Source organism: Ovis aries, chromosome 21 (assembly GCF_016772045.2).
Source record: "Ovis aries strain OAR_USU_Benz2616 breed Rambouillet chromosome 21, ARS-UI_Ramb_v3.0, whole genome shotgun sequence".
Classification (NCBI taxonomy): Eukaryota; Metazoa; Chordata; class Mammalia; order Artiodactyla; family Bovidae; genus Ovis; species Ovis aries.
Genome location: NC_056074.1, coordinates 47210904 through 47483003, shown reverse-complemented (window position 1 = coordinate 47483003; position 272100 = coordinate 47210904). Strand labels below are relative to the sequence as shown.

The 272100-nt window shown below is 55.6% G+C and overlaps 16 protein-coding genes, 1 long non-coding RNA gene and 1 pseudogene across 46 annotated transcripts; 9 read left to right on the top strand and 9 right to left on the bottom strand.

Moving 5' to 3' along the window:
- Positions 1-252: 252 nt before the first annotated feature.
- BET1L (Bet1 golgi vesicular membrane trafficking protein like) lies at positions 253-3243 on the bottom strand. Its single transcript, XM_004019745.5, has 4 exons — positions 3159-3243; positions 1933-2024; positions 1636-1692; positions 253-1506 (listed from the first exon to the last, which is right to left on the bottom strand). The coding sequence occupies exons 1-4, from the start codon at positions 3175-3177 to the stop codon at positions 1339-1341; spliced, it is 336 nt and encodes a 111-aa protein (XP_004019794.1). The 5' UTR covers positions 3178-3243; the 3' UTR covers positions 253-1338.
- Positions 3244-4924: 1681 nt separating this feature from the next.
- Positions 4925-10342, top strand: RIC8A (RIC8 guanine nucleotide exchange factor A). Its single transcript, XM_027959956.2, has 10 exons — positions 4925-5075; positions 5369-5416; positions 5502-6092; positions 6574-6665; positions 7136-7286; positions 8159-8254; positions 8340-8484; positions 8558-8702; positions 9100-9219; positions 9631-10342. The coding sequence occupies exons 1-10, from the start codon at positions 4992-4994 to the stop codon at positions 9749-9751; spliced, it is 1593 nt and encodes a 530-aa protein (XP_027815757.1). The 5' UTR covers positions 4925-4991; the 3' UTR covers positions 9752-10342.
- A 673-nt stretch (positions 10343-11015) lies between these two features.
- SIRT3 (sirtuin 3) lies at positions 11016-35621 on the bottom strand. 8 transcript variants are annotated; one of them, XM_004019744.5, is made up of 7 exons: positions 35516-35621; positions 28701-28889; positions 28379-28611; positions 25792-25892; positions 14362-14523; positions 12999-13208; positions 11016-11522 (listed from the first exon to the last, which is right to left on the bottom strand). In XM_004019744.5, the coding sequence occupies exons 1-7, from the start codon at positions 35596-35598 to the stop codon at positions 11499-11501; spliced, it is 1002 nt and encodes a 333-aa protein (XP_004019793.1). In that variant the 5' UTR covers positions 35599-35621; the 3' UTR covers positions 11016-11498. The 8 variants fall into 8 exon arrangements, with proteins under 8 accessions (XP_004019793.1, XP_042094110.1, XP_027815784.2 ...); XM_042238176.1 differs by having other exon boundaries at positions 35544-35621; XM_027959983.2 differs by having other exon boundaries at positions 35561-35621.
- An 892-nt stretch (positions 35622-36513) lies between these two features.
- PSMD13 (proteasome 26S subunit, non-ATPase 13) lies at positions 36514-49947 on the top strand. 4 transcript variants are annotated; one of them, XM_004019742.6, is made up of 13 exons: positions 36514-36684; positions 37922-38000; positions 43122-43156; positions 43238-43293; positions 43518-43561; positions 43746-43832; positions 44261-44432; positions 46981-47060; positions 47139-47264; positions 47737-47799; positions 48400-48480; positions 48770-48886; positions 49456-49947. In XM_004019742.6, exons 1-13 carry the CDS (start codon positions 36590-36592, stop codon positions 49549-49551), a joined length of 1131 nt encoding a protein of 376 aa, XP_004019791.1. In that variant the 5' UTR covers positions 36514-36589; the 3' UTR covers positions 49552-49947. The 4 variants fall into 4 exon arrangements, with proteins under 4 accessions (XP_004019791.1, XP_042094107.1, XP_060260376.1 ...); XM_042238173.2 differs by lacking the exon at positions 47737-47799; XM_060404393.1 differs by having other exon boundaries at positions 48770-49947.
- Positions 49948-50356: 409 nt separating this feature from the next.
- On the bottom strand, positions 50357-51936 carry LOC121817553 (cytochrome c oxidase subunit 8B, mitochondrial). The gene is made up of 2 exons (XM_042238174.2): positions 51774-51936; positions 50357-50523 (listed from the first exon to the last, which is right to left on the bottom strand). The coding sequence occupies exons 1-2, from the start codon at positions 51882-51884 to the stop codon at positions 50422-50424; spliced, it is 213 nt and encodes a 70-aa protein (XP_042094108.1). The 5' UTR covers positions 51885-51936; the 3' UTR covers positions 50357-50421.
- Positions 51937-65157: 13221 nt separating this feature from the next.
- NLRP6 (NLR family pyrin domain containing 6) lies at positions 65158-72916 on the top strand. 2 transcript variants are annotated; one of them, XR_006057518.1, is made up of 8 exons: positions 65158-65359; positions 66082-66362; positions 66520-66558; positions 66782-68495; positions 69348-69440; positions 70431-70601; positions 70688-70845; positions 71307-71419. XR_006057518.1 is itself a non-coding variant. In XM_042238172.1 (8 exons), the coding sequence occupies exons 2-8, from the start codon at positions 66083-66085 to the stop codon at positions 71443-71445; spliced, it is 2604 nt and encodes an 867-aa protein (XP_042094106.1). In that variant the 5' UTR covers positions 65158-65359; position 66082; the 3' UTR covers positions 71446-72916. The 2 variants fall into 2 exon arrangements, 1 of the variants encoding a protein (XP_042094106.1); XM_042238172.1 differs by having other exon boundaries at positions 70678-70845; positions 71307-72916.
- Positions 72917-73661: 745 nt separating this feature from the next.
- Positions 73662-85299, top strand: PGGHG (protein-glucosylgalactosylhydroxylysine glucosidase). Of its 8 annotated transcripts, none has more exons than XR_009597971.1 (15): positions 73662-74039; positions 74319-74600; positions 74965-75175; positions 75250-75685; positions 76198-76317; positions 76694-76825; positions 77022-77133; positions 77308-77380; positions 77577-77713; positions 77851-77984; positions 78103-78198; positions 78273-78370; positions 78445-78656; positions 78731-82310; positions 83824-85299. XR_009597971.1 is itself a non-coding variant. In XM_027959951.3 (14 exons), the coding sequence occupies exons 2-14, from the start codon at positions 74342-74344 to the stop codon at positions 78784-78786; spliced, it is 2076 nt and encodes a 691-aa protein (XP_027815752.1). In that variant the 5' UTR covers positions 73662-74039; positions 74319-74341; the 3' UTR covers positions 78787-85299. The 8 variants fall into 8 exon arrangements, 3 of the variants coding, with proteins under 3 accessions (XP_027815752.1, XP_027815753.1, XP_027815754.1); XR_009597970.1 differs by having other exon boundaries at positions 83762-85299; XR_009597969.1 differs by having other exon boundaries at positions 78731-83554.
- On the bottom strand, positions 81801-83413 carry IFITM5 (interferon induced transmembrane protein 5). The gene is made up of 2 exons (XM_027960008.2): positions 82919-83413; positions 81801-82277 (listed from the first exon to the last, which is right to left on the bottom strand). Exons 1-2 carry the CDS (start codon positions 83108-83110, stop codon positions 82065-82067), a joined length of 405 nt encoding a protein of 134 aa, XP_027815809.1. The 5' UTR covers positions 83111-83413; the 3' UTR covers positions 81801-82064.
- A 21122-nt stretch (positions 85300-106421) lies between the features above and the next one.
- Positions 106422-107885, top strand: LOC114110140 (interferon-induced transmembrane protein 1-like). Its single transcript, XM_027960010.2, has 2 exons — positions 106422-106718; positions 107548-107885. The coding sequence occupies exons 1-2, from the start codon at positions 106503-106505 to the stop codon at positions 107734-107736; spliced, it is 405 nt and encodes a 134-aa protein (XP_027815811.1). The 5' UTR covers positions 106422-106502; the 3' UTR covers positions 107737-107885.
- Positions 107886-110473: 2588 nt separating this feature from the next.
- Positions 110474-111539, bottom strand: IFITM3 (interferon induced transmembrane protein 3). Its single transcript, XM_027959998.2, has 2 exons — positions 111220-111539; positions 110474-110758 (listed from the first exon to the last, which is right to left on the bottom strand). The coding sequence occupies exons 1-2, from the start codon at positions 111466-111468 to the stop codon at positions 110567-110569; spliced, it is 441 nt and encodes a 146-aa protein (XP_027815799.2). The 5' UTR covers positions 111469-111539; the 3' UTR covers positions 110474-110566.
- Positions 111540-120966: 9427 nt separating this feature from the next.
- Positions 120967-122010, bottom strand: LOC114110136 (protein-tyrosine sulfotransferase 2-like; annotated as a pseudogene).
- Positions 122011-131656: 9646 nt separating this feature from the next.
- LOC101105867 (interferon-induced transmembrane protein 1-like) lies at positions 131657-133478 on the top strand. Of its 2 annotated transcripts, XM_060404392.1 has the most exons (3): positions 131657-132018; positions 132791-132898; positions 133141-133254. In XM_060404392.1, the coding sequence occupies exons 1-2, from the start codon at positions 131662-131664 to the stop codon at positions 132890-132892; spliced, it is 459 nt and encodes a 152-aa protein (XP_060260375.1). In that variant the 5' UTR covers positions 131657-131661; the 3' UTR covers positions 132893-132898; positions 133141-133254. The 2 variants fall into 2 exon arrangements, with proteins under 2 accessions (XP_060260375.1, XP_027815804.3); XM_027960003.3 differs by lacking the exon at positions 132791-132898 and having other exon boundaries at positions 133141-133478.
- Positions 133479-136064: 2586 nt separating this feature from the next.
- Positions 136065-137098, bottom strand: LOC114110138 (interferon-induced transmembrane protein 1-like). The gene is made up of 2 exons (XM_027960006.2): positions 136802-137098; positions 136065-136349 (listed from the first exon to the last, which is right to left on the bottom strand). Exons 1-2 carry the CDS (start codon positions 137015-137017, stop codon positions 136158-136160), a joined length of 408 nt encoding a protein of 135 aa, XP_027815807.1. The 5' UTR covers positions 137018-137098; the 3' UTR covers positions 136065-136157.
- A 12127-nt stretch (positions 137099-149225) lies between these two features.
- Positions 149226-180638, top strand: LOC121817523 (uncharacterized). 5 transcript variants are annotated; one of them, XR_006057475.2, is made up of 5 exons: positions 149226-149462; positions 150124-150234; positions 157536-157612; positions 157708-167009; positions 170443-180638. It is a non-coding gene; the product is annotated as an uncharacterized LOC121817523 (long non-coding RNA). The 5 variants fall into 5 exon arrangements; XR_009597964.1 differs by having other exon boundaries at positions 149913-150234; XR_009597966.1 differs by lacking the exon at positions 149226-149462 and having other exon boundaries at positions 149588-150234; positions 170443-171392; positions 180353-180638.
- Positions 180639-195218: 14580 nt separating this feature from the next.
- Positions 195219-207142, top strand: B4GALNT4 (beta-1,4-N-acetyl-galactosaminyltransferase 4). Of its 3 annotated transcripts, none has more exons than XM_027959935.2 (20): positions 195219-195657; positions 198354-198457; positions 198785-198880; positions 198953-199048; positions 199127-199217; positions 199295-199395; positions 199555-199622; positions 199771-199849; positions 201019-201085; positions 201207-201341; positions 201419-201528; positions 201640-201740; positions 201823-201920; positions 202006-202906; positions 204768-205057; positions 205144-205297; positions 205433-205505; positions 205608-205761; positions 206102-206228; positions 206689-207142. In XM_027959935.2, exons 1-20 carry the CDS (start codon positions 195243-195245, stop codon positions 206810-206812), a joined length of 3384 nt encoding a protein of 1127 aa, XP_027815736.2. In that variant the 5' UTR covers positions 195219-195242; the 3' UTR covers positions 206813-207142. The 3 variants fall into 3 exon arrangements, with proteins under 3 accessions (XP_027815736.2, XP_060260369.1, XP_060260370.1); XM_060404386.1 differs by having other exon boundaries at positions 201823-201935; XM_060404387.1 differs by lacking the exon at positions 195219-195657 and adding an exon at positions 196128-198038 and having other exon boundaries at positions 201823-201935.
- A 9646-nt stretch (positions 207143-216788) lies between these two features.
- Positions 216789-225687, top strand: PKP3 (plakophilin 3). Its single transcript, XM_027959944.2, has 14 exons — positions 216789-216910; positions 218388-218583; positions 220473-220549; positions 220683-221308; positions 221396-221519; positions 222383-222587; positions 222936-223110; positions 223538-223655; positions 223728-223895; positions 223975-224160; positions 224385-224538; positions 224756-224948; positions 225045-225132; positions 225308-225687. The coding sequence occupies exons 1-14, from the start codon at positions 216836-216838 to the stop codon at positions 225341-225343; spliced, it is 2421 nt and encodes an 806-aa protein (XP_027815745.2). The 5' UTR covers positions 216789-216835; the 3' UTR covers positions 225344-225687.
- A 998-nt stretch (positions 225688-226685) lies between these two features.
- On the bottom strand, positions 226686-232680 carry SIGIRR (single Ig and TIR domain containing). 2 transcript variants are annotated; one of them, XM_015103259.3, is made up of 10 exons: positions 232471-232680; positions 230714-230876; positions 229710-229908; positions 229091-229224; positions 228852-228992; positions 228363-228506; positions 227900-228002; positions 227685-227835; positions 227309-227498; positions 226686-227018 (listed from the first exon to the last, which is right to left on the bottom strand). In XM_015103259.3, exons 1-10 carry the CDS (start codon positions 232519-232521, stop codon positions 226855-226857), a joined length of 1440 nt encoding a protein of 479 aa, XP_014958745.2. In that variant the 5' UTR covers positions 232522-232680; the 3' UTR covers positions 226686-226854. The 2 variants fall into 2 exon arrangements, with proteins under 2 accessions (XP_014958745.2, XP_042094006.1); XM_042238072.1 differs by lacking the exons at positions 229710-229908; positions 230714-230876; positions 232471-232680 and adding an exon at positions 229308-229703.
- A 3816-nt stretch (positions 232681-236496) lies between these two features.
- Positions 236497-260155, bottom strand: ANO9 (anoctamin 9). Of its 4 annotated transcripts, none has more exons than XM_060404388.1 (24): positions 260090-260155; positions 251989-252063; positions 251760-251885; positions 251433-251575; positions 250232-250278; positions 250048-250106; positions 249893-249966; positions 249542-249676; positions 249038-249134; positions 248860-248920; positions 248702-248784; positions 248343-248447; positions 248082-248243; positions 247964-248000; positions 247643-247754; positions 239586-239643; positions 239382-239479; positions 239121-239248; positions 238888-239040; positions 237997-238144; positions 237367-237468; positions 237202-237295; positions 236996-237105; positions 236497-236923 (listed from the first exon to the last, which is right to left on the bottom strand). In XM_060404388.1, the coding sequence occupies exons 1-24, from the start codon at positions 260138-260140 to the stop codon at positions 236896-236898; spliced, it is 2286 nt and encodes a 761-aa protein (XP_060260371.1). In that variant the 5' UTR covers positions 260141-260155; the 3' UTR covers positions 236497-236895. The 4 variants fall into 4 exon arrangements, with proteins under 4 accessions (XP_060260371.1, XP_060260373.1, XP_060260372.1 ...); XM_060404390.1 differs by having other exon boundaries at positions 251760-251831; XM_060404389.1 differs by lacking the exon at positions 260090-260155 and adding an exon at positions 258701-258786.
- Between the last annotated feature and the right edge of the window lie 11945 nt (positions 260156-272100).

Here is a 272100-nt window from a genome sequence, read left to right as displayed (position 1 = left end):
AGAGAAAAGGGCTCCATGGCAAGCGTCTGAGGAGAGGCCGGGCCTGCTGGGCAGGGAACCAGGGAGAGGAAGAGGAGCGGCAGAGTGCCAGGGCCAGAAGGCGAGGTCCGCACGGGCAGAGGAGAGGGCAAGGTGGCGAGAGGAGCGGATGCCCCACACGCGGCACGAGTGTGCGGGCAGCTGGACGGTCAGAGTGAGGAGCGTACCCAAGAAGATGGGAACAGGAACCAGGAAAGACACAGAGCCAACGACTTCTTACAAGCGTTTTTTATGGGAAGACGAGGACACCGGGGACTCACAGGGAGGTACAACGAAGCCACTGGTTTGGCTGGGCCTGTTAGTTCAGTCCATAGGAGCAGGGGACTGACCGAGTGGACACTGAGGGCCCAGGGAGAGGTGGGCAGACATTGCAGGTTAGGGTTAGCTTAGTGGAAACTGCCCACAAACCCTCAAAAAGTGCCCTACAGTTCCTAAGAAAAGTCACTATCCAGAAACCTCCCGCGTACACCGACAAAAGCCCCGCCTCACACCGGGCCTGACTCTGAAGCGTCAGACGGACATGTCTCCAGAGGTCTAGTCTCCGGGAAGCAGGCCTCTGGTGCTGGGCAGATCCTGAATCCCGTGAGAACATCGGCTTCTGCTCCTGGACACACGGCTGGGAAACTGCAGGCCTTGGGCCCCAAGTCCTCAGCCTGCGCTGCAGTCCCTTCCTCCACCCACACCCCCTGCCCATCCCCGAGGGCCTGGTTTCAGTCGCGGGACTGGAGGGCAGGAAGAGGCCACTCAGCAGGACCTTTGAATCTCTCCGGGTCATGGATGACCAGCAGCCCTGGCCAGAGAAACTGCAGTCTCCGGGCTGAGGACACTCAGTTGGAGGTGACAGCAGTGATTTGAGCTTCACAGCCACACCCCCTTCCTGTGTCAGCTCCAGGCAGCTCAAACATCAGACACAGCCTCATCCAGACCAAGACAGCGCAGAGAAGCCTTGAGATGCTCAGAACCTCAAGGGCCGATGAAAGGACTGCTGCTCACAGGCGGCCGTGTCCAGGATTCCCAGATGCTCTGCTTGGACCCAACACTGCTGGGGCTTCTAGAGCTCAAGGTGGCAGAGGGAGCTGGGCCTAGGCTACCCCACAGGGATAGGGCCCTTGCACACATAGAACCAGCTAACAAGAGCTCACTGGGTTAGAGGCTCCCAACCACGCAGAAAAAACATTCCTAAGCCATGATCCTCATTTCAAAGGAGTATTTTGAAAACAAGTTCTCTGGAGCCCAAAACACCAGACAGAGGAAAATCCTGGTTGCCCCAGGCACCCACAGAAGCCAGTTCCCATTGGCTCACGTCCTTGCCCTCGACAGGAGGTAGGAGAGGATGAAGAAGGCCACAATCAGGCCCACAGCCATACCACAAAGAAGCTTCCGGTTGTCTCGCCCAGATCGCGCCATTGTGGAAAACCGCTTCACACTCCCTGTGAGTAGACCCGTCATACTTGTGAAATCTGAGTCCTGAGGGAGAAATTCCAACATTGTCACAAAGGGACAGTGACTCTGCAACACACACACACAGATGGGGGCTGCAAAGCAGGTGGTGGGGAGCTGAGCTGACCGTGACGCTTGCAAACCGCAGGCCCTTACCATGCCGTCCAGGTACCGGTTCTGGTCCTCCGCATCCCTATCGATGTCCAGAGCCAGCTGGTCAGGACACAGAGGGGGCAGGGTCAGACCGGGACAAACACAGTGAACAGCACCTGACCCCCAACAAGATCAACAGAGATCAGAAGATCCAAATGCCACCTGGGCCTCGCACAGATGAGTATGCCACAGGTGGGACAAGGAGAACGGAACTACCTGAAACCCATCCAGGTCTTTACTGCCCGCTGACCACCCCCTCCAGATGCCAGGTGGAGGCAAAAGGAGAGGACCACCACTGACCGATTTGAGCCTGGTGACCTTGGAGGCCAAGCTGTCAGCCATCCGCTTGTTTTCTCGGTCTAGAATCTCCTCCACAGCACCAGGGCTCTGAGCTGTGAGGAGAGAGAGAGGCTGAAAGCATGACTCCGCTCATGAACCGTGACCCCTATAATCTCGGCCCTTTGTGGCCTCCGGCCTCCAATCCCATCTGGCCCAGTCAGGCATCTAAGGGGACCCGGCCTCTGTGTGTCTGCTGAGCAGGCCCCACCCTCACCCAGGATCCAACTTCACACATGAGGAGGACTGTATAAACAACAGTGTGAGCACAGGTCCTGTGCATGTATCCAGGCTGGGATGGGTGGGCGGGCACCTCCAAAGGGCTCAGTTCAACCAGTACTTTCAGACATTCTGTGACGGAACTTGTACCATCCCTCCGCAGGTGTCACTAGCAAGGTACACAGAACCTGTTCTCAAAATAAACCCCAATGAGCTCTGGTAAGACTTACAGGGCTTGAGACTGATCCCACACAGGGTCTTGTGTGTCACCCAGAGCCTGGTACCCGCTGAGAACTGGCCCGAGACAGGCGCTGGGCCTGGTGATTCAGAATTACCACCCTACCAGGCTGGTGAGAACTGTTTCCCACAAAGTTCAGAGTGCGCATTTGCCTCGAGCCCGATGCCTCAAGGAGACTCATCAAAAGCGGGCACAGTCTAGGAACCATGGCTTCTTACAAACCCCAAAATAAGAGGTGTAAAGGTCCTACCGACCGACTGTACCCTTAACTCCTTAAAAGTCACAACAGCCCAGCGAAACAAGCATCAGCATCCCACTTCGCAGGTGAAGAGAGACTCCCAGAAGGCAAGTGGGGTACTAGGCATGCTTGGGCCCTCCTATCACGCGCAGCTCTCACTCCGAGGGGGTCTAGCCTCAGGGACCCGTCAACCAGGAGACCCGGCCGAGGTCCCGTGCAGAGTCATCTCCCAGGGACGAAACGGGTGGGGACTGCGGGCATCCGGACCCCGCAGTTTCACGCAGCAGCTGGGCAGGAGCGCCCAAAGGGACCCAGCGACTCATCCACAGCGCGGCGGGCTGCACCCTGGCCGCCCTGCCCAAACTACGCCCGCCCGCAGTGTCTTGCCAACAACGCCACCTAGTGCCGCGGAGAAAGGCGAAGGCGGTTCCTAAGAGCAGCGGAGTCGGCCCCGGCGAGCCCCGTAGCCATCCGCCTCCGCCCTTCCGCGCTCACCCCGAGCCCAGTCCGCCATCGCGTCCAGCTCCGACCCCAGGGTCCGTCACCGCTTGATTACAGCCTCCTCGGACGTGGCGCAGTCGCCGGAAGGGGCTTCCGGCCCCACCCCTTCCGCCTCAGGCCCCCCACTTCCGGCCGAGATCTGGCCGACAGACTCGGCGGTGGGAACGGGAAGAATCTGACGTTTCTTCCGTCGTTTGACTTGGGGATGGGGCTGGCGTTTGCTCTCGGGACTCCTGGATGATTTGTGGTTTTAGAGGCAACTATGGTGCCCACAGACACTCCAGCAGCCATTCCCGCCTAAGGCGGTGTCGGGGTCCTAACTGGGAAGAGCACACGGGCCTTTCCCGGGCCAAAGAGGCTCCTCGCCGCGACCCCGCCGGGGTTGAGGCCCGGAGCGAACTCGATGGGAAGCCCGGTTCCAGTTACTGCCGGCAGGACAAACGAGATCAGTGCCTGGAACGAGCGAGCGGTGCAGAAGTCGCAGGAGTGAAGCCCTCTGAAGAAAACAAGGAACCAGGAAGAGGGGTGGGAGCGTGAGGGGAGTGGGTACGGGAGGAGCCAGCGCTTTTTGACCTTGCACGCGGTGCTGACAAGGGGCCTGACAAAGTAGATGCTTAACAAAGCCTTCTTGCCCGGTGGATGGGTTATAAGTTACCCACCCCCCGTAATGGAGCAATTGCTGTGCCATGTACTCGACAATCCACTGAAATGGAAACTTGTATCGTCTCTGCTTTTCAAAAAAGGAAACAGCCCAAGCAGACGAGCAGGTGTGCCTGCTTACACAGCAGGGAAGTCACCGCACACAGTCAGACTTTGTCTTCCTCCTGACCTTCCCCCCACCCCGACCCCGTCTCTCTTTTCTCTCAGCTCCAACAGTGATGTTTCTCTCTCCCTCCACGGCCATTCCCACCCTCGCACTGGCCACTCCTGCCTTGCAGAACCTTCCTTCGGAGCCTTTCCTGGCTCACTCCCTAGGCTCCGGTCTCAGCAAAAACTGACTGGCACTTCTTCAGATCTCCTTGCAGCCCATCAAGCCCCTTTTGTTATTCAATCACAGCACTATAGCTGCCTAACGTCGTCTTGTTTGCCCGTTTTAGTCTTCACATCCGGCACATAAGCGCCAAGAAGGCAGGAACCTGTGGGTTCTATTCACCCGCATCCCGGCTCCTCGCGTGCAGTAGGCACTCAAACATCTGTTTAGAAACCAAGTGGTCCGGAGGTTGTAAACTCCTTTCCACCTCGACTTTTCCCTGGACGTTTCATTCGTTCTGTGCATCAAGAGCGGTGTTGGTGTGCGTGTGATGGAGGGGTGCGGGGCTGAGGCCCTCTCCTGTCAGGAATCCTAGCCCAAGGAGTGAGGCTCACTGCTCGGTTCAGGGCGATTCTGGCCCATAAGTCGGACGATCACCGAGCCGGAGTTTAAGGCCAAAGCTGACTCGGCAGCAAAGTCTTCAAGTTCTATCCAGCTGTTCCAGGCCTCGCCCCTTTAAGGCGCCACACAGACCAGAGAGCTCTGCGCCCGCCGGGTCCCGGCCTCCCCTGCGCGCAACCCAGGCCCCGCCCCACGGCGCCGCGCACGCCCCGTCCCGGCCTCCCACGCGCGCAGCCCAGGCCCCGCCCCTTTAAGGCTCCACGCAACCCAGAGAGCTCGGCGCCCGCCCGGTCCCGGCCTCCCCTGCGCGCAACCCAGGCCCCGCCCCACGGCGCCGCGCACGCCCCGTCCCGGCCTCCCCCGCGCGCCGAGCCTGGGCGGGGCGGGCAGACGCTTGCCCGGAATCGCGAAGCCGGGAGCCTCCGGCCTTCCTGGCATCGGGTCCTGGAGGTGCCATGGAGCCCCGTGCAGTTGCGGATGCCTTGGAGACGGGGGAGGAGGACGTGGTTATGGAAGCTTTGCGCGCGTACAACCGGGAGGTGAGCGGGAGTTGTAGACTTGGGACGTGCAGAGAGGAGGTGGGGCCGGGTGGGGCCCGCGCGCGTGGCCGGCTGGAGGGGCGGCGAGAGCGGTGAGCGTGGCAAGGGGCTGAGGGTGGAAGGGAGAGCGATGGGGAGGAGCACCGACTCTCTGAGGAGTTGCGAGGGTGCCGGTGTGTGGGGCTGGGGCGCCATTTGTTCATAGAGGTGCCTTCGGCCTCAGGCCCCCATCCGCGGAACCCGGGTTCTGACGCGGTAGGCCTGTGCCTTCTAGCCTCTGGGTTTCTTTGCAGAACTCCCAGAGTTTCACGTTTGATGATGCGCAACAGGAGGATAGGAAGGTGGGTGCTCACCGGAGGTGGAGGGGCGTGATTGGGTGGCCCAGGTAGAAGGGCCTGGTGGAACGGCTCTTCTCCCTGCCCGCAGAGACTGGCGAAGCTGCTTGTCTCGGTCCTGGAGCAGGGCCTGCCACCCTCCCGCCGCGTTATCTGGCTGCAGAGCATCCGCATCTTGTCCAGGGACCGCAGCTGCCTGGACTCCTTCACCAGTCGCCGGAGCCTGCAGGCTCTTGCCTGCTATGCTGGCATCTCCGCCTCCCAAGGGTCGGTCCCTGAGCCGCTGAACGTGGATGTCGTACTCGAGTCCCTTAAGTGCCTGTGCAACCTCGTGCTAAGCAGCCCCGGGGCACAGGTCCTGGCAGCAGAGGCGGGGCTAGTGGTGAGGCTCGCAGAGCGCGTCGGACTGCACAGCCGGAGTAGCTTCCCGCACGACGTCCAGTTCTTTGACTTGCGTCTTCTGTTCTTGCTAACTGCACTCCGCACCGACGTGCGCCAGCAGCTGTTTCAGGAGCTGCAGGGAGTGCGCCTGCTGACCAGGGCGCTGGAGCTGACGTTGGGAATGACTGAGGGCGAGAGGCACCCTGAGCTCCTGCCTCCCCAGGAGACTGAGCGAGCCATGGAGATCCTCAAAGTGCTTTTCAACATCACCTTCGACTCCATCAAGAGGGAGGTGGATGAGGTGAGGGCGGACCTCAACCTGTGGGTGGGGTTTAACAGCTTGGACATTTCCTGCACATGCTGCTTTGCTGGGTTCCTTCAAATTTCTGGATTAGGTGTGCTTAGCCAGTCGAGAGAAGCAGGGAACACCTATCTTGGACCGGTCTCAAGGAAGTTTTCTGAGGGAGTTGGAGAGCATAACTGGCTCTTGCAGCCTGGCTGGAGGGCTGTGTGGTGTGCAGGGGAGGCTGTGAGATTCTTCGTGGTGAGACTGAGTGGGGCTGAAGCACAGAGCAGCTGTGTGCCAAGGGGATCCATTGATTTTCTTAACCGAGAGTTCTCTTGAGGTCTCCTGGGAGAGGACAAGCACCAGGGTGTGCAGTAGAGAAGCATAGTTGTTAATGCATGAGGTCTTGCAGGGGTGTCCAGAAGGTAGACTCTCAGTTGGCAGCAGTGGGGCCAGTGGGGCGCGCTCTCACAGGAACTCCTGTCTGTCTGGTCAGGAAGACACTGCTCTATACCGGCACTTGGGGACCCTTCTGCGGCACTGTGTGATGGTTGCTGCTGCTGGAGACCGCACAGAGGAGTTCCACGGGTGAGGGGGGTGCCTGTCATGCGGGGGGGTGGGGAGGAATGGGGGTGGTTTGCTCACAGGTCGCTGTGGTGGTTCCCAGCCTTAGAGTCTTCATCCTTCTGGGTGGAACCAGACAAAAGTGTGTTTCTGGGGCGCTCCAGCACTTATGGTCTAGGATCGGAGGTGTGAGTCCAAGGCAGGACGGTGCCAGGGGGCCTTGGGTAGGGGCAGCGGGCGCTGTGGTATCGATAGGGTGGTGTGCTTCCTCACTTTCCTTCTTGGTGGCCTATGCCTAGGCCGGTTCTCAGTTTTAGCTGTGGTGCCTCAACCTAGATACGTGGTGGGTTGGGCATTTACAGGAAGTAGCACTCTTGCCTCTGGTACCTTGTTCTGCTGCTTGGGCCCCCAGACACTGGTTCACGGCATTTACGGCCCCAGCAGCTGGCAGCAGGGGTCGGTATTCACCAAGTGCCCCTTCCATCTGCCCCCAGCCACGCAGTGAACCTCCTGGGGAACTTGCCTGTCGAGTGTCTGGATGTTCTCCTCGCCCTGGAGCCACACGGAGGTTCCTTGGAGTTCCTAGGGGTGAACATGGATGTGATTCGTGTCCTCCTCAGCTTCATGGAGAAGCGTCTTCATCAGGTGGGCAGGGGGACTGCTGTGGCTTTGGCCCAGGTTTTTGCAGCTACTGTGGTCACTGTGTTTTTGCTGTCCACACTGGTGAGGGGAGATCACCTCCCCAGTGTGATTCGGGCGGTTCCTCCCACGTCATGGTCAAGCCGGATCTTCCTCCCTGAGAAGTCTGTGGGCTTCATCTCGAGGGCTGCTCGTGCACAGGGACAGTCTGAGTCCAGGGGCACAGAGAGGGATGAGGGGCAAAGTGCTTTCAGAATCTGGCAAAGGACTCATTTCTTAGACATCTTTGTGAATCCTCTTGAGGAGTCCTGAGAAGCCTCCCACCCCTACCCCCTTGAAGTGCCACCACGCTCCCCATCCCTCTCTGTGCCCCTGGACTCAGAATGTCCTTGTGCACGAGCAGCCCTCGAGATGGGCGTCAGCTGTGCCATGGTTTCGCTCGGAGGACCCACAGGCCCTTGAGAGCCCGCAGCCCCCCGCTCCCTGCAGCTGCACCCTGGGATGCTGACTGGCCGGCACTCTGACCAGCTTCTCTGGGGGTTTGCCGGCGTCGTGCGGGCTGGAGCACGGCAGGCCTAAGATTCAGTGCTTTGGGAATGGTCTTGTGTGCTGGTGGTTAACGACTTTAAACATGCTGTTTTCCACCCCTCATTTAAAGGTGGGGAAAGTACGTGGGGTTGCCCAAACGTACAAATGGCCTTCTGAGTTAGGGTCTGTGCCTGTTCTTTTTGAAGCTCATACAGACACCCACGGCTCGCTCTTGGTCCCTCAGCTGGGGCCACTTCCCAAGTGCCTCCCACCAGGATCATCTGGGGCAGGTTCCTGGCCCCCGGCCTTGAGTAAGGGGGCCCAGTCCAGTGACCGAGGCTCCTCTGCAGACACACAGGCTGAAGGAGAGCGTGGCCCCTGTGCTGAGCGTGCTGACGGAGTGTGCCCGCATGCACCGCCCCGCCAGGAAGTTCCTGAAGGCCCAGGTATGGGGTAGACGGGCTGTGGCTGAGCCCTGGTTGGAGACCCTGGTCCTTCCAGGCCCAGGCTGAGAGACAGCTGCCTCCTCAGGTGCTGCCCCCGCTGCGGGACGTGAGGACCCGGCCTGAGGTGGGGGAGCTGTTGCGAAACAAACTAGTTCGCCTCATGACGCACCTGGACACTGACGTGAAGAGGGTGGCAGCCGAGTTCCTGTTTGTCCTGTGCTCCGAGAGCGGTGAGTGGGGGGCCTGCCCCTGCCTGCCCCTCCCCAGCTACGCTTCCACACTGACTTCTGCCCTGCCCTTCAGTGCCCCGGTTCATCAAGTACACGGGCTATGGAAATGCCGCCGGCCTCCTGGCTGCTAGGGGCCTCATGGCAGGGGGCCGGCCTGAGGGCCAGTACTCAGAGGACGAGGACACGGACACGGACGAGTACAAGGAAGCCAAGGCCAGGTGTGTGCTGAGACTCTTACTCAATGCCCCCATCCCTGTTACCACACCCATTTGAAGCTGCAGGGTGAATGGGATAAGGGTGACCGATGGGTAAACCCTTACAGAATCAGGCTTCTGCTTTTAAGGGCACATTCTGACACCAGGGTGTTCCACTGAGAACACAGGGTGAAGAGGTCTGAACAATGCAGGGGGCCAGGTGGTCCAGGCAGCAGGAGCTGTGACCTGCTGCTCCTGGAAGGAGGTCCTTCTGCGGCTGCTTTGCCTTCCCTGCACCCGAGAGAGTGAATTTCTTGCCCTTCCAAACCCAGGCAGGAAGATGGGAACTCCACCCACCCCACGCAGCCCTCCTGTCCTGGAGTCACTAATGCATTCCCCACACCTCTCTCTCGTGAAACAGCATAAACCCAGTGACTGGACGGGTCGAGGAAAAGCCTCCCAACCCCATGGAGGGCATGACAGAGGAGCAGAAGGAACACGAGGCCATGAAGCTGGTGAACATGTTTGACAAGCTTTCCAGGTGCGTGGCGTGGCACGGAGGGCCTGGGCCAGGACAGAGGAGGACCACCCGTGCCCCATCATGCGAGCCGAGGAGGTGGGATCAGAGTGGGATGTAGGTTCTGGCAAGACTGCGTTACTCATGTTGGAAATCCTCTGTCTTGGAGAAAGTTCTCTAGCAAAAGACGACTAGGACTGAAGTAAGTATTATGTTCATTTTTCAACTGATGAAAACTGAGGCCCAGAGACAGTAAGAAATTGCTTAAGTCTCAAAGTATAGGTAGCAGCGAGGATTTAGGCCTGACCAGGACAGTTCTCCTCCAGGGTTCCCCAGGCCACAGGAGCAGCTTGGGGGAGCAGCAGGCCACGGCGGGGGGACCCCTGCTCCGCCTGCTAGGCCCCCTTTCCCATCCCCACCACCTTCTTCCCACAGGCACAGGGTCATCCAGCCCATGGGGATGAGTCCCCGGGGCCAGCTCACATCCCTGCAGGACGCCATGTGTGAGACCATGGAGGGGCAGCTCTCCTCGGACGCTGACTCGGACCCTGACTGAGAACGGACGCTCTTCTGCTCCCCTTCAGAACCGGTGCTGCTTCCAGAGGTGTCCTTGGGGCCAGGACGTGGGGAAGCTACGCCCCTCCCTCCAGCTTGGAGGTCCCTTTCTCTTTACTTCCAGAGCTCTATTCATGATTTGCCTTTGGTCCATTTTTTTCTCTGCAGGACTGAGAGGCTCTCGTCCTGCTAGGACTCTGGGAACCCAGTCTTTGTTTCTGTAAATGAAGTGGTCTCTTTTGTGTGCCTGAGAGCAGGGTTTAACTGAATGCAAAGGTGTACATGCGTTTGGGAGGGTGGGACTGAGCGTGGGAACAGGCAGACAGCCAGGAGCACAGCCGGCGTGCTGGCCCAGAGCTGGTGTTGAGCAAGTACCGCATTTCACAGGGCAGAGAACTTACTGGAACTTTATATGCTAATGCCAGAAACACACTTCTGATCTGCTGTTTTTGTCGCCACTGAGTGCAGAGCTGGTAGCCTCTTGTATTTTTTGTCCTGGCTCAGTGCCCAAGTCATCAGTGGCTCTGAGAATCCCAATCCTTCCTGTTGGCTTAGATCATTAAATATATGAAGGAAAATGTCTCTCCTGAAACCGTAAGTCTAGATTTCGGTTGTGTACCACAGAGCTTCATGAAAACGCCTTTTTGAAAGAGCCCCAGGCGAGGATGTGTGCGTGCGCGTGCGTGCGTGCGTGTGAATACACGCGCAGAATAGAAAGTAAAGGCACGTTAAGTAGAAGGAGGGTTACGTCTTTCTTAGAATGCAGCTCTTTGCCTGGATGACCACTCATGTATCAGGCCACCAGGTCTCCTGAGCAGTTTGTCAGTGAAATCTGCTCCAGCGGGCTCTAGCCTAGGGATCCAACAGGGAGGTAAGACTCCAAGGAGGAGGGAGCACTGAGGGGCAGGAGCTGCGTCTGGGGCAGCCCCAGACAGGGCCTGTGCCAAAGCAGGAAGACCCCAGTAGGTTCTGCCCAAACAGTAGTGTGGCTGCTAACAAGTGAGCAGTGCCTTCTGTCTTAGAGGTTAATTCACGCAGCATTAATGGGAAAAGGCCTGGTTGCGGGGGAAGGCTGCTAGAATGGTCTGAAACAGATGAGTTTCTGAAAGGCCTCAGGGAAAGGGTGTGTTGGGTGCTCTGAAGGGCCTGTGGATATATTCAGGGACAGATGTTCTCAGTCCTCAGGCAGTAGAGGAGAAACACCCACACCTCGAAGTTTCCCCATTCCTGTCCCGTTTAGGTGACAAAAATGAAGGAATGCCCAGTTTCTATATTAAAATTTATTTCATGCCAGAAAAGGACAGACTAAAAATAAGCCTACTAAAGAGGCCAGGGTGCTTGAAGACTCGAGTGCATTACCTGGGACCCAGACCCACTCCCGGGAGGTGGCTGGGGCTGCTCACCCTGGTGGACAGACGTTGACCCTGCCCTTCAGATGGATCCCAACTTGGGGTTCTAGGCAGTCTGAGTTCAAAAGATTCACCGTCAGAAGAAAGCTTGACATTAAGAGCTTCAGCAGAGTGAAGAGTTAAACAACAGAGCCAGCCCAGGCAGCGCCTTCACATCTGTGGCGAGTGACCCTGAGTGCACAGGGTTTAGGAGCCAGGAAGACACTCCAGGGGCAGCCTCGGGTTGCGTCTTCTGGTTCGGCCTTAATTTGTAAATGTGCCCGAGCTGTTCCTCAGGCAGAAGTCTTCATCAGAAATGGGCAGTGACTCCCAAGTAACCTCTGGTGTGAGAGGCATTCCTCACAGTCTGTCCCAGCCATCAAACTGGAACACAAAGAGGAAACTGGTTACTGAGAACACACTGGGCACATGTGGGCCTGGAATCAAAGTTTCATAAAATGGAAGCTTTTCTGTCTGCAAATGCTATTTAACCAAGTTAAGACGATGCCAAGCAGGTCTGGGCAAAACTGGGTGGCTAAAAGGGCTTTGCTTAAGTAACCAGTATAGACATACTGAGGCTCACGTGCTCAAGAACACTGACCATTTGGAAAGGTGATCCAACTTTCACTTCCATTCACCCCTTAGTGTTTACTCTTGGGCAGCAACTCTTTTAAAATAAACCCCTAAAATTGTAACACACTACACAAATTTCTCTGGAACTAGAAAATGGCTCAGGTCAAATCATATAGGACTAATTCCAAAAGCCCATAGCAGCTACTTGTGCTTATATGAAAGCAGGAAGTCAGTCCCTAGGTAAGGAAAGGCTCCTGTGTAAGCTGCCAAGTGGACTTGACCAAGGCCTCTACTCCCCTGGGAGGGCGGCATCTGCTGCTGCTCCTCTGGAGATGCAAAGTGGAAGCGTCGTGTTAGCTGGACTTGCATCAGGTGATACAGCCAGGTGACAGGCGTGACGGTCTTTATTTCCTCCAATGAACTGAGAAATGACACCGCCCTGCAGCTTTTCCCTAAGAGCCAGACTCTGGATTGAAGGGCAGTGACGTCTAACTCCATGAAAACAATGTAACTGCAAGTTCTCATAGCCTTAAAAAGCCTCATATTCTCACTTTGGTCCAAATTGGTAAGAAAATAGCCTATAGCCAAAGGCTGGGGGCTTTTGCCAGTGGAGATGAAAGAGCTGACCCATGGTGCTAAAGCCCTAAGGCAGGCACAGCCAAAGGCAGGAATGTTTCCCGAGGTGAGAACAGGAGCATTCTGGTGACACCTGGCTGTAATCGTAAACAATCCTCTTGAGAGACAGACTTCAGACGTTTAATGCTGCCCCTGTAGAAAATAACCCCTCACATGAAGGCTATACATGCTAACTGATTCTCGTGGGGAACTTCACTTGGAGGAGGTTTGATACCTAGAGCAATGAAGGCTCTGGCTTTCTACCGCCAGTAGATAAGTCAGTGGCTCTCACACTGTCCTAAAAGCATCATCCCATACTGGTTCCGAGAACTTGAGAACCACGTCTTAGCCTGAAGCTGTGTGGTGCTCCTTCATTTTAGGGCACAGAGAGCTGAAGTGGGATGGCTGTGGAACGACAGCCCCGTGGGCCTGGACCCTCACCTGCCACTCGGAGCAGGCACAAGGCGGCAGTCTCTTCATGTCTAAATGGCGGGAATAAGAATCACAGCACCTCATTAATAAGCACACAGACGGCCCAGACAGTGCCTGGTGCAGAGTTAACAGCAATATTACCTGTTACTGTTACAGTGTTAGCCAAACAGGGCTCTGCTCAAGGTCAAGCAGACCCCGGAGCAGAAGAGACCCCTCCTGTGACTGTGCAGCAGGCCATACCTTTCCAGTTTCCCTCTGGATGAGGTCCTGGAGGTCATCTGTCCAGCCGAGAAGCTCCACCAGCCTTTTCACACCATGGACCACGTCCCCCAGCTGGACCACGTCCCTGCCCCGAGGATTCCTAGCCAAGGACCCCACCAAGTCCCGGTTGATGAGCAGTCGGGGCACCGAGCTCCGCACGGCATCAGACAAGCTGGCAAAAGGTTCCACCTGAAAAATTGCCCAAAGGTGAGGAGCAGGGTGCGCGCTTTCCCAGGCCCTCAGGACCTTTGTGCCACAGTCCCTGAGGCCCTGGAGGTGCAGCCTGACCAAGGCCAGACCTTGGGTACGGAGAAAACCCAGCACCGCTTCAGTTCCGCAGGAGCGCTCCCACTGCGCGGTCTCAGCCCTTGGCGTCCCCCTCCCCGAGCCTCCCTCTCATCCACGCCCCTGTCTCTCCTGCCTCTCCTGGCTCCTGCAGGTCTCCCTGCTGAAGTTCATCCACGCATCTCACCTGCCCTCCCCATCCACTCACCAGTGACGTGATAGCCCATCTATCTGTTCCTGCTCCCTGAGGGCAAGTGCCCGACCCCTCAGAGGGACCGCCACTGAGGGGCTCCTGATGCACCCGCTACAACAGGGCCTGGCAAACTCGGGGAAAACACACACAGCTCTGGGTCTCTGGCTGGTTGGAGGCCTGGGCACAGGTCTTTCTGGCTCCCCTGCCCCCGTGGTGCCTGAATCCAATCAGGCACAGTGCCTTCAGGGTCTCATCACAGCCTTCAGAAGCTTCCGGAACGTCCGGTCCAGATGCATCTCCCAAGCACCTCAAAACGCATGTGCAGAACTGAATGCGGCAACCCCAATCCAGACGCCTCAGCAAAGGCCCTGACCTCCCACAGCAGAGACAGACACCTCCCTCCTCAGTCCTCGAAGAGACGCCAGGCTCTAAGTCCAGCCCTCCTCCCCTCTGCCATCTCTCACAGTCCCCAAGTCTGACTGTGCTCAGCCTCCTGGATATGTGCTCAATTCATCCAGTTCCCAGATCTCTCTGATCTCAAGGATGACCAGATACACCCCTGGTTTCACTGCTTCTACAGAAAATCAGTCTCTGTGATAGATGCAACCTTGGAAGCCTGCTCCTGCCTGATATCGCTGCCCTCACGCGTCGTGCCCACCCGCACTCTGGACACCTTCCTTCCCCCCGTCCTCCCATGCAGACTGCCACTCTCTTGGCCTGGACCACCACTGCTTCCTCACATGATGAATCCACTCATATTCCAAAGGCAGGGCCCCAGAGTGTCCCACCAGCCCTCACTTCCTCTGCCTTGTCTCGCTAGCCTCCTCCCCACACATCTGTGCACCATTAGGCCTGCTGACAAACCTCCAGGGAGGTCCCAAGGATGAGCAGCAGGTCTGCCATGGGGAAGTCAGCCAGATGCAGCAGGAACCTAGCAGGCAGCGGCTCCCCGAAGAACACGATGTCAGGCTTCGTGACGCCAGAGCAGACTGGGCAGCGGGGGACCCTGTCCACCATCACGTCGGCCTGGGTGACACAGGAAGAGTGGTCTGAAGGAGCCATACGGCACACTTGAAAAGGCAAAACCAACTTCTTACTGAGAAAGTGTCCAACAGTCCCAACAGCTGAGACAGAAGCACAGTGACGCCCCTGTGTGAGAAGAACCCAGCTTCAGCAGTTACTGACACTCTGCCAGCTTTATTTCCTATAGCACCCAGAATCTGGGGAGGTGGCAGGATTTGAAAGCAGATCTGGGACACGGCATGGCATCTGACACACTGGCCACTATGCTCTGCGCCCTGCAGGAGTGCCTGTCAGAGACGCTCAGCTGGTAAGGAAGCCCAGCTGACCCTCAAACGACACGGGGGCCGGGGTGACAATCCTTTGCGTGACAACGGAAATCTGCACAAAATTTAGGTTGAGCCCTCTGTACACAGGGTTCGTCCATATCTGTGGTTCTGTATCTGTGATTCAATCAGCTGTGGATCACATAGTCCCAGAGTTCACAGTTATTTTCTTAAAAATCCACGTAGGAGTTCAAACCACAGTTCAACCCACACAGTTCAAACCCATGTTCAAAGTCCACTGTACTAAATAGTCAGCAGTACTCTGTAGGCATCTGGCTTACAACAGGTGTTATTCAATGAAAACGACAGTATAAATTTGTCCCTGATTTTAGCTGAAGTGATCCTGACAGGACCTTAGCCCTGAAGACATTCAGGTCAGCTTGAACTCATTGGCTGGAGTTATGACTCTCAACACTATCCACAGACCTCCTACTTGCAGGCCAAGGTGAAGCAGATGTGAGTCATTATATCCTGCTACACTTGTTCAGATCATGAACTCCTTATTACCAAATTCAGACTGAAATTGAAGAAAGTAGGGAAAACCGCTAGACCATTCAGGTATGACCTAAATCAAATCCTTTATGATTATACAGTGGAAGTGAGAAATAGATTTAAGGGCCTGGATCTGATAGATAGAGTGCCTGATGAATTATGGAATGAGGTTCGTGACATTGTAAAGGAGACAGGGATCAAGACCATCCCCATGGAAAAGAAATGCAAAAAAGCAAAATGGCTATCTGGGGAAGCCTTACAAATAGCTGTGAAAAGAAGAGAAGCGAAAAGCAAAGGAGAAAGGGAAAGATACAAGCATCTAAATGCAGAGTTCCAAAGAATAGCAAGAAGAGATAAGAAAGCCTTCCTCAGTGATCAATGCAAAGAAATAGAGGAACAGAAGAGAATGGGAAAGACTAGAGATCTCTGCAAGAAAATTAGAGATACCAAGGGAACATTTCATGCAAAGATGGGCTCGATAAAGGACAGAAATGGTATGGACCTAACAGAAGCAGAAGATATTAAGAAGAGGTGGCAAGAATACAAAAAGGATCTTCACAACCCGGATAATCACGATGGTGTGATCACTCATCTAGAGCCAGACATCCTAGAATGTGAAGTCAAGTGGACCTTAGAAAGCATCACTACGAACAAAGCTAGTGGAGGTGATGGAATTCCAGTTGAGCTATTTCAAATCCTGAAAGATGCTGCTGTGAAAGTGCTGCACTCAATATGCCAGCAAATTTGGAAAAATCAGCAGTGGCCACAGGACTGGAAAAGGTCAGTTTTCATTCCAATCCCAAAGAAAGGCAATGCCAAAGAATGCTCAAACTACCGCACAACTGCACTCATCTCACACGCTAGTAAAGTAATGCTCAAAATTCTCCAAGCCAGGCTTCAGCAATACGTGAACCGTGATCTTCCTGATGTTCAAGCTGGTTTTCAAAAAGGCAGAGGAACCAGAGATCAAATTGCCAACATCCGCTGGATCATGGAAAAGCAAGAGAATTCCAGAAAAACATCTATTTCTGCTTTATTGACTATGCCAAAGCCTTTGACTGTGTGGATCACAATAAACTGTGGAAAATTCTGAAAGAGATGGGAATACCAGAGCACCTAACCTGCCTCTTGAGAAATCTGTATGCAGGTCAGGAAGCAACAGTTAGAACTGGACATGGAACAACAGACTGGTTTCAAATAGGAAAAGGAGTACATCAAGGCTGTATATTGTCATCCTGCTTACTTAACTTCTATGCAGAGTACATCATGAGAAACGCTGGACTGGAAGAAACACAAGCTGGAATCAAGATTGCCGGGAGAAATATCAATAACCTCATATGCAGATGACACCAGCCTTATGGCAGAAAGGGAAGAGGAGCTAAAAGCCTCTTGATGAAAGTGAAAGAGGAGAGTGAAAAAGTTGGGTTAAAGCTCAACATTCAGAAAACAAAGATCATGGCATCCGGTCCCATCACTCCATGGGAAATAGATGGGGAAACAGTGGAAGCAGTGTCAGACTTTATTTTGGGGGGCTTCAAAATTACTGCAGATGGTGACTGCAGCCATGAAATTAAAAGATGCTTACTCCTTGGAAGAAAAGTTATGACCAAGCTAGATAGCATATTCAAAAGCAAAGACATTACTTTGCCAACAAAGGTCTGTCTAGTCGAGGCTATGGTTTTTCCTGTGGTCATGTATGGATGTGAGAGTTGGACTGTGACGAAGGCTGAGTGCCGAAGAATTGATGCTTTTGAACTGTGGTGTTGGAGAAGACTCTTGAGGGTCCCTTGGACTGCGGGGAGATCCAACCAGTCCATTCTAAAGGAAATCAGCCCTGGGATTTCTTTGGAAGGAATGATGCTAAAGCTGAAGCTCCAGGACTTTGGCCACCTCATGCGAAGAGTTGACTCATTGGAAAAGACTTTGATGCTGGGGGTGATTGGGGGCAGGAGGAGAAGGGGACGACCGAGGATGAGATGGCTAGATGGCATCACGGACTCGATGGATGTGAGTCTGAGTGAACTCCGGGAGTTGGTGATGGACAGGGAGGGCTGGCGTGCTGCGATTCATGGGGTTGCAAAGAGTCGGACACGACTGAGCGACTGAACTGAACTGAACACTTGTTCATACTTGGGCTAGACACCAGAAGAGGAAACTAAGGGAAAAGACACTTGCCTTATAAGGTAAACCTTCACCGCTAATGCAAATGTGTTTTTCAGGCTGAACCCAGTAAGGAGCAGCAGAAACAACAGACAAAAGAAACGGACTATTCAGGGACTTTAAATATTAGCAGATCCAGATAAAAACTGTATTATGCTTAAATTTTTTAAAGGACAGGTCTGAAATACTTGTTGGAGATAAAAAGCTATACAAAGTATTGCAGTGGATTTGGAACGGAACCAGATAGGACTCGAAGTAATAAAAAGTAGAGTACTGAAAATTAAAGCTCAGAGGAGGGGCTCTATCCTCTATGGAAGAACAATGTATCAATAAACTGGAAAGTAGATCAGGAGGAAGACTCAGAATGCAGCACCCAGGGGAACAAGACAGGATGTAGAAGAGTGGCCAGGGCTTCTGGGCAGAGCGTGAGGCAACCTCAGAGGTGTTTAACCCAGGGTCCAAAGAGGGAACACAAGGTCCACAGGCATGGGGCAGCCACTGTCCAGAGGAATCACCATGACTGAGGGCTTGGGTTTTTTAAGCAAAAATCAAAAAGATATCAAACTACAGATTCGGGAAGCTCTACAAACGTCCATAGGATCACAGAGGGTCAGACACGACTGAGGGACTGCACAGCAGCAGCACAGAGACAAAGCACAACCACGTGCACGGCTCCAAAGACAGAAGCTTTAGATCATCAGAAAACAGCGAAAAGGTGAGCCTACAGTTTATGCAGAAAGCAAGAGACTCGGACCAGCCGATACGATACGGAAAAAGATGATCACTGACAGAGAAATGCGGTAAAGCAGACCTCCCTCATTAAAACGAGAAACTCCTCCTCTGTGAAAGACAACATCAAGAGGATGAGAGAAGTCACAGACCAGGAGGGAACACTTGCAGAAGACAAATCTGATAATGCAAAGAATTCTTAAAGCTCACAACAAGAAAATAGGCAACTCAGTTTAAAAATGGGCCCAAGACCTCACCAAAGAAGATACAGATGGCAAATGAGCATAAGAAACAAGTTCCACAGTATATGCTGCTGCCGCTGCTGCCGCTGCTGCTGCTGAGTCACTTCAGTCGTGTCCAACTCTGTGCGACCCCATAGATGGCAGCCCACCAGGCTCCCCTGTCCCTGGGATTCTCCAGGCAAGAACCCTGGAGTGGGTTGCCATTTCCTTCTCCAAAGCATAAAAGTGACACGTGAAAGTGAAGTCGCTCAGTAGTGTCCAACTCTTAGAGACCCCATGGAATACAGCCTACCAGGCTCCTCCATCCATGGGATTTTCCAGGCAAGAGTACTGGAGTGGGGTGCTACTGCCTTCTCTGTTATGTGTCACTAGGAAACTGCAAATTAAAACAATGAGATACTGGTATCCACCTACAAGAACGGCCAAAATCAACACCAAGTGTTGTTGATGCAGAGCAACAGGAATTCACATTCACTGTGGCTAGAAATGTGAAATGGGGCAGGCGCTCTGGAGACAAAGACGAGGTGCAGTCTTACCATAGGGCCAGCAGGCACACTCTCTGGTATTCACCCAGAGGAGCTGAAAGCACATCCACAGAAAACTTGCATATGGATGTTTGTAACAACTTTACTCATAATTACCAAAACCTGGAAGCAACCAAGGTGTCCTTCAGTAGGTGATAAACAGACCGTGTCACATCCAGACACTGGAATATTCAGTTCAGTCCAGTCACTCAGTCGTGTCCAACTCTCTGCAACCCCATGAATCACAGCACGCCAGGCCTCCCTGTCTATCACCAACTCCCGGAGTCTACCCAAACCCATGTCCATCGAGTCCGTGATGCCATCCAGCCATCTCATCCTCTGTCATCCCCTTCTCCTTCTGCCCCCAATCCCTCCCAGCATCAGAGTCTTTTCCAATGAGTCAACTCTTCACATGAGGTGGCCAAAGTATTGGAGTTTCAGCTTCAGCATCAGTCCTTCCAATGAACACCCAAGACTGATCTCCTTTAGGATGGACTGGTTGGATCTCCTTGCAGTCCAAGGGACTCTCAAGAGTCTTCTCCAACACCACAGTTCACAAGCATCAATTGTTGGGCACTCGGCTTTCCTCACCGTCCAACTCTAACATCCATACATGAGTACTGGAAAAACCACAGCCTTGACTAGATGGACCTTTGTTGGCAAAGTAACATCTCTGCTTTTAAATATGCTATCTAGGTTGGTCATAACTTTCCTTCCAAGGAGTAAGCATCTTTTAATTTCATGGCTGCAATCACCATCTGCAGTGATTTTGGAGCACCCAAAAATAAAGTCTGACACTGTTTCCACTGTTCCCCATCTATTTCTCATGAAGTGATGGGACCAGATGCCATGATCTTCGTTTTCTGAATGTTGAGCTTTAAGCCAACTTTTTCAACTCCGCCTCAAAAAAAAAAAAAAACAAACAGCTATCAGGCCATGAAAAGACATGGAGGAACCTTAAATACATAATACTAAGTGAACGAAGTCAATGAGAAAGGCCGCTTACTGTATCATTCCAACTCTATGACATTCTAGAAAAGGCAAAATTACGATCACCAACGTACACGGAATGCTGACACACTGACAGAGGAATGGATAAAGACGACATGGCACAGACACCACACGGAATATCACGTGACCGTCAAGAAACAACAGTGACGCCTGCAGCAGCACAGACACACCCAGAGACTGCCACACGAGGTCAGACACAGACAAGCACGACAGGCGTCACGCGCCCGTGGGGTCTGACTGTTTATATGATACAAATGCACTCGTTCACAAAGCAGAAAAGACACAGATTTCAGAAACAAACTGATGGTCACCAAAGAGGAACTGCGGTAGGGAGGACTCAATCAGGAGTTTACCATATACACACCAGTAAATATTAAATGTCCAACAGATAACCGACAGGGGCCTACTGCATAGCACAGGGCACTCAGTGCTCCGTGAGAACCTATACGGGAAAAGAGTCTGAGAAAGGGTCCACACGCATACACTGAACCACCCTGCTGCACACTGGAAACTAAGACAGCACTCATACACTGGTACTAAATACACTCATGCACTAACACTAAACACACTCATGCAACACTAACACACTAATACTAAATACCCTAATACACTAACACTAACACACTCATACAACACTAATACCCTAATACTAACCCTAACACAGCACTGACACACTAGTACTAAATACACTCGTACACTAACACTAACACACTAACACACTAATACTGAATACACTAACACACTAACACTAACACACTAATACTGACCCTAACACAACACTGACACACTAATACACTAACACTAAATACCCTAAAACACTAACACACTAGTACTAAATACACTAACACACTAACCCTAACCCTAACACAGCACTGACACACTAGCACTAAACACACTCATACACTAACACTAAGACAACACTAATACACGAACACTAAATACCCTAATACCCTAACACCAACCCTAACACAACACTGACACACTAGTACTAAACACACTCGTACACTAACACTAACACACTAACCCTAACACAACACTGACACACTAGCACTAAACACACTCGCACACTAACGCTAAACACACTCATACACTAACACTAACGCAACACTGATACGCCAGCACTAGCACGAAGACAGCACTGTAGATCAGCTGTTGCTGTGCGCTGCTCAGTCACTCAGTTGTGTCCAGCTCTTTGCAGCCCCATGGACTGCAGCACGCCAGGCTTCCCTGTCCCTCACTATCTCCTGGAGTTTGCACAAACTCATGTTCATTGAGTCTATGATGCCATCCAACCACCTCATCCCGTCAGCCCCTTCTCCTCCTGCCCCCTATCTTTGCCAGCATCATGGTCTTTTCCAATGAGTTGGCTCTTCATGTATCAGATGGCCAAAGTATTGGAGCTGTAGCATCAGCATCCGTCCTTCCAATAAATATTTAGGGTTGATTTTGTTTAGGATTGACCAGTTTGACTATACTTCAATAAAATAATATGAATAAAGATCTGTGGTTGCTAAGGGCTTGGGGTCAGGGAGGGAATTAAGGCTGACTGATTACTGGATACAGGGTTCTCCTGTGGGTCATGAAAATACTCCAGAAGTAGACAGAGGTGGTGGCTGCACAGTACAGTGAAAATACTAAATACCAGCAGAGCATGCACTGCACAATGGCTAATTCTATGTTACGTGAATTCACCTCAAGAGTGAACACTGTACAATGGCTAATTTTATGTTATGTGAATTCACCTCAATTAAAAAAAGACAGGATTCTGTGCCATGTCGTTATTTCAGTTTCACCTTTATTTAAGATTTTCCACTCTACCTTACTCTACTTTAAAATACAAAAAAAAAAAAAAGCCATTCTAAGATTCAAAAGATACGGTATATATATACACACACAATGGTATATCACTCAGCCATTAAAAAGAATTAAATAATGCCATTTGCAGCAACATGGATGGACCGAGAGACTGTAATACTAAGCAAAGGCAGACAGAGAAAACTGAATACCATATGATATCAGTCGTATGTGGAATCTAGAATACAACACAGGGAAACCAGAAGCTACTTCCAGAACACGTGCTCACAGGCTGCAGGTCTGGCGATCACACTCTGATGAACCACTGTCTAGAGGACAGGAGACGCGGTGTTTGCCTGCCTTTAGCCCAGGCCACTGTGTGAGGTCCTCCAGCGCCCATGTGGGAACTCTCCCCAGACCGTGTGTTACAAGCCCCGGGCTTGGGCCTGCCAGTCCTCCTCCACCCAGGCCCTCTCTGAGACAGCACTGAAGATCAAGCCCCGAGCCTCTGGAGTGGGAGCGCCGACTCCAAGACGCTGACTTACAGAGAACTAGCCCTAGGGCGCTTCAAATAGTGAGAACTCACACAAAGGGAACCACCCGAATATAAGACCTGGCATCACACAACCACCAGTAGCACCCTGTGCAGAACACCCCATCTAAACAACCAACAAAGCAAAAATACAAACCCAACCATCAGCAGACAGGATCACCACCTCACTCAGCCCTGCCCATCAGAGGGAAAACAAGCAAACAAACAAAAAGAAAACACTCAGCAGTATCTCACCCCATAGGAAGCTCACACAGACCACTGGACCAACCATGGGAGGGCAGAAACCAAAAGGAAGAAAGAATTCAACACTGAAGCCTGGGGAAGAGAGACTTCAAACACAGTCAGTTAAAAGAAAATGATGAAAAGTCAGGGAAATACTACACAGATGAAGGAACAAATCAGAAACACAAAAGTCCAAACACAAGAAGAGGAAATAGGCAAACTACCTGAAAAAGAATTCAGAATAATTATGGCAAAGATGATCAAAAACCTTGAAAACAAAATGGAGAAAATGCAAGAGTCAGTTAACAAAGACCTGGAAGAATTACAGAGCAAACACACAGGGACAGAGAACATGATTACTGAAGTTAGACATGCTCTGGAAGGGTCAACAGAATATCTGAAGCAGAAGGATGGATCAGTGGCTGGAAGACAAAATGGTGGAAATAACTTCTGAAGAGCAGAATAAAGTGAAAAGAATGAAAAGAACTGAGGATCGTCTTAGAGACCTCTGGGACAATTTCAAATGCACCAACGTTCCAATTATAGGCATCCCAGAAGAAGAGAAAAAGAAAGGATATCAGAAAATTTTAGAAGAGATTATAGTTGAAAATTTCCACAACATGGAAAAGGAAATAGTCAATCAAGTCCAAGAGGCACAAGGAGTCCCACAGAGGATCAACCCAAGGAGAAGCGCGCCAAGACACATGCTGATCAAGCTATCGAAGACTAAACGCAAAGAAAGAATATTAGCAGCAGCAAGGGAAAAGCAACAAGTGACGTTCAAGGAAAGCCCCATGTGCTTAATAGCTGATCTTTCAGCAGAAACTCTGCAGGCCAGAAGGGAATGGCAGGATATGTTTAAAGTACTGAAAGGGGAAAATCAACAACCAAGAATACTGTACCCAGTGAGGATCTCATTCAAAATTGATGGAGAAATAAAAAGCTTTTCAGACAAGCAAAAGTTAAGCGAATTCAGTACCACCAAACCAGTTTTACAACAAATATTAAAAGGATTTATATAGTCAAGAAATATGAGAGAAGAAAAAAGATAAAAAATCAACCCCAAACAATTAAGAAAATGGCAATAGGAACATACATATCAATAATTGCTTTAAATGAAAATGGATTAAATGCTCCAACCAAAAGACACAGACTGGCTGAATGGGTACAAAAATAAGACCCACACATATGCTGTCTGCAAGAAACACACTTCAGACCTAAAGATACATAGACCTGAAAGTGAGAGGATGGAAAGATATATTCCATGCAAATGGGAATCAAAAGAAACCTGGAGGAGCAATCCTCATATCAGACAAAACAGACCTTACAATAAAGAAGATCACAAGAGATAAGGAAGGGCATCACATAATGATCAAAGGATCAACCCAAGAGGAAGACATAGCAATTGTAAATATCTACGCACCCAACACAGGAGCACCTCAGTACATAAGACAGACACTGGCAGACAGAGAAGAAACTGAGAGAAGGGCTTGTAACGCCCCCCACGCCGCGGGCAGATCATCAAAGCAGAAAACTATCAAGGAAACACAAGTCTTAAACGACACATTAGATGAGATGGGTCTCATTGACATCTTCGAGACACTCCATCCAAATGCAGAAGAATACACCTTCTTCTCACATGCACATGGAACATTCTCCAGGACAGACCATATCTTGGGTCACAAATCTAATCTCAGTAAATTTAAGAAAACTGAAATCATATCAAGCATCTTCTCCGACCACAATGCTGTGAGACTAGATATCAATTACAAGAAAGAAACTGTAAGAAACACTTGGAGATTAAACAACACGTCTCTAAATAAGCAACACGTTACTGCACATCAAGGCTGTGTGTTGTGAAAAAGCTGGCTTAAAACTCAACATTCAGAAAACCAGGATCATGGCATCTGGTCCCATCACTTCACGGCAAATAGATGGGGAAGAAAATGGAACCGTGACAGACTTCATTTTCTTGGGCTCAAAAATCACTGTGGATGGTGACTGCAGCCACGAAATTAAAAGACACTTGCTCCTTGAAAGAAAAGCTACGAAAAACCTAGACAGCGTATTAGAAAGCAGAGACATCACTTTGCCAACAAAAGTCCATACAGTCAAAGCTACGGTTTTTCCAGTAGTCATGTACAGATGTGAGAGTTGGACCATAAAGAAGACTGAACTCTGAGGAATTGATGCTTTCAAACTGTGGTGCTAGACAAGACTCTTGTGCATCCCTTGGACAGCAAGATCAAACCAGTCCATCCTAAAGGAAATCCACCCTGAATACTCATTGGAAGGTCTGGTGCTAAGCTGAAGCTCTAATACTTTGGCCACCTGATGCAAAGAACTGACTCATTGGAAAAGACCCTGAGGCTAGGAAAGATTGAAGGTGGGAAGAGAAGGGGCAACAGAGGATAAGATGGTTGGATGGCATCACTGACTCAAGGGACATGAGTTTGAGCAAACTCTGGGAGATAGTGAAGGTCAGAGAATCCTGTCGTGCTGCAGTCCATGGTATCAGAAAGAGTCGGACACGACATAGTAAATGAACAACAGCAATGCTCTATAGTTAACTAAAAACAGTAAGCAGAGCTATAGTTACCGACACAAGATATCTATGAAATTTTGCTCAGGGACAAAGCAATGTGAATATTAGTTATCCCATTAGTGGAAAAAACTAATTGTGTGTGGGTGTAGGTACATAGAAATGTGCGTGTATGTTTATATGCACACACAATATCAAATGGGCTACAGCAACTGGCAGAAGGCAGACTCACTTTTCCCTACATATTTTGTATTTCCTTAATATTTTTAATCTGCAAATATCCTGCGGCCCAATAAGTTTATATTCATAGATACTGGGAGTTAGGACTTGCACATTAAAAAAATATTGAAGTATAGCTGATTTACAATATTGCATTAGCCTCATGCATATAGCAAAGTGACTTGGCTATACATATATCTGTCTGTATGTTTTTTTTATTCTTTTGCCTTATAGGTTATTAAAGATACTGAATATAGTTCCCTGTGCTGTACAGTAAATCCTTGTTGTCTGTACGGCCTTAATTTTGACAAGTTAATATTAATTTTTTTTAATTAAAGAAAATCATTTTCATAGTATCACTGTTCTGTTGTCCTTCCAACACAATGCTTATAAAGTGCCACTTCTCCAGATCACGCCCAGTGAGAAGTGCGGCGGAAAAGAACTCTCTGTAACAACTTACCCAGAAGTCCTCCCCTGGGTAGGGTCTCCGGCAGGTGGTGCAGGTGGCCGAGGCAAGGGATCCATGAGCTTCAACAAGCTTTGAGTCAGGGATGCCAGATGCTGAAATTCAAACCGAAGCTAAGTCCTGCTGCCTCTGGGGTGGGCACACAAGCCCCTCAGTGTCACCTCTGGGTGTGGGAGGCCCCCAGGAGAAGCCTCAGCCCTTCCTCCATGGAAGCCTTGCCTCTATAACCCAGACAAAACCCCGCTGATCAGAATAAGCTCAGTGATAAGGCTTTGACAAGGAGCCAACTCACAGCTAAAGCAAAGCACATGGAAAAAATCACCGACATGGCTCATAATTGTGTGTGTGTGTGTGTGAGTTGCGCAGTTGTGTCTGGCACTTTTTGCAGCCCTATGGACTACAGCCCACCAAGCACCTCTGCCCACTGGATTTCCCAGGCAAGAATACTAGAGCGGGCTGCTATTCCCTTCTCCAGTGGATTGTCCCAACTCAAGGAGCAAACCCAGTCTCCTGCATGGCAGGCAGACTCTTCACCATCTGAGCCACCAGGGAAGCCCGTGAAAAGATGCTCAGCATCGCTCATGACTGAAAACATGCTCCAAGACTGCAGCGGGTCACCAGCTCACAGCAGTCAGACGGCCGTCGTCAAAAAGCCTACAGCAGTGAACACTGGAGAGGGCGTGGGGGAAAGGGAGCCCTCTGACACAGTTGGTGGGAATGGACACTGATACAGCCACTACGGAAAACAATATGGAGATTCCTAAAAAACTATGAATAAAACTACCATATGACCCAACAGCCCCACTACTGGGCATAAACTCTGAGAAAACTGTAACTGGAAAAGACACGAGCACCTCAGTGTTCACTGCAGCACTATCTACAAACAACTAGGACACGGAAGCAGCCCAGACGTGCACCGACCGACGACCAGATAAAGCAGCTGTGGTCCATGTCTACAGTGGGATATCAGCTCTAAAAAGGAATGCATTCGAGTCAGTGCTAATGAGGGGGATGGACCTAGAGCCTATTATACAGAGTGAAGTAAATCAGGAAGAGAAAAACAAATATCGTACATCAATGCATGTACGTGGAACCCAGAAAGATAGTACTGATGAGCCTATCTACAGGGCAGCAGTGGAGATGCAGACATAAAGAACAGACTTATGGACAGGGGGTGAGGAGGAGAGGGAGGGGCAGATGGAGACAGTGGCACGGCAGCACATCCACCGCAACTGGGACCTAGACAGCCCGTGAGAATCTGCTGGGTGACTCCGGGAGCTCAGCCCGGTGTCCGTGGCAACCTACAGGGGCCGGAGGTAGGGGGCAGGTTCAAGAGGGAGGAGATGCATATATACCTGTGGCTGATTCATGTTAATGTATGGAAATTTTTTAAATTAATGAATAGCAAAAGAAAAAAAAAAGCCTGTGAAAACACAGTAGAAAAACATTTGACGTAAGTCTAGATCAAATTACACCCAACACCAAGAAAAACATTTTCTATGCTACAGACACCAAGAGTAAGAAAATACTGCTAAGATAAATACATTTCCAAAAACCTGTGGAAAAACAAACAACAGGTGACTTATCGTGCCAGTGCTGTTACCACCATGAGCTCTGGAAGGCCACGGGTATGAAGACCTGGCCCTCGTGGCCATGTTCCCCACCGTCCCCACTCTGCACATGTGGAGGTCACAGCCGCATACTCCCGCTCCCCACGAGCCTGCGCTGCTGCACTCCAGGAAAGAGGTCATCCCCATGGGGTGTTCACTGCTGCCTATGCGGCTCCCAGTTGTAGAGTCCTTCTAGCAAGTAAACATTTTCCTGGAGTTGAGACAGCTCATTTTTTCAATTCACAAGACATCGGTAGCCTGGCTGAGCTGCTGCTGGCTTGCTGAGAGCTGCCCATCAGCACCTGCAAAAAGGAAACGGCCCAGCAACTGCTTCTCCAGAGTGCACGGCCAGAGGTCAGCATGACCCATGAGTCACTCCGCGTGGCCATCAGCTAGGTACAGTCAAGAAATCACCACAATGAATTTGATATTAAGGAACTGTTAGTGATTTCTTTCTGTGATAATGATATCACGGCTGTGTTTTAGAAGGCTTTACCTTCTAAAGATATCCATTGTGGATTTATAGATTAAATTTATGATGAGAGGGATTTGCTTCAAAATACTCAGGGGTGAGAGAAGATGCGGGTAGGACATAGGTTAAACAGGACTGGCCGTGATGAGATAATGAGGCCATGAGTGTTCATCACATTCCTCTCACTGTGTGCTCAAAAAATTCCATAATGAAAACCTGAAAAAGGAAAGCCATCAGATCAATAAAACCAGAAGCTCCCAATGTCAACTTTAGCTCTATCGCAAACTCACAACCTAGAAAATGGGTCTGCCAACGAGGTCCTAACAGTGATACTTAAAACACAAAGAGGACGTTTTTGGTGAAGATAATGGCAAAACATCTTGGGTCAAAATCAGCCACAAGGATGGGAAATAAGCACTAGGCCTCAGCCCTACCCAGAAACAGGCCCCTGAGCCTTCCCTGCAGGAGCAGAGGAGTGCGGAGCAGGACAGAGGCTCACCTCTCTCGAGCCCGTCGATGTTCTGTGTGTAGAGCCGCAGAAGCAGCCCCTTCTCATGCAGCAGCCGGAGGAAGTAGTGAGTGGCATTGGGCCTATAGTTCCCAGGGTACAGCTTCTTGGCGAAAGTGAAAAATGGCTTGGGGTCATGAAAGAAAAATGAGAGCTCAAAAATGGCCTCAGGGTAGGGGAGCTTGTACTGCTGGAGGATGCTGTAGTAGCCAACCCCTGGAGACCTGCGGAGAGAAGCGAGAGGCTCTGAGCCCTTCAAGAGACAGCAGGGAGTGGGGGGAGCTGTGGGACGAGCTCTGGGAGCGCAAGGCACCTGAAGTCTGGGATACCGCTGGGCGTGCTGATGCCGGCCCCCACCATGACCACCACCCTCTGGCAGGCTCTGGTCTTAATCAGCTCAGCGATGTCCTGCAGGAGAAACTTCTTCTGACCGTGGCCTCCACCTCCAGTGTCACTTGAGGCACCAGCAAAACAAGATACGGACCATCCTCCACCTGGAATACTGACAGAAAAGGAGAACAGCCAGGCAACTGCTGACAGCCGAGCTGACGCCAGCAAGAATGAGCAGTGTCTGCCTTCCACCAACCCCACCACCAAGAGTGACCACGCTGCCTTCCCGCCCCACACACGACCATCTTTCTTATCATGGATAACACAGAAACTCCGAAATCAAGATCTATTTGGGGGCAGAAATTTCAGGTTAATGGGGACTGTGCAATTCAGGAAAGTATCATTTCACAATTCCTGTTATCGAAAGCTGGTGAAGGCTCAAGCTAGAGCCAAGACAACTTGGGGATGCTCTCTGCAGAGCCAAATACCCTAACATAGAAAGGATGTGATAAATACTCAGTGACATTTAAAGCAAATTAAACATCTCAGACTTTTTGCCAAATATTCAGTTCAGTTGAGTCGCTCAGCCGTGTCCGACTTTTTGTGACCCCATCGACTGCAGCACTCCAGGCTTCCCTGTCCATCACCAACTCCTGGAGCTTGCTCAAACTCATGTCTATTGAGTCGGTGATGCCAATCAACCATCTCATCCTCTGTCATCCCCTTCCCCTCCCGCCTTCAATCTTTCCCAGCATCAGGGTCTTTTCAAATGAGTCAGTTCTTCGCATCAGGTGGCCATAGTATTGGAGTTTCAGCTACAGCATCAGTCCTTCCAATGAATACTCAGGACTGATTTCCTTTAGGATTGAACTGGCTGGATCTCTTTGCAGTCCAAGGGACTCTCAAGAGTCTTCTCCAACACCACAGTTCAAAAGCATCAATTCTTTGGCACTCAGCTTTCTTTATAGTTCAACTCTCACATCCAAACATGACTACTGGAAAAACCATAGCTTTGACTAGACAGACCTTTGTTGGCAAAGTAACATCTCTGCTTTTTAATATGCTGTCTAGGTTGGTCATAACTTTTCTTCCAAGGAACAAATGTCTTTTAATTTCATGGCTGCAGTCACCATCTGAAGTGATTTTGGAGCCCCCCAAAAGATAAAGTCTCTCACTGTTTCCATTGTTTCCCCATCTATTTGCTATTAAGTGATGGGACCAGATGCCATGATCTTAGTTTTCTGAATGTTGAGCTTTAAGCCAACTTTTTTCACTCTCCTCTTTCACTTTCATCAAGAGGCTCTTTATTTCTTCTTCCCTTTCTGCCATAAGGGTGGTATCATCTGCATATCTGAGATTATTGATATTTCTCCCGGCAATCCTGATTCCACCTTGAGTTTCATCCAGCCTGACATTTCACATGATGTACTCTGCACATAAGTTAAATAAGCAGGGTGACAATATACAGCCTTGTCGTACTCCTTTCCCAATTTGGAACCAGTCTGTTGTTCCATGTCCAGTTCTAACTGTTGCTTCTTGACCTGCATACAGATTTCTCAGGAGGCAGGTAAGGTGGTCTGGTATTTCCATTTCTTTAAGAATTTTCTACAAGTTTGTTGTGATCCACACAGTCAAAGGCTTTGGCATAAAGTAGAAGTAAATGTTTTTCTGGAACTCTCTTGCTTTTTCGATGATGATCAAACCAGTTTGGTTCCTCTGCCTTCTCTAAATCCAGCTTGAACATCTGGAAGTTCACATTTCATGTACTGTTGAAGCCTGGCTTGGAGAATTTTGAGCATCCCTTTGCTAGCATGTGTGATGAGTGCAACTGTGCGGTAGTTTGAACATTCTTTGGCACTGCCTTTCTTTGGGATTGGAATGAAAACTGACCTTTTCCAGTCCTGTGGCCACTGCTGAGTTTTTCAAATTTGCTGGTATTTTGAGTGAAGCACTTTCACAGCATCATCTTTTAGGATTTGAAATGGTTCCACTGGAGTTCCATCACCTACCACTAGGTTTGTTCTTAGTGATGCTTCCTAAGGCCCACTTGACTTCACATTCCAGGATGTCTGGCTCTAGGTGAGTGATCACAGCATCGTGGTCATCTGGATCATGAAGATCTTTTCCATATAGTTCTTCTGTGTATTCTTGCCACCTCTACTTAATGTTTTCTGTTTCTGTTAGGTCCATACCATTTCTGTCCTTTACTGCACCCATCTTTGCCAAATATTAACAGGATGTTAATTAAGTAGGTTCAAGACACCATTCCAAAAAGGAACACTCATATCCTGACACTGAGGGATTCAAACTGCTGCAGAGACTCCATCTGCTATGTTCACAACCATTCAGGAGGCTGCTCATTTTATATAGCAGCCAAACATATGATACAACCCAGGCAAGGCAGGAGCCAACTGGAGTGGAGGGTCACCCTGCAAAACTCCAGGAGTCTCAGGTCATCTGCAGAAGCCAGGAGCTGAGACTCTCACAATACTGACTGTTTGGAGTATGAGATGGTCTTCCACAAGAAAAAAGGAGCGAGACACACAATAAGGATGCCACAGGCTTGCTCCGGACAGGCAGCAGGACTCAGCAAGAGGCTCCACAGCCAGGAAGCACCAGAAAGAAGACAGACAACACAAACTGCACGACAGGAGCAGCCCCTGAAGGCGCCCACCTGAAGCAAGTGCGCGGCCACGGGCACACGGGCAGAGCCCGGGGTGGGCCTCAAGGCTCTGGGCTTCCCGATCTGCTCTCGGGGCCTCATTCGGCATCTGCCTGAGCTACACAACTTCATCACCGGCTGGCAGCATGCTGGCAGCCTGTGCGGAGTTCAAGACGGCCAGCCCCACTGCACAGAGCGCCTGCCTCTCACCCGAAGGCTGGCAGCCACCATGCCCATCTTCCAGAAGGCCCCGACGCCCCACAGCTAGGACTTCGGCCCTCGGTATAGACCCCTTCCTGACAGGAAGAGATCAAACAAACTGAAACGAAAACCCACCCCAAATGATGGATAAATCTAAAGTGAATACAAACACAGAAAGAGGAAACAGAGTATTTACTTTACTCATTTGTGATACAGGTAAGAAATAAGCACTCTAAAAGCACATCTTCAGATACAGGTCAGGACGACCCAGAGCCTATCTTCCAGGAGCGTGGTCCGAACTCAGTTTGCCCATTGCCTCTGGTTTTCCTTTGCTCCTGCACAATCTGCACACTCACCTGCTTACACCCTCCTGCTGAGGTTCTCCCTGATGCCCTCGGATCCCACAGCACCAGAGCACCTTAGCACCACACACCCCCCTACAGTGACAGTTTCAGGCCCACCACTCCCTCATGGACCTCTCCTTTCCTGGTTCTGTACTCACTCTAAACCTAGCTCCTTTTGCCCCTCAGCATGTCTAGAGTCTCCCAGAGCCAAGGCCACCTCCTTCATGAAGCCACTGCTCAGTCCAGTAAGAAGGCACCTTCGCCCTCCTCTGAAGAGTGACAGTACTGGCTCCCCTTCTTCCCATTAGGGTGCCTGTCACCCTCCCTCCTGAGGGCACACTGCACAGCTGCCTCTCACAGTCCGGGGCCAAGGACAGTGCAGCTCAGGGGCTCACTGGCCACTCAGTCCACCTGCAATGCCTCTCCTGGCAGACCATCGTCTTGGCTTCCAAAGAACAGGCCTCAGAAAAGTATGTAATGAGAAAGAGAAACTGGCAAGGGAAGGCAGGGCTGAAGGCACCAAAGGGGGAGTCAGAGCCCTAGTCACCACTGCTTCATTAAGTCACTCAAGCACCCTGAGCCTTGGCTGCCGAAGCCAAAAGCAACAGAGCCAGAGATGATTCCAACAGTCTTTTGAAAAAATCCACAGCTGTAAATCTCCCAGCAGAAGGTACAGGAAACACAGCAGGGAAACAATGCTTTCCCACTCCTCCCCATGCTCTTCCAGAGATGCCCCCAGATTCTGAAGAAAGTTCTCCTCCACCCAAGTCTTCCATAAAAGCACCAGACAAGGCAGCTCTCCTGAGTGCACATCAGTGAACTCTCCAATGGGGTTTTCCATTTGGTTTCTGAAAACCATAGTTAGGAAGGAAAAGGATGGCTCTGGCTACAACCACAGCTATGAAATGTCCACTTCACATAGCGTCGAGAACATCTGTTCACCTAAGGTCCTCAGCCAAACATTTCTGTGCTCCTTCTAAATGAAAATTATGGGAAATACAAAAGGAATGAGAGGAAAGTTCTGATATTGTGATTTAGAATTTTTTGTTGTTGTTGACAAAGTAGAGAATTATATATATATTCAGTTCAGTTCAGTCGCTCAGTCCTGTCTGACTCTTTGCAACCCCATGGACTGCAGCATGCCAGGCTTCCCTGTTCATCACCAACTCCCAGGGCTTGCTCAAACTCATGTCCATCAAGTCAGCGACGCCATCCAACCATCTCATCCTCTGTCTACCCTTTCTACTCCTGCCTTCAATATTTTCCAGCATCAGTCTTTTCCAGCGAGTCAATTCTTCACATCAAGTAGCCAAAGTATTGGAGTTTCAGCTTCAGCATCAGTCCTTCCAATGAATATTCAGGACTGACTTCCTTCAGGATTGACTTTGGATCTCTTTGCAGTCCAAGGGATGCTCAAGAATCTTCTCCAAAACAGTTCAAAAGCATCAATTCTTCGGCGGTCAGCTTTCTTTATAGTCCAACTCTCACATCCATATACAACTACTGGAAAAAACATAGCTTTGACTATATCTAACAATACATACTTTCGGTCTTAGTCCCAGAACCCTTAGAATTTCCTAAGAGCAATGGAAACACCTTCTGTTACAGTATTTGGTCTTTTGGCCTCAGGCCCTGAAATCCCTTCAGAGCTCTGAAGTGAAATGAGTGTCCTGTTATTCATAACAAGCCTCTTACAACTATGCTGAGTTTATGTTAATGAGGTGATTACTGGAAATCCCCTAAGGATGGGGTATGGTTGCCAGGGAAACCAACCACAATTAGAGGGTTGGAATCTCCATGAAAACCCAAAAGCAAGTGGTTCAGAAGGCTTCCAAGGGCCAGGCCCCAAACCCCACGGGGACAGAAGCTCCTGCATTTGGAGCTCTCCCAGACCTCAGCCTGGGCGTCTCTTTATCTGGCTGTTCATTCATACTTTTTAATATCCTTTATAATAAACTAGCAATCTACTCAGGGAACCGGTTTCTTGAACTCTGTGAGCGGCTGTAGATTAATCACATCAGAGGAAGGGTCATGGGCAGCTCCAATCTGTAGTCAGCTGGTCAGAAGCACAGTGGACCTGGATCAGTGGCTGAAGTGAGGTTAACCGCCCTTAACCTGTGGAATCTGGTGCTGTCTCCAGGATGACAGAGTCAGAATTCAGTTACATCTGACATCCGGTTGGCGTCTGTGGAAAACTGAAAAGCTGCTCGCTGGTATTGAAATAAAACCCATTGTCGAGTGCCTACTGGAGTGCAAGGTAACACTCAGGGTACTCAATGTGGACTTTTCGTTTACACAAGTGAACCGTCTGTCACTGAAAAACACATAGACAGAATTCTGCCAAACATCTAGAAAATACTGAAGGTGTAGGACTTAAAGCAAATGCTACATGGAATGAGATTTACTGAGAGCAGGGGTAAGCTGAGGAGCAAGCACAGACACTGCTTGGAAAACGGAGACAAAGGGCACTTTCAATCAGGAGCCCCTAAGACACAAGCTCGAAAGGCAGAAATTCCAAACCGGAGACAGCCTACGCAAGCACGCTGCTCTCCACGGGCCGTTAGGCCTCCAGTCTGGGCCGCAAGTGGTAGCAAGGGCTTACTGATTGATAAGCTCACTATTTAGCCATGCCCCAACCACACAACTGCCTGCAGATTCTGAAACTGAAATAAGCTCCATGGAGGCAACAATTTAACCCCTGCTCCATCACTGCACCTGGAACAGTCTGGTGGATGATAAGTCCAACAAAAGTTTCCTGGATGAAAGAAAGACTCCTCCTTGGTATCTCTTTATTAAACTCCAGTATTTCTGGTAGTTGTGTAAGAAGGCATTAAGTGAATGTACCATTATTTACTGAAATATTTGTCCATTATTGGGCATGAAGTTAGTTTCCTAACAACTGTGATTAACAACTATGGTCTTAAGATTTTTCCACTTGTACGCCGGATTTCTAGACAAGGATTCAAAATGCGCAGTTACTGTGTATGAACCTCAGTAAGGGTATGAACATATGCTGGTGGGAGTATTCATTGCACAACGTTTATGTGGGGCAATAAAGTGTAGACACAGGACTTCCACTACTAGAGATTTATCCAAAAGGTGGAGTACGAACAAGGTTATTCAACACAGCACTATTTCTAATAACCAAAGATTAGAAACATTTTCAACACGAGACTGGTTAAATTAAGTATGAAACGTCCAAAGAATGGAATTCTACAGACTAGCATAAAAGACTGAGAAAGCATTTAAGTTTAGAATGGAAGTAACTCCAAAACACGTTAAGTGGGAAAAAAAAAAAAAAGAGAGAGGTACAGAACAGAATCTAACTAAAACGGGGGCCGGGTGTCAAGAATGAACATTAAGTGTTGTTTACACACGTCCAAAATACCCTTGGGAAGAAACGAGAAACCGTTGCCATCGGGACTCCAGAACGCCCTTCAGAGCCGCCTGAGCCACGACTTGCCATTTTCAGCTTCTCCAATCGTCCCGCTGACCACGCAGGGGGAAGCCTGACATCCCTGCTCGCCTGAGGGGGTCGGTCTCCTCCCTGGGCCCCGCCCAGCACCACAGCCGCCCCCGCCCGGAACGAACCGAGGCCAGCGGGTCCACGCCCGCGCACCTCGCAGGCCCCAGAACCTGAGGGCTGGAACAGCTGAACAAGGAAACAGCGCCATTCTCCTCCGCAGCGCGCAATGTCAGGTGCCCAGGGGTCCCGTGCGCGCCCCGCCCCCCCGCGAGCGCGCCCCGCCCCCCCGCGAGCGCGCCCCGCCCCCCCGCGAGCGCGCCCCGCCCCCCCGCGAGCGCGCCCCGCCCCCCCGCGAGCGCGACCCGCCCCCCCGCGAGCGCGACCCGCCCCCCCGCGAGCGCGACCCGCCCCCCCGCGAGCGCGACCCGCCCCCCCGCGAGCGCGACCCGCCCCCCCGCGAGCGCGACCCGCCCCCCCGCGAGCGCGACCCGCCCCCCCGAGCGCGCCCCTACCTTAGCCTCACGCTCTTTCCCCGCCCCTGTGCGTCTTTCCTGCGCGTCCTTCCTGGCCGTCCCGCTCAGCTTGTCCCGCCCCTCCAAGCGCACCTTCGCCAGGTCTTCGCGAGCCCTTACCCTAGCCTCACGTTCTCTTTCCCCGTCCCAGCAGCCCAGGTGGAGGTGGACGTCAGGTGGGGGCGGTTTCCTATTCTGTTGAGTTCCCGCCTCTGGTTCCCAAGACCAAACCTGGAACCTGCATTTCTCTACCCTCGCTCTCAGCTTTTTTCTGTTGAGATGGAGATGAGAACTGACAGTTTGGGGGACGCTTTTTGTGGTCAGGCATCATATTTATACTTAGTCCTCGCAAGCCCCTACTAGGAAGGTGGTATTGTTAACCCGACTTGAATCAAGAACATTGCGTCACAAAGGTCACAAAGCCAGCTCGACCGAGGCGCCCGTACTCTTCAATGCCTCAGTAGCACGGCCAGCTCCGAGGGGAAATCCGTTACAAACCCTGGAGAGACCTGGGTCCAAAGCCAAGAGGCGCGGTTACTATGACAACCAGCCGGCGCCTAAAGCTGAGCATAGTGCTCCCAGCTTGCCTCGCGTGACGCAGCGCCGGAAGTGAGTGAGCACTTCCGGCGGCCTCCTCCGCGCCCTGGCATCGCCGCGATACTGCTTTCCCCGGTTGTTCCTGCAGTCATGAAGGACGTATCCGGCTTCTTACAACAGAGTCAGAGCTCCGGGCCCGGCCAGGCCGCCGTGTGGCACCGTTTGGAGGAGCTCTACACCAAGAAGTGAGCGCCGAGCCTTAGGGCCGTGGGCCTCCTGGAATAGGAGAGCGACAGGGGGGACGGGGTGGGCCTGGATCTTGGTGGACTGAGGGCGCTCGGACCCGTGTGGATTAAATGGGGACAAGCTAGACAGAGAAGGGGTGCTGAGGGACCCGGAAGGCAGGACCGAGGAGGGAAAAGGGTGACATCTCGCAGGGCTGAGGAGAGCCAGACTGGGTTTTGGGATCTAGCGTTCGCTGCCTTCTGGACCTGTGACTGAACAGATACCGATGTCTTATAGTTAGCCTTGTCATAACCTACTGTTACTTTTCTCAGAAGTCTGGAGAAACGAGACCAACCAGAGACCAGGGCATTTTTTTCCTCTGTGGATTCTGCCGCTAGTTGCTAGTGGTTGCTGGCGTGCAGCCCCTTCGCCCCTGCGTTCCATTGCACTTCGCACTGGGCTTTGTGCACCTAGAAAGATCTTAGAGTACGGTTTGTTTAGAACCAGGATGAATTTCAGAACAGTATCAGTTGCTAAACAACCACGTCTTTTTAAATGAATAGAATAAAATGTTAGCAGCGGGTTAGTGATTTTTCACAGGGAAACACAGCTCTTGTAATACTCCCCTGTTAACAACCTTAGCTTTTAGCATTGAGTCTTTTCATGGATATTCAATATGTGTTTTGATGATAGCAGCCTTCTGCTATTAGCAGATTTTGAGGGAGAAAAATCTTAGTTTTTGGCAAATAATTGCTTGTGTAGCCCTTTGTGCTTTTCATCCATTTTACTTGCATTCTTAAAAATTAGCCTTTGGTTTCAAATGCGCTGTGTCATTGTTCTAGAGATGTTCTGTATTAGCTCGTTCAGTCCTTCATTCTGTTCATAAATGAGGAAACTGAAGCCCAGTTTAAGCTCCTTCCCTGAGGTAGTCAGCTAATAAGTAGAAGAGCCAGAATTTCAAATTCCGTACATGTGATTCCAAACTCCTTGTTTCCAGTCGAGCCTTGCAGTAACCCTTTGAGGTAATCTAGAAAGATGTTCTCCATTTATAGCTGAGAAAAGAGAGTGATCTCTCGGTGACATAACCATTGAGTGGCAGAGACAGGGAAAGAACTAAGCTTTAGAAAGCATCTGCTTTAGCTTTCTTGTGTTAAACATTAGAGATGATGCGTGCTTGTTATTTGATAGGGCCATCGCAGGTGAAGGTGTCTGTGGCTGGTGTTGGGTCACAGGTCTTCAGAGTCTTGTGTCTTTCAGGCTGTGGCATCAGCTGACACTTCAGGTGCTTGATTTTGTGCAAGACCCCTGCTTTGCCCAAGGAGATGGTCTCATTAAGGTGAGTGATTTGCCATGCTGTGTCACAGTATTTAGACATGCTCAGGTGCTTTTAAAAATAAAAGGTGGACTTCTCAGTTATATATATATTTACATAAGTCTACTCAGCAATCACTTTATGTCAGGTACCATTCTGAGTGCTTTACACATTTATCATCTAAGGGGACGACCGAGGATGAGATGGCTGGATGGCATCACTGACTCGATGGACACGAGTCTGAATAAACTCCGGGAGTTGGTGATGGACAGGGAGGCCTGGCGTGCTGTAGTTCGTGGGGTCGCAGAGTCAGACACGACTGAGCGCCTGGACTGACTGAGCTGAGGGAGGCCTGGCGTGCTGCGGTTCGTGGGGCCGCAGAGTCAGACACGCCTGAGCGCCTGGACTGACTGAGCTGAGGGAGGCCTGGCGTGCTGCGGTTCATGGGGTCGCAGAGTCAGACATGACTGAGCGCCTGGACTGACTGAGCTGAGGGAGGCCTGGCGTGCTGCAGTTCATAGGGTCGCAGAGTCGGGCGCCTGAGCGCCTGGACTGACTGAGCTGAGGGAGGCCTGGCGTGCTGCGGTTCGTGGGGCCGCAGAGCCGGGCACACCTGAGCGCCTGGCTAGCTGAGCTGCTCACAGCAGCATCGGTAGACCAGCACTGCTGCTGGCCTGTGGCCCTCATGTAGAGGCAGACGCCAGCAGCTTCAGTGACTGGTCACAGATCACAGCTGGTTAGTGACAGAAGAAGACTCAAACATAGAAATTCTAGCTGCTTCTAGAATCCCAACCTTGTCGACATCTGTGCTTGTCGACAGTTGTTGTAACTGCCGTCTCTCCTCATCCCCTCTCCCCCGCTGACTGCTTGTTTCCCCCAGCACTGTGTCCTGGGCAGTGTGGGGATGTGCTTCACTGGGGAGTGGGAGGCTTAGTATCATGGAATGCTGCTTAGTATCATGCTGCCTCTCATAGAGCCTTGTAGAATTTTGTCAACAGGAAAACACACTCTGCCTGAGCCTTTCCCAGATCCCCTGCTTTCCACCCCACAAACCCCTCCCTTTGCCCAGATTTGTTTACTGGTAGACTGCTGACTCGGAGAAAGCAATGACACCCCACTCCGGTACTCTTGCCTGGAATATCCCATGGACGGAGGAGCCTGGAAGGCTGCAGTCCATGAGGTCGCTGAGGGTCGGACACGACTGAGCAACTTCACTTTCACTTTTCACTTTCATGCATTGGAGAAGGAAGTGGCAACCCACTCCAGTGTTCTTGCCTGGAGAACCCCCGGGACGGGGGAACCTGGTGGGCTGCTGTCTGTGGGGTCGCACAGAGTTGGACACGACTGAAGCGACTTAGCCGCAGCAGACTACTGACTTGATGAACGTGAGTTTCAGCAAACTCCGGGAGTTGGTGATGGACGGGAAAGCCTGAGCTACTGCAGTCCATGGGGTCACAAAGAGCTGAGTGACTGAACCGATCTGAGACTACTCTTTGAAATCTTTCTCCTTGGTGCCTTTCTCTTGGGTTCTGAATGAATCAGAGGTGTATAAGTGCACTGGAACTGAAAGCTAGTTTGTAATGATAGTTTCAGTTATTTGCTTTAATTGTTCTTATAGTGAAGCTTACCACTTTGATATTCCACCATCTGGGCTTCTAAGGCTTTCTTGTGGTTTATATCTATCGGTTTGACATTTTACTACTCAAAGGAACTTGTAATCTTCTGTAGCCTGGAGATTTTGCTGGCCATGCTATCTTCTGGATTATGTGAAAAAATGATAAATTACAGCTGTCTCAATATTTATTCCCTGAGGTTCTATATCATAGTGGTAATTATGAGTGATAACTCATAATTGCTCATTTCTATTCTTTGGTTTCTTATCTTCAAATCACTTTCACCTCATAGCAAAATATTTGCTCAGCCTTTTGGGAATGTGACATCATATTTAGGTCAGTAGATTTGTTTACTATTTCCTTGGACAAAATAAACCTTTAAAAATTATTGGGCCCCAGCCCTCATCATTCTCAGATAGATAGTGTTGACAAAAATGCAAATTAATAATCAAAAAGGAATAGGGAGGATTTTATTTGAGCCAAATTGAGGATTATAACCTGGGAGACAGACTCTCAGAAAGCTCAGAGAACTATGCAACATGTTAGGATAGAAACCAAGCCCCGGTCAAAAGCACAGTCATCCATACTTGAGACACAGGGTAGTACGTCAGAATGACATACTGATATTTTACATACAGTCCATCAAGGATGCATGACCAGGTGAGGTCATACAAAGAGAGCAGCAAGTCACCTTGACCACTACAGAGCTGGAAAAATACGCCCTTCATTTAAGCAGTTACATTGTGAGAAGAAAGGAAAAAACTGGTGATTATGGTGGAGCAGGCGCCCTAATGCAGATGCGCAGTGCGGGGGAGGGGGAGGCCCAGAGAAAGAAACTCACGTGTCATTTTTCTTGTCCTGCTTAAAAATATAAGTTGTTTGTATTAATATTCTTTATTCAGTTTTAAGTTTATATATTTTAGTGCTTAATATAAATTTATTTCATCAATAGTATTGATGAATTTTCAGTCACCAGAAATAACATTGATTTTCCAGACTTAGTGAACTTTTTGCCTTAGAGAGTTTTTTTTTCCTTAGGTAATTTTTTAGGTAAATCATAACACATCAGAGAAGTTGAAACACTCCCTCTCAATGATAAAGGTATCTTTCAAATAGTTGTCTGTGATGAAACAGCCATCTTATAACGTTGGCTCCTTGCCAGGTGCCTGATATAAATATCTAACTGGCTGCTACAGGTTCATTTTTCCCCCTGAGTTTTATTGAGAAATAATTGGCACCTATGGACATGGGTTTGGGTGGACTCCGGGAGTTGGTGATGGACAGGGAGGCCTGGCGTGCTGCAGGTCATGGCATTGCAGAGTCAAACACGACTGAGCGCCTGAGCTGAGCGTTGTCTCAGTTGACGCTGTCCAGTGTAATGATCTGATGCACGTATGTATGCAGAGTGGTCACCACAGTGAGGCTGGGTGGCGCACCGCCTCACGTTGGCACTGGCTTGTTTTCCTTGTGATGAGACCTTGTGAGATCTCCTCTCCAGGGACTTTCAGGTCGACTGTGCGGAGCGGTTAGCTGTCGTCACGGTGCTGTGCACTCCCTTCCCCAGGATTTAGTTATCTTACAGAGAGGAGTTTGCACCCTGACCTGTTGGCCACCTCCGCCCCTGCTTCTGGCAGCCACCCTTCTGCTTTCTGTAGGAGTTAGTGTCTTAGGTTCCACGTGTAAGTGAGGTTAAACAGTACTTGTCTTTCTCTGACTCACTTTGCTTCACGTAACGCCCTCAAGGTTCATTTGCGTTGTCACAGGTGGCAGGATTCTCGTTGTTTAGGCTGAGTGATATCCCGTTGTGTACATACATCCACCACATTTTGTTTCACAGACATTTCCACCTTTCAGTCTTCATACCCAGAGGAACCTTCAACGCTCCTTATCCAAAGCTGACTTGTCTGAAGGTTCCCTCTCCCAGCTTTGCCCATACTGGGCACTCCCTTTGCCACCCTGTTGCCCAGCTGTGAGCGCAGAGGTTGTCATCAGCTCCCCCGTGTGACCTGCCCGTGCAGAACAGGCCTGGCTCGGCTCCTTGCAGGTTTCTCAGACTCTCTGTCGCCCTCACCGCCTTCGCCCCCCTCTCTCCTGTCATGGTTGGAGAAGGCAGTGGTGCCCATTCCAGTGCTCTTGCCTGGAGAATCCCAGGGACAGGGGAGCCTGGTGGGCTGCAGTCCATGGGGTCGCTAAGAGTTCGGCACTACTGAGCAACTTCACTTTCATGCATTGGGGAAGGAAATGGCAACCCACTCCAGTGCTCTTGCCTGGAGAATCCCAGGGACAGGGCAGCCTGGTGGGCTGGCATCTATGGGGTCACACAGAGTCGGACACGACTGAAGTGACTCAGCAGCAGCAGCAGCAGCTCCTCCCATGACCGCTGGTGGCCTCGGCTGGCCTGTCTGCTCAGCCCTCTTCCTTCCCGTCTCCTTTGCATCCAGCTGTGTGTGTAAAATACAAATGTGACTGTGTGTGTCTGCTGGGATAGCTTTGACTTCAGGAGAGAGGCCAAGGCCCCTTCTCTGTGCCCTTCAGAAGTGCTTCTGAAACAGAATGCAGTTACTGCTTCGGGGCTTTTGCTCATGTTTGTTCCTGTCTGGAATGGTGTCCAGCTACCGCCTCTACCACACCAGATTTATCCACCCCTTACTGCTCTTCATCCCTCAAAGCTCAACTATCAGTTTCTGAAATAACCTTTGCAGTCTCTCTCATCGGCTCATCCAGCTGTGTGCTTTTTTCCTTGCTTTATAAGTCACAGTGTTGTCGTTTATTTGCTTGCAAGTCTGGCTTCTCCACGAGGCCAGAAGCTCCTCAGAAGTTCAGTTTTCATCTTACACATTCTGTGCTGTAGTACTTAGTAAACAGTCACGATAAGTGCTCAAGTGTTTGCTGAATGACTGTGATATTGGATAATGGGACATAATTAGCCTGCAACCTTCTGACCTCTGTTTAGTTAGTGAGCCTTTCAAACAGATAGTCTGTTTTATTCAGAGAATACTTTGGAGGACAAATAGATGAATTGGTCCTTGGGAGAGTCTTATGGGACAAGGTTCTAATTCTAAACGCTAGGGGAAGAAAAAAACTCTAGCTTTTTTCAGTAGTTTATTGGTGATCATTTTAGAATTATCTGTCTATTTGGCTGTGTCGGGCCTTAGCTCTGGCACTCAGGATCTTTCTGGGGTCATGAAGACTCTTTGCTGAGGGGCACAGACTCTCTAGTTGCGGCATAAGCTTGGTTGTCGCCACGCATGGGCTCCATTGCTCTGCTGCGTGTGGGATCTTAGTTCCCCAACCAGAGGTTGAACCCATAACCCCTGCATTGCAAGGTGGATTCTTAATACCTCGACCACCAGGAAAGTCCCTAGTGGTGATCATTTACGTGAGCTTAATAAGCCCCAATTTGGGTCTTCTACTATTCAGCACACACTTATGCAGTGCCTGCTGTCTGACGGGTATCATGCTAGTGTCTAAAGTCTTGATTTTGCAGAATGAAAGACGTCTTATAATTACTCTCCGTGTTTGGGTTCCACAGCTTTATGAAAACTTCATCAGTGAATTTGAACACAGGTAAAAATCTTCTGTTTGTTTTTGTTTTTGAAAATGAATACATTGATTTGTTGACATTCAAAGACTGGGTTTTTATTTCAGGGTGAATCCTTTGTCCCTGGTAGAAATCATTCTACATGTAGTTAGACAGATGACTGGTGAGTCTCTTTGTTTCATAAAGGAGCAGATCCTAATGGTAATTAAAACGGTCTCAAAGTATAAGTTAATTGAGCTTTTGGATTTCAATAGATAATATAAAATTCTCAGTCTTGTATTTTATGGTCTAAGCCTAAAGATTATCCCATCTGTAAAGATGGGCACTTTACAGGTACAACAGGATACTCCGGTACTGATGCTCCTGACTTTGGTCTTTCTTTTCTAGATCCTAATGTGGCCCTTAGTTTTCTGGAAAAGACTCGTGAGAAGGTAAAATGAAGTTTGAGCCAGCTCTTTTCAAACACACATGAATTATAGCTTGTGTCTGTGCCCACTGTTCACAACTCTGGAGACCAGTGTCTTCGTAGTCAGCAAGTTAGGCCAGTGTACAGATGCCTTCCCTGTTACTCCACTGCCCACACTTCTGAGGGTCCCTCATTTCTGATATCTCTAGGTAAAAAGTAGTGATGAGGCGGTGATCCTGTGCAAAACCGCGATTGGAGCTCTGAAGCTGAATATCGGTGACCTGCAAGTCACAAAGGTGAGATTGCCACAGTACCGGTTTATCATTGTTTAAAACTGAAGGGGAAGGAAATCCTAATTTTCCTCTTTGTTTAGTTTTAAATAATTGTAAATCACAGGAAAGTTGCAAAAATAGCACAGAAGACCCTCCTTTGCCCTCACCTCAGGGTGCTGTTCACATTGCTCCTCTTTGCCCCGTCATTCTGTGCTCTGTGTGTGTGCGTGTAGGTTCACTTACCTTTTTTACAAAGCCGCTTAAGAATGAGTTGCTGATACGATGCCTGTTACCCTTAAACAGAGTTCTCTCCCTGTGAGCGCACAGGACGAACTGAAGTTTTCCATTTTAATGGAGCCAGATTTATCGGTCTTTGTGGCTTATGCTTTTCGCCTTGTCACGTTACTTGGAAAACGTTTAGGGTAGAAAGCATTCTCGCTTCCTGTGTGTAGGAGACTATCGAAGATGTTGAGGAGATGCTCAGCAGCCTCCCTGGGGTGACGTCCGTTCACAGTCGTTTCTACGACCTCTCCAGCAAGTACTATCAGACAACTGGGAGCCACGCGGCCTACTACAAAGACGCGCTGCGGTTTCTGGGCTGCGTTGACATCAAGGACCTGCCAGGTAACACGGCCAAGAGGCCTGTGTCCCAGGAGGAGCTCGCTCACACGGCCTAGAAGCTGTGACATGCCTGAGGCACCTGATCTCAGAAATTACCGGAATGTGTTTATTTCTTCTAGAAGAAAGCCCGTGTGGTAGGAGGAGTTGTTTAAGCCTTAGTTTTCACGTTTGTTTTCAGCCTTTAATTCACTGACAGTGAGGCTGACCCTCATGGCCCTTTGCTGTTCCTGCTCCGGAACTGCTCCTTTCTGTGGCCTGCGTCAGTGAGAGGGGGAGTGATGTGAATGCCTTGACCCCCCGCAAGGCACCGTGGCTGCCCTGAGCCTGGGACTCTTGTCATGAAATGGAAGTGCTACACCCAGGGCAGTTCAGTTCAGTTCAGTTCAGTCGCTCGGTCGTGTCCGACTCTTTGCGACCCCATGAATCGCAGCACGCCAGGCCTCCCCGTCCATCACCATCTCCCGGAGTTCACCCAGACTCAGGCCCATCAAGTCCGTGATTTCATCCAGCCATCTCATCCTCGGTTGTCCCCTTCTCCTCCTGCCCCCAATCCCTCCCAGCATCAGAGTCTTTTCCAGTGAGTCAACTCTTTGCATGAGGTGGCCAAAGTACTGGAGTTTCAGCTTTAGCATCATTCCTTCCAAAGAAATCCTAGGGCTGATCTCCTTCAGAATGGACTGGTTGGGTCTCCTTGCAGTCCAAGGGACTCTCAAGAGTCTTTTCCAACACCATAGTTCAAAAGCATCAATTCTTCGGCGCTCAGCCTTCGTCACAGTCCAACTCTCACATCCATACATGACCACAGGAAAAACCACAGCCTTGACTAAGACGGACCTTAGTCGGCAAAGTAATGTCTCTGCTTTTGAATATACTATCTAGGTTGGTCATAACTTTTCTTCCAAGGAGTAAGCATCTTTTAATTTCATGGCTGCAGTCACCATCTACAGTGATTTTAGAGCCCAAAAAAATAAAGTCTGACACTGTTTCCACTGTTTCCCCATCTATTTCCCATGAAGTGATGGGACCAGATGCCATGATCTTCATTTTCTGAATGTTGAGCTTTAAGCCAACTTTTTCACTCTCCTCCTTCACTTCCATCAAGAGGCTTTTTAGTTCCTCTTCACTTTCTGCCGTAAGGGTGGTGTCATCTGCATATCTGAGGTTCTTGATATTTCTCCCGGCAATCTTGATTCCAGCTTGTGCTTCTTCCAGTCCAGCGTTTCTCATGATGTACTCTGCATAGAAGTTAAATAAGCAGGGTGACAATATACAGCCTTGACGTACTCCTTTTCCTATTTGGAACCAGTCTGTTGTTCCATGTCCAGTTCTAACTGTTGCTTCCTGACCTGCATACAGATTTCTCAAGAGGCAGGTTAGGTGCTCTGGTATTCCCATCTCTTTCAGAATTTTCCACAGTTTATTATGATCCACACAGTCAAAGGCTTTGGCATAGTCAATAAAGCAGAAATAGATGTTTTTCTGGAACTCTCTCACTTTTTCCATGATCCAGTGGATGTTGGTGATTTGATCTCTGGTTCCTCTGCCTTTTCGAAAACCAGCTTGAACATCAGGGAGTTCACAGTTCACGTATTGCTGAAGCCTGGCTTGGAGAATTTTGAGCATTACTTTACTGGCATGTGAGATGAGTGCAATTGTGCGGTAGTTTGAGCATTCTTTGGCATTGCCTTTCTTTGGGATTGGAGTGAAAACTGACCTTTTCCAATCCTGTGGCCACTGCTGAGTTTTCCAAACTTGCTGGCATATTGAGTGCAGCACTTCCACAGCATCATCTTTCAGGATTTGAAACAGCTCAACTGGAATTCTATCACCTCCACTAGCTTTGTTCGTAGTGATGCTTTCTAAGGCCCACTTGACTTCACATTCCAAGATGTCTGGCTCTAGATTAGTGATCACATCATCAGGGCAGTAAATTGCAAAACTCTTCCAAGGATTTGGGGGTGGAAGAAAAGTGGCCAGTGTCTTTCAGGGTTAGTGCAAGAAATGCATGTTTACAAAGTAGATTTCACCCTATTTTAACGTACTTCAGCTGTTTCACAGTATACTGTTGAAGCCAAGGAGATCAGCAGCTCCTAAAATGGTTAGTGCAGTTTTAATTGCTACATTTCAAGAAAACTATATTGGAAAAAGCAACTAATATGGTCAAGAAAATAAGGGGACAAAATGTAGGTTAATTCTAGTCAAAAGAGGCTAAATGTGGTGGCTCTAAGCTGGATAAGAAATGGTGCTGCTTCCCACAGCAGGCAAGGGGGGTGAGGAGCACACCCCACCAGGCAGTAGATATACTGAAAATACAAGTAGATTCATATACAGTGAGGTGAAAACAAGCAATGAATGCCTTTCCTACCAAAGCTGCATATATGGTTCGAGGTACAGCCTGAGTCAATCCAGTACTTGAAACGAAAGAGCTGATGTTAGGGCTTTGTAATATAGCCATTACAGAAAACAGTTTATTTTCTATGGGATATTTCTAAAGCAAAACAGAACTGATTCTTAGGCCTGGGGTGTAACTGGAGGTGTGTTGTTGCCATAGTGTCTGAGCAGCAGGAGAGAGCTTTCACGCTGGGACTGGCAGGACTTCTTGGCGAGGGAGTTTTCAACTTCGGCGAGCTGGTAGGTGGACCGGGGGGCACAGATTCCTGAGCCCGGGGAGGCTGAGGTGCTGTCAGCTGACCATGTCTGTCCTCGCAGCTCATGCACCCTGTGCTGGAGTCGCTGAGGGACACGGACCGGCAGTGGCTGATCGACACCCTCTATGCCTTTAACAGTGGCAACGTAGAGCGATTCCAGACTCTGAAGAGCGCCTGGGGCCAGCAGGTCAGTCCCGTGGGGTTGGCTGTGCGCCTGCGGAGCTTGTTCACCGTGTGTCTGTTGGTTTATTGAGCACCTTCCTTCCACATGCTAGGCCCTGGGGTCCCTTTGCTCTCTAACCCTAACCCTTCCTGCCTTTGCTTGTGCCAAGAGTCCTCTTGAAGCGCCAGCATACACCTTGTGGTCCTGCCCCCTGGTGCTCGTGACAGCGGCACAAATCTCACTCTGTAAATTCTTGGTCTTAGAAAACCCTGAGTCTTCAGCTAAGCACTTTCCTAATGATTTCCTGAGAAAAATGAAGTTCCGTTCACTTGAAACTAATAAAGACCCTCAGTGATCTCAAGTGGGAAATGTTTGGGCCCCTCAGTGATCTCAAGTGGGAAATGTTTGGGCCTGCCCACTTTTTTTTGCCCTATTGACGACTGTAGAAAGAATTTCAAAGCCCAGGTCAGGTAACTGATGTTGCGTTGCTTCACAGCCTGATTTAGCAGCCAATGAAGCCCAGCTTCTCAGGAAAATTCAGCTATTGTGCCTGATGGAGGTGAGCAAGACCAGGGCCTGCTTGGCGATCCCCAAGACCCTGCCGGGAGCCTCAGCCCTGCAGACTCTGAGGGCCCTCGGGGTTCAGCTCATGCTGTGGTGGTGGTGGTTCTCCTGACCCTGCCCCCCAACCACCTCTGCTCTTCCTTTGCCACCACTTGCCTTTTTTAGTTTGTGTTTGAGCCTTAGCTTCGGTGACCCCTTCTCAGGATGGGATTCCCTGTCCATCTGTGCTGAAAGAGCTGTGGCCAGCCTCTCTTCATCTGCCTGCCCTCGGTCCTGCACTGGAGCGTAAGCTTCTGGACTGGAGGCACTTTGTGTTTCTGGGTCGCCGCAGTGTTGCCAGTTCCATGCACAGCCCTGGCACGTGGCAGCCTCGAGTACTCATTCAGGAAATGAGTAATGACTGTTCTAGAACAGCCGTAAAGCCTGTCTCACCTTCTTGTCTAGGAATGGGAAGCTTAGTCTGAGTTAAGATAAGATATGTGACTAATACTAAGAATATTTTAGTATCTGGGGTACTGATAAGGTCTATGTTTTCGGAGCAAGTATTGACAAAAATATATTTATCAGTTCTCTGACTTACAAACATTTTTTCCAGATGACTTTTACACGACCTGCCAATCATAGGCAACTCACTTTTGAAGAAATTGCCAAAAGTGCTAAAATCACCGTGGACGAGGTATGCAGCTCTCACAGTCAGGGTGCTGCAGCAGCAGAGCTGCCTCCTAGGGTGCAGACCCCTGTGTGAGCTCACCACCCCTCGACTCGGGCCACAAAGACACTGGGCCCCTAGACTCGGGCCACAAAGACACTGGGCCCCTAGACTCGGGCCACAAAGACACTGGGCCCCTAGACTCGGGCCACAAAGACACTGAGCCATGCTCCCCTCGTGTTCCACAGCTGGCGGGGTCCACAGGGATGTGCGTGTTGGCGCCAGAGTGTCTTACACAAGCCCCCTCTATGCACAGGTGGAGTTGCTGGTGATGAAGGCCCTCTCAGTGGGGCTGGTGAAAGGCAGTATTGATGAGGTGGATAAGCGGGTTCACATGACCTGGGTGCAGCCCCGCGTGTTGGATTTGCAACAGGTAAAAATGTGCTTGAAATACAGAGTTCACCTCTCTGGGTGTTTGGGGTTGTATCTGTGCTGTCTTAGTTTCATTTGGATGGGAGCCATCTGGGAATAAAGCATTGTTAGACAAGAGATTTCAGAGAATAAATTACTGCTCTATGGACTAAGGGCTTTTCAAAGAACCTAGTTTAATGCAAGCTTGAGATTTGAACCCTGCATTTACAGCTTACTGTGATAACAGCGCTAGTTGTGCTCGACGACGGCTTTTAATCTTAACATTGGTACTCTGATTAAATATGCTTCTGGATCTGTGATTTGAGCTAATCTGTCTTACTTCTGTTTTCTGGAAATTTAATCCTCTGGATTTCCTCCATTCTTGCCTGTCTTCTTTCATGCAAGTTTTTCTTACTGTCCTTCTGGTAAGAGTTGACGGGGACAATCCCATCTCACACACCCAGCTCACCCAGCTCTGATGTCCTTTTTAATAATGCTGCCCTAGAGAATTAGCTGGACATTTAGGACTGCCCCATCAGCTGCCACGATGCCCAAGCGCCTTAACACGCATGTGTCCTGGCTTGCACGCAGATCAAGGGGATGAAGGACCGCCTGGAGTTCTGGTGCACCGACGTGAAGAGCATGGAGATGCTGGTGGAGCACCAGGCCCATGACATCCTCACCTAGGCTCCCTGGCCTCAGCCTGTGTGTGGAGAGGTGTTCCGTGGCTGATGATCCAGGCAGCTAAGAAGACCTGCGTTTACTCGGGGGTGGGAGTGGGATTCAGTTTTGAGTATGGACTGTTCTTACTGTGCAGATTGTCACAGAGGACTGTCATTAATGAGGGAGCCAGCCATAGGCAAAAGCCTCCTGTCTGGATGCCGCTGTAGCCTGCAGTGGAGAAGGGTCACTGGGGCTCAGGTGAGGCAGCAGGAATGTATGGGTACCTCCAGGAATGGGGAAGAAAACCCCTCGTAGGTGGAGGGCACCCGTTCCAGCATTGGCCCCCACTGCACCCACACGCGTGAATGGCTTCTCCAGAGCAGCTTGAGGACGTTTCTGTAATAAATGCCTTGCGCTGTCCTTGTTGTGGTTCTGTTTCCTTAGGCTTAGCTCCCAGGTTAAGCGTGTGCCTGAAGTGGTTAAAAAGCAGGAGGTGGAACCTGGTGGAAATTTGGCTTTGGTTCTCACCGTCTAGGAGAAGGCATCCCTGACCACACTGGCCATGGGGCAGAGCCAGAACAGAGGGTGGTGGGCGCAGCAGCCAAGGAAGCGAGTCCTGCCTGTATTGTTGCTCAGGGAGACGTGGTGTCTGTTTCCTTCTAACGTGTGTCCACCCATTGCCACCGAGCCAGCAGCTTCTGTGACCTGAGTACCCCGATGCTGACAGGAGCCAGCCTATCAGCCCAGGGTGGGTCCGACAGCCCAGTCCTGGGCATCCAGGGGGAGTGGGGGAGGTGCACGATGCGCATACAGAGAATCACCAGAGACGTGAGGAAAGAGGAGGGCTTTAATCTGATCTTCCTGTCTGTGCCTGGTGTGGCGACCGCAGAGCCTTCATGCTGCTGAGCTCTTCTTGTAGTGATCCAGGTGGTACAGGACCCAGCCAGCAGGAAGCAGGAAGCTGAGGAATGTCGCAGAGAGCGCGATGGCCTGCTCCTGGGTCGGGAAAATGCATGTGAGTCCACTTGGCCCAGGCCGACTGCCTCTGTCCCTGGGACTTAACCAGAGCAGGGTGAAGAGCTAGACACGCGGCCCTGCCCCTTGGCTACCGCTGGACCCTTGGCCCAGCAGTGTTCGCTCCATCTGCCCGACAGCCTTATCTGCAAAATGTGAGCAGTGGCCACTGCCGTTGTAACGGAGGACAGCCTATTGGACTGGATTCTCTGGGTGGGGCCTTTTGTCACAGCCCCACCCTCTGCCCGAGAGCCTGGCCTGCTTCTTGACCTTGAACTCCTTCCCACCCAGCGTGCTGTGCACCCTCCCCTCTGGTCACCTGCGGACTTGTGCACACCAGATGTGGTGTCAGCTTGCTTGGGGCAAGCCCAGGGCCCTTTCTCTGAGTGGCGGTCCTGCTCAGAAGCTCGGGTGGGATTCCCTATGGGTGTGTGTGCGCGTGTGTGTGCGCGCGCGCAGACGTGTGTAGAGGCCACGCCACCTGGCACCCTGTGTTCTCAGCGGCTGCAGCCCTGGAGCCCAGTTCCAAAGCACCAGCTGTATTTCACCTTCATTGTTTCCTCCTGAAACAGCCAAGACTAGTCGCCCCACCCCTCCCCAGAGTGAATCAGGACGCCGGGTTTGAGACCATCCTTCCTCACTGACTTTTCACTCCCAGAGATTTAAGCAATGTTGGCCTAGAGGAGGGACTGAAGGCTGGGTTCAGATCGAGTCCTACGACCTTGGGCAGTGACCTTGGCTTATTTATGCTTAAAACAGAGATACGTTGTTGACTGTCCTGGAGCCCCAGGGTCGCAGGTTTGCATTTTCACCTGGTCTCTCACAGACCCTCAGGGCAGCCCACTCTTTCCTTCTAATGGGTGGTAAAGCGAGATGCCCTGGGCACCCCCTGAGCTCGGCGGCCGCACTGCTGTTTACAGGTGGGGCCTCAGAGCAGAGGGCCCCCGCCCACTGACTGACTGCGGCTATGGGAGCCTGGCCTGCGGGCGGTGGCTGCGGGGACCCCACTTGGAAACTTGGGACACTGTTCCAGCCGAGGGTCTGAGACTGAGCGCCAGGGTCCCCTCTGTAAGCAGTCCAGAAGGAAGCCCTTCTCCTCTCTGCATCCTGCCCCAAACCCACCTCATCCTGAAAACAGGACCACCCACTCGCCCTGCCTGGGGTAAGGGCCCCCCACCCCTCACCCCCCACCCCTCGCCCCCCCGACTCCCCACTGCCTTGGCGGGACCTACCTTGGGAGAAGTGGGTGTTTTGGCTGGCTTGGCAGTGATGTGCGCCTTAGGGACCACCCAACCCCCCGGCGGGGCTTGCAACAGCCTGACGGTGAGAGCCAGCCTCAGCATGGCTGCAGGGCTGAGCGCCTCGGTCGAGGGAAGTTCCGGGTGTGCACACGGTGTGCCCTTTGGTCGCTGGAGCTTTTTATAGCTCGCGGAGGCAGCTGCAGCTGTCCCCTCCTGTCACAGGGCTTGGCAGAGGGAAGCCTGCTTGGAACTGGGAGAGAAAGGGCCTCAGACCAGCAACTCCAGGCCCAGCCCCTGCTATGGCTCCTGAGGGGGCTTCAGGCTGCTTGCATTCAGGGAGGACTGGCCTCTGGAAAGGACGTTCACTTCTCTGTGGGGAAGGAGCTCAACAAAGAAGCCGGACCAGAGAAGTTGGTTTGAGAAAGCAAGAAGGGAAGGCGACATAGTTTAAGAGTTAGCCCTAAATATCTGGGAAGTCAGCAGGCAGTGCGCTGTGGAGCTACTGTGAAGTTCTCTGACGCCAGAATTCCTGGTTGAATGGTCAGGCTTTCTCTACCTGAACGTACCGGGTACTGGGTGGCCCTGCTCTACCCTGGGCTCAGCCCGGGGCTAGCCCAGAGGCCGCTGTTGCTTGGGGGCTGGGCTGCGGAGGAGCAGAGGGGAAGTTCAGCAGACAAGACACTCTGAGGATCTGCCTCCAGCCCCACGTGCAGGGACAGGTACTCAGGGCTGAATGCACTGGGTCGGCACCACCTGCTGGCCCCCGGGAGGTAGTTGTAGCGTTGCCAGCCCACTGCATGTGAGCTCGAGCCTTTTTCTCTTACTTCTGCGGGTGATGAGCTGTTCATTCCCTCCCACACCAAACACTGGTTAGTGAGTTTGTTTTCACGCTGAGTCTTCCACATTGCTTCTGTGCAACACGCCCTCAGCCCCTGCAGTAAGAACCCTGTGCTAACTTCCCCGAGAGAATGGAAGTGCCAGAGGAGACCACTACCTGGCCCTGGAGAGCAGAGAGCCACCTGTGGGGCCCAGTCAGCCTGTGCCCTCAGACCGCCTTCTGCCAGGGGCCGAAGGTGTCCTCTGTCCTGTCGGGGGCCCTGAGTGCCGAACCCACTGAACCCATGCTTGCCCTCCCGACCCAGCCTCCACAGGTGCTCCCCAAAGCAGCCAGGACGTGCCTTCCCGAATACTCGGGTCTCTGCACAGCTCTGCCCAGAACCCTCCAGCAGGGCCCAGAGGCCTGAGTGGTCTGACCGCTGCCACCTGGCCCTCCCTGCACCCCCTGCACCAATCGCTGGCTGCCTGTCTTGTCCTGGACGTGCCATGCCCTGACCCACTCCGGTGCCTCAGTCTGGGGGCTTTCCCCTCAGCGTCTCGTGTCTTCAGGGCACGCAGACCCTGAGCAAGTGACGTCTCTTCAGATGTAACTTGTGGTCAGGCCCACAAGGGCAGGGACTGGTGTGTTCGCCACGGAGACTTTGGGCCCCAGAGAAGGTTTTCAGTCAATGTTAGATGGATGGAGGGTGGGGAAGGAAGGGATGGGTGGACGAGTGGGCAGCTAGGAGGCTGGGCGGAGGGTTAAGCTGGAGGAGTGCAGAGTCTGAGATGATAGGAAACTTCGGGGTCACAACCCACTGTCAGGATGACTGAAAGGTTATTAGTGACAGGGATCAAGGCCACAGCCCAGAGTGTGTCCCCAGTTGTCTCCAGACCAGGTCAGTACGGGTGTGAGCCCAGGGGCCAAGCAGCAGCAGGACGCCTCACCACGTTGGTCCTAAGCCCCAGACTTAGCCCTGGTCTCCATCCCCACGAATGATCACACCCCGATGGTGACTGAGGACGCCACTGCATTCCACGAGGAACGTGAGTGAACCTTCTTCTTCCCTGGGGGCTACACCTGTTCTGAATGTGGGACTCTCTTCTGGGCTGCCAGCCCCACCTTCCCGGGCCCCAGTCTGACCGCCCTCCTGTAACTCGGTTTCCCAGGAAGGAGCCAAGTCCTGGGAGGCCAGAGGAGGAAGTGTGTCCCGAACATTATCTCCAGCCTCAGGCTGTAGGGGGGCGCTGCCCCTCCTCTAGAATAATCCCTTCCGACGGAACATTTAATTATGGTTTTGGGCTCAGCTGGAGATAAAGCTGTGGATCAGAGGCGCGGTCACCCTGCCCGTGGCGTTTCTTGTCTCACAGATAAGACCTCCAGCCCCCGTCGTGCAGGCCTGGCTCTGAGGGAGGCCTCCTTCTCCACCCATCCTGGCTTGAGGGGCTCGAGGTATAGGTGGGGGGTGGGGGGCAGTAGAGTGCCCGCTGTGCTCTGGGGCATGAACCCCAAGCGCCCAAGAAAGACCCTGGCCAGCCCAGCGTGAACGGGTGGAGCCCAGCTGAGGAGCAGGACAGGGGAACTGGAGGCCACTCTCAAGGGGAAAGAGATTCCAATCCTGTACTCAAGCCTGGATGGACACCCGCTGCCTGTCCACCTTCCCCAGCCCTTTTGACCTTCCCAACCTTTCCAAGCATAAACTGGCTCGCCTCACCCTCTGTTCACACAGCTTCTGGGGCTCAGCTTCAGGCTGCACCCGAACCAGGATTTCAGCCCCCAGAACCAGTCATTCAAACCAAACTCTGTGCCAATCCCTGCTCCCCGACCCACACCGAGGCTGCCGGAGGTGGGAAGCCCAGCACAGCCTCTCTCTCCATCGCCCAAGGTCAGGCTGCCCCCGCCCCACACACAGTGCGGCCCTAAGTCCTCAACTCCCTTTCTCCACTGGAGTCTGCCTTTTCTGGGAAGAAAACAATGTGCCCTGTGGAGAAAGCAGTGGTGGCCAGGTGGGGGTCACTTTGAACAAGGAAGCAAAGGGCCCTGAGGGGTGCAGGGTGGGGACAAGGGTCCCCTGCAACAGCTGGACAAACCAAACCGCAGAGGGAGCACAGCCAAAGGCTTAGGCCAACCAGACCCGCTGCGGCCTGTCCTGGGCCGGGGAGGCACCAGGAAAGCCTCTCAGGGCTCTGTGGACAGAGGACCCCTTCTTCACCCTCAGCACATGTCTGTGGATCCGGGTCTGAGCTGGATCTAGGCCCTAGACCCGTCCCTACTGCCCCCCGGGGCAGGGAGGTCAGCCACCGTGCACACCATCCTTCCCAAGGGCCACCAGAAGGTCTGGGGCAGACTGTGGACACATGGCACCACCCTGTGACCACACTCGGAACCACAGAAGCTCTTGAGGAAGAGAGGCACTGCCCAGGGGGCACAGCCCTGCTCTGCAGCAGCCATTCTAGACATCAAGGACCCAGACAGACGCACACGGGTGCAAGCATTTGCACCTTATTTTTATTGCATTGGAAATCTGCTTTCAGCACATAAAATACAGCTTCTCAAAGTACGCCCTCTAGACCAGAGCAGCAGCAGCACCTGGACCTTGTTAGAACTATCAGGAGCTCTGGACGGGCCCAGTCATATGTTACAAGACGTCCCCTGCCCAAGGCTTTCTGATGCACAACCAAGTGTGAGAAGGATTTTCACGCCATACGGGAGCTTTCTGCTTCATAACCACTGAAAACTAAATGACCATTTCCAGAGAGGTTAAAAATTTCACCCAGGTTGCAAAACTCACCCCCCACTCCCTTCACCTACAAATATGCACCTCCACTAAGTACTTTTTAGGGTTAGCAAGATGTACTGAAGCCGAGGGTCACCGGCAGAGATTCTGTGAGAGGCCTGCTGCCCGATTTCTGCCCCCAACCGCCGCTTTGCACACCCCTCCTCTGAAACTCAGCTGCTACCCTCTTCACACAGGACCTGCTCAGACAAATGCTGGTGCCCAGCAACAGGGCATTTTCACAGTCCTGTTGGTTTGGTGGGTGGTTCCGTGTTTCGGCTCGGCTGGGCCATGATGCTCCATATTTGGCCCAACATTGTTCTGGGTGCATCTGTAAGGCTGTTTCTGGGGGAGATTAGCATCCAGAGTCGGGACTAGGTAAAAAAGTTGGCCCTCCAAAATGTGGGTGGGCCTCGCCCAATCAGAGGACTGAACAGAACAGAAAGTTGGCCCCCCCACGCGTGAGGACTCCTCCTGCCCGACTGCTTCCTCTGGGACATGCTCTCTTCTCGCCTCGGACTCAGCTGAAACATTAGCTCTCGCCTCTTGCAGGGTTTCAAGCCTGCGTTTCTCAGAACGGAGCTGACGGACAGGCATCCTGAGCCCAGCTCGCCAGCTACAGGTCTTGGGCTTTCTCAGCCTCTATGATCATGTGAGCCAACCCTTATAATAAGCCTACATCTATATCTAGAGAATATCTGGAGAATTTCAGCTAATACAATTGTATGCTACGTTTTGCCACAATCAATTAACCAATATTGACAAGTATGCAGTTGTTTCAGTCCTGTCGAACTCTTTGTGACCCTATAGACTACAGCCCACCAGGTTCCTCTGTCCATGGGATTCTCCAGGCAAGAATACTGGAGTGGGTTGCCATGCTCTCCAGGGGATCTTTCCCACCCAAGAATCAAACCTGGTGTCCTGCCTGCAGGTGGATTCTGTGCCCATGAGCCTCCTGGGAAGCCCCCAGTATTGACACACCATTATTAAGTGAATTCCGTAGCTCCTTCGTATTTCTTCACCCTCTCTGACGTCCCAGGGCCCCACATGATAGTCCTCTCTTTGCCGCAGTCTCCTCTGGGCTGTGACCAGTCTCAGACTTTCCTTGTCTTTGATGAAGTGGCCAGGTTTTGAAAACTGTTCGGGTGTGTCTTCGGGAGCCCCTCTGTTAGCATCTGTCTCCTGCTGTTCTCAGGATTATCAGGATTAGGAGGTTTGGGAGCACGGCAACAGAGACAGAGCACCCTTCTCGTCACGCCACGTCGAGGGCGCCGTCCAGGTCAGTGTGGCCTCACGCGTGTTCGTCTCCCACTCTGGGTTTCAGTCGATAGTACTGTACTTCATTTTGTTGCTTGAATGTTTCTGGGTTTGGTGTTGGGAGCTCCTCCTTTTGACTGCTGTTCCCCCTTGGCAAACCGTTTTCATTATGGAGTTTTCTCATCTTTTTTAATTTGTCTTGAACATTTTCTTACTTCAGCTCAGTTCAGTTCAGTCGCTCAGTCGTGTCCGACTCTTTGCAACCCCATGAATCGCAGCACGCCAGGCCTCCCTGTCCATCACCAACTCCCGGAATCTACCCAAACCCACGTCCAACAAGTCAGTGATGCCATCCAGCCATCTCACCCTCGGTCGTCCCCTTCTCCTCCTGCCCCCAATCCCTCCCAGCATCAGAGTCTTTTCCAGTGAGTCAGCTCTCCGCATGAGGTGGCCAGAGTTCTGGAGCTTCAGCTTCAGCATCAGTTAGACTCTATTCAAGTGAGAACCTTGGGAGGAGGAGGTCCAGGGTGTCCGTAGTGATCACGCGGCTGCCGTGGCCTATGAGCCCGAGGACTCAAGGGACAGGGACTCTGGAAGACTGGAATTCGTGGCTCGGCAGTCCTGGTGGGCGGGGCCCGGGGGAGTGAACTGGAGGGGAGGCCTCCTGGGGGCTGAGGGGGCCCCCCACCTCCGCCCTCCCCTTGCCTCGGCGCGCCCCCCGAGGCCCTGTCAGCTGTGCGGAAAGTGCCCCCCGCCCTCCTGGCCCCCAGTCCCGGCAGCAGCCCCTCCCCGACAGCAGGCCTCAGACCTCCTCCCCTGCAAGCTGCCTGTGTCCTGAAGAGGCCGGCGCCCGCAGACCTCAGCACAGCTGTCCCCGGGCCAGGGTGCCCCCCGCACCGCCCTGTGGCGCCCCCACGCCCGCCTGTGAACCCACTCCCCGTCTCCTCTCTGCTCCGCTCTGCCCTTGGCACTGTTAAGCTCCTGTGTAATTTACTGATTTATCCTGTTTACTTTCTGTCCCCTCAGCAAGGGTGCACGCTCCTTCCAGGCAGGAGATTTTGTTCCTGCCACTCCACACCACATACTCAGGGGCTGTGGGGCAGGCGCTTCTGTTTACTGTGGTAAAATATACCTAATGCAAAATGTTTCATTTTAACCACTGTGAAGTGTAAGATTCAGCGGCATTAATTACACTCACGACTCGGTGAACAGCCAGGACGGTTCCCAAACCCGCCCATCACCTGTCGCCGTGCCCTCCCCCACCCGGTCCCTGGACCTTCTCCAGGCTGCCGTCGGCGTGGAGGCTTTACCTGCTCTCTTCACTTCATGTAGGGGAGCCGTACAGTGTTTGTCCTCTTGTGTCTGGCTTATTGCACTGAGCATGTTTCCAAGGTTTATCCTGTCACAGCCTATGTCAGAATTTCATTCCACTGTGTGGCTGAACAAGATTGCACTGTGTCACACATCACATTCTATCTGTTCATCTATTGATGGACACTTGGTTTGTTTCTATCTCTTGGCAATTGGGAATAATGCTGCTAAGAACATCTGTGTACAAGGATCCATCCAAGTCCTTGTTCTCAACTCTTTTGAGTCTTTGGAGAAACAACCAAGCCATTTCCCACAATGGCTGCTCTATTTTAAATTCCCACCAGCAATGCACAAGTGTTCAAACTCGTCCACATCCTCAACAACACTTGGGATTTTTCCATTTTCTTTTTTTTAAACTAGAAGTCATTCTAGTAGCTGTGAAGTGATATCTAATTGTGGTTTTCAGTTGCATTTTTCCAATGACTAATGAAGTGAAGTGAAGTGAAGTGAAGTCGCTCAGTCGTGTCCGACTCTTTGCAACCCCATGGACTGTAGCCCACCAGGCTCCTCAGTCCATGGAATTTTCCAGGCAAGAGTACTGGAGTGGGTTGCCATTTCCTTCTCCAGTGACTGATGATTTGGGGCATCTTTTCACGTGATTATTGATCACTGGTACACCTTCTTTGGAGAAATGTTTATTCAAATCCTTGCCCATTTTTTAATTGGACTGTTTGGGGTTTTTTAATTTAAAGAGCAATAGGAACTCTTTATATACCCTAGGTATTAATCTCTTATCAGATATGTGATTTGCAAATACTTTTTCCATTCTGTGGGTATCTTTTCACTCTCTTGATAGTCTCCTTTGGTGCACAGAAGTTTTTAATTTTGATGAAGTAAAAAAAAAATTTTATTGCTCATGCTTTTGCTGTCATCTAAGAATTCATTGCCAGATTCAAGATCATGAAGATTTTCTATGTTCTATAGTTTTAACTCTTAAATTTAGCTGTTTGGTTCACTTTGAGTTAGTTACTATATGTGATGTGAGCTAGGGGCTTTAAGCCATTTTTACTTGTATTTCCTCCCTTTAAGCTCACAATCCCAAGAAGTTCAGATGAAGCAGATGAAGGAAACTGGCCACAGGAATGTCAAGAGCATCTCTAGGGTCACGTAGTGGCCAGTGAGTTGCAAAACTAGGAATTATGCTGTGCACAGGACCCCCCCGGCCCCCGGACTTCACCGCCTGTGGACACCTGGTCAAGGATGAGAGGAGGAGAGTGGAGGGAGGCTGTTCAGGCAGGTGGTTGGAGGCCTCTGGGGAGGGACATCTGAGCAGGAGGTGGAGGAAGTGAGTGATGCGCTGCACCCACTCTGCGTGCCCACACGAGAGCTGCGCGGTGGGTCTTGCCCAGGCAGAGGAGGGGCTCACAGGTGTGTGTGCCGGGTGGGGGTGAGCCACGGGCAGGGGCGGGGGTCAGGGACGAAGGCCCCTCGCTGATCTGAGAGAGGAGCTGGAGCCTGCGAGAGGCTCCCCACTGCAGCAGCAAGGCCCCAGGGGCTTCCCTGTTCCCGTCCCTCTGTGGCCTTCACTGCCAGGAGAGTCCCCAGCCCTGAGAGACAACAGGGACTCTCAGGGACCCCCTCCCAAAGAAGAGCTTCATGCAGAGGGCAGCCCCGTCTCTGTGCCCCCTGGCTCAGGACACTTGCCAGCCATCCAGTCCTCCCTGAGCCTCCCAAGAATCCGGATGGTGCCCCTCATCCACCTGATGAATCCAGACCACCTTTGGAAGAAGAACCTCATCCATGATCCTCCACCAAGCCCCACCTATGGAGGGGCTGAGGAGCAAGACACCCACACACACACAAGCAGAGACCAGCATGAACCTGGGGGTCTGTCAGAGAAGGGGCTGCCCTTCCCTCCTCGGAAGTGGGGCTGTGGCCAAAGGCCTGGGCTCCATCATGGTGGGAGGCCCCCACAGCTGCAGCAAGACAACCAGGGGATCTCAGTGTTCTTACAAGCCCAGTTCGCAGAGGGAGGAGGTCATGAGGCGGGCACTCAGCAGCCCCTCAAGCCTGATCAGACTTTAGGGCCCTGGTGCTCCCTGGGCGGCACTGCTAGTGCCAAGGTCCTGCCAGCAGCCCTTCCGGCTAAACAGAGGCCTGGTTTCCAACCCGGGGAGATCACTGGAGCTGATCATTAATCAGATTATCGACGCGAGACTTTGTCCTTTTCTTAACTGTGGTGAAACACACGGAAAGCTGACCGTCTCAGCCGCGCCCATTCACACTGTGGGGCAGCCGGCAGCACCGTCCGCCTCCGGGACCTGCTCCCCCTCCCAGAGGGACACTCTGTCCCCAGAAACACTCACTCCCCTCCGCTGCCCTCCTGCAGCCCCTGGCGCACCGTCTACTTCCTGTGTCAGTGAATCTGACCCCGCCAGGGTCCTTGTGTGAGTGGAGTCAGACAGGATGTGTTGTTTGGTGACTGGCTGATTCCTCTGAGCATGTTGTCCTCAAGGTCCATCCACACTGTAGCGTGGATTCCCTCCCTTCTGAAGGGTGAATGATACTCATTTGACTTGTTTTAAAGGTCCCTGTAAGCCCCTCTCCTTGACTTCTCTGCATAGCTAAGGTTCCCAAGGGTGAAGTATTTGGCCAGGATCCTGGGGGAAGGAGCCTCCCGTCTGCTCTGGGGGAGAATAAAAGGGCATTCCTAGGCACTGTACCAGGGTGCAGGGGGCTGGGTCTGCTCTTTACGGGAGACAAAGCAGCGGAGGGCCTTGCTTGGGACACAGGCGTCAGAAAGGAGTCTGAGCAGGAACCGCCTCGGAGATGGGTCTCTGAGCATCAGGGATGCTGCCTGGGGCCACGTGGGACCAAAACCCACAGGGGAGGGGCTCCCACTCAGCAAGGGCTTGGGAGGCAGGCTCGGAGCTGAGCGTCCCCCAGCCAGGCTCCTTCTCTCCTCCCGGTCCTCTGCTCTCAGAGAGCTGTTTCCATCCTCGCAAGAGCATCACTCCTGACCTCCAGGCCCTGTGCCCACGGCCACACAGGACGCGGGGCTGGGAGGGGGCAAGACCAAAGGCTGCGCCAGCTCGTCTGCTCTCCCCACCAGCAGCACTTGGCTCCTCGTGCCGGGCAGCTTCCTCTCCCCTCAAACTGGCCGAGACGCTGTGCCATGGATGTCTCGGGCACTCAGACCCCACAGGGCGGTGCTGAACCGATCGCGAGGGTGCAGGAGAAGGCAGCTTGGGCCTTGGGCCCGCAGCTGGCAGGTCTGCCTCCTCTGGTGCATCTGTGATCCCCGGGGCGACATGGCGGTTACAGTGCTGGGGGGCCACAGGGGGCGGGAGGAGAGGGTGTGATGCGCGCGGACAGCGGGCAGGGGACGCAGAGAGAGGGGACAGGACTGTCAGCCTCGGCCCTGAGCACCGGACTTCAGGCAGAAGGAGAGGCTCCGGGGGCCTCTTCAAGGAAGATCCTGCTGTGACGGGGCCCTCGGAGGAGCTGAGGCCCAGAGGGACACTGTGTTTGGAGGCCCCCAGCACCACCCTGATGATTCTGGATGTGGCTGTGAGCCTGAGCTGTGAGGCTATCCAGCTTCAGGAGAGTTCTGTTGGGATCTGTAGGGACTTCGGACCGAAATCCAATTGTCTGCTGCACCTTGAACTGAAACCATCCTCTCCTGAGCCAGGAACAGCAGCACCAGCACCACCAGCTGCTGGATTTTGATGGAAATTCGCTAGACTTGAGCCATGCTGGTCCCTGGAATACTCTCAAGGTCAGGGCATGCTGTGGTCAGACCACAGGTCTTGGGAGAACAATCTTTGGTGATGGACTTTAGGCTAGAAATGTGGCCCATACTTCCTCCAGCTGGGAATGGCCCCATGAGTGACACCTGGCTTGATGCCATGATCTTAGTTTTTGAATGTTGAGTTTTAAGCCAGCTTTTTCACTCTCCTCCCTTAATGTCATCAAGAGGCTCTTTAGCTCCTCTTCACTTTCTGCCATTAGAGTGGTATCATCCACATATCTGAGGCTACTGACATTTCTCCCAGCAAACTTGATTCCAGCTTATAACTCATCCAGCCCAGCATTTCTCATGATGTGCTCTGCATGTGAGTTAAATAAGCAGGGTGACAATACCCAACCTCCCTTTATTCAGTTCAGTCACTCAGTCATGTCTGACTCCTTGCGACCCCATGGACTGCAGCACGCCAGGCCTCCCTGTCCATCACCAGCTCCTGGAGCTTGCTCAAACTCATGTCCACCGAGTTGGTGATGCCATCCAACCACCTCATCCTCTGTCATCCCCTTCTCCTCCCCTTCTTCTCCTCCTCATACCCCTCCTTCCACATCTCACATCGTGGCAAAGATTCCCGGAAACCTTGGTTCCTGTTATCAAAGACTCTTCCAGGGCTGTTATCAGCAGGTGCTGAGAGTTTATGGGGCACAGAGTCCACTGAGGGAGAGTCCATCTCAGGAGACAGGCTGGCCTTGGCATCCTCACAGCACAGGCCCCAGGGCCCCTCACAGGCCAGCTGTGGCAGACGCTGCCTGGGCCCCAAGGCTGTCTTTCCGCCTTTGACAAAAGGAAAAGGCCATTTTGAGGACAAGTTCATGGTCAGCCGTTAAGTGCTGGGGGGAGGTGCAGTGGAATCAGAACTGGAGCTTAGAGATATGGACATTCTTGGTGACCCCAGGAAACATAACTTCATGGTGAGAGGTCATCCACAGAACGTAAGTGATGATAATAAGACACCTAGAATGTGGCCAATCTGTACAGCTTGGCCCTCTCAGCCCTTGACACTGAAGTGCCAGCACCGTGCCATTCTGCAGAGGAGATGGAGGCCCAGAGGGTAAGTAACTTGTCCAAGGTCATCCAGCTACTGGATTGTGGGGCCAGGATTTGAGCCCAGGTAGTCCGCCTAAAACAATGAAAGGGAGATGGTTCATTTGCAGAGAACTTGCTTTCTAGAGTTCGTACTGTGAAGAGGAGCGAGTGGTCCCAGGAGGAGGTCAGTCAGTTCAGCCGCTCAGTCGTGTCCGACTCTTTGCGACCCCATGGACTGCAGCACACACTGCAGGCCTCCCTGTCCATCATCAACTCCTGGAGCTTGCTCAAACTCATTTCCATCGAGTCGGTGATGCCATCCAACCATCTCATCCTCTGTTGTCCCCTTCTCCTGCCTTCAATCTTTCCCAGCATTAGGGTCTTTTCCCAATGAGTCAGTTATTCACATCAGATGGTCAAAATATGGGAGCTTCAGCCTCAGATCAGTCCTTCTAATGAATATTCAGGACTGATTTCCTTTAGGATTGGGAGAGGGTCAGGAAGGGGCTCAAGCAGGGGATCAGGAAGGGGACCGGTTGGGGCCACACGGGGTCTTCAGGACTAGCGCTGTGGCCAGGGGCCCCGAGATGCCCACAGTTGTGTAGGGCCAGATTCTGTCCACAGCTGAGCTCTAAACCATCTGCTTTTGTGGTCTAGGCTGTTGCTTTCCCTGGCAAAGCCCCCTCTGCAGAATCCCAGCATGTCAGATGGGCTGAGAGGGGCCAGCGATTTGAAGCATCTGGGATCTCACCCAGGGCTCACAGTGGTCCCTCTGGCAGCTCAGGGCTTGTCTCCAGGACTCAACTCCAAGGAGACCCCGCCCACTCCTCTGCTTTGCTGGATACTGCCCACACTGTGGTATGGAAGGAAGGTCTTATCCCTGCTCCGGGCCTGGCCCTAGGGGGCTGCTTCAGCACAGCAGGCAGGCGCTCTGCTCCACCCTCTCGGGGTTCTGTGGGAACAAGCGGTCCCCTCCCAGGAGGGTGTGTGTCGACAGTGCCTCCTCCAGGCTCTCTCCTCACCCACCCTGCCTGTGCCCAGGAAGCTGCCTGTGTGGGGGGCACACGGCAGGAGCTGGGAGCAGAAGGGAGTGAGGAGGCGACTCTGGGTAGGCCTGAGTGTGGATAAACAGAGCCTTCCCTTTCTTCCCCCTTAGACTTCCTCGGGGACAGGTGGGGTTTTATTTGTCTCACACAGAAACAAAACTCATAAGTAGAAGGGGCATCTCTATGGACGCTTTCCTCCTGGGGAAGAGCAGCAGAACAGAGGCTCCAGAACTCTGGGTCCCTCCCCAGGGCAGCTCCCAAGGCCTAAAGGCAGCAGGACTGAACAGGGGGTGGCTTGTGGAGCCTGAGAGGCTGTGACAATGCTAGGGTCCCTCTTTCTGCAGAGACCCTCTCACAGAAATGCACGCTCAGGGAGACCCTGAGCCGTTCCTGCAAACCTGGGTGCCGAAAACAACACCTATTCATTCTCTTCCAGGTTCAGAGGGCAGAAATCCAAAGGAAGCTTCACTTGGCTGAGGTCAGGGCTGGCTCAGCCGCACTCACTCCGGAGGCTCTGGGGGAGAATGTCTTCCTTTCCCAGTAGCATCTCCAGCTTCTAGGGCTGTGTCCCCTGCACTCCTTGGCTCGTGGTCCCTTCTTCTGTCCTCAAAGCCAGCAGCCTGGCACCTCACCATAGCGCCACACTGCCTTCTGTGCCAACCCCCCTCTGTCTCCATCCCATGACACTTGTGATGACCCATCTCAGGATCTTGATCTAACCACACCTGCAAAGTCCCCTTTGACAGATGACCCAGGCGCCAGGACCCGATATCTTTGGGGACTACTATTTAGCCCACCACAGATGCATTCACACAAACACAGTATGAAGACGGTCACACAGACAGACGCAGACACACACACACACACACACACACACACCCATGTTTCACACAGGTAGACACTGTCAGTAGAGGCCCACACGCGTGGGTCCCACGTGGTCACACGCTCATTCAAACCTCTTGCCGTCAACCTCCTCAAGCCAGGTCTGGGAGGCCACAGAGCTCTTCCCAGTCCCATTATCTCATAGCTCCCAGGTGACAGCCTTCCTTTCCCCAAAAACCCATGGAAGTCCCTCCTCTGTCCCTCCGCCTAGGAAGCCGTGGCTCTCCCCTACCTTCAGAAACTAACCATGATCTTGAGGCCTTAAAGTTTAAGGTCTCGTTCTGAGCTGGCTGCCTCCTCCATGCAGCCCACCTTGCTCTGCCGTTTCCTGCTCACAGCCTGCCTTGATGCCACACCCTGCAGGTTCTCAGAGCACGTGAACTGAGTGAAGGAACAGTAAAAAATCAAAGGTCACCAAGCAGAGCTCTTAAAGGCTGGTTGTAAGCATGTGCCACAGTCCCTGAGTTTGAGAGCTTGGTGGCTGTTGGACGGGCATCGCAGAGCTGGCTGAGCTGGGACACTCGGGTCTGGGGTATGGGCAGGGCTGGAAATCCCCCTAGGACTTGACCCCAGACAGGCTCCCGGATCCCCCCGCTCTGCGCCTGAGTGCTAGACCTAGAGGTCGACTGCAGACCAGCTGGAGGCCTCCTGCTCCAGGTGAGTGCTGGCTTTCTGAGAGGCCACTTGGCTTCAGCTCTCTGGGTCCTCCACCTGGCACCCTGCAGACACATCCCTCCCGGACTGCACCCCAGGCTCCAGGTGCTGGGGACTCCACCCCCTCAGAGGGCACCTGTAGGGTCTGTCCCCCACCAGAAGCTCAGTCTCAATGACTGGTGCAAGGCCCTCAGGCTAGTCCCCAGTAAAGGGTGCAGTGACCACGGGTGTCCTGGGGAATTCAGGAGCACTGTGAGGGCCGGGTGGTGAGTCTGCTCCAGGCTCCTGGGGAAGAGAATGGGAGGGAAGCAAGGAAAAGGGAGAACACAGGCCCTTACAGACACATCTTAGCCGGGACATGTGACACGGACGCCTAGAAGGGATGAGCGGAAAGCGGGGTGAGGAGTAGGAAGGCGCCCCCTAACGCTGGGGTCAGCGGCGGCCAGTGCCCGTCTGGGACTAACTCCGTTTCGCCACCAGACCGCGATGCGGTCGGCGGCGTGAAAGCCTTGGAAAGCCCTGGAGGAAAGTCCCCGGTGGCGGTCCTGGGAGGAGAGGACGACCCTTCCGGTAGAGCGCTCTTTCAAGCGTTAGCCTGGAGCCACCTGGATAGATGGGGGCGCGTCAAAACCCCTGCTGCTCGTGGGCGCCCGGGGCTGCGGTCGGACACCACGCCGGGGTCACGGGGGCGCGGGGCCCTGCTGACCGCGTGCACCCGCCCCCAGCATGGAGCCCCGCGCTGCCGCTGCCCGCGAGCTGCTCCTGGGCGCACTGGAAGACCTGAGCCAAGAGCACCTGAAGCGCTTCCGCCACAAACTGCGGGACCAGCGGGTGGACGGTCGCAACATCCCGTGGGGGCGGCTGGAGGGCGCAGACACCTTGGACCTCGTGGAGCTGCTGGTCCACTTCTACGGGCCGGAGCGCGCGCTGGACGTGGCCCAGAAAACCCTGCAGAGGGCAGACGTGCGCGACGTGGCGGCGCGGCTCGAGGAGCGTCGGCTGCAGAGTGAGTGCCGGGTGGGGCTTCACCTCGGCCTCTCCCGCCCGGGCAGGTTCCTTCGGCTTCCCCCAAAGAGCATCCGCGTGCCCCGGGGCCCCGAGCCCTGACGCTCCCTTCCACACCCCGCCCGGTCCGCGGGACCCACCGCAGCTCTCCCTTCCAGGTCTCGGCCCCAGCTCCCCGGCGCAGCTCTCCGTCTCCGGTAGGTCTCTCTCGGCGGAAAGCGCAGGCCCCGAGCTGCCCGGACACTTCGGGTGTCCTCAGTCACTCGGAGGTTCCGCACAGCTGGCCCCGGGGGAGGAGCGCGGAGAGGGGGTTGTGAGGCAACAGGGGAAAGTGAGGCCGGAGCCCGCCGGGGAGGGCACTGACACGGCGCCCCCCGACCGCTGTTCCCCTGCCCGCCGCCCGGCGCCCCCTACCCGCAGAGTACAAGAGGAAGTACCGGGAGCACGTGCTGCGGCGGCACGCCAAGGTGAAGGAGCGGGACGCCCGCTCAGTGAAGATCAGCAAGCGCTTCACCAAGCTGCTCATCGCCGAGGCGCCGGAGGCCGAGCGCGCCCGGCGCTCGGACACCCACACCTTCAACCGCCTGTTCGGCCGCGACGAGGAGGGCGAGAGACGGCTGACCGTGGCGCTGCAGGGCCCGGCGGGCATCGGCAAGACCATGGCGGCCAGGAAGATCCTGTATGACTGGGCGGCCGGCAAGCTGTACCACAGCCACGTGGACTTTGCCTTCTTCCTGTCTTGCCGCGAGCTGCTGGAGCGACCGGGCACGTGCAGCCTGGCCGACCTGATCCTAGACCAGTGCCCCGACCGCGAGGCGCCGGTGCAGCAGATGCTGGCGCAGTCCGAGAGGCTGCTGTTCATCCTGGACGGCGTAGACGAAATGTTGGCACCGGAGCCGGCCGAGGCCGCGCCCTGCAGAAACCCCCACGAGGCCGCGAGCGGCGCGCGGGTGCTGGGGAGCCTGCTGAGCAAGGAGCTGCTGCCCGCGGCGCGCCTGCTAGTGACCAGGAGAGGCGCCGCCCCCGGGAGGCTGCAGGCCCGCCTGTGCTCGCCGCAGTGCGCAGAGGTGTGCGGCTTCTCAGACAAGGACAGGAAGAAGTACTTCTACAAGTTTTTCCAGGACGAGTGGAAGGCGGAGCACGCCTACCGCTCGGTGAAGGAGAACGAGATGCTCTTCTCCTTGTGCTTCGTGCCCGCCGTGTGCTGGATCGTGTGCACCGTGCTGCGCCAGCAGCTCCAGCGCGGCCAGGACCTGTGGCGCGCTTCCAAGACCACCACGTCCGTGTACTTGCTCTTCGTGGCCAGCGTCCTGAGATCGGCGCCCGCGGCTGACGGGGCCCAGCTGCAGAGAGAGCTGCGCAAGCTGTGCCGCCTGGCCCGTGACGGTGTCCTCGGGGGCAGGGCGTGGTTCTCGGAGGAGGACCTGGAGCGCCTGCAGCTCTGTGGCGCCAAGGTCCAGACGCAGTTTCTCAGCAAGAAGGAGATGCCAGGCGTGCTGGAGACAGAGGTCACCTACCAGTTCATTGATCAGAGCTTCCAGGAATTCTTAGCTGCTCTGTCCTACCTGCTGGAGGACGAAGGGGCTCCCAGGGCAGCTGCTGGCGGCATAGAGGCACTTCTGCAGGGGGACCCGGAGCTGCACAGCCACCTCAAGCTCACCACGCGCTTCCTCTTCGGGCTGCTGAGCACAGAGAGGATGTGTGAGATCGAGCGCCACTTCGGCTGCACAGCTTCAGAGCGCGTGAAGCAGCAGGTCCTGAGGTGGGTGCAGGACCAGGGCCAGGGCCGCCCTAGGGCGGCGCCAGAGGGGACGGAGGAGATCCTGGCGCCCCAGGGCACTGAGGAGTCAGAGGAGGAGGAGGGCGAGGAGCTCGACTCCCCGCTGGAGCTGCTGTACTGCCTGTACGAGACCCAGGAGGACGCGTTCGTGCACCAGGCCCTCCGCGGCCTCCCTGAGTTGGTGCTGGAGCGAGTGCACTTCGGCAGAATGGACCTGGCCGTCCTGAGCTACTGTGTGCGGTGCTGCCCGGCCGGGCAGGCGCTGCGGCTGGTCAGCTGCAGACTGGCCGCTGCGCAGGAGAAGAAGAAGAGGAGCCTGATGAAGCGTCTGCAGGGCAGCCTGGGTGGCAGCTCGTGAGTCTCCAGGGCAGGGCTGCTGTCTTCTGCGGGCCCTCTGTGTAGGGCATGGGTGCCAGAGCATCTTATGTCCACCTGGGCCTGGGGAGCATGTCCAGGCCTGACGCCTGCTCCCCAGAGGACAGGCACGACTTCATGGCTGGTCTTTCTTACCTCCTCAAGGCAGCTCCCAACGTCCGTCTTCTTCCCCAGGGTGCCTCCACCATGCTCCCCACCCTAGCATCCACGTCCAAGGCGAACCTCCCTCTCCCACCACCGACACGAGGCTTTCTCGCAATGCTTTCTGGAATGTGCCACGTGCACTGTGCTCTGAGCCTTTGCTCCTGCCATTCCATCCACCCGGGGCACTGCCTATCCTCAAAGCCTCTCCAAACTCTCCTCCCCAGTCTGCGGCCGCTTGGCCTCAGAAGTGCCCCCACTGGCTACTGTGTGCCAGGACATCTGCCCGTACCCCTCTCCTCCACCAGACCCTCGCCTGCTGGGCGAAGCTCGTGCCATTGTTTCTGTGCACTTGACTCCACCCCAGCACCTGACTCGGGTGCTCAGCATCTGTTGGGACGATGAATGTCAGGGTGCTGACAGGGGGTGGGGCTGGGGGCGCCCACCGCAGGCGCAAGGACGGACCCGCCTGTCCCACGGGACTCACACGGACAGCTTCAGTGGGGAGGTGGCTGAGGTCGCAGACAAGTGGTTTCACCCTGGGTTCGGGATGAAGAGGGAGGGGGCCCTGGCCCAGCTTGAGGGTTAGGGCAGAAGCAGCTCCAGAGTCTGGAACCGGAGGAAGGAGGCCTTCTCAGGACCGAGGGGCCGGAAGGGGCGGGGCCTTCACCTTCTCTTCTCTCTTCACAGCTCTCGAGCCACCGAGAGAAAACCCCCAGGCTCCCCCCTGCGCCCGCTCTGTGAGGCCATGATCGACCGACAGTGTGGTCTGAACAGCCTGACGTAAGTGGGCAAATCCCAGCCCTTCCCCTGGAAAGGACACCGAGCAGGACACCCTGGGCAGGGGCAGAGGCGTAGCCCTGTCCGGGGATGGCTGACCGAGGGGGCGCTGAGACAGGCTGAGAGCCTGTGCTCCCCTGGCAGGACCAGCAGGCTCTGCCCACACAGGACAGAGGAGGCAAGCGCGTGGGTGCTAGTTAGAACAGAGGGCTTGGCCCCTGTGTGGGCAGGGAGCAGAGCACGCTGAGCTTCCGGAAGAGGGATAAAGGCCAGACTGCCATTTCCCTTCCCCGGGAAGGCTGCTAAGGGCTACTGGACACTGCTGGGTGGTCCTTCTGGATCTCGGAAGTAGCTGTGGAAGGTGTTCAGGGCGCAGGCTCTGAGGCCAGTCTGTCTGAGCTTCAGTCTTCTCCCGGGGAATGGCGCCTGTGGCTTCCACCTCAGAAGGCTGATGTGCGAATTACTGAGGCAGTGCTTAGTATGTAACCTTTTCAATTACTCCTCACTACCACCCAGTAAGCAGAGCATAAGATACATCCCACTAATCAGTACTGGTCAGGTTTGGTGAATTAGATACAGCCACGTGCCAATGCCGACATGACAGCTTCACTCGGCATAAACATTGGGAGCCCATCAAGTCTGCCAAACCAGCTGCATAGAGATGTCCGTCACAGCATTATTCATAATGGTAAAGAAAAGCAGAGACGACACACTGCCCAACTGTTAGGAACTAAATCAGCTTGGTCCCCTGTACTTGCTGGATAACTATATGGAGTTAGACACGTTGAAAGCAAGCTCGTGGAGAATGTCCTAAGAGACAAGGGCGTGCCGTCCAGCGGGTGCTCACGAGGTGTGGACGCGGGTGGCGACGGCGCAGGAGCAGCTCTGCGGGGCCCAGGGAGGCGGGTGTGGAGCCAAGTCTGCGGACCGAACCTCAGCCCCCCGGGAGCAGGCAGCTCGCACACTGCGGACTCCTGTGCTTCTTGACCACAGGCTGTCCCGCTGCAAACTCTCCGACTCGGTCTGCAGAGATCTCTCTGAGGCCCTGAGGGAGGCCCCAGCCCTGGCAGAGCTGGGCCTCTTCCACAATGGGCTCAGCGAGGCCGGCCTGCGTGTGCTGAGCGAGGGCCTGGCCTCGCCCCAGTGCCGGGTGCAGACACTCAGGTGAGGAGCAGCCTGGGAGGGACCGAGGGAGGGACCGGGGCTCCCACAGCAGCTCCTGAGGTCAGCCCTCCCCTAGGGTTCAGCAGCCAGGCCTGCAGGAAGCACTCCAGTACATGGTTGGCAAGCTCCAGCAGATCCCAGCACTGACCACCCTGGATCTCAGTGGCTGCCAGCTGTCAGGACCTGCACTGACCTGCTTGTGCACCACCCTAAAGGGCCCAGGATGCCGCCTGCAAACCCTCAGGTGGAGATAGGGCTGGGAAGGGTACTGGGAACGCAGCCTCTCAGCCCTGGGCTGGGGTGGGTGCCGGGGCTTCGCCCAAACCTTAAAGAGGAATCTCTCCCAGGGCCCTCCTGAGGCAACCCCGCTGTAACTCAGGCCCTGGAGCCCCACCCTCTAACTCCCTGGCTCTGGCCCCGGGCCTGGACCGCGCCACTAGACCAAATGCCCATTGTCAGCCGCCCATGCCCATAATATGGACCAGTGACCCTAAATGCTCCTTAGTGCCCTGAAGGCTCTGGCCCCTGGTCCCTGCCCCCTCCCCACCCTCTGACAGTCCCCGACTGGTCACCTCCTGTGACTGCGTGCCTTCGGCACAACCCAGGCCAGCAGCCCAGCACTGCCCCTGCCGCTGCTCCCCAGCACTGCACCCGCAGGCCCCCTCCCTCACCAACCCCGCGGCCACTCTCTGCACATCACTACAGGCTGACCTCTGTGGAGCTGAGCGAGCAGTCCCTGCAGGAGCTGCGAGCGGTGGAGACAGCAAACCCAAGACTAGTCATCACACACCCAGCGCTGGATGTCCACCCCAAGCCCCCCAAAGTGTCCATCAGTGCCCTCTGAGGTTCTGAAGGCCAGAACTAGGGAGGAATCTGGTCAGCCCTACAGAGGAGACCTCCCCATTTCAAGGGCGAGAGGATGGTGCTCTCTGCTCTGGGCAACCCTTGAGCCTGAGGGGCCCAGGGCAGGCAGGTGGGAGACTCAGACAGACACGGCGCTCGCCTGCTCCGGGGTAGGCCCGGGACACATCCCTTCCCCCACACCCTGGGGACAGTTTATGTCTCTTCCTCCCCACAGGGAAGTGGGCCTCCTCCCCTAGCCCTCACCGCTGCCCCACCCAGGCTTCTCTTCTGGGACCCTCCAGCCCTCCCACTGCAGGGTGAAGCAGGATTGAGCACCGACTGCGTGTTGCCTCTGCCTGGTGAGCTCAGCGAGAGACGACCCATTTGCGGACCCTGCCCCGCTCAGTACAGGCACCCAGAGCCCAGCCGCTCTGCTCTGGCCACAGGGGACCAAGCAGGGGCCGAAGGCGCCCAGAGGAGTCCAGTTGCTCTCTGAGGCCTTCAGAGACTAAGGGGAGTGGAGACGGAGCTCTGAGCAGGGCTGTGATGGCACCGGTGGTATGAGCCCCGTGTGCTGATAATAAACTCTCCCTGGGATTCCGGCCAGTCATTCTCTGCTGCACTTAGCCAGGCATCCTCACGGGTGCTCACGCCCTCGCCTTTGTTCCCCAGCCCATCTGAATGGGGCAGAGCCGCAGCCCCCATTTCCGGGGTGAGCTTGGGGGAACAGCTGGACTCTGGAAGCTCTGATGGGAGGCTTGGCCTTGACCGGCAGGGCCAGCAGCAGACAGCCCGAATCTTCAAATCTTCTCTGCTCAAAGCTGCTGGACTCCGCCAGCTTCTGAGGCCCCAGTCAGAAGGGCCTTCTGGGTCCCTTCATGTCCCCCAGACTTCCTTCCATAACCCATTTTAAAATCCAGTTATTCATTCCACAAAACAGACAAAGCATCCTTGCCCTCCTGGAGCTGGCATTCTAGGCAGCTGTGGAGGGAGGAAAAGGCGTGGGGGAGGGAGCCAAGGGTTTTCTCTTACCTGTAAGGAGTCTGGGACAATCTAGGGAAGACAGGGCACTTGAAAAAGGAAGGAAGTGAGGGGTCAGCCTAAGGATGTCTTGAGGAAAAGGCAGTGGGACAGCAAGTGTGAAGGCCACGCAGCGGCTCGGCCTGCTGTTAACAAGACACCGCAGAGCAGGTAGCTGACCAACAACAGAAGCGCATTTCTCACAGTTCTGGAGGCTGGGATGTCCAAGGTCAAGGCGGCAGTCAATTCGGTATCTGACGAGGCCCCTCTTGGTGCAGATGGCTGTCTTCCAGCCGTGTCCTCACAGGGCAGGAGGGAGCTCGAAGACCTTCTTCAGTTCAGTTCCGTTCAGGCACTCAGTCGTGTCCAACTCTTTGAGACCCCATGGACTGCAGCACACCAGGAGTTTACTCAAAATCTCTTCTGTATAAAGGCACTGATCCTACTCTTAACTGCTCTTGACCTAACTATGTACCAAAGGCCCCACCTACAAACACCATCACAGTGGGGATCAGAAGTCAACCGATGGATGTCGGGGGGACACACTGAGCCCATACTAGGGAGCCAGCGTGCAGAAGCAGCAGGGAAGCCAGGTAGCAGGTGTTGGGTGGGGGGGGGGGGGCCTGGGTGGCCCTCCTGCCGGTAAAGTGGGCTCCGCTGCAGGCTTTGAGCAGACCCTAACTACTCTCAGAGTGGCTGCGGCTCTGCTCGCAAGAGCTGTGGGGCCACAGCAGGCCTGCACCGACCCAGGAGGGTGGCCTGGTCTGAGAGGAGGCAGTGCCTGTGGATGGGGAGAGCTGGGAAGGGGGCCTGGTGGGAGCCCTGGGAGTGGGGATGGAGGGGCCTGGGTGGGGGATGGTGAGGTCACCATTGCTTGTGTTGGGGAAGAGTAGGAAGGCCAGGTTTCAGGCACAGGCTAAATCGGACTGTCTGGTTGGGCCAGTGGTCCCAGCACAGTCATTTGGGTCAGGCCGGGGTTAGAGAGACAAGGTCCAGACAGGCCCAGGAAGCTCAGGAGCTTCCAGAGGCAGGGGGGCACATGGGGAAGATGGAGACTGAAGGGGGGGGTGCAGAGCCAGCCAGTGGGGCGGGGACAAAGGCAGGCGGGGCTCCAGAGGAGAGCCCCGGCCCCACCTCTCCTGGGGGAGGGCGCTCAGGGAGAGAGGAAGGAACCGGCCGCCGGAGAGGGGGGCGGGCGAAAGCCCCGTCAGAGCCACGCTGGAGAAGCCTCAGGGCACAGCTGGAGCTGGGCCTCCCTCCGCTCGGCCTCGCAGGCTGGGCCGCCAGACGCCCCCGGATCGCCCTTCGGCTCGCCCTTCGCCCCCTCCTCGCGCACGCCCGGCGGTGGGGACGCGCGTCCGCCCCGCCCCGCGCGGCCCTGGGGCGCGGACCGCGGGGCCTTCCGGTGGCACGGGCGCCGCTGGCTGCCTCTCCTGCGCCTGAGCGGCAGCGCCCGCTGGAGCCGAGGGACGCGGCAGGGCTGCGGACCCAGAGACGGGGCCTCTGGCCCGCCTGCGCGTCCCCTTCCCCAGCCGCTGGCCACACCCCGCCCTGTACCGACTGGCCTCCAGGAGGGTGAGGCCCGCGGGCTGAGGCTCCGCCCTTCCTGCCAGCAGGACCGGTTCGTGGGGGTGCGGCCCTGAGGTGGGAGCTGGGGCCTCCGTTGGGTCCCTGGATCAGTAGTGGGGGGTGGGGGTCTCCTGGGGCGGCCTGAGAAAATCGGGGCCACGCAGGTGGGCACACGCCCCCCCCTCCACCTCTGGGGCCATCAGTCAAGTTCCAAGGAGAGCTTTGGGAGTTGCAGAAGACAGAGGCCCAGCCCACTGTGGGGCCTCTGCCCCCCGGCTTTTGCAGGCCCCTCCGCGGAGTCACCTTCCATGGAGGATGCTGGCAAGGACGCCACCAGATTCACTGCCCATTCTCTGCCCAGTGACCCCCGGCTCTTGGCCACCGTGACCAACTCATACTTGGGCACACGCGTGTATCATGAGACACTGCATGTGAGCGGTGTGTACAATGGGGCTTTGGGGGATACCCACCGGGCCATTCTGCCCAGCCCCCTCAATGTCCAGCTGGAGGCCCCTGCAAGGACGGGAGAGCAGCTAACCAAGACCTACGCTCTGGACACCAACACAGGTAGCCCCTGGCTGCCCTCCGCCCACCCCTACCCCCTGCCATTGTTCCCGGGGAGCAGAAGGTCAGACAGAGGCCCCATCCCAGCACCTCCTCACTCAGGATGCCAGCATCCTGCAAAAGGAGGCTCTGAGAGGCCGCTTTGTGAGGCTTCCAGCCGGGGGGCCTCCCAAACGAGCAGGAGCCCGGCGGCCCCCATGTAGCTGTTGCTTCCCTAACAGGACAGCTGGGGCTTGGAGGGGGCTCCCTCACTGAAGGGAGAGGGGGACTTCATTCCCAGCCCACAGAGGCCGGCGGTTTGGAACTGTCCTCGGTGGCCCCAGGCGGTTGTGAGAATTGCCCCGTCTTCCTCTCCACCCTTTCCCAGGCTCCTTCCTGCACACCCTGGAGGGCCCCAGCTTCCGCGCCTCCCAGCGAATCTATGCCCACCGCACACTGCCTCATGTCCTGGCCTTCAGTGTGTCCATCACCCGCCTGGCCAAGGGGAGCTGGCCCATCACAGTGCGGCTGCAGTCAGCCTTTTCCCCAGAAAGTCCGGACCTGGACCTGCATCTGGGTCCTGACTTCCAGGGAGCCCGGTAAGGAGGGGCAGGGGGCCGGCTGGGTGGCCAGAGGAGAGGCTGGTCCCTGAGACACAGCTGCCCTCCTGCAGGTACCTGTGTGGCCGCACACTCAGCCCTGAGCAGCCTGGGGGTGCGCGGCAGGAGGTGCACATGCTGTGGACGCCGGTGCCCCCAGCCTTGACCCTCGGAGAAGGGCAGGAGGACGCGACATGGGAGTTCCTGACAGTGGTGGGTGGCAGCCAGGCTGAGGCCCAGGCCTGCCTCACAGAGGCCCTGCAGCTGCAGGCCAGGCACGCGCTCTACACGGCCCACGCCCAGGCCTGGGCCCAGCTCTGGGCGGACTGTGGCCTGGATGTAGAAGGGCCGCTTGCCCTGCGCCAGGCCCTGCGTGGCGCCCTCTACTACCTGCTCAGCGCCCTGCCCCAGCCCGGGGCCCCAGGACGCGACTGCCACGGCCTCAGCCCTGGGGGCCTCTCCAACGGGAGCCGTGGGGAGTGCTACTGGGGCCACGTCTTCTGGGACCAGGTGCGCCGCCCCGTCCGCGCGCTGCGGGCCTCTGCCCGGGGAGGGGGCTGCGGCTAGGGAGGCCTGCTGGGGCAGCAGAGGCGCAGAAGGAGGAGGGGTCAGACCAGAAGGTGCAGAGGCCCAGAGCTGCGCAGCTGCAGGACACCTGGCCGGAGCGAGGGGTGCTCCCCTCTGGGGAAGCAGTCACTGTAGAGAGGCCGAGGCGGCCACAGAGACTCTACCTGGGGACGGGCACAGCCAGCAGTGTGCTCTGCAAAGAGCCCTGGGGCTGCTGAGGGGAGGGAGGACGGAGGAAGGTGAGGCAGCCAGGACCAGGTGACCTCGGGGCCCTCCGTCCGCTCCCCACACCCAGACTCTGGCCTGAGCCCCGCCAGACTTGCAGTGCCCGCCAGGTCTGAGGAGTGCCTCTGGGGGATGCGGCCGTGGGATTGGCAGGACAGACCCAGGGGCACGCCGGGGGCGGGGGCTGCTGCGGCCGCGGCGAGAGACCAGGGGCTCTGCTGCGGCTCCAGGACCTCTGGGTGCTCCCGGGACTGCTGCTGCTCCACCCCGAGGCCGCCAAGGCTCTCCTGCAGTACCGCATCCGGACGCTCAGCGGGGCCCTGGACAACGCCCGCAGCCTGGGCTACCAGGTGAGGGGCCCCCAAAGGGCCTGAGGCCCCCCACCCCTCTCAGGCCCTCACCCCTCGCCCCAGGCCCCCTCTGTGGGTGGGACCCGGACTTCCTGGTCCCTCCCCCAGCCTGTACTGCGCCAGTGGGAACAACAGTCGGAAGGGCCCTGCAGGGCCCCGCTGGCTGCCCTGCCCCAGGGCAGGGACGCAGCAGATGCCGGGCGGAAGCAAGCTGGCCCACAGCGGGGACACCGTGGGCACTCCAAGCCTGCAGGGCCCCACAGCAGCCCCCGCCTCTGTCTGCCCTCCATGGCTGAAGGCTGGCAGCGAGGGGAAAGGGGCGGGCTACCCCTGGCCCCCAGGAACACAGTCGTCTGCTCCATCCCCCAACCCCCAGGGAGCCAAGTTTGCCTGGGAGAGCGCGGGCTCTGGCCTGGAGGTCTGCCCTGAAGCCATCTATGGGACCCAGGAGATCCACGTCAACGGGGCCGTGGTGCTGGCCTTCCAGCTGTACTACCACACCACCCAGGTGAGGGGCCACTGTGCCCCCCAGGGCCACCCTCCATGCCGCATGACTGCCTGTCTGGGTCTAGTCCTGTGGAGCATCTTGGAGCCAGGCCTTCATTGCTGGGCGCTCAGAAGGGTGGGCCTTGGCGAGAAATGCAGTCAGCGATGGGAGCTAGAATCACAGGCCCCGTGGCCTCTGACATGCCCCCTCTCCTCAGGACTTGGAGCTCTTCCGAGAGGCTGGTGGCTGGGATGTGGTCAGGGCTGTGGCTGAGTTTTGGTGCAGCCGTGTAGAGTGGAGCCCTGAGGAGGAGAAGTACCACCTGAAGGGTGAGAGCGTGGCCGTCGCAGGAATGTGGGTGACGGGCAAGGGACGTGGAGCCTGGACAGTCACAAGTGGACAGGCAGGCAGACGCGTGTGACCGCCAGCCCCACAGTGGTGACTGGGCCGGGACAGGTGCCTAAGCCCCTCCGTGAAGTACCATCTTGCCCTTCTATGCCCAGGAGTCATGCCCCCTGATGAGTACCACCCAGGGGTCAACAATTCTGTGTACACCAACGTCTTGGTCCAGAACAGGTCAGACCCCACCCCGCCTCCACCGAAAAGGGGAAGGAGTGTGGCGGCTGCCCCATCCCCCTGCCTCACCTCTGCCCCCTCGCCCTGTTCCCTTCCCCCACTGCCCCTGCCCCTGCCCCTTCCCCCCCACCCCTGCCCCTGCCCCTCCCCGCCACCTCCCCCTGCCTCACCCCTGCCCTGCCGCCTCTGCTCCTAGCCTGCGCTTTGCTGCTGCCCTGGCCCAGGACCTGGGGCATCCTGTCCCCAACCAGTGGCTGGTGGTGGCTGATAAGATCAAGGTGCCCTTTGACCCGAAACTGAACTTTCACCCTGAGTTTGATGGGTACCAGCCTGGTGAGTGGACTCGCAGCTCCTTCAAGGCTCTTCTCTCCTCCCAGAGGACCTTGTGTCCACCCTGAACGCCCCCTTCCTAACAGAGCAGTCCCTGCCCCGCCCCCACCCCTTCAGCAGCACCTTGCCCTACCCTCCAGGAGAGGAAGTGAAGCAGGCAGACGTTGTGCTCCTGGGGTACCCTGTCCCCTTCCCCTTGAGTCCCCACGTTCGCAGGCAAAACCTGGAGATCTATGAGGCGGTGACGTCCCCCCACGGCCCCGCCATGACCTGGGTAAGGAGAATGTGGGGCGTGGGGTGGTGGTCCTCACAGCACCTTGGCATTGTCCCACTGGCCTCAGTATCCCCTCCCCCTGCTGTGGGCCTCATGCCAGCATGTCCTCTGACCCCAGAGCATGTTTGCGGTGGGCTGGATGGAGCTGAAGGACCCAGGGCGGGCATGGGCCCTCCTGGAGAGGAGCTTCGCCAACGTCACGGAGCCCTTCAAGGTCAGCCTGGCCCCAGCCCGGACCTCCGTGCTCACCACGCCCAGCCCTGCCCTGACCGCCTTGCTCCCCTGCAGGTGTGGACGGAGAATGCAGACGGGTCAGGTGCTGTGAACTTCCTGACAGGCATGGGGGGCTTCCTGCAGGCGGTGCTCTTTGGGGTCACGGGGTTCAGGTGAGTGCAGCGGCAGCAGAGGGCGGTCGCCTGCTGCCCCCTGCCCCCCTCACAGAGCCTTCCCTTCCCCCAAGGATCACCAGGGCCGGTCTGGCTTTCGACCCCATGTGTCCGGTGGGGGTCTCTGGAGTGTGCATCTCTGGCATCTCCTACCAGGGGAGCAGGCTTGACTTCTCCCTCTCTGCGGGCCTCGTGACAGTTGAGGTCACGGCCCAGGCAGGGACCTGGGCCCCCTCTCTGGAAGCCGAGCTGTGGCCGTCACGGACTCGGCTCCCCCTGCCTCCAGGTAGGCGCCCCCCCAGACCCCATCCAAGGCGGCCCCAGTGTGTGCCTCGCCCCACAACACCCCTCTCCCTGCAGGACGCAGAGTGTGCTTTCCCTGCTCAGCAGGCCGGATACAAAGGTCAGGCCTGTAGGCCGCACGGGCCGCACGCGCTGCCCCACGAGCTTCCTGGGAGGCTTTCGGAAGACGTTGAACAGCTGCCCCGAGCCCACAGGCCCCGCTCTGGGACACCCTTGGGCCCTGAAGCTCCGTGAGCCCCTCCCCAGGCCCCCTCCCTGCAGACGGCCAGGGCTGCCCCCCCCGGCCACGCCCCCCACTGGTGCCCCCCGAATGGCTGTACCCGCCCCTTCTCAATGCCCTCCTGGACCCCCACCCACCTCCACGTGGCAGCCAGGCCCCCTGTGGCGTGAGTTCAAGCCTCTGCCTCTAGCCGAGCCCCCAGTGACCCCCGTGGACAGGCCATTTCCCTGCTGCTCAGCCCTGTCTGCTCTCAGCCCCCTCGTGCCCTTCCCGTGGGGCCAGTTCTGCAGAGATGCCTGAGGCAGGTGTGGACCTCGCTGGGGAGGACCACAGGGTGCGGGGCGTGGGGAGGACTTAGGACCTGGGCTGCAGCCTCACCACAAAGGACTGTGTGTCACACGCCCGAGCCCGGGCACTCCTGGATTGCCTGGGGGCCCAGCACCCTCAGTCCTTGGCTTGTCTTGCCTCTGGGCCACTTCGGTCACCTCTGATGGTCTCTGTCACGTGCCTTCCTCGAGGAAGGAGGGGGTGTGGGGTGCGGAGCAGGGCCCTGCTCTCCCCGCCGACCAGCCGGAAGGACGGGGCACGCGGCCTCAGCCGAGGCTCCACCTGCTGTCTGCTCCAGGCCTGAGCCCCACAGCTGGCACAGCTGACTTGGGCTCTCAGGTCTTCCAGGGTGGGACGGCATCTGCTGGGGAAGTAAAGCTCGGTTGGTGCCGGGCAAGCTGTGTCTGTGCTGAGGAGCTGACGGGCACCCTCCTGAAAGGGAGGCTCTTGTCAATGGTCAGGCTTCCGTTCCCTTGCTCATGTGGAGCAAGTGAGTGAGTCCCATCACGTCTGCACCTGCCTCCCTCCCCACCCCACCACCGCCCACCGCCGCCTTCATCTGGCAAACTGCTGCTCTCCGTTCTCAGTGGAGAGTTAGCCCAAGTTCTCCCAAAAGCAGATACCAGCAGGTGAACTGTGACAGACCAAAGCCCCTGAGGAAGAGAGGAGAGGGGTGGCGGAGGAGCTGGGGTCACCAGAGCCTGCCTGCGTGCGGCTGCGGGGAGCGTGGCCAAGCTACAGACCAGCTTCCTGAGTGCGCGTGGCCTCAGGATGGAATCAGCGCTTGATGGGGCTCCCCCGGGTGCCCGCAGGCTTTCATTCAGCCGCTGGCAGTGCAGCAGAGGCCCAGGAGGTCTGCTGGAGCCAAGCATTTAGGCCACGATGGTCCCCATGAAGCAGACACTTGCCTCTGCGGCCCTGGAGCCAGATGTGGGCACAGGCGTTAGGTGGGGCTGGCAGGCGGCGCTTTGTCCACAGGACTGACATCACCTGATGTTTCCCCAGGTGTCTGTGCCACGCGTGCGTGTGTGTGTGCACCCACCTGTGCAGGGGAAGGGGCAACCCTCTGAGGGGCCTTAACAGGGTGGCAACACGTGTGTGCTGCCTGGCTGATCCAGTCCGTGGCAGCCCACTTGACCAGGTCCCTTCCTGGGGCAGGAAGCATTGCTGGTGACCTTCATCTGTACCTGGCTTAACGGCACATTCTCTGTCCTCACACCTGGGTATGGGCTGGACACTCTGCTCCCCTCACCAAATGTGGGGACCAGCAGACCATCCCCTGCTTGGAGACCTGTATTCAACCGCACACAGGCTAAGCCCAGCTCCCAGCCTCTGTGTCCAGCAGTGGGTTGTTCCCTTCCTGGGTCAGACCTGGAGCTTAGTGTTGAAACACTGCCTCCATGCTAGTCTGAGCACTGGCCTTGTCCTTGGTCCCGTGCAGGACCAGCGCCCAGGAAGGGGCAGAACTCCTCCACCCCAGGTCCCTCCAGCACAACCTCTGTCTCGGGCTGGCTCCGAGCAGCACACACTCGGCAGGGGCTGGGGCACCGCTGGCCTGCAGCTGGGACCCATCGCTGCTGGCACGTGATGGAGACAGCTGGGCCAGCTGTGGGCTGTCACAGGAGGGGGGCCACTCCAGGGGCTCCAGGTAGAGCAGCTCCACAGAGACCTCCACCCCCAGCCCAGGCCGGGTGGGAAGGGACTATGGGTGGGGTGCTCAAAGCCCTGAGCCGCCCTGTGGTTAAGGCCCCTGCAATTAGCCTGCCCTGTCATTGGCCTGGCCACAGCAAGGCCCCAAGGGCCTCGCCCCCAGGCACACAGAGTGTGCGTGTGTGTTTAGCAACCCCTTCTCTGGATCTGGTAGGGGATTGCAGAGGAAGGTAAAGTGGTACGAGAACAGGCACATGTGCCAGAGACACTTAGAAATGTCCGCACCCCAAGTGGCCCTCTCTGTGCAGTCGTGCGTGTGGGGGGGTGCTCCTGTGCATGTGTGTGTGATGGACGTGTGCACAGACGGTGGTGTGACCGTGCCTATCTGCTTGTGTGTCTGTCTCCAGCCCCCCCCCCACCCCGATCCAGGAGGGAGGGAACCCACTGCTGGGACGGAGATCAATCAGAATTAAAGGAACGTGAGGTCAGGAGGACAGCGTAACAAAGAGAAGGTCAGCACAGGCCCAGCCACGGGCAGGAACTTGCAGGGCAAGGACGATCTCACTGGCCAGGGACTCCCCGTAACACGCATGCACACACGCTGACTCGAGGATGGGCACACACGTGGACTCAGAGACTCACCACACATGTTCTGGAAGATAGGCCACTAAACCACAGCATGGCAGAGATCAAAAGCCCAAGTTCCCCAACTTCATTCTAAAATACTCAGGCGCCTCCGCCCAGAAGCCACAGGCTGCCTGGTGCCTGCACAAAGGGGACAGTCAGGGCACGGCCAAGCCAGCGGGACAGAGTGGGCCCCCATGGATGCTGAGGGCGGTCCAGGGGCACTGGGCTGCGGTGGTCCCTAGGGTAGCTCCCCTCAGGAAGACGCACTCCCCAGCCCCAGCCAGGAACAGTCCCAGAAGGCACTTTCAGGAACCAGGTCCTTTTTAATTGAACAGCCGAGCCTGGTGAGTGGGGAGGGAGGAGCTGGCCTGAGGGCCGGGGGTTAGGGAACTGGGGCCATCGAGCTGAGGGGAAGCCCCTGAGGCCCGAGCGGAAGACCTTCAGAGTCAGTGTTAGGTGCCCGGGCTAGGGTGGGGGTGGGCCTCAGCCCTGTAGATGGTCAGGGCTCCAGGGGGCTGGGGTAGAGCCCTGGAGTTGGGGTCCCTGGTCGGGACAGGGCCCGGCCTGTCAGTCATAGTCGGCGTCATCGAACTTGGTGCTGAAGAAGGCGGCGGAGCCCTTGGCCAGCCGAGACAGGTGCAAGGCGCCGGTCACCACCAGCACCAGGAGCAGGAGCGGTGGCACCAGCGCCCACATCGTGGCCAGGATGTTGTAGCACTTGGCCTTGGAGCCGAGACGCCGGGCTGCCTCCAGATCTCCAGCCACCTTCTGGTCTCGGGCCTGCGGACCAGCAGCAGAGCCAGGGCTCCACAGGTTTGCGGGCACTGAGGGCCCCGCCACCCCCACCCCAGGCAGCCCCTGGGTCCGCACCTTGAGGGGCCCATGCTGGACCCAAAACCTGGCTGGAGGGGAGAGGCCTGAGGGGGTGCTGTCTGGGCTGGACTCACTCCCTTCACTGCCCCCAGCTGGACACAGGGGCTTGACCTTCCCTGGGGGGTCTTGGGTGGTAAATGGTTCAGCCTAAGGTGGGGCTGAAGGGAGCCTCTGCACCCTCCCACTCCAGTCAATGGACTCAGTGGCCATCCCAAGCCAGTCCTTCCGGGACTCCCAAGGGTAGGGGGTCCTCAGTGGTGCTGGGAGGCCGCCACCACAGGAGCTGAAGCTAGGGAGCTGTGCTACCGTGTGAAAAGCCCCATTTGAAAGAAGGGGCTTCCTTAGGTTAGGCCTGATCTACCCTGGGTCCTTTGGGACAGACTAGACCCCCCCCCTTTCATTTTTATGAACAGCAGTCAGAAGCCCTGTGGGAGGCAGGCCTCCCCCCACAGTCAGGCTGTAGCACAGCCCGCAGAGTCCTGCACCCTGGCTTAATAAGCAGCCCCCACGAAATGCCCCTGGGCCCCCACGAAGCACCCCAGGCCCACCTTGATGGAGTAGGCCAGCGCCAGGAAGCCGAGGCAGCACAGGTTCAGGTAGAGGGTGCTGAACACCGACCAGATCAAGTGGTCTCGAGGTGGGGGTCGCGGCGCCCCCAGCGCCAGGGCCGTGTGGGCGCTGCCGTCGGCCTTGCGGGGCGTCGGGGCCCCGGGGTCCTCGCGGGGGTACGACGTGTCCATGGGTTCCAGCGCCGTCTCCTCGCTCGGACTCCTGCTTCGAGGGTGGGCGCCCCGCCGCTTATAGCCCCCGCCGCGCCCGGCTGACCGGCCCGCTGCTAAATATAACGACAAATGCCAGCCGGCCGAGCGCCGCCCCGCCCGCCGCGCCCGCGAGCCCACCGCCCGGCCGCAGGGAGCCCCGCCCCTCAGAGAGCTCCCCCCTCGCCGGGCGCTGGGGCGCCGCCGGAGCCCCTCCTGCCCTGGGGTCCAGCTGGGAAGCCCCCATCCAAGGCGGCCGGCCCAGGCACGCGGTGGCTGCGGTCTGCCCGCCAGAGGCCCCTCCCCCGCGGACAAAAGCGCGTGGCGGCGCCGGGTCAAGGCCGCTGGGGCTGGGTGCCGCCTTGGCTTCTGCTGTCCTCGGCAACGCCCAGATCACCGTCTGATCACCCGTGTCCAGCCTTACGGGTATGACAGTCCCCGTGAGTGCCGGTGGGAGATGTCCAGGTGGAACTGGACAGTGCCAAGGAGAAAACGGAGTATGGAGAGAGAAAGCGGGGGGTGCGCGTGCTGGGGGGCGGGCTGTGCCTGGGCCCTGCTGTTGGAGGCTGCAGGGAGCCCTCCTCCCCCTTGGCAGGCAGCTGCCGCTCAGTCTGGTTGCTTCTTCCTCCCCAGTCCAGAGCTCTCTGTGGCGGATGAGCTTTTTATGTCTTAAGCCTGGTCTCACCTCCCTGCAGACGGCCCAGCAGCATCTGTGTGCCTGCAAATCACGTGTATGTCAAGGGCCAGATTGGATGTGAGAGGTGGACCATAAAGCAAGCTGAGCACCAAAGAACTGATGCTTTTGAACTATGGTGCTGGAGAAGACTCTTGAGAGTCCCTTGGACTGCAAGGAGATCAAACCAGTCCATCCTAAAGGAACTCAGTCTGAGTAATCATTGGAAGGACTGATGCTGAAGCTAAAACTCCAATACTCTGGCCACCTGATGCAAAGAATTGACTCATTGGAAAAGACCCTGATGCTGGGAAAGATTGAGGGCAGGAGAAGGGGACAACAGAGGATGAGATGGTTGGATGGCATCACCGACTCGATGGACGTGAGTCTGAGCAAGCTCCAGGAGTTGATGATGGACGGGGAGGCCTGGGGTGCTGCAGTCCATGGGGATGCAGAGTCGAACACGACTGAGCGACTGAACTGACTGACTGACTCGGATTGATATGACCAAGTGCCCGCTCCGTGGAGGAGGGCTCCTGGGTGCTCCAGCCTGCTCCTCTAAGGGAGACCTCAGGCTCCCAAACCTTCTGTCTGAGTTGGGACTGCTGTAGCTAGTGCCCAGACCAGTGACTCATAAATCACAGAAATGTTCCTCTCACTTTTCTAAAGGCTTGAAGGTCTGAGATAAGGGTGCCAGCGTGGGTGGGCCCTCATTCCAGACAGCCTGCTCCTCCCTGCTCCCCTCTGGTGGGAGGAGCTGAGGGGGGGATCCACCCTCATGACCTTCTGCCCTCCTAATACCATCACTTTAGGGTTTCAGTAGGGATTTGGGGGAACACAGGCATCCACTCCACTGTGCCCTCTGCCCAGTCCCCGCCCCCTGCACAGGAGGTGGCCACCGGCCACCTTGTGTGATGGTCCTTTTCTGCACCCTTTCCCTGCCGCTGGAAGATGTGAGCGACGAGACACGTCGTCTTCTTTCTCTCATCAGAGCCAGTTTATCCTCTGCCTATAAGTCTTTGAACAGCCCTTCAAGAAGCCGTATCAGATGTGCCTTAATCTTTGTGTTACTCATTTCTTAAAGGAGTTTTAATCTATTGGGCTTTAATTATTCGTCCCTCACCCATCCAGCTCCACCCATTCCCCTGCCCCTTCTGCCCCTCACACCAAACCCGCTTGGTCCCAATTCCAGGATGGGCAGAATCTCAGCGCCGCTGGCCCCAGACAAGCGCCCTTCCCCTGGATTAGCGCAGCCGCTCTGCCTTCCCTCTGCGACAGCCAGAGCGGGCCTGTTACAGCAGGAAGCACATGCTCCGTCAACTTCCTTGACTCAGGAAATCTGCTTTCAGGCCCACCCCTATGCGATCTTGTCTGTTTGGAATATCCCTCGAAAATGGCCATTCTATTCTAGGTTGTTTACTGAGACTTCGCCATTTTTGTCATGTACACAGCTTCTGGGGCAGCAGTTCTTAGATATAAATAAACAGTTGTGCCGGCAGGTGGCGAGCTCCTTTCTTATATCTAACCCTTGGGTTCTCTCTGAGACGAACTAATACCTCAAGAGAACTTGCCTCTGAGATGCGGATTGTGCGTGATTCGTGGTGTACCTCGCTGCTCAGTTTTCTTGGGTTTGATGAGCAATCTGGAGTCAATGTAACCAATTCTATAATCAACTTACCCTAACATGTGAGTCCTTAGGTCGGGAGGCAAGTGGTGTAACAGCTCTCAAGTGCCTAATCTGCACTACCAGGTTTTGCTGCTTGTTTTTCTAACTTGCAAACTTTGCATTCCCAGCAGGACTTGCACTAGACCCAGTCCAGCTTAAACTGGTAGTAACTCACTTCGAGATCCAGTTCAGTTTTTAAATGAGACCCAGCCTGCCTCCGGATGGCAAACACCAACAGTTCCTAACATGGAGTCTGAGGACTGGGAGAGGATTGGACCAGCAGAACCCCACACGTGAAGAGTACAGCCAGGGCCTCCACACCGACCAGAAACTGTGTTGGGGCTCACAGTCCCCACCTAGGTGCTGAGACAGATTTGGGGGGCTGGGGTTTTGCATCCAAAATAGGGAACTCTGAAAGCTGTGGCTGGGGGGGCCTCCCAGTGAGAGATTGGTTGCCCAGTGCAACCAAGGCAAGGCGTGGGTGCCCAAGGGGTTGGGGGGGGGGTCTATGTCTCCACTGTCCCAAAACGTCCTCCTTCCCTGCCTCGTTAGGAAAGGTACATCCTTCACACTCAGATAAATTCGATCTCGAGTCTGGTCCAGAAGAGAGAAAGATGCTGTGAGGACACTGCCCCCTGGTGGGTGAGTGGCCGGCGAAGGGGCCTGAGCTGAGGGAGGGTGGGCCCCGGGGCTCCTGGGGAGGCTGAGAGTCTGGGAGGAAGAGATGGAGGCCCCAGGAGTGGGGGGCCCACTGGGCACTGGCCTGCTCAGGCCCTAGGGGATGGGCAGGGGTGGGTCCCCATCGGGAAGGATGGGCACTGCAGTCCAGCAGGGGGGCCCCTGAGTCACGGCCCCTGGTTGTCACCTGGACCCTCACCACCTCTCCTCCCCTAGTCTAGGGACCAGAAGATGGTGGCCAGAGCCACGCTCCACTGCCAAGTGCCTGGACGTCTGCGCCCTGGGCCTGGGCCTCCTTCTGACCATCAGGGTGATTGTTCTTGCGTGTGCACACCCGACTGCCACCAGGGGACTCTGTAGTTTGTGCAGGATAGCAGAGGCTATTGCCCCTGGCAGGCGCCCCACGAGCCACCCTGTCCACTGCTGGTCCTGCCCCTGGGGCCATGGCCCTGCCCTTGTCCCCACCCTTTTATAAAGCAGTTTATACCTGAATAAAGCAGTCGTTGGAAGGACTGATGCTGAAGCTGAAGCTCTAATACTTTGCCACCTAATGTAAAGAGCCGATTCATTGGAAAAGACCCAGATGCTGTGAAAGATTGAGCTCAGGAGGAAAGGGGGCAACAGAGGATGAGGTGGTTGGATGGCATCACTGACTCAATACCCATGAGTTTGAGGGAGATAGTGAAGGACAGGGGAGTCTGGCGTGCTGCAGTTCATGGGGTCCCAGAGAGTCGGACATGACTTGGGAACTAAACAACAATACCTGTCAACAATTGAATTCAACACACGTGCTAAGTCACTTTAGTCGTGTCTGGCTCTGTGCAACCCTATGGACCTAGCACCACCTGGGAATGCTCTCTTCTTACCTAGAGCAGACAGGAGGCTCCTTCCCCCAGCATCCTACTGGCCAAATGCTCCACCCTTGGGAACTTCAGCTATGCGGAGGGCTGGCAGAGCAGCCAAGGAGAGAAAGGCTTTTATGCTCAGTGGCTCAGTTGTGTCCAGCTCTCTGTGACTGCATGACTGTAGCCCACCAGGCTCCTCTGTCCATGGGATGCTCCAGGCAAAAATACTGGAGTGCCATTTCATCCTCCAGGGGATTTTCCCAACCGGGATCAAACTCTCGTCTCCCGAACTGGCAGGCAGATTCTGTACCACCAAGCCACAGAGGAAGCCCCAGAATGGTAGCAAATCTGAAATTTGTTTTGAAAACTCTACCTTATTGAAAGGGTGGGATTTTTCATACTCAACATGGCTAATTACAGGGCTTCCCTGGTGGATCAAGATGGCTCAAGGAGACCTGGGTTCGATCCCTGGGTGAGGAAGATCCCCTGAAGAAGATAATGGCAACCCACTCCAGTACTCTTGCCTGGAGAATTCCATGGACAGAGGAGCCTGGCAGGCTACAGTCCATGGGGTCACAAAGTGTTGGACGTGACTGAGTGACTAAGACCTTGGCTTTGGTGGCTAACTATATGACCCAAAACATTTAAACCTATTCCCATGTATCATATTCATGTTCCAAACACAAATTAACCCTACCCTTTATGTCAATTCTACTGCGAAACAGATGGGAGACAGTAAGATGACAATGAAACCGTATCAAAGAGACGGAGAGTAACAGAACATCTAGATGCAGTCAGAATCTCTTTTCTGAAGCCCTAGAAGAGAGCTTCACTGTTCTGCCTGCTTTTCTCTAATGGGTCTGGGCATTGCGATGCCATCTCATTTTGGATGTAACCGTGAAGTAATCTATTAACTGCACCTACGCGAAACTGGAAACGAACAGAGACGGTTCTGTCGTTTTTGAGATTGCATCCAAGTACTGCGTTTTGGACTCTTTTGTTGACCATGATGGCTACTCCATTTCTTCTGAGGGATTCCTGCCCACAGTAGTAGATATAATGGTCATCTGAGTTAAATTCACCCATTCCAGTCCATCTTAGTTCGCAGATTCCTAGAATGTTGACATTCACTCTTGCCATCTCCTGTTTGACCACTTCCAACTTGCCTTGGTTCATGGACCTAAAACATTCCAGGTTCCTATGCAATATTGCTCTTTACAGCATTGGACCTTGCTTCTATCACCAGTCACATCCACAACTGGGAATTGTTTTTCTTTGGCTCCATCCCTTCAGTCTTTCTGGATCTATTTCTCCACTGAGCTCCAGTAACATATTGGGCGCCTAACGACCTGAGGAATTCATCCTTCAGAGTCCCATCTTTCTGCCTTTTTGTGCTGTTCACGGGCTTCTCAAGGCAAGAACACTGAAGTGGCTTGCCATTCCCTTCTCCAGTGGACCACGTTCTGTCAGACCTCTCCACCATGACCCGCCCGTCTTGGGTGGCCCCGCATGGCATGGCTTGGTTTTGCTGAGTTAGACAAGGCTGTGGTCCATGTGGTCAGATTGGCTAGTTGTCTGTGATTGTGGTTTTCACTCTGTCTGCCCTCTGATCCCCTTCCTGTTCGTCTCCAAGTCAAACCATTCGATATCATGGTAATCCAAGTCTATGCCCCGACCAGTAACGCTGAAGAAGCTGAAGTTGAACGGTTCTATGAAGACCTACAAGACCCTTTAGAACTAACACCCAAAAAAGATGTCCTTTTCATTATAGGGAACTGGAATGTAAAAGTAGGAAGTCAGGAAACACCTGGAGTAACAGGCAAATTTGGCCTTGGAATGTGGAATGAAGCAGGGCAAAGGCTAATAGAGTCTTCCCAAGAGAACACACTGGGCATAGCAAACACCTTCCTCCAACAACACAAGAGAAACCTCTACACATGGACATCACCAGATGGTCAACACCGAAATCAGATTGATTATATTCTTTGCAGCCAAAGATGGAGAAGCTCTATACAGCCAGCAAAAACAAAACTGGGAGCTGTCTGTAGCTCAGATCATGAACTCCTTATTGCCAAATTCAGACTTAAATTGAAGAAAGTAGGGAAAACCACTAGACCATTCAGGTATGACCTAAATCAAATCCCTTATGATTATACAGTGGAAGTGAGAAATAGATTTAAGGAACTAGATCTGATAGATAGAGTGCCTGATGAACTATGGAATGAGGTTCATGACATTGTACAGGAGACAGGGATTAAGACTATCCCCATGGAAAAGAAATGCAAAAAAGCGAAATGGCTGTCTGGGGAGGCCTTACAAATAGCTGTGAAAAGAAGAGAGGCGAAAAGCAAAGGAGAAAAGGTAAGATATAAGCATCTAAATGCAGAGTTCCAAAGAATAGCAAGGAGAGATTAAAAAAAGCCTTCCTCAGTGATCAATGCAAAGAAATAGAGGAAAACAACAGAATGGGAAAGACTAGAGATCTCTTCAAGAAAATTAGAGATACCAAGGGAACATTTCATGCAAAGATGGGCTCGATAAGGACAGAAATGGTATGGACCTAACAGAAGCAGAAGATTTTAGGAAGAGGCGGCAAGAATACACAGAAGAACTGTACAAAAAAGATCTTCATGACCCAGATAATCACGATGGTGTGATCACTCACCTAGAGCCAGGCATCCTGAAATGTGAAACCAAGTGGGCCTTAGAAAGCATCACTACGAACAAAGCTAGCGGAGGTGACGGAATTCCAGTTGAGCTGTTTCAAATCCTGAAAGATGATGCTGTGAAAGTGCTGCACTCAATATGCCAGCAAATTGGGAAAACTCATCAGTGGCCACAGGACTGGAAAAGGTCAGTTTTCATTCCAATCCCAAAGAAAGGCAATGCCAAAGAATGCTCAAACTACCACACAATTGCACTCATCACAAATGCTAGTAAAGGAATGCTCAAAATTCTCCAAACCAGGCTTCAGCAATACGTGAACCATGAACTCCCAGATGTTCAAGCTAGTTTTGGAAAAAACAGGAACCAGAGATCAAATTGCCAACATCTGCTGGATCATCAAAAAAGCAAGAGAGTTCCAGAAAAACATCTATTTCTGCTTTATTGACTATGTCAAAGCCTTTGACTGTGTGGATCACAATAAACTGTGGAAAATTCTGAAAGAGATGGGAATACCAGACCACCTAACCTGCCTCTTGAGAAATCTGTATGCAGGTCAGGAAGCAACAGTTAGAACTGGACATGGAACAACAGACTGGTTCCAAATAGGAAAAGGAGTAGGTCAAGGCTGTATATTGTCACCCTGCTTATTTAACTTCTATGCAGAGTACATCATGAGAAATGCTGGACTGGAAGAAACACAAGCTGGAATCAAGATTGCCGGGAGAAATATCAATAACCTCAGATATGCAGATGACACCACCCTTATGGCAGAAAGTGAAGAGGAACTAAAAAGCCTCTTGATGAAAGTGAAAGAGGAGAGTGAAAAAGTTGGCTTAAAGCTCAATATTCAGAAAACAAAGATCATGGCTTCTGGTCCCATCACTTCATGGGAAATAGATGGGGAAACAGTGTCAGGCTTTATTTTTTTGGGCTCCAGAATCACTGCAGATGGTGACTGCAGCCATGAAATTAAAAGATACTTACTCCTTGGAAGAAAAGTTATGACCAACCTAGATAGTATATTCAAAAGCAGAGACATTACTTTGCCAACAAAGGTCCATCTAGTCAAGGCTATGGTTTTTCCTGTGGTCATGTATGGATGTGAGAGTTGGACTGTGAAGAAAGCTGAGCGCCGAAGAATTGATGCTTTTGAACTGTGGTGTTGGGGAAGACCCTTGAGAGTCCCTTGGACTGCAAGGAGATCCAACCAGTCCATCCTAAAGGAGATCAGTCCCGGGTTTTCACTGGAAGGACTGATGCTAAAGCTGAAACTCCAGTACTTTGGCCACCTCATGGAAAGAGTTGACTCATTGGAAAAGATCCTGATGCTGGGAAGGATTGGGGGCAGGAGGAGAAGGGGACGACAGAGGAGGAGATGGCTGGATGGCATCACGGACTCGACGGACGTGAGTCTGAGTGAACTCCGGGAGATGGTGATGGACAGGGAGGCCTGGCGTGCTGTGGTTCATGGGGTCGCAAAGAGTCGGACACGACTGAGCGACTGAACTGAACTGAACACAAAACTGGAAAACGCTATCTATAAAGAGTTCTGCAAACATGGAATCGTGATGTGCGGTATGTTTTTTCTTGCTTCATCCCTGCTAGAAAGATGAAAGTGAGTCTCTAATTATGGCAAAATGTAGCTTCCCTCATGGAGAAGGCAATGGCACCCCACTCCAGTACTCTTGCCTGGAAAAGCCCATGGATGGTGGAGCCTGGTGGGCTGCAGTCCATGGGGTTGCTAAGAGTCAGACATGACTGAGCAACTTCACTTTCACTTTTCACTTTCAAGCATTGGGGAAGGAAATGGCAACCCACTCCAGTGTTCTTGCCTAGAGAATCCCAGGGGCAAGGAAGCCTGGTGGGCTGCCATCTATGGGGTTGCACAGAGTCAGACACGACTGAAGCGACCGGATGCCATGATCTTCGTTTTCTGAAGATCATGATGTACTCTGCATATAAGTCAAATAAGCAGGGTGACAATATACAGCCTTGACGTACTCCTTTTCCTATTTGGAACCAGTCTGTTGTTCCATGTCCAGTTCTAACTGTTGCTTCCTGACCTGCATGCAGATTTCTCAAGAGGCAGGTCAGGTGGTCTGTATTCCCATCTCTCTCAGAATTTTCCACAGTTTATTGTGATCCACACAGTCAAAGGCTTTGGCATAGTCAATAAAGCAGAAATAGATGTTTTCTGGAACTCTCTTGCTTTTTTGATGATCCAGCAGATGTTGGCAATTTGATCTCTGGTTCCTCTGCCTTTTCTAAAACCAGCTTGAACATCAGGGAGTTCACGGTTCACGTATTGCTGAAGCCTGGCTTGGAGAATTTTGAGCATCACTTTACTAGCATGTGAGATGAGTGCAATTGTGCGGTAGTTTGAGCATTCTTTGGCATTGCCTTTCTTTGGGGTTGGAATGAAAACTTACCTTTTCCAGTCCTGTGGAATATATTATACATTATATACTATATTTATTAACAGTGTTAAATATCTTTAGTTTTTCTGTAAGAAAATCTTTTTGTAAGAGGAAGTTAATGTTTAGTAATTAATGTTTTTAAATCTTATTTTATTTGGAAATGACCTAGCTATTTAATAAATATAAATTTAGTTTAGTACAACTCTAGAAATTTAAATTATCCCCAATCCTAACAGATTATTTTAGATTATAATAACATTATAATAATAGATTATTCTATTAAAATATAATTATTTTAATATAGTTTATCTAAAAGTTTTTATCTCATTTATATATTTATATATATATAAAGAGTTACCTTTTGTTGACAAATTTAGTTTATCTTAAACCTAGGCATAATAAAAGTATTATATAATGTTGATGACTTAAGACATGTCTTAATTAGGTTAGCAAACAATTATATTTAAATTATATTTATATTTAAATAAACATTATATATATTTAATATTTTTCAGTTCACGTGAATTTGAATTTAAATAGAGCTTGTTAACTTCATATTATCTAAAAACAAAGCTGGTATATCGATGGCAGCGCTGCCAGATGTTGAGGGTTTCAGGTAAAAGATGGAATTTGCCCCCGGATTCTGCTGAAGGGGACCTGGGGGGTCCCCGCTTGGAGTTCCCTGGAATAGGTTTGCTTCCAGTGTCCATAGTTCTTTCAGTTTAGACGTGCAGTCTTTGGCCCAGTGCATTCCTCTACGGTATCGAGGGCAGATTTTTGGAGGTTTTTTATTTTTATATATTTTTTCTTTTTCTTTTTTTTAAATTAGCTTTCTTAGGGCTGTCCCTTTTTAAATGGCTCTTATTTCCGCCAGCAAAGCATCCTTTATTTCCCTTTCTTAAGGCAGCAGCTATTGTTTCGGCTGCCATATGCGTCTTTTGAGTTTCTAGTCCTAGATTGCGACAAGCCTTCAAGTAGTCGATAGTCCCTTTCTCACGGGCTGGAGCCACAGCTTTTAGGCATTCCTGATTAGCATTATCACAGGCAAGAGATTTCTCTAGTTGCCTTTTGGCTTCTTCTCCAAATACAGTGCGAGAAATAGCAGTTTCTAATCTAGGTGAAAAATCCTCATACGTTTCGTTAGATCCCTGGGCTTTAAATAAGTGATGAGTAAGGCAGAAAGGTGATGGGGCTTTCCAGCCTCTTTACCCACGTCTTAGTACTTACTGGCCAACAGTAGGCCCTGGGTTATGAGTACCAGGTCCCTGTTCTTGTTGCGTTCCTTTAATGGACCGGAACCTGGTGGTCTGGAGTCGACTGATATGAAAGTAAAGGAGAGAGAAAGAGGCTGATATTCTTTGGTTTACGCAGAAAGCCAATAAAGCCCCTGACATGGGACTTGCTCTGTTCACAGAGGCCTCAGGAACCCTCTTGATGGAGTGAAGACGCAGAGCGCCTTCTCAAGAGGGTCTTAGACCCTTAGAACTCAGAGGGCCTCTGCGCTCCAAGGGATCAGCCTGCAAAAGAGAGGGAGAGAGAGAGAGAAACACACGGGGACCAGAGCTCTGAAGGAGCAAAGGTGTTTTACTTAACATGGTGTGTGTATATATACTGTCTTACAAAGTCGTTATTCTTAGCAAAGATAAAGATTAAAACTCCAGACTTACAAAACATAGGCGATCCATATTGAAGAGAGAGATTTGTAGATAATCACTTACCGTAAGTTCACAAGGAGGAAGAGGGTACTCATCACTGTATAGGAAAACTAACGAAGGAAGTGCCTGGATTCTTCAGCCCCGGAGAGGCTTGCCTCCCCTCTTAATCCCTCAGTATTCAGGAATTAACAAGGAGCAGAGAACTCCTGACAGATCCGAAACAGCACACAGGAAGCCTCCTGTTAAATGTATCACGACAGGTGTACCCAACAATTTGCCAGAACTCTTTGTTCTGAGGGAATGGAGACCCACCTGCCTCTTGTTTGAGGATCTTGGCATCCGTCTCTGCTGCTGCTTTAGCCCCTGAGTCATGAGCCTCTGCTCAGCCTTATGTACACACGTTCGCCACTGCCGGCATTCTGCCCGCACCTTGGGGTGTGTGTGGCAGCCCCCTTTCAAAGAAATCCACATGGCGATAAAGGAAATGTGAACGAGAGAAATAAACACCTGTTCACTTGATCTGAAGGAGCATCATGACCAGGTCAATGCCAGGGGGAGCCAACTGACAGAGAAAAGAGCCCGTGGGCGGCGGCCTCTTCCTCTTCCTGGCCTCGTCTCTGCAGGTGTCCCGCTTCCCTGTTCTGAGCGCAGTCTGCATTAAGACGGTCCTTAGGGTATTAGTCTGCTGTCTTCTCGGCTTGCCTGCTTCTGAACAAAGTCACTGTTCTTCCCTAACACCTTTCTCTCAACTCGCTGGCCTGTCCTGTGAGCTTGGATGAGCTAACAGTTACAGATGCCGTCCTCATCAGTATCTCCTGGGCTTTGGCCTCTCATACTGCTGAATGTATCCCCCAAGATTCTGATTTGTCCACGATGCTGGAGACCCCTGGTCCTCCCTGAGGCCAATTTCTTTTCTATTCCAAACGTCACTGCAAACTACAAAAGACCCCTTGGCAATCTCTTACTGAATTCAGGCTCTTGCTGTTACTGAGTCCAAGCTTGTATGCTCACCACCTGACAGGCCAATGCATCAGGAAACCAGATGTTGGGACACCCTATAGTAACTTTATTTGCGCAGATGAAGAAGACGTCAGACTCAAGTTCCAAAGAACCATCTTCCCTGAGTTAGAGTGCAGGTTTCTTCTGTACTGAAAGGGAGGGGGTTGCCGCAGCCTCCTTCCAGGCCTTGGAGGGGATGTGACGACTGTGTGTTCCTGGAGCTGCCTGTGTAGGTCTGGTCACGATGTTTCTGTAAACCTCCAGGAGAGGAGTATTATTCTCTGTTCTGCACCCTTTTCCCTCCTATTTGAATGAAACACTGTTATGCATATTTCAGGCTATAGGCAACATTCATTTATTTTTTAATTTTTCAATATTGGCTGCCGGGTCACACAGCTTGTGGGGTCTCAGGTCCCCAGCCAGGGACTGAACAACGAGGGCACGGGGCCCTAAACACTGGACCAGCAGGGAGCTCCCGAGGCCACGTTCTTTCGGCTTTGAGCAGCTGGGGTGCTGAGCCAGTGCCGCAAAGATTAGAGATAAGGCAATAGATCCGATACGGAGTCAGGTTTGTTCTTTGTTATCTTGCTGCTGCTGCTAAGTCGTGTCAGTCGTGTCCGACTCTGTGCGACCCCATAGACGGCAGCCCACCAGGCTCCCCGGTCCACGGGATATTCCAGGCAAGAGCACTAGAGTGGGGTGCCATTGCCTTCTCCGGGGAGAGGAAGCGGAGAGTGGAGGAAATCAGTATTTGAAAACACGCTGGGTGAGAATGTCCTAAAACTGTTGGAAGCCCAGCCCACAGATGTAAGCACCCGGAGAAGTCTCTTCCAGAACAAATACAAACAAGTCCACACCTCTACACACCAAGTGACTCTGTAGCGAATGAAAGGCGTAAACACAGTCATAGACACTCTGGAAGTGACCCAGATCTGGCAAGAAGTAACAGCTCCACCATAGCTGACGCCACAGAGACTGCAGAAGCAGAAGCTAGCGGCCTGTGTGTTCAGCTCAGACCTGACATTCTTTACCGTGCGAAAGCACTTTTCAAGAATGAGGGAAGATTGCTTTTTTTTGGAAAACAAAAATGGAGGGGCTTTGGCCGCCAGCAAGCCCCCACCAAAGGGAGCTCTCCACACCGAAGGGAAAGGATTTGGATGGACTGGGTGTGAAGGGGTGAGAAGCCACGAGGCCTGTGTGTGGTCTGCCCGCCGGTCGCAGTGGCACCAACAGCGACCACATCGTCACGTGCTAGAAAACGAGAAGTTGACGAGAACGCAGCCATGGCATACTCAGGAGGGGGGCAGGCCCTCCGTCCCGGCATCAGGCAGGGAGGCACCTCAGCGTCTCAGAGTGATGTCTTCGCTGTAACCAACCCCCGCTCGAATAACAGGAAAGTGGGGTGGACTACCCACACTTTTGGGTGAAATCATAAAATAGCAAACGTTAGCCTAACCGGAGATGTTCTGGAATTAGTAAGAGTCTGGTGAGGGTGCCGGATGCAGAGCTCACAGGCAAACACTGGCTGGGTTTCTGCCTCCAGCCAATGGCCATCAGGCATGAAGCAAGCTGCCGGCCTTCTCTGGTGGGTGGGTTGCAGAAGTGGTGCCTAGTCTCCAGCCCAGCCCACGCCCCCACGGGTCTTGGATGAGGAGCTTCTGTGGCCACATTTGCAGACCTTTCTACACGTGTCTGCTTAATGAGTATGAAGGGAGCGACATGGCCAGTCCCCAGACCACGCTGCAGAGCCCCTCGCACACTTCTGTCTCTGAGGGGACTCTGCTGTGGCCCTGAGAACAAGCCCCGGCTGACATACTGGAGGATGAGCATGCCCACAGAAGGGCTGGCATTGTCCCCTCAACACGCAGCTGGCAGCAGATGACGATGGGCCCAGCCAAGGCCAACTGAGGCTGGTCCAGGTCAGCGGGAACCCCTGGACTCTTGGGCAACAGCAAACACTTCTTGGTATATACCACTGAGGTTTTGTGGCTGGTCATTATGCAACTTTACTGTGGCAACAAATAATTGGAACCAGAAAGAGACGGCGTTACACAGCCCCCAGAGCAGCCACCCTTGGTGTCCGGCGGGCTCTCAACAGCAGCGTCGCCCCTTGCCGCCACCAACAGCAAGTGGCTCTACTCTTGGACAGACGAGCTGTGGAACAGTCACACTGAGGACACAAGATCGGCCAGGACAAATGAGCTGCAGCCACAGCCAGGGCAAGGCTCAGAGCGCGATGCTGAGAAGGACGAAAGGCGCCAGAGAGGACAGCATCCTTTCACTTTTTTCGCTATTTGCTGTTTCTAGTCGCCAAGTCGTGTCCGACTCTGGTGAATCCTGGAATGGCAACCTTCCAGGCTCCTCTGACCTATCCATTCAAAATAGGCAAATCAGTGTTCAGGTTCAACCTGCGCTGAATTAGGCTCAGTTTAACCTCCACCTAGGGCTTAAACGTCACACCAAGGGCAAGCGTGTGCACAGCATAACGGCCCAGAGGGCTGTGAGCTTCACAGGGCTGGCGTGGGACTCCTCGTGGGGCGGTGGCAGTGGGTGACCTGTGAATGGGTGGTTTTGCAGGCGTTTGCATTTTAGCAATTTGTGAGGGAGGACTTTCATGTTTCTTGCATTTTGGTGTATCTGTGAAATTTCACAGCAAGGAAAGGTTAAAAGTATACGCAACTAACAACACAGACAGCGCGTAAGGCCCAGCAAGCGGAAACGCCAGGAGCGGGTGGTTTGATACGACCTGCTTTCCTGAGGTCGTCAAAACTCTACCCGGAGAATGCCTGGGAAAACGCGAAAGCAAGGCCAGGGTCCCCTGCGGGCAGCGGATGGGCTGGGGCCCCAGCTGACCGCTAGGAAGGGGGCATTGCTCAGGACACATGGGTCAGCCCCAAGCCCCTGTGTCCCCATCTGACTTCACCCCAGGAAGGGGCCTGGGGTTTCGCCTCCCTCAGTCAGGCAGGGACCAGGGAAGGGGCCTGAGGCTGGAGGCAGAGGAGGGGCACTGGGGACTCAGCCTGGCTGCACTGCGACCGGGCAGAATGGAGCCCCACATTCACGCCTGGCCAAGAAGACCTTGGGGTGCTCCTTCCTGTGTCCCCTGGGGGACTATCTCGAAGCCTCCTCCAGCCCCATGAAGACTGAAAGTGAGGCAAAGGAGGCCTCGAGAGGCCTTGTGTCAAGTGGGCAGACTCTGGGCTACAGCGAGGGGTCCCTGAGGCCCACACCTGTGGCGCAGACCGGGGAGCAGAGGCGGGCGTGGTCCTGCAGGGCCCGGCTGCTGTGCTGCGGAGCCGGCCCTGGGCGCGCCCCACTTGCTGCTCTCACGGCCCTCGGAGACCCCAAGGCTCTCCCAGCCCCTCCTCCCCACAGAAAGCCGGGGCCCCAGGGCTGCTGTAGGTCTCAAGCCGGCACAGAGTCTTGGGATCCAGGCGGAGGCTCTCAGGGGACAGAAGCACTCTTCCACATGCGCGTCGGCTTCTGAAGCTTTCGGCTCGCTCGGGCCCACGTGCCGGTCACGCCCGGCGCCCCTCTCCCCACAGGGCTCGCGCCTGCCTTTCTTCACTCTTTCAGCCTCTGCTCTTCACGCCCGCCTCCCCCGCCGCCCCGCAGTGCAGGTATCTGCCGTGCCAGGCTGAGGTGGGCAGGTGGCCTCAGCTGAAGAGCGGCTGGAGAGGCTGTGGTTTTACGTTTTGCTGCTGGGCTGAGGCGCTGTTGCTCTTCCCACCCCAGCCTCCCTGGACTTGCTCTGTTTCTTTTCACCTGGTCTCGCCACCAGCCCTTTTCTCTGAGCTCAGAGGCCAGAACATGCAGAGCAGCAAACAGCACGTGGTAGGTATTTCTGACCAACCCCTGGTCCCAGGGATACAAGGCTTTAGGTTCCGGGCCCACCTTCCTAACATTGCAGGGAGCCGGGTTCCCCTCATCAGGCAGGTTCTCCGGATAAAAGTTCTGCTCTGGAGGGCTGGAGGGGCAGCCAGGCCCAGGGAAGGCGGGTCTCTCTGCTGTACCTTCTACTAGGCCCTCTGAGAGGCTGCACAGGCCCCCTACACCGGGGGAGGGGTCTGCTTCGCTCAGCCCACCTTCCAAAACGAAGCTCATCCAGAAACACCCCCAGACCCCCAGGATAACCTCTGACCAAACCTCTGGGTCCTGAGCTCTGTCAGGCTGACACACAGCCTTCAGAGCACACAGCTTCACTGGGTCGGTCTTTCCAGCCTCTGGGAACACGGTTTTGTTGCTCTCTCCTGGCCTGAGGCCACAGTTACAGGGCTTCCCCTCGCTGGTCAGGGTGAGCTGGACTGTGCTGAGGCGGCACAGTCGCCTGATCCCAGGGCCGGCCAAGAAAGCTCTGTCCCTGCTGCCGCTAGAAGCGGGTGGGCGGCCATGGGCAGTGGGCTCCTCTCACCCAGGGGCCCAGGAACCCCTGGGCCGGGGTGAGGGCCCACCGTGGGCTTCCTGAAGGCCACAGGGATGTGGGGAGTCCGCATGGTGCCCACGAGTGACCCGCACCTACACCCATGTCCCAGCTGCAGCGGGACTTGGAAGGGTGGGGGGCGGGGGGTGGGCACGCAGGCAGCGGGTTCGCAGAGGGAGGAGGCGCCTCCAGCAGCTCCGGGCCTGCGTGCTGCTGCGAGCGTGGGAGGCAAGTAGAGCCTCCCCAAAACCGGAACTCGCTCTGGCGGCCCCCGGGCAGCTGGGCTGTGAGCCCTGGCTTCAGGGCCGCCCTGGCCGCGTGGCAACTGCGACGTGAAAAGGTACTTCTTGGGGACATCCCTGGTGGTCCAGTGGTTAAGAATCTGCCTTCATATGCAGGGGAGGCAGGTTCAATCCTTGATCGGGGGAATTAGGACCCCACATGCCTCAGGGGCAGCTAAACCCACTCCAGGCAACTACTGAGTGGGCCTACCCCAAGTAAGACCCCATGCAGGGAAATGAATAAATAACTATTAAAAAGAAAGAAAGAAAAAGTACTCCTTGCCTGTAGCAGCCGGAGGGGCTGGACCTCACACCCCCAGGAGAGGGTGGCTCCTGCAGGACAGTGTGTCAGAGTGCCTGTGGCCGGTGCACCTCTGATTTCCTGGTGAGGCAAAGCGCTGTTTAGCGGCTACTCCATTTTGGCCAGGAAGAGACCCTGGAGAGACTTGCTTTTCCTTAGAATGCCAATTTGTGAAATTTCAGAGGCTGGGATTCACAAGAAGAGGAGCTGTCTTTATACACCTTAGCCATGTTCAGAAATCTGTTTTATACTGTGTTAATCTGATGACCAGGATGGTGTGATCACTCACCTAGAGCCAGACATCCTGGAATGTGAAGTCAAGCGGGCCTTAGGAAGCATCTCTACAAACAAAGCTAGTGGAGGTGATGGAATTCCTGTTGAGCTATTTCAAATCCTAAAATATGATGCTGTGAAAGAGCCTCACTCAATATGCCAGCAAATTTGGAAGACTCAGCAGTGGCCACAGGACTGGAAATGGTCAGTTTTCATTCCAATCCCAAAGAAAGGCAATGCCAAAGAATGTTCCAACTATTGCACAATTGTACTTGTCTCACACGCCAGCACAGAGAAGGCAATGGCGCCCACTCCAGTGCTCTTGCCTGGAGAATCCCATGGACAGAGGAGCCTGGTGGGCTGCAGTCCATGGAGTCGCTAAGAGTCGGACATGACTAAGCGACTTCACTTTCACTTTTCACTTTCATGCATTGGAGAAGGAAATGGCAACCCACTCCAGTGTTCTTGCCTGGAGAATCCCAGGGGCGGGGGAGCCTGGTGGACTGCCATCTATGGGGTCGCACAGAGTCAGACACGACTGAAGCAACTTAGCAGCAGCAGCAGCAGCAGCAGCACACGCTAGCATAGTAATGCTCAAAAAATTCTCCAAGCCAGGCTTCAACAGTACATAAACCAAGAACTTCAGATGTTCAAGCTGGATTTAGAAAAGGCAGAGGAACCAGAGATCAAATTGCCAACATCCGCTGGATCATAGAAAAAGCAAGAGAGTTCCAGAAAAATATCTACTGCTTTATTGACTACGCCAAAGCCTTTGAGTGTATGGATCACAACAAACTGTGGAAAATTCTTTAGCAGATGGAAGTACCAGACCACCTGACCTGCCTCCTGAGAAATCTGTGTGCAGGTCAGGAAGCAACGGTTAAAACTGGACATGGAACAATAGATTGGTTCCAGATTGGGACAGGAGTACGTCAAAGCTGCATATTGTCACCCTGCTTATTTAACCTATATGCAGAGTACATCATGCAAAATGGAGGGCTGGATGAAGCACAAACTGGAATCAAGATTGCCGGGAGAAACAGCAATAACCTCAGATATGCAGATGTTATCACCCTTATGGGGGAAAGTGAAGAATAACTTAAGAGCCTCTTGACTAAAGTGAAAGAGGAGAATGAAAAAAGTTGGCTTAAAGCTCAACATTCAGAAAACTAAGATCACGGCATCTGGGCCCATCACTTCATGGCAAATAGATGGGGAAACAGGGGAAACAGTGACAGGCTTTATTTTCTTGGCTCCAAAATCACTGCAGATGGCAGATGGTGACTGCAGCCATGAAACTAAAAGACACTTGCTCCTTGGAAGAAAAGCTGTGTTCAATCTAGACGGCATATTAAAAAGCAGAGACATTACTTTGCCGACAAAAGTCCGTTTGCTCAGAGCTATGGTTTTCCAGTGGTCATGTATAGATGTGAGAGTCGGACCATAAGGAAAGCCAAGCGCAGAAGAATTTGATGCTTTTGAACTCTGGAGTTGGAGGAGACTCTTGAGAGTCCCTTGGACTGCAAGGAGATCCAACCAGTCCATCCTAAAGGAAATCAGTCCTGAATGTTCATTGAGGGGACTGATGTTGAAGCTGAAACTCCAATACTTTGGCCACCTGATGCGAAGAACTGACTCATTTGAAAAGACTCTGACATTGGGAAAGATTGAGGGCAGGAGGAGAAAGGGACGACAGAGGATGAGATGGTTGGATAGCATCACCCACTCGATGGGCCTGAGTTTGAGCAAGCTATAGGAGTTGGTGATGGACAGGGAAGCCTGGCATGCTGCAGTCCATGGGGTCACAAAGAGTCGGACACAACTGACTGACTGAACTGAACTGAACTGAATCCAACCCTTGGGGGACTGTGGGAGGCTCCTTCAGGGCAGGCCACACGGGCTGCTGGGTGCTGACTTGCAACCAGGAAGGACCCAAACCCTGCCTGGAGCGAGGACTCAGAACCGGGGGCCAGTGCCCCTCAGAGGGGAGGCCTGTGCTGCCGGGGGCCTGGCAGTTGGGGTGGGGCTCCTCTGGGCCTGGGGGTGAGGCCGAGTGGGGCCTGGCAGGGGCCCTGAGTGGGGACAGTGGGCGCTGCAGCAGGCTTGGGCCCGAGACCCCCTGGCTGGGGAACGTCCTGGGACCACACCCTAAATAGGTCCTGACTTGAGCGCCTGGGGCAGAAAGCCAGCTCTTGGATCGCGACCATCCCACCCTGCCTGTGTGTATCGTCTCTGTGATTTGCTCACCTTCCCAGTGCCAGGCCAATTCATACATTTACAAAACAACAAGAAATTTAAGCTTCTGAGGAAGCAAAACTGACATGAGGCAGGGTTCGGGCCCCACGAAGGACGCCCTCCAGCATCCGGCTCACTCCCAAACCGGTCAAAGCTCGGCCTCGTGACCCCAGCTCTTAGTCCTCCTCGCTGGTGTCCACACTGCAGCCACCACCCTAAGACATGTTTTCAGGGGAGCAGGAGGTGGCTGTGATGCGGGACCCTGCGGGCTCAGCTCCCACGAAGAGCACAGTGGCCAACATCCAGACTGCACTGCGGGCGTGAGCACACCGTCTGGCCCCTGCTCGACACGCTGCGCACGAACACCTGCTGCCGGGCTTCGCGCTGCTCGCCCCACTCGGTGAAGGCGGGTGGGCACCTGGGGGCATCTCCAGGGAAGTGCGTGTGAGCCTGGAGAGGGCCCTGCCCAGAGGGCACATGGGCTGGGGAGCTCCTGAATGTGTTGTCCTGTGTGTGTTCTGTGTGTGTGTGTGTGTTGCGTGTGTGCGTATACTGACGTGCAGGGCATGATGAGGCTGCAGGAGGTTCGTGGGAATGACCAGGATCAACCTTTTATCCCCTGGTGGGAGAGGGGCCAGTGAAGGGGCCTGAGAGGAAGGCAGGGTGAGCCCTGGGGCTCCTGGAGAGGCTGACAGTCTGCGGGACGCAGACGGAGGCCCCGGGAGGGGAGGGGGGTCCGTGGGCACTGGCCTGTTCAGACTCCGGGGAACGGGCAAGGGAGAGTCCCTGCTGGGGTGAACGGGCACTGGGGGGGGGGCCAGAAGGGGGGCCTGAGCCACAGGCCTGGCGGCCCCTGGACCCTCACCTCCTCTCCTCGTCCAGTCTAGGGACCGAAGGTGGCTGGCGACGTCTGCAGCGCACAGCTCGGGGTCGGGTCGCCCATGAGTCCCCCCTCCATGACGGGGGTCTGGGCTGGCCTCCAGCCGCTTCCTGCCTCCAGAGTCCTTCCCAGACCCAGAGAAGCAGGTGGTCCAGCCCCGAGACATCAGTGGGGCCTAGAGCTGCGCCTCCGCCGCCAGCGCCTGAATGTCTGGGCGCTGGTCCTGAGCCTCCTTCTGACCATCATATTTATCACTGTTTTTGCCACTGGATCAGGGCCTAGTTTCAGTGTTCGGTTTAGGATTTAACACAGCAAGGAGGCTAGCAGTAGCTGCTCATGGCCAACACCAAGTCCTGGACGGTCCACAGCAGGCTCCGCACCAGCGGCGGTGGCCCCTCCGCCCCGACCCCTGCCCTTTCCTGCCGCAGTTTACAGAGACCCAGCTGAAGGCTGGTGAATTCAATAAAGTGCACGGACGGTCCCCAGCCGGTCCCCAGCCTGCCTCGGCGGCTCAGCGCCCTCCCCCGCCCCGCTGTGCTGCTCTGGTTTTGCTGGTTTCTGGCTTCCAGCTGGGAGCAACAGCTGGAGTAGGGTCCCAGGATAGGCGTCCCTCCTTTCCCAAGGCCTGACCCTGATCCCAGGACACTCTGTGTCCGGAACACCCTTGACCCTCGGGATCAGACAGTCAGTTGGCAGGGAGCAGCTGGGCTAGGGCAACTGCGGCAGCCCAAGCTCTCTAGGGAGGCACTGCTCTTAGTATCTGGGGGCCCGTCTCCCTCCCAGCTGCCGGGAAGGTCCAGCCTGCTGCACCCCGCTGCTGCCTTCTCCAGCCTATCCCGGCTCCTCCAGAGGGTGCCAGGGGATGAGTGGCCTGAGGCAGCACAGGGCAGCTAGAGTGAGGAGCAGCCACCTTGGCACCAGGCGCTCTGGCCCTGGCTAAACCCTGGAAAGGTCAGCCCCCGACGAGGGAGGCAGCCCCTTCCTGTCCTCTCAGGGCCCTGGAGGTGCGGGCGCTTAGGCAGCCCAGGGCAGACCGCGTTCACGAGCCAGGCTGCGGTGGCGGAAGCCCCCCCACACTGATGTCCATCCCCGCTCCCCTCTGTGATCCCCGACCCTCCCTCTCACTTCACCCTACCTCCCCCACCCCTCAGAAGTGGCTGGGGGTAGAGGTCTCTGGGCAGGTCGTGGGGGCCCTGGGGGGGTGGTAAGCAGAGGGGGGCAGCTCCAGGGAGGGTGTGTCCTGGAGGCGGGGCTGGACCACCTGCTTCTCTGGGTCTGGGAAGGACTCCGCAGGCAGGAAGCGGCTGGAGGCCAGCCCAGACCCCCATCACGGAGGGGGACTCGTGCATGACCGGACCCTGGGCTGTGCGCTGCAGAGGGCGGGAAGGACGGGCTCCCAGTCACATGGAACTCTTGGTCCCGCTCTGCCATGGCCCCTCCCGGGGGGCCGCACGGGCCCACATTTCCTGGAGCCCCTCGGGGGACTGGGCCTCTGCACTGTGTCCTGCCTTCTACTGTGCCTCTCAGGACAGAGTGCATAAACCGGAAAGCCCACCAAATGCCTGAGCCAGGCGGAGGCTGGAGCAGCCCCTGCCCTGCCCAGGACTGTGCTGGGGATGCGGGTAAACGAGCAGACCAGAGCTGGGGGGCAGGGCTGTGACCTCCCCCACAGCAGAGGGCTCCGGAGACATTCGCAGGCGCGTCCCTCGGGGCGCAGTGGAGGACAGGCAGCCGGAGCCCACAAGCCCAGGAGGCAGGGCAGCTGCGAGGACTGGGGGAAAATCTCGCCACCCGGTGACCCCACGGCCCCTGTTGTGAACTGGGCTTCAGACCAGATCCTGTGGCTGACTGAGAGCAGGGCCCTGGGCGGGGGAGCTTTCGGGCACATCCCCCAGACTGCCCTGGGGTGGGGGGAGGGTGCGGAATAGGTGGGTCCTGGGTAACAGAGTCCAGGACTCCGGATTCCCAGCATCTCAGGGAGTGGGCTCAGGGCCCAGGTCTAAAGCTGAACATCACCAGGTGCCCTTTCCCGAGGGGCACGCGGGCCCTGGCCACCCTCGGAGCGGGGCCAGCCCCCGCGGGCGCCCAGGCCCGGGAGAAGAGGAAGCAGGCGGGGCGCGCAGGCCTCTCTGCGGCTTCGGGGGAGAGCCTCGCACACAGGGTGGCTGCGGGGGTGCTGGAGCGGCTCCCAGGGCCCACCCCAGCAGGCAGGAAACCTAAACCAACACCCCTTCCTGGGAGAGGAGCGGACATGGACCACCTCAGGGCCCCAGGGGTGCAGGCGCCACACCCACAGCACTTCCATTCCGCTCTCCAATCTGCCCAAGACCCAGATGGACCTGGAGGAGGCTCTGGACGCAGCGGACTAAGCCCTGGGAGCCCAGGGGCAGCTGCCCGGGCAGACTGTCGGCCTGGCCCGGGGCACCCGAGGCTGGCCTGGGAGCCTTGCCGCAAAGGGACACAACCGGTGGGATGGCCTTGCTCCTAACAGGACGGCCCAGGCCTGGCCATCACCGCCCACAGCCTCACACACAGGTGAGGGCAGGGACAGGAGAACACGTGGCCCTGCGGTCTGAAGAGAGCGGAGGCCTGGCCACAGAGCTGACCCACCCTGTCCCTGAGGAAGGGCACAGCCTCAAGCCCAGAGCCGTCCTGCCAGCACGCCTGCTCCCCCTGGAGCCACCGCAGGTCCCATGAGACATGAGGGGGGGCGGGGGAGGCAGGAAGGCCAGGCTGCATGGACACACAGGCCCAGGGCTCCCAGCGGCTGCCAGACGCCTGGCAGGCGTCCTGCCTCTGCACAGCTGGCCCTGGTCCCGCTCCCCCAGCCCCTGGGGGACCGTGGGAGGCTCCTCGGGGCAGGCCACACGGGCTGCTGGGTGCTGACCTGCAACCGGGAAGGACCCAAACCCCGCCTGGAGTGGGGACTCAGGACTGGGGGGCCAGTGCCCCTCAGAGGGGAGGCCTGTGCAGCTGGGGGGCTGGCGGTGGGGGCGGGGTTCCTCTGGGCCCGGGGGTGAGGCTGAGTGGGGCCTGGCAGGAGGCCCCGAGTGGGGACAGTGGGCGCTGCAGCAGGCTTGGGCCTGAGACCCCCCAGGCTGGGGAAGAGTCCCAGAGTCCGAACACAGCGCTCTATGGGAAGCGAGATGCCCTCTCCACCTGCTCACTTCCTCCAACCTTGGTGTAACATGATGCGCAGCGGTCCCTCCCACCTCCGAGGACCAGCCCAAACAAAACAGTCAGGAAACGAAAACGAAACTACTGGGCAGGCCCGCCCCCCAGGCCCCCCTATATCCGGACCTCATCTGCACCGGCTCTGCCTCTGGGAACACACGTCTCGATCCTGCTCCTTTGCTTCAGCGCCTGGTTCCCTCTGCGCCAGAGATGATCAAGGAGGAGCACGAGGTGGCTATGCTGGGGGCGCCCCAGAGCCAGGTGGCCGTGCTGGGGGCGCCCCAGAGCCCGGCGCCCGTGACGACCACGGTGATCAACATCCGCAGCGACACCGCCCTGCCCGACCACATCGTGTGGTCCCTGTTCAACACCATCTTCATGAACTGGTGCTGCCTGGGCTTCGTGGCATTCGCCTACTCTGTGAAGGTGGGTGGGCACCTGGGGCGTCTCCAGAAAGTGCTGGGAGCCTGGAGAGGCCCAGCCCGGATGGCGCGTGCACTGGGGAGCCCCTGGAGAGGCCCAGCCCGGATGGCACGTGCACTGGGGAGCCCCCGTGTGTGCGGGTCTGTGTGCATGCTCTTTGGGTGTGTGTGCTCTGTGTGTGTGTGTGAGTGTGTGTGTGTGTGAGTGTGTGTGTATGAGTGTGTGTGTGTGCTCTGTGTGTGTGTGAGTGTGTGTGTGTGCTCTGTGTGTGTGTGTGCTCTGTGTGTGTGTGTGAGTGTGTGTGTGAGTGTGTGTGTGTGCTCTGTGTGTGTGTGTGTGCTCTGTGTGTGCTCTGTGTGTGTGTGTGTGTGTGTGTGTGTGTGTGTGTGTGGCTTGGGGGATCGTTCCCAGTGAGACTCATGGTGAGGCCGCCTGGGTTCACATGCGGTGGAGCTGAGGGTCTGTGTCTCTCACATGCCAAGACGGCCTCCTTCCCAGCCTCATCAGGGAAGGCGCAGCCTTCACACTCAGCTTCAGAACTCGAGTCTGGTCCGGAAACAAGGAAGGTGCTGCAAGGACCCTGACCCCTGGTGGGTGACTGGCCGGTGAAGGGGCCTGAGAAAGGGAGGCTGAGCCCTGGGGCTCCTGGAGAGGCTGACTCTCTGTGAGGACACAGACAGAGGCCCCAAGAGGAGAGGGTCTCACTGCCACTGTCCTGTTCAGACTCCAGGGAGCGGGAGTGTGAGGGCCCATCGGGTGACTGGGACCAGCAGGGGGGACCTGAGCCACAGGCCTGGCGGTCCCTGGACCCTCACCACCTCTCCTCCTCCAGTCTAGGGACCGGAAGATGGTCGGCGACATCACTGGGGCCCAGAGCTACGCCTCCACCGCCAAGTGCCTGAACATCTGGGCCCTGGTCCTGGGCATCTTTATGACCGTTGGATCGATCGTCGTTCTCGTGTTCATCTACGTGGCAGTCTACCGTACGGCTTTGGAGATAATGAAAAATAGAGGCTACTAGCCGCTGTCCGTGGAGGCGGTCCAGGGCCTCCACCGTCCTTGGTGGCTTTGCACCCGAGGCATGGGCCCGCCCCGCTCCCAACCCGTAGGCAGCAGGTTATAGACACAGATTGTCAACCGCTGAATCAATAAAGTGCCCTTGTCTGTGAAGCTGCTGTGATGTCTCCTGCGGAGGGGACGCTGCTGGGACCCTGGCGGCCTCTGGAGAGCCCAGAGCGGTCAGCTGCGGGCTGACTGAGAAGGCCAGAGCGGAGCTGGCGAGCCCACCCTGGTCAACAGGAACCCCCAGAGGACAGACCCCTTCCTCCCCTCAAAACCAGTAGGCCCTGCTGGGTGGAAGGGTCTCGCAGACACTGGGGACCCTGGGGCATTGTTGTGAGCCTGGGATGCAGACGGGGAGACGGGGGCCCTCTTAGCCCAGTGTGGGGAGAGACACCCGGACAGGTATCCCTGTCTCTGACGCCCCAGGGGGAGCGGCTGGGGGGGCCATACCCCAGCTGCGGAGCCGCTGTGCCCTGCACAGGGCGTCCTGGGTGTCACCCAGAGAGGCTGGAGGAGTCCAGCAGCCACAGGCTGCTGCCGGGGAGGGAGCCGTCCACATGCCCTTTGGGGACCCAGGCTCTCCCGGGCTCACTCGGGTCCCAGGGCTAGTCCTGCCCAGCTCTCACGGAAGTCAGCAGCTCTTCATAGTGGGTTCCCCTCCTCCTGGCCCTCAGAGGGGATGGACGCCCAGCCCCACTGGGCCCTCCCTGGGAGCCAGGCTGGTCTGGATCCTCCCTGGAGGACGGTGACTCGGATGAGGTCGCCCACTCTCTCTTGGGTCCCACAGGCGAGCGCAGGGGCTCAGCCTCAGGGACGCTGAGTCCTGCAGGAGAGGCTGGCAGACTGCCTCTCTGAGTCCAGGAAGGACGGTCTCCCAGGCAGGGACGAGGGGGACAGCTGTGTGACCCTGACCCCTGACCTGTGAACCCACAACCCTGGCAGGCCCTAGGGGGTCCCCACCTCCTCTCAGGTGGGCAGCAGTCCTGAGGGCTGGTGGCACTGAGTGTAGCCCGCCTGAGCTTCACCGATTTGCGGTGAGGGTCCTGCTAGGTGGGAAGCCCCCTGGTGCAAGCCGCAAAGGCCCGTGTTCCGGAGCTTCTGAAAATTCACAGGAGGCCCGAGGCATCAAGCAGGGGAAACTGAGGGACCTTCCCTCGACGGCTCTGGGAGCCGACGGCCGGGCTGTGAGCAGCTGTGGTCCTCGGAGCCACATCCTGGCCTGGTTCCAGGGGACAGTCCCGTGTCCTCTGGCAGCTGCGGGTGACCTGGGCTGGGCTGAAAGAGTTGGGGGCGCAGGAGGACAGAGCGGGGGGGGAGGTTGGAGCCCTGGGCCAGGGTGACAGGGGGTCCCTTTTCCAAGGAGCCCGTGGGGAGAAGGCCCTGCCTCTGCTTTGCCTGGACTGGGCCTCGGAGGAACTGAGAAGACAGGGCTCCTTAAGATGCCAGGTTTGGTCCCAGCCTGGGGAGGGCAGAGCAGGGCAGATGAGTCCCAGGCTGGGGGTGGGCAGGCGTGCCCCTGGCCCCTTCCTGTTGCTGCTGGCACGGGAAGATTCTGCCCCCCCAGCCCACCCAGCGGGGTCTGCGCCGCTGGGCAGCGCCCCTGCCAGCCCCAGGGCTTTGCCGGCTGCTGGCTCTCCCCCGCCTTGGAGGAAGTCCTTCCCGACCCTGAGGGGTGTGCCTGCCAGCCTCCGCCAGGACTTCCTTGGTGCTGCCCCTCGTGCTCACGGGTGTCAGACCCACAGGGAGAGGGGCTCCCTCCTGGCCCACCCTGGGATCCCAGCCTCCCCGCAGCCTCCCCCAGTCAGGGGGCTGGGGTAGGCACAGACTGGGGAGGGGACCCACATGAGGAGTCAGGGGACGAGGGGGTGGCTCCGCTGCGCCTCCACACGCCCCGGCCCAGATGGGGGTGGGCGGGTCTGCCCTGCCCCTCGAGTGCCCCCGTGTCTGGAGGCCATGGCAGAAGAAGGATGGGGCTGGGGTCGAGGGCAGAGGGCAGGGCAGGGGCCTCTCCTCTAGCTGAGCAGCACGGGGCTCTCTCTGCAGCGGTGGGCGCGGTGCTCCTGTGGCCTTCCCGGCAGAGGGGGCCTGCGGGGCCGTGCGAAGGACAGTGACGAGAGGGACGTGCCGCAGGGTGTGAGAGGGAGCTGGGCGCCAGGAGAGCCGGAACTGACCAGCGTCCTGGCCGGGCCTCCCTCAGACCCCCGGAACTCCTGCTCTTCGCTCCCTGGAAAGCTGTTAGCCACCAGTCAGCTGCAGGCCGTGACCCTGGCCTGCTGGCGCCGCCCCCTTTCTGGAACCTCCGTGCTCTGGACCGTCCTCGCTGTGTTGTGACCCCCGCCCTCTGGACTTGCCTGGAGCACAGTTGACTTGCCACCCGAATCTGCATTTCTCCAACTGCAAATCCTAAGGCGCCAAACTATCTTCTTATTTGCAGGCTTCTGAGCGGTTTCTTCTGTTTTGTCAACAGAGCCGAGGGTGTTCTGCGCCCAACCCTTGAGGAACCCACACCCCAACCCCCTGACCAGTAACTGCAGCCCCAGCCCAAGGCCCCATGCACGCTGGGCCAGAGGACTGGCCGGGCCCCGCCTAGAGCCTCAGAGCATGTGGGACAGTGCGGGGTGGGAGGAGGTGGGCTCGGGCTCACGGCCAGGCTGGGACTCTCAAGGGCCCCCTCCCCAGGTCAAAACACAGCGCCCTCACATACAAATGCCTCCTTTTATTTCTTGGTGGACAGATGCCTGCATAGGCTGTAGGAAAAAGGGGTGACTGCCTCGGGCTGTGGGCAGGGACTAGTGGCCTCCGTAGTTCTGTATGAGCCCCAAGATTGCTTGGACGATCATCAGGGAGCCGGTGGACACAAGGATGATGAGGACGATAGTCAGAAGGATGCCCAGGACCAGGGCGCAGATGTTCAGGCACTTGGCGGTGGAGGCGTAGCTCTGGGCCCCAGTGATGTCGCCGACCATCTTCCGGTCCCTAGACTGGGGGAGGAGAGGTGGTGAGGGGCCTGTGCCTCAGGCCCCCCTGCTGGCCCCCCACTGCCCGTTCCTCGCGAGGACCTACACCCGCCCGCCCCCTGGAGTTGAGCACGACTGTGGCCGGTGAGCGCTCCTCCCCTCCTGGGGTCTCCATGACCTTTCCCACAGACAGTCAGCCTCTCCAGGAGGCCCAGGGCTCTCCCACCCTTCCTCTCAGCCCCCTCACTGGCCACTCACCTGCCAGGAGACAAAAGGCTGACCCTGGTCATCCCCACACGCCCCCTGCAGCCTCATCATGACCTGCATGTACACACACACACACACACACACACACACACACACACACACACACACACCCCATGTACACAAAACAACACACAGGGGCTCCCCAACCCTACGTGTCACCGGGCTGGGCCCTCTCCAGGCTCCCAGCACTTTCTGGAGACGCCCAGGTGCCCACCCACCTTCACAGAGTAGGCGAATGCCACGAAGCCCAGGCAGCACCAGTTCATGAAGATGGTGTTGAACAGGGACCACACGATGTGGTCGGGCAGGGCGGTGTCGCTGCGGATGTTGATCACCGTGGTTGTCACGGGCGCCGGGCTCTGGGGCGCCCCCAGCACGGCCACCTCGTGCTCCTCCTTGAGCAACTCATAGGCTGGGGGCACCGCACCGTGGGCCCCAGTGAATAAGGGCTGGGACGTGCGGTTCATGCTGGGGACGGAGTACCTGTGCCAGCACACACTCGGGGCTCCTTTCTTTACTCAGGAGTTTCGATTTCTCTGAATTTCCGTTTCCTGGCCTTTGGAGTATTGGGGATGGGCTGGTCCTAGGAGGCGGGATGAACCACTGAGTGTCAGGTTACACTGGGTGGGCGAGAGGAAGGCTAGGGCCTGGAGGGATGTCCTGCCCCAGAGGCTGGAAGGGGCCGACTTCCTTCTCCCCTCCCCCTCCTTTTGTAATAAAAGATACTTTAATAGAAGAAACACAAATAACAGTTTAAGAACATGTAACCCCCTGTATATGGGAGAGACCCAGGAATGCTGAGTAAACATTTTCTGCAAATGAGAAAATCTTGAGAAATTTCTCCCGGAAATGCTGAATCCACCCCCTTAAATGCCCCTGTGAGCTAGAGACAAAAGGTGCTGGGGTGGGGAGGAGAGGCCCCTTTTGGGAGATGACCCCGCAATGCATAGAAATAAAGGGATTTCCTGCAGAGGTCTGTCCTTGCCTCCCCCCACCATGAGAGTTTCTAGGAATGTAGTCCCCTCCGCCCCCCCTCCCCGCCCACCCCCATCCTGGTACAGGAGGAGACACCCTTTCAGGGCGGTTTCTCTTGTTGACTGAAAAAAAAAAAAAGTACAACCAAATAGATGGGAACTGTCTTTCATTTGCCATACACCTGAGCACCTAAGTCCGAGACCCAGAACGTTCGTTTGCTCTGACAGGTTGCTCCAAAGAGATGAAGTGAGGGGCAGAAATTATAGGAGTTTGAGCAGTAAAACCAGGTAGTTGGAACATCAAAAGATTCTGTTAATTAAAGAAAACTCAATGTCTTAATTTAGAGAAGTTAGCCCTTTTCTTCATATGGGAACACGCAAGACTCTGGACCCTGTGAAATCACTCCCCTGACGCGCCTCCCAGCTGTCTGGGCAGCAGCCTGCTTTTCCACCCTGAGGGGCTGCAGGTTGAGGCCTTCAGGTCTGCAGCGCCCTTTGCTTCCTGATGGGGCAGATGACACTTTTCATCCACACAGCGTAAAATAATCAATGTGCCAAATTTGGGGTCTCGCCAGAGTTAGGCCCTGTCTCAGCAACACCTGCTCCCGATTTAGGGGTTGGTTGGGGCTGGGACCCTTCCTCAGCCTGGGCTTCTCAGGCCCAAGCCTGCTGCAGCGCCCACTGTCCCCACTCGGGGGCTCCGGCCAGGCCCCACTCAGCCTCACCCCCGGGCCCAGAGGAACCCCGCCCCCACCGCCAGCCCCCCAGCTGCACAGGCCTCCCCTCTGAGGGGCACTGGCCCCCCAGTCCTGAGTCCCCACTCCAGGCGGGGTTTGGGTCCTTCCCGGTTGCAGGTCAGCACCCAGCAGCCCGTGTGGCCTGCCCCGAGGAGCCTCCCACGGTCCCCCAGGGGCTGGGGGAGCGGGACCAGGGCCAGCTGTGCAGAGGCAGGACGCCTGCCAGGCGTCTGGCAGCCGCTGGGAGCCCTGGGCCTGTGTGTCCATGCAGCCTGGCCTTCCTGCCTCCCCCACCCCCCCTCATGTCTCATGGGACCTGCGGTGGCTCCAGGGGGAGCAGGCGTGCTGGCAGGACGGCTCTGGGCTTGAGGCTGTGCCCCCTCCTCAGGGACAGGGTGGGTCGGCTCTGTGGCCAGGCCTCCGCTCTCTTCAGACCGCAGGGCCACGTGTTCTCCTGTCCCTGCCCTCACCTGTGTGTGAGGCTGTGGGCGGTGATGGCCAGGCCTGGGCCGTCCTGTTAGGAGCAAGGCCATCCCACCGGTTGTGTCCCTTTGCGGCAAGGCTCCCAGGCCAGCCTCGGGTGCCCCAGTGGCCCCCACACTGCCCTGAGGCCTGGTGCTCTGACCCAGCGCCCCCACACCACCCTGAGGCCTGGCGCTGGGACCCTGGGCCTCCTCACCTCCTATCTCTCTGGGACAGCTCTGCTCTGCGCCCTGGCCCCCCTGTTAAGCCCTCCTTGTGGAGGTATCTTGTGTGCTCTGCGCTCCTGCTGGCGGCACTGACCCAGCAGGCTGTCCTTCGGCCGAGCTGCTGTGCACGCCGGGCCATCAGAGGGCGGGGTCGGCGTGGGCAGGATGGACACCCACAAGCCGGGTGGTCGCGTCTGCGCAGGCTCGCGTCCTCAACCGCATGGGGTGAGGCTGCCCTGCGGCCTCGGGCCCCCAGCAGGCCCCCTGCTCCTGGCTGGAGAGGGGCCGCAGCTCAGCCTCCAGCAGCTTCTCCCCAGGGGCCGGTCTATGGACAGGATGACCGCTGTGCAGTGCTGATGGTGACACGTAGGAGGTCGCTGCCAGGTGGCAGTCACGCCTTTGCTTCTGTGCGCTTTTATTTATTGGTTGAAAAGTGAAGTTGCTCAGTCGTGTCTGACTCTTTGAGACCCCATGGACTATATCCTACCAGGCTCCTCTGTCCATGGAATTTTCCAGGCAAGAGTACTGGAGTGGGTTGCCATTTCCTTCTCCAGAGGATCTTCCCGATGCAGGGATCGAACCCCGGTCTCCTGCGCTGCAGGCAGACGCTCTACCCTCTGAGCCAGCAGGGAAGCCTTATTTACTGATTGGTTAGACGGCTTGATTTTTAATCACCTGAGAGTCGCAGAGCAGAGCCTGTTTTGTCTCACCCACAGAGAGCGTGCAAGTGAGCTGCTCTGGCACTTTTCCGGTGCGATGTTGTCCAGCTCCAACAGCCAGCCTCCCCGCCCGCCTTAGGGTAAGGGAACCCCATTCCCAGTAGGGGGCCCTCCCCAGTCCCTTCAGCGCCTCGCTCCCTTCAAACACCAGTCTGCTCTCTCGGCCTGGGTTTCCCTCCTGGGGTTTTCCGTGTAAATTACGTGCCTTTGTTTCTGTAGTATCTCACTACGTGATGTTCGTCCATACTGCAGGCTGTGCCGGAACCCCCTGTCTTTATGGCTGGTTAATGTTGTACTGTAAGAGGACACCATATATTTTTTTCCTTTCTTCATCAACCTATCGACATTTGACCATTCCCAGCTTTTGGCTATTATGAATAATGCTTAGAAACATTTGTGGTCAAGGTTTTCCGTAACCGCACTTTTCAGCCCTCTTCGGCCTGCATCTTGGAGTGGAACTGCTGGGTCGTATAAAACCACGGCAGCTGCCCCCTTGGTGGTGGTTTATGGGCATGTCCTTGCCCACCACCGGTGCCGAGCATGGCTTCTGCTCACCAGCTGTTCACGTGTCTTCGGAAGCTGTCCGCTCGGGCCTTTTTCCGCTGACTGCTTGGTCTGTGGGTCTTGCTGTTGTTGAATGGCAGTTCTTCTTTTATATGCTGAATACTAGTCCCTTGTCAGATACATGAATTCCAAATTCTCTCCCATTTTTTAGATTGTCTTTTCACTTTCTTGAGTGTCCTTTGAGGCACAGACATTTTTCATTTGGCAAACGACAATTTCTCTCTGTTTTCTTTAGATCTTGTAATGTAGCTAAGAAACCATTGCCTGATCCAAAGTCACACTGCGTTTCCTTCTAACCGTTTTGCAGTTCAGCTTTTATACCAGGTCCCACTGTCGCCGACTCAGGCTCCTGGACTCTTTAATTGTAGAAATTGATACGAGGCCAGATGAGGAATTGAGGAATGGCTTCACTGGGGCCCCTGCTTCAGAAGGAGGGAGCAAAAACAAGCAATAGGGGCCCATGCTCATCCCTACACAGGGCGAGCTGGTCCCTTCAGTGGGTGAGGGTGTGGCCTGCTGGGCAGGCTGGCCCGCAGAGGGGCTTCGACGGCCTGCCCCCGTTGCTGGCGCTGTGTGCGGGGATCACGGGCAGGCGCAGCTTTTGCGCAGGCAGGCGTGCTCCGGCCTTCTGCGTCTTGCTGCCCATGTCTTGCCCCAGATGCCCGTGCGTGCGGTTTCTCTTAGTCCCTCACAGTTTCTTCGTCAGTCTAGGAGAAGTTGGCCCAGGAATAAGCCCTATAGCAAGAGGCCCCTGGTCACGGCCTGCCTCACTGTATCCATTTTGAGTTAATTTTGTATGAACTGCGAGGCAGGGTCCAGCTTCTTCCCTCTCCATGTGGACATCCACATCTGCGCCAACTGTGAACAGTCCTGGCAGCCTGTTGGCCTCCTGTGACCATCTGCGTGTAAGTTTGTCGTGGCCTCTAATTTCCATCCCACAGTCCATGTGTGTATCTTACGCCAGGAACACAACCCCTCGCTGACTGCAGCTTGGTAGTGAATTTTGAATCAGGAAGCATGAGCCCCTAACTCTGTTATGCTTTTCTAAGATGGTTTTGGCCTGACAATTCCATGTGGATTTTAGGATCAGCCTATCCATTTCTGGAAAAAATAAAAATAAAAACTGTGGGAATTTTGACTTATATGCAGAGTACATCATGAGAAATGCTGGGCTGGAAGAAACACAAGCTGGAATCAAGATTGCAGGGAGAAATATCAGTCACCTCAGATATACAGATGACACCACCCTTACGGCAGAAAGTGAAGAGGAACTAAAAAGCCTCTTGATGAAAGTGAAAGTGGAGAGTGAAAAAGTTGGCTTAAAGCTCAACATTCAGAAAACGAAGATCATGGCATCTGGTCCCATCACTCCATGGGAAATAGATGGGAAACAGTGGAAACAGTGTCAGACTTTATTTTTTTGGGCTCCAAAATCACTGCAGATGGTGACTGCAGCCATGAAATTAAAAGATGCTTACTCCTTGGAAGAAAAGTTATGACCAACCTAGATAGCATATTCAAAAGCAGAGACATTACTTTGCCGACTAAGGTCCGTCTAGTCAAGGCTATGGTTTTTCCAGTGGTCACGTATGGATGTGAGAGTTGGACTGTGAAGAAGGCTGAGTGCCGAATAATTGATGCTTTTGAACTGTGGTGTTGGAGAAGACTCTTGAGAGTCCCTTGAACTGCAAGGAGATCCAACCAGTCCATTCTGAAGGAGATCAGCCCTAGGATTTCTTTGGAGGGAATGATGCTGAAGCTGAAACTCCAGTACTTTGGCCACCTCATGCAAAGAGTTGACTCACTGGAGAAGACTCTGATGCTGGGAGGGATTGGGGGCAGGAGGAGAAGGGGACGACAGAGGATGGGATGGCAGGATGGCATCACGGACTCGATGGACGAGAGTGTGAGTGAACTCCGGGAGTTGGTGATAGACAGGGAGGCCTGGCGTGCTGCGGTTCACGGGGTCACAAAGAGTCAGACACGACTGAGCGACTGAAATGAACTGTACTGTGTTGAAACTGAAGGTCATCTGTGGAGTGTTGCCTAAGAGCTCAGGTCTGTGAGCATAGATGTCTTTTCATTTATTTAGGCTTTTTTAGTTCCTTTCAGCAATGATCTGTAGTTTTTGGCGTACAAGTCATACACCTACTTGGGTAAATTTTTTACTAAGTATTTTAGAAATACTATTGCAAATGGAGTTGTCTTCTTAATTATAACCATTGGGTTAGCCATTGCTAGTGATTTTTGGATGTTGATTTTCCCACTGCTCCAGGTCCTCTCAGCGCACCAGGCTGAGCTCCCTGTGTTTCGTAGCAATTTCTCATTAGCTACCTGTTTTTCATACTGTAGTGACAGCTTGTGGTGAATGGTGTCAGATTCTTGATCTCCAAAGAAGATTTAGCTTTGGGACCAGGGGCCAGGCTTGATAAATAAAGAGCTTTTGTGTATCAGAGTTTTATTAAAGTATGAAAGTGAAAGAAAGTGAAGTCGCTCAGTCATGTCCAACTCTTTGCAACCCCGTGGACTATAGCCTATCAGGATCCTCCATCCATGGAATTTTCTCGGCCAGAATACTGGAGTGGGTTGCCATTTCCTTCTCCAGGGGATCTTCCCGACCCAGGGATCAAACCCCGGTCTCCTATATCGCAGGCAGACGCTTTACCCTCTGAGCCACCAGGGAAGCGCTGAGAAGGGACAGAGAAACCTTCTGACGTAGAATCAGAAGGGGTGGAGAGTGCCCTTCGTCTTAGCAAGACCTTATATGCTCTTATCAGACCCACTCCCACAGCATGCCTCTTAAATTAACAAGGTCACAACTAACAACAGAAAGGTCTTACCAGACCCAACCCACGGTATGCAAGCTTCAAGATAACAGGACTAGTCAGAAGGTTCAGTTCAGTTCAGTTCATTCGCTCAGTCGTGTCCGACTCTTTGCGACCCCATGGACTGCAGCACGCCAGGCCTCCCTGTCCATCACTAACTCATGGAGTTTACTCAAACTCATGTCCATTGAGTCGGAGATGCCATCCAACCATCTCATCCTCTGTCGTCCTCTTCTTCTCCCGCCTTCAGTCTCTCCCAGCATCAGGGTCTTTTCCAGTGAGTCAGCTCTTTGCATCAGGTGGCCAGAGTACTGGAGTTTCAGTTTCAGCATCAGTCCTTCCAGTGAACATCTGGAACTGATCTCCTTTAGGATGGACTGGTTGGATCTCCTTGCAGTCCAAGGGACTCTCAAGAGTCTTCTCCAACACCACAGTTCAAACGCATCAATTCTTCACCGCTCAGCTTTCTTTATAGTCCAACTCTCACATCCATGCATGACCACTGGAGAAAACACAGCCTTGACTAGACGGACCTTTGTTGGCAAAGTAATGTCTCTGCTTTTCAATATGCTATCTAGGTTGGTCGTAACTTTCCTTCCAAGGAGTAAGCATCTTTTAATTTCATGGCTGCAGTCACCATCTGCAGTGATTTTGGAGCCCCCCCAATAATAAAATCTGTCACTGCTTCCAATTTTCCCCCTTCTATTTGCCATGACAGCCGTTTTGCTTTTTTGCCTGTCTTTTCCATGGGGATGGTCTTGATCCCTGTCTCCTGTACAATGTTATGAACCTCATGCCATAGTTCATCAGGCACTCTATCTATCAGATCTAGGCCCTTAAATCTATTTCTCACTTCCACTGTATAATCATAAGGGATTTGATTTAGGTCATACCTGAATGGTCTAGTGGTTTTCCCTACTTTCTTCAATTTAAGTCTGAATTTGGTAATAAGGAGTTCATGATCTGAGCCACAGTCACCTCCTGGTCTTGTTTTTGCTGACTGTATAGAGCTTCTCCATCTTTGGCTGCAAAGAATATAATCAATCTGATTTTGGTGTTGACCATCTGGTGATGTCCATGTGTAGAGTCTTCTCTTGTGTTGTTGGAAGAGGGTGTTTGCTATGACCAGTGCATTTTCTTGGCAAAACTCTATTAGTCTTTGCCCTGCTTCATTCCATATTCCAAGGCCAAATTTGCCTGTTACTCCAGGTGTTTCTTGACTTCCTACTTTTGCATTCCAGTCCCCTGTAATGAAAAGGACATGTTTTTTGGGTGTTAGTTCTAAAAGGTCTTGTAGGTCTTCATAGAACCGTTCAACTTCAGCTTCTTCAGCATTACTGGTTGGGGCATAGACTTGGATTACTGTGATATTGAATGGTTTGCCTTGGAAACAAACAGGGATCATTCTGTCATTTTTGAGATTGCATCCAAGTACTGCATTTCGTATTCTTTTGTTGACCATGATGGCTACTCCATTTCTTCTAAGGGATTCCTGCCCGCAGTAGTAGATATAATGGTCATCTGGACATGGAACAACAGACTGGTTCCAAATAGGAAAAGGAGTACGTCAAGGCTGCATACTGTCACCCTGCTTATTTAACTTATATGCAGAGTACATCATGAGAAACGCTGGACTGGAAGAAGCACAAGCTGGGATCAAGATTGCCGGGAGAAATATCAATCACCTCAGATATGCAGATGACACCACCCTTGTGGCAGAAAGTGAAGAGGAGCTAAAAGCCTCTTGATGAAAGTGAAAGTGGAGAGTGGGAAATGTTGGCTTAAAGCTCAACATTCAGAAAACAAAGATCATGGCATCTGGTCCCATCACTCCATGGGAAATAGATGGGGAAACAGTGGAAACAGTGTCAGACTTTATTTTTTTGGGCTCCAAAATCACTGCAGATGGTGACTGCAGCCATGAAATTAAAAGATGCTTACTCCTTGGAAGAAAAGTTATGACCAACCTAGATAGCATATTCAAAAGCAGAGACATTACCTTGCCGACTAAGGTCCGTCTAGTCAAGGCTATGGTTTTTCCTGTGGTCATGTATGGATGTGAGAGTTGGACTGTGAAGAAGGCTGAGTGCTGAATAATTGATGCTTTTGAACTGTGGTGTTGGAGAAGACTCTTGAGAGTCCCTTGGACTGCAAGGAGATCCAACCAGTCCATCCTAAAGGAGATCAGTCCCGGGTTTTCACTGGAAGGACTGATGCTAAAGCTGAAACTCCAATACTTTGGCCACCTCATGCGAAGCGTTGACTCGCTGGAGAAGGACTCTGATCCTGAGAGGGATTGGGGGCAGGAGGAGAAGGGGACGACCGAGGATGAGATGGCTGGATGGCATCACTGACTCGATGGACTTGAGTCTGAGTGAACTCCGGGAGTTGGTGATGGACGGGGAGGCCTGGCGTGCTGCGACTCATGGGGGCGCAAAGAGTCAGACACGACTGAGTGACTGAACTGACTGAACTGGTTTGCCATGAAGTGATGGGATTGGGTGCCACGATCTTAGTTTTTTTATTGTTGAGTTTTAAGCCAGCTTTTTCACTCTCCTCTTTCACGGTCATCCAGAGGCTCCTCAGTTCCTCTTCACTTTCTGCCATTAGAGTCGTATCACCTGCATATCTGAGGTTGTTGATATTTCTCCTGGCAATGTTGATTCCAGCTTGCGATTTATGTAGTCCGGCATTTTGCATGATGTACTCTGGATATGAGTTAAATAAGCAGGGTGACAATATGCAGCCTTGCTGTACTCCTTTCCCAATTTTGAACCAGTCGGTTGCTTCGTGTCCAGAGCTAACTGTTGGTCCCATTTGTTTGTTGGTTTTTGCTTTTATTTCCTTTACTCTAGGAGGTGGCTCAAGGAAAATCTTGCTGCAATTTATATCAGGTGTTCTGTCTATGTTTTCCTCTAAGAGTTTTTAGAGTTTCTGGCCTTACATTTAGGTCTTTAATCCATTTTGAGTTTGTTTTTGTGTATGGTGTTGGGAAGTGCTTCTTCCCGCCATTCAGTTTATTCAAATTATATAAATATTTCCTCTGTGAAACTGAGTAGAACCAAAGAGAAAAGCAGAATCAAAGAAGACCTCATACACTAAACTCTCGCACAGATTCTTTGAATTCGGAAGTAAGAGCCCACAGGGGGGGCCCAGGCGGCGGCTTTGTCCCTGGAGACCCTGCAGGTCCATTTCTTGGAGGAAGTTTTCAGGGAAAAAGTGCCAACGTTTCGAAGCCAGCCTGCTTCCGGCCTCTTGGTCCTCTGCCCCAGCCTGTCCTAAGACAGAGTGTGAAGAGGTAAGTTTTCAGTAATTCAGCTTTTGCAAACATATGCATATACCTTCCCCCTGTTTTGGCGATTAATAGAACAGCGAACAATATGCTTGGATTAAAGGTCCAGTTTCCACTCTAATGCAGTTTCTCCTGGCAACAAAGCCATTTGCGGAGATCTGGGAATCACGAGCTTCTCAGGTGGGAAGGGGTGCTGTTCTTGTCTACCTGAAAGCAGCCTTTCAGACTGACCTGTGTTTTGTAGTCCCTGTTTCAAGACCTGGTGTGTGTGGTTGATGACCATGGGGTGGGGCTGGGGTTGTAGTAATTGGGTGGGTTTGCACAGGGGTCATAGCTGAGCTGGGCCAGCATGGGGGCCATCTGGCCCATGTCCCTCAGCACATCCCCAGGAATGTGGCCAGTCCACTTGGAGAGCGCTTCCAGGTTCACAGGCTTGAGGGCCTGGCCTGTGGAGCCCGATCCTGGACTTGGGCTGCAGGGCTTGCAGATGAGGTCGTCCTGATGCAGGGTGCTGTCACAGCAGAGGATGAGCTTGAGGGAGCACCAGGGGCACAGCACCCGTTGCTCGTAGGGCGCGCCGGGCACTTGCACTTCGCCTCCTCCATGCTCGGGGCATACATCACCACGACGGCCTGCTCCCCTTGGTGAGGCAGTCGCCGTAGCTACTAGGGTTGAAGCCAGCGATGGTGCCCTTGTGAGTGCCCAGGGAGGGCGCAGAGGCTGTCCTGCACCACCGGCAGGAGCCTGGAGTTGGGGAGAGGCCAACAGGTCGATGTAGCACTTGAGGGTAAAGGAGTCTTTGCTGCGGAGGACTCAGGCTGGCTCGCGGCGCTCGGCGATCACCTCCAGGCTGAAGGCCTCGTCCGGCTGCAGCTTCTCTCAGCCTCACTTGGACCAGGCCTGGCGCACAGCCAGTATGTGGGGGAGGATGTGGTCTCCTTTCCCAGCGCGTTGGCACGGGGTCCAGCATGGTGCCGTCCTGGGGCACACTGCCCACAAAGATGAGGGGCATGGCCTTGCCCTAGTGGAATGCCATGCAGTTCATGCCCACCATCCCCAAGTCCTCCTGCTCGAACTGCATGGCCCCCCAGCGGCCCCATGGGCCCCAGCACCACCGGCACTCCAGCACCTGCTGCCCCAGCTGGACTGCCACCACCGGGACCACCCCAAGCCAGCTGCCGGCAGTGCCCTCTGCCACGACAGGCACATGCTGGGCCTAGGGAGGGGCCACCGACCAGCGACAGCATGCAGAGACTTCCCTCTGGGGCCAGCAGGGAGGACAGGAGGCGTTCTCATCTCATTTTCACATGTGCTTGACCAGGTTTCTCAGCACCACTTATTGAAGAGCCTGTCTTTTCTCCGCTGTGTATGTTTGCTCCTTCATCAAAGATAAGGTGCCCATTGGTGTGTGGGTTTATCTCTGAGCTTTCTACCTTGCTTCATTGGTCTATGTTTCTGCTTTTGTGCGAGTACCATGCTGTCTTGATTACAGTAACTTTGTAGTATAGTCTGAAGTCAGATTCCTCCAGGAAGGAATCCCATAGGAAGGGATCAGCTGGAGGAAGCCTGATCCCTCTAGCTCTGTTTTGTTTCCCAAGATTGCTTTGATGTTTGGGGTCTTTTGTGTTACTAAACAAATTGTAAAATTTTTGTTCTAGTTCTGTGAGAAATGCCATTGGCAATTTGATAAGGATATATTCTTATATGCTAAACACAACAAAAAATCAGAAAGATAAATTAGGGGAGCAATCCCATTCACCACAGCAACAACAAAGTACCTAGGGATAAACCTACCTAAGGAGACCAGAGGCCTGTGCACAGAAAACTACACGACAGTGATGAAAGAAATAAAAAACGATGTAAACAGGTGGCGAGATACATCACGTTCTCGGAATGGAAGAACCAATATTGTGAAACCAGAAATGTCGTAAACAGGTGGCGAGATACATCACGTTCTCGGACCAGAAGAACCAATATTGTGAAAATGACCGATGCTTCCCAAAGTGGTCTACAGTTTCGAGAAGCTTTCAGCCGTTCACCTTTACGTGTGCTCTGAGCTGCACCTTTCCTGTAGATGTCCTTTATCAAGTGGGAGAAGTGCTTTTTTCTTTGAAATGCTTCCAAGAGGAGACGCTGTTGGATTTTTGTCAGGTGCTTTGTCTGCAGTAACTGTGATAATCACAGAGTGTTTTTCTTCATTTATCAATACCATGTATTAATTACTCTGATGTTATTAACTGACTTATATTCTTAAACCATGGTTGCATTTCTGGAATAAATGCCTCTTGGTCATGAAACCCAGCAGGAACCTGAAGGGGCTTTCCCAGGTACAAAGGCCCCTCCACGGGACCTGATTCTTATTTGTAGAAAAAGGCTTTAGTCTCCTAGGGGCCTAACCCTGAGTCACAAAAGCCTGGTTCAAGAATTAATCTAAAAGATGAGACTATGTAGTGATAAAAATAATAGCAGTTGGGCCATAAAAGCAGGCAACAATTTAAACGGCGAGTCAGCCATTATCTATCTGTCACAGAATCTTTAGTTCCTCCCCGAAGGACATAGGTAACAGTGTCTGTTCCACATGCTTAGTTGTTTCACAGATACTAACACTAAACTGGAGAAGGGAGTGGCAAACCACATCAGTATTCTTGCCTCGAGAGCCCCACGAACAGCACAAAAAGGCAAAAGGATAAGACACTGAAAGAGGAGCTCCCCAGGTCAGCAGGTGCCCGGTATGCTGCTGGAGATCAGTGGAGAAATAACTCCAGAAAGAAAGAAGGGATGGAGCCAAAGCAACACCACCACCCAGTTGTGGATGTGACTGGTGATGGAAGTAAAGTCCGACGCTGTAAAGAGCAATATTGCATAGGAATCTAGAATGTTAGGTCCGGGAATCAAGGCAAATTGGACATGATCAAACAAGAGATGGCAAGAGTGAACATCAATATTTTAGGAATCAGCAAACTTAAATGGACTGGATAGGGTGAATTTAACTCAGATGCCCATTGTATCTACTACTCTGGGCAAGAGTCCCTTAGAAGAAAAGGAGTAGCCCTCATAGTCAACAAAAGCATCTGAAATGCAGTACTTGGGTGCAATCTCAAAAACAGAGATCTCAAAGACAGAATGATCTCTGTTCTTTTCCAAGGCAAACCATTCAATACACAGTAATCCAAGTCTATGCCCCCACCAGTAATGCTGAGGAAGCTGAAGTTGAACGGTTCTATGAAGACCTATAAGACATTCTAGAACTAACACCCCAAAAGATGTCCATTTCATTATAGGGGGCTGGAATGCAAATGTAGGAAGTTAAGAGATACCTGGAGTAACAGGCAAACTTGGCCTTGGAGTACAAAATGAAGCAGGGCAAAGGATAACAGAGTTTGTAAGGGAACACACTGGTAATAGCAAACACCCTCTTCCAACAACACAAGAGAAGACTCTACACATGGACATCACCAGATGGTCAATACTGAAATCAAATTGATTATATTCTTTGTAGCCAAAGATGGAGAAGTTCTATACAGTAGGCAAAAACAAGACCAGGAGCTGACTGTGGCTCAGATCATGGACTCCTTATTGCAAAATTCAGACTTAATTGAAGAAAGTAGGGAAAACCACCAGACCATTCAAATATGACCTAAATCAAATCCCTTACAATACAGCAGAAGTGACAAATAGATTCAAGGGATCAGATCTGATAGACAGATCTATGAACTATGGCTGAAGAACTACGGATGGAGGTTCATGACATTGTGCAGGAGGCGGGGGTCAAGACCACCCCCAAGAGAAAGAAATGCAAAAGACAGAATGGTTGTTTGAGGAGACCTTACAAATAGCTGAGAAAAGAAGAGAAGTGAAAGGCAAAGGAGAAAAGGAAAGATATGCCCATTTGAATTACAGCAAGAAGATAAGAAAGCCTTCCCCAGTGATCAATACAAAGAAATAGAGGAAAACAATAGAATGGGAAAGACTAGAGATTGCCTCAAGAAATTAGAGATACCAAGGGAACATTGAAATGCTATAGGCCTAACAGAAGCAGAAGATATAAAAAAGAGGTGGCAAGAACGCACAGAACTGTACAGAAAAGATCTTCATGACCCATATAACTGTGACGGTGTGATCACTCACCCAGAGCCAGACATCCTGGAGTTCAAAGTCAAGTGGGCCTTAGGAAGCATCACTATAAACAAAGCTAGTGGAGGTGATGGAACTCCAGTTGAGCTATTTCAAATCCTAAAAGACGATGCTATGAAAGTGCTGCACTCAATATGCCAGCAAATTTGGAAAACTCAGCAGTGGCCACAGGATTGGAAAAGGTCAGTTTTCATTCCAATCCCAAAGAAAGGCAATGCCAAAGAATGCTCAAACTACCGCACAGTTGCACTCATCTCACACGCCAGCAAAGTAATGCTCAAAACTCTCCAAACCAGGCTTCAACAGTATGTGAAAAGTAAACTTTCAGATGTTCAAGCTGGTTTTAGAAAAGGCAGAGGAACCAGAGATCAAATTGCCAACGTCCGCTGGATCATGGAAAAGCAAGAGAGTTCCAGAAAAACATCTATTTCTGCTTTATTGACTATGCCAAAACCTTTGACTGTGTGGATCACAATAAACTGTGGAAAATTCTGAGAGAGATGGGAATACAGACCACCTGACCTGCCTCTTGAGAAATCTGTATGCAGGTCAGGAAGCAACAGTTAGAACTGGACATGGAACAACAGACTGGTTCCAAATAGGAAAAGGAGTATGTCAAGGCTGTATATTGTCACCCTGCTTATTCAACTTATATGCAGAGTACATCATGAGAAACACTGGGCTGGAAGAAACACAAGCTGGAATCAAGATTGCCGGGAGAAATATCAATAACCTCAGATACGCAGATAACACCACCCTTATGACAGAAAGCAAAGAACTAAAGAGCCTCTTGAATAAAGTGAAAGAGGAGAGTGAAAAAGTTGGTTTAAAGCTCAACATTCAGAAAACTAAGATCATGGCATCTGGGCCCATCACTCCATGGGAAATAGATGGGGAAACAATGAAAACAGTGAGAGACTTTATTTTGGGGGGCTCCAAAATCACTGCAGATGGGGACTGCAGTCATGAAGTTAAAAGATGCTTGCTCCTTGGAAGAAAAGCTATGTTCAACCAGGACAGCATATTAAAAAGCAGAGACCTTACTTGGCCAACAAAGGTCCATCGAGTCAAAACTATTGTTTTTCCAGTGGTCACATATGGATGTGATAGTTGGACTATATAAAAAGCTGAGTGCTGAAGAACTGATGCTGTTGAACTGTGTGTTGGAGAAGACTCTTGAGAGACCCTTGGACTGCAAGGAGATCCAACAAGTCCATCCTAAAGGAAATCAGTGCTGAATATTCACTGGAAGGACTGATGCTGAAGCTGAAACTCCAATACTTTGTCTACCTGGTGGAAAGAACTGACTCACTAGAAAAGACCCTGATGCTGGGAAAGATTGAAGCGGAAGGAGAAGGGGAAAACAGAGGATGAGATGGTTGGATGACATCCCTGACTCGGTGGACATGAGTTTGAGTAACCTCCGGGAGTTGATTATGGACAGGGAGGCCTGGCGTGCTGCAGTCCATGGGGTCGCAAAGAGTTGGACATGACTGAGCAACTGAATTGAAACTGAAAGCTGCCACCAGAGGGAAAAAGCTGACAGCACGATGGCCAGACTGTAGCAGTGACTTAAGCTGCCCCATGCGGCACGCTTCCAGAAACTGCCCTCAGGGAAACGAGAGCAGCCCGACCCTGGCGCTGGAGATTCACTTCACTCCAGATAAGATGCCGCTCACCAGGCCCTGCACCACCAATTTCAGGGTGCTGGTCAGAGCTGACTGTGCTGCTCTGCACGTAGCCATCACCTGCAAACCCTTGATGCTTTCCTTTAAAAGCGCTTGCCCTGATCGGCAACTCAGAAGTGGTTTGGGGGACACCAGTCTGTCATCTCCCCAGGTTGCCAGCTTCCTGAATAAAGCATCTTTCTTCTCCCACCAACAAAACTTGTCTGTCAAACATGGAGTAATGAGCAGCTTGAGTTTGGCTCCAGCTCCTGCTGGTAACAGTCGTGGTGTGTACATAATATGCTGGGTTCAGTTTGCTAGAGCTTGCGGAGGATTTTCACACCTATACACATAAGGGATATTGGTCTTTGTTTTTCTTTGTAGTCTCTCTCTCTGACTTTGGTGTCTGGGTGATTCTGGCCTCAGAGAATGAGTTAGGAAGTGCTCCTGCCTCTTCAGACTTTGGCAAGAGTCTGAAATAGATTACAGGCTGCTGTCTGCGAGGCTGCCGCAGAGCTTAGACACGAGGGATGGAACCAGGATTAGATAAAATGCCGCACAGCTCTGTACTGAAGTTACACCATTTTTTCTTGATTAAGCACTCCTCTGATTTCTGCAAGACTTTCTCTACTTTCAGAGGCTGAAAATGTTGATTCTGATATTTTTTGCAAATTTTTTCCTGCTTTTGTGGAGAGATGGGCTTTGAGAATTCTCCACCCCCCTGTTTTTTCGTGTAGTTTTTCACAACTGGCACATGTTCCCGGTGATTGAGAGGCCAGCCCCAGATGTGGGTGGGAGCTGGCTGCAGCTCTGGGACATGTTGCCTCGTAAGCGTATGAGCTTCACGGTGCCTCTGGGGTTAAAATTTGAGCAGATAAGTTTTGCATGTATCAGTGAAGATAGATGCCAGCTAAAAAGTACAAAAACAATCCCTGGTGGCTCAGAGGGTAAAGAATGTACTTGCAATGCAGGAGACCAGGGTTTGATCTCTGGGTCAGGAAGATCCCCTGGAGAAGGGAGTGGCTACCTACTCCAGTTCTTGCCTGGGAAATTCCATGGGCAGCGGAGCCTGGCGGGCTACAGTCCATGGGGTCGCAAAGAGCTGGACGCGACTGAGTCACTTAGCACACAAAGCGAAGGCAAAGGGCGACAAGATGCCAGAAGTAACGCCAGATGGCAGAGTGGCAGGGTGCTGTCTGCTGGGGATTCACCCGGGGCCCTGACCCAAGGCTGGTCCTCCCTGTGGCCACTGGGCAGTGGGTGGCCCCCACCCCAGCAGTCACCCCCCACCTCGAGGTGCGATAGGCACGGAAGCAGGCGGTGCTGGACTGTCCTTAGGGGTCAGCGGCTTCTGGATGAGAGCCGCAGGGCTGGCTGGGGGCTCTGGAACTGGCCCAGCAGGGAGGAAAACCTAAACGAGCGGCCCACCCTGGGAGAGGGCCGGACACTGACCACCTCAGGGCCCAGGGTGTGCAGGGCGGCCACCCCCCACACTTCCATTCCGCTCCCCAGTCTGCCCAAGACCCAGATGGGTCAAACAGGCAGGTGTCCGTTAGGCAGGTAACAAGGTTTATAGTTTCTAGGGTACTTTTATTGCCCAAGAGAAACTTACAAAACCAATGAATATTGGAATTCAATAAATATGAGCTACACAGTGTACTCTGTAGGTCAAGAATTGAAAGTGCAGGAAAAGCTTGCAGGCACGGCACGTTGCCTACCACATCAGTAAACGAGGATTTGTGGACATTACGGCCACCCCGTGAGGGGACGCTGGACGGGGAAGCGCCCCGGCCCCAGAGAGCGGAGGTGCAGCCCAAGGACTGATTCCAGTGAGCCCAGACGCTCGCACCTCCCCATTCGCAGAGCAGCCCTAGATGGCTGCTTAGTGCCAGTAATCATGTTCTGACTACTTGGCTTTTGTTGCAAAACTCCTGTATGTCCTGGCTCCTCCCTTATCCTCAGAGAGGCTTTCTCTCAGGCTTAAGGCCTCAGTTTCGTCTGCAAAATAAAACGTAATTTCCGACATTTAGTTTGTGCATTTTTTCCAGTCAGCACCAGCAGAGACAGGTTTATTCAGGAACAGCAGAGGAAATGCAACTCAGGATATGCGCACCATGGTGGAACAGACGGACCCCAGAGAACCTGGACAGATGACTTGCTGCTCTGGGGAGAGGGGGAGCGGGCAGGGGCGGTGATGACCGGAGTCCACTGGAGGAGCCGGGGTGCAAAGTAACGGGGCTCCGGGGCTGGGCCTGAGGCCTCCGGCTGGGCTGCTGCCGGGGTTGGGGCGGCAGAGAGAAACCTGCTCCCTCCTGCTGTGTGGGAAGGGCAGAGGCCTCCCTGCTGGAGGTGTAGAGGGACATGTCTTCCTGTTTGGGGTGACCGCTGACGCACTGAGGGCAAGAGAGCTTAGCCTGCAGGCCTGTCCCAACTCTACTGTGGGCTCAGATTCCTTAATTAATTCCATGCCCCATTCCTTGCTTCAAAGCAATCCAACCCTGGATGGAAAAATTAGATCTGTAAGATAACTGAAAGGCCATCCATGTAAATCGGGCTATTTGTCAGCTTTGGGACACCCATAATTTGAGGTAGCCTTGGTTGATTGATGCTGACACCTCTGCTCTGACCCGAGGGTCTGCAGAAGCTACAGCTCATGAGCGCCCCTCAGTGCCCCTCACAAGGGGACGATTGGCAGCGGTGTCTGTGCTTGGGCAAGTCTTTGCTGGCAGCTGGAGGGTAAAGGGCAGTGTGCTCTCTCTGTATTTACATTCTGCTTTCTCTTCACGGGGGATCAGAGGCCTCTTGCTGGTCATCGAGCCTCCATAACACCTTAACCAGAAACGTCCAGGAGGCGCACATGGCTCCAGGTTTGCCGGGGAGCTTCCCCCCTGGCTCGACGGAAGCATGACGAGAAGCCTGTGCACAACCCGAGGGGAGCTGGGGCTTTCACAAGGACCTGCTGGCTTGGCCGAAAGGTCGGTTCTGGTTTTCTTGTAACGTTCTGTAACGATAGTACCCACTGGAGAGGAGCAAACTTTGCTGTCCCAAAGTGTTTCTCTTTGGCATAAGGATTAATTTAGGCTGATTATTTATTTTTAAAAAGGAAAATGAAACAGAGGATTTGGGAAGCTTTTATTGTTGCCTCCCCATAACAGCCTAAAATAATTTGGAAAAAGGGTTTGTTGGAGACCAGAGTCCAGTCTGTGTCCCCGTGTCCCTGCCTGGCCAAGCAAACATTTGTTTCCCAAACATTTGCTTTCTATTTCCAGTTCAGCTGCCCCTTCAAGTCACGAAAACCTGGCCCCAGCACCTTCCTTGTCGTTAGCTGAAGATGGTATTTGAGCTGAGGGTCTTGGCCGTTTCGATGGTGCTCCCGTTCCCCTGGGTCTCTCCCATGTGTACATGTTGCTAAACTTTTGCTTGGTTTTGTCCTAATTGTCTATGACAACTTAATTCCTAGACCAGCCAAGAGAACCTAGAGGAGAAGGGGGCGCTTCTGCACGCCAACAGCAACTCCAGCTGACGAGAGTCCTTGCAGCTCAGCCGCAGAAGCTGCCACCACCCTGCTCGCCGCGTTTCTCTGATGGACTCTGCTCATAGCCGCCCCTCAACTGCCTCCTTTTTCTCTACAGAGAGTAACACCTTCCCCTTTGTTTCCCAAATGTGGTTACAGTTTTTGCTGTGACTTTCTTGTCCTGAATCGCCATTATCTGTTATTCCTGTGTGTGAATCTATTCGCTGGTAAAATGACTGGCTCTTTTCAAGAAGTCTGAAGAGAGCGGACATCTGGCCACCGAGCCAACCCACCCTGTCCCTAAGGAGGGGGCACAGCCCCAAGCCCAGGAACTGTCATGCCAGCATGCCCGCTCCCTCTGGAGCCGCCCCAGGTCCCATGAGAAAGAGGGGGAACGCGGGAGGCTCCTCGGGGCAGGCCACACGGGCTGCTGGGTGCTGACCTGCAACCGGGAAGGACCCAAACCCCGCCTGGAGCGGGGACTCAGGACTGGGGGGCCAGTGCCCCTCAGAGGGGAGGCCTGTGCAGCTGGGGGGCTGGCGGCGGGGGCGGGGTTCCTCTGGGCCCGGGGGTGAGGCTGAGTGGGGCCTGGCAGGAGCCCCCGAGTGGGGACAGTGGGCGCTGCAGCAGGCTTGGGCCTGAGACCCCCAGGCTGGGGAAGGGTCCCCAGACCACATCCCTAAATAGGCAAGGGGGTGTGGCTAACACAGGGCCTGACTTGGGTGTTAAGGGAAGTAGAATTCATAACCCCAAATAAGCCTCTTTGTACACTGATTATTTTAACGGGTTATTTTCAATTCTGAGGCTGAGCAGAAGTCAGCCTATGAGAGACATTTAATGAACTAGGCAAGCCTCCCTGTAAGGGTGCCCCTGTTGCACCAGGGGGCGTCCCGTGTAGCTCAGTCGGTGGAGAGTCTGCCTGCGGCGTAGGGGACCCGGGTTCGATCCCTGGGTCGGGAAGATCCCCTGGAGAAGGAAATGGCAACCTGCTCCAGTATCTCTGCCTGGAAAATCTCATGGGCAGAGGAGCCTGGTGGGCTGCAGTCCATGGGGTCGCAGAGAGTCAGGCACGACTGAGCGACTTAGCACTGTTGTACCAGGACCAGGGGCAGACCGCATTTCCTGGAAGCTTTCATGGATGGAGGCGGCAAGGACTGACCTCTGCAGGAAGCCACCCTTATTTCTGGGCTTTTCGGGGTAACCGCCCCAGGGAGGCCTCTCCTGCCCACCACAGCCTCTCATCGTGAGCTCAGATGGCATTTGGATGCTCAAACGGCATTCAGCGTTTGGGGAGGTTGCTCAGCTTTTCTGGGTCCCTTCCACAGATAAGAGGTATACGGGTTGGTAAACTGTTATTTTTCTCCTGTTAAACTGTCTTTTTATTATGACAGAGGGGAGTCCCAGCCGAGAACCTGGGAGGGTGGAAGGAAACCTCCAGCCCCTTCCAGCCTCTGGGAAAGGAGCCTCCCTCCCACTGACCCTGGTGAAACCTGACACTCAGCGGTTCATCCCTCCTCCTAAGACCAGCCCATTTCCACTTAGGAAATGGAACGGCCCAGGAAGAGGGAACTTAGGGGAGATCGAAACTCCTGGGTAAAGGAGGGTCCCCCGAGTGTGTGCTGGAATCTGGGCCACAGGTACTCCGACCCCACCATGAACTGCAGTTCCCAGCTCTTATTCACCGGGGCCCACGGTGCGGTGCCCCCAGCCTATGAGTTGCTCAAGGAGGAGCACGAGGTGGCCGTGCTGGGGGCGCCCCAGAGCCCGGCGCCCGTGACGACCACGGTGATCAACATCCGCAGCGACACCGCCCTGCCCGACCACATCGTGTGGTCCCTGTTCAACACCATCTTCATGAACTGGTGCTGCCTGGGCTTCGTGGCATTCGCCTACTCTGTGAAGGTGGGTGGGCACCTGGGCGTCTCCAGAAAGTGCTGGGAGCCTGGAGAGGCCCAGCCCGGATGGCGCGTGCACTGGGGAGCCCCCGTGTGTGCGGGTCTGTGTGCATGCTCTTTGGGTGTGTGTGCTCTGTGTGAGTGTGTGTGTGTGTGTATGTGTGTGTGAGTGTGTGTGTGTGAGTGTGTGTGTGTGCTCTGTGTGTGTGTGGGTGTGTGCTCTCTGTGTGTGTGAGTGTGTGTGTGAGTGTGTGTGTGTGTGTGTGAGTGTGTGTGTGTGCTCTGTGTGTGTGTGAGTGTGTGTGTGTGTGTGCTCTGTGTGTGTGTGTGAGTGTGTGTGTGTGTGAGTGTCTGTGTGTGTGCTCTATGTGTGTGTGTGCTCTGTGTGTGTGTGTGCTGTGTGTGCTCTGTGTGTGTGTGTATGTGTGTGTGAGTGTGTGTGTGTGTGAGTGAGTGTGTGTGTGTGTGCTCTGTGTGTGTGAGTGTGTGTGTGTGTGAGTGTGTGTGTGTGCTCTGTGTGTGTGTGTGTGTGTGTGTGTGTGTGTGTATGTGTGTGTGAGTGTGTGTGTGAGTGTGTGTGAGTGTGTGAGTGTGTGTGAGTGTGTGTGTGTGTGAGTGTGTGTGAGTGTGTGTGAGTGTGAGTGTGTGTGTGTGTGTGTGTGTGTGTGTGTGTGTGTGTGTGTGTGTGGCTTGGGGGATCGTTCCCAGTGAGACTCATGGTGAGGCCGCCTGGGTTCACATGCGGTGGAGCTGAGGGTCTGTGTCTCTCACATGCCAAGACGGCCTCCTTCCCAGCCTCATCAGGGAAGGCGCAGCCTTCACACTCAGCTTCAGAACTCGAGTCTGGTCCGGAAACAAGGAAGGTGCTGCAAGGACCCTGACCCCTGGTGGGTGACTGGCCGGTGAAGGGGCCTGAGAAAGGGAGGCTGAGCCCTGGGGCTCCTGGAGAGGCTGACTCTCTGTGAGGACACAGACAGAGGCCCCAAGAGGAGAGGGTCTCACTGCCCCTGTCCTGTTCAGACTCCAGGGAGCGGGAGTGTGAGGGCCCATCGGGTGACTGGGACCAGCAGGGGGGACCTGAGCCACAGGCCTGGCGGTCCCTGGACCCTCACCACCTCTCCTCCTCCAGTCTAGGGACCGGAAGATGGTCGGCGACATCACTGGGGCCCAGAGCTACGCCTCCACCGCCAAGTGCCTGAACATCTGGGCCCTGGTCCTGGGCATCTTTATGACCGTTGGATCGATCGTCGTTCTCGTGTTCATCTACGTGGCAGTCTACCGTACGGCTTTGGAGATAATGAAAAATAGAGGCTACTAGCCGCTGTCCGTGGAGGCGGTCCAGGGCCTCCGCCGTCCTTGGTGGCTTTGCACCCGAGGCATGGGCCCGCCCCGCTCCCAACCCGTAGGCAGCAGTTTATAGACACAGATTGTCAACCGCTGAATCAATAAAGTGCCCTTGTCTGTGAAGCTGCTGTGATGTCTCCTGCGGAGGGGACGCTGCTGGGACCCTGGCGGCCTCTGGAGAGCCCAGAGCGGTCAGCTGCGGGCTGACTGAGAAGGCCAGAGCGGAGCTGGCGAGCCCACCCTGGTCAACAGGAACCCCCAGAGGACAGACCCCTTCCTCCCCTCAAAACCAGTAGGCCCTGCTGGGTGGAAGGGTCTCGCAGACACTGGGGACCCTGGGGCATTGTTGTGAGCCTGGGATGCAGACGGGGAGACGGGGGCCCTCTTAGCCCAGTGTGGGGAGAGACACCCGGACAGGTATCCCTGTCTCTGACGCCCCAGGGGGAGCGGGTGGGGGGCCACACCCCAGCTGCGGAGCCGCTGTGCCCTGCACAGGGCGTCCTGGGTGTCACCCAGAGAGGCTGGAGGAGTCCAGCAGCCACAGGCTGCTGCCGGGGAGGGAGCCGTCCACACGCCCTTTGGGGACCCAGGCTCTCCCGGGCTCACTCGGGTCCCAGGGCTAGTCCTGCCCGGCTCTCACGGAAGTCAGCAGCTCTTCATAGTGGGTTCCCCTCCTCCTGGCACTCAGAGGGGATGGACGCCCAGTCCCCACTGGGCCCTCCCTGGGAGCCAGGCTGGTCTGGATCCTCCCTGGAGGACGGTGACTCGGATGAGGTCGCCCACTCTCTCTTGGGTCCCACAGGCGAGCGCAGGGGCTCAGCCTCAGGGACGCTGAGTCCTGCAGGAGAGGCTGGCAGACTGCCTCTCTGAGTCCAGGAAGGACGGTCTCCCAGGCAGGGACGAGGGGGACAGCTGTGTGACCCTGACCCCTGACCTGTGAACCCACAACCCTGGCAGGCCCTAGGGGGTCCCCACCTCCTCTCAGGTGGGCAGCAGTCCTGAGGGCTGGTGGCACTGAGTGTAGCCCGCCTGAGCTTCACCGATTTGCGGTGAGGGTCCTGCTAGGTGGGAAGCCCCCTGGTGCAAGCCGCAAAGGCCCGTGTTCCGGAGCTTCTGAAAATTCACAGGAGGCCCGAGGCATCAAGCAGGGGAAACTGAGGGACCTTCCCTCGACGGCTCTGGGAGCCGACGGCCGGGCTGTGAGCAGCTGTGGTCCTCGGAGCCACATCCTGGCCTGGTTCCAGGGGACAGTCCCGTGTCCTCTGGCAGCTGCGGGTGACCTGGGCTGGGCTGAAAGAGTTGGGGGCGCAGGAGGACAGAGCGGGGGGGGAGGTTGGAGCCCTGGGCCAGGGTGACGGGGGTCCCTTTTCCAAGGAGCCCGTGGGGAGAAGGCCCTGCCTCTGCTTTGCCTGGACTGGGCCTCGGAGGAACTGAGAAGACAGGGCTCCTTAAGATGCCAGGTTTGGTCCCAGCCTGGGGAGGGCAGAGCAGGGCAGATGAGTCCCAGGCTGGGGGTGGGCAGGCGTGCCCCTGGCCCCTTCCTGTTGCTGCTGGCACGGGAAGATTCTGCCCCCCCAGCCCACCCAGCGGGGTCTGCGCCGCTGGGCAGCGCCCCTGCCAGCCCCAGGGCTTTGCCGGCTGCTGGCTCTCCCCCGCCTTGGAGGAAGTCCTTCCCGACCCTGAGGGGTGTGCCTGCCAGCCTCCGCCAGGACTTCCTTGGTGCTGCCCCTCGTGCTCACGGGTGTCAGACCCACAGGGAGAGGGGCTCCCTCCTGGCCCACCCTGGGATCCCAGCCTCCCCGCAGCCTCCCCCAGTCAGGGGGCTGGGGTAGGCACAGACTGGGGAGGGGACCCACATGAGGAGTCAGGGGACGAGGGGGTGGCTCCGCTGCGCCTCCACACGCCCCGGCCCAGATGGGGGTGGGCGGGTCTGCCCTGCCCTCGAGTGCCCCCGTGTCTGGAGGCCATGGCAGAAGAAGGATGGGGCTGGGGTCGAGGGCAGAGGGCAGGGCAGGGGCCTCTCCTCTAGCTGAGCAGCACGGGGCTCTCTCTGCAGCGGTGGGCGCGGTGCTCCTGTGGCCTTCCCGGCAGAGGGGGCCTGCGGGGCCGTGCGAAGGACAGTGACGAGAGGGACGTGCCGCAGGGTGTGAGAGGGAGCTGGGCGCCAGGAGAGCCGGAACTGACCAGCGTCCTGGCCGGGCCTCCCTCAGACCCCCGGAACTCCTGCTCTTCGCTCCCTGGAAAGCTGTTAGCCACCAGTCAGCTGCAGGCCGTGACCCTGGCCTGCTGGCGCCGCCCCCTTTCTGGAACCTCCGTGCTCTGGACCGTCCTCGCTGTGTTGTGACCCCCGCCCTCTGGACTTGCCTGGAGCACAGTTGACTTGCCACCCGAATCTGCATTTCTCCAACTGCAAATCCTAAGGCGCCAAACTATCTTCTTATTTGCAGGCTTCTGAGTGGTTTCTTCTGTTTTGTCAACAGAGCCGAGGGTGTTCGGCGCCCAACCCTTGAGGAACCCACACCCCAACCCCCTGACCAGTAACTGCAGCCCCAGCCCAACGCCCCATGCACGCCGGGCCAGAGGACTGGCCGGGCCCCGCCTAGAGCCTCAGAGCATGTGGGACAGTGCGGGGTGGGAGGAGGCGGGCTCGGGCTCACGGCCAGGCTGGGACTCTCAAGGGCCCCCTCCCCAGGTCAAAACACAGCGCCCTCACATACAAATGCCTCCTTTTATTTCTTGGTGGACAGATGCCTGCATAGGCTGTAGGAAAAAGGGGTGACTGCCTCGGGCTGTGGGCAGGGACTAGTGGCCTCCGTAGTTCTGTATGAGCCCCAAGATTGCTTGGACGATCATCAGGGAGCCGGTGGACACAAGGATGATGAGGACGATAGTCAGAAGGATGCCCAGGACCAGGGCGCAGATGTTCAGGCACTTGGCGGTGGAGGCGTAGCTCTGGGCCCCAGTGATGTCGCCGACCATCTTCCGGTCCCTAGACTGGGGGAGGAGAGGTGGTGAGGGGCCTGTGCCTCAGGCCCCCCTGCTGGCCCCCCACTGCCCGTTCCTCGCGAGGACCTACACCCGCCCGCCCCCTGGAGTTGAGCACGACTGTGGCCGGTGAGCGCTCCTCCCCTCCTGGGGTCTCCATGACCTTTCCCACAGTCAGCCTCTCCAGGAGGCCCAGGGCTCTCCCACCCTTCCTCTCAGCCCCCTCACTGGCCACTCACCTGCCAGGAGACAAAAGTCTGACCCTGGTCATCCCCACACGCCCCCTGCAGCCTCATCATGACCTGCATGTACACACACACACACACACACACACACACACACACACACACACACCCCATGTACACAAAACAACACACAGGGGCTCCCCAACCCTACGTGTCACCGGGCTGGGCCTCTCCAGGCTCCCAGCACTTTCTGGAGACGCCCAGGTGCCCACCCACCTTCACAGAGTAGGCGAATGCCACGAAGCCCAGGCAGCACCAGTTCATGAAGATGGTGTTGAACAGGGACCACACGATGTGGTCGGGCAGGGCAGTGTCGCTGCGGATGTTGATCACCGTGGTCGTCACGGGCGCCGGGCTCTGGGGCGCCCCCAGCACGGCCACCTGGCTCTGGGGCGCCCCCAGCCCGGCCACCTCGTGCTCTTCCTTGATCATCTCTGGCGCAGAGGGAACCAGGCGCTGAAGCAAAGGAGCAGGATCGAGACGTGTGTTCCCGGATGCAGAGCCGGTGCAGATGAGGTCCGGATATAGGGGGGCCTGGGGGGCGGGCCTGCCCAGTAGTTTCGTTTCCTGACTGTTTTGTTTGGGCTGGTCCTCGGAGGTGGGAGGGACCGCTGCGCATCATGTTACACCAAGGTTGGAGGAAGTAAGCAGGTGGAGAGGGCATCTCGCTTCCCATAGAGCACTGTGTTCGGACTCTGGGACTCTTCCCCAGCCTGGGGGGTCTCAGGCCCAAGCCTGCTGCAGCGCCCACTGTCCCCACTCGGGGCCTCCTGCCAGGCCCCACTCAGCCTCACCCCCGGGCCCAGAGGAACCCCGCCCCCACCGCCAGCCCCCCAGCTGCACAGGCCTCCCCTCTGAGGGGCACTGGCCCCCCAGTCCTGAGTCCCCACTCCAGGCGGGGTTTGGGTCCTTCCCGGTTGCAGGTCAGCACCCAGCAGCCCGTGTGGCCTGCCCCGAGGAGCCTCCCACGGTCCCCCAGGGGCTGGGGGAGCGGGACCAGGGCCAGCTGTGCAGAGGCAGGACGCCTGCCAGGCGTCTGGCAGCCGCTGGGAGCCCTGGGCCTGTGTGTCCATGCAGCCTGGCCTTCCTGCCTCCCCCGCCCCCCGTCATGTCTCATGGGACCTGCGGTGGCTCCAGGGGGAGCAGGCGTGCTGGCAGGACGGCTCTGGGCTTGAGGCTGTGCCCCTCCTCAGGGACAGGGTGGGTCGGCTCTGTGGCCAGGCCTCCGCTCTCTTCAGACCGCAGGGCCACGTGTTCTCCTGTCTCTGCCCTCACCTGTGTGTGAGGCTGTGGGCGGTGATGGCCAGGCCTGGGCCGTCCTGTTAGGAGCAAGGCCATCCCACCGGTTGTGTCCCTTTGCGGCAAGGCTCCCAGGCCAGCCTCGGGTGCCCCGGGCCAGGCCGACAGTCTGCCCGGGCAGCTGCCCCTGGGCTCCCAGGGCTTAGTCCGCTGCGTCCAGAGCCTCCTCCAGGTCCATCTGGGTCTTGGGCAGATTGGAGAGCGGAATGGAAGTGCTGTGGGTGTGGCGCCTGCACCCCTGGGGCGCTGAGGTGGTCCTTGTCTGCTCCTCTCCCAGGAAGGGGTGTTGGTTTAGGTTTCCTGCCTGCTGGGGTGGGCCCTGGGAGCCGCTCCAGCACCCCCGCAGCCACCCTGTGTGCGAGGCTCTCCCCCGAAGCCGCAGAGAGGCCTGCGCGCCCCGCCTGCTTCCTCTTCTCCCGGGCCTGGGCGCCCGCGGGGGCTGGCCCCGCTCCGAGGGTGGCCAGGGCCCGCGTGCCCCTCGGGAAAGGGCACCTGGTGATGTTCAGCTTTAGACCTGGGCCCTGAGCCCACTCCCTGAGATGCTGGGAATCCGGAGTCCTGGACTCTGTTACCCAGGACCCACCTATTCCGCACCCTCCCCCCACCCCAGGGCAGTCTGGGGGATGTGCCCGAAAGCTCCCCCGCCCAGGGCCCTGCTCTCAGTCAGCCACAGGATCTGGTCTGAAGCCCAGTTCACAACAGGGGCCGTGGGGTCACCGGGTGGCGAGATTTTCCCCCAGTCCTCGCAGCTGCCCTGCCTCCTGGGCTTGTGGGCTCCGGCTGCCTGTCCTCCACTGCGCCCCGAGGGACGCGCCTGCGAATGTCTCCGGAGCCCTCTGCTGTGGGGGAGGTCACAGCCCTGCCCCCCAGCTCTGGTCTGCTCGTTTACCCGCATCCCCAGCACAGTCCTGGGCAGGGCAGGGGCTGCTCCAGCCTCCGCCTGGCTCAGGCATTTGGTGGGCTTTCCGGTTTATGCACTCTGTCCTGAGAGGCACAGTAGAAGGCAGGACACAGTGCAGAGGCCCAGTCCCCCGAGGGGCTCCAGGAAATGTGGGCCCGTGCGGCCCCCCGGGAGGGGCCATGGCAGAGCGGGACCAAGAGTTCCATGTGACTGGGAGCCCGTCCTTCCCGCCCTCTGCAGCGCACAGCCCAGGGTCCGGTCATGCACGAGTCCCCCTCCGTGATGGGGGTCTGGGCTGGCCTCCAGCCGCTTCCTGCCTGCGGAGTCCTTCCCAGACCCAGAGAAGCAGGTGGTCCAGCCCCGCCTCCAGGACACACCCTCCCTGGAGCTGCCCCCCTCTGCTTACCACCCCCTCAGGGCCCCCACGACCTGCCCAGAGACCTCTACCCCCAGCCACTTCTGAGGGGTGGGGGAGGTAGGGTGAAGTGAGAGGGAGGGTCGGGGATCACAGAGGGGAGCGGGGATGGACATCAGTGTGGGGGGGCTTCCGCCACCGCAGCCTGGCTCGTGAACGCGGTCTGCCCTGGGCTGCCTAAGCGCCCGCACCTCCAGGGCCCTGAGAGGACAGGAAGGGGCTGCCTCCCTCGTCGGGGGCTGACCTTTCCAGGGTTTAGCCAGGGCCAGAGCGCCTGGTGCCAAGGTGGCTGCTCCTCACTCTAGCTGCCCTGTGCTGCCTCAGGCCACTCATCCCCTGGCACCCTCTGGAGGAGCCGGGATAGGCTGGAGAAGGCAGCAGCGGGGTGCAGCAGGCTGGACCTTCCCGGCAGCTGGGAGGGAGACGGGCCCCCAGATACTAAGAGCAGTGCCTCCCTAGAGAGCTTGGGCTGCCGCAGTTGCCCTAGCCCAGCTGCTCCCTGCCAACTGACTGTCTGATCCCGAGGGTCAAGGGTGTTCCGGACACAGAGTGTCCTGGGATCAGGGTCAGGCCTTGGGAAAGGAGGGACGCCTATCCTGGGACCCTACTCCAGCTGTTGCTCCCAGCTGGAAGCCAGAAACCAGCAAAACCAGAGCAGCACAGCGGGGCGGGGGAGGGCGCTGAGCCGCCGAGGCAGGCTGGGGACCGGCTGGGGACCGTCCGTGCACTTTATTGAATTCACCAGCCTTCAGCTGGGTCTCTGTAAACTGCGGCAGGAAAGGGCAGGGGTCGGGGCGGAGGGGCCACCGCCGCTGGTGCGGAGCCTGCTGTGGACCGTCCAGGACTTGGTGTTGGCCATGAGCAGCTACTGCTAGCCTCCTTGCTGTGTTAAATCCTAAACCGAACACTGAAACTAGGCCCTGATCCAGTGGCAAAAACAGTGATAAATATGATGGTCAGAAGGAGGCTCAGGACCAGCGCCCAGACATTCAGGCGCTGGCGGCGGAGGCGCAGCTCTAGGCCCCACTGATGTCTCGGGGCTGGACCACCTGCTTCTCTGGGTCTGGGAAGGACTCTGGAGGCAGGAAGCGGCTGGAGGCCAGCCCAGACCCCCGTCATGGAGGGGGACTCATGGGCGACCCGACCCCGAGCTGTGCGCTGCAGACGTCGCCAGCCACCTTCGGTCCCTAGACTGGACGAGGAGAGGAGGTGAGGGTCCAGGGGCCGCCAGGCCTGTGGCTCAGGCCCCCCTTCTGGCCCCCCCCCCCAGTGCCCGTTCACCCCAGCAGGGACTCTCCCTTGCCCGTTCCCCGGAGTCTGAACAGGCCAGTGCCCACGGACCCCCCTCCCCTCCCGGGGCCTCCGTCTGCGTCCCGCAGACTGTCAGCCTCTCCAGGAGCCCCAGGGCTCACCCTGCCTTCCTCTCAGGCCCCTTCACTGGCCCCTCTCCCCACCAGGGGATAAAAGGTTGATCCTGGTCATTCCCACGAACCTCCTGCAGCCTCATCATGCCCTGCACGTCAGTATACGCACACACGCAACACACACACACACACAGAACACACACAGGACAACACATTCAGGAGCTCCCCAGCCCATGTGCCCTCTGGGCAGGGCCCTCTCCAGGCTCACACGCACTTCCCTGGAGATGCCCCCAGGTGCCCACCCGCCTTCACCGAGTGGGCGAGCAGCGCGAAGCCCGGCAGCAGGTGTTCGTGCGCAGCGTGTCGAGCAGGGGCCAGACGGTGTGCTCACGCCCGCAGTGCAGTCTGGATGTTGGCCACTGTGCTCTTCGTGGGAGCTGAGCCCGCAGGGTCCCGCATCACAGCCACCTCCTGCTCCCCTGAAAACATGTCTTAGGGTGGTGGCTGCAGTGTGGACACCAGCGAGGAGGACTAAGAGCTGGGGTCACGAGGCCGAGCTTTGACCGGTTTGGGAGTGAGCCGGATGCTGGAGGGCGTCCTTCGTGGGGCCCGAACCCTGCCTCATGTCAGTTTTGCTTCCTCAGAAGCTTAAATTTCTTGTTGTTTTGTAAATGTATGAATTGGCCTGGCACTGGGAAGGTGAGCAAATCACAGAGACGATACACACAGGCAGGGTGGGATGGTCGCGATCCAAGAGCTGGCTTTCTGCCCCAGGCGCTCAAGTCAGGACCTATTTAGGGTGTGGTCCCAGGACGTTCCCCAGCCAGGGGGTCTCGGGCCCAAGCCTGCTGCAGCGCCCACTGTCCCCACTCAGGGCCCCTGCCAGGCCCCACTCGGCCTCACCCCCCAGGCCCAGAGGAGCCCCACCCCAACTGCCAGGCCCCCGGCAGCACAGGCCTCCCCTCTGAGGGGCACTGGCCCCCCGGTTCTGAGTCCTCGCTCCAGGCAGGGTTTGGGTCCTTCCTGGTTGCAAGTCAGCACCCAGCAGCCCGTGTGGCCTGCCCTGAAGGAGCCTCCCACAGTCCCCCAAGGGTTGGATTCAGTTCAGTTCAGTTCAGTCAGTCAGTTGTGTCCGACTCTTTGTGACCCCATGGACTGCAGCATGCCAGGCTTCCCTGTCCATCACCAACTCCTATAGCTTGCTCAAACTCAGGCCCATCGAGTGGGTGATGCTATCCAACCATCTCATCCTCTGTCGTCCCTTTCTCCTCCTGCCCTCAATCTTTCCCAATGTCAGAGTCTTTTCAAATGAGTCAGTTCTTCGCATCAGGTGGCCAAAGTATTGGAGTTTCAGCTTCAACATCAGTCCCCTCAATGAACATTCAGGACTGATTTCCTTTAGGATGGACTGGTTGGATCTCCTTGCAGTCCAAGGGACTCTCAAGAGTCTCCTCCAACTCCAGAGTTCAAAAGCATCAAATTCTTCTGCGCTTGGCTTTCCTTATGGTCCGACTCTCACATCTATACATGACCACTGGAAAAACCATAGCTCTGAGCAAACGGACTTTTGTCGGCAAAGTAATGTCTCTGCTTTTTAATATGCCGTCTAGATTGAACACAGCTTTTCTTCCAAGGAGCAAGTGTCTTTTAGTTTCATGGCTGCAGTCACCATCTGCCATCTGCAGTGATTTTGGAGCCAAGAAAAATAAAGCCTGTCACTGTTTCCCCTGTTTCCCCATCTATTTGCCATGAAGTGATGGGCCCAGATGCCGTGATCTTAGTTTTCTGAATGTTGAGCTTTAAGCCAACTTTTTTCATTCTCCTCTTTCACTTTAGTCAAGAGGCTCTTAAGTTATTCTTCACTTTCCCCCATAAGGGTGATAACATCTGCATATCTGAGGTTATTGCTGTTTCTCCCGGCAATCTTGATTCCAGTTTGTGCTTCATCCAGCCCTCCATTTTGCATGATGTACTCTGCATATAGGTTAAATAAGCAGGGTGACAATATGCAGCTTTGACGTACTCCTGTCCCAATCTGGAACCAATCTATTGTTCCATGTCCAGTTTTAACCGTTGCTTCCTGACCTGCACACAGATTTCTCAGGAGGCAGGTCAGGTGGTCTGGTACTTCCATCTGCTAAAGAATTTTCCACAGTTTGTTGTGATCCATACACTCAAAGGCTTTGGCGTAGTCAATAAAGCAGTAGATATTTTTCTGGAACTCTCTTGCTTTTTCTATGATCCAGCGGATGTTGGCAATTTGATCTCTGGTTCCTCTGCCTTTTCTAAATCCAGCTTGAACATCTGAAGTTCTTGGTTTATGTACTGTTGAAGCCTGGCTTGGAGAATTTTTTGAGCATTACTATGCTAGCGTGTGCTGCTGCTGCTAAGTTGCTTCAGTCGTGTCTGACTCTGTGCGACCCCATAGATGGCAGTCCACCAGGCTCCCCCGCCCCTGGGATTCTCCAGGCAAGAACACTGGAGTGGGTTGCCATATCCTTCTCCAATGCATGAAAGTGAAAAGTGAAAGTGAAGTCGCTTAGTCATGTCCGACTCTTAGCGACTCCATGGACTGCAGCCCACCAGGCTCCTCTGTCCATGGGATTCTCCAGGCAAGAGCACTGGAGTGGGTGCCATTGCCTTCTCTGTGCTGGCGTGTGAGACAAGTACAATTGTGCAATAGTTGGAACATTCTTTGCCATTGCCTTTCTTTGGGATTGGAATGAAAACTGACCATTTTCAGTCCTGTGGCCACTGCTGAGTCTTCCAAATTTGCTGGCATATTGAGTGAGGCTCTTTCACAGCTTCATATTTTAGGATTTGAAACAGCTCAACAGGAATTCCATCACCTCCACTAGCTTTGTTTGTAGAGATGCTTCCTAAGGCCCGCTTGACTTCACATTCCAGGATGTCTGGCTCTAGGTGAGTGATCACACCATCCTGGTCATCAGATTAACACAGTATAAAACAGATTTCTGAACATGGCTAAGGTGTATAAAGACAGCTCCTCTTCTTGTGAATCCCAGCCTCTGAAATTTCACAAATTGGCATTCTAAGGAAAAGCAAGTCTCTCCAGGGTCTCTTCCTGGCCAAAATGGAGTAGCCGCTAAACAGCGCTTTGCCTCACCAGGAAATCAGAGGTGCACCGGCCACAGGCACTCTGACACACTGTCCTGCAGGAGCCACCCTCCCCTGGGGGTGTGAGGTCCAGCCCCTCCGGCTGCTACAGGCAAGGAGTACTTTTTCTTTCTTTCTTTTTAATAGTTATTTATTCATTTCCCTGCATGGGGTCTTACTTGGGGTAGGCCCACTCAGTAGTTGCCTGGAGTGGGTTTAGCTGCCCCTGAGGCATGTGGGGTCCTAATTCCCCCGATCAAGGATTGAACCTGCCTCCCCTGCATACGAAGGCAGATTCTTAACCACTGGACCACCAGGGATGTCCCCAAGAAGTACCTTTTCACGTCGCAGTTGCCACGCGGCCAGGGCGGCCCTGAAGCCAGGGCTCACAGCCCAGCTGCCCGGGGGCCGCCAGAGCGAGTTCCGGTTTTGGGGAGGCTCTACTTGCCTCCCACGCTCGCAGCAGCACGCAGGCCCGGAGCTGCTGGAGGCGCCTCCTCCCTCTGCGAACCCGCTGCCTGCGTGCCCACCCCCCGCCCCCCACCCTTCCAAGTCCCGCTGCAGCTGGGACATGGGTGTAGGTGCGGGTCACTCGTGGGCACCATGCGGACTCCCCACATCCCTGTGGCCTTCAGGAAGCCCACGGTGGGCCCTCACCCCGGCCCAGGGGTTCCTGGGCCCCTGGGTGAGAGGAGCCCACTGCCCATGGCCGCCCACCCACTTCTAGCGGCAGCAGGGACAGAGCTTTCTTGGCCGGCCCTGGGATCAGGCGACTGTGCCGCCTCAGCACAGTCCAGCTCACCCTGACCAGCGAGGGGAAGCCCTGTAACTGTGGCCTCAGGCCAGGAGAGAGCAACAAAACCGTGTTCCCAGAGGCTGGAAAGACCGACCCAGTGAAGCTGTGTGCTCTGAAGGCTGTGTGTCAGCCTGACAGAGGCTCAGGACCCAGAGGTTTGGTCAGAGGTTATCCTGGGGGTCTGGGGGTGTTTCTGGATGAGCTTCGTTTTGGAAGGTGGGCTGAGCGAAGCAGACCCCTCCCCGGTGTAGGGGGCCTGTGCAGCCTCTCAGAGGGCCTAGTAGAAGGTACAGCAGAGAGACCCGCCTTCCCTGGGCCTGGCTGCCCCTCCAGCCCTCCAGAGCAGAACTTTTATCCGGAGAACCTGCCTGATGAGGGGAACCCGGCTCCCTGCAATGTTAGGAAGGTGGGCCCGGAACCTAAAGCCTTGTATCCCTGGGACCAGGGGTTGGTCAGAAATACCTACCACGTGCTGTTTGCTGCTCTGCATGTTCTGGCCTCTGAGCTCAGAGAAAAGGGCTGGTGGCGAGACCAGGTGAAAAGAAACAGAGCAAGTCCAGGGAGGCTGGGGTGGGAAGAGCAACAGCGCCTCAGCCCAGCAGCAAAACGTAAAACCACAGCCTCTCCAGCCGCTCTTCAGCTGAGGCCACCTGCCCACCTCAGCCTGGCACGGCAGATACCTGCACTGCGGGGCGGCGGGGGAGGCGGGCGTGAAGAGCAGAGGCTGAAAGAGTGAAGAAAGGCAGGCGCGAGCCCTGTGGGGAGAGGGGCGCCGGGCGTGACCGGCACGTGGGCCCGAGCGAGCCGAAAGCTTCAGAAGCCGACGCGCATGTGGAAGAGTGCTTCTGTCCCCTGAGAGCCTCCGCCTGGATCCCAAGACTCTGTGCCGGCTTGAGACCTACAGCAGCCCTGGGGCCCCGGCTTTCTGTGGGGAGGAGGGGCTGGGAGAGCCTTGGGGTCTCCGAGGGCCGTGAGAGCAGCAAGTGGGGCGCGCCCAGGGCCGGCTCCGCAGCACAGCAGCCGGGCCCTGCAGGACCACGCCCGCCTCTGCTCCCCGGTCTGCGCCACAGGTGTGGGCCTCAGGGACCCCTCGCTGTAGCCCAGAGTCTGCCCACTTGACACAAGGCCTCTCGAGGCCTCCTTTGCCTCACTTTCAGTCTTCATGGGGCCGGAGGAGGCTTCGAGATAGTCCCCCAGGGGACACAGGAAGGAGCACCCCAAGGTCTTCTTGGCCAGGCGTGAATGTGGGGCTCCATTCTGCCCGGTCGCAGTGCAGCCAGGCTGAGTCCCCAGTGCCCCTCCTCTGCCTCCAGCCTCAGGCCCCTTCCCTGGTCCCTGCCTGACTGAGGGAGGCGAAACCCCAGGCCCCTTCCTGGGGTGAAGTCAGATGGGGACACAGGGGCTTGGGGCTGACCCATGTGTCCTGAGCAATGCCCCCTTCCTAGCGGTCAGCTGGGGCCCCAGCCCATCCGCTGCCCGCAGGAGACCCTGGCCTTGCTTTCGCGTTTTCCCAGGCATTCTCCGGGTAGAGTTTTGACGACCTCAGGAAAGCAGGTCGTATCAAACCACCCGCTCCTGGCGTTTCCGCTTGCTGGGCCTTACGCGCTGTCTGTGTTGTTAGTTGCGTATACTTTTAACCTTTCCTTGCTGTGAAATTTCACAGATACACCAAAATGCAAGAAACATGAAAGTCCTCCCTCACAAATTGCTAAAATGCAAACGCCTGCAAAACCACCCATTCACAGGTCACCCACTGCCACCGCCCCACGAGGAGTCCCACGCCAGCCCTGTGAAGCTCACAGCCCTCTGGGCCGTTATGCTGTGCACACGCTTGCCCTTGGTGTGACGTTTAAGCCCTAGGTGGAGGTTAAACTGAGCCTAATTCAGCGCAGGTTGAACCTGAACACTGATTTGCCTATTTTGAATGGATAGGTCAGAGGAGCCTGGAAGGTTGCCATTCCAGGATTCACCAGAGTCGGACACGACTTGGCGACTAGAAACAGCAAATAGCGAAAAAGTGAAAGGATGCTGTCCTCTCTGGCGCCTTTCGTCCTTCTCAGCATCGCGCTCTGAGCCTTGCCCTGGCTGTGGCTGCAGCTCATTTGTCCTGGCCGATCTTGTGTCCTCAGTGTGACTGTTCCGCAGCTCGTCTGTCCAAGAGTAGAGCCACTTGCTGTTGGTGGCGGCAAGGGGCGACGCTGCTGTTGAGAGCCCGCCGGACACCAAGGGTGGCTGCTCTGGGGGCTGTGTAACGCCGTCTCTTTCTGGTTCCAATTATTTGTTGCCACAGTAAAGTTGCATAATGACCAGCCACAAAACCTCAGTGGTATATACCAAGAAGTGTTTGCTGTTGCCCAAGAGTCCAGGGGTTCCCGCTGACCTGGACCAGCCTCAGTTGGCCTTGGCTGGGCCCATCGTCATCTGCTGCCAGCTGCGTGTTGAGGGGACAATGCCAGCCCTTCTGTGGGCATGCTCATCCTCCAGTATGTCAGCCGGGGCTTGTTCTCAGGGCCACAGCAGAGTCCCCTCAGAGACAGAAGTGTGCGAGGGGCTCTGCAGCGTGGTCTGGGGACTGGCCATGTCGCTCCCTTCATACTCATTAAGCAGACACGTGTAGAAAGGTCTGCAAATGTGGCCACAGAAGCTCCTCATCCAAGACCCGTGGGGGCGTGGGCTGGGCTGGAGACTAGGCACCACTTCTGCAACCCACCCACCAGAGAAGGCTGGCAGCTTGCTTCATGCCTGATGGCCATCGGCTGGAGGCAGAAACCCAGCCAGTGTTTGCCTGTGAGCTCTGCATCCGGCACCCTCACCAGACTCTTACTAATTCCAGAACATCTCCGGTTAGGCTAACGTTTGTTATTTTATGAATTCATCCAAAAGTGTGGATAGTCCACCCCACTTTCCTGTTATTCGAGCGGGGGTTGGTTACAGCGAAGACATCACTCTGAGACGCTGAGGTGCCTCCCTGCCTGATGCCGGGACGGAGGGCCTGCCCCCCTCCTGAGTATGCCATGGCTGCGTTCTCGTCAACTTCTCGTTTTCTAGCACGTGACGATGTGGTCGCTGTTGGTGCCACTGCGACCGGCGGGCAGACCACACACAGGCCTCGTGGCTTCTCACCCCTTCACACCCAGTCCATCCAAATCCTTTCCCTTCGGTGTGGAGAGCTCCCTTTGGTGGGGGCTTGCTGGCAGCCAAAGCCCCTCCATTTTTGTTTTCCAAAAAAAGCAATCTTCCCTCATTCTTGAAAAGTGCTTTCGCACGGTAAAGAATGTCAGGTCTGAGCTGAACACACAGGCCGCTAGCTTCTGCTTCTGCAGTCTCTGTGGCGTCAGCTATGGTGGAGCTGTTACTTCTTGCCAGATCTGGGTCACTTCCAGAGTGTCTATGACTGTGTTTACGCCTTTCATTCGCTACAGATTCACTTGGTGTGTAGAGGTGTGGACTTGTTTGTATTTGTTCTGGAAGAGACTTCTCCGGGTGCTTACATCTGTGGGCTGGGCTTCCAACAGTTTTAGGACATTCTCACCCAGCGTGTTTTCAAATACTGATTTCCTCCACTCTCCGCTTCCTCTCCCCGGAGAAGGCAATGGCACCCCACTCTAGTGCTCTTGCCTGGAATATCCCGTGGACCGGGGAGCCTGGTGGGCTGCCGTCTATGGGGTCGCACAGAGTCGGACACGACTGACACGACTTAGCAGCAGCAGCAAGATAACAAAGAACAAACCTGACTCCGTATCGGATCTATTGCCTTATCTCTAATCTTTGCGGCACTGGCTCAGCACCCCAGCTGCTCAAAGCCGAAAGAACGTGGCCTCGGGAGCTCCCTGCTGGTCCAGTGTTTAGGGCCCCGTGCCCTCGTTGTTCAGTCCCTGGCTGGGGACCTGAGACCCCACAAGCTGTGTGACCCGGCAGCCAATATTGAAAAATTAAAAAATAAATGAATGTTGCCTATAGCCTGAGATATGCATAACAGTGTTTCATTCAAATAGGAGGGAAAAGGGTGCAGAACAGAGAATAATACTCCTCTCCTGGAGGTTTACAGAAACATCGTGACCAGACCTACACGGGCAGCTCCAGGAACACACAGTCGTCACATCCCCTCCAAGGCCTGGAAGGAGGCTGCGGCAACCCCCTCCCTTTCAGTACAGAAGAAACCTGCACTCTAACTCAGGGAAGATGGTTCTTTGGAACTTGAGTCTGACGTCTTCTTCATCTGCGCAAATAAAGTTACTATAGGGTGTCCCAACATCTGGTTTCCTGATGCATTGGCCTGTCAGGTGGTGAGCATACAAGCTTGGACTCAGTAACAGCAAGAGCCTGAATTCAGTAAGAGATTGCCAAGGGGTCTTTTGTAGTTTGCAGTGACGTTTGGAATAGAAAAGAAATTGGCCTCAGGGAGGACCAGGGGTCTCCAGCATCGTGGACAAATCAGAATCTTGGGGGATACATTCAGCAGTATGAGAGGCCAAAGCCCAGGAGATACTGATGAGGACGGCATCTGTAACTGTTAGCTCATCCAAGCTCACAGGACAGGCCAGCGAGTTGAGAGAAAGGTGTTAGGGAAGAACAGTGACTTTGTTCAGAAGCAGGCAAGCCGAGAAGACAGCAGACTAATACCCTAAGGACCGTCTTAATGCAGACTGCGCTCAGAACAGGGAAGCGGGACACCTGCAGAGACGAGGCCAGGAAGAGGAAGAGGCCGCCGCCCACGGGCTCTTTTTCTCTGTCAGTTGGCTCCCCTGGCATTGACCTGGTCATGATGCTCCTTCAGATCAAGTGAACAGGTGTTTATTTCTCTCGTTCACATTTCCTTTATCGCCATGTGGATTTCTTTGAAAGGGGGCTGCCACACACACCCCAAGGTGCGGGCAGAATGCCGGCAGTGGCGAACGTGTGTACATAAGGCTGAGCAGAGGCTCATGACTCAGGGGCTAAAGCAGCAGCAGAGACGGATGCCAAGATCCTCAAACAAGAGGCAGGTGGGTCTCCATTCCCTCAGAACAAAGAGTTCTGGCAAATTGTTGGGTACACCTGTCGTGATACATTTAACAGGAGGCTTCCTGTGTGCTGTTTCGGATCTGTCAGGAGTTCTCTGCTCCTTGTTAATTCCTGAATACTGAGGGATTAAGAGGGGAGGCAAGCCTCTCCGGGGCTGAAGAATCCAGGCACTTCCTTCGTTAGTTTTCCTATACAGTGATGAGTACCCTCTTCCTCCTTGTGAACTTACGGTAAGTGATTATCTACAAATCTCTCTCTTCAATATGGATCGCCTATGTTTTGTAAGTCTGGAGTTTTAATCTTTATCTTTGCTAAGAATAACGACTTTGTAAGACAGTATATATACACACACCATGTTAAGTAAAACACCTTTGCTCCTTCAGAGCTCTGGTCCCCGTGTGTTTCTCTCTCTCTCTCCCTCTCTTTTGCAGGCTGATCCCTTGGAGCGCAGAGGCCCTCTGAGTTCACTTTCCTGCCCGGGCTTCTAAGACCCTCTCGAGAAGGCGCTCTGCATCTTCACTCCATTAAGAGGGTTCCTGAGGCCTCTGTGAACAGAGCAAGTCCCATGTCAGGGGCTTTATTGGCTTTCTGCGTAAACCAAAGAATATCAGCTTCTTTCTCTCTCCTTTACTTTCATATCAGTCGACTCCAGACCACCAGGCTCCGGTCCATTAAAGGACCGCAACAAGAACAGGGACCTGGTACTCACAGGCAGATTCTCGGACGGAGAGACCCCAGGGCCTACTGTTGCCAGTAAGTACTAAGACGTGGGTAAAGAGGCTGGAAAGCCCCATCACCTTTCTGCCTTACTCATCACTTATTTAAAGCCCAGGGATCTAACGAAACGTATGCGGATTTTTCACCTAGATTAGAAACTGCTATTTCTCGCACTGTATTTGGAGAAGAAGCCAAAAGGCAACTAGAGAAATCTCTTGCCTGTGATAATGCTAATCAGGAATGCCTAAAAGCTGTGGCTCCAGCCCGTGAGAAAGGGACTATGGACTACTTGAAGGCTTGTCGCAATCTAGGACTAGAAACTCAAAAGACGCATATGGCAGCCGAAACAATAGCTGCTGCCTTAAGAAAGGGAAATAAAGGATGCTTTGCTGGCGGAAATAAGAGCCATTTAAAAAGGGACAGCCCTAAGAAAGCTAATTTAAAAAAAAAGAAAAAGAAAAAATATATAAAAATTAAAAACCTCCAAAAATCTGCCCTCGATACCGTAGAGGAATGCACTGGGCCAAAGACTGTACGTCTAAACTGAAAGAACTATGGACACTGGAAGCAAGCCTATTCCAGGAAACTCCAAGCAGGGACCCCCCAGGCCCCCTTCAGCAGAATCCGGGGGCAAATTCCATCTTTTACCTGAAACCCTCAACATCTGGCAGTGCTGCCATCGATATACCAGCTTTGTTTTTAGATAATATGAAGTTAATAAGCTCTATTTAAATTCAAATTCGCGTGAACTGAAAAATATTAAATATATATAATGTTTATTTAAATATAAATATAATTTAAATATAATTGCTAACCTAATTAAGACATGTCTTAAGTCATCAACATTATATAATACTTTTATTATGCCTAGGTTTAAGATAAACTAAATTTGTCAACAAAAGGTAACTCTTTATATATATATAAAAATATATAAATGAGATAAAAACTTTTAGATAAACTATATTAAAATAATTATATTTTAATAGAATAATCTATTATTATAATGTTATTATAATCTAAAATAATCTGTTAGGATTGGGGATAATTTAAATTTCTAGAGTTGTACTAAACTAAATTTATATTTATTAAATAGCTAGGTCATTTCCAAATAAAATAAGATTTAAAAACATTAATTACTAAACATTAACTTCCTCTTACAAAAAGATTTTCTTACAGAAAAACTAAAGATATTTAACACTGTTAATAAATATAGTATATAATGTATAATATATTCCACAGGACTGGAAAAGGTAAGTTTTCATTCCAATTCCAAAGAAAGGCAATGCCAAAGAATGCTCAAACTACCGCACAATTGCACTCATCTCACATGCTAGTAAAGTGATGCTCAAAATTCTCCAAGCCAGGCTTCAGCAATACGTGAACCGTGAACTCCCTGATGTTCAAGCTGGTTTTAGAAAAGGCAGAGGAACCAGAGATCAAATTGCCAACGTCCGCTGGATCATGGAAAAAGCAAGAGAGTTCCAGAAAAACATCTATTTCTGCTTTATTGACTATGCCAAAACCTTTGACTGTGTGGATCACAATAAACTGTGGAAAATTCTGAGAGAGATGGGAATACCAGACCACCTGACCTGGCTCTTGAGAAATCTGTATGCAGGTCAGGAAGCAACAGTTAGAACTGGACATGGAACAACAGACTGGTTCCAAATAGGAAAAGGAGTACGTCAAGGCTGTATATTGTCACCCTGCTTATTCAACTTATATGCAGAGTACATCATGAGAAACACTGGGCTGGAAGAAACACAAGCTGGAATCAAGATTGCCGGGAGAAATATCAATAACCTCAGATATGCAGATGACACCACCCTCATGGCAGAAAGTGAAGAGGAACTAAAAAGCCTCTTGATGAAAGTGAAAGAGGAGAGTGAAAAAGTTGGCTTAAAGCTCAACATTCAGAAAACGAAGATCATGGCATCCAGTCCCATCACTTCATGGGAAATAGATGGCGAAACAGTGGAGACAGTGTCAGACTTTATTTTTTTGGGCTCCAGAATCACTGCAGATGGTGACTGCAGCCATGAAATTAAAAGACACTTACTCCTTGGATGAAAAGTTATGACCAACCTAGATAGTATATTCAAAAGCAGAGACATTACTTTGCCGACTAAGGTCCGTCTAGTCAAGGCTATGGTTTTTCCAGTGGTCACGTATGGATGTGAGAGTTGGACTGTGAAGAAGGCTGAGTGCCGAAGAATTGATGCTTTTGAACTGTGGTGTTGGAGAAGACTCTTGAGAGTCCCTTGGACTGCAAGGAGACCCAACCAGTCCATTCTGAAGGGGATCAGTCCTGGGATTTCTTTGGAAGGAATGATGCTAAAGCTGAAACTCCAATACTTTGGCCACCTCATGGGAAGAGTTGACTCATTGGAAAAGACCCTGATGCTGGGAGGGATTGGGGGCAGGAGGAGAAGGGGATGACAGAGGATGAGACGGCTGGATGGCATCACGGACTCAATGGAAGCGAGTCTGAGTGAACTCCGGGAGATGGTGATGGACAGGGAGGCCTGGCGTGCTGCGATTCATGGGGTCGCAAAAAGTCGGACACAACTGAGCGACTGAACTGAACTAGGCATCGCTAATTATCAGCTGAATAGCCTATTTAATACTTTAAAAGGAGACCCTGATTTAAATAGCCCTCGTCCACTTTCTCAAGAGGCAGGAGAACTACTGGTGCAAAATAAATTACAAAAACAATTTCTTACTCACATCAAACTGGATTTACGTCTAGAATTGTTTATACTCCCCTCTCCTCGTTCTCCCACAGGACCTCTACCCATCACACAAGGTATTATTCCTCACAGTTTACAACTCATGAAAAACGACAGATGGCTGTAACTCACTGACCTGAACTTTCTCCATTTTCTTTCCTGCTCCTGCTGCTGCTGCTGCTGAATTGCTTGTCGTGTCCAATTCTGTGTGACCCCACAGACGGCAGCCCACCAGGGTCCCCCGTCCCTGGGATTCTCCAGGCAAGAACACTGGAGTGGGTTGCTGTTTCCTTCTCCAGTGCATGAAAGTGAAAAGTGAAAGTGAAGTCGCTCAGTCGTGTCCGACCCTTAGCATGGACTGCAGCCCACCAGGCTCCTCCGTCCGTGGGATTTTCCAGGCAAGAGCACTGGAGTGGGGCGCCAATTCCTCTTTCATCTGGGCCTCACCTCTTCGTGGTGAAGCTACACAACATGTCATGCCCTGCCTGTATTTCTAGACCCTTCAAGCGATGTTCCCAGCCTCCCCTGTGCAGCGTGTCACAGGCCGGGCACGGGGCGGGCGGACGAGCTCGCCACACACTGAAGCTGCGGATAAAGAATGGAAAGGGGGAGACACAGGGGCACTGCTGACCCGATACCTACTGTCAATACAGCCTCATTTGCTTTAATTTTTTTTAAATGTGCCACAGGGAGATATCTTAATGAGAGCAGAGAGGCATTTCGAGGAACTGAAGGGCACTTCTCTTCCTCTGCCCTTTGGGTACCGAGACGGGTTAACGAAACAACGGCAATCTGGGAGACTAATCTTACAGGGAAAGGGGTATGCTTGTATTTCCCCAGATGGATCCAGCGAATTCACATGGCTTCCTCTTAGGCAGATTCGACCCAAGGGGGCCCCCGGCCTTCAGAATGGAGACGGGACAACGAGGACCCCAGGAGGAAGACGTTCCCGCACCAGCCACGGCGGCGTCAAGACCTCCAGGCAGCACCGCCCTCGGCGGCAGCACCGCTAGGGTCTTCGCACTTGGGGACAAATAAAAACCCTTACTAATCGAGCTGACAGTGTGGTCTCTCAACAGGGATTGTCTCGGAGTCCTGAACACATCCTCCGGGCAACGCCCACTCTTTCGGCCTGTACCTCCCCCGCTCGAGCTCGGACTGATACCCAACCCCCCTCTATTACAGGGGGTCGAATGGACAGAGAGGACCAATCACTTCAACTGTCGACTCCATACATATGCTTTCTCCCTAGTACGGGAAAGAGCCCTCACACCCTGGGCAGCAAAGAAGACTAGTCAACATTTCCTTAGGCTGTGAAGTCCTTCCCTTGTGCCTGGGCCCAGCAAAATCGGCAGAAACATCGGCCGACAAACGGGCTTTCATCCTGCCTCCGAAAGAAGACTTTCAGACATTGCTTGGACTGTTTACTGCCCTTTCTTTGTCTGTAAACCATGTTTATACCGCGGAGACTTTAGGGAACGAGTTAGGGAAAGAACAGAGAGCATTACGCAAAGGGTTTACTTACAAAACCTTTACTTATACTCCCATTCCTTGGGACAGATGTCAAACCAAATCAAGAAAATCAATGTTTGTGGCTAATCATACAGTTGTTGATTGGGGACCCCATGATACGCGGTGATCTGACTGCTCAGAGGATATTGACAGCACTGTGTGTGACACGGGAGGTCACTGACACTACGATGGAACATTACTCTGACAAAGGGCCTCTTGAGTGTCTTGAGGGTGGATCAGCCCCACCTCGTCCTAGGGTCGTCCTTGACAGAGAGAGCGGGCCTGAACAACGGGCCATTTGGAAACGTGCTGCGAGCACCAGAGCACAGAAGAACTTGGGGCTTGGACCCGACATTTCATAGGGGCCAGTCGTGGTCCTCGTTACTATTTCTTTTGCTATAATCAGCCATATCTTATACAGGCCTGTGTCCCACTTCCTTTTGTTATGGCCATAGGGAATTTTCAATTTGGTAAGACTTTTACATTCTGTAACTCATATTAATTGCAAACTACATACTTGTCTTAACGCCTCTGTTTCTTTAAGCTACTCAGTTTTGTGTTACTCCTGTTCGAATCGATCATAGTGCCTACAACTGGGAACAAATCAAATTCCATTCACAAAATATACGTGATAATGCCTCTCTGAATGTACAATTACTGCAAAAGATAATCTTTAAACCTTTTTTCTAAAAAACCTGCCCTCTTCCCCTAATTTGGAAACTTTAGCTGAACAAATTACCTGGGCTAGACGCACGAAGATGGTTTCAAAGTATTACCCACAGTATCGGGTCTGGAGCTGTAGCTTTGGTGACTGTCTTGATAATTATATTTGCTGTTTACTGTTGCCTTTCTATAACGTTGGTTAATACTAACCAAGCTCATTTGGTCAAGAGCTTTTTTTTACAAATATAATAAAATAGGGGGAATTGTCAGGAAGCGTTTAACAGGAGGCTTCCTGTGTGCTGTTTCGGATCTGTCAGGAGTTCTCTGCTCCTTATTAATTGCTGAATACTGAGGGATTAAGAGGGGAGGCAAGCCTCTCCGGGGGCTGAAGAATCCAGGCACTTCCTTCGTTAGTTTTTCTGTACAGTGATAAGTACCCTCTTCCTCCTTGTGGACTTACGGTAAGTGATTATCTACAAATCTCTCTCTTCAATATGGATCGCCTATGTTTTGTAAGTCTGGAGTTTCATCTTTATCTTTGCTAAGAATAACGCCTTTGTAAGACGGTATCTATGCACACACCGTGTCAATTAAAGCGCCTTTGCTCCTTCAGAGCGCTGGTCCCCGCGTCCTTCCAGACCACCAGGTTCTGGTCCGTGAAAGGCCCGCAACATACGCCCTGGGGAGAAGCCAGGACGCTGTTCCTCCTGCTCTGTTGGCCTTACTCCCTCCTGTGACTGACTCCCTCGGTTTCTGCGTCCCCTCGCTTCCCAAATCAGTAACTACCGTCCCTGCTCTTTGGAGCACAGGGAGGGCCTGGGAGACCAGAACCTTCTTCAACAAACAAGAGACAAGAGGGCGCAGAGGGCCGCTTGTCCTCAGAAGGGCCCACAGGCCCCTGCTGGTTTCAGTCCTCCCTTTCCTTTGATACCCTTGACCCTGAGGGGAATGGGGTGGTGGGAGACAGGAAAAGGAGCAATTTTTGGACAGAGAGGCTCATCATAAACTCTGCAGAGAAATTCAGTTTAAGGGGGACTCCGATTCAATGCGAGAGTAAAGGGAAGAATGGGAAGGGGTTTGGCATTTTAGTTGGAGCCTGAAGCCTTGGTCCAGCGTCTTGCATAGCAGACACCACTGCTGCTCATCTGTTTGATCTGGAGGTCCCCAGTGTCTGCACAGGACCAGGTATCAAGTGGGACCTTTTTCAGCTGTGAGATGTGTACCCAAGGCTCCGTAACTAATTTTGCAGCTGTGTTGGTGGTCAGTGAGGTCCCTTCCTGTGACACTGAACGCTGTCTTCCTTTGGTGAAGTTTCCGGAAGACGCAGTCATGAGGCTATAGACTGACCAGCAGGATCCTTTGGATTAGAGCTGGAAAGGCTTCTTCAGCCTGCTGATGACAAGCCTGAGCATAAGAACTGGAGACTCACAGTAGCTGCTCGCACTGGCATGGGGCAAGGGGTCAGCAGAAGGCCGGACCCCTGTAGACATCAGTCTGCTGTCTCTCTGCTGATGACTCTGCTGTGGAGTGAGTTTACAATTCCCAAATTGGGTCCTTTGAATCGTCAGCAAGACCTTAGGCCTGGGGAGTCCAGTAGTTTGGGCAAATTTAGACATTTTCATCTTGACAGTCCCTTTAGTTCTCTTGACTTTGCCTGACGATTGAGGGTAAGAGAGACGGTCACAGTCACGCCGCAGACTGGGCCTCTGTGCACTGGCGCTGGATGGAATCTCGCAGACTGAGCTTTGGATGAAGCAGAAAAAAAGTTTTTTGCTTTACCAGGCAAAGGGGGACACAGCAGGGCTGTGCCCTCACAACTGCGTGTCCTGACCCCGCGGCGTTTGGGGAGGAGGTTTGTAGCAGTGGATCAAGGGTGCGGCTGTGCGCAGGGCCCGGGTGTGTGCAGGGCCTGCCTCCTTTAACCTGGCCTCAGGTGGTCCCCTGATGAGCGTCTTTTGTTCTCAGGGTTACCAAACTGCGATCCTCTCTGGAGAGAAGGATGCTTGTCAGGCTAACATCTGCATTTGTTGGGGATTTGAATCCTGTAAGGAGCTCAGACTGTTATATCTATCCCTTGAGGCCAAACCAGAGCCCTGAGGCCAAAGCCCAGGCTGCATTCTCTCGGCTGCTCCCCTCTGTCTCTGCACCCTGCCTCCCTTCCCTGCTTAGCACCTGTTTGAACCTGTCCTTTAGACTTCGGGGAAAGGCAAGAAACAGGGGACACAGAAAGCCTTTCGAGCCCCGGAGCCTCGAAGGGTCCCACTTGGTTTCCCTCCCCGCTGGTCCCTGACGCGCTTCAGTCTTGAGGAGGGCAGACGCTGGGAAAGAAAGGAAGAGATTGTTTCAGACAGAGGCATTCGGCGTAGACTTGGCAGAGGAGCTCAGTTTGGGGTACCGGTTTTTAATGCCCACTTCTGTCTTATCTTTCTCCAGATTGTTCGCGCAACAGAGCTGTGACGGCCCTGGCTACTTTCCGCTGAAATGGTGTGTAGTCCTGCCTCAGTCTTCAGGTGAAGTAACACCAAATTAGAAACATTTGAGTCACAAGCCCTGGATCTGAGTGTCGTGAAATTAAATCTGTCTCTTTGCCATTTTGATGCAACAGACCCAGTTAGAAGTCGGAGGAGAGACAGCTGCAGCTCTAATCGACAAATAGACCCAACCTCCTGAGGAACTCAGAAGAATAAGCCTGCAAACCAGTGCAGAACTTGGGAGACTCGTAGCAGTTGTCAAATTTTACCTAAGCAGTTTTTAACTTACGGTGTAGCGTTAACGTATACATATCAGAGGTTATTCGCTGCTACACATTGATTCAGTTCAGTTGCTCAGTCATGTTCGACTCTTTGTGACCCCATGGACTGCAGTTCGCGAGGCTTCCCTGTCCATCATAAATTCCCAGGGCTTGCTCAAACTCATGTCCATCGAGTTGGTGATGCCATCCAACCATCTCATCCTCCGTCATCACCTTCATCTCCCGCCTTCAATCTTTTTCAGCATCAGGACCTTTTCCATGAGTCAGTTCTTCACATCAGGGGGCCAAAGTTTTGGAGTTTTAGCTTCAGCATCAGTCCTTCCATTAATATTCAGGACTTCCTGTAGGATTGTCTGGTTTGATCTCCTTGCTGTCCAAGGGAATCTCGGGAGTCTTCTCCCAACACCACAATTCAAAACATCAGTTCTTCAGCACTCAGCTTTCTATATAGTCCAACTCTCATGTCCATACATGACTACTGGAAAAACCACAGCCTTGACTAGATGGACCTTTGTCAGCAAAGTAATGCCTCTGCTTTATAATATGCTGTCTAGGTTGAACATAACATTTCTCCCAAGGAGCAAGCGTCTTTTAATTTCATGGCTGCAGTCACCATCTGCAGTGATTTTGGAGCCCAAGAATCAAATCTCTCACTGTTTCCACTGTTTCCCCATCTATTTGCCATGAAGTGAGGGGCCCAGATGCCATGATCTTCGTTTTCTGAATGTTGAGCTTTAGGCCGAATTTTTCGCTCTCCTCTTTCACTTCCATCAGGAGGCTCTGTAGTTCTTCGCTTTCTGCTGTGAGGCTGGTGTCCTCTGCATATCTCAGGTTATTGACATTTCTCCCGGCAATCTTGATTCCGGCTTGTGCTTCATTCAGCCCAGCATTTCACGATGTACTCTGCATATAAGTTAAATAAGCAGGGTGACAATATGCAGCCTTGACATACTCTTTCCCAATTTGGAACCAGTTCGTTGTTCCATGTCCTGTTCTAACTGTTGCTTCTTGACCTGCATACAGGTTTCTCAGGAGGCAGGTCAGGTGGTCTGGTAGTCCCATCTCTTGTAGAATTTTCCACAGTTTGGTGTGAACCACACACTAAAAGGCTTTGGCGTAGTCAATAAAGCAGAAGTAAATGTTTTTCTGGAGCTCACTTGCTTTTTCTATGATCCAATGGATGTTGGCAATTTGATCTCTGGTTCCTCTGCCTTTTCTAAATCCAGCTTGAACATCTGAAGTTCTCGGTTCATGTACTGTTGAAGCCTGGCTTGGAGAGTTTTGAGCATTACTTTGCTAGTGTATGAGATGAGTGCAATTGTGAGGTAGTTTGAGCATTCTTTGGCATTGCCTTTCTTTGGGATTGGAATGAAAACTGACCTTTTCCAGTCCTGTGGCCACTGCTGAGCTTTCCAAATTTGCTGGCATATTGAGTGAAGCACTTTCAGAGGATCATCTCTGAGGATTTGAAACAGCTCAGCTGGAATTCCGTCACCTCCACTAGCTTTGTTTGTAGTGATGCTTCCTAAGGCCCCCTTGACTTCACATTCCAGGGTGTCTGGCTCTAGATTAGCGATCACACCATCGTGATTATCGGGGTCGTGAAGATCTTTTTGTACAGTTCTGTGTGTTCTTGCCACCTCTTCTTAGTATCTTCTGCTTCTGTTGGGTCCGTATCATTTCTGTCCTTTATTGTGCCCATCTTTGCATGAAATGTCCCTTGGTGTCTCTAATTTTCTTGAAGAGATCTCTAGTCTTTCCCATTCTGTTGGTTTCCTCTATTTCTTTGCATTGATCACTGAGGAAGGCTTTCTTATCTCTCCTTGCTATTCTTTGGAACTCTGCATTCAGATGGCTATATTTTTCCTTTTCTCCTTTGCCTTTCACTTCTCTTCTTTTCTCAGCTATTTGTAAGGCCTCCTCAGACAACCGTTTTGCCTTTTTGCATTTCTTTTTCTTGGGGATGGTCTTGATTCCTATCTCCCGTACAGTGTCATGAACCTCCATCCATAGTTCTTCAGGCACTCTATCAGATCTAATCCCTTGAATCTATTTCTCACTTCCACTCTATAATCATAAGGGATTTGATTTAGGTCATACCTGAATGGTCTAGTGGTTTTCCCTACTTTCTTCATTTAAGTCTTAATTTTCCAATAAGGAGTTCATGATCTGAGCCACAGTCACCTCCTGATCTTGTTTTTACTGACGGTATAGAGCTTCTCCATCTTTAGCTGCAAAGAATATAATCAATCTGATTTCAGTCTTGACCATCTGGTGATGCCCATGTGTAGAGGCTTCTCTTGTGTTGTTGGAAGAGGGTGTTTGCTATGACCAGTGCATTCGCTTGGCAAAACTTTGTTAGGCTTTGCCCTGCTCCATTTTGTACATCAAGGCCAAACGTTCCTGTTACTCCAGGTGTCTCTTGACTTCCTACTTTTGTGTTCCAGTCTCCTGTGATGAAATGGACGTCTTTTTTGGGTGTTAGTTCTAGAAGGTCTTGTAGGTGATCTTAGAACTGTTCACCTTCAGCTTCTTGGGCATTACTGGTTGGGGCATAGACTTGGATTACCGTGATACTGAATGGTTTGCCTTGGAGTCAAACAGGGATCGTTGTGTCATTTTTAAGATGGTACCCAAGTACTGCATGTCAGGCTCTCTCGTTGGCCATGAGGGCGACTCCGTTTCTTCTAAGAGATTCTCACCCACAGTAATAGTGTTACAGAATCAGGCACAAAACACACCTCAGCGGGCACTCAGGAGAGCAGAGCACAGCCTATCATCACGCAGCAGGTCCAACAAGGTTTCCAACAAGGACCTCGATGATTCCGGAGGACTCGGCTGCACGCCCTCGGCTGCATGGCTGCTGCCCGTTAACAATTGGTCTCACAGCATGTGCAGCCGCCGCCATCAATCCACCTGAGACAGCCTGGCCTTCACTTCCAGGCTTTGTCTGCCGTCTGTGAGGAGGGCGTTTTCTGCTTTTTCCTCGGCCATGGCTGACAGGGTTCAGGCCCAGTTCACACCCTGCCTCAAGGTGGGCGACGGCCCTCAAGGTGGAATCCCTCTTGCGCTCATCCCAACAGTAGACATAAGGGCCACCAGAATTAAAGTCACCAGTCAGGTGTCTACTTTACGAGTTCTCCGCTAGTCACGAGGATCTGATGTCGTCAGGAAGGGATTTAGTGCTTTTCTAGATTAAGGAGATGCAAAGATTGGGATCATGAACCCTGTTCCTGAAAATATCCAACCATCTAAAGACCTGTCCCATCGGGTCCCATGGAGCACAGATCGCCTCACTCGACCCTGACTCCTTCAGGTGGCGTTGAAGGTTCAGCAGCCGCAGCAGCACAGGTTTCGATCTCCGCAGGGCAGATGGCAAGGCCCCCGGTGTTCAGTCACTGGCAACACTCTTGAAAGTGTTAGCCACTCAGCCATGTCCAACTCTTTGCAGTCCCATGGACTATAGCCCGCCAGGCTCCTCTGTCCATGGGGTTCTTCAGGCAAGAATACTGGATGGATAGCCATTTCCTTCTCCAGGGGATCTTCCCAACCCCGGGATCAAACCTGGTCTCCTGGATTGCAGGCAGATTCTTTACCACTGAACCACCAGGGAAGCCCAGCAATGCTCCTGGCAAGCGCCAGTTTGTAGTTGACATGCAAGTACCAATCTGTGGGAACATAACTAAAGATCTCCCTGTTTTGTGAAAATACCCTGGCAGGGGAGGGCTCCAAGATGGAAGAGAGCTCTCATCGCCCATAACAAGGCTGCCCCAAAAGAAAAAGTCCCAGCAAATGCTCCCGCACAGGCAAAGTAGGCAACCAGGAGGGATACTCTGGTATCGTCACACGTGAGCCCTGTTAGTCACCAGACATCTCAACCAGTCGATACAAGGGCTGACACACACACACACACACACACACACCGCAAACACGGCCCACAGCCCAGACAAGGTGCGGCCCAGAGGTCCGTCTCCGCTCCAGACAGAGCGCTCACAGTGGCTCGCAAGGAGCAAGCAGACTTTCCTCATCCTGCGCAAGCCAGAGACTCAGCCCACAACAACACACACACACACACACACACACACACACACACACACACACGCAAATAACTGATGAGCTACAGTTGCCCAGACAGAAACTCAGAGAGGCACGGTCTGGAAATTCCACTCTCACTCCCAGATGGTGGCTTCCAGACAGACTCACTCAGTCCTTGAAAAAGGACTAACTTCGAGGTGGCTCCCAGGGAGCCCGGGGCGGCTCAGCTTCCGCGGGAAGTGAGCCCAGCGTGGCTAGCTCACATGGAGTGGAGACAGCGCCTAGCTTTCCTGTTCCTGTGACAAAATAACTACAGCTGAAAGTGATATAATAACTTAAGCAACCACACAAAGGCCACCTCTCCACACTTTTAAGAATGTACATTGGCCAAACCAAGTTACAATAGGCTGCCGCCCTTTTCTGCCACATGCTCACAGCTATAGATCCACAAGTCTGCCAGGATTTTGCCCAGGTGGCTATCAGATGGAACTGAACAAGCGTTTTTCATGTTTGTTCGAAAGAACACTCATGTGCAGACCAAGAATAAACCAAAATCCTTCTGGCAATGAAAGCCTCAAACCAAAGGAACCAAAATACAAACAGGCTCAAACTGGCTTCCAAGTTCCACTCAGCCTGTGACCTCTGTCCAAGAAGCACGCCTTCCAAATGGGATTTCCTGGAGTGAGAAATTCCCTAAGAGGGATACAGGCCACCCCCAAGAGGACAAGGCTGACAGGGTCTCAGAGTACACGCCAGGGGACTTAGCCAAATGCTGGCCAAGATGTCACAGAGTCCCAAATGTTACTTTTCTCCTTCTCCAAAATAACTCCTTGGAGCAGGATGTTCAGGCCAGCATGGGCAGGAGGAAGAGAGGAATGTCCTCAAGGCAACGATGGCCTTGGAAGATGCTAAGATGGGCCCTCTTCCTTTGCCCACCCCCACCTCAGAGTTCCAACTGCCAGGATGGCAGATGGAGTATGGCTAGGGCTTAGCCTTTCCAGTCAAGGGTCCCAGGAGATTTGGCTTCTGAAGGAATTATCCAACCCTCCACTCTCTTACAAGAGACTGGCATGGAGAAAGCCTCAGGGCCCAAGCAAGCTGGGGACCTCCCAGGACAGTCTCCAAGTCAGCTCTGCCTTGGACGCCGAAGTTAATACCAAAAATTCAGCCTCTGTGCAGCAGTGCCAAACTGAGTCTCAGAGACGGAGCTTGGGGTGAAGCAGAAAAGAATGCGAACAGGCAGAATGGCTGTCTGAAGAGGCCTTAAAGATCGCTGAGAAGAGAAGCGAAAGGCAGAGGAGAAGGGAAAGACAGAGCCCTCTGAATGCAGAGTGCCAAAGAGCAGCAAGGAGAGATAAGAGAGCCTTTCCCAGTGATCAATGAAATGAAACAAAGGAAGCAATAGGGTGGGAAAGACTGGAGATGCTTTTTTTCTCTTTTGGACTAGCTTAAAAATTTATGACATTTTTAATTCTGCTGATTTGTCTAAGTACGAATAAAATGCTGGATTTCTAATCTATGTTCACTCAAAACTTTAGTATAGTTCCATTTATTCTGGCATCTAGTATTACTGCTAAATGTCTAGAAAGCTTGCTGTTTTAGTGATTTTTAAAAAAAATAGTAAATGAGGCTTGAAACTTGTAGTCCAATTCTGAGAATATAAACAACGCTGTGGCTTAAAAGCAAGAGAAGGGCACGAGCACACGCCGCTGCGCTGTTAGCTGGAGCACAGGTCTTGCTCGGATCTCACAGACGAGCACGCTGGTGCCCGGTGCCTGTCTTCATGCTTCATTCAAGACTCCACGTGTGTTTGGTGACACTGGCGCAGCGAATGCTGAAAGGCTCTCGTCCATTTTCATCCTGTTACGAATGTCTCCTAAGTTTCCTTGCTACGGCTTCACCCATCATTTAAAAGGGGACATGTAATCTTCAAATACGAGGGTTTTTTCAAGCATCTTCGATGTTAATTTCTTATTTTGATATTAATTTCTCGTTTAAATGCTTTCTTCTCTGCGATCACCCTCTGTGGTTCCAGCCTTCTAATTTCATCGAGGCTTCAACGGCTAAGTCATGGGTCTCTCTTGGTAGGTGCCGCACTGCACTTGGGAACGTGCGTGTTTTTCGCAGAGAGTTTGACGTCGACTTCTAACATGACTCCGCAGTGGCGAGAGAACAGACTCTGTGTGATTTCAATACCTTCACACAGTGAAATTTTTGCGCCTTGTCTTATGTCCCTAGATATGGTCCAGTGTCTTCTGATACGCAGTTTATGGGAACTCCAAGCCAGGCTTCAACAGTGTGTGAAATATGAACTTCCACATGTCAGGCTGGATTTAGAAAAGGCAGAGGAACCAGAGATCAAATTGCCAACATCCACTGGATCATAGAAAGAGCAAGAGAGTTCCAGAAAAACACCTACTCCTGCTTTATTAATTACGCCAAAGCCTTTGACTGTGTATATCACAACAAACTGTGGAAAATTCTTAAAGAGATGCGAATACCAGACCACTCTACCTGCCTCCAGAGTAACCTGTGTGCAGGTCAAGAAGCAACAGTTAGAACTGGACATGGAACAGTGAACTGGTTCCAAATCAGGAAATGAGTACGTCAAGGCCATATACTGTCACCCTGCTTATTTAAATTATATGCAGAGTACATCATGAGAAATGCTGGGCTGAATGAAGCACAAGCTGGGATCATGATTGCCGGGAGAAATATCAATAACCTCAGATATGCAGATGACACCACCCTTATGGCAGAAAGTGAAGAGGAACTAAAGAGCCTCTTGATGAAAGTAAAAGAGGAGGGCGAAAAAGTTGGCTTAAAACTCATTATTCAGAAAATTGGCATCTGATCCTATCACTTCATGGCAAATGGATGGGGAAACAATGGAGACAGTGAGAGATTTTATTTTCTTGGGCTCCAAAATCACTGCAGATGGTGACTGCAGCCGTAAAATTAAAAGACACTTGCTAGACAGCATATTAAAAAGCAGAGATATTACTTTGTCAACAAAGGTCTGTCTATGGTTTTTCCAGTTGTCACGTATGGATGTGAGAGTTGGACTACGAAAAAAGCTGAGCATCAAAAAATGGATGCTTCTGAGCTGTGGTGTTGGAGGAGACTCTTGAGAGTCCTCTGGACTGCAAGGAGATCCAACCAGCCCATCCTGAAGGAAGTCAGTCCTGAATATTCACTGGAAGGACTGATGCTGAAGCTGAAGGTCCAATCCTTTGGCCACCTGATGCGAAGAACTGACTCACTGGGAAAGACCCTGATCTCAGCAAAGACTGAAGGCAGGAGGGGAAGGGGACGACAGAGGATGAGATGGTTGGATGGCATCACCGACTCGATGGACATGAGTTTGAGCAAGCTCTATGAGTTGTTGATAACAAGGAGGCCTGGCGTGCTGCAGTCCATGGGGTCGAAAAGAGCTGGACACAACTGAGAGACAGCTGGCTAACCGAAAGCAGATAAAGGCTGTGGGCAGACCTCAGGACCCTGTAGTAATAAAAGCTGGGACGACATCAGCAACAGGCCGAGAATTACTAGATTGCCGGCCCAAAACAAAACAATATCCCCACATCCTTGCTGCTGTGAACAAGCAATTGGTTAAATAAACTAATTGAGGGGGCTTTCCTGGTAGTCCAGTGGTTAAGAATCCATCTTGCAATGCGGGGGACGATCCCCACCCACCTCCGCAGCATTCGATCCCTGGTCCGGGAAGATCCCACAGGCCGCAGAGCAGCGAAGCCCGTGCCCCACAGCCGTGAAGCCTGCGCTCTAGAGACCGGGGACCGGAGCTAGAGCGCACACACCTGGAGCCTGTGCTCGACGAGAGGAGCCGCCTCAGTGAGGAGGCCTCGCACCACAGCTGGAGAGGAGCCCCCACTCGCTGCAGCTAGAGGAAGCCCGTGTGCAATAGCAAAGACCCAGCACGGCCGGAAATCAGTCAATTTTTTTTTAACGGAGGATGAGGGGAAGCTCTTTTCACATTAGAATTCCAATTAATAAGCGGAGAAGGAAACAGGTAAATAGCAAATCACACAACATCCAACAATAATAGTCGTAGACATGGTCCGCCGCTGCTGCTGCTGCTGCTGCTAAGTCACGTCAGTCGTGTCTGACTCTGTGCAACCCCATAGACGGCAGCCCACCAGGCTCCCCCGTCCCTGGGATTCTCCAGGCAAGAGTACTGGAATGGGTTGCCATTTCCTTCTCCAATGCATGAAAGTGAAAAGTGAAAGGGAAGTCGCTCAGTCATGTCCAACTCTTAGCGACCCCACGGACTGCAGCCCACCAGGCTCCTCCGTCCATGGGATTTTCCAGGCAAGAGCACTGGAGTGGGGCGCCATCGCCTTCTGCACATGGTCCACTAACGGGTGCTAAATCTGTGCGTGAAACTGGGGAAGAAACATTTTCATGAAAGTGAAAGTTAAGCTACTCAGTTGTGTCCAACTCTTTGTGACCCCAAGAACTGTGGCCCACCAGGCTCCTCCATCTATGGGATTCTCCAGGCAAGAATACTGGAGTGGGCTGCCATTTCCTTCTCCAGCAGATCTTCCCGACCCAGGGATCGAACCCGGTCTCCCGAATTGCAGGCAGACTCTTTACCAGTTGAGCCACCAGGGAATTCTGTATGGTCTTGAAGTATCTCCCCAATATACTAATTTAAAAAAAATTTTTTCGCATCTTTTTTTTTTGCATCATTTTATTATATTGAATTCATCAGCTCATTGAGATTGTTGATCTTGTTCTTTGTTGTACAATTCTGTTTCTTTCTTGGACTAAGGCATGTTGGACTGCAGGCTCATTTTGAGTGGGAGGTTTCCTGAGTTGGTTTGTAAAGATTTGTTTCTCTCTCTGTCTGCTCCTCCATCCCCACGTAGGAAACTTGAGGTTGCCTCTGAATCGGATGTTGTTGGTGCCCTACCCAGAAGCCTTTGCACCTGCTGCCCCTCCTTCAGCTGCTGTGAGCATCTGTTGCTCATTTCCCCAGAGAACTACTATTTTAAACAGTTATTTTGCCACACAGCGTGTGTGAAATTAGTTTCCTGACCAGAGATCAAACTTGCACAGCCTGTACTGGAAACTCCAAGTCTTAACCACTGGACAACCAGGTAAGATCCCAATATACTAATTATCTACAAAGAAAACAGCGGCTTTACTTATTTCCTTTCTTTTTTAAATTATGAAAGTATAATGACACCTTTATTTTCCAAGGAGACTTGGAAAATACAAAACAAAGATACATATAGTTCCACTGTATATTAAATTACTTTTTAAGTAGATAAGTTGAGATTTTCAGTTGGAGTTTCAATATCAGACTCTCAAAAATCAATAGAATGAATAGACAGAAAGGTGAAAAGTGAAAGTGAAGTCGTTTAGTGGTGTCTGACTCTTTGCGACTCGGTGGACTGTAGCCCACCAGGCTCCTCTGTCCATGGGATTTTCCAGGAAAGAGTACTGGAGTGGGTTGCCATTTCCTTCTCCAGAGGATCTTCCCAACCCAGGGACTGAGCCCAGGTCTCCGCACTGTAAGCAAGGCGCTTTACCATCTGAGTCACCAGGGAAGTCGGAAAGGTAGGATATAATAGGCCTGAAAAAGCACGATAAACCAATTCAACATAATTAAGATTCGTATAATTTCAAACAACAGCAGGATACAAATTCTATCCAAGTTCCCATAGACTATGAATCAGAAGATACCAGAACATATCCAGGGACATAAAGCAGGGTGCAAAAATTTCATGGCATCAGTTCAGTTCAGTCACTCAGTCGTGTCCAACTCTTTGCAACCCCATGGACTGCAGAGCATCAGGCTCATACCATTTCTGCCCTTTATCGAGCCCATCTTTGCATGAAATGTTCTCTTGGTATCTCTCATTTTCTTGAGGAGATCTCTAGTCTTTCCCATTCTATTGTTTTCCTCTATTTCTTTGCATTGATCACTGAGGAAGGCTTTCTTATCTCTCCTTGCTATTCTTTAGAACTCTGCATTCAGATAGCTATATCTTTCCTTTTCTCCTTTGCCTTTCACTTCTCTTCTTTTCTCAACTATTTGTAAGGCCTCCTCAGACAACCGTTTTGCCTGTTTGCATTTCTTTTTCTTGGGAATGGTCTTGATCACCGCCTCCTGTACAGTGTTACACAGCTCCATCCACAGTTCTTCAGGCACTCTGCTTATCAGATCCAATCCCTTGAATCTATTTGTCACTTCCACTGTAGAATCATAAGGAGTCTGATTTCGGTCATACCTGAATGGTCTAGTGGTTTCCTTACTTTCCTCAATTTCAGTCTGAATTTTGCCATAAGGATTCATGATCTGAGCCACAGTCAGCTATCCGGTTTAGTGTGTGTGTTTGAGTACTTCCTTATGTTCTGACGCCACCAGAGCCCCCAGGCCCATCGTGGGGGCTCCCTGCCTAGGCCTGGAATGGGCCATTTCTCCAGGGAGCCTGGCTCCTTTACTGGAGAACCAATGGTCTTGGAAACCAAGACCTGCCTGGGCACCACGGGCTCCTTGCCTCCTGGACTCTCAGCAGAGACGGGAAATACCCATGCGTGTCGTGACGGATCCTACGTCCTCTGTTCTGTATCTTTCTGGGTGTAGAATACAGACCACAAGTGTGCAGACCCGCAGGACCCCTACCCAACACTGCCTCCCCTTCCCTTCTCTTAATCTCTTTCTCTGACAGCAAGGTCGCTGACTTCTCCAGTCGGTGCAGTCGCTCAGTCCTGTCTGACTCTCTGTGACCCCAGGGACAGCAGCACGTGGGGCCTCCCCGTCCTTCACCATCTCCCGGAACTTGCTCAAACTCAGTTCCATCGAGTCAGAGATGCCATCCAACCATCTCATCCTCTATCATCCCCTTCTCCTCCTGCCTTCAGTCTTTCCTGGCATCAGGGTCTTTTCCAGTGCGTCAGTTCTTCCCATCAGGTGTCCAAAGTACTGGACCTTCAGCTTCAGCATCAGTCCTTCCAGTTAATATTCAAGACTGATTTCCTTTAGGATTGACTGGTTTGATCTCTCTGCTGTCCAAGAGACTTTGAAGAGTCTTATCCAACACCACAGTTCAGAAGCATCAATTCTTTAGTGCTCAAGTTTCTTTATGGTCCAATATCTATACATGACTACTGGAAAAACCGTGACTTTGACTAGATGGACCTTTGTTGACAAAGTAATGTCTCTTTTTAGTATGCTGTCTAGGTTGGTCATAGCTTTTCTTCCAAGGAGCAAGTGTCTTTTAACTTCATGGCTGTAGTCACCATCTGCAGTGATTTTGGAGCCCAAAATATAAAGTCTCTCACTGTTTCCATTGTTTCCCCATCTATTTCCCATGAAGTGATGGGACTGGATCCATGCTCTTGGTTTTCTGAATGTTGAGCTTTAAGCCAGCCTTTTCTCTTTCCTCTTTCACTTTCATCAAGAGGCTCTTTATCTCCTCTTCACTTTCTGCCATTAGGGTGGCGTCATCTGCGTATCTGAGGTTACTGATATTTCTCCCAGCAATCTTGATTCAGGCTTTTGCTTCATCCAGCCTGGCACTTCACATGATGCACTCTGCATATCAGTTGGATAAGCAGGGTGACAGTATGCAGCCTTGATGTACTCCTTTCCTGATTTGGAACCAGTTCGTTGTTCCATGACCGTTTCTAACTGTTGCTTCTTGACCTGCATACAGATTTCTCAGGAGGCGGGTAAAGTGGTCTTGAAGAATTTTCCGCAGCTTGTTGTGATCCACCCATCAGAGGCTTCAGCGTGGTCCGTGAAGCAGAACTAGATGTCCTTCCAGAACTGTCTTGCTTTTTCTATGATCCAGTGGATGTTGGCAATTTGATCTCTGGTTCCTCTGCCTTTTCTTTTTTTTCCTTGAGTTATTTTATTTTATTTTAAATATAAATGTATTTATTTTAATTGGAGGTTAATTACTTTACAGTATTATATTGCTTTTGCCATACATCAACATGAATCCGCCACAGGTATACACGTGTTCCCCATCCTGAACCCCCCTCCCACCTCCCTCCCTGTACCATCCCTCTGGGTCATCTCAGAACATTTAAACGCTGAGTAAATTCCACAAAACAACTTCTGAATGCTGGCAGAGGACATCAGGCGCCCAGAAAAGCAGCCCATTGTCTTTGAAAGGAGGTAGGAAAAAATATAAAAGACAAAATGAGACAAAAGAGAGAGGGACGTGCTCCATCTCGGGAAGGGAGTCTTAAAAAGAGAGAGTTTCCAAACATCAGGAAACACTCACTGCCGAGTCTGTGGCAGTCTTGGAAGCACAGAGGGCAACATAAGAGGGAGGGAAAATAAATAAATAATTAAAGCCCACAGATTACGAGCTCCACCTCTGCCTTTTCTAAATCCAGCTTGAACATCTGGAATTCTCAGTTCCCGTACTGTTGAAGCCTGGCTTGGAGAATTTTGAACATTATTTTACTACCGTGTGTGATGAGTGAAACTGTGCGGTAGTTTGGGCATTTTTTGGCATTGCCATTCTTTGGGATTGGAATGAAAACTGACCTTTCCTCGTTTTACCCACACAGATTTACATATCTGTCACACAGCTAGAGGGAAGTCCAGTCTCCGCGCTTTCACACACAGCCCTTTCTGTCGGGAGCCTGTGGCTTCCTGTCAAGTTCCTCTTTCCACGAGATGTGGCGAGCTTTCCCTATTCTACCCTGTGTCTCTTTTCCACAAATGAGCAGACACATGTCATCTTCCTTCTGAAAGAGAGGAACTGGGGGTGAAGAAGGGGCCAGGCTTTGAGCGGCAGCAACGCAAGATGGGATCCACCAGGGGCCCGGGAGTAAGAGTCCCTCGCAACTTCTGACTGTTGGCAGAACTCGAAGAAGGCCAGAAAGGAGTAGGAAATGGCACAGTTAGCTGGGGTCTAGAAGATGACGAAGACAGGACCCCTACTAGATGGACAGGGTGATAACTGAGCCTCCAAGAACAACTGATGAAAACTGAATAAAGAGTCTTGAAACAGAATGTGGGCCTAAATACCCAGAAGCACCCTCCTTGGTAAGATTTGTAACAAAAAGAAAGCTCCCATTCAAAGGCAGTTCATCTTAAGATACTGTGATACTAGTTTTTTTGTCCATTTGAAATATATGAGTTGTGCTATAAAAAAAGGAAAGAAGGGAGCTTCTACAGGTGACTCTCTGTGCTGCTTCTCTTAACATCGTGCCTGGAAGCCACACCATCCACTAAGAGCGACCGTCCTCCTTTTTCTTCAGGGCCTGCCCGCCACTCTCGTAAGTGTGGACATTCAGGTTGTTCTAACGTGCTGTGGTTACAAGCAAGTCTTCAGTGAGTCCTCTCTGTATACCAGCTGAGCCACAAGGGAAGCCCAAGAATACTGGAGTGGGTAGCCTATCCCTTCTCCAGCAGATCTTCCCGATCCAGGAACTGAACCAGGGTCTCCGAAATTGCAGGCGGATTCTCTACCAACTGAGCTATCATAGTTTTTAATTTTTTGCCACTTTGAGAGGTAAGAGGTGAGACCTTGGTCTTATATTAGTTGCATTTCTCTATTAGTGAGTGATTTCGATGTTTTTTCATATGTTTAGGGTGTTTTGGTATAAACTGTCTGTTTGTGTATTCTCTCCGTCTACCTGCTCACCTTTCAGACTTCTGGGCATATCAGGGTTACAAGCACTTTTTCTGAGTGTATGTTCTGAATATTTGCTCCTAACTTGTCAAGTACTTGTACTTTGTATACTGAGTGTCATGCAACTTTGAAAACTGTTTATGTAGTCAAATTTATTCACCTTTTGTTTTGTCTGGATTCTAAATCTTAGTTATGTAAAAAACAAAATTCAACTGAGTAAATCTGAAGCTCTAACCACTTTAGAAAGTCATGTATGGATGTGAGAGTTGGATTATAAAGAAAGCTGAGCGCCTAAGAATTGATGCTTTTGAACTGTGGTGTTGGAGAAGACTCTTAAGAGTCCCTAGGACTGCAAGGAGATCCAACTAGTCCATCCTAAAAGAAATCAGTCCTGAATATTCATTGGAAGGACTGATACTGAAGCTGAAGCTCCAATCCTTTGGCCACCTGATGCAAAGAGCTGACTCATTGGAAAAGACCCTGATGCTGGGAAAGATTGAAGGCAGGAGGAGGAGACAGAGGATAAGATGGTTGGATGGCATTACTGACTCGATGGACATGAATTTGAGTAAACTCCTGGAGTCGGCAATGGACAGGGAGGCCTGGTGTGCTGCAGTCCATGGGGTTGCAAAGAGTCGGATACAACTGAGCGACTGAACTGAACTGAACCACTTTATTTGGTAATTAATGAACTGGCAGCATCTCATCCAGCAAGCACCAGGGTGCTCAGAGGGGCAGCACAAAATGGGAGGTTTTATAGGAAGGAAGATGGGGCAAGGAGATCACTAGCTGAAGAAAGCAAGGCTACTGGGACCCGACGGCTCCTCCTGACAGCGGGGGGAGGGGAGAGGAACAGCCAGATGCCCCTCATCTTCCAGGGATGGAGGGCACCCACAGGGCGCATCACCTTCTCGGCTGACCAGGAAATCCTAGGAAATTCCGGGGAAGGCTGAAGTGCAACCGAGTAGGAGGCGAGGTTTGGTAGCGTGGACTTTAGCACAGGTGACGCCACTTTGGGCCTCTGCTTTTTTCTGCACCAGCTGTCCCGAAGGTCACGAGGGATTCACTGTGCTCCTCTGGTGTTCTGGGTGTTTCAGATGCCAGTTCTTCGGCACCCCATGCAGGAGCACCCTCTGTGCTGGGCTTGGTCCTGTTCCATTCCCAAGGCCTGTCTGCCGCCCCAGCACCAGGAGATTTGATGCTGGGGAGTTGACTATGTCGACCACATTTTTCACTGTTCTGGGTCCATCTGGTGTGGTGACAGCCAAATGCTACGTCAGCCAGAGGGTTGTTTTTCTTTTTAAAGCCTCCAATTCCTACTCTGGGGGAGCTGTTCCCATTTCCTGGGAATCCTGGGGTGGGGGTAGGGGAGGGCATGAGAATGACTGTCCTCCAGCCCCCCCTGCCAGGCAGGGCCTCCTCCTGAGGGCAAGGCAGGGGCGAGCCTCCTGGTGTCCAGCTGGGAGCCGAGGAGGAGGAGGAAGGAAGGAAGAGTCTGTGCTGCCGCCACCAAACTGATCACTGACCAGAGGGTCCCCGCCTTCCTCTCCTTTCTCCCTCGAACACCACCCAGTCTCTGTTCCTGGAGAGTCCTGGGTTTTTCCTGGAAAATCTCTGCGAAGAGAGAGCTTTGTTCCAGATCGTGCCGTTGTGGAGCTGGTGATGTGAAAATCATACTCATCCTAGTAACCCTTGGGCCTTTTTAAAAGAGAGAGACTCCGGGGATTGACAAGTTAGCCCCAGGCAGGGAGATAAAGGCAGGATGGAAAGTGCTCAGGGGACACCCCGGCCTTTCCCCCTGCGAACTCCAGGCCTCAGAGGGGCAGAGCCATGGAAAATACCCAACAAGTGTTTTCTTCTTCAAACTGAAGGGGAGCAGGTTTTGCCACCACAAAATACTGATGCTGAAAACTGGGCCTCTGTACACTGGTGCTGAATTGCATCTCGGAAGCAGAGTTTTTGGTGACCTAGAAAAGAATAGCTTTATTGCTTAACAGGCAAAGGGGGACGCAGCTGGGCTGTGCCCTCAGAACCGTGTGTTCTGACCCCGAGGCAGTTTTGTAGCAGTGGATCAAGGGTGCGGCTGTGCGGAGGGCTAGGGTGTGTGCAGGGCCTGCCTCCTTAAACCTAGCCACACGTGGTCCCCTGATGAGCGTCTCTGGTTCTCAGAGTCACCAAACTGCGATCCTTTCTGAAAGAAGGATGCTTGTCAGGCTGACATCTTCATTTGCTGGTTTGAGTTCTGTAAGGAGCTCAAAGACATAGCTGTGCCCCCCTGAACCAGGGCCCTGACCCCAGGCTGCTCTGCTGCTCTCCGCGTCCCCTCCCTTCCCTGATTAGCAACTGTCCAACCCTGCCCTTTGAAATTCAGGGAAGGTCAAGTAACTGGGGACACAGAAAGGATTTCATGCCCAGGAGCCCCACAGAGTCCTGACGGGTTTCATTATCTCTCATCAGCATAAATGTTAGGGAAAGCACACTGACTAAAACCCTTCACCTTGGCCAGGCACCACAGTAACTATTTGCATGAGTTATTTTATGACAGGAGATCCTAGTAAAGAACACGGAACTAACAAGCCACCACCAACCGGAAGAGTTCAGGAAAGGTGAAAAGGGACCCCACATGTCCCACCACCGCCCAGAATCCTTGCTGGCATACGTCTTGGCTGACCGACGTGTGTGCCCCCAGGAAGGACCCTGAGTCAGAGCGACTGGCCCAGAAACGAGCCCCATCACCATACAACCCGAGGCTGCAGCCGCGCGGCAGGGCGGCCCTCCGCGGCCCCGACTGCCCCCTCCCGCCAGGCGCCCACCCTCCAGTCAGGCCTCTGCCTTTGTCAGCACGTCTCCCCGAACAGCTTCATTCCGAACCGTAGACAAGAGCCACTCTGAAGCCCAGCAAGGGGTCGCCTTTCCTGCAGCAACTGACAACCACGAAGGGACCCCTTTTTACTGCGACTGATGCCCCAGCTCCTCAGGGCACTCAAAGGCCAGCTTGCCTGCTGAGGGACCAGACCCAGCAGCCGCAACCCGGACTCTGGTCTCTTCCCAACACAAACGACTGTCTGGATGCCCCGACCGAGTACACACAAGTGACTTTGGTGACGGCTTTTCTCTCTCATCCTCCTGTCCAGCCCCTGCTATCCTACTTTTTCCCTTGTCCCCTGGCACTGGACACAGGAGCCTGGTAGAAGGGGCTCAGCCTGAGCTGAGGGCTGGTGCCTGCTCACCTCTGCTTAGCAGAGAACTCCCATTTTGGTTCTGGTTCTGGTTCCAGCCTGGTTTCGGGTTACTGGCAAGGCCGAGCTCCAGTCCTCCCCTCGCGGGAAGCCCAGGGTAAAGTCCCATAATGCCGGGCGTCCGCAGGCGGCAGATGTCTGTAAAGACAGCCCCTTTGCTCTCTCTCTCCTAACCCTCACCCCTTTTCCCTCTCTCTCCTTCCTTCTGACTTGACCGGGCCTCTCTCCCTCCCTTTGAAGACCCAAAGCATTTCCATTTCCTCTATCAACACTTGGGTCGGAGTTCTGAGTCTGCGTGAGAGATTTTCCGAGAGACTGCGTCTCCTCTCCCGCCAACTGTGCTTTCTGTTCTTGGGGAGAAAATCAGGCGCTAGAGCCCCTCCGTCAGGCGCCCTGTTTCTATCAATTCAGTCTCTTGATTTTTCATTTGGCTGAGTGCTTCCAAGCGGAAGTGACTGACAAGGCTCAGTACAGTCTCACCTGGTCTTGGGTGAAAGTTAATACGCTAGACATATGTCTAGGGGTTCATTAGCTTTTGGGGACAAGCCCTATATCCCCACTGATTGTGCTTACCACTGAGCATTTCCTTTGGCACCTGTATAATCAAGCAATCTGGGACCAGGAGAGAGCTCACAACCTCAAGCCAGATACAGGCACACCCACCCCGTGCTGGTCCCCTGGTGACAGGGCATAGGCTCTACCACCATCGAAATGGGAAGCAAGCCCAGCTCCCCTTTACGCGCCCCACTGGGTTATCTTTGGGCCCACTGAGAAGGATACCAATGGAATGGCCTAAAAATAAGAAAATGTATCAAATATTATACTTGATACTGGCCTACTTACTTCCTGGGAGGAGGGGGGAAATGGCCCCCATCAGGGTGACTTGGATTCAACACCATTCTGCAGCTCAGTCTACACTGCAAACTTGAGGGTAGATAAAAGGAGGTTCCCAATGTCCAGGATTCCCAGAAAAGGAGACACTGCAAGCTCAGAGACCCCGACAAAGGCTTTTTCAAAGTTCTTTTGGCGAGGTCCGAAGCCGAGGACCCCCTTGCCCTTTTCCTGACCCCTCAGCTCGGGCAGAGAGGACAGGAAAAGGGAAGTTCAGGCAGCCCTGGAAGTCTCGAGACTGAGGGGAAGCACACAGGGCCACCCCAGCCCCGCTTCCACGCGCCCCTTTCCCCTCTGGGACCACAATTGGGCAGTAAGCTTTGCCCTCCACAGATGGAAAGTTTACCCTCCGACAAAATCTGCCTCCTAAGAGAGGCACCAGATGGGGAAGGGGAGCCACGCGAGTTCACGTTCCCTTTCTATGCAGCAGGCTATGCAATGTAGGGAGCGACTGGGCCCATATTCTGAGAGCCCCCAGAGCTTTAGGGACAGATTCAAGCGTCTTAGTCTAACTTCTCCCTCGCCCGGAGGGGTGCAGGGGCCGTTCTCGCCCAGTGTTGTGACGATGAGGAAAACGCTAGAATCCTAGGTCAAGCTAGAAAAGCAGCTGGCCCGCGGACAGTAGGCAGACGCCAGTCTGGCCCTGGCAGAAGAGGCAATCCCCTCTACAGAGCTGGACTGGCATCCCAGCACAAGGGCAGGGAGAGGGTCCCTGAGACACCTCACTGCTGGCCTACTACAGGGGATGACCTGGGGCGTCCAGGAGGTCGTTAGTTATAATAAGATAAAAGAAGTCACACAGGGAGGGAGTGAGAATCCAGCCCTTTTTTTGGAAAGGCTCACAGAGGTCTTTGAAAATTTTACCCAGGCAGACCTTAGTTCAGTTCAGTTCAGTCGTGTCCAACTATTTGTGACCCCATGGACTGCAGCACACCAGGCTTCCTGGAGCTTGCTCAGACTCATGTCCATCGAGTCAGTGATGCCATCCAACCATCTCATCTTCTGTCGTCCCCTTCTCCCCTGCCTTCAATCTTTCCCAGCATCAGGGTCTTTTCCAATTAATCAGTTCTTCACATCAGGTGGCCAAAGGATTGGAGCTTCGGCTTCAGCCTCAGTCCTTCCAATGAATATTCAGGACTGATTTCCTTTAGGATGGACTGGTTGGATCTCCTTGCTGTCCAAGGGACGCTCAAGAGTCTTCTCTAACACCACAGTTCAAAAGCATCAATTCTATGGCAGGAAGACCTAAAAAGTATTAGCTAGAGTCCTGCTAGCCCATTCCTTCATCACCCAGGCAGCCTGGGATATGAGGAGAAAACCGCAAAAAACAGGAAAAGGAACCAGGGACCCCAATCTCTGAGTTGTCGGAGGAGGCAAATAGGATGGTTTTGAGTACGGACCTGGAGGAGAAAGCCAACAGGGAGGGAGGAGAAGCTGGCAAGAACAGGAGGACCTAAGAGAAGAGAGCAGACCTAAGCCTTAGCCAGCACACTGGCATCTTAGCCTCGGTTCACCCCACTACTGTGCGAGTCACAGGGAAAGTGAGAAAGAAAAAGAGTCTTAAAAACCACCCCAGTGCACCTACTGCAGAGAGGCCGGGCATGGGAAAGGGGAGTGTCTGTGCTGCCCTAAGGGGAGGCGTGTGGAGACCCCTGCACCTGCTATGCTAGTCCTGGGTGACTGGGACTGACGAGGCCCAGGGGCTCGAGAAGCCTCCGCGAATGGTGAGCTCCGATCACTCCTCTCGACCCTTGGGTGACCGTGCAAATAGAAGGCAAGGGGACCGGGGCTGCCTTCTCTGCTCCTCCTTTCTGATCAGGACCTCAGACTCCCTGACTGAAATGGTGATGGGACAGATGGGATACTCCAAAGCCCCTCCATTATAAGGTGGGCGATTGGCAAGGGACCCCCCTTCTTATACATCCCCAGCTGCCCTGCTCCCCTACTGGGAGAGACCTGCTTTGTCACTTCCAGACCACAGTGACTTGGGGAAAGTTAGAAACGAGTAATTTCCTGTGTCTGGTATCTGAATACTTGCAGTCAGACATAGAAGAGGAAGAGTCCCTGCTTTTCTCAGATGAGGTCAAACCCAGGTGTGGGATGTCTCCTGCCCCAGGCTAGCCATAAATATTTCACCAGTAAAGATTCTCCTGAGGCCAAGTGCTTCCTACCCCTGGAAAAGACCTTAAAAGCAGAAGCTCTTGACGGCTTTGGACCACTAATTAACACGGACCAGGATACTGGAATCGTATCCGCCTGTGAGTCTCCCTGTTTCACACCAGTCCTGCCTGTTAAGAAACTGGATGGATCTAATCAATGCATCCAGGATCTAAGAGCAGTCAATGAGGCAGTGGTTCCCACCCACCCGTAGTCCTGAACCCACATACCCTCCTATCCCAGGTCCCAGGAAGTGCTAAGTACTTTAATCTTGGACCTGACAGATGCTTTCTTGTGCATTCCGCTCCATCGCGCATCCCCAAATCTCTTTGCCCTTGAGTGGAGGGACCCGGGGACCAGGGAGGCCATACAACTTTGCTGGATTCAACTAACACGGGGGTTTTGAGATAGCCCTCATATTTTCAGAAACTCCTTGGGGAAAAAACTAAGAGAATTAACCTCCAGTTCAGTTCAGTTCAATTCAGTTCAGTCGCTCAGTCGTGTCTGACTCTGCGACCCCATGAATCGCAGCACACCAGGCCTCCCTGTCCATCACCAACTCCCGGAGTTCACTCAGACTCACGTCCATCAAGTCAGTGATGCCATTCAGCCATCTCATCCTCGGTCGTCCCCTTCTCCTCCTGCCCCCAATCCCTCCCAGCATCAGAGTCTTCTCCAATGAGTCAGCTCTTCGCATGAGGTGGCCAAAGTACTGGAGCTTCAGCTTTAGCATCAGTCCTTCCAAAGAAATCCCAGGGCTGATCTCGTTTAGAACAGACTGGTTGGATCTCCTTGCAGTCCAAGGGACTCTCAAGAGTCTTCCCCAACACCACAGTTCAAAAGCATCAATTCTTCGGCGCTCAGCCTTCTTCACAGTCCAACTCTCACATCCAAACGTGATCACTGGGAAAACCATAGCCTTGACTAGACGGACCTTAGTCGGCAAAGTAATGTCTCTGCTTTTCAGTATGCTATCTAGGTTAGTCATAACTTTCCTTCCAAGGAGTAAGCATCTTTTAATTTCATGGCTGCAGTCACCATCTACAGTGATTTTGGAGCTCCCCAAAATAAAGTCTGACACTGTTTCCACTGTTTCCCATCTATTTCCCATGAAGTGATAGGACCAGAAGCCATGATCTTCGTTTTCTGAATGTTGAGCTTTAAGCCAACTTTTTCACTCTCCTCTTTCACTTTATTTATTTTTTTATTTTTTTTCCTCTTTCACTTTAATCAAGAGGCTTTTTAGTTCCTCTTCACTTCCTGCCATAAAGGTGGTGTCATCTGCATATCTGAGGATTTATATTTCTCCCGGCAATCTTGATTTCAGCTTGTGCTTCCTCCAGCCCAGCGTTCTCATGATGTACTCTGCATATAAGTTAAATAAGCAGGGTGACAATATACAGCCTTGACGTACACCTTTTCCTATTTAGAACCAGTCTGTTGTTCCGTGTCCAGTTCTAACTGTTGCTTCCTGACCTGCATATAGGTTTCTCAAGAGGCAGGTCAGGTGGTCTGGTATTCCCTCTCTTGAAGAATTTTCCACAGTTTATTGTGATCCACACAGTCAAAGACTTATCATAGTCAATAAAGCAGAAATAGATGTTTTTCTGGAACTCTCTTGCTTTTCCGATGATCCAGCAGATGTTGGCGATTTGATCTCTGGTTCTGTTAGGGGAAGCACACTGATTGAAACCGCCCACCCTGGCCGGGAACCATCGTAACCATTTGCATGAGCTGTTTGATGACAGGAGATCCTGATAAGGAACACGGAACTCATAAGCCACCACCAAACGGAAGAGTTCAGGAAAGGGGGAAAGGAGACACCGCATGTCTGTCCACTTCCCAGAATGCCTCTCACTAGCATCCATCTTGGCTGAGCGATGTGTGCGCCACCAGGAAAGACTCTGAATTAGAGTGATTGGCCAAAGACCACCCAGAAACTAATCCCATCACCATAAAACCCAAGACTGCGAGCCACGCGGCAGAGTAGCTCTCCTGGGTCCCCTTACCCTACTGCTCTCCACCCGGGTGCCCTCTCCCAATAAAAGCCCTTGCTTTGTCAGCACACGTGTCTCCTCGGACAATTCATTTCTGAGTGTTAGACAAGAGCCCAGTTTGAGGTCCTGGAAGGGGTCCGCCTTCCTGCAACAGTTCCTCTGCCTTTTCTAAAACCAGCTTGAACATCTGGACGTTCACGGTTCACGTATTGCTGAGGCCTGGCTTGGAGAATTTTGAGCATTACTTTACTAGCGTGTGAGATGAGTGCAATTGTGTGGTAGTTTGAGCATTCTTTGGCATTGCCTTTCTTTGGGATTGGAATGAAAACTGACCTTTTCCAGTCCTGTGGCCACTGCTGAGTTTCCCAAATTTGCTGGCATATTGAGTGCAGCACTTTCACAGCATCATCTTTCAGGATTTGAAACAGTCAACTGGAATTCCATCCCCTCCACTAGCTTTGTTCGTAGTGATGCTTTCTAAGACCCACTTGACTTCTCATTCCAGGATGTCTAGCCAGGCACATAGCAACCATTTGCTTGAATTGTTCTACAATAGGAGAGCCTGGAAGGAACACAGAATTAGCAAGCCACCACCAACCAGAAGAGCTCAGGAAAGGTCAAAGGAGACACCACGTGCTCTACCAGCTCCCAGAATCCTCGCTGTCATCCGTCTTGGCTGAGCAACGTGGGCGCCACCAGGAAGGACCCTGCATCAGTGATTGGCTGAGACAGCCAGGAAGGTCTGAGACTGGGAGCCACACGGCAGAGCCGTCCTTCTGGGCCCTCAGCCTCCTGCTCTCCCCCGGGGGCCCCTCCCAATAAACTCTCTTGCTTCGTCCCCACGTGTGTCTCCTCGGACAATTCATTCCCGAGTGTTAGACAAGAGCCCACTCTCAGGCCCTAGAGGGGGGTCGCTCTCCCTGCAGGATTATTTTGAGAGAAAGGCAAAGTCCAGCAGATTTAGGAAAAGAGCTTTACCTCCCCAACCACCTGATTTACAGTGGAGAGTGGGCCGGGCCAGGAAGTGGGCTGTGAGATTAGCTGCAGAGCAGCCTTCCTGCGCTAACGTCCCCTGCCCGCCTTCCTCTGCACCCCAGGACCCACCCTGCTCCTTGTCTGGGGAAGTCACAAAAGCCACAACTATCTGGCGGTCCTTTGGCTGCCAGGCTTTTATGGGATTCCTGTAAACAGAAAATTTACTTTTCTGCTGTTTACTTGGTTTATGTCAATTTAATTATTACCAAGCCGAAGACCCTAGAGGGGAAGAAGGCGAAAGTTTCCTTCTCGTAAGAAAACAGCCTTTTTTGCTGTCAAAGCAAAGCCTGGGAGGTGAGCTCCTGCTACCAGAAGCCGCAGACTCAGGCTGGCTCCAGTGTCTGGAGTCCATGCAGCCGCCCTGACAGCCACACCCAGAGGCCAGAGCTGCTGGGAAGTCATGTGATCTGTTTATCAGAACTCACAATAGAGAGCTGTGATTTGTTTAGGATTGTTTTCCTTCCAAGTACTTGAAACTTGTTTGGACTTGAACTTAAGAATTTGTTTCATTTTTTTAAGACTTACACTGCTTCAGGAAAGGATGAATTCTTGTACCCTAATTTCTCCTGGGATACTGGACATCAGGAAAGGTTTATACTCATATTGGGGCTATCACAGTGTCTGTGCTGCTAGTGACCTGAAGGTGTAATTTCGGGTTAAGGGTAACCTGGAGTGGAAAGCAGGTTGTGATGGGAACTGGCCCAGAACACAACGTGGATTTAATCTGAACAGACTGTTCCTGTTCATGACAGGGTGTTAAGGAGGCGCAAGTCCCCAGCCCCCAAAAGCCCCTGCAGGACACCCACAAGGCTGCTGTTGGTAGAGAGGCCTGATCTCACCCTGACGGTGAGCAGGCAGCCAGGCAGTTGGCTCCACAGCAAGTCTAACTGGTTAAGAGAACAAAGACCGGAAACTTGGTGGGGGGGGGGGGGGGCGGTGCGCAGAAGCTTGAGGGAAGAAGGGGATTGCATGTTGGGAGGAAAGGCCCATGCTGATCTCTTCCGAGGATGTGTGAAGAACCAAAGGATCTGAGGTCTCACCCACGTTACAAGCAGACAGGTGAACCCACAACAGCTTTAGAGGATGCCGACCCCTGGATCCGAAAGGACCCGCTTCCTAACATCTCAGAGAAGAACCGATTCTGACTCCACGTTGGAACTCTGTCTTTGCCTCGCTTTCCGTGTCGCTGTTCTTACTGTTGTTGTCAGTCGACCGGTCATGTCCAATTCTTTGCGACCCCATGGACTGCAGCACGCCAGGCTCCCCTCTCCTTCACCATCTCCCGCAGCTTGCTCAAACTCATGTCCATCGAGTTGGTGATGCCGTCCAACCATCTCCTCCTCTGCCGTCCCCTTCTCCTCATAACCGCCTGCCTCCAAGGACCCCACCCCTCTGCCTGACTGTTAAAGCTCACGTGTGAGTCTGCCCACCTGTGAACAGAAGGGATCAGCACACCCCTTCCACAGGCTGGCCCTGCCAGGAGATGTTCTGCAAGACCGAAGGCCCATTTTACTTTAGTTCCGCATCGCTTCTCTCTCTGACGTTATATAAAGGACCTGGCATACAGACCCCGACAAGGCGGTTACTTTAAGACATCAGTCCGCCATCTTCTCAGTCACCCAGCTTTCCAAACAGTCTCGCGGCCTCAACAACCCATCTCTGTGACTCAGGGGCCTATCTCCAGCCAGCAGGGCGAGCTTGGACTCAGAAACAATAACAAATTCCCAGGCGTCCTCCACAGGGGGCTCTGAAGGCCCTGGGTCCTCAGAGAGGAGGTCTCGACCGTCAGAGCACCCTTCACCCCACGGACGGCATCACGCCCGCAGCCCCCGGCGCGGAAGTCCGCGCCCCACGACCCTCGCTCTGCAGGCAGGTCTGCGGCCGGCCGCTGCCCCCAGCAGCCTCAGGCGGGCTGAGGTTCGAGCAGGAGGCCTTCCCCCCACGAGCGGGGGGGACCCTGGGAGGGACGGCCAGGCCGCCCCCCGAGCTCCCCGGGCAGGGCGCCACCGAGGCCGCTTTTCTACGCTGGGCTGCGAGCCAGCAGCGCCACCAGCCCGACCCCCTGCCCTCGCCGGCCCTCTTCTGCGAGCGGGGTCTAGGCGCGCCCACAGCCGCAGGCGCGCGAGACGAGGACGCGGCCTCTCACCGTCTCTCTCACGCGCAGCGGTGCCGACCGCAGGGCGCTCGGGCGCCGCGGCCCGCGCCCCTCCCCGTTCCGGCCCGGCCCGGGCCTCCGGGGCCCCCGGCTCCCCCTCCCTGCGCGCCCGTCACTTCGGAGAAGCAGGAGGTTCCGGTGAGGCAACCGCGCCCCCGCCCCGCGGCCGCCCCGGCCTCCCCTCCCCCGGCGCGCACCCTCCCCTCCCCGCCCCCCCCTCTCCCCCTCCCCCTCCCCTCCCCCGCCCCACTCTCTCCCCCTCCCCCTCCCCTCTCCTCCCCTCTCCTCCCCTCCCCTCTCCTCCCCCTCCCCCTCCCCCCCCCCCCCCCCCCCCCCCCCCGCCCCCCGCCCCCCCCCCCCCCCCGCCCCCCCCCTCCCCCTCCCCCGCCCCCTCCCTCCTCCTCCCCCGCCCCCCCCCCCTCCCCCTCCCCTCTCCTCCCCTCCCCTCCCCCGCCCCCTCCCTCCCTCCCTCCTCCTCCCCCGCCCCTCCCTCCTCCCCTGCCCCGCCGCGCATCCCCTCCCCTCCCCCGCCCCCTCCCTCCCTCCCTCCTCCTCCCCCCCCCCCCCCCCCCCCCTCCCCCGCCCCGCTCTCTCCCCCTCCCTCCCTCCCTCCCCGCTCCCGCCTCCTCTCTCAGACCCTCCGCCACCTCCCCAGGCGGAGCGGCCGAGGGGGAGGAAGCGGGAGGGTTCGCGGGGCGCCGCAGAGACACTCCGCCCCAGCAGCATCTCGGGCGCGCCGGGAATCGCGTCTCCCCGCAGGACGCCACCCCGGCGGCCGCAGGACTCGGGCCCCGCCGCGCGGGGAAGAGGGCCCGGCGGAGCCCCGCGCGGGCCTGCGGCGCCACCTGGCGGCCGCGGGAGTCCCGGGAGCCGGGCCGGGGCCCTGTTTTAACCCGCGGCTGTCGGCCCGGCGACGAGAGGCACTGACTTCAGACGTGGCCCGGGCGCCGGCCGCTGCGGGGTGAGGGCCGGAGTCCGCGCGAGGGGCCGCCCGCCGAGCAGGAGGCCTCCCCCCCACGAGCGGGGGGGACCCTGGGAGGGAGGGCCAGGCCGCCCCCCGGAGCTCAAAGCAGGGTGCGTGTCACCTGGGCCTGCGTTCCGCAAGCCTACCCCAGAAGCCCTCCCGTGGCCCCCACGGTGGCCGCAGCAACCGCTCCGCCTCAGACTGTCGGCCCGCAACGTGGCCGTGCGGCCGGAACGCACGGGGTGCGAGGGCCCGCAGCTGACAGCCTCCCGGCAATCGCAGCCTCAGCCAGACTCACACCATCGCAGGGCGGAGGTGCTGCCGGGCCGGCACCCCGCCCAGCGTGTCCCGCACTTGCAGGGTAAGGCGATCAAGGGACTGATCCCTGCCATACTCCCTGGATGCGGACTCGGACCCTCATGAGTCCCGAGTGGGGTGCAGGGTGCATCTCGGCCTGACGCTGGCATCAACTCAAACATGGCAGGAGGTGCTTCTCCCCTCAGCCAAGAACGGCTCAAACTGGCCGTCTGTTGTGCATCGTGACCCACACAGGTGCTGACCTCGGGCTGCGCTGTCTCACCAGCCTGGTAGGTGGAGGTCTGACCGCTGTCTCTGGGCATAACGACAAGAGTCTGTCTCCCACCCAGGATAACCTGGGGTCCAGTGAGAGGACGTCGTTGGAGATGGGGTTACCTAGCGATAGTTAGAGGTGATGATGCCTAGAGGGCAGTGCCACCCCTACACATACACACACGTGCAGAGGTGTCTGAGGCCCAGCCTTCCCACGTGTGGCCCAGGTTGAATTGGGTTTGAATCTCTGCCTTCTGGGTTTGGTTAAGCATGAGAGCAATGTCATGGAGCATTGATACATGTAGCTTAATTCAAGACCACTTGGGCAGGAATCAAAGAATAAGTTTCAAAGAAATTATAAGAAAAGAATTTGAACTAAATTAAAGTGAAAATACAGCTTACCAAAACTTGTGGGATGCAGTGAAAGTACTGCTTAGAGGGAACTCTATACTATAAATGTGTATTTTAGGAAAAAAAGAAAGATCTAAAATCAGTAACCTAAACTTCTTATTTAGAAAACGAGAGAAAAAAAGGTAATATAAACCAAAAGAAACCCGAATAAAATAAATGATAATAAACTAGAACAGAAATCAATAAAATTGAAAATAGGAAATCAATTTTTAAAAAAACAAACCAAAAGCTGGTTATTTGAGGGAAAAAAATGAGTAAGATAGATAAACTTCTAGGAATGTAAGCCAGAAATAAAAAGACAAAAAGGGGATTACTGTAATGAGAAATTAAAGAGGGGCTATCACTGCAGTTTCCACAGACACTAGGAGATAATAAAAGAATACTATAAACAACTCTATGCCCACAAATTTGATAACTTGGATGAAATGAACCAATTTCCTGAAAGACACAGACTGCCAAAACTCCTACAAAGAGAAATAGATAAATAGGCCATATCTGTTGAAGAAATTGAATCAATAATTAATAATCTTCCAAACAATAACCCCCTGAAATGCGGGAGGCCCAGGTTCAATCCCTGAATCGGGAAGATACCCTGGAGAAGGGCATGGCAGTCAGCTCCAGTGTTCCTGACTAGAGAATTCCACGGACATGGGGGGCTACAGTTCATGAGGTCGAAGAGCAGGACACGACTGAACAACTACACTCGCTGTCAAACAAGAAGCCCCAGGCCCAGGATAGTTCCCCTGGTGAATTGTACCCAACATTTAAGGAAGAAATGACATCAATTCTCTATAATCTTTTCCAGAAAATAGAAACAGAGAGAATGCTTCCTAACACATTCTGAGGCCAGCATTAACCTAATAAAACAAAAAGCAGATAAAGACATGAAAAGAAAATCACAGATCAATATCTCTCATGAAAATAAATGCAAAAATTCTCAACAAAATATTACCAAATTCAATGATAAATTATACACCACAAAACAATTACATACTACAACCAAGTGGGATTCATTCCAGATGTGCAAAGCTGCTTCAGTATTTTTTAAATAAATTAATGTAATTTATGAAATCTACAGGCTGAGAAAGAAATATAATACCTGATCAGCTGATGCAGAAAAGCACTTGACAAAACCCAGCACCAATTCATAATTACAATTCTCAACAAACTGGGAACAGAGGGGAATTTTCTCAGCTTGATCAAGATTATTTACCAAAAAATGCACCACTAACATCATACTTAACTGTGAGAATCCAGAAGCTTTCCCCTTAAGATCAGAAACAAGGCAATGTTGTCTCTCATCACTCCTGTTCAACTTTGTACTACGAATCCAGGATAATCAAATAAGTCAAGAAATGAAACTCAGATTGAGAAGGAAGAAATAAAACTATCCTTTTTTCACAGGTGAGAAGACTATCTGTGTACGAAAACCACATTAACAAATCAAAAAACAGAAAACACCCAGAATGCATATGGAATTATAACAAAGTTGCAGAAAGCAAGTTTAATATACAGAAGTCCATTGCTGTCCTATATACTAGCAATGAACAATGGAGATTTGACAAAGCACAATACCATTTACATCGGCATCCTAGAAAAATTAAGTATTCAGGTGTAAATCTAAAAAAAAAACAAAATGTTCAAGATCTGCAAAAGGAATACCACAAAACTTTCATGAGTGAAATCAAAGATCCAAATAAAGGGACAGATACTGCATGTTCACTGGTAGGATCTCAATATTTTTAAGATGTCATTTCTTCACAACATGACCTGTAGATTCAATGCAATTCCAATTAAAATCCCAGTAACTTATGTTGTAGATATTGAAAGTTTATATGAAAAGGCAAAAATCCAGAATAGCCAACATTATACTGAAAAGAATGACAAAGTTGGAGGACTGATACTGTATGACTCATTATAAAGCTACAGTGATTAAGACAGTCTGGTATCGGCAAAAGATGAAACAAACCTCTCAGTGGAGCAGAATAGAGTCCAGAGACGGGTCCACACAAACATAGTCAACTGACTTGTTAAATGTGCAAAGGTTTAACAAAGCCCTAAGCAGCACAGTGCAGAAAACATGCGGAAATTCTTCTCCAGAAACTTTCTGGAACAAGTGGACATCTATGAGCAAGATATAACTAGACACAGACCTTATACTTTTTATAAGAATTAACTAAAATTTTATCATGTGTATGCTCAGTCGTGTCCAACTCTTTGTGACTCCTTGGACTGTAACCCGCCAGGCTTTTCTGTTCGTGGGATTTCCCAGGCAAGAATACTGGAGTGGTAGCCATTATCTTCTTCAGGGGATCTTCCCAACCCAGAGATTGAATCTGTGTCTCCTGAATTGGTGGGTGGATTCTTTACCATCTGAGCCATCTTATAGACCAAAATTATAAAGCGTCCAGAAGATAACGTAAGAGAAAATCAAATGAACTTTGACTTGGGGATGATGTTTTAGATATACCCCTGTGCAACCCCTGAAAGAAAAAGATTTATTAGCTGGATTTTATTAAAATTTTAAAACTCTGCTCTGCTAAATACACCATTAAGACAATGAAAGATAAGCCATCGAGTAGGAGAGAATATTTCCAAAACACATATTCAACATAGGATTGTGTCTAATGACACAAGGAACTCTTAAGACTCAACAGTAAGTAAAATGACCATTTTAACACGGGCAGCAGATCCAAACAGACGCCTTACCAAAGAGGATATACAGATGCCAAGTAAGCATCTGCAAAGATGCTCACCATCATAGTTGTTAGGGAATTGAAAACAAAATAACAAGACACCAATAGCAGGGCTAGGATTTAAAATTCTGACAGTACCGAATGCAGACAAGGACCTGAAGCAACAGGAGCTTTCCTTCATTGCTGGTGGGGATTCAAAGTGGCACAGTCACTTTGGAAGACATTAGTCAGTTTCTGAATTATATAGTGAGTCACACATAATCTCACTATATAATTCAGTAGTTGCACGCCTAGGTATTTATCCAATTGTTGAAAACTTTTTTACTCAATTCGTTGGAAACTCATGTCCACACAAAACCCTGCACGCAGCGTTTATGGCAGTCTTATTCACAACTCAGCCGCACTGGGAGCAGTGAGGACGCCTCTCAAGGGGGTAGATAAAGAAACTAGGGTATGTCCGCGCAGGGAGCATTATTCAGTGATAGACATGAAATGGCTGCCAATTAATACGGTCATGGAGAAACCACAAATGCACACCTCTGAGTGGGAGAGGCCAGTCTGACTCTGGACGTTCCAGAAAGTGGGGACAAAAGAGACAGTAACAGGACGCAGGACGCGTGGCGGCCAGAGACGGGGGGGGGCGGGGGGCGGGCGGGGTGTGGACTTCCCGAGCCTTGACGCTGTCGTGTTGATGTAACGGTGAATGCGTGACCCTGCGAACCCGCAGGACTGAACAACAGCAAGCTAAGTGTGCAACTGGTCGAGACTGTGTAGCAGGCGGAGGCGCCCAGGCGGGAACGTGAAAGAAGCCCCGCCTTAGCTAGAGTGAGCGCAGCGCCTCAGGAGGGGCCGGGGGCAGGCGCTGACCGCAGTCGCCCGAAAATTAAACGCCCAGGCGTGAACTCAAAAGAAAAAAGCGTACAGGATCCAGGTGAGAACACCTGCAAAATTCTGACGACTGGAATCAAAGATCTGAATCAGGGGACCGATAGTCCGTGTTCGCCGATAGGGTCTCAGTACTGGTGAGGTGCCATTTCCTCTGGGCCTGTAGATTCAGTGAGGTCCCAGCCAAACCCCAGTAAGCTGCCTTGTAGACGGCAGTGGGGTCTGTAGGCGTGAAGGCCCGGGACGTGTACAGAGCGCTGTGCCCTGGGGCGAAGCTGGTTCCCACGGGCGCGGGTCAGCAGCAGGGTCCCTGCTGCGCCAGCCCTGGGACCACACAGGCGGCGGGTGGGGGCCGAGAGCCTCAGCGCTGGGGGCAGGTCACGGGCGCCCGAGGGGGGAGCGACCGTGGATAAGAGATGCCGCTGGGCGTCGGTGAGGACTCGGGTGCACTGGAACGTGGAGCCGGGCGGCACACTGGCGTGTCTAGTGTGCGTGTGTGCAAGGCTGGCACACGAACTTTCTTTGCTTTGTCTGCGAGAGGGTACAGAGACAAGACCACAGCAGCAACAAACACATCTGCCCCAGATCTGGGTTTCCAAGATGACTCTCTAGCAAAAGGAAGGAAACAGAGCTTCTTGAGGAAATGGCTGACCCTAGGACTGGAACCAGAAATACACAGGACGAGCCTGGAGCATTTGCAGCCGGAAAGTAAGGAGGCGCTCAAAAACACCAGGCCGGAGCACACAAAGGCCGGGTGTGTGCGAGGGCCGCGGGAGTTAGCTGACAGGGTTCCTAGCGGCCAGAACCGGGACAATTTGAGAAACAAAGTCAGCAGAGCAATGCTGTATATGAAATACATATCCACGTGATCATACTGATAAATCAGTAATTGGGGGAGAAGAGGCAAATTGGCCATGCTGAGAATTCCAGATAAATTGTGTGGACATTCTGCCCCCTGCGTGCAGGGCCTCCACCCCCAAAGCACAGGACGGAAGGGAGGGGAGTGATTTTACAGCGGAGAAGCCTGAAGGCCAGCGCCAACAGCCGTAAGTTAAGTTGACAGGAGGCACCCTGGACGTGGCAGGATGAAAGGGGGCCTTTACATCTGTTTTCTTCATCCCCCAAACCCGTAATCCCCATCAAATCCTGAAAAAAGCAACAGATCAGTTTCTACATCCTACGAAATAGCTGTCCAGTCTTCCTCAAAACTGTGCAGGTCATCAGAACAGGTGCCGTCTGAGAGCCTGTCAGAGCCCGGAGGAGCCAGAGGGGACGGGACAGTCATGTGGGGCCTGGGGGGTGGGCCTGGAGCAGGAGAAGCACATTGGCTGAGAAGTAAGGAAGTCTAAGGAGAAGGCAATGGCAACCCACTCCAGTGTTCTTGCCTGGAGAACCCCAGGGACGGGGGAGCCTGGTGGACTGCCGTCTATGGGGTCGCACAGAGTCGGACACGACTGAAGCGACTTAGCAGCAGCAGCACGGGAGTCTAAATAAAGTACTGCCTTTAGTGAATAATAACACGCCAATTCTGCTTCACTGGTTGTAGCAAAGGTGCCGCGTGAATGCACGGTGTTAGTGACAGGGGAACTCTGGGATTGGGCACACAGACCCTGTCCACACGATCAATACTCGAATAGATCCAACACTGCGTTAGAAAGCACAGCCTGCTCGTTTTTGCAGCTGGACGGGCCGAAGTTAGTGCTTGCTCTCCTCCTCCCTGACAGTGTCCCTGGGGAATCTGGGGGCCCCTCCTCACCAACCCAGGCTCTGATAGACGCTTGGGCGAGGGGACCCCGTCCTGGGGGAGCTCTTTGCAGACGAGGAATGACGCTGAGGTGGGGTCTCTGAGGGTCTCAAATGCAGAGATGGTGCTGCACGTGGGGCTGAGGGCACAGGCAGCCTGCCTGCTCGTAAACTGCGTGAGTCTCAGTCTGCCCGGTGGCCAAGCCAAATCCTCAGACTGAGGGGCGAACCACAGACATCTGTCCACTCAGAGCCCAGGGCCTGGAAGTCAGAGGTCCTGGGGCCAGAGTGCCCGGGCTCTGCTGCAGGCGTGCGGCCTCCGCAGCACGCACGGGCTCTCTCACGTGCTCTCGGAGAACCAGCTCTGGCGTCTCCTGTTGCAGACACTGACCCCATCAGACCAGCCCCACCCTCACGCCTCATCTAACCCCAGAGACTGCCCAAGGCCTCTCTCCAAATGCTGCTGCACGGGGGGTCAGGGTTTCCGCATGTGAGTCTGGGGAGGAGGACACTGATGCTCAGTCCATGACAAGAAGCCTGACTTGAATCACGATGACAGAAAGCTGCAGAGCCCCAGCCAGCTTCCTGGTCTGAGCTGGTCTGCAGATCCAGCGCCCCTGCGGATGAGGGCGAGGTGGATGAGGCCCCAGCGGCCCCGCGTGAGGAAGGATCTTGTCACAAAAGAAGCGCCCTGTCACTCTTCCTCCTGGCCTTCCCTGGAGGCGCCGAAGGGACACTTACCAGCGTCTGAGGAAGAGGAAGCAGAAACCCCAGCCTTTCCAGGGTCCCCAAGCCACCACCGGGACCACCAGTCAGAGCAAGGGCTTGTGGCGGTCAGGTGACGTGGGCCCAGTGCACCCTGAACCCGGCCGTGGTTGCCCCCATCACAGACGCTGCAGCTGGCACCACGCTGGCCCCCAGCCCATGGAGTCGGGGCCACTGCTGAGGGAAGGCCTCCTCCTCCTCCTCCTCCGGGGGCAGAGGACCACAGCAGGAACGCCTCCCAGAGGCACTGTGGGGACTCAGGGCCCAGGAGGGGGCTCCCATCACGTCCCCACTCAGTTCTCCCGGTGGGCCCGTGCGGAAGACAGGGGGCCTGGGGACCGCCAGCCAGCGGTCACAGACTCAACCGGTGGTGACTCCCGCCGCAGCCGTGTCCGTGGCTGCAGCGGATCCTGGCAGGGCGCCCAGCCGTCAGGGGTGGGTCTTTCCGCAGCTGCCAGCGAGGCCAGTGGGAGAAGCAGTGGCGTCTGCCCACCGCCCTCCTCAGAGCAGGGCAGCCCCCAGAGGCCTGGCTCACTGGGCCTCTCGCGGTCGTCACACTGGCCCAAGACAGTGGCGATGCCACATTGTTTGAACCTGGTAAGCAGAAAGTAGCAACTACCGGCTACTCTGGTCTGCCCAGGACTTTCCTGGGTTTAGAACTGAAAGTGCCACATCCTGGGAGCCCCCTCGGTTCAGGGCAAGCCCTAGAAGGCTTCCACCAGGTGGCACATCAGACTGGAGGCCGCCGGCCACTCGGCCACTGGGGGCTCCTCACACCAGGGAATCGACACAGGGTCACAGCGCCGGTAGGGACGGTGCTCATAGAAGGGGACTGCGCTTTCATGACAGCACTGGGTGGGCAGGCGGCAGTCTGGAAGGCAGGGGACCATCTAGCGTCCCTCTGAGTGTCCCCGGCCCTGGAGCCAGAAACACCCAATGCAGGCATAGACCTTGGAATCACCCCCCGCCCCTGGACAGAGACCCACCAGAAGCTGAGGTGCGAGCTGAGGACACAGGGAGCGTGGAGTGGGCAGGGCAAGAAGGCAAGCGGCTGCCGTAGCAACGAGAACCTCATCCTTACTTCACGCGAGGCACGTGCACGCTACTTCCACCCACCCCCTCCCTTTTTCCACTCCCCCCACCAGGCCTTCCCTTGTGGCTCAGATGGTAAAGAATCTGCCTGCAATGACGGAGCCCCAGGTTCAGTCCCTGTGTCGGGAAGATCCCCTGGAGAAGGGGACGGCAATCCACTCCAGTATTCTTGCCTAGAGAATTCCATGGACAGAGGAGCCTCCCACGCTACAGTCCGTGGGGTCGCAAAGAGTCAGACACGACTGAGCGGCTAACACTCTTTCTTTTTCACGTCTAACGTATGTTAACAGTGGTTGACTTTACGCGTTGGTGTTTGTGTTATTAACACTCAACACGCTCTGAGAGTGGTCACGTGTTCAACATTCTTAAAGAGAATGTGTTTTCCAGCTGGGCTTCCCAGGTGTCGCTAATGATAAAGAACCCACCTGCCATGGCAGGAGGCCCAGGAGACATGGGTTCGATCCCTGGGTGGGGAAGACCCTCTGCAGGAGGGTATGGGTATTCAGTTGGAGTCAGTACCACCCAAAGATGGATCCGGTGACATGAAACATCCCTCCACCTCTTTTTGGCCAGACACGTGCATCATATTAAGCAGAAGTGTGATTTTGCCTGGTTTTATTTGGAAGTTAAGCGTGGTTTAAAGTAGAAGTGTGCATGCACGCAGAGCTGCTGAGGAGCCTCTGCTGGGCGTGCTACTGTTCAGCTAGGAATCTATGTCCCAGGACCCCCTTCCCCATATGGTTCAGGTCAGAGTTGAGCAAGAGAGGAACTTGTGTGCAGCCGGAAGGGCAGGAGCAGGCAGTGGCTGCCACTCTCTGGAGGGCTGTAGCCACGCGTGGGCTCCAACAGGGCAGCTGTGACCAGCAGATGCTGGCTGCCTTCTCGACCACCGCTACCCCCTGCCCTTCAGCCACCTGCTGCCCTCCAGGCCGAACCAGGAGCCCTCCTGGGCCTTCCCGGGCAGTAGCGTCCCCAGCTCTTCCCTCCTGGAACCCACTTTCTGGTGCTTGCTTTTTGAAGACTGCATTCATGCTTCAGCTCCGACGTCACTCCCCCAAACAGTGAGCCCCTAGTGGTCGCTCCGATGGAAGAAGCCCTTCAGTCTCCCTAGCCCATCAGCTCTTTATTGTCTTCACAGCATTTCCCACCTTTCTTGTTCAAATGTGCCTCTGCCTAGGAAAACAGAAACTCCACAAGAGGGGCTGTATCTGCCGTGTTCACAGCTGTGCCCTGAAGCCTCTGGCCCGTAAGGGCCCTGGGCACCCGTTGGTCGAGTGGGCATGGGGAGGGACTGGGAGCAGAGGGACAGCATCCCACACAACAGCGTGGAGACGTGTGCTTGTGAGTGAGGCCTGGAGGAAATACAGGAAACACAATGAGGCTTACAGCACAGAAAGCGATTGCTATGAAGCTTAGAATACACACAGTTGACATAGACCGTGATGAATGTTCAGATAACATGGGTGTGGAAAGTGGATTGGAGGGGAGGGACGAGAATGGGGTGGGGGGAGGTTTGACGAGATGTGGGTGTTGTTCACAGGACAGATGACAGAACGGTGGAAAATGGCCCTGAGGCTAAAACAAAACAGCAAAAAGGACAGTGTAATAGTGTTAGGGCCGCAACTCACTGGACCCTCCCTCCCTCGGAGGGGGCGTCCACATCCCCTCCGCTGGAGCCTGGAGAGCCCACGACAGCAGAGGCAGAATGGTGGGTGGGGACTCTCCAGGTGTGTCGCCCTGTCTGCTGGAGTCCAGAGGCCACCACCCCGAGTGGCCACCCCCAGGTACTCTGGTTAACCATCCCAGCCAAGCCCAGCCAGCCCTGCCAAGGCCCTGACATGAGGGTGCAGAAGTCTTCAGATGACCCCAGCCCAGCCACCAGAGTCAGCCCCAACTGGTCACGTCTTCCCACTTGAGGCCTGAGACGTCCTGGAGCAGAGGAGAGCTGTCCTGCCGGGCCACATCTAAACTCTCAAACCACGAACTCCAGGAGCTTAAACAACAGTTGTTTTACAACCCTGATGCTGGGCCGGCTGGTTACACAGTAACAGAAGAGTGGGACGGATGGAGGAGCAGAGAGAGGAGTCAGGCTAGCAGCAGGGCAGGGGTTGGGGGGACAGGGCAGGCAGGGTTGGCGGAGGCAGCGGCAGGAATGGGAACCAAATGGGGCAAAGTTCAGCATCAGCCCACACCCCCGCCCCTCCCACCTCCAGCTCAGCAGGAGCCAGGCTCCTGGCTCAGGTCAGAAATGGGAGGGCTGGGTTCCCTCCTGCCCGCTTCCAGACAGCCCTGCCCCTCCTGCCTAGGCTCCTCCTCCCCACCTTACTCGGCCCTCAGTGGAGCCCACCACCGCGAGTCTGCGGCCCGTGTCCACCTGGCGGCCAGTCAGACCCTGGCCTCCAAGCTAAGTCCTTTGGTAACTCCTCAAGCCCCTTACTCAGCGTGAAGCCAGGTGCTTTGAGACCCTGCTCAGTCTCGCCTGCACGGAGCCTGTGCGCCCAAACCCGCCCCAGCTGCCCCGACCCACCACCGTCACCTATCCCCCTGTGTCTCTCCCCCAGACTTCCTTTTCCTTCTCTCCACGACGTCGGAGCCCCATTCCTCCTAGCTGCATTGTTAGCAGGAGGCTCAAGCTGCAAGCCCAAGCTGCCCACATCCTTCCCCTTCGTTCCACAGGCTCGCATTGTCTCCCCATCACGACTCCCTGCACCCTTGTCTCCGTGTCCCCATTGTCCCATGATCCATAGCCGGCTCCTCCCGCGGCCTCCACCACTACACCCTGTGACCCCAGTCCCTGTTCCCAGCACCTCGAGTGCCCCGTGTCCCCGGGTCCTATGCACTACCCCGCGCCCCGTGCATTCTCTGATCCTTGGCCCCTGGCCCCGGCCCCGCGCCTTCCGGCGCACCTCCCGGGTCCTCCGCATTCCCGGGACGCCGCGTTCCCGCGCTGCGCGGGCCGTCTTGTCCAGGTGGATGCGCGCGTTGCGTGGAGACGAGCGGAGGGCACACCCTAACATTTGGCCCCGCCTCCCGCGCCGCGGATTGGCTCCCCGCAGGCCGGCCGGGCCGGGATTGGCTCGTGCGGCGCGGCGGCCGGGCCCGTTTCACGGTGGGTAGCACCGCAGCGTGGATGCTGCTGCGTCCCGCCGCGGCCCCCGGGAGCTTGCAGCCCGAGCGGCCGGGCGGGGCCGGGCGGGGGGACCGCCGGCAGCCGCTCCGCCGCCCACCCCGGGCCCTCGGCCAAGGGCAGCCCGGGGTCGCGGCCGCAGCCCGGGGCCGCGGGCGGCGGACAAAGGGCCATGCGGGGTCGGGGGACGCGGCGCGGAGCGCGCAGGAGTGGGGGGCCGCAGCGACGCCGCTGAGCGCGGCCCCGGGCGGGGCGGGGTCGGGCGCGATGCCGTGGTTCCCGGTGAAGAAGATCCGCAAGCAGATCAAGCTGCTGCTCCTGCTGGTGCTGCTTACCTGCGCCGCGTGGCTCACGTACGTGCACCTGGGCCTGGTGCGCCAGGGCCGCGCGCTGCGCCAGCGGCTGGGCTCCGGGCGAGGTACGGGAGGGGGCGCGCGCCCGGGGCGGGGGGCGGTGAGGGTCCCAAGCGGCCCCGGGCCCGGGCCCTCCCCTTGCGCTCAGGTCTCGGCCCGGCCCAGAGCTGTCTGGAGATCCGGGCCGCCCTTCCCAGCTCGGCAGTATCGGGGCAGGGGGCTCGGTTCCGCTCGACCCGGCCGGAACGCCGGATGACGTCAACCGTGACGTGCGCGACCCTCTTGAGCGTCCCCATACCCGGGTTGACTCGGGGGTCTGGCCCGGGGCGGATAGCGCCGGGGTAACAGTGGTCTTGGAGAGCCCTCCGCTACCAGGCCCTGCCAGCTGGGATTTCGCGGGGCCAAGTCCGGCTGCGCCTCCGGCTCTTCTTGCTCAGCAAGAGCCTCCGTTTCCCCGTCTGCTGGGGAAGAGGCTGGCGGGGATAGCTGACCCTCGCAATCGGAAAGCTTCCTGGAGGAGGCGCCCTAGGTAAACCTGTGATCTGGGACTGAGACGCTTGTGTGTTGCGAGTGAGTCATGGGGATAGGGGTGCAGCCTGGGGAGACCCGAACTGCCTGGAGCGGACGCTCCCAGACTCAGGCTCACGCTCCAGTGGGAACAATGAACCCACAGGTCAGGTGCTGGTGAGTGATGTGGGGGAGAGTCAGGGGAGGAGCCCTGCCACTTTAGCTAGGGGATCTTGGAAGTGGTGACCGTCGACACATATTTTGGGGAGGAGGAGCAGAGTGCCTAGAACAGGGCTGGGGACGGGGAGGTTGGTGATGAGAGAGAGAAGGAAGCACTTCCGGGCAGGGAAGATCCCAGCCAAGCTGTCCCTGACTCTTCTTAAGAAAGTGGGGTGTCTTAAGGGTGGGTGATGAGAATCTTGCTTCCTCAGGACTCAGAACGATTTTGATCCATAAAGTCCTGGCCACTCCCACCAAAGGGTCCAAAGCTCCCTGTTCAGTCCCACACCCAGGCCAGGGGTCAGAGGCTGGTCCCAACCTACCCCTCCCCAGAGTGCGCGCATCTTGCAGCTACCACATTCTCTAGGGGCCTCCAGTTACCATCACATAAGGCAGGACCCCACAGTGTGACCCAGTGACACAAAACATAACCAGCCTCCTACCTAGCTGCCTTGTGTTTTTCTGAGCAACCACAGTCCTCCCCAGCCTGACTTCCCGAGCAGCCAGGGAGCCTAACTCAGCAGCTAGGAGGGGGGTGGTGGTGTGGGAACCCCATTTCTGAGGCCTCCTCTTCTCTCAGCTGGACCAGCGGGGAAGCCGTCCTGCTGTTCCTGAGTGGGCAGGAGCTGTTCAAGGTTACAGACAATCAAACTCTCATGCAGCTCCAGCCAGGAGCAGCCTGAGCCGGCGGGTCTCACCTCCTGCCTGGCAGGCGACCTGGCTCCACCGGGGCAGGGCTTGTGGAAGCTAAGCAGCTGAACGTGTCTGACGCCTTCCTGACTGTCCTGTCAGTACTGTCTCCACTCCCACGTGTCCAGCAGCCTGTGCAGGCAGAGGTCCTAGGCGGCAGGGCCGGCAGGAGGCCATCTGGATCCCACTGCACTTGGGCTTGGCCCTGCAGCACCACGGTGGCAGCCTGGGTGTGGCTCCCCCGCCGAAGTTTTCCGGCAGTCACAGAGTTACCTTGGCAGGCGGGGAGCATCGGGGCCAGGCTGTGGGGGGTTTGCCAGAAGCCTCTTGAGGGCTCAGCTCCCAGCTGGACCAAGGACAGTGACTAGAGAGAACCAGGCAGACAGGCACCACTGGGGTCTCACAGGCAGAAGACCATGGGCAGCCCCTCTGCCCCCGAGAAGGGGCCCAGGCCAGCTGTGTCTGTATGGGACTCTCACTCCTGGGGTCTGGATCGAAGAGCAGGCATAGATCTTGAAGCCAGACTTGGCCCTGGAGCAGAGGGGTTCCTGGACTGGGCCCCTGGATGGGACAGTGAAGCCTCATCTTCAGTGGCTAAGACCCCAGGGTATGGGACCCCCAGGTCCACAGCTTGAGGAGGAGGTCTGGGACACTGAGGGCACTGAGCTGTGCCGGTGGCCTGCCTAGGGTTGGGGTGCGCCATGTTCTAGAGAAGTCCACAGAAGGGGTCCCGGGGACGCTCCCCGCAGGACCACCTTGGCCCCCGGGGCCTCTGACAGCCAGACCAGCAGGCCAGGGCTCCTTTGGTCCGTGACCGTGGCCGCAAGGGCAGCCGGCCGTGGGCCGGGGCTGGTGTAGCCTCAGGACCACAGCGCTGGCTTGCCTGACGACAAGCTCCAGCACTAACACTTGGCTCTCAGTTCTGGCAAGGGGGGCAGACACAGAACACTCCAGCACATGGGAAATATGCTGAGCGCACAGAGCCTCCCTGGGGCCCTCCTGGAGGCAGAGTCGCGGATGAGGACACCCGGTGTGTGCACGCGCGAGCATGTGTGCTAGGGCACACGCACACGTGCCCGCTGCCTCACACCAGTGGGGCTGGGAGAGTCGGGTGGGGGACTCGGGCAGGGCCATCCCCACAGAGGCGGGAGGCGGCAGAACAGCCTGGTAGAAGGCACTTTGCTGGGGGCAGGAGGGGCTCTCGGGCAATATGAAGGAGCAGATATGGGGAGGGGAGGCTTCGAAGGGGACACCACTGGCCATCCTGCCCTCAGCTGACCCTGGCAGCAGGGGCTGTGGCCTTGAAGAGCCTGGGTCCCACCCACAGCTGCTCTGCCACCCACAGACGGTGAGAAGCTGAGTGGTGTGACCGACGGCCGGGGCGTCCACACTGCGCTGGCCACGCAGAGGGCAGAGGACTCCAGCGAGAGCCACGAGGAGGAGCCGGTGGTGAGCAGGGCCGTGGGGAACAACACAGCCGCGTGTACGAGATCCGAGGCCACCGTGTGCCACAGGCCGTGGGCAGGCAGTACGGCTGCTCACGTGCCCAGGCCTGGGGGGGGGGGGGTGCAGGTGCTGCACACGGGGTGACCGGGGGTCTTCCGGGTGTGCGTGTGGCTGGGATGGATCCGGGGCTTCGTGGCTCGATGTGGAGGGCCGCATGGTGGGAACCTGCGTGTGCGGCTGGCTGTGCCACACGCTGCGTGTGTGTGTGTGTGACTTCTTCCTGCCCTTACACGTCTCAGCTGTGACCTTGGTGCCCTTTCTCTCCCACAGGCTGAAGGTCGGGACCTAGGTGTGCTGTTTCCAGGGGGGGCTGGAAGACCCCTGGTGCTCAACCTCACCCGTCAAGTGCCGGCGTGGCGAGAGGAGGTGAGGTCCGCTGGGGCTCGGGCGGGGAGGGCGGGGGCTGCTGGGCGGCCGGTAAGCCCCGCCCCTCCGCAGTACAAGGGGCAGGCGAATCTGCACGTGTTCGAGGACTGGTGCGGGGGCGCCGTGGGCCAGCTCCGGAGGAACCTGCACTTCCCGCTCTTTCCTCACGTGAGTGCTGGGGGGCGGCGGTCCCTGGTGGGCGGGCGTGGGCAGGCACCTTGATGCCAGCAGCCGCTGTCCCCCCAGACTCGCACCACCGTGAAGAAGCTGGCTGTGTCCCCCAAGTGGAAGAACTACGGCCTCCGCCTCTTCGGCTTCATCCACCCGGCGAGAGATGGTGCGGGGGTGGGGGCATGGGGGGGGAGTGTGGCGAGCGGCGCCCCGCCCGCCCCTGAGCCCTGTCTTATGGCCTAGGCGACGTCCAGTTCTCTGTGGCTTCGGATGACAACTCTGAGTTCTGGCTGAGCCCAAACGAGAGCCCAGCTGGTGCCCAGCTGGTGGCCTTTGTGGGCAAGGTATCCCCACCCACCTCCTCCGTCCACACCCCTTCTGTCTTTACGGGCCTCCTGTGGCCTCAGTCACCTGTCCCCTTCAACTTCTCAGGAGGGGGCACTGGGCGGGGCTGGTGCCCCAAGGAGAGGGTGAGCCCCCTGCCCTTTTCTGTTGCCCTCCAGACGGGCTCAGAGTGGACGGCGCCTGGAGAGTTCACCAAGTTCAGCTCCCAGGTGTCCAAGCCCAGACGGTGAGTGACTGGGAGCAGGTGTGTGTCTGTGTGTGAGGATGGGGTGACGCGTGCACGCGTGAAACTGCTGCTGCTGGCCCTGGGACCTGCCGTTTCTCGGGGGCTCCTGGGGTGCAGCAAGCCGGCCCCTGACTCCTCCTGTCCTCAGGCTCATGGCCTCTCGGAGGTACTACTTTGAGCTGCTACACAAACAAGATGACCGCGGCTCGGACCACGTGGAAGTGGGCGTGAGTGCAGCTGCCCCCCTCAGGGGGCTTCTGGAGACCCCCCTGCCCTGCCCTCTTCCTGGCCGCTCCCCCCAGAACAGCAACGTGGACACTGCCCCCCGCCCCCCCCCAGGACTTCCCATCTGGCTGACAAAGCAGCTGCTCAGGGATGGGACTTGCGCTCCACTGTGCCTGCTCAGCAGCTTCACGGAGAAAGTGGCCCTGAGCAGATTCTTGCAAGAGACATTCACAGGGAGGCCCATGGGGGAGAGAATCCGGGGTGCAAGGATGAATTCCTGGTCTCAAGAACAGTCTTCTGGAACTCCAAGCAGTCTGGTGGCCAGATCAGGCAGGGCTTCCTCCTGAGAATGAGGCAATGGATGTGCATGTCAGGGGAAACCCTCTAGCCACTGCCTGTTGGGAAGGATTTTCACAGGTGACCATCGGTCCCTGAACCCGCAGGTCCTGTGGGGGCAGGGGGCGATGCCAGTGATTGAGCCCGAGTTTAGCTGGATGTGGGGTGGTCACCAGGGAGGGCTGGGATGTTGCAGGCATCTGGTTTGTGTGTGGAGGGCATCACCCCAGCTCAGCTTGGCAGAAGGTCTAGACTGGAGGTGCAGATTTCAGGTCATCTTGTGGAAGCTGAGGGGGCGACTAAGGGTCCAGGATGAGCTGGGAAGGGAGGAGGGCCTGGGACAGCCCCCAGGAACCCAGCGTGAGAGGGGTGGGGAGAGAGCCTGCAAGGGAGACTGAGAGGCACAAAAGCAGGAGAGGTGGGGATGGGGAGGCCCGCCAGGGAGCTGGGGGCCACTGGGGCTCGCCCTTGGAAGGCCAGCTCTGACCTCCAGAAGGGCAGTCGCTGTAGAATCACGAGCAGGTGGGGGCGGAGGTCATAACCAGAAGGTCAAGAAGCGCCCAGGATGTCAGGAAAGGCCTGAAGGGAGCAGAGGAGGTTCTCACCTTCCAGCGACCCCAACCTTCTCGGCCTCTGCACCTTCCCTGCCTCTGCACCTTCCCTGCCGTGCCTTGTTAGGACTCCTCTCCTGTCCACCCGCCCAGCCTTCTGCATCCGTGAGGGCGTTGCCCTGGTAGCTCCCCGTCCCCATGCTAGGAAGATCCACTCCTCCCTGACCCAGGGTGTCCCCCCGCACCCCCTTCCTTTGGCCCTGACCACCCTCTCCAACCCCCAGTGGCGAGCGTTCCTGCCGGGTCTGAAGTTCGAGGTCATCGGCTCTGCTCACATCTCCCTCTACACAGGTCGGGAGCCAGTGCGTCTGGGGAAGGGGGCGGTGCCTAAGGGGGTCTCCGGGGGTGGCTGGATGTGGGTGAGGAGGGCTCTGTGAACTCCTTGGGGACCTCACACATCCTCTGCCCCTAGACGAGTCAGCCCTGAAGATGGACCACGTGGCTCACGTGCCCCAGTCTCCTGCCAGTCACGTGGGGGGGCGGCCGCGGCAGGAGGAGCCCAGAGCTGACATGCTGCGGCCGGATCCCCGAGACGCCTTCTTTCTCAGTGAGCAGGGTTCGCGCACAGGGTGGAGGGGGTGTCGAGGCGAGGGTCCGGGCCACAGTGTGGCCTCCCTTTCACAGCGCCTCGGGTGGAGCCCTCGGATCTGGAGAGTGTGCTGGAGCCCTGCGCCTACGCCCCGACCTACGTGGTCAAGGACTTTCCCATCGCAAGATACCAGGGACTGCAATTCGTAAGTGCCCCTCGCCAAGGTCTAACGCGAGACCCAGGCCTCCCTCCCACCAGGGTCCCCGAAGCCGCCTCCAGACCCTCTAGAAGACGGCCCTCCCTCTGCCCACCCCAGGTATACCTGTCCTTCGTTTATCCCAATGACCACACGCGCCTGACTCACATGGAGGCGGACAACAAGTGCTTCTACCGGGAGTCACCGCTGTATCTGGAGAGGTGGGCGGCAGGCGGGCGGTGCCCGAGAAGAATGGGCGGGCCTCGGCCGAGCCGGTCTCTGACGCCCCGCCCGCCGCCCCAGGTTTGGCTTCTACAAATACATGAAGATGGACCGGGAGGAGGGCGGGGAGGACCGCCAGGAGGCGCAGCGCCGAGCCTTCCTCTTCCTCAACCCCGACGGTGAGTGCCCACACGGTGAGTGCCCACAGCGACCCCCCCCCAGCTGGGGGGCCCTGCAGCAGCGGCTCACGCGCGCTTCCCACAGACTTCCTGGACGACGAGGACGACGGAGAGCTGCTCGACGCCGGCCTGGGGCCCACCGACGCCCCCCGAAGGCAGGGCGGCCGCCAGCTCCCGGCCCCCGCTGCCCCCGCTGCCCCCTCCGAGGCCGCGGCCACCCCCGCCGCGCCGCAGCGCCGCCGCTCCCGCGCGCTGAGCTGGGCGGCCCGCCAGCTCCCGCTGCTCTTGGGCCGCGCCCCGCCCCCGCGGCCCGCCGCCCGGCCCTCCTCCGGGCTGTCCCGCGTGTACGTGACGCGCGTGCGGCCCGGCCCGCGGGCGCCCCCCCGGGCCCCGCCGCTCGGCGCTCGCGGCCCGCCCCGGCCGCCCTTGCCTGGCGTCTTCCTGCGCCCCCGACCCCTGCCCAGGGTGCCACTGCGGGCGCCCCCGCGCCCGCCCCGGGCTCGAGGCCACAGGACGAGCAGCCCCCCGGCCGCAGAGCTGCGAGCCCCGGCCCCGGCGCCGGCCACCGCGGAGGGCCGGGCGCGCGCGCCGGGACTCGCGGCCCCCACGGCGGACTCCAACTCTTCCTCTGAAGCGCAGCCCGTGACCTCCTTCCTGAGCTTGTCCCAGGTGTCCAGGCCACAGCTGCCTGGGGAGGGCGAGGAGGACGAGGAGGAGGAAGGGGACGATGACGAGGAAGGGGCGCCCGGCGACGAGAACGCCTCGGAGGACAGCGAGGAGGCGGCAGGCCTGGCGCGCGGCCGCTGGCGCGAGGACGCCATCGACTGGCAGCGCACGTTCAGCGTCGGCCACGTGGACTTCGAGCTGCTGCGCTCCGACTGGAACGATCTGCGCTGCAACGTGTCCGGGAACCTGCAGCTGCCCGAGGCCGAGGCCGTGGACGTGGTGGCTCAGTACATGGAGAGGCTGAACATGCGCCACAGCGGGTACGCGGCGGGGGTGCCGTGGGAGGGGCGGAGCTGGGCCTCGACGGGACCCTCAGATCTTCCCCAGGGTCTATCAAGGCACTGGTCTGGGAGTGGTATGCACACGCACGCACGCACACACAACCGTCAGAAAGTGTCTTCTCTCCCTTCTGGGGCCCCTGTCCTGTAGGAGCTTTCCGCCTACCACCCAGAGCTGGTTCCTCTGTCCTGCACCTCCAAACCCCCTGCCTGCCACCTTGGATCTGAGCCACCCGGTTCTCTCCTCGAAATAGACACACACACACACACACACACACACACACACACGATCAAGCTAAGAACCCCAGGGTCCCTCCCCCTGCCAACACACACACAGACACACACAGACACACACAGACACGATCAAGCTAAGAACCCCAGGGTCCCTCCCCCCGCCAGCACCATGGTGACTGGGGTCTTAGTCCTCAGAGGTGAGCTCAGGGTTCTTGCCCCATTGACCCCTCTGATCGGGTCGCCCAGGCCACAGCAATTGAATGCTGTCTCCACCTCAAGCAGGTATGGGGCTGGAGAATGGGAGCCCCAGTTTGCCCTGAGGAGTTCAGAACTATGCTCAGCCCTTGAGGAGGGGCAGGACTTGCAGACAGAAGGGACAGGCAAAGGCTGGCCAGGAGGCTGGTGGGCAGAGGGCAGGCCTCGTGGGCATTGAAGGCCGGGTTCAGGACTCATTCTTGCCTCTGATACAGAATTTAGAGCAGGACTCGTGTTTGGCCTATCTGGATCCTAGACGAAGGTGTCACAGCCTTGGAGAGGAGGGGGTGGAAGGCGGAGCCTGTGACCTACAGGCTTGGTTCAGGGCAGCGCTGGGACAGCCTGGACCCTTGGCAGAGGCAGGGGCAGATTGACTCTAGGTGAGAAAGCCAGCGTGCCCTTGGCTCCGAGCCTCCTGAGAGCAGCTCATGATCCCAGGGTATGAGGGCCTCTGTCCAACAGAAAGGTCATGGCTGCAGCCCCATCCTCCGAACAGGACAAGGGCGTGAATGGCCCCAGGAGCAAAAGCACAGACGCGGAGTCTTTGGGGCAGAAAAGCCCTGACACCTGGGGAGACCGTGGTGGGGATGGGCATGGGGCGAGGGGAAGAGTCCAGACCCCTGGAGGCCACACTGGTAGGCTCCCAGGTGAGTGATACCGGCTGTACAGGGGGATCACGTGGCAGGAAGAACAGCAACCTAGTCAAGCCTAGGGCCCTGTCTTCCGGGAGGAGGAGAAACCACTGTGTGTGGGCGGAGTGGAGGTGAGGTGCTCAGGGCCGGGGTGAAGGGGAAGGGCCAGAGGCTTCTTCCCAGGACAGCAGGGTAGCCCTGAGCTTGTGCCAGGGAGGCAAGAAGGAGGTTTCTCACAGGAGGTATCTAAGACCCTGGAGACGGCGTGTGGGGAGGATAGGGCCCAGCATCCAGGTGGGGGCACCCGGGATAGAGCTCTCCCCCAAGAGGAAGCTCGAGTGTCTGCGGGACAAGATACTGAGACGAGTCAGACGTTAAGGCATCTGAGTGCCGTCCTGGGGGCAGCGGGTCCCCTTGAAGGTTTCTGAGCGTGTGGCTGTAGGCAGCAGTGGCGGCAGGGAGGAGAGAGGGCCGGCCTGGGCGTGGGGGCGCCTCCTTCGCGGGGCGTCGGGGGAGGAGGAGGCCTGAAATGTGGGTCTGCCTTCTGAGACGGCACGCCCCTCCGGCCTTGGCCTTGGGGGGGTTGGGATGGGTGGGGACTGGGGCCGCTGCGGGCGAGAGGTGCGCGGCAGCGCCCCCAGTCACTCGAGTGGCCGCCTTTCTGCCGCGGCGATGGGAGTCCGGGGGCCTCCACTCTGCTGCTGACCCAGCTCCGCCCGCAGGCGGTACGCTCTGCTGCGCATCGTGAACGTGGAGAAGCGCCGGGACTCGGCGCGGGGAAGCCGCTTCCTCCTGGAACTCGAGCTCCAGGAGCGCGGCGGGCGCCGCCTGCGCCTGTCTGAGTACGTCTTCCTGCGCCTGCCCGGGGCCCGTGCCGGCGACACTGAGGAAGACCGCGAGAGCCCCGAGCCCGCCGCAGCCTCCCCCGCGCGCCCCGACGGCCGCCCGGAGCTGTGCCGGCCTCTGCGCCTGGCCTGGCGCCAGGACGTGACGGTGCACTTCGTAGTGCCGGGTGCGCGGCGCCGCCCAGGGCTGCGGGGCGCGGGGGGCACCGCCGGGCTGGGTGCCGGTGCGCTCAGTGTCCCCGTCCTCCTCCAGTGAAAAACCAGGCGCGCTGGGTGGTGCAGTTCCTGGCGGACATGGCCGCACTGCACGCGCGCACGGGCGACTCCCGCTTCAGCGTCGTCCTGGTGGACTTTGAGAGCGAGGACATGGACGTGGAGCAGGCCCTCCGCGCCGCGCGGCTGCCCAGGTAGCGGCGCCCCCGCTCCTTTCGGGCAGGGTGGGCCGAATCTTTCCTCCTCCCGAGTAGAGGTGGGTTTCCCTGCCCCCGCCCCGCCCCCAGAGGCCGCGGCATGCCATCCCACTCGCTTGCCCCCTCTCCCAGATACCAATACCTGAGGCGAGCCGGGAACTTTGAGCGCTCTGCGGGGCTGCAGGCTGGAGTGGACGCGGTGGAGGTGCGTGGTCAGGGTGGGGCCGGCCGGAAAAGCCCGCTGAGCTGGGGCGAGCGCGCCCTTCCGGAGCGGAGGGCGAGGCTCAGACCTCCCGGCTGTCCCCAGGATGCCAGCAGCATCGTTTTCCTCTGCGACCTGCACATCCACTTCCCCCCCAGTATCCTGGACGGCATCCGCAAGCACTGCGTGGAGGGCAAGCTGGCCTTCGCGCCTGTGGTCATGCGGCTAAGCTGTGGGAGCTCACCAGGGGACCCGCACGGTAATGCCCTGGATGCCCCCCAGGAGGGCCCGGGGTCCCACCAATGCCAGGGTGAAATCTAGGCTCCCCAGGGGCCTCCCAACCTGCAAGGTAGGCCTGGGGCCCCATCAGGGTTCCCTGTAATGCCCAGGACTCCTTGTGGCATCTAGGAACCCCACCGTGCCCAGGACCCCAAGTTCCCCACCCTCAAGTAACCCTAGGGTCATGCTTGGCCTCTAGGAACCTCCTCCAGCACCCAAATCATGCCCAGGGTCTGAGGCATGACCAACATGCTGGTGTGACCCCAAGAGCCCACCAGCCTTCCAGGACCTGGCGTCTGAAGGGCACCCTTCCCCACCAGGTTACTGGGAGGTGAATGGCTTTGGCCTCTTCGGGATCTACAAGTCTGACTTTGACCGTATTGGAGGCATGAACACTGAGGAATTCCGGGACCAGTGGGGAGGCGAGGACTGGGAGCTCCTGGACAGGTGACACCCCCCCCAACCCACAGACAGACAGGTCCACATCCTGCCCTCTGGGTAGGGAGGGGCCTGGGGTCCTCACTGCTGACAAGACTCTGCTGTCTCCCTCCTCCTACCCCCAGGATCCATAGGCCTAGAGAGATCCTAGATGCCCCCCCACTCCCCTAAACCCCTTCCCAGCTCCAGGGTCCTGCACTCAGCGAAGCGCCCAGATCCTATAGCATCTGGTGGTGGCCCTGGGGTCCCCCTGGCCCCAGCGGGGTCCTGCAGTAGTGGAAGCCCCCACATCCAGCCCTTGGACCTGGTTCCATTCCATCCCACCCCACTGTTCTGTAGGCTCAAGGGCCGCCCTGACACACGTGTCCTCCCCCGCCAGGGTCCAGAATAAGGGTAGCCCCATTCGCCCCCGTTCCCGTCTTGACCTCCAGGCTGCGGGGCAGCCCTGACCACCCCTCGCCGCCCGCAGGGTCCTGCAGGCAGGGCTGGAGGTGGAGCGACTCCGAGTGCGGAACTTCTACCACCACTTCCACTCCAGGCGGGGGATGTGGGGCGCGCGCAGCCGCAAGGCCGCCCGAAAGGAGGCCCCTTGAGGACCAGCGACCCCTTCCAGCCCCACCCACCGGCCTGTGCTGGCAGCTGGAGGCCGGGCTCAGAGCCTGGACCCTGGGGGCCCAGTGGGCTCATCCCGGGGCACAGCCACCATCGTGCCTGCCTGCTCGGGCCCCCAGGCCACTGCGCCCCTGGCCCCTCCCAGAGAGGCGGCCTCTGTAGTGGGCGGGGCCCAGGCTCGGCCCCCACGCCCCGTGCGATGATTTCTGTGAAATTTTGCCGTAGCGATGACATTGTTTTCAGGATTTCCAAGAGTTCTGTCTGTTCCATTTTTTATTCAGAATGAAATGAAATATTTTTTTTAGTTCTGACTCGCTCTCTGTGCCTGGTTGTCTTGGGGGGCAGAGGGGCCTGAGCACTGTGCCTGCTCCTGACACCCCTTCCTGACCTGAGCTTTGGACACCATGCTGATCCCACCTTCCTCCACCCTCACGGCTTCCTGCCTCTCCCAAACCTTCCTTTTGAGCTTCCGGCCCTGAGGAGAAGGGGCTTTGGGCCTCCTCCCGCCACCCTGTGCGTGGAGCCACCATCATGTGCCAGGCACAGGGCCTTTCCACCAGTGAACAAATGATATCCGACCGTGTCCTCAGTCTCATTCGTAGTGAAAGCAGCGTTGGATGTGAGTCCCGCCCCACCCTCCTCAAAGATGTGGGAGCACTCAGCACCTAGGGCTGGGGCAGGGGGCTGGGCAGGGGGGTGTCCTGTGACCGGGCTGGGGATATAGTTAGGACTCAGTCGCCAGGAATGGCGACCCGAGTGCAAACTGCTTTAAGCATAATGAGAGGGTTGCTTGTTTGACTGTTTTCACGTAACCCTCGTTCAGGGTCAGGAGCCCCTGGAGTCAGACACACACTGGACGATGGTGTCAACAGCCCGCTCTCCCCGGGCTGCCTGGTACTGGGTGCACCTGCCCATATGAGTCCCTTGTGGCTGCTATAACAAATTTCCAGGAACAAAATGGAATTTCCTGTCTCACAGCTCTGGACATCGGAAGTCCTAAAATCAAGGTTTCCAGCCTTCTCTCTGGAGGCTTTAGGGATGAATCTGCTCCCCTCCTCTCCCGGTTCCTAGAGGGCACCAGGATTCCTTGGTGCGTGGGCTCTCCCTCCGTCCACAGAGCCGTCAGTTTAGCATCTTATCACTCTCCCCTCTGCTACCATCATCATTCCTCCTCCTCTGACCCTCCTGCTTGTGAAGACCCCTACGGTGACAATGGGCCCACACAGGTGACCCAGGACAACTGCTCCATCTCAAAGAACGTCCTTCACGGATGGACACACTCGATACTGCCACACTGTCAGCTTTCCCCAACGTGATCCGATGCGATCCGAATCGAAGGCCCACCCACCGGGGCTTCCCTGGCGGTCCAGGGGCTAAGAGCCCACCGCGCAGCCTCTCCTGCCTTGGAGGTGCCAGCCAGAGGCTCGGGGGGTTAGGGCGTGGACATCTTCGGGGCTGTCACTGTGTATGTCCTTATTCCGTGGGAAGGCAGCATGTCCGCCCGGAATTCCAAACAATTCTCTCAAGATTTACCTCACCTTGAGGATTTCAGTGAGAGGGATCAGGCCCTGGGAAGGCCCCAGGGCTGCCCATGGCACTCAGCTCTTTGGCTGCTGACCAGAGCAGCCAGTGGGTGTCTGTGAACATGAAGCCGCTTGTGGCTTGGGCTTCACCGCAGGTCCTCCTGGTTCACAGAGGGCGAGAGGCCGCGAGGTGGGGGACCCGGCAGACCCGCCTCCTCCCAGGTGCCCCCGCTCATACTGTCCACTCCTCCCTTCTGTCTAGTTCAGAAGGCATGGTCCCCAGTCACAGATACTTGTAACAAGAAAAAACTAGCAGAGAAATTAAGAACTGTTACTCAGTCACCGAGTCATGTCTGACCCTGATCCCATGGACTGCAGCCCGCCATCCTTCCCTGACCTTCATGGTCTCCCAGAGTTTGCTCAGACTCATGCCATCCAGCCACCTCGTCCTCTGTCGCCCCCTTCTCCTCTTGCCCTCAGTCTTTCCCAGTATCAGGGTCTTCTCCAATGAGTCGGCTCTTCACATCAGGTGGCCAGAGTATTGGAGCTTCAGCTTCAGCATCAGTCCTTCCAATGAATATTCAGGACTGATTTCCTTTAGGATTGACTGGTTGGATCTCCTTGCAATCCAAGGGACTCTCAAGAGTCTTCTCCAACACCACAGATCAAAAGCATCAGTTCTTCAGCACTCAGCTTTCTTTATGGTCCAACTCTCACATCCATACATGACTACTGGAAAAACCATAGCTTTGAGTAGACAGACATTTATCAGCCAAGTAATGTCTCTGCTTTTTAATATGCTGTCAAGGTTGGTCATAGCTTTTCTTCCAGTGGGCAAGCATCTTTTAATTTCATGGCTGCAGTCACCATCTGCAGTGATTTTGGAGACCCCCCAAAATAAAATCTGTCACTGTTCTCATTGTTTCCCCGTCTGTTTCCCATGAAGTGATGGGACCGGATGCCATGATCTTAGTTTTCTGAATGTTGAGTTTTAAGCCAACTTCTTTACTCTCCTCTTTCACCCTCATTAAAAGTTCCTCTTCGCTTTCTGTCATAAACATGGTGTCATCTGCATATCTGAGGTTATTGGTCTTTCTCCTGGGAAACTTGATTCCAGCTTGTGCTTCATCCAGCCCGGCATTTTGCATGACGTCCTCTGCATATAAGTTAAATAAGCAGGGCACAGTGTACAGCCTTGACGTCCTCCTTTCCCAATTATGAACCAGTCTGTTGTTGCATGTCCCTTTCTGCTGCTTCCTGACCTGCATACAGGTTTTGCAGGAGGCAGCTAAGGTGGTTAGGGTTAGCCCTTTCAGAATTTTCCAGTTTGTTGTGATCCACACAAAGGCTTTAGCATAGTCAATGAAGCAGAAGTAAATGTTTTTTCTGGAACTCTTGCTTTTTCTATTATGCAGCGGATGTTAGCAATTTGATCTGTGGTTCCTCTGCTTTTTCTAAATCCAGCTTGTACATCTGGAAGTTCTCAGTTCATACACTGTTGAAGCCTAGCTTGAAGGATTTTGAGCATTACTTTGCTAGCATGTGAAATGAGTGCAGTTGTGTGGTAGTTTGAACATTCTTTGGCATTCTTTGTCCTTTTTGGGCTTTGGAATGAAAACTGACCTTTTCCAGTCCTGTGGCCACTGCTGAGTTTTCCAAACCTGCTGGCCTGTTGAGTGCAACAGCATCATCTTTCAGGGTTTGAAACAGCGCTGCTGGAATTCCATCACCTCCACTAGCTTTGTTCATAGTGATGCTTCCTAAGGCCCACTTGACTTCAACTCTAAGATGTCTGGCTATAGGTGAGTGATCACACCATCATGATTATTTTGGTAGTGAAGATCTTTTTTGTATAGTTCTTCTGTGGATTCTTGCCACCTCTTCTTAATATCTTCTGCTTCTGTTATAGTGTTTCTGCCCTTTATCGAGCCCATCTTTATATGAGATGTTCTCTTTGTATCTCTAATTTTCTTGAGTAGATCTCTAGTCTTTCCCATTCTATTGTTTTCCTTTATTTCTTTGCACTGATCACTGAGGAAGGCTTTCTTATCTCTCCTTGCTGTTCTCTGGAACTCTGCATTCAGATGGGTACATCTTTCCTTTTCTCCTTTGCCTTTCACTTCTCTTCTTTTCTCAGCTATCTGTAAGGCCTCCTCAGTCACTTTGCCAAAAGGGGGAGAGGGGATGTAACAGCCAGGGGGAGCATGTACATCAGAAAAATAATTACCTCTGGAAGCAGAAAAAAAAAAGACGCCTCATCTAATCTAGAACACATACATGCCATGATCTACTAGGCCATTCCAACAGCTACTGAGTGCCTGCCCTGGGCCAGGTCCTGAGTGCCCGCCCTGGGCCAGGTCCTGAGTGCCCGCCCTGGGCCAGGTCCTGAGTGCCCGCCCTGGGCCAGGTCCTGAGTGCCCGCCCTGTGCCAGGTGCTAACACTGGTGAGTGGACAGACACGAGCCCCCGCCGTGCAGACTGTACATTCCAGCGCAGGGGGAGGGGGAGCAGACGATGGACACAACCAAGAGAGTCTAGTATAGTAGCTGGGGGCAGCTGCTGTAGAGGAAAAGAAAGCCAGGAAAAAGGATAGTGAGTCTGAGTGAGGCTGCCATTGTAAATAGTGGTCACGAAAAGTCTGAGACGGTGACATCCCAGCAAAGCCCTGAGGTGGTGGTGAGTCTGCCAAGGACACAGATGGGGGAGGGGAGGACGTCTGTCAGTGTTGACGTGTGAGCGAGTTTTTAGAAATCAGTGTTCAATCCTTCTCATCACTTCTTTTCAGTATTATACTGGAAGAGCTAGGTGATGCAGTAAGGCAAGTAAAGGGAATGAAAGGTTTACAGACTGAGGAAGAAGAAGCACAACTGTTTCAGTTTGCAGACGATCCAGAAGCATTAGCCTAGAAGAAACAGAAAAGACACTCCTGGAGCTAATGACCAATCACAGCAAGGTTGCAGGACACGAGGTTAGCATACAGAAGTCAGTCGCTTTCCTATATGCTAGCAATGGACTACTTGAGATTTGAAATTTGAAACACAATAAATAGCATTTACATTAGCACCCCCAAAATAAGTAAGTAAATACCCAGGTAAAAATCTAACAAAACATGAATAAGATCTAAATAAGAAGAAAGTGCAAAAGTGTGATGAAAGGAATCAAAAGCCCTGAACCAACGGAGAGACAGTCCACGTTCAGGACCAGAAGACTCAGCACAGCCACGGTGTGCTCTTCCCAACGTGATCTCTGCAGATTCGATACAATTCCAATCAAGGCCCCACCAACTGGACTTCCCTGCTGGTCCAGTGGTTACAAGCCCACCTCTTAATGCAGGGGATGTGGGTTCAATCCCCACTCAGGGAACTAAGCTCTCACGTGTGGTGGGGACACTAAGCCAGCCCAAGCACCACAGCTCCTGAGCCCACGCCCCGTAACGCGTCCATGCGCGGCAACGAAAGACCCAGCGCAACGCAACGCAGACCACACAGCAAACAAGTGAGTGAGACGGCTCTGCTACCAGAGCCAGATAAGCATAGCCTCCCCTCCAACTATCACTTAAAAATACCCCACCAATCAACTGACTGATTCTTTCCTGGAGAGGCAAAAGACACAGAATAACCAACCTAGTACTCAAGGAGAAGAGTAAGCTGGAAGGACTAACAGCATCCAACTCCAAGCCCTCCCGTAAAGCTGCAGCAGTCAAGACTGTCGCGCTGGCAGAAGGTCAGACAGGTCAGTGGGACAGAAGAGAGAACTCGGAAACAGGCCCACATGAAAGCGGCCAGCGCTTCCCAGGTGGCACTAGTTGGTAAAGAACCTGCGTGCCAGTGCAGGAGACAGAGAGACACGGGTCTCACCCCTGGGTAGGAAGATTCCCCCAGAGCAGGGCATGGGCACCCACTCCAGCATTCTTGTCATAAAGAACTGGACAAGACTGAAGCAACTTAACAGGCACGTAAATGCAGCCAGCTGATCTTTGGCAAAGAAGCAGGCAGTACAACGGAGCAAAGGTGGTCTTTCCAACAAATGGTGCAGGGACAACTGGACAACAAGAATTAACACCGGTGACTCACAGCCCTAAATGCAAGACACACATACGAAATTTCCAGAGGACACTGCGGGAGCAACCTAGTGACCCTGGGTGTGGTGATGTAGACGCTGCACGAAAGGCTGGCCCATAAAGGAAATGATTGAGGGCGTCCCTGGTGGCTCAGTGGCAGAGAGTCTGCCTGGAGTTTGATCCCTGATCTGGGAAGATCCCACGTGCCAGACAGCAACTAAGCCCGAGTGCCACAGTCATTCAGCCTGAGCTCTGGAGCCTGGGAGCTACAACTGCTGGAGGTGGCACACCCTAGAGACCGCGCTCCGCAACAGGAGAAGGCACCGCAGTGAGACGCCTGCACCCTGCAACCAGGGAAAAGCCTGTGCAGCGAAGCCCCAGCCCAGCCGGAAGTAAAGAGGGGCTTCCCGGTGGCTCAGATGGTAAAGAATCTGCCTGCGATGCAGAAGATCTGGGTTTGATCCCTGGATTGAGAAGAGTCCCCTGGAGAAGGGAATGGCTACCTGCTCCAGTATTCTGGCCTGGAGAATTCCATGGATGGAGGAGCCTGGCAGGCTACAGTCCGTGGGCTGGCAAAGAGTCAGACACGACTGAGTGACTTTCACTTTTCACTTTCAACTGACACACAGAACTTCATTAGAATGAAAAACTTCCGTTCTGCAAAAGACAATGCCAAAAGAATGAGAAGATAAATCACAGACTAGGAAAAAGATATTTGCAAAGGCCATATCTGACAAAGGACTGTTATTCAAAAATCTAGGAAGAACTCCTAAAACCCAACAAGAAAACGAGTGACGCAAGTGAAACATGAGCAGACAGTCTTAACAGACCCCTCAGCAGAGAAGACGCGCAAATGGCGTCTTAGCACATCAGCGAAGCGCACGTCATAAGCAGTGAGACCCCCCCCGCCCCCCGCCGCCGTGCACCTACTGCGATGGCCAAAATCCAGAACCACGTGCAGCGGGAGCATGTTTATAGCGGCTTTATTCATAACTGCCCAAACCTGGAAACCACCAAGATGTCCTTCAATAGGTGAATGGATGCAGAAACGGGTACGCTGGGCAACGGAATGTTAGTCATGAGGAAAGACGTGAGCTGTCAGGCCACAGCGAGACACGAAGGAAACGTCAACGCGCATAACTAAGTGAAAGAAGCGAGCGAGAAAAAGCCACATGCTGTGACGTTCCCACCTGCGACAATCTGGAATAGGTAAAACTACAGAGAAAATACAAAGATCAGTGGCTGCCAGGGGCTGGGGGACGGGCAGGGAGAGATGAGCAGGCGGAGCACAGAGGATGCTCAGGGCCCTGCCGATACGCTGCATGGGACTGCAATGACGGGCGCACGTCACTGTGAACTTGTCCAAACCCTAGCGTGTAAAACACCAAGATGAACCCTGATGTAAGCTGGGAACCGATGATGACTTCTCAGGGCAGGGTCATCAATTGCGACAAATGTGCCAGCTGATGCAATAACTGGGGGCAGCTATGCCTGCTGGGGGCAGCTATGCCTGCTGGGGGCAGCTATGCCTGCTGGGGGCAGGGGTATATGGGAATCCTCTCTACCTTCCTCTCAGTTTTGCTGCGAGCCTAAAACTTGCTCTAAAAAAGAAAGTCTCTTTAAAAAAATCAGCGACAGAAACAAAGAAAATTAAAACTATCTGACGATACATGGGGAAAACAATAGATGAGAAAAATAAAATCGTTACAGTGATAGATAAAAGCCACTTTAGGAGTTTCCAAGAATAGGGACAGCTAATGTTAAAGCCCAGTCAGGAACACGGAGCACAGGCTTGAGATATGCACACAGAAGGGGCTGGGGAAGGACAGCTGACGAGACCGCGAGGAGGCCAGAGGTCCTGGGGCACCTCAGCGGCCCAGCGGGAGAAGACGCTCCTGGAGGAAAGAGACACAGGCCGCTGTCGAAAGTTTAAAACAAAAACTTGGCCATACGTGTGCACAGGAAGTCACAGGCTGTGGAGGCGCAGGCCCCTGCGGGCAGCAGGCAGGCGCGCCGCCTCCTCCCCTGGGCCGGACCAGCTCTGACTGAGCCCCAGGGTGCAGGCCCTGCAGGAAAGGGAGCTGGAGGCTGACACGCAGCCCAGCCCTGATGTTGTTCAAGCAGAAAGGCGACAGCGGGCCTCAGGGCCCGGCCCCGGATCCAGATGGTGGGAGCAAAGAGCTGCCAGGGTGGCCCAGCGGGGCAGGAACCCCTTTCAGGACAAGGCTGAGGCTGAGCACCCAGAGAAGGCAAACAAACCCTGGCTCAGCCCGCGTGAAGGCGGCCCAGCCCTAGCTAGGGGACTGTGGGGGTTCTACTGAGACCCCACCCGCTGGGCCCCAAGCCCAGCCCAGCCTGCTGTTGCTCAGGGCGACCTTTCCACACACCCTGACTAGCTCTGTAACTCCTGGGAACCTATTCAGCCTGCGGAGCCTGTTTCCCGGGCTGGAAAATGGAGTGGTCACAGCCCGGGCTGCTGGGGATGCTGAGAGGACAGAGAGCAGACTGTGCGCAAAGCGCCTCCGCTCTCGGGAAACCGGCACCCGCGGGCGGCGCCCGGCGTCTCCGTGGGACCCAGAAGAAGCGCCGGGTTCACAGACGTGCCCCCGCCCTCCCTGCCCCCGGGGGCCTCCTCCGGGTCCAGGCCACCCGGGCCCCAGCCACCGCCTCCCCAGCCGCCCTTCAGTCAGCTCACTCCCCTCGTCCCCCGCTGGAGCACCCGAAGGACGGCCCGCACTCGCCCCGCACCCGTGAGCTCCGGCCCCCTGCTCGCTTCTGGGTCCTCTTTGGGGCCCTGCAAGGTTCCCCTCTCTGTCCCAGAGGCGCTCGGCTGCCCCGCCGTCCTGACCAGCATCACTGCGCGTGGGCCGCTCTGTCCGTTTCCGTCACGCACCTGGGAAGAGCTCAGAACCAGCCCGGGGACGGGAGGCTGAGAAGAGGCGGCGGGGTGGGCGTGGGTCCCGCAGCGACCTTCCCGCCAGAGGCGCGGAGCGTGCCCGCCCCGGAGGGACAAGCGCTGTGCCGGGTATGCGAGTCCAGGTAGGCGTCGTGGAGGAGGCGGCCCGAAGCCGTCGGACGCTGGAAGGTTCTCGGGCGCGGCGTCTCCCCGCGCCGGCCCCCCGCCCCTCGCCCTGCGCTGCGCCCGCGCGGGTGAGCGCCTCACCCGGCCCCATCCCCGCGCCGGCAGGCTGCGCCGCCCGCGCGATCTAAACTTCTCTGCGCTCCAGCGCGCTCCTGAGTCTCGTTAGTGATTCTGCTGTCTGCGTCGTCACCTTTCCCCCCCATTTCCGCCCTCCTCCAGGCTCTCGACCGAGAGGGGTGCCGGGCCCTCTGTACCTACTCCAGCTCGGGCTGCACACACCCGGCAGCCCTTTCCCCCTTCTCAGGGAGCGCAGCAAAGCCAGCAAAGGGTCCTCCTTCCAGCCGGCCCCTACTCTGGCCCCCGCCCCCTGCTCATCCCCAACCCCTCCCCCAGAGACTTTTGTAACAACTGCCTGGGGTCCCCTCCACGGTAGATGCCCCAACCCGACCTCTCAGCCCAGGCAGTCCTTGCCTGTAAATGCTGGCTTGCCCCTTGGGCCCTCACAGCCCTTCCTTCACACCCCCTAGGGCAGAGTCCAGGCTCCCCCACCACCCACCTCCCAAGTAAGAGCATCCATCACCCTTCCAGGCCTTCAGGTCCTGGGATCTCCAACGCAGATTCCCAGGTTTTCTAATCTCCCCCCAACCCCGCGCACTAGGGATGCCCTCCTCCAGGAAGACCCCTTCAAGGGCACCAATCGTCCTTATGCTGTCTCCCCCATGCACTCGCTCCAGAGAGACGGGGACTCTCCGGAGCAGAAGGCTGGTCCCAAAGGTGGGACAGGGCTCTGAGCTTGAGGGGGGACAGGTTTAAGCCACAGCCGGTCCCTCGGGCCCTGCAGCGGTTAGAGGAAGCTCCCTTGGGTCCCCAGGCTTTCCCTGGACAAGGGAATCACAAAGGGCAGAGATCTGAGGTGGGTGGTGGGAGGGGCGCACAGGTTCCCCAGGAGGCTCGGCACAGCCTGGGGCCACCCGCAGCCCTCCCTGCCAAGAGGAGGGGCGAGCGCTAGGGAACTGGCCCTGGGGACCCTGCAGGCGTCTGCCTGACCCCCACCTGCAGTCCGCCCGGAGGCCGGCTTCCCCAGGCACGCGGCCGGGTGGGCTGGGCCCCAGGTGGACGAGTGCAGGGCGGGCCCCAGGCCCGTGCCAGGCGACCTCCTCCAAGCGCACTCAGCGCCGCACGAACTTGTCTCCCGGGATTTTTCCACACAAAACATGACTCCCAGGGAAGCAACCGGTCTGATGAGCTGGCTGGGCGTGCAGGCATTCCCACCCCGCCCTCCTGGTGCCCCCGCAGTCCTGGCCTACAGCAAGGCCCCAGCAGCAGTGCTGGGCCCGGGATGCAGCCCAGGACTCAGCCCGCAGTCGTCTCTGGGGTGAGCCCCGGGGCCAGCAGCCTCCGGACCGCCAACAGGGTAGGTCGCCCACCCTGTGCATCCCCTTTTCCCCTGTGGCTCCACCCCAGGCGTCACCTGGACCTTTCTAGGGACCCTCCTCCACCCCTCTCCCCCCCAACTTATTTCTGCCTCCCTCCCCAGTCTCCTCCCCAGCACTGACCTCACCCCTAGGCTGCCTCCTGACCCGACACCACCTCACCCCCAGGCCACTGCCCCCAGCCACCATTCCCACCTGGGACCTTGTCCCCTGCCTTCAGGGACCCAGGGCCCAGGGTAAGGGTGTCCCACAGGAAGGAAGGCCGGCGAGGGTGGGCCCACGGTGACTGCGAGGGGAGCCGGGGAAGAACATGAAGCCGCTGGGCCCCTGCCCCCAGCCTTCCGGGGCTCAGCCCTCGCCCCACTCAGCCCACCAGGGGCCTGTCCCGGATCCCAGCTAAGCCTCCCCAGGAGGCCTTGGAGCAGGCAGTCCGGCCAGTGGGGGCACTCCCGGGAGACTCTGGGGCAAGCCCCGCTCTGCCGGGCTCTGACTCCTGCTCTGACTCCTGGACCGCCCCTGCCCATGCAGCTCCAGCCTTCCGGGTCCCTGCTGGCCTGGACTGCCAGTTCCTGCCTGCGTCCCCAGCCCGGGCAGGAGGGCCCCTCTGAGTCAACCCCCCGGGGCAGCCCCACCTGCCCCCGCTGAGCTGAGCCCTGACTCACGTGTTGGGAACAGCCTCCCACCCCCACCGCCTGGGGGGCAGACCAGAGAGGGCCCAGCCAGCCCTTTGGAGGCCTCTGCAGAGGAGGGCCTAGGGGTGGCTTCCGGGGTCTACGGGGTAGGGGGATATCTGGAGGGTCATGAGCCTGCGGTGGGCCCATCTAGCCCCCTGCTTCTGGGGTCTCTTGGGCACCAAGGATCCGGATAAGGACCCCATCGAGCCCTCTTCACCCAGAAGCTCCACCCCAAGCCTTCGATCCTCAACTCAGTCCCTTGGCCCCGAACCCTGCTAGGCCTCGCACCAGCCTCAGGTTGGCCGCCTGGTCCTCGCAGTTTCCCAGACCACCCCGTTCCCAGGCAGGGAGGGTCCTGGCCCTGACTCCCTGAGATGGCCGCCCTGGGCCCTTTCCCAGCGCTCGGGACAGTAGGCCCAAAGGACCAGCTGTGGCCTTTACAGGCAGGGAACAAAGGCGCAGACCCCTTCTGCCCTGTCCCGGGACGGGCGGAAGGAAGGGGAACGCGCAGGGCCTGTTCTTCCGCCCGAATTCCACCTTGAGCAGCCCCGCCCTCCCACCTGGCCCAGGTGTCCCCGCCCCTCGCTGAGCTCAGGGTTGGGCGGCGTCAGTCTCTGAGCCAGCCCTGGGCGAGGCCAGCGGGGAGGGGACTTCAGGGACAGGGCCGCGCGGGAAGAGACGGCGAGACAGCTCGGGCTTGAGGTGGCGACGGGGCCCAGGCCAGGCCGACCGCCCAGTGCCCGCCGCCATGCAGGACGGTAACTTCCTGCTCTCCGCCCTGCAGCCCGAGGCGGGCGTATGCTCCCTGGCGCTGCCCTCGGATCTGCAGCTGGACCGCCGGGGCGCCGAGGGGCCGGAGGCAGAGCGGCTGAGGGCGGCCCGCGTCCAGGAGCAGGTCCGCGCGCGCCTGCTGCAGCTGGGCCAGCAACCACGGCACAATGAGCCCTCCGAGCCTGACGGGGCGGCCGAGGTGGCCAGAGGTAGGCGGATGCGGGCCAGGTGGGCACCAGAGGGTGGCAGGTAGGGGTGGCCCCAGGGGCGTGGTGGTGCCAGGGCTGGAGGCCGCCGTGGGGCGACTCCGGGTTCAGCTCCCTGACTCACCCGGCCGCCTTGAGTCACCGCCCCGCCCCGCCAGGCGTGGGAGACGCCATGGGTGGGGCCTCTACCTCCCAGCAGGGACCCTGGGGTCCTCAGCGTGAGCCAGGGTGGGCCCCACCTGCCCCCTGTGCCCTGAGCCCCCTGCCCCAGCCAGACGTGGGAGAAGCGGCACCTGGCCAGCCAGCCGGGCCCATCTCGGTCGGCAAAGCCAGGACACGCACACGCCCCACATCCCACGGGCTCACATGCAGTCTCAGAGACACGCGGACATACACATCGGTCCCCCAGAGACAGAGACACAGATGCCCAGACTCCAGCGTCCACCCCTGGCCCCCTGGGAACGAGCAGACAGGACAGTGAGGGGCGGGGTCTGGGGCTCCTGGAGGAGAGCCACCTCCTGTCGGGCTAGAGTCTCCCTGCGGGATTGCGGGGCGGGGGGCCTGCCAGAGTGGCCCAGATACTCCCGCTGAGAACAGCCCGCGGGGAACGCCCTCGGGGCCAGGCAGCCCCCTGCGTGCAGAGACTCGGCTCCACCGGGCACGCGTGTGCACGACTGCGGCAGCGACCTCAGGGCGCTCCTGGAAATAGCACCCTCCTTGCCAGGCCGCAGCAGCAGGCACCGAGGTCAGGCGGGAAGAAGAGCCTGTGGGGTGTCAGGGTCAAGCCCTGGTCACAGATGCTCGAAGGCCCTTCCCAGGACTGGCCTCCAGTGCCGCTCGGGAGATGCGGGCCAGTCAGCGTAGGGGCCGCTGGGTTCCTGCGTCCTCCCCGCCCTGGGCCTCTCAGCCTTGCTCATGGCCCAGCTGGATGCCCAAGGGTCATGGGGTAGAGGAGGGAGCAGGGAGGGGTTAATTACCACCCCAGCTACCCTGGCAATTAGGGGGAAGAGGATTATAATTTTGGGGTGGGGGTAAGGTCCCCAGGCTCGGGGTGTGTCCCCCCAAGCTGAGCCTTCCTGGCATCAAAGGGTTAATAACCCCTGCCCAGAAGCCTCATTAACCAGGGCAGGTCTCCAGTTGGGGGAGTCCCCCCAGACCTAGCTGAGGCAGAGGCTGGGAGGGGGCCCCCTCCCCTTCACCCCTGCCCTGAGTCCCTTGCGCCCAGTCTCTCTCCCCTGGCCTTGGGCGGCTGGGACTCAGGAACCCCCTCCCCATCCAAAGGCCCTGCCCAGCAGGTGAAGCAACCCCAGCCGGGCTCCCACGGGCTGCCTGGTGTGACCTTTGCCCCGCTCCTCTCAGGGTGCCCTCAGCTCTTGCCACGGGCCTGTCCACCCGCGTGTCTGTTTAGTTGCCCCTTCAGCGTCCCTCCATTCTCCTGGCCTAGATACCCGCTCACGCGCCAGGCTGTTCACCCACCCGCCATGTCCTGGCGGTCCAGGCTGCCCCCTTCCCTCCGCTCCCCGCCCATCCGCCGCGTCCACTCACCATGCCGTCTGGCTGGCGCCTGTGCCCTGGGCTTGTGTGTGCCGGGGGTGGGGATGGCCCCGCCAGGTGGGTCAGGGGCCCAGCCCCGGGGCACAGCGTGTCCCTAAGCATCGCAGTGTCACCATGGTGGGCCAACAGCACAGGCCAGGCCCACAGGGGCCCGTGCGGCTTCCTGGCGAGGCCGCCAGGAGGTCAGCAGGGTGAGCGCGTCTGTCCCCCCCGGCGGGGTGGGGGGCTGTGGGAGGGGTGGCGAGGCGCCGCCCAGCCAGCCTCAGGGCGGAGGGGAGGCAGGAGGCCAGCGCCTGCCGTTGGCCCAGTGGGCTGTGCTGCCCCTGCCCCGCCTGCAGGTGCATCCCGGGCTCAGTACCACACGTTGCAGGCCGGCTTCAGCTCTCGCTCCCAGGGCCTGAGTGGGGAAACCTCGGTGAGTGACGCCCCTGTAGCCTGGAGCCCTGAGGCGGGGGTTCCGAGGGGGGCTGGGCTCCGCGGTCAGGAAGACAGACCCGCTGAGCCCCCGTGCCCCCTCACTGCCCTCCCCTCCCCTCCCTGCCCCACAGACCTTCCGGCCCATCGCCAAGCCCACCTACAGCCCTGCCTCCTGGTCTTCCCGCTCGGCCGTGGACCTGAGCTCCAGTCGGAGGCTAAGCTCCATCCACAACGGGGGTGGTGGCTTTGGGGCCGCAGGGTACCGGGGTGCCCCACCAGCCGCACCGGTGCCCGCCCGGCCTGTGTCCTTCCACGAGCGTGGTGGGGCAGGCAGCCGGGCAGATTACGACACCTTGTCCCTGCGCTCGCTGAGGCTGGGGGCCGGGTGCCCGGATGACCGATACAGCGTGGTGTCCGAGCAGCTGGAGCCGGCGGCCACGTCCTCCTACAGGGCCTTTGCCTACGAACGCCGGGCCAGCTCCAGCTCTAGCCGGGCTGGGGGCCTGGACTGGCCGGAGGCTACTGAGGGACCACCCAGCCGGACCATCCGTGCCCCTGCCATGCGGACCTTGCAGCGGTTCCAAAGCAGCCACCGCAGCCGGGGAGTGGCTGGGGGCGGGCCCGGGGGCATCCCGGAGCCCGTGACCCGCGCACCCTCTGTGCGCAGCCTCAGCCTTGGCGACTCGGGGCACCTGCCGGACATGCGCGGGCTGGACAGCTATGGCGGCCACCGCACTCTGCAGAGGCTCAGCAGCGGGTGAGCTGGGACGGGTTTGCGGGGGTGGCTTCTGCCACGACCCCAGTCCATCCTCAGATCAGCCTAACCCGTCTCTTGTCTCTGCAGATTCGATGACATCGACCTGCCCTCAGCAGTCAAGTACCTCATGGCCTCAGATCCCAACCTGCAGGTGCTGGGAGCTGCCTACATTCAGCACAAGTGCTACAGTGACGCAGCCGCCAAGAAGCAGGTGACCATCCCTGCTGACCACGCCCATGGACCCCCTTCATTCCCTGTCCTCTGGTCCCTGACCACCCTCGCTGACCCCCAAACTGACTGGGCAGACCTGGGCCTACCCAGAGCATCCCCAGCAGAGGAAGGGTGGGAGGGATGGACATACACGTGCTGACACCCACACACCTCTGTGCACACCGGAATATAGACACATCTCAGTGTACACACCTGCCTACACCTGCAACCTCTGCACACTTCTGTGCATACCTGCACACCTCTGCACACAGCTGCACACCTCTGTGCACACCGGAATATAGACACACACGTCTCTCAGTGTACACACCTGCCTACACCTGCAACCTTTGCACACCTCTGCACACACCTGAATATAGACACACACGTCTCTCAGTGTACACACCTGCCTACACCTGCACACGTCTGTGCACATCTGCACACCTCTGCACACTCCTGAATATAGACACACACTTCTCTCAGTGTATACACCTGCCTACACCTGCAACCTTTGCACACACCTGCATACCTCTGCACACACCTGCACACTTCTGCACACACCTGCACACTTCTGCACACACCTGCACACCTCTGCACACATGTGCACACCTCTGTGCACACTGGAATATAGACACACACGTTTCTCAGTGTACACACCTGCCTACACCTGCACACCTTTGCACACACCTGCACACTTCTGCACACACCTGCACACTTCTGCGCACACCTGCACAGCCCTGCAAACATTTGCATATGTACGTACATAACCTGCCTACATCTGGACACCTCTGAGCACATCTGCACGTATCTGCACACACCCATCCATCGTTTGCACACTTGTTAACACCCGCATGCCTGTGCCCGCAGGCCCGCAGTCTGCAGGCTGTGCCTAGACTGGTGAAGCTCTTCAACCACGCCAACCAGGAAGTGCAGCGCCATGCCACAGGCGCCATGCGCAACCTCGTCTATGACAACGCGGACAACAAGCTGGCCCTGGTGGAAGAGAACGGCATCTTCGAGCTGCTGCGGGCGCTGCGGGAGCAGGACGACGAGCTCCGCAAAAACGTCACAGGTGGCCTGGTCCCCACCTGCTATCCCACCCCTCTGCCACCCAACTCCCGCACCTCCCACCGCCTCTTCCCTCGTCCCCCACGGCCATTCCTTGGCACATCTCTTTGGAGCCAGCCTCCACCCCAGGGCGCATGTCCCCAAGGGTCATCGTTTCTGCCCTGCTGCAGCCCCATGACCCTCTGGGTCACACCCAGGCTGTCCCCAGGAAGGCTGGCGGGTGAGGCTGGCAGTGCCCCGCAGGGAGAGGTCAGGAGCCTTCTCCCTACCACCTGAGAAAGACAGAGGGGCCGGAGGCCTCAGAGGTCCCCAGAGGTGGTCCCTGACCACAACCGTGGCCCACCCGCCACAGGGATCTTGTGGAACCTGTCCTCCAGCGACCACCTGAAGGACCGCCTGGCCCGGGACACGCTGGAGCAGCTCACAGATCTGGTGCTGAGCCCCCTGTCGGGAGCAGGCGGGCCGCCCCTCATCCAGCAGAACGCCTCTGAAGCCGAGATATTCTACAATGCCACCGGCTTCCTCAGGTGCGCCGGGTGGCCGTGGGGCCCTGAGGTCCAAGGGACGAGGCGGAGCCACTGGGTTGGTGGGGACGGGGTCACTGGGGGACGTGGACGGACCCAGCAAGGCAGAGGTGCTGACCCACGAGTGGAGTGGGTCACCAGGTGTCCCCTGCCCAGCCAGATGTCAACAGACTGCAGGTTCGGGTTTCTTTAAATCAGGGACTTGATCTGACATTTCTCACCTGCCCTCACCCCGGACAATTTGAGGAGTGGTTGGGGGTAGGTGTGCAAAAGCGTGGGAGCGACAGTGTCCATCAGGAACCAGGAGCAGGAGGTGCTGGGGGTGGGCCCAGCGCGGGGCTGGGGAGGAGCTCAGCCTTGGGCTCAGCTCGCTGTGGGGTGGCTCTGCCTGGGGTCCCTGCACAGGCCTCTCACCTGTCTCCACCCGCAGGAACCTCAGCTCCGCCTCCCAGGCCACTCGCCAGAAAATGCGTGAGTGCCACGGGCTGGTGGACGCGCTGGTCACCTACATCAACCACGCCCTGGACGTGGGCAAGTGTGAGGATAAGGTGAGGGCCGGCCTGGGCCCGGGGGCCCCGGGGGCGCCAGCCTGCCCTGACCGCGGTCCCCTCCGTCCACAGAGCGTGGAGAACGCCGTGTGCGTGCTGAGGAACCTGTCCTACCGCCTGTACGACGAGATGCCACCCTCAGCCCTTCAGCGGCTGGAGGGCCGGGGCCGCCAGGACATGGGGGCACCCCCGGGCGAGGCGGTGGGCTGCTTCACTCCACAGAGCCGGCGGCTCCGAGAGGTGGGCCCAGACTGGGGCGGGCGGGCAGAAGCAGGGGTCCCAGGCAACCTCGGCTAACCCTCCATGCTCTCCTGCCCAGCTGCCCCTCACGGCCGACGCCCTCACCTTTGCTGAGGTGTCTAAGGACCCCAAGGGCCTCGAGTGGTTGTGGAGCCCCCAGATCGTGGGGCTGTACAACCGGCTGCTGCAGCGCTGTGAGCTCAACCGGCACACGACGGAGGCGGCGGCCGGCGCGCTGCAGAACGTCACCGCGGGGGACCGCAGGGTGAGGCGGTGGGGCCGGGCTGGGCAGGATGGGAAGGCAGGGGCCGCTAAGCAGCAGCGGGAGCGTGAGGTCAGCGCCCCAGACGGCAGGGGCCTTGGCTCCTGAGGACCTGGGTTCTGTGCCGGACTCGAGGGAGGCGCCAGGAGGTCTGGGCTGGCAGGGCCTGAGCCGCGGGTGGCTTGGGGCGCCAAGCACCTCGCTCACCAGCCCCCTCCTGCCGGCAGTGGGCGGGGGTGCTGAGCCGGCTGGCTCTAGAGCAGGAGCGCATACTGAACCCGCTGCTGGACCGAGTTCGGACCGCTGACCACCACCAGCTGCGCTCACTGACAGGCCTCATCCGAAACCTGTCCCGCAACGCCAGGAACAAGGATGAGATGTGTGAGTCGGCCGTCCAGCAGCCTGGGTTCCGCCTCCCCTGTGGACCGGGCGCTCGCCTGGACTCTGCCTTTACTGCCACCCTGGGGCCAGCTTCTGGGAGGCCAGAGTCAGTGGACAGGCAGGCTCGCCAGCTCCCTGGGGGAGCAGGGGACGGCAGGTGCCACGGGGGCGGCGGGGGGAGGGGCAGTGGAGACCCACCTCCCCGACCTCCTGGCAGCCACCAAGCTGGTGAGTCACCTGATCGAGAAGCTGCCTGGCAGCGTGGGTGAGAAGTCTCCTCCAGCCGACGTGCTGATAAACATCATAGCTGTCCTCAACAACCTCGTGGTAGCCAGTCCCGTGGCTGCCCGGGACCTGCTCTACTTCGACGGGCTCCGCAAGCTGGTCTTCATCAAGAAGAAGCGGGACAGGTCAGGGCCCAAACCCCGTGCCCACCCTGCCCCCCGCCTGGCCCTGCCTCCTGGCTGTGCCTGTCACCCCGCTGACCCCTGCCCCCCACCCCCCAGCCCTGACAGTGAGAAGTCCTCCCGGGCGGCCTCCAGCCTCTTGGCCAACCTGTGGCAGTACAACAAGCTGCACCGAGACTTCCGGGCGGTACGTTCCCGTGGCCCCGGGCAGGCGGGGCTGCGAGCGTGGGGTGTGGAGGCGGGACAGCAGGGAGGGGCAGGGAAGCCACGTTGCACAGGAGGCCTGGATGGCCCGGGCCTGCTGCCAGCATACTGGAGGTGGGGCAGCAGAGCCCTGACTCTGGGTCCCCTCTCCGCTGCAGAAGGGCTACCGGAAGGAGGACTTCCTGGGGCCGTAGGCGAAGCCTTCCAGGAGAAGGAGAATGCGATGTGACCCAGCCTCCTAGGGAAGGGCTCAGCTCAGGGCTGCTCGCCAGCCGGCCTGGAGGAGAAGGTTGAGGATGGCCCAGGGGCCTCTCGCTGGAGCCCTGTCCACATGCAACGTGAAGGCCTGGGCCACGGGGGAGGGGAACGAGGGCTTGCAGCTGGGGAATTGGCTTCTGCGGGGCATAGGGGGGCAGGGCTTGAGGCTGCTCTGATGCCTGGGGTGGTGGCCAGGTCACACTGGCAGAGGTGGTGCTGGCTGTGCCCCAGCGGTGCCTTGGGACAGCCAACAGTGGGAATAAAGGTGGCCGTGGACGCAGCCCCTCGTGCTTCCTTGGCTGGTCAGGTCTAAGGGTGCAACAGTGTCCCCAAGCACAGCCGTATTTGCCCCTGAGGACACTCCCCCCGGGCCCATGCACAGATCTCTCTGGTCAGGGGACACAGGACCGGGGGAGGGAACGTCCCAACAGCAGGAGAGCCGGCGGAGGCGGAGGCGGACGGCGGAGGCGGCCTCGAGCTGAATGAGACACCTGTGCAGAGGAATGGCCTCTTCTGAGCAGTGTGCCCACTGCTGACTTTAGTGCCACCCTTCTGGGTTGTGCTCACATGGCACCTGCACCCCAACATCTCTCTACCCTGCCCTGCCCTGGGGGTGCCCTGACAGCTTCACTCATACTGTCTGAGGCTTGGGGTCCGGGAGCTCTGGGACTCCTCCCCATCCCACCATGTCAGGCCATTTGGTCATGATGCTCCCAGAGATAGTTTACAACAGACGTTCCCGCAAAGCTCAGCACCTGCAGTCTGTAAGGGGCCTGCCCCCCCCAGGGGCCGTCTGGCTCACAGTGGGACTGGAAGCGGTCATGGCCCAGGGCAGGGAGGCCTGAGGAGGGCGCTGAGAGAGGCGCCTGAGCTGGCTCAGGGTGGAGGGGCAGCGTTTGAGGGGGCGGCCAGGCGTGCCGACCAGGTGGCCACATGAGACAAGGGCAGGGTCCAGGGCCCTGGGTGCTGAAGCTCCAGTGCTCTGGCCACCTGATGCAAAGAGCCAGCTCGTTAGAAAAGACCCAGCTGGGAAAGGCTGCGGGCGGAAGGGCGACAGGATGCGGCGGTTGGGCGGCGTCGCCACGATGGGCACGGGTCTGAGCTCCGGGAGACAGCGGAGGACGGGAGGCTGGCGTGCTGCAGTCCATGGGGTCGCAAACTCAGACGTCACTGACCGGCGGAACACCAACCAGGGCCCCAGAGGGGCCAGGGCGGAAGTGAGGGGCCTTCCACCCAGGACACCTGCTTCCTGCCGCAGGAGAGAGGCTGAGACTCGGGTGGGATTCAAAACGTCTTTATTTCTGGCAGGAGGTGGACAGCTGGGGCTGGGTCCACTCTCTTATCCTGAGGTCCCAGGACTGCAAGTAGACAGGTCCTGCTGTGTGGGATTAAAAACACCCAGCCCTGCCGCCCGCACCCCGGCACCCTGCTGCTCCAGGGGGCAGGGCTACATGTCGTCCTCCGACACCAGGCAGTAGAAGTCCGTGCGGGCACTGTAGTTCCGGGAGCCAAGGTCTGACACGTCCACCTCGCTGCCTTGGCCCTCTCCGAGCGAGGCCGCACTTGCGGGTGGAGGAGCTGCTGGCTCCCCAAAGACAGGCCCTCGCACACCTGGGGAGGGGCACCGCCAGGCCTCAGGCTGGGCTGCACACTGCCTGCCTCCTGCCAGGTCACTCCCTGCTGCCCCTGCAGCATGGTGGCCTTTGCGGTTCCCAGGCAGGCCCTGGGCCCAACCACCTCTATGGAAGAGGCAGCAGGAGGCGCTGGGAGTTAAAGCCATCCATGGCTGCCGGGCATGGTCCCCAGCACCTAGGCCCCTTCAGGGGCTCCTTCACTTTATGCAGCCTCCCTCCAACTCAGGCTGACCTTCTGGGGCTCAGGGGTGGGGCTGGTGGGCCTACCCAGGTCCCCCTCAGGGTCGGGGTCCAGCTCGGGGTCCAGGCTCCGACCCTCTGGGAGCCGGCCTCGCGCAATCAGCATGGGGTCCTTGTCGTCCTGCAGCCGGGTCTGGGGGTCTCCCTCCATCGATCTGTACTGCACCTTCCGTGGCAGCGCCAACCGTAGCTCTTTCCAAAAATCGGAGGAAGGCGTCTGGAGGCAAGGTGGGGCAGTTAACGTGCGTGACCACGTGAATGGGGCTTGGGGGGGGGCGGTGCCAACACATAAAGACCCTGGCCTCCTCGGCCCCCAAAAGCCCACTCCTCTGGGCAGCTGACCACGGAAGCCTCCCCTCCGGGGCCCCATGCACAGCACCCCGTGCGCCCCGCCCCTCCGCACCACAGAGCCGGGCTTCCAGAGCAGCAGGGTCACGAGGTGGCGATGCTGCCGCAGCAGGCGCAGCGCGGGGTGCGCGGGGTCGCGCCGCTGGCCCTCGAAGGTGATGAAGATGGGTCTGCGCGTGAGCTCCAGCAGCCGGCACAGGCCCTCCCTGCGAGGGCAGCACTGTTAGAGCCGGCGCGGCTGAGGCCCGCCCAGCCCAGCGCGGGACCCACCGGAAGCTGTGACTGCACCAGGCCCGGCCCAGGAAGGCATCCGACAACACCACCACAAGTCGCCGGCAGCGGCTCAGGTTCACCAGGAGGTCTGCCGACGGCTCTGCAGGACCCGGGCATCAGCGGGGGCAGCACAGACTGGGCCCTGGAGGGGCGGGGCCCTGGGAGGGGCGGAGGACCCGACGAGGCGGGGCCCTGGGAGCCCGAGGCGCGGTGGGGAGGGGCCTGGGGCCGAGGAAGACTTGAGGGGCGGAGCCTGGGAAGGCGGGATCTGTGACCCAGCGGGGGCGGGGCGTGCACCGGGGCAGGGCGGGGCCCAGCGGAAAGGGGAGATGGGCTCGAGGGGGCGGGGCCCTGGGGCGGGGCCTGGGCCGAGCCAGACCTGAGGGGCGGGGCCTTGGAAGGCGGGACCTGTGACCCAGCGGGGGCGGGGCCCAAGCGGAAAGGGATGGGGCGCCGGTACCCGCGCGCGGCAGGAGGTCGCGGTCGTCCAGAAAGAGCTTGTAGCCACGATGCCGCTCCAGCTGCGGCTTCAGGATGAAGTTCACGAACTTCCGGTCCTCAGGGCTGTCGCTGTAGGAGATGTAGGCGTCGTAGAGCTTCCCGTCTACGGACAGCGGCGGGTCAGCGCGGCCGCTTTCCCGGCCTGGACCAGCCACCTTCAGGGTCCCCTAAACCTCCCCCCTGTGCCAGGGAAGCCAGGCAAGCCCCCCAGACGAGAGAGACTCAGCAGACCCTGGCTCAAGCACCGCCTGGATTCGTCGTCAGCACAGGATTCCGGGTGGAGGCCTGGGACCAGGGTACCGTGACCCCCTTCTGCCCGCCCTGCGCCCTCCTGGGCTGCACAGGGACACCCCTCCTCCAGAGCCCTCCAGGGACGGATGCCTCCTCACCCCCACCTAAAGACTGAGCCTAGGGAGGCCCCCTTCCCCCACGTCCGGGCCCCACGCACCGTTCATCTCCACCTCCCCATACTTGTCTTGGTACCAGAGCAGCACATTGAGCCGACACTTCACGTACAGCAGCGCCACCAGGAGCAGGGCCAGCAGGGCCAAGAGCGAGGCCAGCACCGCGGCCACATGTCCCGCCAGGCCTGGGGACAGAGCCGCTGTCTGAGCCTCCCCAGCACCCTCCGGGCCTCAAGTCTCCCCAGGGCTCCCTCCTACCACGTACCCCAGTGCACCCCCTCACCAGCTCTCCAAAGAGTGAAGGAAGACGAGCTGACGTTCTGGAGGGAGCAGGTGAAGGTCCCGAAGTCCTCAGCTCTGGTCAGGTTGATCCCCAGGACACTGGACACAAGCACCTCTGACCAGTTGGTCTTGACCCTGGGGAGACCAGGCCCCATCCCCTCACCTGGGGCCCGAGAGCATCACTGGATGCCCCAGAGCCCCAGTTGTCTGGGACTCACCCAAACAGGCTGCAGATTTGGGCTTCCTGGCAGTCCCTAGACCGTAAGCTGAGAGAAACGGCCAGAACATGGCGGGGGTGTGGGTCTCTTTTGGGACAGTCACCCTGATCCTGGGTCCGGGTCCTGGAGGTGCTCACATCCCAGGCCTGGCCCAGCAGCCAATGAGTGGGTTCAGGCCGTAGCACTCTGCTGGCGCCCATGGCTCCGGGTGGTCTACAAGGTGAGTGTCTAGAGGGGCCGCCTGTCCCTGTAGCCGCTTAGTCTGCATCCAGAGTGGCGCTCTGCCCACGTCATGGCTGCCCAGTCACTCCCCAGCGCATGTCCAGGTGACTATAGACCAGAGTGTAGGCCAGAGAGGCCACTGGCTGCATGGCGCCTGACCCTGGACACCTCATCTCTTACCAGGAGTGCTCATGGAGGTGATAGAGGCTTCCATTGCTCAGCAGCAGCCCGTCTTTCAGCCACTGTACTGAGGGCAGGGGGCAGTGGGGCCCCGAGACCACCAAGGCTGTGCAGTTCAGTGTGACCGTGCTGCCCAGGGCAAGCCCCAGGACCTGGTTTCCAGACGGGGACAGGAAGTCAGGGGCCTTGTCGCAGGCTCCTGCAGAAAGAGGACCCAGTGGGTTACCTGTGCCTGTGATGCCAGCCTCCCACTGTGCACAGATGGTCGGCGGGCCAGGAAAATACCACGGAGGCCAGTGGCACGTGCTGCTCGGTAACCACACCGTGTCCACCCACAAGTCCCAGGGGGACAGGGCCTGGCCCTTGGCACATCTTCTCCCAGCAGCGGCTAGTTCTTACATGTTCTGCCTGCCCCGGATGTGGCTGCCCTGTCCTCAGAGAGGATGTCAGTGTGGAGGGCTGTGGCCAGAGTCACGGCTGAGGTGACCCCACCGCCACCCCAGCCCTGCAGGACCCGCCTAGCTGCCTGTGTGCCCAGGGCAGGAGCCAGCACACATGTTCTGCGTACACCCGTGGCCCACTCTGTGGCGTCGAGGCCCTGGCCCCTCAGCTGGACAGTGGTGATTTGGGAGACTTGGGTTGGACATGCCAGCACCTTCAACCTGGTAGAAAGTTGGGGTTCCGGGGCCCTCTACTTCTGGCCACAGGCAAGCATTCTCACCTCCCCGAGACCTGAACTTCCTTGTCTTTAAATTGGGGTGATGAGCCCAAGCCGGCAGTCAGAGAAGGAAGCCATCATCTTGGCAGTGAGGGCTCCCAGTAGCCCACATCTACCCACCCGATCCCAGTGGCCCCCACCAGCCCCCACTCCCAGTATCCCTGGGCTTTACCAACCCCCCATGAGCAGGAGAGGGGGAGGGCCCATCTCAACCGCACTGCAGCGTGGAGCCAGCCTGGGGCAGGAGGTGGAGTGGAGCCCGTGCCCACCCTCTCTGACTGTCTACCTGCCATGGTCTGGCCGGGGCCTCCTCGAGGCAGGCTGGACACTGGTGCCACCCACAGCGCCACGGGGCTCCTTGGCTGAGCAGGCTGATCCCCCAAGGGCTGAGCAAGATTCACTCTCTGTCCTTGTGGCCGGTCAGTCAGGGCGCCAGGACGGGTCAGAGGCTGCCGCCATCCCCAGGAGCAAGTTAAACAAGAACAGGATGAGTTAACGTGTAACTCTGGCCTCGGAAGCACTGCCTCTGCCCCAGCTGTCCTGCGGAAGCCGCAGAGCACCGCGCACGGCCTGGACTGAACTTCATCTGCCCTAGGGACACCCGACGGCCCAGGGTGGGCAGCATCCCTGGCACCCTTCCTGAGCCCAGGAGCTGGCCTGGTTCCCAGGTCCTCTGGGACAAGGCTGCCACATACAGACGGGGGCTGTGTACGGCTGCACTCAGCCTGTACTGAGGCTCCGAGGGGCTGGGGGCCTCACTCCCAGCCTGGGTGCAGCAAGAACAAAGCACGTGAGGCCAAGGTGTCGAGCAGAAGGGGCCGCGGGGCTCAGGCTGGTCTCGGGGGCAGCCCTCCTTCCAGGTCCTGTGCATAAAATGTCATCTTCAGACCACAGACTCTCGTCCGCATTGTCCATCGGTTCTCCGAGGCAAACCCCCACCGACCCACAGGTGGCCTTTCTCTCCCACGCAGGGTGGGACCGCCACCCGCCAGACGGCAGCAGCTACACATACACACCTCTTGACACAAAAAGCTCTTAGTGAGCTGGGCTGCGGGGCGGGTCAGTGAAGCCCGGGCTCAGAGCCTTCGAGGACAGCGTCCTGGCCCTGGGCCTCGGGCACCTGCTCCCTGGCTCCAGGCAGGTTCTCACTGGGCATCCAGTCCTCTCCCACCTCCCTGTGAGTGGACACACTGGGGCCCCGCCTCCTTCAGGCCCCTCCCCGCCCGCGGGGCCCGTGAGGCTTTGCGGGGACAAGCTCCCCCAACTCCCTCTGCACGGAGGGGACCCAACGTGGACCCAGGGTCAGCTGGAGCCCCTGCCTTGGCTGGGCTGGGACTTCCTCACAAACGGGTGAAGCACAGGCTTCCTCCCAGCAGGCAGGGGCAGAGGGTCCTGCCCCGAGCCGTCTGGAGTGGAGGGCAGCCTGGGAGGTCCCTGAAGCGGAAGAACCAGCCACGAGGGCTGTGGGGCCTGGGCAGCTCGCACCCCCGGCCCAGAGCAGGAAGCCCAGGGCAACCCCAGTCGTGGCCCCTTGGCCTCCACACACTGACACACCTCTGACCCCTGTCACCCTTAGAGCCTCCTGGAAGTTAAGGCCAGGCGGCAGGTGCCCCCCACACACCGTGCCCAGTGGCCCCGCTGCAACGCCCCCTCTCCTCTGCACAGCCTCTGTGTTGCACCCCCAGCCCCTGCACACCACTTGTGGCTGCACGCTTGGTCCCTGCGCACATGCGCACACTCCCCACACGCCTGACACTATGGCGGTCCACATACCTGGCACACAGCACACACTTGCCAAGTTCCCCAGGGCATACAGCCAAGAGCATCTGTGTACACCCCACGCCACACACACTGCTCCTCCTGCCCACCCTCGGCCTCCCATCACCCCTCTTCCTCTCACAGGCACACTTGCCCCACGCACACACGTGCACACTCGAGCTGCATGCTCACACAGGCCTGATTTTGAGGACAGGCCTCAGGCCGGGAAAGGCATTTGAGGACAGGGACGCAGGCTCACGCTAAGCAGGGAAGGCATGAAGTCACCTGGCTCCAGCTCTTTCCTCCTGAGGAGGGGATGCCCATCACTGACGTCATTGGCGTGAGCTTGGGTGCGATCGCTTTGCTCAGCTGGGCCCCTGGCCCAGCCTAAAGTAGCACCGCGGCCCCGGATGCATCGCCGGGTACGGCGAGGACCCGGCTCTTGTTTGTGTATTTTAATCAGAAGTTTCCCGGTAGCTTCCTGGCTTTGCAGTCACATCCTCTCCTAAACCTAAACCCCACCCAGGCACCCCTCCTCCCCGGCGGGCTGGCGGGCAGTTGGTGGTTCTCCCCGCCAGCCCCGCCTGCCCCAGTCTTCCTGTAACTCTGAGTCAAGCGGCTCCTTCCTCTGGGGCCCGCCCCAGCCCACCACGGCCCGGGCCTTCCCTTCTCAGGCTAGATCTAGAAGGCCGGGGCCCACGGTGATATGTGCGGGTCCTGGCCAGCAGACCCCCAATCAGGGCTGTCCCGCACACCAGCGAGGAGCTGGGCAGCCTGGCCTGCTTCCCGGACAGCCCTGTGGACCCAGCACCTGGAGAGGGCGGGCTCCGTGTAGCTCCCCTGACCCCAGCGAGCATCTCTGACCTGCTGGGGTGGTGCGGCTCCCGTGGAGACTCTCGCCAATGATGGAACCTTGAGCAAAGCTCTCTGGCCCCCGTCCTGGCCACCTCCGAGGTGTAGCCCCCAAACAGTGAGCAGTTACAAGCAACCTGGGTTATCACGTGGGCCTTAGCCCCTTTTTCTACATAAGGAAGCAGTCAGGAGGCCTCAGCGAGGCTCCCAGATCTGAGCCCAGGTCGGGGGCAGCCTGAGGTCACCACAGACTCCTCTGCACCCTCATCCTGGACTGACCTGGCACTCAGCCCAGCACTGGTGGCTGATGGCACTGCTCATGGGAATCAGGCAGGGTCCTTCGTGGCCCCTGTCCCTGCCCTCACCCCTGGGGCAGGGCCTTCCCTTGGAGCAGTCTCATCCCACATCCTTAATCTGACCCTTTCCAAGGCTCCTTGCTCAAACACCCCCACCCCGTGGCCCTCAGGGCCTTTGGATAACGGTGCATCTTGGGCTCTGGTCCCATAGACCCTGCCCGCATGCCTTCACCACTGGGCCGCAGCTCCTCCAGGGTGCCCCGGTGGGCCCTGAGGCTGAGTGAGCAACAAAAGCACCTGATGGACAGGTTGATGGGCGCCGGCGGTCAGCGGCCTGCCCAGAAGCGCCCAGGCGGAGGCAACGAGCTAGGTAGTCCCCGGTGTCCCCACCAGCCTTGCTGCCTCCCAGAGCTCCTGCCAGGTTGCCTGCCGCCCCTCAAGCCGGCCCGCGTCCCCGCCTCACACCCTCGGCTGGGCGCTCTGCCGCCTCCGCTCACGGCCGGCGTCCCCGCCGCGTCCCCCAGGGCCCCCTCCCCAGAGCGAGAAGAAACCCCCCGCGCCTCGGGCGCTCCAGGGAACCGCCCGCGGGCCCGGAGCCCGCCCCCTGCACCGCCCAGCGCGCTCGGCCGCGCGCCCCGCGGCTCCCAGAAAGCCCGGCCTCGCGAGGGCGCTCCGCCTTCCCCGGGCTCCACGGCTGCCCGGAGGCCCGGCCCGCAACCGCCCCCTGTGCCCACGGCCTGCCGTCTGGCCGGCTGCTTGGCACCCAGAGGGTCTGAGCGACCCCCTCGTCTGGGGCACGCGGCCCTCTGCGCCTGGCGCGTGCTTCCTCCCCGGACGTCTCTGCCGAAGCGCCGCGGCCCCGCCAGCCGCCAGCCGGGAGGCCGCCGCCGCGCCCCGCGCCCCCCGCCCCGCGCTCCCCGCCTTCCGGAGGGGGGCCCGGCCTCCGCACGCGGCCCTGCGGCTGCGGTGAGCCGGGCGGGCGGGGCGCGCGCGGTTGGAGGGCGCGGGGGGCGGGCTCGCGGAGCCGCGCGGCCGGAGGTAGCTCCGCCCGGGGACAGGTGCGCCCTGGGAGGCCTGCGGCCTGGGCTCCGCTCGCCGCGGCGCTGCTTTTCCCCTTTCTGGCCGAGGGCCGCGGGCGGAGCGGGGAGAGCGGCCCTCGCCCCCGCGACCCCGAGGGGCCAGGCCTCAGGGGAGCGCCGGCGACGCGCGCGGCGGGCCCGGCTCCGAGTCGCTTGCTGCGGAACCGCGCCGGTCACAGCCCAGACGCTCCGCGGGCCAAGAGGCGCCTCGGCACCCCCAGGCTCCAGGCTCGGTCCTGGCTCCTGGGAGCCGAAAACCGCCGCGCACTTCCGCCGACAGGAGCAGCGATCTCCACTCACCTGCGGCCAGACTCGAGGCTCGCGCGGCCGCGAGGGCGGAGCGGCTCACCTGGGCCAGGTGCGCGGCGGCGACAGCCCCAGCGACGGCGGCAGGTGCGGCCCCGCCCAGCGGCCGGGCGAGGGCGGACCCTAGTGTCTCGCTTTGCGCCCGCAGGCTGGTTGGTGTTCAAGAATGTCCTGCGCTCAGCCCTGTGGGGTCGCGGCCGCCGGGCCTGGGGGCAGGGGCCAAACCGGCCCTACCAACCCGGACTGGCTTGGTGCCCCAGGGACTCCTCAGAAATTCCGCCGCCCCCAGGGGCGCCCGCGGCAGTTCTGGCCCTCGGCCCAAGCTCTTCCTCTTCCTCCAGGAAAGCTGCCGTGACTCTGCCCCTAACAGGTGCAGGCACTCCTCACTTCTCCGTGGAGAGCGGGAGGTTACTGCATTCCAGGCCTTTCCCCATCTGGACCTCAGTTTCCCAGCTAACCCTGTTGTTGTTCAGTGGATAAGTCAGGTCCCACCCTTTTCTACCTCAGGGACTGCAGCAGGAGTCAGGCTCCCCTGTCCTCCACTTCTCCCAGACTTCGTTCAAACGCCTGTCCACTGAGTCGGTGACGCTATCTAACCATGTCATCACCTGCTGCCTCCCTCTGCCTTCAATCTTTCCCAGCATCAGTCTTCTTCAATGAGTCAGCTCTTCGCATCACGTGGCCGAAGCATTGGATTTTCAGCTTCAGCAACAGTCCTTCCAACGAATATGTAGGGTTAATTTCCTTTAGGATTGACTGGTGTGACCTCCTTGCAATCCAGGAGACTCTGTTAATTTCCTTTAGGATTGACTGGTGTGACCTCCTTGCAATCCAGGAGACTCTCCAGAGTCTTCTCCAGAACCGCAGTTTGAAAGCGACACTTCCTCGGCGCTCAGTATCCTGTATGGTCCAACTTACATGACTACTGGAAAAACCACTGCTTTGACTGTTTGGACCTTTGTGGGCAAAGCAATGTCTCTGCTTTTTAATGCTCTGTTCTAGGTTTACCATAGCTTTCCTTCCACGGAACAAGCATCTTTTGATTCCATGGCTGCAGTCACCGTCCGCAGTGATTTTGGAGCCCCAGAAAATAAAATCTGCCACGGTTTCCACCTTTTCCTCTTCTGTGTGCCGTGAAGTAATGGGACTGGATGCCATTCAGTTCTTTGAATGTTGAGTTTCAAGTCAGCCTTTCCACTCTCCTCTTTCACCCTCACCCTTTGCTTTCTGCCATTTAAGTGGTATCATCTGCATATCTGAGGTTGCTAATTTTTCTCCCGGCAGTCTTCATTCCAGCCCGCATTCTGCATGATGTACTCTGCATACAAGTTAAATAAACAGGGTGACAGTATACAGCCTAGATATAATCCTTTCCCAGTTTTGAACCAGTCAGTTGTATGTCTGGTTCTAACTGTTGCTTTTTGACCTACATTCAGATTTCTCAGGAGGCAGGTACAGTGGTCTGGTACTTCCATCTCATTAATAATTTTCCAGTTTGTTGTGATCCACACAGTCAAAGGTTTTAGTGTAGTCAGTGAAGCAGAAATAGATGCTTTTCTGGAGAGCCCTTGCTTTCTTGATGACCCAGCAAATGGCAGTTTGACCTCTGGTTCCGCTGTTTCTTTAAAACCCAGCTTGTAGGTCTGGCAGCTCTCAGTTCAGTTCTGCTCAAGTCTAGCTTGAAGGATCTTTAGCATAACCTTGCTAGCATGTGACAGGATTTTGAGTATAACCTGGCTAGCCCTGAGGGCAGACATAATCCATCAGAGACCCAGAAATCTACAGAAAAATTTTATTTCATTACAGAAATTTCTGCTGGTTGAAGGGAGCCAGGGGGTGGGGCAAGATCTGGGGCCCAGAAGTGAGAGGGCGGCCCCCTGCACTGTGGCTGCGCAGGAGCCTCTGCCGCTGCCCGCCCTCCCCTTCTAGGGCTGGCAGGAGCCCCTGAGAGTTCAAGTCACAGTGCCAAGCCTGAGCCCTAGCGCATGGAGTAGGCCTCGCAGACCACGGACAAGGGTGCAGTCCACAGACACCCCAAACACACACGGGCCCCCAGGGCCCCCACAAGCACTCGGGTCTCCTTAAAGCTCCCCACACACAGCCAGCCAGGCTGGGGTGGGAGGCGGTGTGGCAGCTCCTGAGTCGTGGGACTCCGGGCACCACCTGCGCCGGGTCCCCTACACGTCCGTGCTCTTGGGGCTGCAGCTGGAGGCAGGAAAGGGGTTGAGTGGGCCCACCCCAGCCCCTCCCCACTCCCAGCCAGCCCCGCCTCTCCACCTTTTTTGCCCCAGTCTCTGGTACTTCTTCTTCAGGACTTCATTCTTCACAGACTGTGGGACATCAGGTACGAACCAGGCCGCAATGAGCTTGATGCATAAGGCCACGTGCTGGGGACGGCAGACAGGGGACGTCAGAAGGGCTGCACAGGGACGTCAAGGGTCAGAGAGCTGCCCCACTCCAGGGTCCCTGCCGTGCGGGCTCACCTCGAAGAGGATGAGGAAGGCCAGGCGGATCGCCAGGAGGAACCAGTGCTGCTCCGAGAAGTTGGAGTCCTGGGCAGAGAAATAGTCCCGGTACCTGGGGTGGGGAGCAGATGAGGTCAGGGGTCAGAAGTTCAAAGGGTGCTCACGGGGGGTGGGGGTCCAAACCTGCACTCGGTCACATTCTCCCAGCCCTCGACTTTGGCAGGATCCTGGAAGTCTTTGGTGTGGAACACAGACAGACTGTGGTTGACATAGCCGGTGAGGCAGCTGCGGGCAGAGGACAGGAGCTTGGTGTGGCCCCTCAGGCTTCCGGGGCGCTGGCTCGAATCCAGCCCGACGCGGCGGGGGCCGTCAGGGTGGGCCGCGGTGCAGACCCTCTCCTCCTCCTCTGTACACGGGAGATGGGCCCTCGGGGAGGCTGAAGGGACTCGCAGGGGCTGGGGGAGCCTTCCTAGGAGAGACCCCTGGAGACCTAGCCCCCCGAAGGGCTGGAGGAGCTGGATGAGGACACCGTGCAGACCCCACAAAGCGCCTGACTTCGGAAGGGGAGTCACTCCCACGGTGCTTGCTCAGAAGACAGCTAGCTCTGGGACACTAATGCCCTCCTGGGGTCCAGTCCGCACTCCCAGGCTCCACCCCGGGTCTGCAGGTCAGCACAGGGCAGGAGCAGACCACCCCAGGAGAAACTGGGAGCATCAAGCCCTGCCCTGGGCTCCCCTGGGGTGGGGCCAGTTTCGCAGGGGCCTCTGGACAGTTGGCGACTCCCCCAGGGGCGGTGTGGCAGCGTCCCCTTACTCGACTTCAGACTGGGCGCCTCTCCGGCAGGGGCCATAGCGGTGCTTGTACACCGTGCGGGGGATGAACTCGGATGTGAAGGCGATGACCATCCCGTTGGCGATGACCGCCAGCACGCCGATGATCTCCAGCACCTGCAGCCAGGCCCCTGGGCCACCGGAGGGAGGGAGGCCTGGTCTGCCTACGAGCCTCCTCCCCCGGCCCCATTGATTCCCCAAGGCTGGGAGCCCAGAGGGCCAAGGGCCTTGTCACACTTATGCCTGTGGCGACTGCAGGCGCCTGGTGAGGACCGTCTTGGCCAAGGCCAGCAGAGGGCATACGCCACTCTCCTGCACCCTGCTTCTTGACACGGACAGTGAGAGGCCCAGGTCTCCATCCCCCATGTTATACCTGGACCTTTCAGCTGCCCCCAGGCCTGCTCTGCCTCCTAGGCTCCCCCACCCAGGGCAGGGGCAGACCCCCTCACTGGTCCCGGGACAAGGCCTTCCTCCCAGGGCTCTCTCCTGCTGCCCTGTCCAGCACTCCATCTCCTCGCTTCACCCCTGACCCCATCCGCCCCGGCAAGGCCAGCTGAGGTGACTGAGTGCCTGCCCCCAGCGGCTGGACATCTCTCCCCCGGCTTCCTGTTCTGAGAGTCCAGCCTCTCTGCACCCACTTCCCAGCGGCTCTGGCCCTTCAACCCGACGGGGGGGGGGGGGGGGGGGGGGGGTTGGTGGGGGCATGCCAGCCCCTCCTCTTCCTGGGGCCTGGGCTCAACCCCCAACCCATGCAGACCCTGGGAAGGGCTGGGGGCCGCCGCGGGGTGAGGGCCCCTCTTGCCCCCCAAGGCTTAGAGCTGGGGTTTCAGGGAGACTGGCGCGCTGGCCGCCCCGCCCCTGGCCGGCCCCTGACCGATGTCCTTGGCCTTGCGTGGCACCAGGCGCCGCTGCAGCCGCACCATCTTGATGGCGTCCAGGCGGATCTCCACGAGGTTGCTGAAGAGCGCGAGCAGCGGCGCGAGCGGGAAGGCAGCCACGAAGATGGTGGTGAATCCGTACTGGATCACTGCGGGCGGGGGCGGTCAGCCTGCGCCTCCTCGCCGGCCCCTCTGCCTGCCCCTCGGCCCCCAGCCCCACCCCGCGTACTCATCTCCATGAACTCGTTGAACAGGCTGAAGGTGTAGACTGGGTTCAGGCGATAGTTGCGCTGCCAGTGGCCCAGCTCGGGGTCCTGAGACGGGGCCCGCAAGGAGCGATACTTGTGCGCCAGCCACCTAGGGGTCAGGAGAACCGGGTGGAGAACGGGGAGGAGCAGGGGGCCCGGGCCAGGGCCGGGGGCGGGGCGCGCTGCGGTTCGGGACTCCCTGCGGTGGGCGGCGCCCGGGCGGGGCTGGGGGGTGTCCTCACGGCTTCAGATACTCCACGCAGTTGCTGAGCGTTTGCTTCAGACCCATGATGACGGCCATCTGCACGAACAGGTCCATCATGCAGCCGCTGAGGTGGCACTGCAGAGGCAAGGGCGGGAGGTGCGCGCGGGCATGGGGCGCCGGCAGAGGCCAGGAGGGAGGGCAGTTCGGGAAGAGGGCAGTAGGGCGCCCGGGACAGGCTGACCTCCTCCAGCTTCCACAGTCCCGCCAGGCGCACTGTCTTCCCGGGAGGACCGTTGATCCTGCGGAGGACAGCCAGGCTGAGGGAGGCGGCAGGACAAGAGTGGGATCGGGGCACAGCGGGCCCTGGAGGGGAGGGAAGCAGACCCGCCCCACAGGTGAGCAGCGGCCAGATGTGAGCCTTGTGCCCAGACACGCCTGTGGGCACGTGCTGGCACACACAAACCGCTAGACCATTCAGGTGTGACCTAAATCAGACCCCTTACGATTATACAGTGGAAGTGACAAACAGATTCAAGGGACTAGATCTGACAGACACAGTGCCTGAAGGACTGTGGACAGAGGTTCGTGACATTGTACAGGAGGCAGGGATCAAGACCATCCCCAAGAAAAAGAAACGCAAAAAGGCAAAATGGTTCTGCTGCTGCTGCTAAGTCGCTTCAGTCCTGTCCGACCCTGTGCGACCCCACAGACGGCAGCCCACTAGGCTCCTCTGCCCCTGGGACTCTCCAGGCAAGAGCACTGCAGTGGGCTGCCATGTCTGTCTGAAGAGGCCTTAAAAATGGCTGAGAAAAGAGAAGCAAAAGACAAAGGGGAAAAGGAAAGACACACCCATCTGAATGCAGAGTTCCAAAGAATAGCAAGGAGAGATAAGAAAGCCTCCCCCAGTGATCAGTGCAAAGAAATAGGGGAAAACAGTAGAATGGGAAAGACTAGATCTCCTCAAGATCAGAGATACCAAGGGAACACTTCATGCAAAGATGGGCAAAATAAAGGACAGAAATGGTCTGGACCTAACAGAAGCAGAAGAGACTAAGAAGAGGTGGTAGGAATACACAGAAGAACTGTACAATAAAGAACTTCACGACCCAGATAACCATGATGGTGTGATCACTCACCTAGAGCCAGACATCCTGGAATGTGAAGTCAAGAGGGCCTTAGGAAGCATGACTATGAACAAAGGTACTGGAGGTGATGGAATTCCAGTTGAGCTATTTCAAATCCTCAAAGATGATGCTGTGAAAGTGCTGCACTCAATATGCCAACACACTGGAAAAACTCAGCAGTGGCCACAGGACTGGAAAAGGTCCGTTTTCATTCCAGTCAAGGAAAGGGAATGCCAAAGAATGCTCAAACTACCACACAACTGCACTCATCTCACACGCTAGTTAAGTAATGTTCAAAATTCTCCAAGCCAGGCTTCAGCAATACGTGAACCGTGAACTTCCAGATGTTCAAGCTGGTTTTAGAAAAGGCAGAGGAACCAGAGATCAAATTGCCAACATCCGCTGGATCATGGAAAAAGCAAGAGAGTTCCAGAAAAACATCTACTTCTGCTTTATTGACTATACCAAATCCTTTGACTGTGTGGATCACAACAAACTGTGGAAAATTCCAGAGATGGGAATACCAGACCACCTGACCTGTCTCCTGAGAAATCTGTAAGCCAGTCAAGAAGCAACAGTTAGAACTGGACATGGAACAACAGACTGGTTCCAAACTGGGAAAGAAAAATGTCAAAGCTATATATTGTCACCCTGCTTATTTAACTTCTATGCAGAGTACATCACACAACATGCTGGGCTGGATGAAGCACAAGCTGGAGTCAAGATTGCCGGGAGAAATGTCAGTAACCTCAGATATGCAGATGGCACAGAAAGCGAAGAAGAACTAAAGAGCCTCTTGATGAAAGTGAAAGAGGAGAGTGAAAAAGTTGGCTTAAAGCTCAGCATTCAGAAAACTAAGATCATGGCATCTGGTCCCATCACTTCATGGCAAATAGATGGGAAAACAATGAAAACAGTGACAGACTCTATTTTTCTGGGCTCCAAAATCACTGCAGATGGTGACTGCAGCCATGAAATTAAAAGATGCTTGCTCCTTGGAAGAAAAGCTATGACCAACCTAGACAGCATATTCAAAAGCAGAGACGTGACTTTGCTGACAAAGGTCCGTCTAGTCAAAGCTATGGTTTTTCCAACTGTCATGTATGGATGTGAGAGTTGGACTATAAAGAAAGCTGAACGCCGAAGAATTGATGCTTTTGAACTGTGTTATTGGAGAAGACTCTTGAGAGTCCCTCGGACTACAAGGAGATCCAACCAGTCAATGCGAAAGGAAATCAGTTCTGAATATTCATTGGAAGGACTGGAGCTGAAGCGAAGACTCCAATAGTTTGGCCACCTGATGCGAAGAGCTGACTCATTAGAAAAGAAAATCATGCTGGCAAAGACTGAAGGCAGGAGGAGACGGGACGACAGAGGACAAGATGCTTGGATGGCATCGCCGACTTGATGGGCGTGAGTTTGAGCAAGCTCTGGAGGCTGGTGGTGGACGGGGAAGCCTGGCGTGCTGCAGTCCATGGGGTCACTGAGAGTCGGACACGACTGAGCGACTGAGCTGAGAGCAGAGTTCACATGCCAGCTAAAGAGCATCCAAACAAGACTCGAATAGAGAAGCCTTGTTCTTTGGTAGAAAAAATTAGGATCGTATGCTTGAGACAGACAGAACGACAGGCCCCCAAGGACGTCCACATCGTGACTCCTGGCATTCGTTATGGGACACAGCAGCATTAAGCGTGCCAGTCAGCAGACCTTAAAATGGACAGAGAGTCCCGGGTGATGTACGCGTGCCCACTTTAATCACCAGAGCCCTTAACTGAGGGAGGAGGAGTCGGGGACAACGAAACGAAAGGGACTCAGCCTGACACCCCTGGCTGTGCAGACAGCAGGAAGGGGCCAGGAGCCACAGACTCCAGGCAGCCTCCAGAAGCCGCAAGGAGCAACAGCACGGATTCTCCCCGGGGGTCTCCAGACAGAATGCAGCCCTGCTCACACCTTGACTTCAGTCCAGCAAGACCCTTTCTGGACTCGGCCTCTAGAACTGTCCATAACGTGTATTGTTTAAAGGCACTAAGTTGTGGTAAAAGAAAATTAATACAGTATGTAGGTCAGTTCTCCCTAGAAGAATGTATAGCTTCCCTGCAATCCTAAGGCAAACCCCACAGAATTTTGATGGAGTTTGACAAAAATGAAAGTTCGCCTAGAAGAATAAACATGTAAATAACTACAAAAAAGGAAAAGTGAAAAAGAAGAGAAAAATAAAATTAATGCTAGTAAAGCGTAACAGAGTAAAATTTACAGAGTAAGATACTAGACTATAATGACCGGAATTCACAGAAAGAGCGAAACATTCAGGCAAATGATGGGACTTGGTGTGTGCAGAAGGTGGTGGTGGTGGTGGAATAGTCAGCAGATGGTTTGGGGACAGCTGGCTGTCACTTGGAAACAAAACAAGCTTCCCTCCTGTGCCCCTTGCTGCAGAACCAGTTCCTGCAGATCAAAGATCTGAGCGTTTAAACTATTGACACCATAAGCACAAAGGAAACCACAGCTGAACACACTGTTAATTCTGAGGAGGGGGAGGCCTTTTTGAGCGTGGCATGAGAAACAGGAACTGTGAAGAAACGTACTGATAAACCTCGTAACAAAAAGAAGCTGCCTTCAGAGGAACACGAGAGACTGCCTAGGCTTTCGCCTCCTCGCCTGGAAGCGCAGCCTGCAGGGACGGCGCACGGGAGGAGCCAGAGTCGGCCTCGTCTGCTCCTCCGCCTGCTGACTGTGTGACCCTGAGGAGCTTCTTAACTTCTCCATCAACCCATCTGTGAAATGGGGTTTACAGTCCCTGCCCCGCAGGGCATGTTGACGAACATGACTTAGGATAGAATGTGTGAGTATCCGTGACGTGAGTTATTATTATAAAGACATATTCCACCTGCCAGGGAGAATCAACTGAGTCCTTCGTTATCCAAAGTCAGTGGAGGGCTGCAAATCTTCAGTCGTGAGGAAAAGCAGCTAGACAACAGAGAGAGACTGCGGCGAAGGGCCAGGAAGATGGACCCTTTAGGAAATGAGACGAGGAGAGGAAATGGGATTCCTCTGGTGGCCCAGGGGCTAGGACTCCGAGCCCCCCGTCCCGGGGACCCAGGCTCAATCCCTGGTCAGGGTACTAGATCCCACAGGCCGCAACGAAGACATGGTGCAGCCAAACAAATATTTAAAAGAAAAAAACTTAAGGGGAAGAAAGAACATTGATGTCTTCAAGAGCGTACTGTATCTGTGGAAACAAGAAAGGGGCACCGTAAGGATAACAAAGACCAAAAATCTCTCAGAAATTAAGACTTTGTCTTAAAATTCTTAAAAGAAAACAACAGAAGGCAAAAAAGACAAAGTGAGAGAACTTCCTCCAGACGTGGAGTGCAGAGACAGAGAGACGGGCCACACGAGAGAGAAAGGCAGAGGCGCAGAGGACAGCCCAGGAGGACCAGGACTCACAGGAAGGGGAAGCGAGGGGAAAGCTTACAGGCCTGAGGTTAAAAAGAAGAAAAGTTCGCGAGCTTAAGCAGGACGTGGCTCTTTCACTGGAAGGTGCCGACAGCTGCCCAGCACAGCGCGGGAAGCAAAGACTGACCCCGAGTGTCCCCCTGCTTAAAGAGAGGACCCTAACTTCAAACTGAAGACCCCTCTGCCAGAGGGAAAAAGTCTAGGTCAACTAGGAAAAAACAAGACTTAGATTTTCTGCACCTTCTCATCACCCATTTTGCGCGTTCAACGACAAAGGAGCCATGTCTTCGAAGTTCTACAAGGGAAAGCTGTTTGGAAGCTAGACTTCTCTACCCAGCCGTATCAGTCACGTGCCAGGGCAGAGCATGACGCCTTGAGACACAGAAGAATTCAGAAAGTTTACCTCTCCGATGTACCTTCTCAGAATATATGAAAGCGAAAACCAAGAAAGAAGGAGGCTTGGGAATCAGAAAGTGATGGTCCTCACCCAGGAAAGCAGCAATGGAAGCTCCAAGAAGACAGATGTGCAGGAGGTGCGGAGAGCAAGCAGCCCAGGCTGGGAGAGGGCAGGGCTCCCAAGGAGGCCCATGGACAAAGGGACCCCGCGCAACAGACAGTTTGCACAGACATGCAAGGGGGGAAAGGCAGCTGGGAACAACAGGAAAAATGAAGAGCTGTACGACAAAGAAATGGTCAAAAAAGAAGCAAAGTAAAATATGACGTGATTTTAAGAACGTCGAAAGAGAATCCATTTGATCTTGAGATTATGAAAATGCTCAGATGATATGAACAGTTTATAGAAACGGAAATTTAATGACCAATAAGTATCTGGGAAGAAGCTGGATTCTCACTAATAGGTTTTAATAAGGCGCGTTGAAAGATGAGAAGCGTCTGTTGGTCAGATCAGCAGGGGGTGTGCACACGTGCAGCGCGTGTCTCTGTGAGTCACCACAGTGCTTCTGGAGGTTGCTTTAGCAATGCTCATCTCCACGTAAACGTGCACTCCCAACTTTCAATTGAAATGGCTGGCTGCCGACACCCATGGCCGGGCATCACCTCAGAGCTGGGAGGGAACTGGAGAGGCCTGCAGCCCACTCGACACATCCTGCTGGATCAAACCTGCAGGGCTGACGTCTGAACAGCCGGCAGCCCCTCCGAACAGCCGGCAGCCCCGCCTCGCCCGGAGCACCCAGGACTTGGGCCCCGCTGGTGGGCCGGGGGCACCCGCTGGATGGGATGCACGCCTGGCTGAACCCCTGGGCCTCCTATCTGACCTCTAATCCCCCTACACAAGCGAAAAGACAGAGACACTTCCAGGGGGGTGAACAACCAAAGACTCAGATCTCAGGGTTGAGCCAATGGACACCGAGACCCCGCGCTATCCCTCCCCCAGCTGGGCTCCCAGCATACCAAAGGCATCCTCCTTTCTCCAGGCAGGACACCAGGGATTCCCCTTTGGGAACTGACAGAGCAAGAGGCCCCACCAGGAGACACGTGGTCCAGAGCACCCTGGCACATGCCTTTCTCAGTTAAAGACATGTGTCCAAGAATAAGACGTCGAAGGAAGGTCTCTAACACCAGAATCAGAGACCAGTCAACAAAAGAGCATAAAACAGTTGCAAGGAACAGAAGCAGCGCCAGAGTGGCAAGAAGAGAGGCCACGTTCTCAGACGAGAAAACCCTGGTGTCCAGGCAACACCAAGAGGGGGCTGTGAAGACCCTGAAACGGCGACAGGAGTCCTCTGAAACTAAGAACCCAAGGGAGGCACTCCAAGGAAAGTTCTGAGAAACTGGGACAAGGATGGGAGGAAAAAGCGAAGAAAACTGGATGATAAATTCAGAAGATCCGATTTCCGAACAAAAAGAATTTTCCAGACAGGAAGAGAGGGAACCAAAGGAGGGGGCTGTCAGACACATCAGAAAATCACTGAGACGGAGGGACCTGAGGCTCCAGGCCCAGCGAGCACCCGGTAATTTCTTTCCACTTGATCAGCCTGGATTCTGCACTCCTGGCCAGCGCAGGAGTGAGGCCTATGGAGGGAGACAGGGCAGGAGCGGGCTCTGAGGGACCAGGGTTCTGGGTCAAGTGCTCTTTAGAGGCCAGGAGAAGGGCAGCAGTCAGCGGCCAGAGGCGGCCCCGGTGTGGGGCGGGAGAGGCACGGGCTGGGGACGCCAGAAACTGGGCATGACAGGGAGGAGGGCATTTGAAAGGGACACGCAGGTGCGTCTGCATGGTGGCGGAGACCGTCCAGTAGAGACAGAAACGCTGGTGTGTGGAGGGCAGAGGCGTGAATTACTGAAGCAACGTGCAATGAGAGACAGCCACTGACCACACTGCGAAGAAGTCTCCGGAGACGGAGACTAGTGAGAAGACGCAGAGCCAGAATCGCGCTGCCGCCAGGCCTGTGGAGCAGAACCCTGGAAGCCAACGAAGCTATCCCTCAAGCCTGAAGAAGACCACACCCAGTGCAGCACCCTGCCCCCAGCAGCCGCGCAGCGAGGCCCTCAGTAGAGGGACCTGGGCAGGTGATCTCCCGCGCACCCTTTCTCAGGAAGCCCCTGGAAAACTTGAGGTCCTCCCTGGCAGAGGGGGATGGGCTCGCCAGGATGGGAAGGCCAAGCAGAGCCGGGAGACGGGGACGATGCCAGGAAGGCCTCTCCAAGAACCTCATGATGTCTTTCAGTGAACTGGGAGGGGTTTTCTGTTTTCAAAGTTCTGCTAGAGGGTTTGGGGTTAATGAGTCTGAGCAAACCCCAGGAGGCGGTGAAGGACGGGGAGCCTGGCGCACTGCAGTCCATGTGGGTCACAAAGAATCGCACGCGACTCAGCGCCTGAACAACAGCAGTGTAACTTACAAAAGTTGAGCAAACGCGGAGAACACGGGGAGCGGTTACTTTCTTCCGAAAAGAAAATGTCGATTGGATCAAAAGGTTAACTCCACGAATTGGGAAGGTGGGGAGAAGTGTGTGCCTGTGCCTGGTATATGAGACGCCCACTGCCACTTTACTTACAAAGCTCAAAACTGGAATTAACCCGAATGGCCACCAACTGTGGTTAAATAAATTCAAGAACATCTCTCAAAGGAATGCTCACGTATGGCTTTAAAAACAAAGCCTCCCCACCCTTGCGGACAGGGAAGGTGCCTACTGTGTGCTTTCAGGGGGAGGCAGAGAGGATAATTTACATGACAGACCACGTACGTCAGCGGTGTGTCTGGGACTTCCCTGCTGGCCCCGTGGCTGAGAATCCGCCTGCCAGCGCAGGGGACACAGTTTCAGCCCCTGGTCCAGGCAGATCCCACACGCCGCCACAGGGCAACGAGGCTGGCACCGCGACTGCTGAGGCTCGTGTGCCCAGAGCCACGCTTTGCGGCAGGAGCCACAGCAAGGGGAAGCCCTCACACGGCAACTAGAGAGCGACCTCAGACCATCACACGTGCATAGCAGCGAGGCCACGGCCCAGCCAAGGCACACACACACGCTCCAAAACAGGCGCATCTGTGCGTGCTTAGATGTGTGAAGACATCTGGGCAGACGCAACAAACAGTGCCATCTCTGGGGACGTGAACTGGACAGCCGGGGGTTGACTGCGCTCTTCTTTCACACATTTTGGTATTAGGTTTCCACGTGTTCTGAGCTTGATTCATTTTGAAAATTAAAAAGAGCGCGCATCTCCATTTCCAGGGTTAGAGAGCACGTGCGAGCCGGCGGCCCGTACCTGCCCAGGATGAAGGCGACATAGACCAGGGAGGAGAAGTGAGCAAAGAACTGCAGAGTGAAGAACTTGACAGTGAACTTGCTCTCTCGCTCGGAAAAGGTCCTGGGCTTCTCTGGAATGAGACGTGGGCCATCCTTCCCCCAGCTCTTCCCCCAGTGACAGCCCACGCCCAGCCTGTCCATATCCTGAAAACTTGGGTCACCTGGGACCCTCACCTGTCTCCCAGGCGGGATGCCCTGGCCTCGCATGGGCCCCATTTCCCCACCCCAGGGTTCCAAGACCCCCAGCCTGAATCCTCTCCCCGCAAAGCCCTTCTCTCACCAAAGTCACAAAGCTTCAGGGCCACATATTTGTTGATCTGCAGGAGGGGAGACAGGGCTCACCTTGGACCTGGGCGGAGCCGCACCCTGCCCCGCACCCTCCCCTGGCCCGGCCCTACCTTGGTCATGAGGATGATGGTCACGTAGTGAACCAGGGCCCCGCTCACCACCACAGCCGTGGTCACCTGCTCCCCCAGGAAGGGCAAGGCCGAGCTGAAGAGGGCGGCAGCCAGCACTCGGTAGACCACCAGGACGTGGGCCATGCCGATCATGAGGCAGATCTAGGTGGCGGCAGGGTGGGCGGGCTCAGGGAGCTGCCCAGCTGCTCTCCAGCCTCCGGGTGGCGGCGGGGTGGGCGGGGTCAGGGAGCCCAGCACTACCATCAGGAGGGACAGGAGAAGGATGACGGCGCTCCGCAGGTAGGAGTGCCGGTGCAGCAGCGGCTGGTAGTCCGGGCAGGTGATGAGCCCCAGAGCCATTTCCTCCTGTGGAAGGCACCCAGCTGGCCTCAGAATCCGGAACTGCCTCAGACACAGAACCCCTGGGGCCCAGGATCCCCCCTCCGACAGAGGACCCCCTCAGACACAAGAACCCATTGGTCACTGAACCCACTCAGACACAGAACTCCTGGGACGTGGAACCCCTCGGACACGGGAACCTTCGACGGGAAGCCCCTGGACACGGAACCCCTCGGACTCAGCAGCTCTCAGGGCCCAAGCCAGCCGCCGGCCGGCCTCACCTGGTCCTCGTCCCACCCGTACAGCTCCCACTGAAGGACCACTCGGGCTCGCTCCCGCTTCCATAGCTCCAGGAACACGGTGGCTGCGGCAGAAAGCGGAGGCCTCAGGGGCGTGTCTACGTGTGTTGCTCAGGTGACCCCAGGTCCGGGCGACTCACCCCACAGCGCCATGAAGATGGCGAACAGCACGGTGCCCTCGTTGTCGAAGAGGTGGGTGAGCTGGAGGGAGGGGCACGTGGGACTGGGGCGGCCTTCCCCCCCCCCCCCCCCCCCCCCCCCGGGCCCAGGCCTCCCCTTCCCCGGGAGGACCTGCTGGGCCCGCCTCCCCGCGCAAACCTTGGCATAGGCGCAGGTGTCTGAGAGCCGCTGGAACCTGCGGTTGTGGTCGCCTCGAGGGCACATGTAGATGTCGTGGGCCTTGCAGATCTCCTTGCTGAGGGCGCAGGGACCGAGTTGGCCGCTGAGCTTTCCTGTGGACCCTCGAGGGGCCCCTCCCTGGGCCGCCCCTTCCCTGACTCCGCCCACCCTCAGCTTCAGGCCCGCCCCTTCTCTGGCCCCACCCCACCCTCAGCTTCAGGCCCGCCCCTTCCACGACTCCACCCACCCGCAGCTTCAAGCCCGCCCCTTCCCTGACTCCGCCCACCCCCAGCTTCAGGCCCGCCCCTTCTCTGGCCCCACCCCACCCTCAGCTTCAGGCCCGCCCCTTCCACGACTCCACCCACCCGCAGCTTCAAGCCCGCCCCTTCCCTGACTCCGCCCACCCTCAGCTTCAGGCCCGCCCCTTCTCTGGCCCCGCCCCACCCTCCACTTCGGTCCCGCCCCTTCCCTGGCCCCGCCCACCTTATCTGGCTGGCTTCGAATTGGGAAAACCCGCTCAGGAAGACGACGAGGCCCACCACTGCGGCGGGCACCAGCATGTAAGTGTACCAGCCGAGCCAGGCGAAGTACAGCGCCACTTTCTCTCCGAAGTAGTCCCTACAGGCACAGCGTCCCGTCAGAGCCACTTCCCCCGGGGGTGACGGCCAGCGCCTGGGTGAAGCTCGCCATGCTGGGGGCAAGGAGTGTACCGAGGGCATCTAAAGGTGTGTCTAAACGGTTCGCCAGACAGCTGTTTGCTGAAGGCATCGGTGTATCTACAGAGGGGCATTCTGCCTGCGGGGGGCGCAGGTGTGTCCCCGAGGGCAGCAGTACCTGATGTCACTAATTGGCTGCTTTTGGAACATGCTTCTCCACCGGGCCCATGTCTTCTTTAGGTGCGCCTCCCCCTGGGCACAGGTGAGACACAGTGAGAGCTTCCGGCCTCAAGTCCTGCCCTCAGGGCCTCTCCCAGCCGGCCCACTCCTCACCTCGTGCAGGGGGAACCCAGCCTCAAAGACCCCATCCTTCACCAAATCCTGGAGCGTGTCTGGTGGTCAGAGGGGTTCTCAGGTCAGAAGGGGCGGGGATGAGGGAGGACTCTGTCCCGTTCTGCCCATGCGACGCCCCTCCTGGAGCGCAGCGGCACAGGCCACCTGCCCATCCAGTCCTTACCACCCGCTGCCGTCTTGCTGTTCAGGACAAAGTCGACAATTCGGATTCTAGAACACAAGAGCTGGTTCAGGAGGGTCCTCTGTCTGGCCAGGTTCCAGGCTGCTCTTCATCCTGGCAGAACCCCCAGACGACCAGCCGGGACTGCCTGGCCAGAGCCCAGAATCCAGGACTCATCTGGAAGCACACTTCCTCGGATGCTCCCAGGGTCCAGCTGTGCCGTGGTTGCAGGGTGGGCCTCCCTCAGCGTGGTCTCTCCCGTCCCAAGGCCCCAGTGCTCAGCCCTACAACTGGCAGTGCAGCTTCCTCCAGGATTCTGCACCTCCAATCACACCTCCCACCTGGAGCCCCAGTGTGTTCACAGCACACCCTTCATGTGCACAGATAAATCCTCCTTACACCCCTGTGAGCCATTTTGCCTATGGGAGGCTGAAACTCAGGGAGGGTGAGTAACTTGGCCAAGGCCACACAGCCAGGAGGCAGCCCACCCAGGCACCTGACTAGATCCTGCTCCTCTGGAACCCTTCCTATGAGACACAGGTGTCCCAGGGCCCTCCCCACAGCCTGCTCCTTCCAGGCTCCAACAAGCTGCCGCTACTCATGTGTCTTCCCAAGCCAGCCAGTTCCCCTGAGCTCACAGGAAGCCCCCCTCCATTGCCTCATATCCAAACTCCCAGAGTGTTCCTTGTTGACCTCCCTGACTGGCCCCCGGGGAGTTCAGAGGGCTGGCCTAGGACCAGGAAGGTGCTGGAGGTGGGGTGTGGGGGAGGGCAGGTGGACTGGCTTGGTGGCTAAATGATCAGAGTGGGGAGAAGCAGGTTCCTAGAGAGAGACAGGAGGTGTGCAGTGCCTGGGAGGCAGGGACAGATGTCCAGAGAAGGGCATTCAGTCTGGAGAAAAGAGGTGGAGACTGAACCCAGGGCGACGACCTCAGAACCCAGGAGGGACAGCCAAGGGAGCCCTCCCAGCCTCTCCGAATGCCGGCCGCCCTTTAAGGCTGGCTTCTGGTCTGCATCTGGGGACACAGTCACAGATGTAACCTTCAAGCACATCTTCCAGTATTACAGGCATGGTAAGGAAGGCACAGACGGTTGTCCCCTGTGGCCTCTGCCCCAGGACCATACCTGGGAGCCTTGCTGCCTGTCTGGACCACCATGTAGGTGAGCAGGGGTCCACCTGGCCCCGCTCTGGGCCAGTCTCTCACCTGTTGGTGGCTTGGATAGAAGTTGGCCTGGACAGCTCCCCTCTGGGAACAGTGTCCTCAGGCTCCGTAAGTCTCCGGTACCGGTCAAAGATGCTATTGTCAGCTCGGATCCCAAAGAACTCCTTCCCCTGGTCCTCCATTGCCTGAGGGTTGGGGCAGCATGAGACCCTCTGCCCCACCTTGGGACCCTCCCCCTTCATCCAAGGCCAACAGTCTGTCCCCTCCATCTCTGGCATGAGGCCACAGGCAACCTCCCCAGACTCCTTCCTAGGACCCACCCAGCCCCCTGTGACAGCTGCACCCAGGCAGGGCCCTCAGCCCCCCCACCTTGTAGCGAAAGCCCTGGTTCTCAAGCTCTTCCAGGAACTGCCGCTGCCGCTGGACCTGCCCGGGGTTTCTCTGGGTGCGACAATCGACCACAAACACATAGTCCCACAGCTCAGGGGCCTCGGTCTAGAGGAAAGAGGCATGGGGCCCAGGGCTGGCAACCAGAGCAGGCCGGGTGCAGGGCTTGGGGGCGTGGGACCAAGCCCAGGAGGGGCTCATGCAGGCTCACCTCGCAAGTATTGATGTCCATCAGCGGAAGGCTCTCACCCTCAGTCGGCACCAGGATCCGGAGACTCTCTTCTCCCTGGGGGGTGAAGCGCAGACGGGACAGAGGCTGGCACTCACTGCCACAGTAGCGCGCCTCCCAGGCCGGGTGCTCTGGCACCAAAGGGGTGGTTTCCAGCGGGGCTACGTGCACACCGAGGCTGCAGCACAAATGGCTGGCAAAGGTTTGTTTGGAAACATACAAACAGCACCCCGAATTCATAAGAAAAGGCCGGCAGCCCAGTGAAAATGGGCCAAGATGCAAATGGACACTTCACAGAAGAGGAGCACCCAGGTGAAAACATGGAACTCGAGGGTGAAGCCGTTGGAAAATGCAGGCACCACTGTCCCCCCGCTTGGCAGCAAACGTTTCACAGTCAGTGTTAACCATCCAGGCGTGGGAGTTCCCGGCACTTGCCGGGGCCGGGCTTCAGTCCCAGGTCAGGGAACTGAGACCCTGCAAGCACATTGTGACCAAAAAAAAAAAAAAACCCTGGTGATCTATAAAAATACTGAATGTAACAGAATACTGTAAATCACCTGAAAATCATATAATATTGAAAATAAGCCATGTGTGAAAAAAACAGCCAGGGTGACTCAGCAGCGCCCCATGTGCTGCTGTTGAGCACGGCTTGGCGCCTGGATTTGAGAAACCTCCCAGACCCCCTGGCCTCATTGGAGTCAGACAAAGGTGCGCACACTAGCATATGCCATGCTGAGTCACTTCAGGCGTGTCCGACTCTGTGCGACCCCATAGACGGCAGCCCACCAGGCTTCCCCGTCCCTGGGATTCTCCAGGCAAGAACACTGGAGTGGGTTGCCATCTGCTTCTCCAATGCATGAAAGTGAAAAGTGAAAGTGAAGTCGCTCAGTTGTATCCGACTCCCAGCGACCCCATGGACTGCAGCCCACCAGGCCCCTCAGTCCATAGGATTCTCCAGGCAAGAGCACTGGACATTTCATACCACAACTGGAATAATCCAAGCTCTCGTCAGTTTTCTTCCCAGGTGGCGCTAGTGGTAAAGAATCCACCTGCCGATGCTGTAGACACAGGGGCCGCGGGTTTGATTCCTGGGTTGGGGAGGCCCGCTGGAAAGGGACATGGAAACCCACTCCGGTGTTCTCGTCTGGGAAGTCTCATGGACGCCTGGTGGGCTACAGTCCACGGGGCGGCAAAGAGTCAGACGCCACCAAGTGGCGAACACTTTCAGTTTCACTAACGAACGTCCTTCTGTGCTCCTCCCTCCGGGAGGTGAAATCCTCCCTGTTGAGGGTGGCCTGGACTCAGTGGCTAACTTTCATAAGAAAGTATGAAACGAGTCACTTTACAGAGGAGAGGCCTGGCAGAGGCCCCCAACCCGGGAGACGATGGCCCAGGTGATGGCAAGCAGCAGCTGGTGGTCCCGAAAGCCCAGGGCCCCGTCCCAGCAGGAGGCGAGCCCCAGCCAGCAGACCCCGGAGTCAGGCGGCCAAGGACAAGGGGGACGGAGAGGCCACCACAGACGGGAGGGGCCGTGGGGACGCGGCGATGGTACCGTGGGGGGCCTGCATGATACACTTGGAAAAGCCGGTGCCGTGAGTCCAGGCCGAGTCAGGCTCCGCGCCTGCACCGCGCCCCAGGCGACAGGCCCAGCAGGCCCTGCGCTGTCTCCATGACACTTTAGGAAAACACACAGATTTGCAAAAACTGCACGAGCAGCAGTTGGGGGCTTCCCAAGTGGCCCAGTGGCAAAGAGCCTGCCCGCCAGTGCGGGAGACGGGGGCTCACCCCTGGGTCGGGAAGGCCCCCAGGAGGAGGAGAAGACAGCCCACTCCAGTACTCTTGCCTGGGAAAGAGGAGCCTGTGGGCGACAGTCCATGGGGCCGCACAGGGTCCGAGCGACTCAGCACACAAAGGGGTGGGGGAGCGGAAACGCTGGGCCTGGCACCCAGCTGGGAGGGGCGTCTTAGGCCTCACTGATTCCCGAAGAGCAGACAGCAGGCTAGCAGGGCTGGAGACAAAGTGACCCAGGGCCCCTGCTCTGGAAGAGCCACTGGGCTGAAGGGAGAGGGGGGCACAGGAGATGGGCAGCAGAGCAGGCAGGCAGGAAGGTCATCGGGGAAGCCCCGGGCCGAGGTGGGGGAAAGGCACCGCCTCCAGGGCACCGCCTCCTCTGGGGCCCAAGGTGGGGGAAAGGCACCGCCTCCGGAGCCAAGCGCCTAGCAGGTGCTGAGGCTTTGTGTCCTCAGGCAAGAACCCACCTCTCCCAGCCTTGGGGGGCTTGATGCAACGCGGGCAGCATCCTGCAGCCCTGGCAAAGGGCTGGCCAGGCCGTGTGCGCAGTGAGAGGGGCCCCAGCCGTGTCCCAGCCAGCAGCTCCCCAGGGAGCACGAGGGCCCCCGGAGGGACAGGAAGCCAGGGATGAGGGCCTGGGGGCACTGAGAGCCTTCCTTGAAGGGCCTGGTGGCTCCCCATCCCACCGTGGGCCCGCCGCCAGCCCACCACCCACTACTGCCCCTGGGCAGCCCCGCCCGGCTCACAAGCCTGCAACCCCCCACCCCCGTGCATCGCAGCCGCCCAGTACCCGGCGTCCTGGCCAGGTCTTGCCCTGCGGCTACCCCCGCCGCTCCCCTTCTCCTCCCCTTGCATTCCTGCCTCCTCCAGAAAGCCTCACTGGACTGCTCCAGCCAGTCTGCCCTTGAGGGCTACCAGAGAAAACAGAGGCCACCCATCACATTTGAATTTCAGATAAACAACAGATACCATTTAGTGTAAGTATGTCCCAATTATTGCATGGGACATAACCTATACTGAAAAAAAAATACTGTTGTGTGTGTGAAATTTAGCTTACTGGGGACCTGTTTTTTATTTTGTTTCGCTAAATCCAGGACTCGGCCCCAAATGCCCACCCCCAGACACACCCGGAACTACTGGGTCCAGAGCCAGGCCTGGGTCTGCCCCCTCTCTCCCCTCTGTCTCAGCCACAAAACAGCCGGTTCCAGGGTACAGGACGCCAGGGTCTTCACGCCCCAGTGCAGCCCCCGCCCAGCCGTCTGCCCCGCGAGCACTCACCCCCTCCGCAGGCCTGCCCCCTTCTGCCCCAGCTCCAACCCCGCACCGCCCCAGCCCTCGGACCTGCAGTGGGGTCAGGGCCAGAGGAGAAAGCCGCCTCCTCAGGCCCGGCTGTGCGCGTGTGCTCTGGGCTGAGGCGCCTGGCTCAGCGAAGGGAGTCAGGTCTCACGTAGGTGGGGACAAGGGACGTTGGTGCATTTCCGTCACCAGCAGCCAGTCCTGTGACTTGCCCACTATAGGAGCGAAGCATCATGTGGGACAAACTCGTGAGTGAAATGGGTCCTCACGTACTCGACCTCGGACCCAGGAGGAAGCCTACACTTGCTGGGCCGGGACCCCCTGCAGGACGACCCTCTGAGGGTCCCTTGCCGGAGGCCCACAGAGGCTGAAAAAGAGAGGCTACCTCACATGAGCCTGAGGCTGAAGAGTGCGCAGGACCAGCAGCGGGAAGACAGGGTCCCAGCTGGGGAGACGGGGTCCCTGGGGTGGGGAGACGGGGTCCCTGGGGTGGGGAGATGGGGTACCTGGGGTGGGAAGATGGGGTACCTGAGTGAGGAGATGGGGTCCCCAGGGCGGGAGGACAGGGTCCCTGGGTAGGGAGACGGGGTCCCGGGCAGTGGGGGGGACGGCACAGGGATCCAGACAGGAGGAGGGAGCCTGGGGAGGACCATGCCTGAGGGGCTTCCAAAGGCAGCAGCAGGAGGCTAACGCTCAAGTGGCCCCAGAAATGAGGCTGGGGCAGCTGTCTTTCCCCAGAGATATCACATGACTTTGGGGCATTACCCAGAGCCTCTTGGAAAAGGGGAGTCAGCCTTCCCTGGAGGCTGCTGTGTGACCTGGACCAGAGGGGTCCCACGGGCACTGACCCCCATCACTGGGACACAGCCCCGCCCCGGTCATGACCTGGTCCCCCCAGGGGAAGGGCCGGCAGGCGCAGGAGCAGCAGCAGCCAGACCTAAGCCCCCTGCCCCGTCCTGTCGAGCCACCCCACGCTCGACGTCTGGACGTCTGGTGCCCACACGCTCTGTGCCCAGCGGCCCCATCCCCAGGCCTCCTGCCTGGGCCCCAGGCTCCAGGATCAGGCTGTCCATTGCCCACCTGTCCTCCAGGGAGAGAGGGCTTCACGGATTAGAACCAGGCTCCCCTAAAGTCACCCCCACCTCCAGCCAACCCGACTGCTTGGTGCACCTGAGGCGAGGTATCCGGGAGTTCCGCTGTCCCCGTTCACCAGGCCCTACCTCCAGGAAGCCACGTGTGCCCATCAGGCTCCCAGAGCCCAGGCAGGGGCAGAGGCTCCCCGGGCCCACTTGGCCTTGGGGGTCCCAGCCACACCACATGCAGCTCCCCAGCAAGTCTGCGCACATGGACGGGGGAAGTTCCAGTCCTCCATGGGGCTTCCAGCCCCCACTCCCTGCAGGCCACGCACCCAGTGGGCCAGGCCCAGGACTGAGTCCAGGCCAGAGCCCCAGTCAACACACCCACTGCCTGCTTGACTTCTTTAGAGGCTGCAGCTCCCCGGGAGACCAGCGCAGGTATGGAGGCCAGGCCTGGGGATCCACACTCTGCCTGTCCATCCCCAGGCAGCTTGCAGGTCCCTGGCAGGGCACGGGGACTGCTGTGCGGGTGTGCCTGCCCCCCAGCTCCCGATCCTTCTGGCCGGGCAGCCTACCTGGAGCAATGACGTCACCCCAGCCGCACACAGCAGGCAGGGGCCTCCCCCGACCATCCATGGCCTGCCTCAAGCTTAGGGTCACTTCGCAGCCCAGCCAGCACTCCACGCGCCCCTGGCTAGGCCCCACCAGCAAGCAGCGGTTTCATCAGCCCCACGCTCAGATGTGGAGAGGCCTGCCCACGCATGCAATCCCCCACCTGGCTGTTTCCTCATCTTTCGGGGGCCATACCATGAAGCATGCAGGATCTTACCCCCTGACCAGGGATCAAACCGACGCACCCTGCAGCAGCAGCGCCACCTCCTGGCCCCTGGGCCGCCAGGGAGGCCCCAGCTCCCTTGTCCCCGAGCCCTGTCATCTGCCTCCCTGCTCCCTTGGCCTTCCTTCCCACCATGCCTCCCTCTGTCCATCCATCTCATTTGTCAGGTCACACGTCTGTCTGGTCATCCACCCCAGATGCGGCCTGCTGTGAGTGCAGCCCTCACAGGCAGTGCCCAGCGTGAGTGGACACGGGCCTGGAGAGGCGGGTACCTGCTTGGCAGGGGAGGGAGCCCAGAGTCTGCCCCCGCCCCCTGGTAGTGTGGACAGGGCCTGAGGGGCAGCACACAGCTGGTGTCCAGGGACCTGCTCCAGAGCCTCGGTGCTCAGCACTTTAGCTCTGCAGAAGTGTAAAGGGCAAGAGGGCGGCCGCCAGGAGGTAAGACCAGCAGTTAGCAGAAGCTAGACCAGAGGGCTTCCGAACTGTGGTGTTGGAGAAGGCTGATAGTCCCTTGGATTGCAAGGAGATCCAACCAGTCAATCCTACAGGAAATCAGTCCTGAATACTCATTGGAAGGACTGATGCTGAAGCTGAAACTCCAATCCTTTGGCCACCTGATGCGAAGAACTGACTCGTTGGAAAAGACCTTGATGTTGGGAAACATCGGAGAAGGGGACAACAGAAGTTGAGATGTTGGATGGCATCACCGACTCAATGGGCATGAGTCTGAGCAAGCTCTGCCAGTGTTGGTGATGGACAGGGAGGCCCGGCGTGCTGCAGGCCATGGGTCGCAGAGTCGGACACGCCTGAGAGACTGAACTGCCCTGAGGCCAGAGGGCTGCACAGGCAGCGGTGGGCTTGCACTGCAGCTGGGGCCAGGGGTGGGGGGTGGGAAATGGAAGGGATGTGGCAGGGGAAGGGGATGCTTAGGTCTGGCTGGGGCCGAGCTCGCTCTCTGCTGTCTGTGTCTGTCTTTGCCCAAAGGCTGATTTTCTCGCCTTAGCTCCCTCCCCACCCTCCAACCCCATCCCCAGGCCACCACCCCCCAGCCCCAGGCCCCTCACCTCCCCCCAGCACAGGGCTGGCCTGGGAACCAGCCTCAGCTGCCAAGGCTCCACAGCCCTGGGGCGGCCGAGGCGGAGTGCCAGGCCGCCTGCCTGGCCCACACCTGGGAGCGCCCGGAGGAGGGCGACGGGGAGGCGGGTTTCGCTCTCCACCTCAGCTCGGGTCTCCTCCCGGCCACCCACGGCTGCCCGGGCCTCGAGACCTCGTCCCTTGCAGAGGAAAGAGAGCAAGTCCTCCCGGACGCTCTCCTGCTCTGCCCCCAGATTCCGAACCCAGCAGCCTTCAGCGACTCCCACCCCGGCCCAGGCAGAACCCCCAGCGAGCGGAGGGCCCTGCCGGCCACCCTGGGTCTCCCCAGCCCCCTGCCCGCCGGACGCAGCCGCGAGGTCTGGGGTCCGGCTCCTGGCTCAGCGCCCGGGGGTGGCCACGCCGCCCGACCCCGCTCTCCCCGGGGCTCCCGGCCAGGAGGCAAGCCCTTTCTTCCGTCCTGCCCCAGCCCCGGGGAGCGGGGGACGGGGCCGGGGGACATGACCCCCTGCCGGCCCCCTCCCACTCTGCGGGAGACCGGGGCCCGCGGGGCGGAGGCTGGCGCCTGTCCCGGCGGGCGTGGCCTCGCGCGGACTGGACTCACCCGCATGCCGGTGGGTGGTCGCGCTGGGCTCAGGGTCGGAGGGTCCCGAGGTGAGGCAGCCCCAGCGCCGCTGGGAACCCGAGTGTGGCTTGGAGACGGCCCAGCGGTCCTACCTGACTTCCGCGTGGGACTCACCCCACCCTCCTCCCCGCCCTCCTCGTCCTCGGGTCCCTGTGGGGAGCGGCCCGTGCCTGCCGGCCGGAAGGCACACCCCTCTCCCCCGGGACCTGGGCCAAGCCTCCCACCCTCCACGCGTCCCTTGGAGGAGAAACTGGGGCCGGGACGACGGAAGAGGAGACAGACCCCAGAAAGAAAACAGCCTGCTCCACTCAGAATCCCTGCTGTGTGCACCCCAGCCCAGGGAGGGGGAGCCCGGGGGTCCTGGGGCCACTTGCTAGCCGGCTGCAGCAGGGACTGGACCCTGAGGTGGCAGAGGCAAGAGAAGGAACTGGCTGCACAGAACTGTGAGGCTCTGGAGGAGGAGTCTGGACAAGTGTGTTAAGATTCGTGTGACAGAGACCCCACGAAGCAGCGGCTGAAACAAGCCTGTGTGCCTCTCTCTCCCATAAGTGGCATCTGGAGGCTGTGCTACCGAGCCGGTTAGTAACTTGTTGGTCACGGAAAGCACATGGATCCACCACATGGTTCCAAATGGCTGCTCACGCCCCAGGCCTCACGACATTGCAGCCAGCGAGGGCGCAAAGGATGAAGGAGGGTATCCCCGCCGCCTGTGGTTAGTCACCTGGCTAGCCACCTCACCACAGCTACCTGTGCGGAAGCCTGGGAGGTGTGGTCACTTTTCCTAAGGAGGAAGCTCGTTGTTGTTCAGTCACTAAGTCGTGTCCAACTCTTTGTGACCTTGAACTGTAGCCCACCAGGCTCCTCTGTCTCTGGAGTTTCCCATGCAAGAATACTGCAAGGGGGTTTTTCTTCTCCAGGGGGTTTTCCCCACCCAGGGATGGACCCGTCATCTCCTGCATTGGCAGACAGATTCTTTACTGCTGAGCTGCCGGGGGAGCCCCAGGAGGAAGGTGGAAGGACCCTAACCCTAACTCAACCTGCTCAGGACAGTCAGCACTGGCGAGTTCCCCCACTCAGACGTCACTGCAATCGACAGCAAGCTGCCCTCTCTCTCACTGGTCTCAGTCGGCATTCCGTTTCAACACTCCAGGAACGCTGCCTCTTCCCGTTCCTGCCTTACAAGGGTCTGAGGGAAGCGAAACTTGCGTCTAGCAGCCTTGCTGCTCAGGCACCTCCACCTGTGGCCCCTCGGGGCAAAGGCAGCATCTCCTGCGGGGGGCGGGCCAGGAGGAGGAGCCCTGGCCTGGACCACCTGGGACGTCCCTCTCAGTAAGGACAGAGGGTGAGGGCGATCTCATCCAGGCTTACCTGGAGAGGAAAGCAGTGTGGCTCTTCGGAAAGCAGTCCAGCAATAAGCATCTGAAGCCTAAAAAAGTGCTGATACTTTGGTCCATTAATTAACTTTTTCTAAACTATCCTAACAAAAATTCAAAATATTGAAAATATGTATTAATATGTCCTTTGAGCAAAAAGTATAAACCACTCAAAAGTGAAAGTCGCTCAGTCATGTCCAACTCTTTGCAACCCCATGGACCATACAGTCCATGGAATTCTCCAGGCCAGAATACTGGAATGGGTTGCCTTTCCCTTCTCCAGGGGATCTTCCCAACCCAGGGATCAAACCCAGGTCTCTTGCATTGCAGGCGGATTCTTTACCAGCTAAGCCACCAGGGCAGCGTGGGAACCCTTTACATGATCAGTAATAGGGAAAGGGCTTCCCTCGTGGTCCAGTGGCTAAAACTCCACACTCTCATTGCAACGGCCCTGGGTTCCATCCCTGGTCAGGGAACTAGACCCCTGACCCACACATCAAAACTAAAAATCCTTTATGCCACAGTGAAGATGAAAGATCGTGCCTGCCCCACCTAAGACCTGGTGCAGCCAAATAGAAGGGTAAGTGATAACACGCTAAAAAGTAGAGCAGTACCTGAGGGAACGTGGTGTATCCGCATGCTGCTTACGCAGCCGTTAAAAATGGTGCTTTCAAACCAAAGAGTTTATGACAGCATCAGAAAATGCTTCTCTTATACTGTCAAGTGAAAAAGACATAACTGTAAACGTATACATTTTTATCTCAACCAAGTTAAAATGCAGTGAGACACCAGCAGCGTGGGTTTAACGCTTGATATTTATATTTTCCTGTGGATGGCAGGGGGGCTTCCCAGGAGGCGCAGTGGTAAAGAATCTACCTGCTCACGCAAGAGACACAGGAGACGCGGGTTCAACCCCCAAGTTGGGGAGATCCCCTGAAGGAGGAAAGGGCTACCAGTATCCTTACCTGGAAAAGCCCATGGACAGAGGAGCCTGGCCACAGTGGCCTGGCCACAGTCCACAGGGTCACCAAGAGTCAGACACGACTGAGCAGTCGCACGAGCAAGCACGTGGATGGTGGGACTGTGCTTCTCATTGGGTAATTTGCGTCCTCCGACACACGTCACTTTCGTAAGCTTTATATTACTAAATGCACTTTGTCGTGTGAAAGTCTATGATTATGAACTTTGTTCAGACTCGGCCCCACTCTGGGCCTTGGTTTTGAGGACGTCCTGTGAAGAAGCCACACCCTGGCTGTTGGCAGGGCTGACTCTGCCCTGTCTTGGGCGGAGAACCTCAGTTGAGGTCTATGTGGGCTTCCTGCTCTTCTTTGTGAACCCTGGACCCTGCCTTCTCCCACTGCAGAAAACGCTGTCCACCTGCTGTCTTCCCTCCCAGGGCCAAAGTGCGGCAGGAGGCAGATGCCCCGTCCCTGCTGTCTCTAGGGCGCCACCCCACGGAAGAGGTCCGAGTGACAAGTCAGCCAAGAGAGCCTCAGGCTCATTCCTACCTGGGCAACCTGTTCTTCCAGCCCCAGTGGCCTGGACCCTGGACGTGGTCAAAGATCCTCTGGGATCTTGCTGGGGACCCTCCCCAGAGGTAGCACAGTCGGATTGGCTGAGGCTGGAGCCTCCTGAGTCCTCCCCAGCCTAGTCCCACACACACACCCAACTCCCAAGGCCCCCTCCTCTGGTCTGCAGGAAGCGGGCGCTTGCCTCCCACACCAGGATGGCAGTGGACTGGAGGCCCAGGCCGCTGATGTCCTCACCCGAGGGACACTCCTGTCTCCCTGCTGCTCCCCACCAAGGCCTCTGGGACTTTCACATTTCCGCCGGTTCCTGCTTTCTCTCCTAGGGAGCAGGAGCCCTTCTCGGTTGAGTTTACAGACTTGCTGTTTCAAGTCCCTCCATCAACCCTGAGAAAACTCCCCGGTGGCAGCTGTGCATGAAGGGGGGACAGTTCCACGTAACTCTTCCTCTCTACAGTTTGCTGTGATCCACACAGTCAGAGGCTTTAGCACGGTCCATGAAGCAGTCCGTGAACTGTGAACTTCCAGATGTTCAAGCTGGACTTAGAAAAGGCAGATGACCCAGAGAGCAAATTGCCAACATCCGTTGGATCATTGAAAAAGCTAAAGAGTTCCAGAAAAAATGTCTATTTCTGCTTTATTGACTGTGCCAAAGCCTTTGACTATGTAGATCACAACAAACTGGAAAATTCTTCAAGAGATGGAAATACCAGACCACCTTACGTGCCTCCTGAGAAATCTGTATGCAGGTCAAGAAGCAACAGTTAGAACTGGACATGGAACAACAGGTTGGTTCCAAATTGGGAAAGGAGTAAGTCAAAGCTATATATTGTCACTGCTCATTTAACTTATATGCAGAGTACATCATGTGAAATGCCAGGCTGGATGAGCACAAGCTGGAATCAAGATTGCCAGGAGAAATATCAATAACCTCAGATATGCAGATGATACCACCCTTACGGCAGAAAATGAAGAAGAAATAAAGAGCCTCTTGACGAAAGTGAAAGAGAAAAGTAAAAAGTTGGCTTAAAACTCAGCATTCAGAAAACTAAGATCATGGCATCCAGTCCCATCACTTCAAGGCAAATAGATGGGGAAACAGTGGAAACAGTGAGACACTTTACTTTGGAGGGGGGCTCCAAATTCACTGCAGATGGTGACCGCAGCCATGAAATTAAAAGACACTTGCTCCTTGGAAGAAAAGCTATGACTAACCTAGAAAGCATATTACAAAGCAGAGACATCACTTTGCTGACAAATGCCTGTCTAGTCAAAGCTATGGTTTTTCCAGTAGTCATGTATGGATGTGAGAGTTGGACCATAAAGAAGGGTGAGCACTGAAGAAATGATGCTTTGAACTGCAATGTTGGAGAAGACTCTTGAGAGTCTCTTGGACTGCAAGGAGATCAAACCAGTTAATCCTAAAGGAAATCAATCCTGAATATTCACTGGCGGACCTGATGCTGAAGCTGAAGCTCTAATCCTTTGGCCATCTTATGCGGAGAACTGACTCACTGGAAAAGACCCTGATGCTGGGAAAGATGGAAGGCAGGAGCAGAAGGGGGCGACAGAAGATGAGATGGTTGGATGGCATCGCCAACTCAGTGGACATGAGTTTGAGCAAGCTCTGGGAGCGTCGGTGATGGCGTGCTGCAGGCCCTGGGGTCGCAAAGAGTCAGACACAACTGAGCGACTGAACTGACCTGAACTGAATGAAGCAGATGTGCTTTTGGAACTCTCTTGCTTTTTCGATGATCCAATGGATGTTGGCAATTTGCTCTCTGGTTCCTCTGCCTTTTCTAAATCCAGCTTGCACATCCGGACGTTCACGGTTCACATGCTGTAGAAGCCTAGTGTGAAATATTTTGAGCATGACCTTGCTAGCATGTGAAATGAATGTAATTGTGAGGTAGTTTGAGCATTCTTTGGCATTGCCCTTCTTTGGGATTGGAATGAAAATTGACCATTTCCAGTCCTGTGGCCACTGCTGAGTCTTCCAAATTTGCTGGCATATTGAGTGAGGCTCTTTCACAGCATCATATTTGAGGATTTGAAATAGCTCAGCTGGAATTCCATCACCTCCACTAGCTTTGTTTGTAGTGAAGCTTCCTAAGGCCCACTTGACTTTGCATTCCAGGGTGTCTGGCTCTAGGGGAGTGATCACACCATCATGGTTCTCTGGGTCGTGAAGATCTTTTTTGCACAGTTCTGTGCGTTCTTGCCACCTCTTCTTGGTATCTTCTGCTTCTGTTAGGTCCAGACCATTTCTGTCCTTTATTGTGCCCATCTTTGCATGAAATGTTCCCTAGGTATGTCTAATTGTCTTGAAGAGATCTAGTCTTCCCCATTCTGTTGTTTTCCTCTATTTCTTTGCGTTGATCACTGGGGGAGGCTTTGTTTCTCTCCTTGGTATTCTTTGCAACTCTGCATTCAGATGGATGTGTCTTTCTTTTTCTCCTTTGCCTTTCACTTCTCTTCACTGCTCCTGCACACCCTGCATATCCCTGACCCGCCTGCCGAAACAGGTCCCAATCAGCATTGGTCAGAGGTTTATCTGACAGATCCAGTCCACCCAGGTAAACAGTCTCCATAACCTCTGGGGGTTGTAGAGGATCTCCTCAGGGAGTGAGGGAATCAGGGCAGCAGGGTATAAAGAATTGCTCACTGGGAAGGTGACAATGGGATCTTCAAGGAGGATTGCCTGACAGTTTCCCATCCTGCCTGAGGTCGACCAGTTCAGTTCAGTCACTCAGTCGTGTCCGACTCTTTGACACCCCATGGACTGCAGCTTGCCAGGCTTTCCTTTCCTTCACCGTCTCCTGGAGCTCACTCAAACTCAAGTCCATCGAGACTGATGCCATCCAACCATCTCATCCTCTGCCGTCGCCTTCTCTTCCCTCTTCAGTCTTTCCCAGCATCAGGGTCTTTGCAAATGAGTCAGTTCTTCGCGTCATGTGGCCAGAGGATCGGAGCTTCAGCTTCAGCATCGGTCCTTCCAAGAATATTCAAGACTGATCTCCTTTAGGATTGACTGGTTTGATCCCCTTGCAGTCCAAGAGACTCTCAAGAGTCTTCTCCAACACCACAGTTCAAAAGCATCTATTCTTTGGTGCTCAGTTTTCTTTATAACCCAACTCTCACATCCATACATGACCACTGGAAAACCATAGTTTTGACTAGATGGGCCTTTGTTGGCAAAGTAATGTCTCTGCTTTTTAATATGCTGTCAAGGTTGGTCATAGCTTTTCTCCCAAGGAGCAAGCATCTTTTAATTTCATGGCTGCAGTCACCATCTGCAGTGATTCTGAAGCCCCCAAAATAAAGTCTCTCACTGTTTCCATTGTTTCCCCATCTATGCCATGATCTTAGTTTTCTGAATGTTAAGTTTTAAGCCAACTTTTTCACTCTCCTCTTTCACTTTAAGAGGCTCTTTATTTCTTCTTCACTTTCTGCCATAAGGGTGATGTCATCTGCATATCTGAGGTTATTGATATTTCTCCTGGCAATCTTGATTCCAACTTGTGCTTCTTCCAGCCTGGCATTTTGCATGATGTACTCTGCATATAAGTTAAGTAAGCAGGGTGACAATAAACAGCCTTGACGTACTCCTTTCCCAATTTGGAACCAGTCTGTTGTTCCATGTCTGGTTCTAACTGCTGCCTCTTGACCTGCATACAGATTTCTCAGGAGGCAGGTATAGTGGTCTGGTATTCCCATCTCCTTCAGAATTTTCCACAGTTTATTGTGATTTACACAGTCAAAAGCTTTGGCATAGCAGAAGTTTTTCTGGAACTCTCTTGCTTTTTCGATGATCCAACAGGTGTTGGCAATTTGATTTCTGGTTCCTGAGATGTCTAGGGGCTTATAGAAGATGAGGGCTTGTAGTCAGAAGTCAGTGATGAGGAACAAAGGTGTTAGGGTCTTGATATCTTCCTCTTGCATTGTCTCAAAGACAGTCATAGACTGGTATCAGTAGTCAGTAACCCAGAAATTGAGCCTGGCACTTCAGGGGTTCGGTGGCCTTCTTTCTGAAATGTAACTACAAGAAGGGTATTATAAGGGTAAACACCAGATACAGGATGTATTTAGCACAAAGGAGAATCGGTGCGAAGTGTAGCTCCAGAGTCAGAGGGAAGAAAAGCAAACTCAGTTACAGACAAACAGAGCTAGGAGCAGTTAGGGCGGGAGCTGTGGCTTTCCAGCAGTCATGTGAGATGTGAAAGTTAGACCATAAAGAAGGCTGAGTGCTGAAGACTTGATGCTTTCAAATTGTGGTGCTGGAGAAAATTCTTAAGAGTCCCTTAACAGCAAGGAGATCAAACCAGTCCATCCTAAAGGAAATCAACCCTGAATATTCATTGGAAGGACTGATGCTGAAGCTGAAGCTCCAGTCCTTTGGCCACCCAATGAAAGAGCTGACTCATTGGAAAAGACCCTGACGCTGGGGAATATTGAGGGCAGGAGGAGAAGGGGACGACAGAGGATGAGATGGTTGGATGGCATCACCGACTCGATGGACGTGAGTTTGAGTGAGCTCCAGGAGATGGTGATGGACAGGAAAGCCTGGCGTGCTGCAGTCCCTGGGGTCACAGAGAGTCGGGCACGACTGAGCGGCTGAACAACGGCAACAACCAGCATCTGTATGTCAGCTCCCGTCTCCCGGTTTACGCCTCCCCGGCTCTCCCCTGGGAGCCCTAGGTTCGCTTTCTACGCCTGTGACTCTGTTTCTGTTTTGTGATTAACTTCATTTGTACCATTTTTTTAGATCCCACATACGATCGATGTCATATGTCATTCGCCTTTCTCTGTCTCACTTAGTGAGATCATGTCTCGGTCCATGCGCGTCACTGCAAATGATGCTACTTCATTCTTTTCCTGGCTGAGTAATTGCCAACAAAGGTCCGTCTAGTCAAGGCTTTGGTTTTTCCTGTGGTCATGTATGGATGTGAGAGTTGGACTGTGAAGAAGGCTGAGCGCCAAAAAATTGATGCTTTTGAACTGTGGTGTTGGAGAAGACTCTTGAGAGTCCCTTGGACTGCAAGGAGATCCAACCAGTTCATTCTGAAGGAGATCAGCCCTGGGATTTCTTTGGAAGGAATGATGCTAAAGTGGAAACTCCAGTACTTCGGCCACCTCATGAGAAGAGCTGACTCATTGGAAGAGACTGATGCTGGGAGGGATTGAGGGCAGGAGGAGAAGGGGACGACCGAGGATGAGATGGCTGGATGGCATCACGGACTCGATGGACATGCGTCTGAGTGGACTCCGGGAGTTGGTGATGGACAGGGAGGCCTGGCGTGCTGCGGTTCATGGGGTCGCAGAGTTGGACACGGCTGAGCCGAGCTGCACTGAGCTGAGCTGAACATCCCGTTGCGTATGTGATGCGTCTTCACCTGCTCCCCGTCCAGTGGGTCCAGCTGCTCCCGTGTCCTGGCTCCTGCGAGCGGTGCTGCAGTGAGCACCGGGGCACACGCACTGACTACACGACGGCTTCGCCCGATATATGCCCGGCAGTGCCACTGCGGGCTCATGCGGTGGTTCTGTTTAGTGTTTACAGGAACCTTCATCCTGTTCTCCATAGCGGTGCTACCGGTTTACGTTCCCACCCACACCCTCGCCAACGCTTGTTTGCAGGCAAGAAGTCGGACTCCTTGACTCAGACTATACCACAAAACTTCACTCAGCAAAGCAGTATGTTTCTGGTGCAAAAGCTGAAACATAGGTCAATGGAACAGGATAGATAAGCCAGAAATAAACCCACACACTTAGGATAAATTAATCTATGACAAAGGAGGCAAGAATATACAATAGAGAGAAGAGAGCCTCTTCAGTAAGTGATGCTGGGAAAACAGGACAGCTACATGTAAAACCATACACAAAAATAAATTAGAGCACTCTCTAACACCATTCACAGAAATAAACTCAAAATGGGTCGATGATGATGGCCCTTCTGACTGGTGTAAGGGGACACCTCACTGTGATCTTGATTTGCATTTCTCTGATAGTGATGCTGAGCACCTTTTCACGTACTTTTTTTTACCATCCATCTGTCTTCTTTGGAGGAATGCCTATTTAGAGTGTCTGCCCAGTTTTTGATTGGGTTGTTGTTTTTTTGACATAGAGCTGCATGAGCTGTTTCTATATTATGAAGATTAATCCCTGTTGGTTGCTTCTTTTGAAAATATTCTCCCATTCTGTGGGTGGTCTTTTTGCTTTGTTTATGGTTTCCTTTTCTGTGCAGAAGTTTTAAGATCAGTTAGGTCTCATCTGTCTATTTTTGTTTATATTTTCATTACCCTAGAAGGTGGACCAAAAAAGATCATGATGCGATTTATGTGAAAAATATTCTACCTATGATTTCCTCCAAGAGTTTTCTAGTGTCCAACCTTACATTTAGGTCTTCGACCCATTTTGAGTTTATTTCTGTGAATGGTGTTAGAGAGTGCTCTAATTTATTTTTGTGAATGGTGTTAGAGAGTGCTCTAATTTATTTTTGTGTATGGTTTTACATGTAGCTGTCCTGTTTTCCCAACATCACTTACTGAAGAGGCTGTCTTCTCCCTATTGTATATTCTTGCCTCCTTTGTCATAGATTAATTTATCCTAAGTGTGTGGGTTTATTTCTGGCTTATCTATCCTGTTCCATTGACCTATGTTTCAGCTTTTGCACCAGAAACATACTGCTTTGCTGAGTGAAGTTTTGTGGTATAGTCTGAGTCAAGGAGTCCGATTTCTGTCTTTTTTCTCAGGATTGCTTTAGCTATCTGGGGGTCTGACTTCATATATTTTGTTTTTATTTTTTATTTGTTTCTGGCTCTGCTGGTCTCTGTTGCCGCTCGGGCCTTTCTCTAGTTGCAGCAAGTGGCGGCCGCTCTCCATCTGAGGTGCGTGCGCCTCTCACCGCAGCGGCCACTCCTGCTGCAGAGCCCAGGCTCTGGCGCGGCGGCGCGGCTCAGCCGCTGGGACGCAGGCGCCTAGCTGCCCTTCTGCACATGGAGTCTTCCTGGACCAGGAATCGGACTATTTCTCCTGCATCGGCAGGCGTGCTCTTAGACTCTCAGCCACTGGGCCGCCAGGAAGTCCTTGACTTCGTTTTAAAGGAGCGCTCCCTTATCAATTTTCACGCCTGCCACCTGGTCACCTGAGCCGCGAAGTGTGTGGGCCTCGTCGGTGCCCTGTGCCTCCGCCTCTCGCCAGTCTCCAAGGCTTGCGGTAGGAGGGCTGAGAGGGCTGCACCCAGGGGGGCGCGTCCCGGGTAGTAGTTAGTGACGTAGACTAGTGACGTAGTCAGGCCAGGGGCTTGCTGGAGGGGGGTCCCAGACGCCAGGCTCCACGTGCAAAGCTGCAGGTGCAGAGGTCTCTGCAGAGTACAGGGATTCAGGCGGAGAGGCTCCAGGCTCCAGCGGGAAGGAAGGCACTAGCTGAGTGGGTTCCCAGCCTTTTCCTGCCTCAGTTTCTCCTCTCTAAGCCAGAGATGAACACAGAACCTAAGGGGATGTAAAGATGAAAACAGTTACCATTTGTAACGCTGTTGGGAACTCTTCTTGCCCTGTAGCCAGAACTCCACGGCCCCAGCTACTGGCACAGTGTGCCTTCCCCACCCCGCCTCACCCCATTCCCACCCCGCCTCACGCCACTCCCACCCCTCCAGCCTTATTCCTACCACCCCAACTGGTTCTGAGCCCGGGGCTGCATGCTTGACCCCAGGGTTCATCTCCACACTGGGCCTCTGCACACTGGGGAGGTGGAGGTGGCCCTACTCAGCTTCAGGAGGAGTTTGGTGCAGTTTGGGGGAAATACCCAGATCCAGGAAATGATCCTGACTGCACCAAGATGCATCTGGAATGTGAGTAACAGCCCTGGACTCAGAAAAGGGGGGCTTGAAGGATGGTTCCAGGCCCTGGGGGCAGGAAAGGAGGGAACCAGGCCTGTGGGCTACTTGCTGGATAGACAGTGTCGGCGGGAACTGGCCTGCTCTGGGCACTTCCTGCTCATGGGTCCAGCATCACATCCCTGGGCAAAGTAGACCCAGCACATCAATCTTGGCAGGGCAGTGCCACGGAGACCTCACGTCCTGGGCCCCTAAAACGCAGCCAGGTGATGCCAACCTCAGCATAACTCCCTACCCTCTCAGGATGGAGATCACAGTCCAGCCATGTCTTCCTCTCCAGCCCCACATCCATTCACTGGCACCCATCCTCACACACACCCTTGAGGATGGCCACAGTGAAGCTGGCTGCCCAGGCCACCCTGGCAACCCCCAGTGGACGGGGCCCTGGCCTGGGGCAGGGAGTGGTCCAGGGGCAGGCAGAGGGCAGCAGCCAGGCCCAGGAAGGCTTGACAGCGTGCTTCCGGGGGCCAGTGTGTCCCGGCACGTCTGTTGGCCCTTGGACTGTTGGCAGCTAGTAGTCAGGAGCTGAGGCTCCACATTATAATCAGACCCTGTGCATGCTGGGAGGGGCTGCAAAGAGGGAGCTGGGAAAATACAGATATGTATATTAATAACAGCTTTATTGAGGTATAGTTCATACACCACATAATTCCTGCATTTAGAGTGAACAGGTCAGTAGTTTTAAGGATACTCACAGATAGATGCAACCATCGCCACGGTCAATTTCAGAACATTCTCACGGCCTTGAAGAGAAACCCAGGGTCCTCCCTGGTGGTCCTGCGGCCAGGACTCCACGCTCCCAGTGAAGAGGGCTCAGGCTCAGTCCCTGGTCTGGGACCTAGACCCACAAAGCTACAGCTAGGAGTTTGCAACTGAGAATCCCACAGGCCACAGTGAAAGATTCTACGTTGCCTCAGTTAAGACCTGGTACAGCCAAATAAATAAATAAACAAGTAGTAAAGAAAGACAAACCCAGTGCCCTTGAGCAGTCACTCCGCATTCCCTGCCCAGCCTGTGGTGACCACTGTTCTCACCCATGATTTGCCTATTCTGGACTCTGGATATTTCATGTAGGGGGGTAATATAATCTATGGTCTTGTATGACTGGCTTCTTTCATAGCATAATATTTTCAAGCAAAATGGACAATAACCCATGTTGGCGCAGGTGTCAAAGCTTCATTCCTCTTCATGGTGGAACAATTTTCCATTGCGTGGATAGACCGGCTTTTGCGTGCATTCATCTGTTGGACATTCAGTTGCTTCCTTTTGGGGAATTATGAATTTTGCTGCTCTGAATATTGTGGAATTAATTAAAGCAACTTCAGCTAAAGTTAGAGCTGGGACAGGCCTGCAGGGAGACTCTCAAGCCCTCTGTGTGTTATCAATCACCCCGAACAGTAAGAGATGCCCCCTTCACCTCTGACGGGACAGCATCTCTGTTTACTATCCAGTAGAAAGCAGAAGATCTCTGCTTCATCCTGACTGCAGCTGCGGCCGCAGTGCCCCCACCTATAGGGAGCCTCCATGCTTTGGGCCCCAGCCCCCTCGATGGACCCTGGCTATCACAGTCCATCCCACCGCCCCGTTCCCTATAGTAGCAAGTCCCCTCTGCTTGCTCTCTGGCTGTGCCTGTGGCCCACCGTGGCTCACCCATCTTGAACTGCAACTTCTCTATATTTCTGAATAAACTCAACTGTTGCTGATTAAATAACCGGCTATTTGTATTACTGAAGTCGATATACGTGGTGTCAGAAGTGGGATCTGGAGATGAACCCCAAGAGGTGAAATCGACTGAGGTGCTGAGCCGGGCTCCCTGTGCTTGTCGCTTCTGTGCATCACCACCAGCTTCCGATCTGATGAGTCTCCTCTCGAATTCTGAGCTCTTCTCATTTTGTGTTTTGAGCCCTCAACTTTATTCCTAACCCTAACCTTTTCACGGGTATGGTGGTTTCATCCTTGCTAAGTACTCAATTGTTTTCTGGAGAGCACGTAGCAAGGTTCTCTTTGGGAGACTGAGGTAACTGTGATCTAAGAGTTCGGTTTTATTCCTTTTGGAATCTAGGCTAGGGCTCTGGCAACTTTCTGGGGTTTTCAGGAGAACTTAGGGAAATGGGATCCAGTCATTTAAATGCTCTGAGGGCAGCCCTCCTTTGGGGACTCCAGCTGGTTTCATGTTTAAAATCTAGGGACCTCCCCACATAACCATTTTTTTAACTAAATGGGTCAAACAAAGTAATCTGTAATGACAACAGCCGTTATGGGAAACTTGATCTCCCCAAATTCGTTTTTCTTAAGATTGAATTGGAAGACTGCAGTTCTAAAATTAAGCAAAATTGAATGGCGTATTTATTTTCATTGGTAGTGCAAACAGAAAAAGACCTATCTTCTCCTATACCCCCAACAGGAAGGCATCTCTCCTTCACATTCAGCAGGAGAAAGGAAGCTTCTCTCCACTTCCCATAGCCCAGCCAATCAGAGACTGCAGAGGCCCAACCCCCTCCCCCCCAAACCTCCTTACTTTGGATCTCCAGCTCCTCCAATGGACTCTGGTTATCACAGCCTCTATTCCCAGCTAGCTCCAGAAAGAAC

Coding starts and splice junctions, on each gene's coding strand:
- PSMD13 (XM_060404393.1), top strand. CDS start 36,590: ATGAAGGACGTATCCGGCTTCTTACAACAGAGTCAGAGCTCCGGGCCC. Junction 38,001..43,121: donor AAGGAGATGGTCTCATTAAG/GTGAGTGATTTG, acceptor TGGGTTCCACAG/CTTTATGAAAACTTCATCAG. Junction 43,833..44,260: donor GTGACCTGCAAGTCACAAAG/GTGAGATTGCCA, acceptor TCCTGTGTGTAG/GAGACTATCGAAGATGTTGA.
- LOC121817553 (XM_042238174.2), bottom strand. CDS start 51,884: ATGCTGAGGCTGGCTCTCACCGTCAGGCTGTTGCAAGCCCCGCCGGGG. Junction 50,524..51,773: donor AAACACCCACTTCTCCCAAG/GTAGGTCCCGCC, acceptor TTCCCGACCCAG/GAGCAGGCCATCGCGCTCTC.
- SIGIRR (XM_015103259.3), bottom strand. CDS start 232,521: ATGACGTCAGTGATGGGCATCCCCTCCTCAGGAGGAAAGAGCTGGAGC. Junction 229,225..229,709: donor CACCTCCATGAGCACTCCTG/GTAAGAGATGAG, acceptor TGGTCTCCCCAG/GGTCAAGACCAACTGGTCAG. Junction 227,019..227,308: donor CGACCCTGAGGGGGACCTGG/GTAGGCCCACCA, acceptor GCCCCTCCCCAG/GTGTGCGAGGGCCTGTCTTT.
- LOC114110140 (XM_027960010.2), top strand. CDS start 106,503: ATGATCAAGGAGGAGCACGAGGTGGCTATGCTGGGGGCGCCCCAGAGC. Junction 106,719..107,547: donor CATTCGCCTACTCTGTGAAG/GTGGGTGGGCAC, acceptor CTCCTCCTCCAG/TCTAGGGACCGGAAGATGGT.
- LOC114110138 (XM_027960006.2), bottom strand. CDS start 137,017: ATGATCAAGGAAGAGCACGAGGTGGCCGGGCTGGGGGCGCCCCAGAGC. Junction 136,350..136,801: donor CATTCGCCTACTCTGTGAAG/GTGGGTGGGCAC, acceptor CTCCTCCCCCAG/TCTAGGGACCGGAAGATGGT.
- BET1L (XM_004019745.5), bottom strand. Junction 1,693..1,932: donor AGGTCACCAGGCTCAAATCG/GTCAGTGGTGGT, acceptor TGTCCTGACCAG/CTGGCTCTGGACATCGATAG. Junction 1,507..1,635: donor ACCGGTACCTGGACGGCATG/GTAAGGGCCTGC, acceptor TTTCTCCCTCAG/GACTCAGATTTCACAAGTAT.
- SIRT3 (XM_060404395.1), bottom strand. CDS start 35,598: ATGGCGCTGTTTCCTTGTTCAGCTGTTCCAGCCCTCAGGTTCTGGGGC. Junction 28,890..35,515: donor GCGTGGACCCGCTGGCCTCG/GTTCGTTCCGGG, acceptor CTTTTCTGTCAG/TATTCCAGGTGGAGGATGGT. Junction 28,612..28,700: donor AGCGGTATCCCAGACTTCAG/GTGCCTTGCGCT, acceptor TTCTCTCCGCAG/GTCTCCAGGGGTTGGCTACT.
- IFITM5 (XM_027960008.2), bottom strand. CDS start 83,110: ATGGACACGTCGTACCCCCGCGAGGACCCCGGGGCCCCGACGCCCCGC. Junction 82,278..82,918: donor CGCTGGCCTACTCCATCAAG/GTGGGCCTGGGG, acceptor GCTGGTCCGCAG/GCCCGAGACCAGAAGGTGGC.
- NLRP6 (XM_042238172.1), top strand. CDS start 66,083: ATGGAGCCCCGCGCTGCCGCTGCCCGCGAGCTGCTCCTGGGCGCACTG. Junction 69,441..70,430: donor TGTGGTCTGAACAGCCTGAC/GTAAGTGGGCAA, acceptor TCTTGACCACAG/GCTGTCCCGCTGCAAACTCT. Junction 70,602..70,677: donor TGCCGGGTGCAGACACTCAG/GTGAGGAGCAGC, acceptor GCCCTCCCCTAG/GGTTCAGCAGCCAGGCCTGC.
- RIC8A (XM_027959956.2), top strand. CDS start 4,992: ATGGAGCCCCGTGCAGTTGCGGATGCCTTGGAGACGGGGGAGGAGGAC. Junction 5,076..5,368: donor TGCGCGCGTACAACCGGGAG/GTGAGCGGGAGT, acceptor GTTTCTTTGCAG/AACTCCCAGAGTTTCACGTT. Junction 6,666..7,135: donor CGCACAGAGGAGTTCCACGG/GTGAGGGGGGTG, acceptor ATCTGCCCCCAG/CCACGCAGTGAACCTCCTGG.
- LOC101105867 (XM_027960003.3), top strand. CDS start 131,662: ATGGAACGGCCCAGGAAGAGGGAACTTAGGGGAGATCGAAACTCCTGG. Junction 132,019..133,140: donor CATTCGCCTACTCTGTGAAG/GTGGGTGGGCAC, acceptor CTCCTCCTCCAG/TCTAGGGACCGGAAGATGGT.
- B4GALNT4 (XM_060404386.1), top strand. CDS start 195,243: ATGCTGCTGCGTCCCGCCGCGGCCCCCGGGAGCTTGCAGCCCGAGCGG. Junction 201,086..201,206: donor TCACATCTCCCTCTACACAG/GTCGGGAGCCAG, acceptor CTCTGCCCCTAG/ACGAGTCAGCCCTGAAGATG. Junction 205,058..205,143: donor GGTGCACTTCGTAGTGCCGG/GTGCGCGGCGCC, acceptor GTCCTCCTCCAG/TGAAAAACCAGGCGCGCTGG.
- PGGHG (XM_027959951.3), top strand. CDS start 74,342: ATGGAGGATGCTGGCAAGGACGCCACCAGATTCACTGCCCATTCTCTG. Junction 78,199..78,272: donor ACGTCACGGAGCCCTTCAAG/GTCAGCCTGGCC, acceptor GCTCCCCTGCAG/GTGTGGACGGAGAATGCAGA. Junction 78,371..78,444: donor TTTGGGGTCACGGGGTTCAG/GTGAGTGCAGCG, acceptor CCTTCCCCCAAG/GATCACCAGGGCCGGTCTGG.
- PKP3 (XM_027959944.2), top strand. CDS start 216,836: ATGCAGCCCAGGACTCAGCCCGCAGTCGTCTCTGGGGTGAGCCCCGGG. Junction 223,111..223,537: donor AATGCCACCGGCTTCCTCAG/GTGCGCCGGGTG, acceptor CTCCACCCGCAG/GAACCTCAGCTCCGCCTCCC. Junction 223,656..223,727: donor TGGGCAAGTGTGAGGATAAG/GTGAGGGCCGGC, acceptor CTCCGTCCACAG/AGCGTGGAGAACGCCGTGTG.
- IFITM3 (XM_027959998.2), bottom strand. CDS start 111,468: ATGAACCGCACGTCCCAGCCCTTATTCACTGGGGCCCACGGTGCGGTG. Junction 110,759..111,219: donor CATTCGCCTACTCTGTGAAG/GTGGGTGGGCAC, acceptor CTCCTCCCCCAG/TCTAGGGACCGGAAGATGGT.
- ANO9 (XM_060404388.1), bottom strand. CDS start 260,140: ATGCTTATTGCTGGACTGCTTTCCGAAGAGCCACACTGCTTTCCTCTC. Junction 248,785..248,859: donor CATCTTCATGGCGCTGTGGG/GTGAGTCGCCCG, acceptor TTTCTGCCGCAG/CCACCGTGTTCCTGGAGCTA. Junction 239,480..239,585: donor GACTGTGGAAGCTGGAGGAG/GTCAGCCTGTCC, acceptor TTGCCTCTGCAG/TGCCACCTCAGCGGCTGCAT.